This window comes from Mustela lutreola, chromosome 10 (genome assembly GCF_030435805.1).
Source record: "Mustela lutreola isolate mMusLut2 chromosome 10, mMusLut2.pri, whole genome shotgun sequence".
Taxonomy (NCBI): Eukaryota; Metazoa; Chordata; class Mammalia; order Carnivora; family Mustelidae; genus Mustela; species Mustela lutreola.
The window spans coordinates 41,289,165-41,525,647 of NC_081299.1; the positions used below are offsets into that span (position 1 = coordinate 41,289,165).

The 236,483-nt window shown below is 41.1% G+C and overlaps 6 protein-coding genes and 1 pseudogene across 7 annotated transcripts; 2 read left to right on the plus strand and 5 right to left on the minus strand.

Moving 5' to 3' along the window:
- Window positions 1–18,039: 18,039 nt before the first annotated feature.
- LOC131810743 (small nucleolar RNA U3) lies at window positions 18,040–18,117 on the minus strand (annotated as a pseudogene).
- Window positions 18,118–32,808: 14,691 nt separating this feature from the next.
- Window positions 32,809–111,360, minus strand: RAB3B (RAB3B, member RAS oncogene family). 2 transcript variants are annotated; one of them, XM_059137066.1, is made up of 6 exons: window positions 111,138–111,360; window positions 100,457–100,684; window positions 60,088–60,206; window positions 56,506–56,630; window positions 43,177–43,364; window positions 32,809–38,802 (listed from the first exon to the last, which is right to left on the minus strand). In XM_059137066.1, exons 2-5 carry the CDS (start codon window positions 100,682–100,684, stop codon window positions 43,177–43,179), a joined length of 660 nt encoding a protein of 219 aa, XP_058993049.1. In that variant the 5' UTR covers window positions 111,138–111,360; the 3' UTR covers window positions 32,809–38,802. The 2 variants fall into 2 exon arrangements, with proteins under 2 accessions (XP_058993049.1, XP_058993050.1); XM_059137067.1 differs by having other exon boundaries at window positions 32,809–43,364; window positions 111,318–111,359.
- Window positions 111,361–123,659: 12,299 nt separating this feature from the next.
- Window positions 123,660–125,209, plus strand: LOC131809945 (hsc70-interacting protein-like). Its single transcript, XM_059137449.1, has one exon. The coding sequence runs from the start codon at window positions 123,792–123,794 to the stop codon at window positions 124,899–124,901; it is 1,110 nt and encodes a 369-aa protein (XP_058993432.1). The 5' UTR covers window positions 123,660–123,791; the 3' UTR covers window positions 124,902–125,209.
- Window positions 125,210–134,272: 9,063 nt separating this feature from the next.
- TXNDC12 (thioredoxin domain containing 12) lies at window positions 134,273–165,785 on the minus strand. Its single transcript, XM_059135056.1, has 7 exons — window positions 165,552–165,785; window positions 147,298–147,358; window positions 140,715–140,767; window positions 139,848–139,921; window positions 137,710–137,779; window positions 136,891–136,974; window positions 134,273–135,128 (listed from the first exon to the last, which is right to left on the minus strand). Exons 1-7 carry the CDS (start codon window positions 165,646–165,648, stop codon window positions 135,049–135,051), a joined length of 519 nt encoding a protein of 172 aa, XP_058991039.1. The 5' UTR covers window positions 165,649–165,785; the 3' UTR covers window positions 134,273–135,048.
- Window positions 143,576–146,580, minus strand: KTI12 (KTI12 chromatin associated homolog). Its single transcript, XM_059135055.1, has one exon. The coding sequence runs from the start codon at window positions 145,185–145,187 to the stop codon at window positions 144,123–144,125; it is 1,065 nt and encodes a 354-aa protein (XP_058991038.1). The 5' UTR covers window positions 145,188–146,580; the 3' UTR covers window positions 143,576–144,122.
- A 1,101-nt stretch (window positions 165,786–166,886) lies between the features above and the next one.
- Window positions 166,887–189,377, plus strand: BTF3L4 (basic transcription factor 3 like 4). The gene is made up of 6 exons (XM_059135057.1): window positions 166,887–167,032; window positions 170,667–170,733; window positions 174,691–174,804; window positions 187,100–187,301; window positions 188,319–188,378; window positions 188,921–189,377. Exons 2-6 carry the CDS (start codon window positions 170,680–170,682, stop codon window positions 188,965–188,967), a joined length of 477 nt encoding a protein of 158 aa, XP_058991040.1. The 5' UTR covers window positions 166,887–167,032; window positions 170,667–170,679; the 3' UTR covers window positions 188,968–189,377.
- Window positions 189,378–227,138: 37,761 nt separating this feature from the next.
- Window positions 227,139–231,899, minus strand: LOC131810497 (collagen alpha-1(III) chain-like). Its single transcript, XM_059138513.1, is given in 6 exon segments — window positions 227,139–227,328; window positions 230,453–230,582; window positions 230,762–231,022; window positions 231,025–231,169; window positions 231,171–231,593; window positions 231,624–231,899. Coding segments are annotated over 5 exon segments (1,155 nt in total). The 3' UTR covers window positions 227,139–227,328; window positions 230,453–230,532.
- Window positions 231,900–236,483: the final 4,584 nt, after the last annotated feature.

The following is a 236,483-nucleotide window of genomic DNA, read 5'->3' on the forward strand; positions in this document are numbered from 1 at the left end:
AGGCGGAGACAGTGGCGCGCGGGACGACGGGAAGAAAAGCGCTTGCGCCGCGTTTATGACGTACAAGTGGCGTTGGTGAGAGGCAGCCGCTGAATAATGCTCCTAGGCTCTTAAAAAAAAGTATTCCCCTGATGAGAAAACTGGGAAGTGAGTGGAGAAAATGAATTTCTAAGTACCTCCCCAATTATATATTTTTTGTATTCTGCCTCCACACCTGGGGCGTAGCCTTCAGCCATGACTCAGCACGTAAAAAGCGGAACGCCGGAAGTGTTTTTCGCGGCCGGATGGAAGCTGTGAGGGAATGAAGCTGAGCTGTATGCCCGAGATAGTGGTTGTGGTTCTCCGCCTTATCGCCTGGAAAATGTTGGTGCTGTTCCTGCTCAGAGCCTAAGAAAGTGCTTGAAAGACTAGGGTAGATGTGCTCATTCTTCCATGCGAGAACATTAGCTCCTCCACAGCCTAGAGTTCACAGCGTGTCTGTCTGCTGCCCTTAAGTACCTTTTTCTAAAGTTTTCCCTGCCTCTAATGGTCTTTGGTGGGCCATCATTTACAATGTGACTGAGACAGACATACTTGAAAAATATAAGCAACTGACATGTTAAGAAGATACAATACACTAACACCGTGAAGCAAAAGATCCTCAGACATAGAGGGAAAGAAAATATATAGATGAATGGAGGAAGTCAAGCAGAAAGAGGTATTGACGGCTATTAAAGGTGTTTAAATTTTTCTAGGCTTCCGGAGCTCCAGACACACGGAATGCAATCATGATCAAAAAAAAAAAATCCTTGTCTTTATGGGACTTGGATTTTTTTTTTTCCCCTACCCTCAGTGTGGGGCTCCAACTCAGACTCTGAGATCAAGATGGACATGCACTGCATGCTAAGCAAGCCAGGCACCCCTGGGGCTTGCATTCTAATGAAGATACACAGACAATAAAATCGATACATTAAAAAAAAATAATGCTATGATGACAAATAATTCATAAATAATAAACGAATAAGGAGTTGGGAAGGCTAAGTATTGATTCAGACAGTTGATGAAAATCTGAACTAGGGCAGCGCATGAGATAAGTTAATTGAAAAATATTGTCCAAAGAGCCCAGTTTATTTTCATACATCTTTTCAGGAATTTGTCAGTTTTTAAGGTAAAAACTCGGGAATGCCCTCCTTCAAGGAAATGTTTTTTCTTTGTATATCCAGTTCCTAGCGTAGTTTCCAAGTCAGTACAATGTAAAGCACTCAGTAATGTTAGTTGTTGAATAAATACCTGAAGTGACATCTCTATTTTGAGAGTGTTTTGTTTGTTTTTACTTACCAAAGCAATAATACTGGAAGGAAAGAATCTGTGGGTTCAGCTAGTCATTAGAATTTTATAAGGACAAAGAGAGGCTGCATCTAAAGTGTGACCTGTTAGTTTTTCCTTTTAAGAAGAGGCCTCTGAATCTTACAGTTCACCTGACTGTAGAGATATGGTAACACTCTATGTAGCAGGAAATGCATTTATTCATTCAAAAAACAAGTTGAGCTCCCAATATATTCCAGGTACTGGGAATACAAAATACTGGAAATTACAAGAGAATCAATAGGAGAGACATTAAACAAGGCACAAACTTAAATTTATCATTGTGAAAAGGTCTAAGAGGAAAAATACAGAGGGACCTAGTCTAGCCAGAGAGTTTCTTTAAACAATAGACGTTTAAACTTAAATTTGGTGACACCTGGGTGACTCAGTCAGTCAAGCATCTGCCTTTGGCTCAGGTCATGGTCCCAGGGTCCTGGAATGAAGTCCCACATTGGGCTTCTTTCTCAGCTTCTTCCTCTGCTTGCCTCTCCCCCTGCTTGTGCGCTCGCTCTATCTATCTATCTCTCTCTCTCTCACTCTCTGACAAATAAAATCTTTAAAACAAAAAAAAATAAATTTGAAAAGTGTATTGAAATTCGTGTATAATTTATAGGAATAAACTTATTCAAAACCTCTGAGAAAGCAAGTCAGTATGGCTTAACTGTAGTAACTGGGAGTAAAGGAGAAGTGAGTCAGTGGCCAAGATAATACATAACCTTCATGGGAGTAAAAAGAAGTAATTGCCTTGTCTATTTTGTGTACCACTGGATTTCTAGCTTCTAGAATAGTGTCTGGCACATTAAAGACACTCACTGGGGTGCCCGACTGGCTCAGTCAGTAGAGCATGTGAATCTGATCCCCACATTGTATGTAGAAATTACTTTTAAAAACAACTAAGGATACACACTAAATAATGGTTGAACAAATGGAACAGGAAGACAGGATCACAAGTGTTTTCCAAGCAGATCACTCGGGTTGGTATGTGAAAAGGATTTTAGTTGGTGGAGGTGAGGGCGAGACTAAACGTAAGAAGAGAGAAATCAGGAGAGTATTAAATACAGGTAATGAAGGATAGAAGAAAGGCAGGCAGCAACAAAGGGCCCCTGCCTCAAGAGGAAACCACCCCTAAAAAGATTTTACACCATGCTGAAAGGAGCCCTCCACCTTTTCCTAGGTGATTGATAGATGATAAAAGCCTGATTAGATGACAGGCATATGGAGGGTTAATCAGATTAAAACAGCCAGCAACATGCCCATAAAAACCCTAGACTTAGAAACTACAGTAGCAACCCTCTCGGATCCCCTCCTTTTTGGGATGTACTATCTCTCAACAAACTGCTTTGCTGCCTACCACTCCTCCTCTGGTCTGCCTCTTCACTCTTTGAAGGGGTGTGACCAAGAACCGTGAACACTGAAAGAAAAGAAACCCTGTAACATAGGCAATAGAAAATTATAATTTGGATTTGAGGAGTGATAGTGGAGATGGAGAGATTTATACAGAAATGTCACATATTTAGGAGGTGGAATTGACTGGTTGAGTATAGTAATTGATTTAATGTGGAAGATGAAGAGAGAAGTGTCAAATATAACTCCATGGTATCTTATTTTCTGGATGAGTATGAGACAGAGCAGGGAGTGGACTCAGGTCCTCCCCATTTTGACTGCAAAATCCAGTGTTCTTTGGCTTCCTCCATAAAGAGGGAGGGAGGGGCTAAATCTTTATGCCTCTTCAGTAGCATATCTTGCAGGAATGCAGAGGGAAGATGCTTACCAAAATGAGGACGCTTACTACGAAAACTGGTGAAGACTGTACTAAACCAGTCTGTGCCAAGATGGCCCCCAGTGCTGAAATTTCACCAACTTTTTCCCTCATTATAACACTAAAAATCCTCCTGGGGGTGGAGATTTAATATGCCAGTTAGATATGGAACACATGAGGAAGCATAACCTTAAATGTACAGGTGCTAATAAATCCCAGCCTCTACCTGCTTAGACATCACCCTTTTCCCACCTAAATTTCTTTAAAATTACTCTCCCTGACCTCTCCTCCTGGAGTCAAACTGAGGATTCTTCCCTTTGTGTTGTCTACCTTATGTTCAAGCAAAACACCTTGCCTAAAACTCCCTTTGGGCTCCTATCAATTTCTGTTGTTTAGAGAGCCCAAGGTAGATCATGGTGACCTATCTCAGTAAACAAATTCTGAAATGGGGACAGGTTTTAGAGGAGAAAAGCATAAGCTTGATTTTGGAAGGTTAAGTTTGAGTCATTTGTGTGCCATGCAAAAGAAAGCTTAGAGCAGAGATCAGAAGAGAGGCTTTAATTAAGATGCCAATTTGGAATTTATCAGTTTATAGGTGGTAACAAAAGTATATTGAGATCACTTACACTGAGGCTGTAAAACAAAAAGGGAAAAGGGCTGAATGACCAAGCTTTGAGGAACTTTTAGAAAATGAGCTCCCAAAAGACACTGAGAAGGAGCTACCAGAATGGTAAGAGGAAAACCAGAAGAATGTAATATTCCAGGAAAAATACCTCTTTGATGATTAGCCTAATACAATTCTGACCCTACAGCAAATGTCAGACCGTCAGATTAAATGTATAAAATATGAGAACTAGCAAAGGATCACAGAAATACTTTAATCTGGCCTCTTCAGATAGAGAAATACCTACCCAGAGAGGTGAAGATCATAAGCAATCTGTGGCACAGCCAGGACTTCCAAATCGGAAGTATTATTTTCCCATTTAAAATACAGTTAAAGTTGGTCCGAAGGTTGTGGGTTATTGTTAAGCTGTTTAAAATACAGTTAACCTGGAGCGCCTGGGTGGCTCATTTGGTTAAGTGTCTGACTCTTGATTTTGGCTCAGGTCATAATCTCAGGTTGTAGGATAAAGTCCTGTGTTGGGCTCTGCACTGAGCATGAAGCCTGCTTAAGATTCTCTCTCTCCCTCTGCCCTAACCCCTGCTCTCTCTGTCTCAAAAAAATAAAATAAAGCAAAATACAATAAAATAAAATACGTTTAATAAATAATAATAAAATAAAATAAAATACAGTTGAACAATGCAAAGCTTAGGGACACTGACCTCCCATGCAAGCAAAAATTTGCATACAATTGATTGCCCACTGTTATTGACTAGAAGGCTCACCAATAACAAAAACAGTCAGTTAACACATATTTTGTATGTTATATGTGTTATAAACTATACTCTTACAATAAAGCTAGAGAAAATAGTTATTAGGAAAATCATAAGAGAAAATACATTTACAGTATAGATAATACATTTATAGTGTACTGTATTTATTTTAAAAATCTGCATGTAAGTTATTGTACACAGTTCAAACAATATTGTTTAAGGGAAAACTGTAGTTTAGAACTTTGTCAGTTTTCTTTTGAATATTCATAATTATTGTTATGAATATTCCTCAGAAAAAAACAAATAAATTAAGCTATTGCCATTTTATAGGAAATTGAGACATTAGAAAGTTAAAAATCTTGAGATCCACAGGAGCACCCAGGTGGTGGAGCATGTGATACTTGATCTCAGGCTTGTGAGTTCAAGCCCCACATTGGGTACAGAGTTAAAAATAAGCTCTTAAAAAGGAAAGAAAGAAAGAAAAAAAAATTGAAGATCACATATTGTGATTTTTAGCCTCATTTACCCAGGTCCTCTCGGAGTGTTTAAATGCTTTCTTCTATCTTCAGCCACCCTTCCCTTCCTATTTTTACTTAAAGGATTCCATTCCCCGCCACACACACACCATTAGGTTTGGTGACCCTTCTCTCCTATTTTTCTGAAGACAGGTCAGAAATCATAAAAATTAAATACGTATAATTTCTATGTTTGATGCTTCCCTTTGAACGTGATTAGTCAATGCAATGGCTGTCTACATCCCAAAGGGACAAATCAAGCCCTAATCCTAAAAATTCAAAGGTGAATTATTTTATTAACCCCATTACCACCTTTATATTTGAGAGTCATGATAAGTCAGAAATATGAAATGTTGATTTTAGGTTGAAAAGATTGGGAGTGCTCTGAGCCCATTAAAAAGTCTCAAGCCCCCCAAAAACAAACAAACAAACAAAAACAAAAATAAAATTCTAAAGCCCCAAATTATCTTTTTTACTTTATGTCTGAACTTCCCCCATTAGTGAATCTTTGTCCTCTTCAGAATTCTTTTTCACCGCCAATGATAACCCTGAAAGGAATGAAAAACTACCACCATTTTATGAGCAGATTTGTTTTATTCTCCCATTTTTGAAACATGCTGTGGGCATCTTGAGATCACCATGAACCTGGGGTGATTGAATAGGTTGCTGAATGTGGGAAGAAAAGCACAGAAAGAGGAGGTAGGTAACAAGAGATGTATTATTTACTTTATTTACAATGTTATCTTGGGCCCACACTTTACGCAATTATATCTTTAAGCTCTAGTTATTAAGTGTCCTGCCCAATGATTGCTCTCCATATTTGGTAGCTTTGTATCTAGGTCAAGAAGTAGGTATGTTCTTAAACAGTCTTCTCTTGGAAGACCAAATGTGTGTACAACATTCCAAGGAATTTGTGTGATCATAAAAATTGTTTTTTTTCTGGGGCGCCTGGGTGGCTCAGTGGGTTAAAGCCTCTGCCTTCGGTTCAGGTCATGATCTCAGGGTCCTGGGATCGAGCCCCGCATCGGGCTCTCTGCTCAGTGGGAAGCCTACTTCCCCCTCCACTCTCCGCCTGCCTCTCTGCCTACTTGTGATCTCTGTCAAATAAATAAATAAAATCTTTTTTAAAAAATTGTTTTTTTCTGTACTATTAATATAGTGCTAGAGAGAATTTGGTAAACTTCAAAAGAAATTAGGAGCAATTCTAAAAAAACTTTATGTCAAATGAAAAGTTATTCTACCACAAATCCAGCTAAGTGCTTTACTCTCTGATCTAAAGGTACAGATTTTGAGAATCTGCCTGGAAGGTAGACTGTGAAGGCATAAAATCATATTTAAAATAAATAAATCATGGGGCTATTGGGTGGCTCCATCATTAAGCATTGCCTTCAGCTCAGGTCATGATCCCAGGGTCCTGGATCAAGCCCCACATCTGGCTCCCTTCTTAGTGGGGAGCCTGCTTCTCCCTCTCCTACTCCCCCGCCCCTGCTTGTGTTCCCTCTCTCTCTCTGTCAAATAAATAAATAAAATATTTAAAAATAATAATAAAATAAAATAAGTAAGTCAGGTGCACCTGGGTGGTTCAGCTAAGATTTGACCCTTGATTTTAGCTCAGGTCATGAGATTGACCCAAGGGCTCTGCACTGGGCCTGGAGCCTGCTTTAAGATTCTCTCTCTCTCTGCCTCACCTCTCCTAAAAAAATAATAAAAAAATTAAAAATAAAATAAAGGGGCACCTACGTGGCTCAATTGGTTGAATATCTGACTCCTTGTTTCAGCTCAGGTCATGATCTTGGGGTCGTGGGCACAGAGTCTGCTTGAGATTCTCTCTCTCCTGCTCCCTTCGTCCCTCCCCCTGCTTGCGCTCTCACTCTCTCAAATAAATAAATAAATCATGAATAAAAATATAAAATATATAAGTCAGAACATATTATTTCCCTTTTTAAAAATCTACTGATGGCTTCTCTTTGCACTTTGAATAAAATCTAGTTGCTTACCATAGCCAATAAGGCTCACTTATGATTTCTAACCTTCCTCTATGTTTACAATCTCATCTACCTGTATGCCTTTGCTCCATTCACACTGTTTTGTTTTGTTTTTTGGGGTTTTCTTTTTTTTTTTTTTTCTTTCTTTCTTTTTTTTTTTTTTTAGCAACAGAGGGAGAGAGCACATGCTTGCTTGCAGGGGTGGAGGAGGAGGCAGGCAAAGAGAGAGAGAATCCCAAACAGGCTCTGTGTCCAGCCTTGAGCCCAGGCATGGCTTGATCTCACCATTCGGAGAACACAACCCTGATATCACCAATGAGCAAAATTAAGAGTTGGACGCTTAACTGACTGAGCCACCCAGGCGCCCCACACTGGTTTTCTTACTGTCTTTCAACACACTAAGGTAGTTCTTGCCTTAGGGCCGTTACATCTGTTCCTATGCCTGTATTGTTCTTCCTTTAGATTTTGCATCATGGCTTCTCTTCACCAGTCATATGTCATTTCAAATGTCACCTCTTAAAAGAGGCCTTCTCTTAACATTCTATCTAAAATAGCACTCATTAACTAAAAGTATGCTATTTTTGTCTATATATCCCCTCTATTTTATAAGGTCCACTGGAGAGTTGGTACTTTGTCTATCTTTTCCTCCACCATTTCCCTGGCATCAAAACTAGTGCCAGGCATATAGTGAGTATTCAATAAATATTTGTTGAATTAATAAATGATGATACAGGAAAAAGAGGGGACCATTGAAGTTATAAGGTCCCAATGGAGGGAGAAAAGAAGGATTAGCCTTAAATTAGAAACAGACATTTTATCATTGGGCATGGAGGGAAAGAGGCACAGAGAGATACAAAAGCAACAAAGATTTTAAATGTTGTGAGGAGGAATGAAGGGGTAGAAATTTAAAAGCCTCCATCTCCCAGGGCACTTGAATGGCTCAGTCAGTTTAGCATCTGTCTCTTGATTTGGGCTCTGGTCACGATCTCAGCGTCCTGAAATCAAGCCCTGTGTGGGGCCCTGTGCTAAGCAAGGAGTCTTCTTTTTCCCTCTCCCTCCTCCTTGGCCCCTCCCTGCATGCATATGCATTCTCTCTCTCTCTCTCTCTTTCTCTCTCCCTTAAGTAAATAAATAAAAATCTTTAACAAGTCCACCTTCTTTTTGAAATGTAATACAAAGTGAATGCTGGGAATGAAGGGATAGAGAATGATGGGTCCTGCTTCTGTGGGATCAGTAAATAAGATATTTGCTTTTTTAGTTTGTTTAAATTTCATCCATCTTGAAGCCAAGCCCATTTGGTAGTTTTCTTTTCCTGATTAGCAATAGTTTGGGCCAAACATTTTATTTACATTAACCTTACATAACTCCTCATAACAACCTAAGTCTGTTATTCACCAGTTTATAGATGAAGAAACTGAGGTTCAGAGAGGTTAGATAACTTGCACAAAAGCACACAACAGGAAAGTAGTATTATCAAAATTCCAAAAATTTTATTTTTTATGTCTTACATGATGCCTTCTCATTCATTAATTTGATCGTTGATATTCCTTGTTGTGGTTAACACCCAGTTCAGTTTTTAAATGCAATATGCAAAATAACAAATGTCATAACTTACATATCCCAAAAGGATGGTTCATAAGTATCGTTGAGAAAAGCATCTGGCTCTCCATCAGCCTACCTTCCTTCCTTTCTGAGTCATTATATCTAAAAGTCATTTGCATAGGTGGGGCTAAGCAAACTAGGTCCTGTGCCCAGGGTGTGGAAGAGCAGCCTGATGAGAGGTGTTGGAGCATGAGCAATATGAGAAGAGTGAATATGTGGGTGGATGGTGCAGGATATCAGAATCCAAGCAGAGTGAAGAGGGTGAGGGATGATGGCAGCAGTGGCAATGGCAATTGGTTACATATAGGAGTGGTTTATCAAATAAATAAATATGTTGAGGATAATGGGAGTCAGGCTTCTTACTGAAGGGAGATAGGAGTAGGGAGTTATAAATATGGCAAAGCAGAAATTAGAGTGAACTCACTGGGTATTTACCCCAAAGATACAAATGTAGTGACCTGAAGGGGCACCTCCTCCCCAATGTTTATAGCAACAATGCCACAATTGCCAAACTATGGAAAGAGCCCAGATGTCCATTGACAGATGAATGGATAAAGAAGATGTGGTTGGCACGCCTGGGTGGCTCAGTTGGTTAAGCCGCTGCCTTTGGGTCAGGTCATGATTCCAGGGACCTGGGATCGAGTCCCGAATCAGGCTCCTTGCTCGACAGGGAGACTGCGTCTCTCTCCGCCTCTACATGCCTCTCAAACTGCTTGGGCTCTCTCTCTCTCTCTCTCTGACAAATAAATAAATAAATAAAATCTTAAAAAAAAAAAAAAAAGAAAATGTGGTATATAGATACAATGGAATACTACTCAGTCATCAAAAAAATGAAATCTTACCATTTGCAATGATGTGGGTGGAACTAGAGGGTGTCATGCTAAGCGAAATAAGACAATCAGAGAAAGATAGCAATCATATGATCTCATTGGTATGTGGAATTTAAGAAACAAAACAGGGGCGCCTGGGTGGCTCAGTGGGTTGAGCCTCTGCCTTCAGCTCAGGTCATGATCTCGGGGTCCTGGGATCGAGTCCCGCATCGGGCTCTCTGCTCATCGGAAAGCCTGCTTCCCTCTCTCTCTGCCTGCCTCTCTGACTACTTGTGATTTCTCTGTGTGTCAAATAAATAAATAAAATCTTTAAAAATTAAAAAAAAAAATTAAAAAAAAAAAAAAACAGGATCATAGGGAAGAGAGGAAAAAAATACAAGATGAAATCAGAGAGGGAGACAAACCATAAGAGACTCTTAATCATAGGAAACAAACTGAGGGCTGCTAGAGGGGAGAGAGGTGGGGGGAATGGGATAACTGAATGAAGGACATTGAGGAGGGCATGGGATGTAAGGAGCACTGGGTATTATACAAGACTATGAATCACTGACCTCTACCTCTGAAACCAATAATACATTCTATGTTAACTGAATTAAATAAAAATTAAAACAAACAAAAGTGAACTTTAGAGTGAACTTTGTGGTGTTGGATTGGAATTATAGGTATCAGTATGAACTCAAAATTTTCAATACATAGATATAGAAATAAATCCAGATAAATGTATATGCATATGTGAACATGTATATACATACATATATTCTTAAGCATTGCTCAATTGACAGGGCCTGGGAGCAGTAACACCCTAACAACAATAAGCTTACCTAATATCTCTATCTTGGCTTCCAAATTCTGTTCTTCACTAAACGGCCATTTTCCTCTAAAAGGAACTGCTTCTTAGAGAAATAGCTGATTCCAAGGCTAGGGCAGGGAAGGTACAAGATGAATATCTTATATGCCAGAAAGTAAGGAAGTATTCAAAGAATGATGAAACCATGTCAAAAGGACACAGAGGAGAGCCTGAAGAGACCTCCATACAACCAGAACGGGACAATTTGGGGATCAAAATAAATAACAACAGCAACAGGTTATAACCCGTTGTATTAAATTGGAATCCATGCATCTAAACCAATATAAATAAAGAAAGCTTTTTGTTGAAGTGGAATGTCAACATGAATGTAGAAGGGATGATGGAATTAGAAGTTCACCATTTGGCAACCATTGTAGTAATAATTAAGCCAAGAAATTTCTTGACTTAATTAATTAAGCCACTTGGTGAAAATTTGATGAGGAATGGGTATTTATATAGCCTCAAAATACTTCCCTACAAAATACTTATCAATTAAGAAGGGTAAAAGAACAACTTTACTATGGAAAAAAACAGGCAAATACCACTTAATCTGTGAAGAGTTAACATCAGTAATAGGAAAACTGAAATTGTTACCACCTGATGGCATGCAATGAGGAAAAAGCAGGATCACTTCTGTGCTATTCTTGGTAAAAATGCATAATCTGAATCTAATGAAGAGGAAACATCAGACTAACCCAAACTGAGAAACATTCTATAAAATATTCACTTATAATCTTTAAAAGTAGCAAGGTCATGAAAATAAAAGAAAGGTTACGGAAGTGTTTTGATTAAAGACTCACAGAAGGTGATAATTAAATGCATCACTATAAAGGCCATTATTGGGAACAGTTGGCTAAACTTGAGTGGAGTCTGTGGACTAGATGAGAGTAATCATCAATGTTAATGGCCTGATTTTTACAATTTGTGAATGATAAAAAATCATACGGGCAACCTACTCTCAAAGGTTTAGAAATTAAAATATACTTTTTGTACTGTTCTTGTAAACTTCCTGTAAGTTTGAAATCTTTAAAAATAAATAGGAATAAAAAATAAAATAAAATAAATAGGAATAAATAAATATCTTTTAAAATAAATAGGAATCTTTTAAAATAAATAGGAAAAAAATATTAGCAAGGGGAGGGGGTCCAATGTTCCAAACATTGGAACTGACTGACAATGTCTTAAATGGAAAATGTGATTCCTTGAATTGTGGGTAGAAAACCATTACTTTATGGGCTTAATAATAGCAATTATTCTCCATCTAACCACACCTTCCAAGATCCCGACAGAAATCTACCTCTTCCTGGAAGCCTTCTTTAACTCTTCCAGCCCACACTCACCATCCATTCCATACCAGCACTCAGGGTACATATATTTTTGCATCACCTCCTCGGCATTTAATCATCTATAACCTTATGACCTTTCTTGTCCTATTATCATACATAATTTTGGGGTTCTTGTTAAATCCTCTCATGAGTATATCGTCTCCATAATTATGTCACAATCAGCTTAGGAGCAGTCACCATATATGATCTTTTTCTTCCCAGGGGGGCCAGCGTATCTTTGTTTGTTGTTGTTTTTTATTCCAGTATAGTTCATACACAACATCACATTATTGTCAGGTGTACAGCACAATGATTTGATGACTCTGTGGTTATGGTACCCAGCAGGTTTTGTCATCACATTTCCACATTCCAAGGACTGTCAAAGGATAATTGATCTCAATTGACAATTGATACTACTTGCATTCCCACTGTGTATCAGGTACTGTAAATAATAATTCTCACATGTATAAAATGCTTTACAGTTTATGCAGCACCTACAAATCCATTGTCTTGTTCTATATCATGAATGAGTTGGGTGCCGTCACAAGATAAATATGCTCAGAGAACTGTGATTTACCAGAAGTCACACAGCCATTTAATAGCAAGCAAAGCCATTTAATGCCAAGCTTGGTCTTCAGATTCCAAGTCCAGCGCTTTTTCAATATTATCATAGGAAACAGGTAACAAGTCTGGACACAGTGATGGTCATAGATATTGAGATATTGTATTAATTTTCTATTGCTACTGTAACCAGTTATCACAAATATAGTGGCTTACACAACACAAATACCTTAGCTTGTAATTCTGTAAAATAGAAGTCTAACAAAGGTCTCAGTGGGATAAAATTAAGGGGTCCACAGGGTTACATTCCTTTCTACAGACTCTACAAGGGAATCCATTTCCTTGACCTGCTTAGTTTATGGACGCTGATCATGTTCTTTGGCTCATGTCCTCCTTTCTCCATCTTCAAAGCAAGCAACAGTGCATCTCTTCGTGCCTCTGTCTATAATCACATCTTCCTCTTTCTCTTCCATTTGTAAAAACTCTTGTGATTAAAGTTGGGCCTACCCAGATAATCCAAGATAATCACCCTATATTAGGGTCAGTTGATTAGCAACCTTAATACCTTCTGCAACCTTAATTCCCTTTTGCTATGTATTCTAATGTATTAACAGATTCCAGAGATTAACATATGGACAACTTTGGGGGCCACTACTCTATCATCTGTATGCTCTCCAAAGTTTCACTTCCCCAAAATTCCCTGAGCACTTTTTTAAAAAAAGATTTTATTTATTTATTTGACAGAGATCACAAGTAGGCAAGAGGCAGGCAGAGAGAGAGAGGTGGAAGCAGGCTCTCCACCGAGCAAAGAGCCCGATGCAGGGCTCGATCCCAGGACCCTGAGATCATGACCTGAGCCGAAGGCAGAGGCTTTAACCCACTGAGCCACCCAGGCGCCCCTCCCTGAGCACTTCTAACATCTTAAATCATGATATGAATGATTCTTCCATCTATTGAAAATCAATCATCAGATTCTAATAGGATACTTTGTTTACTAATACATTTTTAATTTCTAGAAATTCATTTTAATGAAAAATGAGCCAGAGTCTAATTTACAAAAATTAGTATTCTCTGAGTCCAATGGTTCTTAATTAAACAAATAAGGGAGTTGAGGCCAGTGACAGTAGGTAACTTTGTCAAGGACACACAGGTAGTAAGTGGCAGAGTAGGCATTCAAATATAGGATGCTTTATATAGTTTATGCTGCACCTACAAATCCTATCACAAGGATCAGGGCTTTTCCATTTATACCATTTCTTCATCAGGAGTAGCTCCTCCCAGGGCCTAATGCCCTAATTTAATGCCGTGACTTAAATGCCAATCTGTTCCTTTGGATCATCCACTTTTTATGGACTGCTTTGCAAATGTAAATCCTTGCAGAAGATTAATACAAATCCTTCCAGTAGCAGATTAAATAAGATAATGGTTGTACACATGTGTTGTAAAAAGGAGAGAAAAGCATATGTGATAGATGTATGCCTTAGTATATAAACAGACAGTTAAGAAAGAAAGGAAGGCTTAGAAGAGGCTTGATCCAATCCTGAGTCTGCCTCTTTTATGATCATGGACAAATCCCAAACTCTGGTAAACTCTCTTAACCTTAATTTTCTGATCTACAAAACACATCATTCATAGGGTTTCTGGGAGAATTACATGTCATAATTCTTTTTTTTAAAGATTTTATTTATTTATTTGTCAGAGATCACAAGTAGGCAGAGAGGCAGGCAGAGAGAGAGGAAGGGGCTTGATTCCAAGACCCTGAGATCATGACCTGAGCCAAAGGCAGAGGCTTTAACCCACTGAGCCACCCAGGCGCCCCACATGTCATAACTCTTGCCGAGCACTTATGACAGAGCCTGGTTCAATGTTTCTAAGAACTGTTGACAAGTATTAATAAAGATCCTGATGGCTACTTTACCTAATTCACAAAGATTCTGGAATGGGTGATTTCTTGATTAACCACTAGGTGGAGGTAGAGACACAGGAATGTATATCTTGACTCTGGAATTTTGAATTTAAGGGGTAAAAGTAGGCTTTCTATCTGGGTCTTGCCAGAATAGATTCTATCTGCCTTTAAGACACCCACACCCATTCCTCCATTATAAGAGCCTTTGTTTTTGTCTTTTTTTTGTTTTTGTTTTTCAGAGACAGTCAAATAGGAGCTTTTATTTATTTTTTTTTTTTAAAGATTTTATTTATTTATTTGACAGAGAGAAATCACAAGTAGATGGAGAGGCAGGCAGAGAGAGAGGGAGAGAGGGAAGCAGGCTCCCTGCTGAGCAGAGAGCCCGACGTGGGGCTCGATCCCAGGACCCTGAGATCATGACCCGAGCCGAAGGCAGCAGCTTAACCCACTGAGCCACCCAGGCGCCCCAAATAGGAGCTTTTAACAGCCATTCTTTAATAATGTGAATTTTACTTCCACTTGGAGAAAATATGTTATCTGGTACAGAAGAGATGACTGTACAGCTGTTATGAAAGAAATCTTTAATACAGTTATTTTCTTCTGTTTCCTCAGTCCAGAGACAAGAGGCAAGGTGGATTTGTTGTTTTTTGTTTTGTTTTGCTTTTTAAGATTTTTTGAAAATTTATTTCTTTTATTTATTTTCTTTTTTAATTTTATTTATTTTATTTGACAGAGAGAGAGATCACAAGTAGGCAGAGAGGCAGGCAGAGACAGAGGGGGAAGCAGGCTCCCTGCTGAGCAGAAAGCCCGATGCGGGGCTTGATCCCAGGACCCTGAGATCATGACCTGAGCCGAAGGCAGCAGCTTAATCCACTGAGCCACCCAGGCGCCCCAAAATTTATTTCTTTTAAACCTTTTTTTTTTCTTTAAGATTATTTATTTATTTATTTATTTATTTGTCAGAGAGAGCAGAAGCACAGAGAGCAGCAGGCAGAACAGGCAGAGCAGGCAGAGGGAGAAGCAAGCTCCCTGCTGAGCAAGGAGGCAGACACAACTGTCTGAACCCCCAGGTGTCCCAAAAATTAATTTATTTTAGAGAGCGAGAGTGCATGGGGGGGGGGGGAGAGATAGAGGCAGAGGGAGAGAGAGCATCTCAATGTGCTGAATGTGGAACTCGACATAGTGCTTGATCTCATGACTCTGAGATCCTGACCTGAGCTGAAACAAGAGTCAGACGCTCAACTGACTGAGCCACCTGGGAGCCCCAAGACAGTTTTTGACTGCACTCTTTGGTCTAAAAGGCACTTGCCCTTTCTCCCAAGAAGCCCATTCAATCCTCATGAGAATAGGACTCCTAAAAGTCTAATTTAACATCCCAGGATTCTCAGGATATAGATTTGGCTTCAGTTCTCAGAGGATTGCTTTGTAGGTATATTTGGATAAGTTCATTAAAAGCTGAACTCTCATTACCTTCAAGCACGATCTTACAGGCTATGACCTATTATAATTATAATCTCAAAAATTTATATACATACTATATATAATTAGGATTAGAATCTCAATAAAATCATAAAGTCCACTTAGAAGATGAATGTACTATCAAATACCAACTTCAAAGGGCCACTACTTTTAGGGCTCAAGAAAATATGAACTGTAGAAGCAGAGCCTAGATTTCCCCCAAAATTAATTAGATAAAAGAAACCCCTTTATCTCTATGTGTAACTAAAGGATGAATGAGCATTAGCCCAGTGAAGAACGAAAGAGGAAAGATCATTTGAAGTTGAGTTCCAAAACTTGTAAAGAGTCAAAGAAGAAAAAGCAGTGTCCTTGTGGGTTTGAAAGTAATTACATATGGCTTAACAGTAAAGACTGAGAGGGGAATGGCAATAGTTAAAATTGGAGAGGTAAGGTGGAAATAAATCATTAGGCCCTATGTTTCATGTTGAGTATGGACTTTATCGGAGGACAATGCAGAGCCACCAAAGGACATCAAGTTGGGGCAAGACAAGATCAGATTCATTGCTTTAGAAAGATCATTCTGCCTCCAAGATATAGACTAAAGGAAGGCAAGATTAGCTGGAAAGTGTACTCAATATTTTGTCTGTCTCTCCAGATGGTCATTCCACCACACTCCACTTGTTTTGTGCCACAGAAGCCTGACCTATATGGGCTCCCTACAGGCTCCCTTGCCCTCTGGCTTCCGGCTGGGCCAGCACTGGGAAATAGCCTCAGGAGATCAGAGGTCAGAAGGAAAGAAGGTCTGAGTACTTATCCCCCAGCTCCCTCCCTGCTGAGTTACTTTGTAAGGATACTTCCTTCCACCAAAGTTCTTAGCTCTTTTCAAACAGCACCCTCCATTCAGCTGCCCTCTTCAGATTCTGGTGATCATTCTCTCTCTTTTTTTTTAATGACTTTGGCTAGTAATGATGCCCACTGTTGCTAGCCCAGGGGGAGTTTGTATCCCTTGTTGGTTCCCCAAACCCTCACACATTTTGTAAATAGTTCCTTTTTTAAACACGATGGAATTATCTAGTCTGAGTGTGCTATTTTCTGCCAGGACTCTAACTGACATAGAAAGAAGCAAGAAACAGTCTGACAACAACATTAGTATGTCCCAGGCATTCTCCTCAATAGTATATACATTAACTCATTTAATGCCCACAGCAACTCTATGAAGTAGTCCTCCTTACAAATAAGGAATCTGAGGTATAGAGACATTAAGTAGTTTTCCCAAAGTCACTAGTAAGGAGCTAAACCATAATTCAAATCCATAGTCTATTTCCAGAGTCTGTGTTCGTAACCACTGTATTCCTCTGATGAGGTAAGATGGTTATAAGTTGAAGCAATAGCAGTGGAACGGAGAAAAATGGAAGGGTTTAAGAGATATTATTGCTAATCTCAGCATAATGTGGAATCTTAGTTGGGATCAAAAGAAAATATAAGTGCTTTGGTTTAAGAATGAAAGGAACCCTTGTTTATAATTTGTATCTTACTACCTGGGTGATCTTTTTTTTTTTTTTTTTTTTTTTTTTTTTAAGATTTTATTTATTTATTTGAGGGAGAATGAGTGAGAGAGAACATGTAAGAGGAGAAGGTCAGAGGGAGAAGCAGACTCCCCAAGGAGCCGGGAGCCCGATGCGGGACTCCATCCTGGAAGTCCGGGATCATGACCTGAGCTGAAGGCAGTCGCTCAACCAACTGAGCCACCCAGGTGCCCCCTGGGTGATCTTGAATAAGGCACTTTGTCTTTCCAGGTTTCAGTTTCTTCATCTGTAAAATGGGACCAATAATACTCCATGGGGTGGCTTTAAGAATTAAACAAAGTCTTGGAAGTCCCAGCCAGAACAGTTAGGCAAGAAAAAGAAACAAAAGGCATCTAAATCAAAAAGGGAAAAATAGGGCGCCTGGGTGGCTCAGTGGGTTAAGTGTCTGCTTTCGGCTTTGGTCTGTGATCTCGGGGTCATGAGGCTGAGTTCCACATAGGGCTCCCTGCTGGGCAGAAAGCCTGCTTCTCCTTCTGCCTCCGCCCGAGCCCTGTTTGTGTGCATGCCCTCTCTCTGTCAAATAAATAAATAAAAGTACTTTTCCTTAAAAAAACCCCAAAAAACAAAAAGGAAAAAATAAAACTGTCTTCATTTGCAGAGAGAGAGGGACAATCCACCAAGAAACTGTGAGACTAATAAATTCAGTAAAGCTACAGGAAACAAAATCAATTTGCATTTCTAAACACTAAACACTAATAATGAGCTATCAGAAAGAGAAATCAAGAAAACAATCCCATTTATCATCACAACAAAAAGAATACGATACCAAGGAATAAATTTAACCAAGGAAGTGAAAGACCTGTACACTGAAAAAAAAGTATCATATGTTAATAAAAGGAGCTGAAGAAGACACAAATAAATGGAAAGATATTTCGTGCTCACGGATTAGAAGAATTAATGTTGTTAAAATGTCCCTATGACCCAAAGTAGTTTACAGATGCAAGGCAATTCCTATCAAAATTCCAAAGGCATTTTTCATAGAAATAGTAACAAACTATAGAAATGATCCCTGAAAGTATAGTCTTCATTTTTCATAGAAACAGAACAAGTAATCCTAAAATTTGTTTGGCACCAGAGAAGACCCTAAATAGCCAAAGCAATCTTGAGAAAGAAGAGCAAATCTGAAGACATAACACCTTCTGACTTCAAACTATATTACACAGCCATAGTACTTAAAATAGTATTATATTGACATTTAAAAAAAGATACATAGATCAATAGAACAGAATAAAGAGTTCAGAAATAAACCAACACATACATGGTCAGTTAATTTATAAAAGAGCAAGAATATACAATGGGGAAAGGATAGTCTCTTCAATAAATGGTGCTGGAAAAACTAAATGACCACATGCAAAAAAATGAAACTGGACCTTATATTACACCATTAAAAAAAACCCTGAAAATATATTTTTAAAGATTTTATTTATTTATTTATTTGACACAGAGAGAGAGAGAGATCACAAGTAGGCAGAGCAGCTGCCAGAGAGAGGGGGAAGCAGGCTCCTTGCTGAGCAGACAGCCTGATCCGGGACTCGATCCCAGGACCCTGAGACCATGACCCAAGTTGAAGGCAGAGGCTGAACCCACTGAGCCACCCAGGTGCCCCAAGAACCTGAAAATAAATTAAAGGCTCAAATGTAAGACCTGAAAATATAAAACTCCTAGAAGAAAATATAGGGGTTAATTTTCTTGACATTGGTCTTCGCAATGATGTTTTGGATTTGACACCAAAAGCCAAGTCAACAAAATAAAAAATAAACAAGTGGGTCCACATCAAACTAAAAAGCTTTTGCTCAGCAAAGGAAGCCATCAACCAAATGAAAAGGCAACCCATGGAATGAGAAAATATTTGCAAATCATATATCTGATAATGGGTTAATATCTAAAGCATCAAAAATTATTATAGCAGCAAATAAACAAGCAAATAATTCAATTTAAAAGTTGGTAGAGGAGGGGCACGTGGGTGGCTCAGTCTGTTGGGCATCTGCCTTCAGATCAGGTCATGATCCTAGGGTCCTGGGATCAAGCCCTGCATCAGGCTCCCTGCTCTGCTTCTCCCTCTCCCTCTGCCCATCCCCCCACTTGTGTCCCTGCATGTGCATGCTCTCTCTCTCTCTAATATCGCTAATAAAATCTCTAAAAAAAAAAAAAAAAAGAAAAAGAAAAAAAATGGGTACATGTTTTGAAGGTCTGAATAGACATTTTGCCAAAGAAGACATGCACATAACCAACAGGTATTTGGAAAGATGCTCAAATCACTAATCATCCAGGAAATACAAATCAAAACTACAATGAGATATCCCTTCACACCTATTAGAATGGCTATTATAAGCAAAAAATATGAAATAAGAAGGGTTGGTGAGGATGTGGAGAAAAGAGAACCCTTGTGCACTGTTGGTGGGAATGTAAATTGGTGTAGCCACTGTGGAAAACAACAGAAGAGATGATCCAGCAACTCCCCTTCTGAATATTGATCTGAAGGAAATGAACACTAACTTGAAAAGATATTTGCACCCCACATTCACTGCAACAGTATTTACAATAGCTAAGACATGAAAACATTAAAGTGCCCACTGATGGAGAAAGGAATAAAGAAAATGTGGCGCGCGCGCGCGCGCACACACACACACACACACACACACACACACAATTGGACAGTATTCAATCATAAAAGAGCAGGAAATCCTGCTATTCACAATACAAAAGTTGGGCATTTCTTTCCTTTGGATGTCCACAGTACTTTGGTCATCAATGACATCTTTATAACACGTCTTTAATTCTGTCTGCTGTTAGATTTAGTAGTTTATATGTCTCTCCCCTGTGAAGCTCCATTAGTCAGGGTCAGAGTCCTAGAATCCTGATTGATATCTTTAGCTTTAAACTACCATAATTTGTAGAACACAATAAGTGCTCAGTAATACTTACTGAATGGACAAATAACTCAACACTCATAGGAAATTATTTCCTGAGTTTTATCTCAATTTGCTTTTCCTGCTGTCATGAAGATGAGAAAATATCTCTGCTACTTTATTGATTAATTTTCTTATTTATTCATAAAGCCTGGGACATGCTAGGTGCTTAGTAAATATTTGTTAAATGAAGAAACTAACATCTAGCAGTTACAGGGAACTGGCAGCTTAGCACAGTGGAGATGGTGGAGTCAGATTAGTTGGATTCAAATCCAGGCTCTAAGGCTGTGAGATATTGAGCAAGTTACACAGCTTCAATGTGCCTCAATTTTCCCCAGGTGTCATGAGGATAATAGAACGTATCTCACAGACACATAAGAATTGTGAGGGCTGAAAATACTGGCTGGCTCATAGTAAGGGTTTAACAAACATTATCCACATAGTGCTGAGGGTAGAGAGATGCTTTGGAGCCACACCCTTTCTTTTTTAACTCAGTATATGAAGCCTAGTACCCAGGGCATTACTCTGAGTCTGGCCTTCTCAACACTAGGCAAATGTGGAAGTCCCAAACTTTAGAGAACTTAAAAAAATAACTAGGGAGATAGTTTAAATGTCAGAAATCCAGATTCCTAGGCCCACATTTTGAGGAACACTGCATTGGGCCCTTCGCAGATCAACTTGATCACTGAAATTGGCTTAATATTGCTACCATGTCCTTGGCCCAGGGGCTGAAGCTTTCCTGCTTCTGAAGAATTGATCCCTGTTAGCCCTAAATTTCAGTCTCTCATGATCTGCTGCACAGCCAATGTATAAACTTATCTGTGCTTGCCAGATGTTTCCTCAATGCTCACTCCCCAACAACATGCTAATTTCCACCCCCTTACTTTGGCTAGTTCCTCAGCCTGAAATACTTTTGAGGGAGACAGAGAGAGCATGAGGGAGTGAGGTGGGGAAGGGGCAGAGAGAGAATCTTAAGCAGGCTCCACTCCCATCATGGACCTCACCACCTTAGGATCATGACCTGAGCTGCAATCAAGAAATCAGACACTTAACCGACTGAGCCACCCAGGTGCCCCTGAAATGCTTTCTTTTCAGCCTTTTCTATTCAAATGTTTCCCATTCACCAGGATTTGGCTCAAACTACTCCTGATTCTGGCCGCATTACCTGCACCTTCTCAGAAGCCTCCTTTGGCTAGCTTACCTGTACCTCTCCCTTCTCCCCAGTCTGAGAAAAATAACCTCCTTTATTCCTTGCTTGTCCATTTGTGCTTCCTTCCAAGTGTTGCTTTAAGATTAAATGGAATGATTCCTGTGAAAAATAAGGTCTTTGCAAATTTATTTTCCATCTTATATTAGTAAACCAAGAAGGTTGAGCTCACAAAACTCATAACTTATTCCAAAGCTGTATCATGTTGTTAGCATCTAGTCTCCATGAAACTAAGGATCTTATGTGATATTTAGACGAAAAACTAATACAATAATCTAAGTTTTTTGACTCAGAGTTTCTAAGAAAGAATAGGAAAAGTATGGTGGTAGACAGAATAATCTATTTTAGGGATAGTCTTGATGAAGGTCCTAGTTCTGAAAGTCAGATCTGGCCTTTATCATCAGCATCTTTGTATCCCTCTGCCATACCTAGCAAAGTACTTTGCACCACGTAGGTCAATAGGTATATAATTAAATCATGGCTTGCTAATTCAAGTTCTTGATTTTGTTACGTCACGGGATAAACATGAAGGCCCAGGGAGTATGATTTACTTGTGTGATGAATTGTTTAAATGCGAGATGAAAGAGAAGGCATAAAGGTATGGCTCTATTAGTACTGAATTGTGTCCACCCAAAATTCACGTTAAAGCCAAAAATCACTGTATTTAGACATAGGACATTTAAGGAGGCATTTAAGGTTAAATGGGGTCATAAGGTGGAGTCCTAAGGTGACACCTGGGGTCATAAGGTGGAGGCATTTAAGGTTAAATGGGGTCATAAGGTGGAGTCCTTACTAGTCTTTGTAAGGAAAGAGAGACATCAAGGGGCACACCTAAGAGATAAAAGGCCATGTGGGGACACAATGAGAAGTTGGCCATCTGCAAGCCACAGAGAGAGGCCTTAGGGAAAACTAAATGCTCACACTTGATCTTGAACCTAGAGCCTCCAGAAAATAAGAAAATAAATTTCTGTGTAAGCCACCCAGTTTGCCATAGTTTGTTATAACAGCCCTAGTGGACTAAAGGAGACCTTGTTCTACTTTCTTTCCCTGAATTTTTTTTTTTCCTGCATTTTTTTCCCTGCATTTTTCTTTCATTTTATTTTATTTCTTTTCAGTGTTCCAGAATTCAATGTTTATGCACCACACCCAGTGCTCCATGCAATACGTGCCCTCCATAATACCCACCACCAGGATCACGCAACCCCCAACCCTCCTCCCCTCAGAGTCTTATTTCTGAGTCTACAGTCTTTCATGGTTTGTCTCCCCCTCCAATTTCCCCCAACTCATTTCTCCTCTCCATCTCCCAATGCCCTCCGTGTTATTGCTTATGCTCCACAAGTAAGTGAAACCATATGATAATTGACTCTCTCTGCTTGACTTATTTCATTCAGCATAATCTCTTCCAGTTCCGTCCATGCTGATACAAAAGTTGGGTATTCAGCCTTTTTGATGGAGGCATAATACTCCATTGTATATATGGACCATATCTTCTTTATCCATTCATCCGTTGAAGGGCATCTTGGTTCTTTCCACAGTTTGGCGACTGTGGCCATTGCTGCTATGAACATTCGGGTACAGATGGCCCTTCTTTTCACTACATCTGTATCTTTGGAGTAAATACCCAGTAGTGTAATACAGGGATATAGGGAAGCTCTATTTTCAATTTCTTAGGGAATCTCCACACTGTTTTCCAAAGTGGCTGCACCAACTTGCATTCCCACCAACTTATTCTACTTTCTTTTTTTTTTTAATTTTTTATTTTTTATAAACATATATTTTTATCCCCAGGGGTACAGGTCTGTGGATCACCAGGTTTACACACTTCACAGCACTCACCAAAGTACATACCCTCCCCAATGTCCATAATCCCACCTCCTTCTCCCAAACCCCCTCCCCCCAGCAACCCTCAGTTTGTTTTGTGAGATTAAGAGTCACTTATGGTTTGTCTCCCTCCCAATCCCATCTTGTTTCATTGATTCTTCTCCTACCCACTTAAGCCCCCATGTTGCATCACCACTTCCTCATATCAGGGAGATCATATGATAGTTGTCTTTCTCTGCTTGACTTATTTCACTAAGCATGATACGCTCTAGTTCCATCCATGTTGTCGCAAATGGCAAGATTTCATTTCTTTTGATGGCTGCATAGTACTTTCTAATGAGAGCAGATCTTCCCCAAAGTGTGTTCAACAGAACTTCAGCAGAATATTGATAGACATCCAGAAAAGTGGTTCCGTGGTCAATAAACTTGAGAAACATGGGTTGAAGAAGTTAGAGCTGATTCTCAGGGTCTTTAATTTGCTAACATATATTCTGATTCTCCAAGAGGATAAAATAGTATGTAGCATTTCCCAAAATTGCCTGACCATAGAAACATCCTCTTTTCCGGAGGATAGAGCCAACACAGAGTCTTACAAGACCAGTATTTTGTGGGAAACAGTTTGGAAAATACTTCTCGTTCTGGGATGCCTGGCTGGCTTGGTCAGTAGAGCATGCAACTCCTGTTCTCCGGGTTGTGAGTTTGAGCCCAGCTTTGGGTGTACAGATTACTTAAAAATCAAATCATTTAAAAAAATAAAATACTTATTGTTTTGTTTTTCTTATTCTGATCAGCCTGTTCTTAACTATCCCACTATTCACCATCACTATCTAGACAGATGTTGAAGAACCTTGTACAAATGAAAATTATTCCTGGAATGGGCAATGACCCTCCCTGGAGGTCTGTCAAGCTTGTTTCTTCAATGATCAACCCAGAGTAAGAAGTGGTAATGACCAAAACCAAAAGAAGAATAGTTAAAAGGGAAGGACTAAAATCTAACCTGATTTCCTACAGGGAAGTCAAACCACACTGGCAACCAAGACCTTTGCAAATACATCTTTCTTTTTTTTTATTCCTTTTGTATTTCCCTAAAATTGTTGGTAATAAAATGCTTTTTAAAAAATGACTCTTTGAGTTTGTGGTATAAGGAAGAAGAAAGATGAAGAGAGAGTGTATCTAATTCTGTAGCTGGATTGAGAGAGGGATGAGGTGGAGAGTGTGTGTGGTGGTAACCATCAGGAAGAGGGAAGAGAAAGAGGAAAAAGGAGACAAAGTCTGTGGTGCTTATAGCACGGAGGATAGAATAAAGGAAGCTCTTCCTGGCTTGTACAATGGGATTTTGAGTTTAAAAAAAAAAAAAAAAAACATGTTAGGGGTGCCTGGGTGGCTCAGTTGGTTAAGAGTCTGACTCTTGATTTTGGCTCAGGTCATGATCTCAGGGTGATGAGATTGAGCCCCACATTGGGCTCCCCTCTCAGCGGGGAATCTACATAAGATTCTCTCTCTTCCTCAGTTGCATAAATGCATTGTTGTAGAGATGAGAGAGATCATAGTTCAGAAACAGCCTTTTAGAGGTTCTAATTGTACAGAGACCTGATATTAGCCAGGTGCAAGGAACAGGGAGAGTAAGGGAAATCCAAGCACTGAGAAAAACATGTGTTACATGTCCCATCTTTATCTCTTTTTTTTCTAGACATTGATGTTATTTATTGTCTGAGCTATTCATTTTGGGATCAGATTATAATGTATCTTTTATAGCCTTATTTTGTTTAGAATGACTATGTTAATTTTGTCTTCCTAGTGAAAATGTAATGAGACATGATGTCACATGGTTTTCTCCAGCACAATCGTAAGCAGCATTGGATAGGAAATAAATTATTTACTGCATTAAAAAAAAAAAAAGATTCTCTCTCTTACTCTCCCTCTGCCCAACCACCCTCCACGTGCACTTGAGTGCATGCTCTCTCTCTCTCTCAAATAAATAAATAACTCTTTTTTAAAAAAGTCTGAGAGAAGATTTCTTGACTCTGTATCATGGATAAGGAGGTTCTCCACCAAAGTTAGTTATCCATTAGGTCAGTATTCAACATATATTTATTTAATACTTAATATATCAATATCATTCTAGCAAAGGAACAAGACAAGAATCTACCCTCCCAACTTTTCACTCTAGTGGGAGTTTATTATATTTTATCTTTGTTGGAGGATGTACATACAAAAGGTTATCCACAACATATGGGACCATATTAAAGAATAATCATAAAGCAAATACATCTATGAACAGCCCAGCTTAAGAAATAGAATACTTCCAGTACATAGAGAGTCCCCATCTGGCTTTTTTACATCATGTTTACACACATACAAGTAATTACCATCCTGGATTTTGTGTTAACAATTTCTTTTCTTTACTCTTTTTTTTTTTAAAAAAGAATTTATTTATTTATTTATTTGAGAGAGAGCAAGGGGTGCCTGGGTGGCCCAGTTGGTTAACCGACTGCCTTCAGCTTAGGTCATGATCCCAACATCCTGAGATTGACCCCCACATTGGACTCCCTGCTCTGTGGCGAGCCTGCTTCTCCTCCCTCTCCCTGCCACGCCCCCTGCTTGTGCTCTCTCTCTCTCTCTGTGTCAAATAAATAAATAAATGAATACATCTTTAAAAGAGAGAGAGAAAGAGGAGCACCTGGGTGGCTCATTCGTTAGGTGCCTGCCTTTTGCTCTGGTCATGATTCATGATGCCAGGGTCCTGAGATGGAGCCCTGGGTTGGGCTCCCTGCTTGACAGGAGGCCTTCTTCTCTTTCTCTCTCTCCCACTCCCCCTGCTTGTGTTCCCTCTCTTGCTGTCTCTCTCTGTCAAATCTTAAAAAAAAAAAAAAAAAAAGGAGAGAGAGAGAATGAGAACAAGAGTGAGAGAGCACAAAGCAGGGGGAGTGGCAGAGGGACAGGAAGAAGCAGGTTTCCCACTGAGCAAAGAGCAGTACACAGGACGCATGACCTGAGCCGAACGCTTAACCGACTGAGCCACCCAGGTGCCCCTTCACTTTTCTTTATAGGTTTTCCCATACTGTCTGCATATCCCTAAACATTATTGTACCAGTCAGGGTCCTGGCAGAAAACTGGTAGCATATAAAGAGGCAGGGGATTGTAAGAATGCTAAAGGATAATGGTGTGCCTGGGTGGCCCTATCATTAGGCTTTCACCTTTGGCTCAGGTAAAGAGATTGGGGTGCTGGGATTGAGCTCTGCATCAGGATCTCTGCTTAAGTGGGAGGCCTGCTTGTGTTCCCTCTCTTGCTGTCTCTCTCTCTCTCTGTCAAATAAATGAATAAAATCTTAGGGGGGGAAAAAAGGAATACTATAGGATACTATTTTGAGGCTTGTCACAGTGCTCTTTTCCACCATAGGATTGAAGTGGGGGAGAAGAGAGTAGTTACCAAAAGTAAGAAATGGTGGGCTGTGTAGAGAGAGAAATGGTGGGCTGTGTGTGAGACCTTGAATGGAAGGAATCCAACCAGCTCATAGCAACCCATAGTGAGAGTACTAGAGAATAAATACCTGACCCCAGTCTCCCCTATTTCTCCAATCTTCTGCTGGTGCCTACCATCAACCAAACCTAACCAGAAGCTAGAAGAGTTAAAAGAGCCCTTTGAGTGAGTCCGTGCAACTTAGCCTTCTGGCAGTAGAAATGTGGAGAGCAAATCTAGAGGGGTAAATTGAAGATATTCAGCCTAAGTACATTGCTTATTTTGTCTTTTTACGTTTACATAATTAGAGTCATATATTATGTATTCTTCTGTGACTTGCCTTTTTTGTTTATTCATTAGAGAGTTCAAGTGCGTAGATGTAGTTCATTCATATTCAGTTCTGTGTAAATCCCGTTGCATGACTCTACTACAATACATTCATCCATTCTACAGTTGATCAGCATTGGATTGTTTCTAGCTTTTGGTTAATAGATAATACCAAACCATTTTCCAAAATCATATGTATTGATACTAGCATTAAATGAAGCTTCCTGTCATTCCATTATCTCACCAATACCTGGTATTATCAGACTTCCTAACTTTTGTCAATTTGATAGGTGAGAAATAGTATCTTGTTGGGTTCTAATGTTCACTTCCTTGTTTCTAACAAAGTTAGATGCTTATTGGCCATATGTATGATTATTTTTTTCTTTTGCTCATTTGTCATTTATATGTGTTATAAATACCATCTCCCCTTTAATGCCTTGTTTTTTCATTCATAATATTGTATCTTTTGGGACACAGAAGTTGTTAATTTTAACATAATCTAATTTATACTTTTTTCTCTTCATGGTTTGCACTTTTGGTTCCCCTTTAAAATATCCTTCGCTATGCTGAGGTCATAAAGATTTTTATTTTATCTTCTAAAAGGTCCATTACTTTGCATTATACTATAAACTTTCAGTCTTTCACAGTTGAGTCTTAAATCTACCTGGAACTGATATTTGTGTATGGTGTAAGGTAAGGGTCAGATTTAATTTTTTCCGTATAGATAACCAATTATTGAATAGCCCATTTTTTTGCCCAACTGGCTGCAAATGCTTTCTGTGACAAAAAACTTGTTTCAATATATGTATCAGTTTTTTCCTGGATTCTCTGTATATTTTGCTAACCTGTCATAGTGCCTGAGAGTCTACCCCTAGGGACTTCATTTCCTGAAGGCTTATTTCATGTTAGTTCCTCTGGAGAGATTATTTATTGAGCCAGTGCCTTTCAGATCATCTCAATGGGAGAATAATTTATTAGTGTCTGTCAGGATCTGGAGTGTGGTCACTTTAATATTAGAGTAAGACAGAGCAGGATCTAAGACAACATGGAGATTATGGCTACCTGGCACTCCTTGCAAAGAGGAACTGATGAAAGTAGAGAGGGGTGATCCTGATCCTAGTAGCTAAGGAATATTTATGTAGATCTAATCTGCCACGATAAGCAAGTATGTGGAGCAGAAGTATTTCTAGAATCATATTTTCAATATATGTAAAGAAATCTGCTTATGTAAAGATATATATATATATAATGTCATATATAATGTTATATATATATAATGTTTTTTATATATTTACATATATATGTTGAAAAATAGCTATTCTTATTTTTAGAGCTGTTCTTTTAAAGTCAGTTAATTGAGTCATGCATAGACAACCCATGTATTTAATTTAGACAATTACCAGTTGATTCACAGGTATCCTATACACCATGACAGGCAGGAGGACATCATTAAGGCAGGCATAGAAGCTTCCCTTTCAATAAGCACAACTGTGATCCAGGCAGCTCTTGCAAAAGTTTAGAAAGACAGGTCCCCATAAGTGCCTGATAGTGACTCTGGGTATCACAGCTAACTCATCTTTGAAGAAAAACGGAAAAAAGGGGGTTTTCCAACTTAAGCAGACTGTAGAAGCATTACAAAAGGATTTAAATAAGGCCTTTGGCCCTGAAGGGCTTTAAACTGGTGACCACCTGAACAAACCATTTCCTTCATGGCCCCCTCCAGAACTAGCTTAACTGTGATTCCTGCATGCTCTCAACACCCTTCCAAAATACCATCACCACCATCATCCTTCAGCTAAAAATCTAAGGTATCAGCAACTGCCTTGTCCAGAAATCATCCCATCTGTTCAGAACGAGCATTCAACTCCCTTCTTTCAACAAATGGCCATTGGACACCCTTAATGTGTTGGCATCTGTGGAAATCAGGAGATTGAGACAGAAATAAAACTCTCTTCCCTGACCTCCAGCTCACTCTTTAGTGGTGGCAAAGAGAAAGTGGCTGGACCCTAGAACACATTTATCTCTTAGAGAATGCCCCAGCAGTGTTCCATAGAGTACTGATGCAGGTACCAAAGCCAGAGGTATCTGAAACAGGGCCAGTTGAGACAGATCCTTTCCTCTGCTTTTGTTACACCCCAGAGGGGGTTGCTTTGGGTGTATCCCATGTGGGATACTCGGTCTGATATGGGACCTGGGTCTCCAGCATCAGTCCCTGTGCTTGTCACTAGAGTGAATCCCTGACCAAGCTTCAGAACCTCTTCAGGATGTGAAGGAAGGTGACACTCCATCCCAGGGCTACCCACAACCACAAATTACCTTACTCCTTACTTTATTAACTGACCCTCACAGCCCTTTCCCAGGCACAAGCCTGCCCACAGGAGGACAAATTAGATGCAAATTTTATGCCTCACAGACCCCCAACTACTATTCTCCTTCAGTACTGTTTTGATTTTTTAATCAGTTCCCTGCCTCTATCTCTTTCCATTCTCTTGGTGATCTTATTCATTCAAAAAGGATTTGTATTAGGAGACAGCAAGTGTCATGGTTAAGGGGAGGGACTCTGGGTTTTCAATCCCTGCTCTGTATTTACTAATTATGTGGCCTTAGGAAAGTTAAATACCCTCTCTGTTTCCTCATCATTATGGGGCTAAGAATAATATCTATCTCATAAGGATACTAATGAAACCTATCAAAGAAAGTTGTGAGGATTAAATTAATATGTAGGTAAAGGGCTTAGTATGGTGCCCTGGAACAATATAAATGCCAGCCAGTATTGACTATCACTTATGTCCCAGGTGTACCAATCTAAGCTCTTACATTAACACCTTTAATCCTCATAATAACCCTATGAGGTTGTTACGTTATGCAAATGAGGTTTGTAACAAAGGTTTTCTTTCTTTCTTTTTTTTTTTTTTAAGATTTTATTTATTTATTTATTTGACAGACAGAGATCACAAGTAGGCAGAGAGGCAGGCAGAGAGAGAGAGAGGAGGAAGCAGGCTCCCCGCTGAGCAGAGAGCCTGATATGGGGCTCAATCCCAGGACCCTGGGATCATGACCCTGGCCAAAGGCTTTAACCCACTGAGCCACCCAGGTCCCCCTGTAACAAAGATTTTGAGTAAGATAGAAGTGAAGTAACTTGCCAAAGGCTCTGAGGGTACAGCAGTGAACAAAACAGGCATGGTCCCAGCTATCACGCAAATTTCATTAAACAAATAAAATAATTTCATCATGATCCATGCCATGAAAAGATAATAGGTAAAACAAGATGAGGAAGGGGTATGAAGACATTGGGGTATACTTCTCTGATGAATGACTTCCAGAGATGCCCTTCCCTGTCACGGGTCTGTGTTCACAGCCACAAACACCCAAATGTGTTTACCTCAACACATTTCAACAGCTCTGAATTTTGTGAGTGAAACTACTGGAGTCTCATTTCCTTGTTGAAGTAGGTCTCCAGACTTCCTATGCCCATTTGCCTACTGCTTGCCTTGTTTATTTCCCAGAAAAAGAAAATATTTCACAGAAACATGTGACTATCTACTCCCACAGATCACCTGGAAATCACAGTATAGCACAGTCGGTTCAAACAAAGGGGGATATGGTTCCCAGAGGAGGTACCTAACTCAGCTTGGGAACCAGGAGTAGAGAGAACAGCATATGCAGAAGCTCAACTCTAACATGGAGCCCAGTCCTCTTCTCAAACTAAGGAAAGGTTGCCCCTCATTTTATTAGCAGCCCTCACTTGATGAACTACTACCATTTAAAAATAGTGTTTATTCTCTGTGTGACGGTGAAGGTAATAGGCACCTCCAGAGAGTTGGTTTCTTCTGAAGGCTTTGAGGCAGAACCTTTCTCGTGCCTGTCTCTTAGCTTCTGGTGGTGACCAGCAATCTTTTGCCTTCCTTGGTATGTAGCTGCATCCCTCCAATCTCTACCTGTATCATCACATAGCTTTCCTCCTTATGTCTCCTCTGTGTCTCCGTGTCCATTTTCCATCTCCTTTCTCTTGTAAAACCACCATTGTTGGTTTTAGTACCTACCCCAATTCAAAATAGCCCCATATTAACTGGATTACAACTTCAAAGACTCTATTTCCAAAGAAAGTCACTTTCAGAAGTACCAGGGATAAGAACTTACATACAACTTTTGGAGGACATGATTCAACCCATGGCAGCACCTTTAGCAAACTGGAGATAGGTGGCCCCTCTGGTTGGATGCTGGCCCTCTACTCATGGCTTTGGTGAGCAGATGGCCCTTTAGTGTGAATTATACAAGGGAATCCTTCCTCCTTGTGGAGGTAACTCCACACTAAGATACAACGTTCTGCACTTAGAGCCAAGGCTGTATTTCACTTTTTTTTTTTAAAGATTGTATTTATATATTTGTCAGAGAGAGAGCGTGCACGCAAGAGCACAAGCAGGGGGAACAGCAGGCAGAGGGAGAAGTAGGCCCCCCACTGGGCAAGGAGCCTGGTGCCAAACTCGATCCGAGGATCATGACCTGAGTCGAAAGCAGATGCTTAACCAACTGAGCCACCCACCCCGAGGATATTATTTCAATCCCTAGTCAAACCCTGCTGTCCCCCTTGGCAAGACACACCCTATCAAGTCATATCAGACCCCGCCTGACTGCTCTGAGCTCAGCTGATCGCCTGGGCTCTATGCCTCCATCCCTGCCCACTTTATTTCTTCCATTCCCATACCCTAAGGGAAGAACCCACTTTTGTTCTCTTCTGTCCAGCTTTAAAATGTCCTTAATGCAATGATCTGATTCTCTATCTCCTGTGAATAGCTGATATTTTTGCCTAGCCAGCATCCATTCTTTCCTCTTCGGGAAAAAGTGCCCTAATTTTCTTTTTAAGCAACCACTCCTCTCCCACTTTCAGTTCATCTGGTTTGAGTAGTACTGACCCCAGCCTCCAACTCCAGAGACGGAGCTGGGCAAGACCTAGGCTTAGCCAACCAGAACACCTCACCTCTTGGCATCATTAATCCTAGAATAGGTACATGACCCAGGACTTTTGCCAATACTATTAAAGCAAAGACTCTCTATCCAGAGGGCTATATTGGTAGGGTAAGCCTGGAGTGGACTGAGAATGAAGCCAACCCAGAGAATCCTGATAATATAAGTTGATCACCCAGTTCCAGATGGGCCTGAAGGGAGATACACCACATGATTTTACAGGAACAGGAGCTAACAAATTCCCCTCCCACCATGACCTCTTTCTTTTCGTGTGATTATTTAAGGTGGGGATATGTCACTTATAATCAAAAGAATCTTGAGTGGATCCCGAATCTGACCCTTCTGTCACCCCTGCTCTGCATTTCCCCAGCTCTTCATCTGCTCTGGCCCTTCAGGGTCTCCACGCCTGAGTCCTGACAGATGAGGAGGAGCTAACCAGGCTAAAGAAAGGGAAACGGTTCCCTACCTTACTGCAGCAGGAACGGGTGAAGAACTGGACTGAATATGCTGTCTTCTTAGACTTGCTGTAGTTTGGGGGCATTGGCAGGTGGGGAGTGGGTTGGGCTGCTTTCCAGAGCTGTCAATTCTGTCTGCATTTTCTTTCATTTTCTGGTGGACTCACCACTTTCTCTCCAGCTTGGCAGACTTGCTTCTAGCGTTGTCCAGCAGTAGAGCTTAACTCTTTGTTGGGGTACACACTGCTCCTTGGGATTCTCTGCATTCTCTACAACAGCCGTGTACAGCCAGGAGCCACGGGGTCCCCAGAAGTGCAAACTGACTGGCTGTCCCTGATCTCTTGCAGTGCCAGTCTTTCCCTGAAGCCATCCCAACGGTTATAACCACCCTGATTTTTCCCTATCCTGAGTCCGTCATGAACTTGCCTTGTCCATCATGAACTTGAATACTGCCTTGTACCGTGGCTTGCATTGCATTGGTGCTGGACCCGTTTTTCCAGTTTCTTTCTAAGATCTCAGAAGGCTACCCTCAAAGTTCGTAGCACAAGCCCAGGGAAGAGTCACTCCATAAATGATGTATAGTTCAGATGAACTTTAATGCACATACCATCATTGCCATTACAATAAGGATAGGAGATACATTAATACAAGCCAGTTTTTATCAATAAAACATGTCAACACAGAACAGGGAGACACTGCAGATATTTGCAAATGGGATCTTCCCTTCTGTTACTGTATATACGTGTGTGTGTGTATCTTTGCATTTGTAGAAACTCACAATACCACTTAACATTTTATATATCACTGAGAATAGCTTTCAGTATACAGACACAGGGATAATAATTGTTAAAAAGCCTGAAAACATCTGCTTAGCTAGAATCTTATGGGGAGAGATGTGAGCATTATTATTCCTTTCTCTGCTTAATCCCATAGAGGGAGAACTCCAATTTTTGCTAATTGCTCCTCCTGAGGAACTCTGCTCTCCTATTATGGCACATCTCCTAGGCTGGCATGAGACCAGCCCAGTCCCTGGTTGAATAAATTAGAAAGAGCAACTGGGGAGTTGAAGGTGGTGTGCAAATTGAGTAAGGTGACATTTCTCTGTGTAACTGCCGAGACCATCATCCTCTGGCCCCATGATATGAGGGAAGCCTCTGTTCTAAGTTTAATTGCATTAAGGGTATAGGGGTGGTGAGGAGAGTGTGTGTTTCTCTTCTTCCTTCTTCCCCACAAGCAGAGAGAAAGCCAGATGTACACACAACTGATGCCTAGGTTTTCTCTTTGGCTACCATCAATCCCCTCAAATAGGCCGGGTTCAGGATCAGGACTGTTCACTCCTTGGGGGCAGATCCTACCCTGTTCTGAGACCAACTAAGCCATTTGCTGCCTTTGTTATGCAGTCTCGAGCAGGTTGCTTCACTGATGCAGGCCTCAGTTTTCCTTATCTGAGTACTGGGAATAATAAAACCCACATCACAGGATTGTGTCAAAGACTACTGAAGCTTCACTGAGAAAGTACTTTGGGAACTGTAAAGTACCGAACACACAATTGATGATTTTTCTTATAATATACTAATCATAGTATAAATGGTCTCTACTGTCTGCCCCTCCTGGGCCCCAACCCCAACCACAGCTCACTGCTCTGTTCAGCATGCACTGACTGATTCTCTTTGGCAGATCTTAGCCTTTGCAAGTTTCTCTTTAGTCAACCAAATTTCTGGGGATAAGGCATGGTGACATGAGGTTAGGTTCCTGGGGCCAAAATGGTGGGGGGAGGGAAAGTTGGTAGAGCTGGACAGGACCCTTGGAAATGGCTCCAGGAGGGGTATGCCCAGTTTCATTCTGGGATGAATGCTGCCTACTCCCAGCCCCTCACATTTGCTCCATCTTATATGTCCACAATACTTCACAGTTTCTAAAATGCACTTTTGACTCTCACAACTATTTTGCAAAGTAGGCAAGATGATTAATCTCATTTTATAGATGAAAATATGTTTGTCCAAGGTTACACAGTATATCACAGGACTCAAACCCAGGTTTTTTGGAATCCTGGTTTTCTCAGCACTGGGGGGCATTTTTTAAAAAGTAAACTCTGCCCTCAATGTGGGGCTCAAACTCATGCCCCAAGCTCGAGAGTCACATGCTTTACCAACTGAGCCAACCAGGTACCCGTCAGTGGGGCATCTTTTGACAAAGGCTCCAGGACACTCTGCTTAACTAGAATGACCTTGTGTAGTACAATCATCAACACTACGTTCCGCATCTACCATGGGTATCCGGCACTGCACTAAGGGCTTTACACTCATTCCCAAATTTAATCCTCTCAACAACCTCTTGAGACAGATTATTATACCATTTATATATATGAAGTAATTGAGGCTCCAAGAGTAATGATCTCAATGTCACACAACTATTTAGTAATGAAGATCCAAGGATTAAATCTGGATCTCTTGGACTACAAACTTTATGCTCTTAACCCCTCCACCGTGCTACTGTCTCAGTCCTCATTCTGTAACTTGATGTTTGGAGGGACTGGAAGACAGCTCAGCACAAATCTCTCAGTCTGTAGTTTCCAGGCTTCCAGCTGTATGACAGCAACTGTCCTCAGAAAGATCTTACCCAGGGGCACCTGGGTGGCTCAGTCATTAAGCATCTGCCTTTGGCTCAGATCATGATCCCAGGATCCTGGGATTGAGCCCCATATTGGGCTCCCTGTTCAGTGGGAAGCCTGCTTCTCCCTCTCCCACTTGCCCTGCTTCTGTTCCCTCTCATGCTGTCTCTTTCATTCTGTCGAATAAACAAACAAACAAATAAATAAATAAGAAAAAGAAAGATCTTACCCAGCTCAACCTGGAACATGTTTAGTGCTTAGTAAATTAATTCTCCCCTGAATTGGAATACATATCTGGCTCTTAAACATGGATGCCTGGTATCGCTTCTCAAATCCATATGTCTGTCTGTAATCTGTTCTCAATAAGCATCATCAGAGATTCTTGTTCCTCTCCCCTCCTATTTACCTTTAGGAACCTCTGGCCTAGTACAAGCAAGTGTGGACCATCAGATGCACTTAATTACTAAGATGCTTTCTGGAAGCCTGGGAAATCAAGGCCACAAGCCTTGCTGGGTGATGAGGGCAGGGGTCCACACAGCCTTGACTGTTTTCATCCTACCCAAGAAGAAAGAAGGCTTTCATAATGAAAATATTTCTGCCAAAACCCTGTTTGCCACTTGCAGCTCTGACAGAAAATGGGCCTAAAATCACACCGCATTAGCTCCAAGAGGGCCTGCAGAAATTAACTGGTATAAACTCCTGAAGCCCAGAAATAGGGAGTGGCTTAATCAAGGTTGCCTATCCCAGCCCATTGGTAAAACTTGGGAAGAGATGCATCAGAATCTGAAGGGAGCTGGGTATTTTAATCACACCCCTCAGGGACTTGCTGATTTACTTTGTCAGACATTAGCCTTTCTATGACATGATTTTGCACCAACAAAGAGTACTCTTATTCAAGTCTCCCTGAGACTTCCTATTTGGGTAATTTGCTGTTTGGCCACTTCAAAATGATAGAGGAGAAGCAGGTAAAAAATATGTCACACAACTCAGTGCAGTCCATGGTGTTCTGTCAAGAGGGTGTGTGTCACTGAGTTGGTAGACCTAGGAAGAGATGTAGAGAAAAAGCAGCAGAGGTGTGAGCTGTTTTGTCTAGCTTCTAGGTCCCTGAGAGGCTAGTCTGCATGTGGACTAGTAACCTAACCACAGGAACCTTTTTCTGTGCTATCATCAGTGTTTGTGGACAACTAGTTTTCACCTTGAGAAATCCCTCTTCCTCCTCTATTCAGGCTCATGAAGAGAAAATGGTGAAGAACAGTTTTGTTCCAGATTATACAAAAATCTTCAGCAGAAAGTCCACAGAAATGGAATATTTCTGAAAGACTCAGTGTTTAAAAATTAGACTTACTGTACTCTGGAGCTAAACAGATGTATTAAGGAGAAAACTGAGGAGCAAAGGGGGACAATGTATTTTTGGTTATTAAGTGTTAAGAACCTAACTCCAATGCGCAAAACTAAATGGGGACTTTGTTGAAAACACTGAAGTGTCTAAGAGAATCAAAGGAAGAGGTGATCTGCCAAACCTCAAGAAGCCAGAATCAGGGCTGAGAAAGCCACAGGACACACTTTCCCATCTTATACCTCTGCCTCTGTCTACACGATGGCCTTGTTTTTTCCTATTCTATACATAGGTTTAGGATAGGTCATCACAATTTTAGAGAACGCATCTTCATAATATTTCCCACTCAAAAGGGAAGAAAATAGCTCCAATTTCTTCTTTTCAAATCCTAGGGAAGAATTCTGATTGGCCTTGCTTGATCACATGCCCACTTTACTGACAGTCTTCACTAGAATCACCTGTTTTGGATGAAGGAGTAGTAGTGCTACAAAAGAAGAGATGACTATTTCCAGAAGAAATTCTGGGGAGAAGTCATAGCTAGCTATTACAAGAAATGATTTACCAGGGGTCCTATAGTAAGTTAGGGGCAGATTCAGGGCTAGAAACAGAATTGATAAAATAACCATTATTAATAATAATTGAATAATTAATAATTAATAGTAATTGAAGTCTCTGGATTCTTTTCATGTATTGTATTGAAGTAAACCCCAGCATTTATATTTTTAAAAGATCTGTGCTGTGTAGAGGATGGACTGTGGGAGAACAAATGTGGACTAGGGAAACTGGTTATGAACTCTATGGTAGCTCTCTAGGGGAGAAACAAGTGGCTTGGACCAAGATCATGGCAATGGAAATGGAGAAAAGTAGGCAGATTTGAAATATATTTTAAAAGTAGACTCACAGGACTTGTGCTAGAGGTAGAAGGAAGGAAGGAAGGAAAAAAAGAAAGGAAGAAAGGGAAAGAAAGATAGGAAGGAAGGAAGGAAACAAAAGGAAAGAAAGAGAAGGAATTAAGAATTAAGAGTTCCAAGGTGGACATGGAGATGTCTGCTGGACACTGTGTATACACATCATTACCAAAGACTTGGCATCTAAAGCCACAGAACCAGATGAGGTCTCCAAGGAAGACAATATAGCTATAACAGAGGGACCAACTGTTCTCTTTTTAAAAAGACTTTATTTTTAAGTAATCTCTACATCCAACATGCAGTTCAAACTTATAAACCTGAGATCAAGAGTCTCATGCTCTACCGACTGAACCAGCCAGATGCCCCTCAACTATCCTTTGGGCCATCTTTTCTGCATACACTGAATCCTTCTGCTGGGCCTCCAGCCAGGAATCTCAGGTGGGAATCACAATCGTTATTACAGTTAATTCCACAGAATGAGAAGCCAGATTCATCCCTCAGGGAGTAGCTAAGAAGTAACCAAATGAATGGTGAAATATGCATCAAAACACCATACAGATGTGTCTTCATTCCTCCAAAGCAGACCCTTTGGAGAACTAAACAAATGGTGATATTGCCCTGCTGCAAACTATTGTGACGTTTCTCTTTGGGGATACCAGGTTTTAAGACCCAGGGAAATTTCTCAGACTTGGTTCCAGACGGCTTAGTGTTGCTTCCTTCAGTGGGCTGAAAAAATGGCCACAATATTTTATAGCTCCTTGCATCAAGAGATGGCACCTATTTCCCCACCCCTTGTATGTGACTTGCATTAGTCAGTGGGACATTACCAAACACAACACAAACAGAGGCTCAAGAAGAAGTACTTCTACACAGGAGCTTGCCCTCTCTTGCTGCTAGAAAAATTTCTACCACCAAGTGAGCAAGTCTGGGCAGTCTTCTGGAAGATGAAAACACATGGAGAGTCACCTCAACCACCCTAGTCATTTCAGTTGGGACTCCAGGCATGTGAATGACATCATTCTAGACTAGAAGAAGAATCAGCCAACCAACCCCCAGAATCATGAGAAATAACAAATGTCTGTTGTTTCAAATCACTATGTTTCCTTATGTCCCTCAGAAGACAACAGTTAACTCTGAATCAGGCAGTCTAAACATATTTCACAGGTACAAATACTGTTTCTCTCACCCTTACTCTTTCTGGAGGATTTGTATTTGACTAGTCATCAAAGGTTTGAACTAAAGGATGAAAGCTTGAAGAATATAAAGCAATGGTCAGTGGATAGCAGAGGTACTTGGGAGGCAGTGGAGATTTTCTAGGCCTCCTGAAACAACTCGACAAATGATTCCGTTTTCCCAGTTGTATTCTCATAGAATGATGTACCTTTTCTTCAGAGCACTTTTTAATTATATTTGGGTATTTTACAATGTCTAGACTAAACCACAAGCTACTAGACTTTAAGCTTCATGAAGACAAGGTTTGTATTTAGTCTGCCACTGATTATATCCTGACACATACATTTATTTATTGAATAAATCTGAATGCATAAATTTTAGTTTTGCCTACTTTATATAAGGGATGAAGGCCTTCAAAAACATCACTTAACAGTATTTGTATCTCACAGGCCTGTCTTCTCTTGCATGCAATCCCAGGCATGGGCTGATCCTCCAACTGTGGCAGGTCATCAGGAATAACTTAGTAGAGATGCAGAATCTGAAATCAATGAAATCCCAGGACACTGGTTACTGTAGTTCCTTCTCCTTACCCAAAACTCTCAGCAAACAAACCAAACAAACATTCCTCAAGACACTCTAGGAACCTTGACACCCAAGCAAAGAGCTTTGGAGCAGGAGCAGGTAATGTGAACAGGAAAGTCAAGTCTGGCAGATATTCTTATCATTCTCTGGACATTATCAGGCTGCAGTCACAAAGTAATTGTGAGACCAAGGACTCTCAGAATTAATTAACCAATATCAGCTGGGACACTGGAGCCTGTCACTACCACCACTCCATATACCCTTCATCTGAGAGAAATCCGAATAAAGAAATGGAATGAGCATGAGTCAGAAGTGAATTTAAATGATATTACTGAGTGACTTGAATATGTTGGCTTTTCCAAGGCTATGTTTCCTTGACTGCCAAATTGGGATAATATTTTAGAAATAGCACCTCCATTAGACTATAGGTACCCTGCAGGCAGGGAATCACTTGTTTTCAAATATATTTATCCAGTGTTTAATAGCACCAGGCCCACAGTAGATACATTTCTGTAAACATGATAAATTTCTACATAGAGGAGATCCAAGACGAAGTCCTAACTCCATCACTAATACACTTTCAGAGTGGCCCTAGGAAATTTCCTTTTCCTCTCTGGACCTCAACCTTCCTCTTTGTAAAATGAGAAGCCTGGACAGGATTTTCTCTAAGCTCCCTTCCTGATCTAATATTTGACAAGTCTTGACCATTCTACCCCGTTGATGCTCCTAGAAGTTAATTAATGCTACAGACTGAGGAGACAAGAGTAAGTCATGAATCACTTTGTATTTACTGATACATATGCATTTAAAACAGGTTCTGTAAAAAGCTACAACACCGTATTGCACATCTGGCCTACTTTTGCCTCTTTTGAGGTCAAGAGTTTTTGTTTTTATTTTTAATTCTTTATTTGGATTGTTAAGCAAAAGGAAAACCAGGACAAGTTACTACTAACATACTCTGCAGCTTGAACCTTGGTGGCTAATGGCACTATTACTGTGATTGACAAACATTGCACCGTAATCAGCTAGAAGCTCCTGCCTTCCCCGCGGCAGAAACAAGGTCACAGAGCAGGGCTGGGGAACTGCCATCTAGCAAGCAGCTCTGCTTGTTTGCTGCCCAGCAGAAGAGTTTGCCACAATTACATTTGACTCTCGATTCTATCTGTTGTGAAGAAAATTGCTTACACTGGCTCCTGAGTTGTAAAGAATTTAACAATTTTTAAAAATTTCAGTCTTTGCCTGGATATCCAATATGAAACAAAAGAATAAAAAAAAAAGAATAAAAATAAAATATCCAAGGGTCACTAGGAGCTCAGTCTGAAATCCAAGGACTAGAGCAGATGGGTTTTACTGCCCAGGAAAATTGTAATTATGCCTGACCTGTATAGACTTGACGGTGTAAAAAGCACATCTAGAACCACTGCCTGTAAAGGGATCACATCCTTCCGTGGTCAAAGAAGTCAACCAAGTCATTCCTGCAAAATGTCCCCTTGCTGGAGCAGGCAGCTGCTTAAAGCACTACTTGAGGGCTAGGTAAGAACCTCCTGACAACGGCTGATACAGGGACTTGAACTTGAGAAACGCTGGACAATTTTTGCTCCGTCTCTTAGGACCTGGTTGCCTCAGAAACTACTTTCCAGAAGCATTAGACATCCATTTCCTCGGATTAGTCTGAATAGTTGAGAGATTTGTTAAGAAAGAGACGTAAGTCTTTTCTCGAGTGGACTTAGAATCTGATGTCCTTGGGATTGAATCTTAACACGGCTCTCACACTTGCCAGCTGTACCATCTTGACCATGTTCTTAACCTTTTTGGGTCACAGTTTATTCATGAAAAGTGTAGTACAGAATGTGGTAAGAGCATCAACCTTGGAGCCTACTGCCTGGATTGGAACCCCTGTTCTACTGCTTACTCATTATATGACCTTAGGCAAGCTAGAGAATCTTTTTATACCTTAGTTTCCTCATATTTAAATGAGGTTGATTATAGTGCCTCCTTCACAAAGATGTTGAGATGATAAGTAAGTTAATACATGTAAAGTGCTTGGAACAATGTCTAGTAAGCATGACATCAGTGTTAGCTACAATGACACTGGGGGGATAATCCTCATCTCTTGGTTTTTTTCTGCAGATCAACTGAAATGATGAAGGTGAAAAAGAAAATCAGAGAGTTATGAGCACTAGAAGGGACCTTAAAGATTACCCAAATAGCACCCTCATTTTGTAGGTGGGAAATCAATACTCAGAGATGGAGTGACTGATCCAGAGTCCAGGATTCCTGATTCCAACGTCCAAAGCTCTATCCTGTTCATTGCATCAGAAAGCAACATCTCCGTAGGGCTGACTCTGGAGGGTCCTTTTAGGTAGTCACTGGAACTATGTGAGTCAATGCACTTTCCTAGGATAATGAGAGGCATTTGAAATGGAGAGAAAACTTGGAAGAGACGCTTCCAACACCTTCTTCCCTCACCAACTTCTGAGGTAGCGTGTTAGTGCAGGGGGAAGATAGGGATTTGGGTCAGGCCTGGAAGGAGAGATTTTCAGGAATCACTGCTAGTTCCATTTCATTATTTCAGCTAAAAACCAAACTTCTGCCATGTCTAGACAAATTGGAGTCCATTCGGTTTGTTTCTGGTATCAGAGGGTTTTGTGGTTTTGATTTTGGTTTAGTTTTTCCCTTCAGGTATTTAGTTAAGCAGTTTCCACTCGGAGTGGTTTCATATCCACTCTTCAGGAGAAATGAAGATTTCACTCCCAAGAGAATGAGTGTGGGATTGGGACCTGAGTTCAGCTTTCCCAACTTTGTTAGGGTCATGTCCCCTCAGATTTATCCTGCTTAGAATCACATTTCCCACTCAAACTACTCAGGAGCGACTGAAAGATGGGTTGGGAAGAAAGGGTAAAATGGTAGGAAGACATTATAAATAACAGCAGAACTACTTGACTCAGAGAAGGCAGAGGTCGTGGTTTCTTTCTCAAATCATCTGAGGGTGACAGGAGTTGAAGAAGCACGGACTGTGAAGTCTCTGACAGCAGAGCAGGGATAAATGGGGTGAGGAGAGAAAGAAGAATTTCCAGGGGACAGATTTCAGCTTAAAGCAAAGAAAACTTTCTGATTATGAGAGCTGCCCAAGGGTGGTATAGACAATGAGCTCCCAGCCCTGCCTAGAAGGTGTGTTTTAGAAGAAAGAGATTTGGTGGGGTGCCTGGGGTCGCTCAGTCAGTTAAGCAACTGTCTCTTGATTCTGACTCAGGTCATGATCTCAGGGTTGTGGGATAGAATCTCAAGTTGGGCCCCGGGCTCAGCAGGGAGTCTGCTGGAGGGTCTCTCTCTCCATCTGTTCCTCCTGCTCGCTCTTTCTTTCTTTCTAAATAAATAAATAACATTCTTAAAAAAAAGAAAGAAAGAAAGAAAATAAAAATAAAAAGAAGAAGAAGAAAGAGATTTGGTTGTGAGGCCTGGCATTCACTTTCCAGAGATGTGAAGACTGAAACTGACTAGTCAGACTAGGTAACTCTAAATATTTCAAATTCTGGGAGTCTAAAAAACAAAGACCGATTTCATGGAGTTCCCACAGTTAAGACTAGCTGGAAAGCAGCAAAATCAGAAAGTCATGACCTGTTCCTTCATCTTGCCTGTGTTTCTCTTTTCTTTCTATCTTTCTTGAGCTCACCCTCCTGCTCTTTTATATAGTTGGAACCTTTGACATTTTGCAGGGAATAATCTTTTCTTTTAAGTATATTTCTGACTCAGCCTTTGCTCCTTCAGCATCATTAGAGAGTCTGAGCTCTCTGGAGATTAGCTCTGGCCTGTCACCACAGCAACTGCCCGAGGCCCTGTGGGCATCCGTGGTAACAGGCATAGGGCTTTGAGAGTCAAAGCTTGGCTTGCAGTGAGACGAAGCCCCACAGGGAGCCTGATAGGAAACAAGCATGTTGTGTATGAGGACATTTACTTTAATAGGATTAGCTGTGCAGGTGGGCCCTGCAAAGTATGCTGTGTCAAACTCTGGTAAATGGAAGAAATCTTATTTTAAAGACAGAAAAGAGACTCGCTTTCCAAGTCCCTGAAGTGAATCCCCTTTGTAAGATAGAGTCTTCTTTTGTAAAATGAATCTCTACCCATGCTGTGACCTGGCTCTTAGTCTAGGACTGGTGGTCTCTTAGTGGGACTATCTACAGAGAACTCAAGGGGCACATTTCTGCCTCTGCTGCAGGCAAAGGACAGCAGCAACTCAGCCTGCATGGGGCTGGGGGTGGACCGACTGTAATAGGGGAAGCAGAGTGGGTGTGGGGTCACAAGAAGGGGAGATCAGGAGGGTGGGCCTTGCCTAACATGAGCAGTTTTGCTGCAGCAGCGGTGGGGTGTCTGAGAGACGGGTGTTCTTAGAGGTGCCCAACACGGAGGGGTCTGTGTCCAGCGAATCAGACATCTTGTCACAAATGGCATCTACCAGGCGCTCGAAGGCCTGCCTCACACTGATGTTCTCCTTGGCGCTGGCTTCAAAGAAGTCAAACCCTAAGGAGAGAAGAGAGATAACAGTAAGGATTTTTCCCTTCGTTTTTATGCCCCCTGGCCAGAAAACTCCAGATTAATATAGCTGGTGCAAAGCAGCGAAGCACGGAGGCCTAATTCCATGGCAGAGGATTCTGCTTTAAAGAGATAATACAGGGGTGCCCGAGGTGGCTCAGTCAGGGAAGCATCTGCTTTCAACTCAGGTCATGGTCCTGGGGTCCTGGAATTGAGCTCCACATCAGGCTTCCTGCTCAGTGGGGAGTCTGCTTCTCCCTCTCCTTCTGCCCCTCCCCTGCTCATGCTCTTTGCCTCTCACTCTTTCTCTCAAATATATAAATAAAACCTTTAACAAAATTAAAATAAAATTTATAAATAAATAAATAAAGAGGTGGCACAGGGCAAGGGTTACCTGCACTGGCTGTAGAGTCAGCTAGATCCTGGTTCTACCATTGGCCAGCTGTGTTACCCCCAGCAAGTCACCTAATTCTCTTTATGAATCAACTCCCTGGTTTATAAATGGGGATAATTTTACCTACCTCATTAAACAAGATAATGCAGGTAAAGTGTATAGCGTTGTGCCTGACACAGAGTAGGTGTCATTAGGTGTTTTCTGAAAGAGTGAATATTTCAATATGTGTACACAGCACTTCACATTCTCCCAATGTGTTTCTCACCTCCATTACTTCATCGGATCCTCATGTCTCCTCTGCAGACCCTCTCCATTTCACTAATGCAGACACTGTGGCTTAGAGAAACAAGCCGACTTGCCCAAGATAAACAGAGGAACCAGTGTTTGACAAAGTCCAGGCTTTGACCTTTTTGACCAGGGCTTTTCCTCCTCTTTCCCCTGCCTTCCACTCATCTCAGCCTGGCAAGTTCTAGTCTAGGATCTGGAAGGCACCCCAAGATCCACACTGAACAAGCAAAGTTTCATTTGCCCTTTCCATCCCAAACTCACTGGCGTATCTCCACTCCATGAGGTTCCTCCTTCACAGATCCCCCCTAGAATTCCCCTGTATCTCTTCCTCTCCACACAAACCCTACATAAGGCACCTGGAGGACTGCACTTGACGCGTGAGAGATCTTGTCTGTTTTGTACCTTATGATCTTGAATGACACTTTCAGGGACAATGAACAGAACTTGGCTGTCCTGGGAGAAATAAGGAAGACCCTCTTGATTCAGACAATATGGCTGCTTTCCAGCTGTGGAATTCTGGCCAGGTTGGTGGCAGCTCTTCTCTACATGTTCCTACCCTAGCCTCCTCCCTCCTCTTTTGTCCATCTGCCTTCTTCTTTCTTCTCTTTCCAGGCCCATCTTTTTTTCTTCTCAAAACCTTCTCTCTTCCCTTTTGTGTCACTCCTTCTTTTCCCTTATGTTCCTCATATTTTCTCCTTGGGATTCTTTATATTTGTTAAGCACCTACTAAATGTCAGACACTATGCCAGGAGCTTGGGAAATACTATCTTACTTCATCCTCACAACAGCCTGTGGGCAAATATAATCATCTTCAAATTATAAATGAGAAAATGAAGCCTCCAAGAGATTACATAACTCACACAAGGTCACATAGTTATATTAGCAGAAATTAAGTTTAGATCTGGATATGGCTGCCTCCATGTCCATACATAGCCCTGTCTCCCACTTCTCTTGCTCTGTTTCTTTTTTTTCTTTCTCCCTTTCAATTTCTTTCCTTCCTTCCTTGACCATATGTTCCCCTCCTTACAAGTCCCTTTAGTCCCCTCTTGCCTTTTTTTTTTTTTAAGATTTTATTTATTTATTAGAGAAGACAGACAGCACGTGCAGAAAGAGGGGGAGGGGCAGAGGAAGAGGGAGAAGCAGACTCCCCACTGAGCCGGGAGTCCAAGGTGGGGGGCCCAATCCCAAGACCCTGGGACCATGACCTGGGACCTGAGCCAAAGGCAAATGTTTAACTGATTGAGCCACCCAGGTGCCCTGCCCCCCTTTGCTTTAATTTGACTACCACAGTGTCTGAATCTGGGCAAGTCACTTTATTTCTCTGAATCACTTAGCCGCTCAGTCTCAGGCTCCTTGGCTGTTACGTGGAAATAGCCACAGTACCTTTCTACTGAGAGCAACTGGGAGAATTGAGCAAGACGACGGATTAACTGCTGCCCAGAGTTGCCTGTTGGAACGACAGTTGCTTTTTCTCTACTTTCACCTTGCTCTTCTCATGTCCTCTTCATCCCATTTCTCTCCTTTTATCATCTTTCCCCACAAAGGAGGGGCCTTCTTTCCTCCTCCCTCCTTCTCCCCATTAGTGCACTGTCCACAGAGAGGGCTGAAGCCCCCAGATACAGACAGGGTTCTTCTTCCCCCGCCATCTCAGCTTGAAGGCACTTCCAACTCTTCCCAGCCCTCCTCTGGTTGACAGCCTCTCTGTGGCCCATTTCATAACCTGAGAAAGGCCAGCAGCAGAAGTGTGCCCTAACTGTGGCCACGTGATAAAGGAGGTGGCTACTGGGTCATTATCTGGGCCACAGAAACCCCATCAGCATCAGAGAACCCCCCCCAAGCATGTCTTCCTTAATGAATATCATAAAAATTGACTTCCTGGTAAATGACAATGTTTGGGGAGGTGGAGGAAGTGTGTTGCTTGCCTCGGAAAGGGGAAAACAGGTAAAGAAGGAAATAGGCTCTAACTATCAGTATGGATGAAGATGAGGACACAGGTCAAGGCCAGGGGCACAAATCCCTTCTGAGGAATTGGCACTGAGGAAAGGACATGTCATGTTGCATAGGTGGGCAGTGGGAAGAGGCCCAGGAGTCATATAGTCTGGATTTGAATATAGTCCCTGTCAGCTACTAGCTGTGTGACCTCGGGCAAGTTCTTCAATCTCTCTCACCCTCTATTTCTTCATCTGTGGAATGGGGTGAACCTGTAACAGTTCAAAAATATAATTTTAAAACCTTGTGAGCAGGGTAGGGCAAGGCAGAAGTTATTTGTAATGTGCAGATAGGAAAACCTAGACTCGGAGATGGGCATAAGCCAGGGCTCTATCCCTTATGTCCCCTTGTCTCGCTCAGTTGGCACAGTGACCAAACACACTGTAACATTTACTAACCAGGTACAGCAAACCAGAGGCTGTGCTGGAATACAGGGGAGACAGAGCACAGCAGGGGAGGAGGCTGCAGGAGGAGGCTTCCAGAAGTTGGTGGAGAGGGGAGACTTTAAGGCTAGCATTGAGCAGAACTCTTCACCTAACTAACTTCTCATTCTTCAGGACTCAGCTTAAATACAGCCCCTTCATTTCCCTCTGTGCTTCCCTCTGCTATAGCACATGTTACCCAGCATGGTAGAAGTCCACTTGACAAGGAGCTCCCAGAGCAGGGATCATGTCATTCATCTGAGCCCCAGCACTAGCCAGAGGAATAAGTGCTTGGTGAGTGTTGGTTGAACAGATGAATGAAGGAGTTGGGAATGAGCATGGAGGCCGTGCTTGAGAGGATATGCACAGTGCGGGTCATGAGAGCTCAGCTCAACATGCACAAGGACACTGAGGTGAATCAGGAGTTCTTGCCCTCAAGGAGATCCTAGTCTTGTGTGGGAAACAGACACACTGATGACAGCACAGTGATAAATGCTGGAATGGTGAAAAGTGAGGGGATTAGCAGGGCACGAGAGGAGGTACCTAACTGTCCTGGGAGCCAGGGAAGGCTTCTTGGAGAAGGTGATTCCTAAGCAGATATCAGCTAAAGACAGGTGATTGTGAGTGTATGTGTGAGCACATACATGTGTAGCCTACTAGGCAGGGGAAACAGCATGAGCACAGATAATGGGGCAAAGAACAGCAGTTTGCTATCATTAGAGCAGAAAGCCCAAAGTGATGAGTGATGAAGCAGTAAGTCTCGTGGAGACTCATGGAGAGCTCATATGTCATGCCAAGGAGATGTCGTCACTGTCATCTCAAAAGTACCCAAGGTATCAGAGCTCTGATTCAAATAAGCAGCTCATGGCCCGAGCCAGCTCATGGGTCTTTTTTCCTAGCAGAACCACCCCAAATGCACACCCACCCAATTACTGTCAGACTTCTGGAAGGCCCTTCATTGGCAGGCCCAGATGGTAACCTTTTCCTCGGGTTCATTAATAAGGATTCTCAGGAGCTGAGAGCCTAGTGAGGTCAGGAAGATGACAACCAATTAATCAGACTAGCCCTCCATCCTTTCCTCCCTCTAATTGGCTTCAGAACAATATTTCTGCTGTCTTTAATAGGGCCCAATCTTAGATGAATCTGAAATAATCCTTACCACCCCCAAGATCATGTCTACCTGTCCCGTCCAAAGACAGCTGCCAGAGACCCACAGAGTTTGTACACACTGCCTACTTCTGAATTTGACCTCTGAATTCTACTCAAAACCCATGACCAACTGAACTCATCGCTCCTCATCCTGATGCTGCCCCAGAACATCTCTCTTCCACTTTGATGTTCAAATTCCTTTTCTGTCTCGCTCTGATACCTCCCATCTCTGTCATGTATCAATCTTCAACTCATGTCCTTCTAGTCACTGATGATTTGGCAAGGGACTCACTGTCTTCCTTTCTGTCCAGAGTTGTTCTCATGTTCAGAAACTTTGAGTTTCATGTGGACCATTCATCCAACACCCTGGATTTATCATCTCATTTACAGAAGCCTTCTCTTCCATTATGCTCAACTATGCTTCTGTCTGTATAATTTGAGCTATTTTGACTTGGATTTATATAGCTGGGACTGACAGCGGTCTAATTAATGCAACACCCAGCCTCACTGGCTTAGCACCCAAGAACCTGCATGTCTTGACCTCTACCTACTTCCCCAACCTCATCTTCCTGGCTCACACAATGCTCTAGAGACAATGACACTTCTTCTTTTAAGATTATCTGTTTGTTTGGGTTGCCTGGGTGGCTCAGTTGGTTAAGCAACTGCCTTCAGCTCAGGTCATGATCCTGGAGTCCTGGGATCGAGTGGGATCGAGTCCCATATCAGGCTCCCTGCTTAGCCCTTGCCCTCTGCCTGCCTCCCTGCCTACTTGTAATCTCTTTCTCTCTGTCAAATAAATAAATAAAATCTTAAAAAAAAGATTATCTGTTTTAGTGAGAGAGAGAGAGCAGGGGGAGGGCAAGAGGGAGAGAGAGAATCCTGAAGCAGACTCACCACTGAGCAGAGAGCCCAACACGGGGCTCGATCCCTGGACCCTGAGATCTTGACCTGAGCCAAAACCGAGTCAGTCACTTAACCAATTGAGCCACCCAGGCACCTCTTGACACTTTCTTTTTCCTTTTTTTTTTTTTTTTTAAATTTTTTAAATTTCTTTTCAGTGTACCAGAATTCATTGTTTATGCACCATACCCAGTGCTCCATGCAATATGTGCCCTCCATAGTACCTACCACCAGGCTCACCCACCTTCCCACCCCCCGCCGACACTGTCTTATTTGGTGTCATTGCTCATGTTATTACTCTCCAGCTCCTATTCCCGATCACCTTCATTCTTCACCTGTGGAATCACTGATTGCAAAGAGCCTTCCTTTTCTCTTCCTACCCCACCCACCTCCACCATTCAGAACATACGATGTACCTTTCCACTGTACTCTCATGGCACCTTACACAGTCGTTTCAGTCAGATTCCAACAGGAAAATGGGAATTATTCTTAACATGTAAACCAGAGGGAATTGGTTATACAGGTGATAGAAGAACAAAGAGGCAGACAGAATAGTGAGGAAACCAGAGCTCATCAACTGCAAACAAACTAATAAATCCATTACTACGGTCAAAAGAAGCTGGAACCATGGCCAGAGAAGAGCAACCGCCTCTACTTGAGGAAGGAGGAGTGGGAATATACAGGTGCCCCTTTGGCCTTGCCAGTGTCTCTCCTTGGCTTAATCCAGACAGAAGCCACTGTCACAGGAGCCTGGGAAACCAGCCCGCAAATGTCAAACCCGGGGCAAGGGACGGGCATGTTTGCAGGAGAGAGAAAAGAGTGAAGAATGACAGCACACAGGCTAAGGACTGGCAAAGCCATCTACCCAAAGGATGTTGAAATTCTCTCTCTATTATTTTGTTCCCCTAGTCAATGAATATCTTATTTTAAAATATTTTATTTATTTATTTATTTGTAAGATTTTATTTATTTGACAGAGAGAGAGGGAACACAAGCAGGGGGAATAGGAGAGGGTAAAGGAGCTTCCTGTGGAGTAGGGAACCCGACATGGGGCTCTATCCCAGGACCCTGGAATCATGACCTGAGTCAAAGGCAGACACTTAACTATTGAGCCACCCAGGCGTCCCTATTTATTTATTTTGAATATTTCATTTATTTATCTAGAGCATGGGGGAGGGGGAGAGGAAGAGAATCTCAAGCAGACTCACCACCAAGCACAGAGCCCAATATAGGGCTGGATCTCATGACCCTGAGATCATGACCTGAGCCAAAACCAAGAGTCAGACACTTAACTGACTGTACCACCTAGGTATCCTACCAATGAGCATCTTACGGGCAGGTAACCCTGTGTTCCCTGGGTCCATCATGTGTTAGGTGATTGTGGAAGATCATTCCCTTGCCTTCCTCTAGAGGATCTGGCTCCCCTTCCCACTGGCAAATGGCTTGCAGAGCCTACTTGGGGGAGGAATATATCCCTGTTCCACTGACATTAGATTTGGTCATCTGACTTGCTTTGGCCAATGGATGTGGGCATTCCAAGTCCCAATAGAAGATTTAAGAGCCTTTGTCTAGTTTAGCCACCTCAGATTGGATCCCAGAGTAAGAAGACATATGGAACAGAGTCAGAGCTGACTTGTAGCTAGCATCTGTGAGAAACAAACCTTTATTATCTAAGTTCCTAACTTGAGTTATGTGTTATCACTAAAGAAATCTCACTAACACTGTGACCAAGAGTAGAAATTTGATGAGAAACCATGGCAAGCTTTTTGGAAAAACACCACTGGATGATGATATAATGGGGACATTAAGATTTTTAGTCCAAGGCCTGAGTTTGAGTACTGGACCTAATACCTAATCATTTAGAAAAAGTTACATAATCTTTCAATGAAAAAATAAAGACACAGAAGTGTGGCACAGCTCATTATGTGCAAGAAAACACGAGTGTGGACTCAGCTTCTTCATCAGTATAATGGAGCGGATGATAATGGCATCTTCCAGGCTAGAAGTAAGAGTGAGGATCATAGAAAATTGTTGTGAAAACACCTTGTAAACTATAGTCACTGTTAGTTATTATCAATGTCAGTTGGGTCTTTGATTCTCTGTAACCAGGGTCAGTGATGCAGGTTTCAATTGTTCATTCCAATCCAGAAAAAAACCCAAAAACACCAAATGAAAAAACACCACCACATCTAACAGGCACCTAAAATAAGCAAGCAGTGTATAAGGGTCTGTGGAGTCTGAGTGATAAGTAGGAATTATGGGAACTGAAATCATGGACTCAAAGAGGAATAGAGCCAAATGTACCTTCCCATTCAATGAATCCAAATCCCATTTTTCAGATGGCCAAACTAAGACCCAGGGACAGGAAACATGATGCTCAAGGTCACATAGTAAACTAGTGGCAGAAAAAGGATAAAACCCTCAGCCTCCTAAGTCCTAACCCTCAGCCTCCTAATTCCACTATACTTTGTGGGAGTGACTGTATGTGTGTGTTCCAAAACCACATTGTAAATGAGTCTCTCCTTCCCTTATAGGCAGAAGTGCATTTCTCTTTTACTATCCTTTGAGTTTTGGCTAGACCCATTTGCATTCAGATCCTTTCTGAGGATCGCAGGAGGGCAGAGGCCCTAAAATGCCATGTTTCTTAAAACAGGAGTCCCTGGGGTACCTGGGTGGCTCAGTCATTAGGCATCTACCTTTGGCTCAGGTCATGATCCCAGGATCCTGGGATGGAGCCCCACATCGGCTCCCTACCAAACAGGAAGCCTGCGTCTCCCTCTCCCAATACCCCTGCTTGTGTTCCCTCTCTAGCTGTGCCTCTCTCTGTCAAATAAAATAAAATCTTAAAAAAAAAAAAAAAAAAAGAAAGAAAAGAAAAAAAAGAACAGGAGTTCCTGAAACTCCTGCACTTTCCCAAAGACCCACTTGCCTCAGTGACTCCATGGTCTCACCCATATACCAGGAACTTTGAAGATATTGATGACTGCTGCTACTCACAGCTTTAATAAAAGCTAGCTGCTGGCCGTATCACTAGTCTTGGCCTAGTGAGCTGAGAAAAACTAAAGGAAAGGGAGTCCTGAAGAGGAATCCCATAAAGCAGAAGAGAAGCACTACTATGGTGGCCAGCACACCACTGAAACTTACTTAATTGTTGGAACAGCAGAGGGATAGGATGGATGTGGGGATGAGGAAGGCTGAGCGCCCTCCCTCACTGTTCCCGGATCTGATCACATCCTTGCAAGTCTTAACGTGGTCCACAAGATCCTTCAAGACCTGGCCCCTGCCTGCCTCTCTACTCTCCTCTCATACTACTCTCCCCTTGATTGTCTAGTCCCTGTGGCATGGGCTTCTTTCAGTATCATGAGTGCTTCAAGCTCTACCCCACATTAGGACTATTCTTGATCTGGAATATGGCCCTCTGCCTCCCCCCACACACCCACCCACACACACACTCACACCCACTCTGCCTAGCTAACTTCTTCTCATCTTTCAGCTCTCAGCTTCAGTGTTACTTTCTCAGAAGATCTTGAGTCTCTAAAATTAGGTTTCTCTTTTCTCACTTTCTTCACAGCACTTGTAACTTATGTTACTTTTATCTGCCCACCATTCCTTCCTTTAGGGAATCACTATTTTAAAGAGTTGTGGTGGCACTACAGGTTATCATACCCGCCTCCCCCGCCACTGGGACAGGCATTGACTCACGGGTGGCCAATCACAGTCTTCCCTGACATTGCTATATGGCGGCTGGGACACAGAAGGCATTTTTTTGCAGGAGTTGGGAAGATAATCTGGAGCTGCCATCATCCATCTTACTCCTCATAGAGTTTGGAGAAGGAAGGAGGCTGAAGGGATTAGCAAAGTTGAGAAATGGAACGTGCAATTGAATCCTAGATCTAGTGGACTTTCCAGCTATAAGAGCTAATAAATTCTATTTTAAAAACAGTATTTTAAATCTATTTTAATCTATTTTATTTTTTTAAATTTTATATATATATTTTTTAAATTTATTTTTTATTTATTTTCAGCATAACAGTATTCATTATTTTTGCACCACACCCAGTGCTCCATGCAATCTGTGCCCTCTATAATATCCACCACCTCCCACCCCCTACCCCTTCAAAACCCTCAGATTGTTTTTCAGAGTCCATAGTCTCTCATGGTTCACCTCCCCTCCAATTTCCCCCAACTCCCTTCTCCTCTCTATCTCCCCATGTCCTCCATGCTATATTTTAATCTATTTTAAATCTCTTTTAAAAACAGATTTGGGATTCTATCACTTGCCGTAACAAGAGTCCTACCTCATGCAGAACTTAATACAATTTCTAACAGTTTTATTGAGATAATTCACACACCATTCAGTTTGTCTCTTTAAAACATGTTAAATTATATATTTATATAATTATTTGTTTATTGTCCCTTATCCATTAGTTCCATGATAATAAATACAATAGCTGTTCTGTTCACTATTATAACCCAAGTACCAAGACAGAGCCCAGCTTAGACTAAGTGCTCAGTGAATAAGTGAAAAAAATGGATGAATGAATGAATATCTAACCTATTCTGGGTACTTAGGATAATGAACCAAATGAGACATAACCTTGTTGCTCTTGAGGTCTAGCAAGAGAGACAGGTGTCCAAATAGTCAAATACTAGTAAGCAACAGAGGAAAGCTCAGGAAATTGTGTAGGACAGACATGGTTTACTATGACCTGCCCAAATCTGACCTATTGATTAAGGCCTTCTTTAAGTGCCTCCCTAAACTCAAGAATTACTCTGACTTCATCTATGTTCCTACATAAATTTGATAGATCTAAACTGACTCCACTACTTCTTAACTGCATAAACTTGAGAAAATTATTTAAGCCCTCTGAACTTCATTTTTCAGAGTATTGGACATACCCTAGAGTACCTACTTGGAAAGGTTATAGGGAGAACTAAATGAAATAATTAATACACAGCATCTCATAGAATGCCTGGATCAATGTCACCTACTATCATAGTTACTATACAGTGAGGTTAAGTAGTTAGGAGCACAGGCTATGGAGGCAGACTTCTGCTTGGGTTCAAATTCTGACTCTACCTGTTAGTAGCTGTGTGACTGTAAGCAAGTTACTCAATTTCTCTGTGCCTCAGTTTTCTCATCTGTTTAAAAAAAAAAACAATTTACAGATAAGAGAAATATGTATGTCAGAGGGCTCTAGTGGAATTAAATTAAATGAATATTACTTTAAAACACTTAGAATAGTGTCTGGCACAAGGTAAGCACCTAATAAATATTTAACCAACTCACTTGTTAAAAATCTTAGTCATGAGGGCCTGGCATGCCAATCATTATTTTTTTCCAAATATAAAACTAACTCACCTTTTAGAACTTAGTCTTGTTTAGTTCTAAGGATTGACATGCTGATGACATATCCTTGTTTCTAATACATCAAAGTATATACATAAAATCAGCTTGCACCCTTCCAATGGCACAAGTCTCTTTGGGAAAGGCTACTCTTGACTAACACTGTCAATGATTTACAGTTCCCTGAACACACAGTGCTGGTCCTTTCCTTTACCAGTTTATTCCCCTGAAATCTCCTTGCTTCTTCTCTTCCTTACTTGGCTGTTCCATATGTCTTCAAGATTCAGCTTGGCATCATGTTCTCTGGTCCCCCTGAGTTAGGCGTCTCCTCTGTGCTCCCCCAAAACCCCCAGCACATCCCTCTATCACAACACTGATCACATGGGGTATCACTGTTTCTGTCCTTCAGACAGGGGAGTTGTGTGTCCTATTCCACTACACAGGACCTGGCATACAGTAGGCACTCAGGAAGTCTTAATTGGATTGAAATAAAATGAAGTAGCCAAATACTTAACATAATGAAGTTTAATCAAAACATATTTTTGCAGCGTCTACTCAGTGCCAGGTCATCGAAATAGGCACTGTTGGCACAAAAATAAACTAGACTCATTTCCTGTCTTCATGGAACTTTAGGGGAGATGGACAAGTAAACAAGTGCACCCAAGTGTGATAAGGACTGGGTCTGCTGTGTGGGAGGCGGGGGCATGAAGGAAAGAGCTCTGGGGGCCAGGAGAGGCTTCACAGAAATGTGAAGCTTGAGCTGTTTTGAAAAGTGAGTGGAGGTTTACCGGCTAGATGAGGGTACAGGGTGGGAAGTAGAAAAGAGAATTCTAAACAGATGGGGTGTAGCCACTCCAGGAAAAAGTGCTGGAGTCTCCCTGGGGACAGCAGGTTGAAGGCACAAGTAATAGTCTAAGATCACCAAAATGTTTGGTTCACTGTTTGAACCAGGGGGACAGGCACAGGCACTTTCTGGATGCTGTGAACTTCTGTGATGGGGTAAGAACAGCAAGATCCCAGATAACCCAACCTCCCTCTTTATTAAACACCTACAGTTTGCTGATTTCTATTTCAGGCCACCCTGGGGAGCAGGGGAGGGAAGAAAGAAGTATAAGACACTCTCCCATGCATGTACTCATAATACGTGTGATACAAATACCGCACACAACTCACATTTGTATATTATACAGTTTGCCCACCTACAAGCCTAAGTATCTATACATCAGAGACCATCAGAGAAAACAATTTTAAACTCCCTACTCCTCAACATTTACAAGACCTAAGTTATAAGACATATTTAGGGAGACTGGCTAAAAGTTAAGCAATAGAGCCTTTCTTTCAGGGGAAGTTTTCTCCAAGGTGACCCTACACTGAACCCCAACATAGAAAAAAAAGAAAACAAAATGAAACAAAACAGGGAAGCCTGGGTGGCTCCATCGGCTAAACATTTGCCTTGGGCTTAGGTCATGATCCCACAGACCTGAGATCGAGTTCCGTATCGGGCTCCTTCCTAAGTGGGGAGCCAGCTTCTCCCCCTGCTGGCTGTTCTCTCTGCTTGTGCGGTCTCTTTCTCTCTCTGGCAAGGCAAGGCAGGGCGCTGCTCTTTGAAGCAAGTATTGGTAGGAATTCTGCTGTCAGGCCACCAAGACACATCTGAGACACCTGGGTCTCAGGGAAGCACAGAGATAAAGGTGCTTGAACCTTGGAAAATGCCAGCGCATCATGAGCTGTGCGCTTAAACCACACGGTTTCATCCTTTCATACAATTATTTTTGTTGTGAATTATGTTTTGGTAAAGAAACCTCAGTTTACATTGAGAGGAATTCTAAGACGTAATGTTGTGATTATTATAAGGACGTTTGATATTAAGGACATGGTCATATCCAGCATAAAGCCTGCTCTACAGCTGCCAATGAAAAGAAGTGCTTCTCAGGAAAATGGGTTTGTTTTTATTTTAAAGACCATCTCAAGACTGTGTACTTGATTATGTTTCTTGCCTTGATGGCTGGTAGGAAGCTCAAAGCGAACATTTTGGCCCAACTCTCACGCATGTCAGGGAACTTAAAACATACATATTTATCTCACCCCTGGCTTCCTCTTTTTTTCTCCGACCTTTGTTTTCCCTTTACTCCAATTTTCTTATTTCTTTATTGATGTATTATGATGATTTTTATAAGACACCTCAGAGCCTTTGTGGAAAGAACTGGTGAATAAAAGAGTTCATAAATTTAAATTTTGGGGTGCCTGGGTGGCTCAGTGGGTTAAGCCTCTGCTTTTGGCTTAGGTCATGATCCCAGGGTCCTGGGATGGAGCCCCGCATTGGGCTCTCTGCTCAGCCGGGAGCCTGCTTCCTCCTCTCTCCCTGCCTACTGCTCTGCTACTTGTGATTTCTCTGTCAAATAAATAAATAAAATGTTTTTTTAAAAATTTAACTTTTACTTAGTAATTCAATGTAATAAAATATACACATCATAAATAACAAATTACCTAAAACTCACTAGCACAAAGCTTACATGCACATTGCACAAACATAAAACAATATACACAGAGCACACATGCACATAATTCACAATCACAACACACCCTTCATGTTACATTCCCATGTAAACATGCACACATACACACATGTTGTGCCCATACCAAGCTGCTCGGCAAGGAGCCGGCCCTTCTCAGTGGGAACAACCCTCTCTTCCTCCATGTCACACTTGTTCCCAACCAGGATAACCTGTGCATTGTCCCAGGAGTAGGTCTTGATCTGAGTAGCCCTAAAAAGAGACAGAGAGAGGACAGTGTTAATGACATTCTGTTATGCTAGCAAAGACCCTGCAAAACTCAAAGACGTGGTTTCCCTTCTGGGGCTAGCTACACCCAAGTTGTATCAATGAACTCAGCTGAGGACAGATGGACACCTGCCCCAGCTCTGCCTGCAAACCTCAACCCAGATCCTAGAAGCCTTCCTCTAATACATCTGTCCATCCCTCTCCTCAATGGAAACACCTATCTTTTTAATTTTTAAAAAAGATGTTATTTATTTATTTATCAGAGATAGAAAGAGAGAGAGCATAAGCAGGGGGAGCGGCAGAGGGAGAAGCAGGCTTCCCACTGAGCAAGGAGCCTAATGTGGGACTTGATCTCAAGACCCTGGGATCATAACCTGAGTCGAAGGCAAAAGCTTAACCGACTGAGCCCCCCAGCCATCCCTGAAACATCTGACTGACCACGATAAGTCCTTTCTGAAAAGGACTCTCCGATGGCCCCCTGACTAGCTGTGTGATGAAGTCTAGAACCCTCAGGTGTTGACCATTCACATCCTTTCTCTCTAGCTTCATCCCACTTCCTCCTACTTCTCACTATCCCGAAATGCTCTTCCATGGCTTGTGCCTTTACCTATACTGGGAGTCCCTTCCCCACACTAACTCATCCCCCAGGGCCCAGGGCTAGTCTCATAATTCCTTGGGGGAAGCCTTCCCAGGCTTTCTCAGGCCCAGCTAGCCTCTCCCTGATCCCCTGTGACTTACAAACATTCACTGAGGCCTCAGATGGTGATTCTTTGTGGAAACCAAAACGTCAGCAGTGATTTCCTTCACATAGAATGGTTATGAAACTTTTTAAAAATGCTTTTCTGGGGGCTCCTGGGTGTCTCAGTCATTAAGCATCTGCCTTCAGCTCAGGTCATGATCCCAGGGTCCGAGGATCAAGCCCCAAGTTGGGCTCCCTGCTTAGCGGGAAGCCTGCTTCTCCCTCTCCCACTCCCCCTGCTTGTGTTCCCTCTCTCACTGTGTGTCTCTCTCTGTCAAATAAATAAAATGTTTAAAACAACAACAACAAAAAACTTTTCTGTAGGGGCGCCTGGGTCGCTCAGTTGGTTAGGCAACTGACTCTAGATTTTGGCTCAGGTCATGATCTTGGGTCATGGGATTGAGCCTAGAGTCAGACTCCAGCTCAGTGCAGAGTCTGCTTGTCTCTCTCCCACTGCTCCTCCCCCTCCCTGTTTGCTTGCTCTCTCTCTCTCTTAAATAAATAAAATCTTTACAAAACATTTTTCTGTATTTTTCAAAATTTTGAAAATGAGCATATGCTACTTATATAATGAGAAACAAAATTTTAATATAATGAATAAAATAGGAACCTTGTATTGTGGATACATCTATTTGTGGGGATAGGACTCTCTCTAATTACCCTGTCAAATAGAAATGATTACTTCTCCTTTTGGTCCCCTGTACCTTTACCATGGCACCTGTTACATTTGGCTGGATTTATAAGTCCCTCCTTGAAGGTGAGGATAGTCTCATTCATCTCTGGAGTGCCAGTCCTCAGCACAGAGCAGAGAAGGTGTCAGCAAGTGTCTGATGAACGGATAAGCCAGCTAATGGTTAATCCCAAAGCAGATCTTAAATGTGGCCCTGTCACTCTAACTCAAGCCTAACTGCAACATGGACCTATTAATGACTCTGCTCCTAAAGCTGATCCCTCACTAATCTTCTCTTTCTTTAAGGGTGAGAAGCCATTCCTTCAAGGTACAGAATTCACTCAGCCACATTTGTTGTGGGCTGACAAAGCACCAGATTCTGTGCTGAGCACTGGAGCTTAGACGGCTAGTCTCGAGCCACGTTGCTAGGAGCAAAACTGAAAGGCCAGAGCTTGGGAGAAAGAGACACTCAATCTTCGGCCTCAAGGCAGATAACTGGAGCCAAGTCTCCATGTCTCCCCAAACTACTCTTCCTGTCCTCTTCCTCCCTCCTCCCACCCCCATTCACTCCCAGCTCCCAGATTAGCAACTCAGGTTATTCTTGGAGAAATCGTCACCAGGTGTTAAAATCACTGTGTTCCTGAGACAGAAGGAACAGGGACTGACGGTGAACGGGAAGAAGGTCAAGGCCAACAGGGAATGAGCAGCGTGGAGACACTTAAAGAAAGAGCTCATCCATGATAGGAGATGGGGGGAAAGACGGAGAAGGAGGGAGAGAGGAGGAGGGGAGACAGATCACGACTGAAGAGAGGAGAGGGAATAAAAAGGGGGGAAAGGAAAAGGGAAGAGAAAAAAGGAGTAAAGAGGAAAGAGAGGAAGGAAAGGAGAAAAAGAAGATAGGGGGTACTTGTTAGAAAGGAAGAGAGAGAAAGGAGGAAGGGGAAGGTGACCACTAGGCTGAGAAGGAGAACACAGATCACTGTGAATGACAGACATGTGGACTGCACCCCGGACAATCGGCAAAGCCACTCTCAGCTCAAGCCTGCAACACACCAACAGTACTTCACAGATCATGGCAACTGTTCTGTCAGAGAAGGGAAGTCCTCAAAGGGTAGCTATTATGCTAAGGGGAGCAGGAGGTAAGCATAGCCCTGGCCAGCACTGCTGCTGTATGCCTGGCCTGTTCAGCCTCTCTGATTCTGAAGAAGACCCATGGCACAGATGTTCCACCTCCTCCCATCCTCATCCTTTGCACTGGGCAAGGCTCCTGGCCCTCCCTCTTACCTATCCTTTCCTTCAGCTCCCTTCTCCCTGTGAGTTATGCTCCAGGAAGGAATTTGTACATTACTCAGAGGTTGTACCTCTGGAGCTAATTTCCATGGTATACTGAATCTTTATAAACTTGGACTGGATGTACTCTTGACCCCCAGCCTAGGGATAAATTTTATGGGGAAGTCATATGTGGATTCATTCACTACTGTGACCAGAATGATTTTCGCAAAACATTAATCTGAACCTGCTAATTCCCTGTTCAAATGTCATCAGCTAGGAGATAAACTCCTAACTCCTTACCCCAGCACTCAAAATTCTTCAGGACCTCTGGTCTTCCACTTCCACCCCTCACTTACCTCTGGTCTTTGCACATCTGCATTCTTTTCCTGAAATGTTCTTATCTATTCACCCCCTGGCTAAGTCTTACAAAGTCTTACATCTTACAAAATGTAGCATCTGAGTCAACAACTCTAGGATGTCTTCCCTGCTAACCAAGCTGGGTCAGAGCCCTCTACTGGGTTCCCACAACCCTGGTGCGTGTCTCCATTACTGCACATCATGATATTCTCACTGCTTGCTTGGTGCTCTGTCCTCTCGTCTCATCTACATGCTCCTTGAAAGCAGGAGCCATGTCTGATTCTTCTAGATTTCCCTAGCATATAACACAAGGCCTAGCACACATTAGATTTTTCTAGACAGTTTGATGAATAATGAATGAGTGAGGTGAATGAATGAATGAGATGAATGAATGAATCTCATACCAATCTTGGACAGCATTGAAGGATTCCTCATTGGTAATGTCATACATCAGAATGAAGCCCATGGCCCCACGGTAATAGGCTGTGGTGATGGTCCGGTATCGCTCTTGTCCAGCGGTGTCCTGCGTAGGAAAAAGAGTTAGCCTCCTAGAAAGTCTACTTTTGTTCCTAAAAAGTCCTCAGAATAATTAAAAAAAACCCAAGGTATATTTAAGGAGCACCTATTGTGTGTCTTGTATTGTACTTGGTGGGTAGAATAAAATGTTTTTTAAAAACCTCATAAAAATTGGGGCATCTGGGTGGCACAGTAAGTTAAGCATCTGCCTTCAGCTCAGGTGATGATCTCAGAGTCCTGGGATTGAGCCCCACATTGGGCTCTCTGCTCAGCTTTTCCTTCTCCTCCTGTTCCTCCCTCCCCCCCCGCCCCGCCATGCTCTCACTCTCTCAAATAAATAAAAATCTTCAAAAAATAAATAAAACCTCATAAAATTTAATAAGAAAATAATTGAGGGGCACCTGGTTGGCTCAGTCAGTAGGGCAGACAACTCTTGATCTCAGGGGGTCATGAGCTAGAGCCCCATGTTGAGGGCAGAGTTTACAGGAAGGAAGAAAGGAAGGAAAGAAGGAAGGGAAGGAGGGAAAATAATTGAAATTTCAACAGAAAAAAGGGCAAGAGGAATAAACAATTCAAAGGAGAAGAGACCAGTGAATAATTATTATATTAAAAGATTTGAACTATTTTTTCCTAAGATTTCATTCATTCATTTGACAGAGAGAGGGAGCAGCAAGCAGTAGGAGAGGGAGAAACAGGCTGGTGGAGCAGAAAGCCCGATGCGGGGCTCTATCCCAGGACCCTGGGATCATGTCCTGAGCCGAAGACAGACACTTAACAAATGAACCACCAGGTACCCCAGATTTGAACTATTTTAAATTATAATCCCCATTATAGATGAGGATATAGTGAGATGTACAACCTCACACCTTGCTCATGGAAACTTGGTTGAGTCTTTCTGAAAATCAATTTGGAAGTATCAAGATCATTAAAAATATTTGCACCTTTAAAAAAAAAAGATTTTATTCATTTATGACAGAAAGAGAGAGTGAGAGAGGGAATACAAGCAGGGGGAGCTGGAGAGGGAGAAGCATGCTCCCCGCTGAGCAAGGAGCCTGACGTGGAACTCGATCCTAGGATGCCGGGATCATGACCTGAGATGACGGCAGATGCCTAATGACTGAGCCATCAAGGCTCCCCAATATTTGCACTCTTGACCCAGAAATTTTCCTCCTCAAAATTTTTGCTACAAAATTAGAAAATCAGACCTATGTACAAAAATATTTGTTGGGACATGCAGCAGTGCTTGTATATGTGATATAGTATCACTTTTCTAACTATAGATGTAGAAAAGAAAAGTGGAAAAAAGCATATCAAAAGATTAATAGTTATTATCTCTGTATAAGAGTCAAGAATTACAGGGATTTTAATTTTTTTCATGCACTTTTATTTTATCTACAATAAGCACATGTTGCTCTTATTTAAGGAGAAATAAATATTTTGCTTAAAAAATAACCAACACAATTCTTTATCTCAAGCAGATCACAGCCCAGTTGGCAAGACAGAGGTGTAAGCAAGCAAGCAAAAACAAGACCAACAATGTGGCGTCACTGGAGCACATTGGGATGCTTCACAAACGTCCACACAGCCCTTATGTGAGGGACCAGCCAACCATCTCTGTTTCATTACAATTTCAGAATGCATGATCCTTGAGCATGTATAAAACATTTCCTCATATATTAGCTTATTTAAATTTTATAAAATCCCTGTGATGTAGGTATTATTAGCATTTATATTTTATAGCTGAGAATACAAAAATGCAGCCAGGGCATGTGACTTTCCCAAGGTCACAAAGTTGGTGACACAAACTATGCCTTAAATCCAGGACTTCTGATTCCAGATCCAAAGCACATACCACTAAACCTTAATCAAAGAAGGATGTATGCACAAATATTTCCTGAACACAATCTACAATGATAATAAAAACAAATAAAGGAACAATAATAACTACACCATGTCATTATTTGTACATATGTTGCACCTGTTATCCACATACTCAGAAACACTCTGTAGGTTACTCCATTTTACTCCAGATGAGGAAATTGAGGCTTAGACAGATCACCACTATCAGAAGTGCAATTCAAAATAAGTCTATGTGGCTTCCCTATGACCCTGCAATTGCACTACTGAGTATTTACCCCCAAAGATACAGATGTAGTGGAAAGAAGGGCCACCTGTACCCAGTGTTCATAGTAGCAATGGCCACAGTCGCCAAACTGTGGGAAGAACCAAGATGCCCTTCAGTGGACAAATGGATAAGGAAGATGTGGTCCATATACACTATGAAGTATTATGCCTCCATCAGAAAGGATGAATACCCAACTTTTGTAGCAACATGGAGGGGACTGCAAGAGATTATGCTGAGTGAAATAAGTCAAGCAGAGAAAGTCAATTATCATATGGTTTCACTTATTTGTGGAGCATAACAAATAACATGGAGGACATAGGGAGATGGAGAGGCAAAGGGAGTTGAGGGAAATTGGAGGAAGAGACGAACCATGAGAGACTGTGGACTCTGAGAAACAAACTGAGGGTTTTGGAGGGGAGAGGGGTGGGGGATGGGTGAGCCTGGTGGTGGATATTATAGAGGGCATGTATTGCATGGAGCACTGGGTGTGGTGTATAAACAATGAATTCTGGAATACTAAAAATAAATAAATAAATAAATGTAAAACAACAACAACAACAAAAAAAAAAACCACAAAATAAGTCTATATGACTCCTACACTCATTACAATTATATTATGAATTTATACTATGAATATGTAATTCATAGCCATGAACCATATTTTGTGTCATCTAAAAATGGAACAATCACTATGCCTGCCCTCAAAGAGCCTCAGTAAAAGAGCAGAGGTAGCTAAGACATACACTGATAGACTGATAATAAGAAGTATGTGGCAATATGTCTTGAGTTCCAGATAATCAGTATAAAGAAAACATGTCACACAAATCAGGTAAGGTAGAAACATGGTGATTTTGAGTAATTATAGAAGATGTCAAAGTAGAGATAGTGTATCTGTTAGGATATACTGAGTTACTCAGTAACAAAGCAATGCCTAAATCTCAGAAGCTTAAACAAGGTTTTATTTTTTACTATTACTACATATCCATTAAGAGCTGGGTGCTCTGCTTTTTGTCTTCCTATTCCAAGATAAAGACCAACAGAGCAGCTACCAGAGGGAAAAAGTGTGAGTCATGTGCTGGCTCTTAAAACTTCTTCCACTTCTCCCATTTCACTAGCCAAAGCAAGTCATACACCCACATCCAAGAAAATGCAATCTTTTAATATGCCCAGGAGGAGAATCATAAATGTGGCAGACAGCGTAGCTCCCACTAATGGAATCTGTACCAAGTCCAGAAACACTGGTCTGAAGATGTGCTTATCTGACAATAGTAGGAGGACAACATGGATTTCTTTCTAAAGAAGAATTTTCCAAGCAGAGAAGTGAAGGAAAAGTTTTTGCCATTGAGTTACTCCAAAAGAAATAAAGGAATGATAGGAAATGGGAAATGGGTAGGTGCTAAAACTAGAAAGAGCTTTAAAGGCTGTGCTATGGGGCTTGGATTTTATCCTTTTTTTTAGGCTCCATGCCCAGCATAGAGGCCAACATGGGGCTCCAACTCATGACCCCAATATCAAGACCTGAGCTGAGATCAAGAGTCAGACACTCAACCAACTGAACCACTCAGGAACCTCTGGACTTTATCTTTTAAAATGAAAGATTTTGAGGCAGGGAATTAACATAACTAGATCTTAACTTTATTTAGAAAGATCACTCTGGCTGTGATGCAGAGAATGGACTGGAAGAAGAGATGGAAAGCAGGAATGCTAGTTAGAAGATCTTTGCAGTGGTTCCAATGGGTCCCAGTAAGCATTTGAAATAGAGGGGTAGCAGTGAGAATGAAGTAGAAACAGATCCAAGAGATGTTTAAGAGGTGAGCTATAGGACATGGTGATGGATTAGAGGTGAAGAGATGAGAAATTAAAGATAACAGTTATGTTTCTGGCAGGGCTTATTCTCTCCCTGTTCTCAGCAATTCAGCTCTGGCCCAGACTTGCACAACCTTACTCAGAAAAACTGAATCTGTACTTACTACTCCCACCATTCTTGGGGAGCATATAAATCTCGATCTCCTTTTGTTGAGCATGGTCCTTGGGTATCTTTTTATAAAAAAATATTTCATTTACTTATTTGACACACACACAGAGAGAGAGAGAGAGAGAGAGATCACAAGTAGGCAGAGAGGCAGGCAGAGAGAGAGGAAGAAGCAGGCTCCCTGCTGAGCAGGGAGCCCCATGTGGGGCTCAATCTCAGGACCCCGAGATCATGACCTGAGCCAAAGGCAGAGGCTTAACCCACTGAGCCACCCAGGCACCCCTGGTCCTTGGGTATCTTACTCTTCCTCTCAAGTGGCTTATCAGAGTATTCATTCTAACCACATACAGTACTTCTCCCTAAGAGTTCTGGCGAATATAATTTTCTCCATTTCATAACTGAGTATGCAGATGAATTAATTAATGAATGAGTAAAAAGATGGATGAGTGAGTGAACACGTAACCCTGGAAATTTTAGGCACTACTGAGAGAAATCATCAGCTTGCCATATCTATGCATAAGTTGTGTGTGTACCTCTGGAACCTGCCAACAGTATTTGATCCACTCCACCTCCACATACCCTTGCTTCAGCTTCCTGAACTCCTTGGAGTCAACACCATAGATGAGACTCCTTCCACCCATCGGCAGGGCAGGCCTCAAATCTTGTCCTATAGGGTCTAGAGTTTATTCAACCATCCCAAGCAGTGATATAGAGGCCCAGGCAGGATTTCTGAGCCGCTGCATGGCTAGCAGGTCTCAACTCTTCTCTCCATCTGTGTTGTAGCATTTCCTGTGAGAGGTGAGAGTCCCCCACCTCTTGACTAGAGCCTGGCCCTGTGTGCCAACTCTTTGACAGGAACCAGTTCCATCTCCATGCTCCTAGTGCCTAGCATAGGGCTGTACATACAGTAGGGATTCAATCACCACTCGCTAAACACAAAGGCCACATAGTTTTGAGACTGAGTGTGGTCTCTGAAGTTAGACTCCTGGGTGTGAATCCCTATTCGACCACTTACTATGCAGCTATGGTAGGCAGCCTCTAAAATGCCCCCCAAATCACTGTCCCCTGGTATTTATGCTCTAATGTAATCCTCTCCTTAGGCAATTTTCCTTTCTGAGTGGTATTCTCTCCATCTATAAAGTGGGAATAAAAGTGGTATCTACTTATTATGAAGATTAAGAAAGTTATTATATTTAAAATGCTGGGAATGTTTCCTAGTAGATAGTAAGTGCCATAAAAGAATCAGAATTGTTATTTCTGCACTTCCAGAGTTAGCCCCAGGAACAGGGCCAGCTTCCCAGGGTCTGCCCAGCTGGAGTAGATGAGCTTCATGAAATGTGTCACTTCCCACTCATTCAAACCTGCCCAGGGCTGCCTCCAGCCAGAGTCTTCCCTCGGGGAGTAGCAAATGGTCTGATAGAAAGGGATTGGATGAGCATAAAAGTTGAGAAGGGTTTGGTCTGACTCTCAACTCTGCATTCATCAGTTGTGTGATTTTGGAAAGCTTGTTGCTTTTTATTTTTTTTTTTTTAATCTCTCTGAGACTCAGCTTCCTCACACCTAGACTAGAAATAATGATGCCTCCCTTGTAGGCTGTTTGCAATTACAGAAGATTTTTTAAAATGTCTAGCTCATAACTCCTACTCAAATATGAGAGTACATATCATTTTCATTATTACTTAACTCTTCTAAGCCCTAGTTTTCTCATTTGTAAAGTGGTGATAATAATACCACCCTTGAAGTGCTTGTGTGAGGACTACAGATAATGTATTTGTAGTGCCTGGCAGAAGGCCAGGCACACAGTAGGTGTTTAGTAAAGCCCATAGTAGCTCCTGCTACTACTGTTGATATTGTTGTTATGGTTATCTCACTTGAAGAAACACAAGGTTGGAACAACAACAATCCAGCTCTCACTATCCTGTGCTCAATGGAAAGTAGCCCAGAGAATTGCTCCTGAACCTCCCTCTCTCTTTTATTTTTAAAAATCACTTTGACAAACATTGATTCCCCTCCTACTGATGAGAGTCAGAAATAGAACCAAAGAGGAGACAGGAAGGAGGAGAAAGAGGCATGACTCACTGACTACTTGAGGAAAAAGACCATGTCATCAAAAGCAATCAATTCACTATGAAACAGGCATTCATTGAGCTCTTTCTGTGGGCCAAGCATTACACCAGAGAGTGGACACCAGGGTGAGCAAGCCACTGCCCAGCCTCCAGCAGCCGCACATGGCAGACAGACACACAGGCAAGGGGGAAAGAAGTTAACATCAACTGAACACCTACCATGTGCCAGACATTTTGATAAATGCTTTATATACAGGCTCTCATTATTTACAGTAATAAAATAAAACTGCTAGTTGAACATTGTTATATCCCAGGCACCATGCTAAGCACCTTTCCTATTTTATTTAATCACCAAACAGCCTTGACAAACTCTTATCTCTATTTACAGATGAGAAAAAGTTAAATGACTTGCCTAAGATCCTGCAACCAGTTCATAGCAGACAGAGTCAAACCTGGGGTCTGTCTGATTCCAAAGCCCATTCTCTTCCCAGGATGCCCATCATTTCCCATCGTTTCTCTTATCTGTTGCAGCAGCCTAAAGCAGGATAAGTTTGAGTCTCCATTTTATATATAAATTAGCTGAGGGTCACTGAGGTTAAGTAAACTGCTACTTAGATAGAGTCAGGATTCAAATTCTGTCTTTTGACCACAGCCTGTGCATTTTCAATACAACCTACAGCCCAACCAGAATATTCTTGATCCCTTTATGCCCCCTAAGATAGGATCCAACACACTCTGCAGCATACCATCCCCCCAGATAGGAGGTCCTCTAAGGCTTCCTGGGGCAAATGATCTCCCCTCCACCAGAGGGTAAGGCTGTTCCCACAGAGCTTAAATACAATCCCATGTGTCTGCCACTCAGGTGCTCAATCAATATTAGTTATCTTCTTTATCTTCCACTGACTCACCAACCCAACACAGACCCTTCATTTCTCTCTAGAGTTTCCTCATGGTCGCCTACACGTGCCACACTCATTTCTGCTCCATATTTCTGTTCATGCTACTCTCCGCCACATCTTCCCTTTCTCAGCTCCTCCACTTGTCTTGACTACCAGATTGTTGAATTCTAAAGCTAAAAGAAAACCTTAAGAGTTTTCAATTTACCCTCTTGCTCAAAATAGGAATTCATTCTACAGCATACTTGTATTGAGTGTTTCTAATGCTGGATGCCCACCACCTTAAAAGGCAGCCATTCCATTGATGGACAGTTCTGTTTATTAGAAATTTCTTCCTTCTGTTGAGCTGAACTCTGTATGTGGTAATTTTTATCCATTGATTTAATTCTGTTCTCTGGAGACACAAAGAATAAATCTAATTTTTCACTCCTGTGGCAGCCTTCCAAATATTTAAATCCTATGTTTGCTTAGCTCTTAGAGGTTATAAAGTTTGTTCTTATTATCTCAGTTAATTCCCAAAGAAATCCTATGAGAGGAAGAACCAAATCCCCTTTCCACAACGGAGGCAACTGAAGCTTGTGGAGGCAAAAGACAGTAAATGATGGAAAGGGGCTTAAGTAAAACCAGGTCTTTTGGCTCCAAGGGACTACGGCTCTTTACACAAGGCTACAGTTCAGTTTTAAACCACCTGTCACAGGGACTTGGACAATTAGCTGAAGGACCAGAACAGTGATGGGAACTTGAAACTGTATCATGGAAAGACAACCACAGGAAGGAAGATGTACTAGCACTGCTATCATCCAATATCTAAAGTGCCTAACAGGTTTCCCTCCTCTGCCTTTCTTTTCTTTCAAATCTTCACTGGCTGAGGCAGTGTTGGCCAGGTCCTGACGATCAAAGGATACTACAACACATACTGGCTTCAAATCTGCTGCAGAAGGTAAACACTGCATTGGATGGAATTCTGAGGCCTGAGGGCCCGTTCCCATAGAGCCTTCCTGTGCCTTTTCTTGAGGCAATACTCTTCCTTTGAAGCGCAGCTCAGCTCAGCAGAGAAGCTCCCCTGACCATCCTGGCAAAGTCAAATGCTCCAATTACATGCTGTGCTGGCACCGTGTACTTCTCCTTTGTGGCACTCATCCCCACTGTAATTTTGTATTTATTTGTGTAATTATTGGATTAAAGTCTGTTTCTTCTGCCAAACTGCAAGTGCCACAAGAACAGGATGTCTGGTTCTGCTTACTATTGTGTCTCGGTGCCTGACACAGCACTAGCACATAAGGTGGGGGAGGTTTCCAATAAATACTTGTGGGAAGGATGAATTTATTGGGTGTCTGCAACATTTTCAATATAGCACACTGAATGTCAGATGGGTCTTTTCTAAAATCCAAATCTCATTATTTCCCTCTTGACCTAAATCCCTTCTCTGGCCTCCCACAGCCCACACCACAGGGTCCAAAATTCCCAGTAGAACACACAGACCCTTCAAGGAACTAGCTCAGGCTTCCCCTCCAGTTCCTTCCCTCTCTTAGCTCCATTCGACCCATGAGTTCCAGTTTTGCCTAACTACGTGTGGGCTTTTGCAGATTTGCAGATGTTTGCCTGGAATCCCCTTCTCTTTTATAATTTACAAACTCATTCAAAGGTCACATCCTCTCTCAAGCTCTCCCTGACCCTCTCCCCCCTGACAAAATAACTTCCCTCTCCACTCTTTGATGCTTTGGTATTACATCCCTAAACACGTCACATTTAATATAGTTACTGGTTTATTTATCTGTCTCCTTTTTCAGATTAGGAACATCTTAAGACCCAATTTTATATTTAGCTAAATACCAGACCCTTGACTATAGCACCTGACATACAGTAGGCTCTTAATAAGAATGCTGAATGAAACTCAAGGGGTGAGCATGAGCTGGATAGGGAAAACTCACTTAGTAACTTCAATACTGGTTAGAAAAGGTCTGTGAGATCGTACAAACCACCTCCTCTTACTGGTCCCTTTCCATGTTATAGACAAAGGGAGAGGCCCAGAGCAGTGACAGAACTTGGAATGTCACACAACTAATAAGAGGTTATTTCTGGAGCCTCCATCCCTGGATACCACCCTGCTGCATACCTTCTTCCCCGGCCAGACTCTTCCCTCCTCCCTCTTCAATTCACTATCTCTGAGCCATGCTGGGAATTAGAAATAATGAACACCACGAAGGCAGGTAAGGAGAGCTTCTGGACTGGTTCTCCCCACACCCCACCCTCTTACCCATAGCTGCCATGCCCCAAGTTCTCTGTATTTTGCAGCAGCAGGGAGCTAAGGCATTATGTCCCATGGGAATGGTAGGAAATCAGAGGTAGAGGGCTTTTCGGGGAGGTTCGGTGGTGCCTGGGAGAAGCAGAGGACTGAGGAATGGAAAAAATGATCTCTTAGAGCTAACTTGGTATTATAACCATCTGTCCTCAGCAGTATAAACCACACTGCAGAGCACCTACAGTTTATAAACATTTTGTTGCATCATCTCACTGGATACTAACAATAACCCTGGATGCAGACTTTTTTTTTTTTTTAAGATTTTATTTATTTATTTGACAGAGAGAAATCACAAGTAGATGGAGAGGTAGGCAGAGAGAGAGAGAGAGGGAAGCAGGCTCCCTGCCGAGCAGAGAGCCCGATGTGGGACTCGATCCCAGGACCCTGAGATCATGACCTGAGCCGAAGGCAGCAGCTTAACCCACTGAGCCACCCAGGTGCCCTGGATGCAGACTTTTTAGAGCCAAAAGAAATCAATCTTAGCTCATCCTGTCTGATTCCTTTATTTTGCAGGTAGGGAAACTGAGACCTAGAGGTCTTCCCAAGGTCATACAGCTACTTGGCTGGTCTGGGATTCAAATCTATTTGGACTCCACAGGATGTTCTTTCCAGCATACCATATATTATTATCACTACTGGTTTACAGGTGAGAAAATTAAAGTCTAAGGGCATATAGGTGGTAAGTGATGGAGCCTTGATGGTGAAGAGCAGGAAGGAGGTCACTGGAATCCAGGACTGGGGATTATACAGCACTTCCCTGCCTGCTGTAATCCTATCTAACCTTTGAGGTCCAGGTCAAAGGGCATCTACTCCAGAAAGTTCTTTAGGATCCAGCATCGAAATTTGTCATCATTCCTTCTGAGCTTCCACAGAATGTACATGGGACTTTATTTTAGTGACAGCAGAGTGCAGAATATTAGAGCAGAAGCTTCCCTTCCAAGAATAATCAATTCCACAACTATTTATTGAGCCCACACTGTGCCAGTGAAAAAGTTCCATGTAATCCCTGCTCTGGGAATTCTCAGTCTAATGGGAAAGGTATCTCAGATGTAACAAATCCCATGATAGATACATATAGGGTCAACTCCCTCATTTTACAGAAGCCAAGGCCCAGAGAAACAAGTGCCCTGGATTCTTATTTTTGGCATTGGTCTCTTACACAAAACCCTCAAAAACTGAAAACTCAAAATCTCTCAAGGATATAACTATTGCTTTCCATTAAGATATAGGCATGACATTTTACTTCAGGCAGGTAAACTAAAGGTCACAGGACTTCCTTTCATTGTCCCTCAATATATCTAACATGTCTTGGGTATTCAATAAATATTTTCTGAATGAATACATCACAGCACTTGTATCAAGGATTTGCTTCCACTCCCATCTGTATCTCCTCATTTAGACTGTGGTTTAGGGGCTATGTCTTTCATTTCTGTACCTTCAGCAATATCTAAAGCAGGGCCTGGCACCTGGCAGGTATTCAAAAATACTAAATGAACAAAGAAATGAATGAAGGAGAGAAGGGCAGATAATGTGATCTCTCTGTTGCCCTAATAAACAAAGATGACATCTCCAGACACACATTCCTAGTCTTGAAACCCCTCCTTTCCACTGCATCTATGAAACCTTGCTTCACCAGTATGTTAACTTTATCTCCCCCTACTCCTTCTCTGTATTCTACATTGGCTCTTTACCCTCCCCCGGGCCCCTCACTTCCAAGTTTCAGATGGAAATTTCCAATTATCTGCTGAACCTCTCCATTTAGTCTGAATGCCTTTGAAATGTACATAGTTGACTATTAATTATGACCTATTTCATTTGTGTCTTCTCTAACTAATAAGCCCTTATCAGTACCCAGCACAGGCCTGGGCACGTAGCAGGTATTTTAAAGATGAATGAACACTGAATGAACCATCATCCATAAAACCAGAGTGCTTTGGCATGGACAAATTTAGCATCAGACTTGCCAACCCATTTCCTCCTCACCCTTTTTGCCTCCAAATTGACATCAACACCATTAAGAGCATTCTGAGAAGTCTCTGTGGGGAATTCACTTAATTTTTCACTTCCTGTATCTTATAGGTGACTCATCCAACTCCCCTTCAAGACAGGAAGAGGTGGGGGAAGAAGTGAGGTAGGAAGAGGGCTAGCAGGGAAAAAAAGAAGCTTGGAACAAGATTATACTTAATACATTCCCAGGTCACAGCAAGTAAAAGGATATGAGAGTCAGACCTGTACTGAGAAATTGTCAGAGATAAAAATAGGAATCTTGTCAAACAATTTGTGGAAAACAAATGGTTAATAAATATAGAGATGATTGCTCAATAAGTAATCAGAAAAATGCAATTTGAAATGACGAGATAACATTTTTTTAACCTATTGAATTAGCTAAAATTAAATAACATAATATTCCATGCTGGCAAAGATAGAGTGAAATAGGAATTTCACTATTGAAAATCTATTTAAAGGAAATAATCTGAAACCCAGGAAAAGTTTTATACACAGAATGATCACTGATCACTGTAACATGAGTCATAACAGCTCCAAACTGAAAAGTAGTTAAACATTCAAATAACAGAGAACAGTCAAGTTTAGCTTAGAGGCCATAGACTGTGGCTTATTCTTTTACCATGATTTAGAGTACCCAACACATGTAAGTGCAACAGATACAGTTGAATGCATGAATTAATGAGCGAATTTGGTACACCCTCCCTATAATGTACAATGAAGTCATTAAGAACATATTCATAAAGATTATCTAATGTTAGCTATACTTATGCTATAATGTTACTTTTTTTAAGATTGATTTTATTTACTTATTTATTTATTCATTTGTTTATTTGACAGAGAGAGAGAGTATGAGAGAAGGAACACAAGAAGGGGGAGTGGGAGAGGGAAGAAGCAGGCCTACCACCAAGCAGAGAGCCCAATGCAATGCGGGGCTGCATCCCAAGATCACAGGATCATGACTGGAGCTGAAGGCAGACACTTAATGATTGAGCCACCGAGGCGCCCCTATAATGTTATATATATATTTTTAAAGCAGAATATAAAATTGAATGTACAGTATGACTGCAATTATGTTAAAAACTCATGGAAAAGAAACTGGAAAGAAACCAACCAAAACATCAAAAATGTTTTCTTCTTTATGCTTGTTTGTAATCTTAAAGTATTTTTTTTTAATGAGCATATACAATTAAGAAAAATTAAGCCCATAGTAAGTATTGGCAGTTGATATTCATTCTAACAGTCCCAGGAGAACAAAATATGGGGAAAACATGGAGGATAAACTATAAGTTGATAATTGTTGCAGCTGTATTATGGAGGTGACATTATATTTAGTATCCCTACTTGAGTGTGTGTTTGAAATTTTCCATAAGAAACAGTTAAAAAGGAAAAAAAATAATAATAAAGCCTGAAACAGCATGGTGTCTGGGGAAAATACAGGCAGTTCCATTTTCACTGAAGTATAAAATACTCAGAAGGATTCTAAGATGTCCATCTTTTTCCCAAATTTTAGCATCTGTGAAATAAGAATATAAATTATAATTGATAGCATTTTAGATTCTCTGAAAAATAGTACTTAAAATACTGATGGGGGGGGGGTGAAGTTGAACGTAAGGCTGGAGCTAGCTAGATCATCAAGGTCTTGAATGCCAGGCCAGGGGCTTGGACCTTGTCCTGGAGAGAACAGGGAACTCCTGAGGGGTTTTTGTGGTGTCCAACATAGGGCCTATCACCTGCAAGACTTCAGAAAGTGCTAAACGGTGAGGCCCATGGGGATGAGGACACTGTTGCGTATGCCAAGGGCCAGGGAAATTGCCCTTTTGAGAGAAGTGTTTGAGGCCTTGCTCTGACCCCTCATCACCTCCTGAGAACCAATTCTCTTTGAATTGGGTAGAACCATGGGGTTGTCATAAAGTTGTCTTCCTCCCTCCAATCCCCTATAGTACTTCCACTTTCCTGAAAGGAAGGATAATTTCTCCAGAACCTGAGCCAGCACCACAGCTAAAAACCTGATGTGAATACCCACATGCCTGGGTTCCACAGCACCTTCTGACATGACATTCAAATCCCAAAAACTCAGCTTGGAGCCTGGCCAGAGACCTACTCATGAACTCATTTCCAAACAGAGACACAAAGAGTTAAAATAGAGATGGCAGCTGAGAGATGAGGATAAACTCCCCAGGACTTCTAGGACTTCACTAGAAACACAGTCTGGGACCTCCCCCCTGCCCCGGGCTGTGCTTTCTCTTTGGTTTCATGGCTGATTTCTTTGGGGAGTTGGCCCAAGTCACCATAGCAGACAAGGCCCCTGAGGATCATTTGCATACAGGTGCCAGAGTGTTCTAAAAATAGGATAAATACAAAGCAAATGCCTTGGAATGTATTTACAAGGGATGGGAGACAATCATCAGAAGAGGGAGAGGGAATCTGTCAGAGGCAACCTGATGATAGTAAGGGAGCCACATGGTGCAGGCTGGGAGTCAGGAGGCCTGGGCATGATTTAATTCTACCACTAACTTGCTTTGTGGAGTTATAAATATGCCCCACACTGGGCCTTGGGTTTTCTATCTTTTCAAAAAAATTTTTATTTAAATCAATTTAGTTAATATATACTATACTATTAGTTTTAGGGATAGAATTTAGTGGTTCATCAGTTGCATACAACACCCAGTGCTCCTTCCCTCAAGCACCCTCCTGAATGCCCATCACCTAGTTACCCCATCCCCCACCCACCTCCTCTCCAGTTTGTTTCCTACAGTCAAGAATCTCTTACAGCTTGCCTCCCTCTCTCTTTTTATCTTCTTTTATTTTTCCTTCCCTTCCCCTGTGTTCATATGTTTTGTTTCTTAAATTCCACATATGAGTGAAATCATATGGTCTTTGTCTTTCTCTGACTTATTTCACTTAACATAATACACTCTAGTTCCACCCACACTGTCACAAATGGTAAGATTTCATTCTTTTTGATGGTGGAATAATATTCCATTGTGTGTGGAATCTTTATCTGTTCATCTGACAATAAGGGTTTTCCATCTTTAAAATAGGGATATCAGACTAGGTAATTTTGAGGGCCTCTTCTAGTTCTAAGGAGTCATGATAAATAGTAATAATAATAATTATTAAGATAAATCGAGTATTACTAACTGTCAGGCACTGTGACAAGTGTTTTTCATGCATTATACTTCACAATCTTCACAACCAGCTCTATGAGAGGCACAGAGAGGTTAACTACTTGTCCAAGTTAGTAAATGCTGAAGCTAGTTTAACCCCGATGCCTTCCAGAATGCTAGGATGCTAAATTTATCCCTGGTTTTCTAACTTAATAGTTTGACTGCCTTAAGCTCATGCCACTCCTCCCATTCTTTCTACCCAGCTTCTAACCACCCTGAGCTACTCTCCAGGTCCCAAATATTGTGCTCTTCAAAGTCTCTGTTTTTTTCATGCTGTTCCCTCTGCCTAGAACAACCTGATCCCCTACCCTGCTGACCCAGTCCCTACTTACCATTCAGAATTCAGTTTCCACTTCTCTGATTCACATTTTCCCCCCAATAACCCACAGGCAGAAGTAGTGACTGGCTGCCATTTGCTGAGACTTAGAGTGTGCTAGGCAGTGTGCTAATTCGTTATTACCTCTTTCTGAGAGAGGTTCCATTATCATCCCCCTTCAACAGATGAAATAATGGAGACTCCATCCATGTTGTTGCAAATGGCAAGATTTCATTTCTTTTGATGGCTGCATAGTATTCCATTGTGTATATATACCACATCTTCTTGATCCATTCATCTGTTGATGGACATCTAGGTTCTTTCCATAGTTTGGCTATTGTGGACATTGCTGCTATAAACATTCGGGTGCATGTGCCCCTTTGGATCACTACATTTGTATCTTTAGGGTAAATACCCAATAGTGCAATTGCTGGGTCATAGGGCAGTTCTATTTTCAACATTTTGAGGAACCTCCATGCTGTTTTCCAGAGTGGCTGCACCAGCTTGCATTCCCACCAACAGTGTAGGAGGGTTCCCCTTTCTCCGCATCCTCGCCAGCATCTGTCATTTCCTGACTTGTTGATTTTAGCCATTCTGACTGGTGTGAGGTGATATCTCATTGTGGTTTTGATTTGTATTTCCCTGATGCCGAGTGATATGGAGCACTTTTTCATGTGTCTGTTCGCCATCTGGATGTCTTCTTTGCAGAAATGTCTGTTCATGTCCTCTGCCCATTTCTTGATTGGATTATTTGTTCTTTGGGTGTTGAGTTTGCTAAGTTCTTTATAGATTCTGGACACTAGTCCTTTATCTGATATGTCGTTTGCAAATATCTTCTCCCATTCTGTCAGTTGTCTTTTGATTTTGTTAACTGTTTCCTTTGCTGTGCAAAAGCTTTTGATCTTGATGAAATCCCAGTAGTTCATTTTTTCTCTTGCTTCCCTTGCCTTTTGCGTTGTTCCTAGGAAGATGTTGCTGCGGCAGAGGTCGAAGAGGTTGCTGCCTGTGTTCTCCTCAAGGATTTTGATGGATTCCTTTCGTACATTGAGGTCCTTCATCCATTTTGAGTCTATTTTTGTGTGTGGTGTAAGGAAATGGTCCAATTTCATTTTTCTGCATGTGGCTGTCCAATTTTCCCAGCACCATTTATTGAAAAGGCTGTCTTTTTTCCATTGGACATTCTTTCCTGCTTTGTCGAAGATTAGTTGACCATAGATTTGAGGGTCTATTTCTGGGCTCTCTATTCTGTTCCATTGATCTATGTGTCTGTTTTTGTGCCAGTACCATGCTGTCTTGATGATGACAGCTTTGTAATAGAGCTTGAAGTCCGGAATTGTGATGCCACCAACGTTGGCTTTCTTTTTCAATATCCCTTTGGCTATTCGAGGTCTTTTCTGGTTCCATATAAATTTTAGCATTATTTGTTCCATTTCTTTGAAAAAGATGGATGGTACTTTGATAGGAATTGCATTAAATGTGTAGATTGCTTTAGGTAGCATAGACATTTTCACAATATTTATTCTTCCAATCCAGGAGCATGGAACATTTTTCCATTTCTTTGTGTCTTCCTCAATTTCTTTCATGAGTACTTTATAGTTTTCTGAGTATAGATTCTGTGTCTCTTTGGTTAGGTTTATTCCTAGGTATCTTATGGTTTTGGATGCAATTGTAAATGGGATTGACTCCTTAATATCTCTTTCTTCTGTCTTGCTGTTGGTGTAGAGAAATGCAACTGATTTCTGTGCATTGATTTTATATCCTGACACTTTACTGAATTCCTGTATAAGTTCTAGCAGTTTTGGAGTGGAGTCTTTTGGGTTTTCCACATATAGTATCATATCATCTGCGAAGAGTGATAATTTGACTTCTTCTTTGCCGATTTGGATGCCTTTAATTTCCTTTTGTTGTCTGATTGCTGAGGCTAGAACCTCTAGTACGATGTTGAATAGCAGTGGTGATAATGGACATCCCTGCCGTGTTCCTGACCTTAGCGGAAAAGCTTTCAGTTTTTCTCCATTGAGAATGATATTTGCGGTGCGTATCATGCTTAGCGAAATAAGTCAAGCAGAGAAAGACAACTATCATATGATCTCCCTGATATGAGGAAGTGGTGATGCAACATGGAGGCTTAAGTGGGTAGAAGAAGAATAAATGAAACAAGATGGGATTGGGAGGGAGACAAACCATAAGTGACTCTTAATCTCACAAAACAAACTGAGGGTTGCCGGGGGGAGGGGGTTTGGGAGAAGGGGTTGGGATTATGGACATTGGGGAGGGCATGTGATTTGGTGAGTGCTGTGAAGTGTGTAAACCTGGTGATTCACAGACCTGTACCCCTGGGGATAAAAATATATGTTTATAAAAAATAAAAAAAAAAAATTAAAAAAAATAAAAAATAAATAAATAAAAATAAAAAAATAAATAAATAAATAAAAATTAAAAAAAAAATAAAAAATAATGGAGACTCAGAGGTTAAAAACTTGCCTAAGGTCATGCAGCTGATAAAGTTCTGAAACAGGAAGTCTGACCCCACAGCCTTCCTAACCTCCATTCTACTCTCCCTTAATGAATACTGTCTGAATTGCCAAGTTGTCTTATCCACGAGGCCACAAGCTCTTCCCGTTTTGTTTTTCATTTGGCCTGGTTTTTACTTTTTAGGATTGACTGAACTGCTGGGAGGTTATTTGGAGTAGCACACCTGAGGGGAAAAAATCAGGCTAGAGTCAGAACCAACCTAGAAAAGAAAGATGAAGTTCTTCACTCTGTCTCACCTTTCTTTACCACTATAAATCCCTTTGGAGGGGCGCCTGGGTGCCTCAGTCCTTGGGCACCTGCCTTTGGCTTGGGTCACGATCCCAGGGTCCTGGGATCAAGCCCTACATGGAGCTCCCTGCTCAGTGGGAAACCTGCTTCTCCCTCTCCTACTCCCCCTGCTTGTGTTCCCTCTCTGGCTGTGTCACTCTCTGTCAAATAAATAAATAAAATCTTTTTTAAAAAAAATAAATAAATCCCTTTGGAAACAAGACCAAAAAAAAAAATAAATACTTTTTAAAATTCCATGTATTGGTATTCAATTCTATTCCCATTTCACAGGTGGGATCACCTCCTCCAAGAAGCCTCTTAAAATCCTCATTCTCATCATCCCCCTAATTTAAGTGTACCTTCAGCACTTATTTGTCACTTAAACATCATAAGCATTTAGTGAGTGGGTACTGTGAGGGGCAGCAGTAAAAGGATGGATTTGGGGGTCAAACACACCTGAGATCAAATTCCAACTCTGTCACTTCCTGACGTGTAACCTTAGACCAGTTATCTGACTTTCTGAAATTCCATGTATTGGTATTCAATTCTATTCCCATCTCACAGGTGGGATCACCTCCTCCAAGAAGCCTCTTAAAATCCTCATTCTCATCATCCCCCTAATTTAAGTGTACCTTCAGCACTTATTTGTCACTTAAACATCATAAGCATTTAGTGAGTGGGTACTGTGAGGGGCAGCAGTAAAAGGATGGATTTGGGGGTCAAACACACCTGAGATCAAATTCCAACTCTGTCACTTCCTGACGTGTAACCTTAGACCAGTTATCTGACTTTCTGAGTTGATCTGTTAGCTGCAAAATGGGGCTGATAGTAATATCCTTTTCCCTGCATTCATGGGAGGATAAAATAAGTGTTGTGACAATGCTTGCACAGCTGTAAAGCTCTGTATAAACATTAGTCATGTTCATTCAATTTACAGTTTGCCCTCAATTATCTGCTGTTCCTCCCCTGGTGCCACATTCAGAGCAGGCAGATTCCCGGAGAGCTGAAGGTGTGGGAAAGTGGGAAGAGGGAGGAGCCCAAGAAAACAGGGCTGGTAACTACCTGAGCAAACTTCCGCTGAAAGGAAATTAAAAGGCTAATTATGCCTCCACTGGTGGTAAATTTCCAGGCCAGCCTTCAGGCTCAATCAGTTGACACAGCAACACAGTGGTGGGGGAGCACAGCATCCTGAGAGAACATTTTTCTCCCCTCACAAAATGACACCTCCTAGGAGCCTGGACACCATGTCCAACCTTAGCATCACCTCTGATTTCCTCTATTCACTCTTTCTCTTCTTTCTTAACTCCCTTATCTCTTCCTCCCTAAGTCCTAGTGAGGAAACTGAAGGGTTCAGCCTGGAGTCCTCTTTATTTTTTTATTTTTTATTTTTTAAGATTTTATTTATTTATTTGACAGAGAGACAGAGAACAAGAGTGGGAGTGGGAGAGGGAGAAGCAGGCTCCCCACCGAGCAGGGAGCTCAATGTGGGACTCGATCCCAGGATCCTGGGATCATGACCTAAGCTGAAGGCAGAGGCCTAACAACTGAGCCACCCAGGCACCCCTGGAGTACTCCTTTAAAACAGTGCCTGTGGAGGAGCCAGGGATATCCTGGGATGGCTCCAAAACAGCACTAAATTGTTGCTTCAGATAGATCTCATTTTTTTATATGTAGAAACACTATGATCCAGTGAGAAGAGCCCAGGTTTAAAGGTGGGTCATGAACGCCTGGGTTCCTGTCTCACTGAAGCCATTTGCCAGCTGTGTGACCTCTGGAAAAGTACACACACTCCACCTCTCCGGGCCGCAGTGTCCTCATGTGTCCAATGAGGATTACAAGACCTCCTCTCAGGATCAAATGAGATCACTGATGTATCCAATGATCTAACTGGACTGGTGTCCACATGTCTCCTAGAGGAAAGCCCATGAAAAAGCAGTTTGGCTATTCTACAGAGGGGCCAACCGAAGAGGAGCTTCTGATCTCCCAGCCACAGAGGGGCAGAACTGACCAGAGGAGGTTGCTGGAGGAAGCAAAACTTAATACAGGGCCAAAAGAAGGGTCAGACATGCCAGGTACAGGAAGAATGGCGGGCCTTGACTTGGAGAAGTATAAAGCCACGCACAGCCTGAGCACTGACTTCCATTTTGCCAAGCTCTCTTGAATGCTTACTCTTTGCGAGGCCCTGCTGGGCAACAGAAGTGTAGACATGAATCAGACCTGACCCTACCCTCATGGAACTTGTGGTCTGGGAGGAAAATCAAGTACCAAACCATTGCAGTACAGCTGGTAAGTGTAGGAAGTAAAGGCTGGGTCCTTAACCCAGGCTAGAGGTGAGGTGGGTCAGGGAAGGTTTTTGAGAGGAGGTTCTATTTGAACTGAGCCTTTAAGGTGAAATGGAAGTTTGCTGGTGGTAAAGGGGGGTTAAGGGATGAGAAGGGGAGAAAGGGGAGGGTAATCCCTAGGGAAAGGGAAAGCAAGACACATAAGGTACATCCCAATGCTCACAGTTGAGCCTAATGCCTAGTGCTTGTGATGCCGAAAGCAGGCATTACAATTAAATGCAGTCTGATAGGGCGCCTGGGTGGCTCAGTGGGTTAAGCCGCTGCCTTTGGCTCAGGTCATGATCTCAGGGTCCTGGGATCGAGTCCCGTGTCCGGCTCTCTGCTCAGCAGGGAGCCTGCTTCCTCCTCTCTCTCTCTCTGCCTGCCTCTCTGCCTACTTGTGATCTCTCTCTGTCAAATAAATAAATAAGATCTTTAAAAAAAAAAATGCAGTCTGATACCTTAGATGGGATCCTGGAAGGGGTATTAGGTAAAAACTAAGGAAATATGAATAAACTCTGGACTTTGGTTAATAACAAAGTATCAATATTGGTTGTAATTAGAAAAAAGGTACCAGGGGCGCCTGGGTGGCTCAGTGGGTTAAGCCTCTGCCTTCAGCTCAGGTCATGATCTCAGGGTTCTGGGATTGAGCCCCTGCTTCCTCCTCTCTCTCTGCCTGTCAAATAAATAAATAAAATCTTAAAAAAAAAAAAAAAGAAAAAAGGTACCATATTAATGTAAGATAGTAATAGTAGGGGAAACTAGGCGTGGGGTAAATGAGAACTCTGTGTTATATTTGTAATTTTTCTGTCAGTCTAAAACTATTCTTTTTTTATAGATAGGATTTTATTTATTTATTTGAGAGAGAAAGAGAGAGAGGGAGGGAGCATAAGCAGGGAGAGGGGCAGAGGGAGAAGCAAGACTTCCCACTAAGCAGGGAGTCAGCCAAGAAGCTCTATCCCAGGCCCCTGAGATTATGACCTGAACCAAAGACAGATGCTTAACCAACTGAGCTACCCAAGCGCCCCTAAAACTATTCTGAAAGATAGAGTTTGTTTGTTTGTTTGTTTGGTTGGTTGGTTTTTTAAACTGCATCCTGTGTTTGGACTGAGCATTTGGAGAACATATGGGTGGAGTATGGACTGACTGCCTGAAGGGTGAGTAACTGAAGATGGATCTGGGAAGGCAAAAAGGGGCCCGGAGTGCCAGGAAAAGGAATTTATTGGGTATCAGTAGATAGCCCTTTCTGGGTTTTAAGCAGTGGAGTGACCGGAATCGGATAGCATATGGAGCGAGCAAGACTAGGGCAGAGGGAGCCACTCAGGTTGCTGCTACGGTCTAAGGGGGGAAGTAAAAGGAACCGAGGTAGGAAAGTGGCAGAAGGGAGGCTCGCAGTTAACCCTAGATAAATGTTTATGGAGCAGAACCAAGGAGGGAAATTTGGGAGAACTGATAGTTCGCATGAACACCTAGATGACTAGGACAAGAACTGAGGAAAAAAAGGAGGACCCTCAGTGTTGAGGCAGAGGCTCAAAAAGAGAAGGAGTATAGATATTACCTTGGCCTTCACCTCCCCTCCTTTTGCCCTCTTGTCCACCTCCACCCCGAGGCCTGAGCTCAGAGCCCATGCGTCATTAGCACAGAGCTGACAGACTTCACAGAGGAAGGGCAGAAGCACGGGAGTACAGACAGGATAAGAGTTTCCAGTTGTCCCCTGGCAACCCAGGGTGTGGGGCAACGGTGCGGGGGAAAGGGGAGGCCGTAGAAGGAAGGAATTATAAAGCCTCAATAGCATGGCCTCCCCTCCTCCTACCCCTGCCCTCAGCAACCCATCAGGCAGGACCCATGCAAGCTGGGAGAAGCTTTAAACGCTTCGAAGGCAACTGGGCACCTTTAGAAGCAGAGCCCTGCTACTCTATCGCTCACTGAAACTGGGAGTAAGAGTTCCACCACGACTTATATCTAATTTCTCTGCTGATGGACTCCACCCTGCAAACCCCACACCTCACAGTCTTTGAAACGGCAGTAACCAAGATCAGTCACAATAATGTGGCGCACCAGGGGCGCCTGGGTGGCTCAGTGGGTTAGAGCCTCTGCCTTCGGCTCGGGTCATGATCCCGGGGTCCTGGCATCAAGCCCCGCATCGGGCTCTCTGCTCGGCGGGGAGCCTGCTTCCTCTTCTCTCTCTGCTTGCCTCTCTGCCTACCAGTGATCTCTGTCTGTCAAATAAATAAATAAAATCTTAAAAAAAAATAATAATAATGTGGCGCACCAGAACACTCATGAACTTACCCCAGCTCTACACTCACCACATGGCTTTGGGCAAGTTTATTGAGCACCAAATATGTTACAGGCACCATGTTAGGTCCTTTCCTTATATTGTCTCATTTAATCTTTACTGCACTACTGAAAAATAGCCACTAATACTATTTTACAGCTGAGGAAACAGGTTCAGAGACATCATTATTTTTTACATTGCTGGTGCTGTGTTTTCATTCTGCTTCTACCACAGCCAAACTAAGCCAGCCCCACCCTTCCTTTCGCTCCACCAGGTCGTGCAGCAGCTCCTTACACACTACTATGCTAAGTTCCAAGTCACGTACTTACATACCTATATATCCTTGTGGCACAACTTTGGATGCCCATTAGAATCACCTGTGGAGTTGCAGGAGGGTGGAGAGAGGGAGCAGAAGGAGGGCAGCTGGAAAGCTAAGAGGAGATAGTTTACAACACATAACCCATGCTTTCTGGGTGTTTGTTTCGAGGCTCCAAATTTCAGCAATGATATTGTCTCCCTACCACCCGTGAACTCCTTGCGGTATCACAGGGCAGTGGGAAGACGGAGGGAGCTGGCTGTGAAAATGATACGGGCCATCTGGAGGCACCTGGGTGACGCAGTCAGTTAAGCATCTGACCCTTGGTTTCAGCACAGGTCATGATCTCATGGGATCTCAGGGGTCGTGAGATCAAACCCAGATGGAGCCCTGAGTCGGGCTCCATGCTTAGCAGAGAGTCTGCTTAGAGATTCTCTCCCTCTGTCCCTCCTCCCACTCGCTCATGCACATGCTCTCTCTCTCAAATAAATAAAACTTAAAAAAAAAAAAAAAAAGAATAGAGGCTCTGGCAGCAGATGACCCTAATTTTGAATCCCAGCTGTGCCATTTACCAATCTTAGTAAGATTTGGTCAAGTTCCTTAACTTTTGAGTCTTAGTTTTCTCATTTGTTCTGTGCATTATGGTTGTAATAATTTTTTGAAAAATGCATGGAGAGCATTTGTACAATATATAGTTGCTCTTAGCAACATTGTCACCGTCTATTGAATATTTTCTAAGCACCCAAGCCCTTACCCATGTGAAGATATAACAAGGAAGGGAGGGGAACAGGGCATAAGACATAAAGGGGTTTTGAAGACAGACCTCAATTCAAATGTGGACTCTGCCACTTGCTACCTATGTGAACTGAAGTAAGCAACCTAACTTCCTCTGCACTTCAGTTTACTCATCTGTAAAATAGGGACAATAACAGTACCTAGCTCACAGGGTTTTGTAAGGATGAAATGGGTTCATAAAAGAACTGAGAACAGGGGTGCCTCACTGGCTCAGTTGATGGAGCATGTGACTCTTGATCTCCAGGTCATGAATTTGACCCCCACACCGGGGACAGAGATTACTTAAAACATAAACATATATATATATTTTTTAAAAGGCACTGAGTACAGATGGCCATCAGCCAGTGCCACTGGCAGCTCACACCAGCCACGTGAGAGCTATTAATAGCCCCACGTCACAGGTGAGGATATTTTACATAAGTGATAGTTGGGGCTTTACTGCTACAATAATTACTGATGTGTGAAATCCAGGGGGAGGCATTCCATGTAAGACTGGCACCTCCACCAGCCTCTTTTTTATTTAAGATTTATATATTTACTTGGGGTAGGGGAAGCATGTGAATGGGGGGAGGAGCGGAGGGAGGGAGAGCAAGAATCCCAAGCAGACTCCCCACTGAGTATGGAGCCAGATGCGGGACTCCATCCTACAACCCTGAGATTATGACCCAGCTGAAATCAAGACTCGGATGCCTAGGGAGCCTGGGTGGCTCAGTCAACTAAGTGTCTGCCTTTGGCTCAAGCCCCGATCCTGGGGTCCTGGGATGGAGCTCCACACTGGGATCCTTGCTCAGTTCAGAGCCTGCTTCTCCCTCTCCCTCTGTTGCTCCTCTGCTTGTGCTCACTCTCTCTCTCAAATTAATTAATTAATTAATTAAAATCTTCAAAAGAAGAGTCAGATGCTTAATGAACTGAACCACCTAAGGGCCCCTGCACCAGCCTTCTGACCTCTAAAAGCAGAGATCAATAAAAAGCAAGGCCCTGTTCTCCCTTGCTCCATAACCACTGTCTGTCTTGGTGTCACCTGCCTGCATTTTAACTTTTTATGTTGTACCTGTTATTCCTCTATTCATGTCAGTCATGACAAGCAGCCCAAGGTTTCTCAAGCCGTCCTTGATTTCTCTGTACTCTGAATCCCATACAGTTCTGCACTTTATCTTTTCTAGCCCTAACCCCTCCCCACTGACACTTCTCCCTGGGCCTTCTGAAACCCACAGTCAGTCATCAGAGAAATCTCTTCTCCCTCTTCTCTGAATGGTGACCTGGCTTCTCCTGAGGATACACTTCCTCTAAAGCCTCCAAACTGAAGGTTGCTTCCTCCCTCCCCATCTTTAAATCTCTAGGCCAGAAGGTGGAATAGATATAATTGCTTTTCACCCTGCTTCCAGATCATTTTCTTTTCCTCCTTCAAAAATCAAAACACCTCCAGCTTTGAATCTCACATCATGACACTACACCACCATTATCTCTCTACTGTCCAGTCAACAACTCCTGGTTCATTTGTTATTCTGGAGATTTTAATGTTTGGAGAGATGAGCCTTCCAAAATCTTGGACTCTTTACTCCTTGAACTTCTTTCCTTCAGTGATGTTCATGTCTAACCTCTCCCAGCTCAGCCACTCATCCTAATCATTGTACCCTGTACCTTGTCATTGTCAATAGTCATTTCCAGCCTCCCATCTTCAGATCTCTGTGACCTTTCTAGCTCATTGCTTCAATGGTCATCAACCCCTATGATCTTTTCACTGTCTTCTACCCCACTTACATCATCACCTCCCTCTCTGCCTGGCTTGAATCCTTTGGCCAATTATACAATGACTTCCTGTACACACTCCTGACTCCCTTGGCATTCTATTGCTTTGTCCATACTCGGCAAAGCAACACTTTCATTAAATCCAACTCTCTGCCTATTCTGTGACTTGTATCCACAGAGCAAAACACGGTTGGAAAGAAACACACAACCATGCTTCAAATTCATGAATTCATGAATTTAAATTTATGATCACTAATTTCAACTGGAGCCTTCATGTTAATGAGCAATCAATTTACATTTCCCCAGTCTGCTCACTCTTCTGCCTTCCTAGATGATACTCTCCTCTCTCCTCAGATCTCCGTACTTCCTGTCCCCCATCGTCACTCTCAGCTGATGACCTTGCTTCCCACTTTATCAGAAAATTATATCAGGAGAACTCCCACCAGCACATGTCGCCCTGGCCACATCTGTGCCCATAATCTCTATTCTCTCCCGTGTTGATGTGGCTGCACAGTCTGTGCTCCTAAGCAAGGGCTCACCCTCTGCTTGTGATGCCATGCTCATCAATTCAAGGATATTATCCCAGCAATGCTCCCCTCTCTCCTGTAGCATCAGTTTTGTGTTTTTGTTTCTTTAGTGATTGCTTAGTTGGCTGATCTCTGTTGGATTGCTCCACCAGCACACAAGCATACCGTACTTCGACCATCTTAGAAAAAACAAAAACCTTTCCTGACTCACACCGCCCCCCTTCACCTACAGCTACCACCCATTTGATTCCTTTTCCTAAGAGCAAAAGCCTTGAAGGTGCCATGCATACTTGGTCTGTCTGTTTTCTCTTCTCCTACTCTGATTAGGCTTTTGTCCCCACTACTCCAGCAGACAGCTCGTATCAAGGTGACCACTGAACTCCGTGTTGCTAAATCCCGAAGTCAATTCCCAGGGCTCCCATTCATGACTAGCAGTAGCATTTGAAACAGTTTGTCTCTCCTTCCTCCAAAAAGCTCTATCTCTACTTTGGCTGCCAACACACCAAACTTTCCCTTTTCAGTTGCTCTTTTTCAGCCCCCTTTGCTCCTTCTTTTACTCATGTTCCAAACATTTTAGTGTTGGAATGCCCCTGAGCTCAGTCCTCAGAACTTTTCTTCTTTCTAAGTTCTTGCTATCCGTTGATTTTATTTGGCTTCATGGTTTTAAAACACCACCTCTATGCTAATGACTTGCTAATTTAGATCTCCAGCCAGGGCCTCTGCTCTGAACTGCAGATTCATGCATCCAACAGCCTATTCTGTTATCTCCACTAAGTTTTCCAACAGGCATCTCAAACTTAACTAAAACTCAGCTCCAACTGTCTCCTTGAATCCTGCCCTCCCTGAAGTCTTCCTTTCTACATCAGAGGGATCCTCAACCTTCTAGTCACTCAGCCCAAACCTCAGCATCACCCCTCCTCTTCCTTCTGTGCCCACATTCAATTCATCAATAAATCCTGTCAGCAATATTTTCAATATATACACAGAATCTGACTACTTTCACTACCACCACAATTACCACTCTACTTCCAGCCACATCATTCCTGTCCTGGATTATCACAAATCCTAACTGATCCTCCCTGCTTCTGCCCTTTGTCTGTTATGATTTATCCTTGAAACAGTCATAATCCTTCCTCAGAGCAATCCTATTAAATATTGAGGCATGAGTCACTAGAATATTCTGGAGTTAGTAGTGATGCTTGCACAATTTGGGGAACACTAAAAATCACTAACTGTAGACTTTAAGAGGGTGAATTTTATGATCTATGGATTATAGCTCAACTTCTACAATATGTTATTAAATATAACATGAATCAGTAAAAGGAACATTATTTGAAAACTAGAACAGTAAAAGGTTGAAAACTAGTGAAATCCAGATAAAGTCTATAGTTTAGTTAATAATATTGTACTAATTTTAATTTCTTAGTTTTGCCAAATGCACCATAGTTATGTAAGATGTTGATATTAGGGAAACTTGGTGACGGAAATATGAAAACTTGCTGTACTCCCCTTGCAAACTTCCTATAAATCTAAAATTACCCAAAAGTAAAATTTGTTTTTAAAATGTTAGTTAGATCATGTAATTCCTCTGCTCAAAGCCCTCCCAACTCATTCTGAGTAAAACCTAAAGACTACCCTAATTTTCTAAGGAACCTCAGTTTTCCATAGTGGCCGCACCTACATTCCCATCAACAGTGCACAAAGTTAGAAAAGTGTACAAGTGGAACAATGGTTCAATTTCTCCACATCCTCACCAACACTTGTTTTTTTTTTTTTTATAATAGCCGCCCCAACATATGTGAGTTAATACCTTATGGTTTTGATTTGCATTTCCTTGATGACTAGTAACGCTGAGTCTTTCTCATTTACCTGTTGGCCATTCGCATGTTCTCTCTGGAGAAATGTCTTTGTAAGTCCTTTGATAGAACTGCCCTATAATCCAGCAATCCCATTTCTAGGTATGTACCCGAAGGAACTGAAATCAGAATCTGAAAGAGGTATCTGCAATCCCATGTTCACTGCAGCATTATTCACAAAAACTAAGATATGGAGACAGCCCAAATGTCCATTGCTAGATGAATGGATAAATAAAATGTAGTATACACATACAATGGAATATTCAGCCTTTGAAAAGAGGAAATTCTGCCATTTGCAACATATGAATGAACAGGAAGACATTATTCCAAGTAAAATAAGCCAATCACAGCAAAGCAAATATTGCATGGTTCTATTTATATGACATACCTAAAGTAGTAAAACTCAAAGAAACAGATAGTAGAATACTGGTTGGTTTCTAGGAGCTGGGAGGAGGGGGAAATAGGGAGATGTTTTTGCTGTGCCTATAGTGCCTAAATTAATAATACTGTACTGTGCACTCATAATTTTATAAAAAAGGGTTAAATCTCATGTTAAAACTACCACACACACACACACACACAAGATGTGGGGACACAAGGAAACTTTTAGATGTGATGAATATGTCTGTTATCTTGATTGTGGTGATGGTTTCACAAGTTTGCCTAAGTCCAAATTTATCAATGGCATCCATTAAATATGTACCTTTTTTGGTGTATCAACTATACATTAATGAAGCTGTTTTTCAAACCCCCAAAGTCCAGTTATGGAATAACCAAGTCACGAGAATAAAGGACGCAGCATAGGGAATAAGGTCGGTGATGCTATGACAGCGTTCTAGAGTGACAGATGGGAGTTACACTTGTGGGGAAACAAGCTTAATGTATAGAGAAGTTGAATCACTATGTTGTATACCTGAAACTAACGTAACATCCTGTGTCAGCTATACTAAAATTAAAAAAATTTTTTTAAACACCCAAGTTTTTACAAAGACCTCTAAAGTCCTCTAAAATGTTCCCTCACACCAACTCTCTGGCCTCATCTCTGACTGCCTTCTCCCTGCTCAAGCCATACTCCCTTACTATTTCCGGAATGTAGGGATACCCCTGCCTCAGGGCCTCAGGGGCCTTCTGAATTTGCCATTCCTTCTGTTTCTTGGGGAGGGAATGGCTACGCCACATGGTGTAGGAAGCAGAGGCAGGAGCTGTGACTAGTAGGTTTCGGAGAAGTTCAATCACCTCACAGGAAAAACACTGCCCAAAGTACAGTACAACTCGTGCCCTCCCTTACTGTCAACCTCCTTGCTCGGGATGTCTCCATGACACCACTCCCTCTTTCCCTGTCCTGTAATGTACCCCCCCACCCCATCTTCCTCCCAGAAGCCTTTTTTACCCACTCTTCCCGATACTGAACTCTTTCCTTTACATCTCCATTGCATTCACTCTGCACCACACATTTTAGTTTTTTACAGTTTTCTAAATTGTTTTAACTCCTCAACTAAACAGCTCTCGCCGTGAGGGCACAGCTCTGCCAAAAGGGTTAGCCACCAACCATCACGGACTCAATCAGGACTCAGAGGAAGAATTCAGGTGGATGTTCATCGATTCTTAAAAGAGATGCAGTCGAGATCACATCCAGACTTCTCGTGCCACAAATCAATGCCTGTGGGTACCAGAGTTAATAAAAACAAAAACTACCAACTAATGATCGTTTACTATGTGCCAGGGACTATATTAAGCATTATCTTATTTCCTTCTCTCAACACTATGTAGGTGTTACTAAAATTCTCCTTATTTCAGAGAGAAGAAAGCAAAGCACAGGGAGGTAACAAGACTTGAACAAGGTAATAATGGCAGACATGGGTTTGGAGCAGGGGTCTGGCTCACCCCACACCTCTGCTCCTAAGGACATGCCGCACAGCTTCCTGAACATGTAAATCATTCCAGGCAATGTCAGAACACTGCCACTGAGTCAAAAACAGCAGTCAGTCTGGACCGGAGAACTAGATGAACAAGACAGAGAGCCCTGCCTTAGAGGATGTTATTATCTGCTAGACCTGACTCTCATTACAATAAGGCCACCTCCTCCACGAAACCCTCCCTAATGCTCTCAAGCTGAGGGACCACTCCCTCTCTGAACTCCCTTAAAATGTTCTGTACCTCTCGAGGCATCATTCATGTCCACAGCATTGCTGATATTTGTATACATGTTATATCTGTCTTCTTACTCCACTGTGTGCCCCTTAGAGATATGGATGTTATCTCACCTGTCCCTACCACAGCCAGGCATACGAAGGGTCCTTAAAAGCAATCATGCTTTTGCAAATGTCTTTTCTTTTCCTTGTAAAGATCTTCCCCAGCATTAACCTGAAAAACTCTGACTCATTTGCCAAGACCCAGCTCAAGTGTCCCCTCCTTTGCAAAGCCAAAAATAACCTCCCTAGGCAGAGGTAACAGCTCCTTTCCCTTTCCCACAGCACTTTCTTTATCCCTTTATTATATCGTTCATATTGTATCGTAGCTGTTTATTTGTCCTCTTATGACAGTGCCTGGAACATAATAGGTATAGGTTTATTGAATGAATGAGTACACAAATGGCTTGTAGGTATCTACATTTCTCCCACACCGACTTAGGTAGAGGTAAGGGGATAGTGGCCCGGAAGAATGGAGGCCTGTCACATAGCCAATAACGCCTTTTGGTTAATTCATTTGCAAATCGCAAAGGCAGACTACGCCTGTGATTCTGATTTGACTTCCTATAGTCTTTGTTGTGATTTTAAAAATCAGATTAAACCTCTCCAGCAGCTGGTTCCTACAGGCTTTGGGGAGATGAAAGTGTCAACATGTCGCTGCAGCCACACCAGGAAACTTGCTGCCTAGAAAAATCAATTCTAATTATTGTAAGAGCTAAGTATGAGATGCTGTACCCAGGAACTGTCTCCATATTCCTAGAGCCACAGGGACCCGTCAGAGCCCCAGCATCCCTGTTAAACCTCCAGCTTCCTCTGTGCTGCCCACCTGTCCTTTGTGGGTCCCCATCTATGTTCAGGTGGCCAGATTTTACCTTCCTCAAGTGGCAGGAAGAGCACTGAAATGTGTTAAGAAACCTCACTGTGAGCCCTTAGTAAAGTCTGCATCTCTCTCAGGACCTCAGCCTCCTCATGTCTAAAATGGGAAATTGAGATGTAATGAGCTCTGACCTCATAGGCTTGTTGGCACCTTACAAGGGGACAAGAACTCTCCATGGGCAGTGTGAGCCTAAGACGCAAACAGTACCTGTTGCAGGCAGTTAACAGAGGGGACTATCACCGGAGGCTAGGGAACCCAAGTTACAGCCTTAAAGGATGGGGAGCATTGATAGTAGATCCTTTTCTGTGTTATTGTTATTATTTTTTTGTTTCTATCACTTCTAGTTAGTTATTATTTGTTTGTTTTTTAAAAGATTTTATCTATTTATTTTTCAGAGAGAGAAAGAGAGCACAAGTCGGGGGAGCAGCAGGCAGAGGGAGAAGAGCAGGCTCCCCGCTGAGCAAGGAGCCTGATGTGGGACTCGATCCCAGGACTATGGGATCATGACCTGAGCCAAAGGCAGATGCTTAACTGACTGAAACATCCAGGTGTCCTTTTTGTTTGTTTTGTTTGTTTGTTTCTTTTTTCGTTTTTATCTAAAATTCCAGTTGGTTAATGGGGTTCCTGGGTGGCTCAGTGAGCTGGGCATCCAACTCTTAATTTCAGCTCAGGTCATGATCTCAGGGTGGTGAGACTGAGCCACATGTTTGGCTCTGCACTGGGTGTGGAACCTGCTTATGATTTTCTCTCTCCCTCTGCCCCTCCCTGCCCCTTGTGCATGCACAAGCTCTCTTACTCTCAAAAATAAAGAAGGAGATAGATAGATAGATAGATGATAGATAGATAGATAGATAATGAATTCCAGCTAACGCACTGTGTAATATTAGTTTCATGTGTACAATAGACCTTTTCCATGTTATCAACAGATGCTGTGGTAGTCAGAACAATAGCACCCCAAAAGATACTCACATCTTAATCCCAGAACCTATGAATATGTTACCTTGCATGGCAAAAGGGACTCACAAATAGCATTAAATTAAGGTTTGGAGATGGGAGATTATCCTGATTATTCAGGTAAGTCCAAGATAATCATAAGGTCCTTATAAGAGAAAAGCAGGAAGGTCAAAGAGCAAGCCAGAGAATCAAAAGATGTTGCATCTCTGGCTTTGAAGGTGGAGGAAGGGGCCACAAGGAAAGGAACGCAAGTGGCCTCTACAAGCTGAAAAAGGCAAGTTAACAAGTAGCTTCTAGAAACGGGAAAAGGCAAGTTAATGGATTCCCCCCTGGAGCCACCAGAAGGAACACTCACCCACCAACACTTCAATTTTTAACCAAGTGACACCAATTTTGAACATCTGACCTCAAGGACTGTAAGATAATAAATCTGTGTTGTTTTAAGCCACCAGGTTTGTAGTAATTTGTTAGAGCAGCAATAGGAAACTAATACAGACATCCATGAGACAGCTGCCCAATCTCATATAATAACCCATTATTATAGATACTTAAATTCTTGAAAATAATCTCTCTCTTGATGTCCTAGTTTATTTCCCTTAACAGGAACAAGAGAACTGTGCTACTCATTTTATTTCACTTTTAGAGCTCAGAGGTAAATCCAGTCTCACTAGTTCTGGAGAGCAGAGAGTGTGTCACTCTATTAATTTCTCTATCCCCAATGTAAGCCATAGTAAATATTTGTTAAAAAACTGCTTAAGAGCCACAATCCTGGGGTGCCTCGGTGTCTCAGTCCTTAAGCCTCTGCCTTCAGCTCAAATCATGATCCCAGTGTCTTGGGATCAATCCCTTATCAGGCTCCCTGCTCAGTGGGGAGGCTGCTTCTCCCTCTCCAACTTCCCCTGCTTGTGTTCCCTCTCTCGCTCTGTCATAAACAAATAAAATCTTTAAAAAAAATAAAAATAAAAAGGAGCCATAATCCTTCTTCTTAATGTAGGTTTCCAGTATGGTTATATTTCCCCACATTCCTAAGCTCCATTACATTAATTGCACTTTTTTTTTTTTTTTTTTTTTTTTTTTTTTAAGAGCAAGAGCAAGAGAGCAGGGCAGAGAGGGGTAAGGGGAAAGGAAGAGAAGAGAGAAAAAAAAAATTTTTTTAAAGATTTTATTTATTTATTTATTTGACAGACAGAGATCACAAGGAGGCAGAAAGGCAGGCAGGGCAGTGGGGGGCAGGGGGAGCAGGCTCCCCGCTGAGCAGAGAGCCCGATGCAGGGCTCGATCCCAGGACCCCGAGATCATGACCTGAGCCGAAGGCAGAGGCTTTAACCCACTGAGCCACCCAGGCACCCCAAGAAGAGAGAAAATCTTAAGCAGGCTCCACACCCAGCATGGAGCCCTATGCACAGCTCGACCTCATGACCCTGAGGTCATGACCTAAGCCAAAATCAAGAGTTTGACCCTCAACTGACTGAGCCACCCAGGTACTCCCATATTTATTGCATTCTTTTTTTTTTTTAAGATTTTATTTATTTATTTGACAGAGAGAGATCACAAGTAGATGGAGAGGCAGGCAGAGAGAGAGAGAGAGGGAAGCAAGCTCCCTGCTGAGCAGAGAGCCCGATGCGGGACTCGATCCCAGGACCCTGAGATCATGACCCGAGCCGAAGGCAGCGGCTCAACCCACTGAGCCACCCAGGTGCCCCTATTTATTGCATTCTTATATTACTGGTTCTAAGATATAAGTCTTTGACATTCCCCAATCTAATTCACTACTTCTCTTATTTATAAGTGACTCAAAAGCCATCTTGATAATCTAAATTTCAACAAGGTGGCTAAAGGAATAAGGGAGTTGGCTACTAAGTGAACCTAGCTGACTTCCCAACAGCCCTATCTCATCTGGTCTTATTATTCTCAGCTCCTGGTGATATATAAAGTCACTTGTTATTACTGTAGAATTCAGGATTCCCAGGAAATCTCTTAGGACTCCTCCTATTTTTCCCAACTTTCATTATTCTGCCCAGCTTCCCTTTGGAGTGAATGCTTACCTCTATCTATCTCTTCAATTATAAAAAGAGCTATTGGAGGAGGGACCCTCCCTCCCTCCATGAGGAAGACTGAACAGGGAGACAGAAGCATCTAATAAAGACCTGGGTGGGATGCTTTAGGCCTGAAGCATTTTAAGGCTGGGCCACATGGACTTTAACCTTAGGTGCACCCTGCATAAGCTAATTGCAGCTGGCGCATGTTGGCCTATGATTGGTTTCTACATCTACCTGACTCCAGAGAGAAGTATTAGCAAGCTCCACTTCCCTGTGGAGCTTCTTCATCCCACCTTTTATCAGCAATAAGGCTGTCATGTTACTCCCCATCTATCTCTCACTTGGTTCCAAACTTAAGGAGGGAAGAAAAGGAGTATCATTTCTTGATCTCCCTGGAACCTTAACAAAAACTACTGTTTGTTGAGTGTTTACTCCAAGCCAGTCATTATGTTAGTGCTTTACACACTGTATCCTTCCAATATCATTGCCAACACAACAAGCACAATAATGGTGGTACACACAAGTGCTGTAGTAACTGAGGGCTTCAGAGGAATGAGCTGCAGAGAAAGAAAAGATGATGGAAAACTGTGATACCAGCATAGGCCCAGGAGTAAGGACAGTGGCCTATAAAACCTTCACAAAACAGAGTTCTTAAACAATCAAAGAAGAATATTGGGGAGGCCAGCCGGTCCTTTCCCAATTTATATACAAATAATCCCAGACGCATGAAGCACTCCTATCTTTGAAGTCTTCTGGACATGCAGGGCACCAAAAAGCCTCACTGGTGGGAACAGGCAGGAGAGATACTATCCTTCCACAACAGAGACCCCTGCCATCATGTCTCCTGACAGAGATAGGCCTGAGGTGAACTGGTGTGGTAAAGGTCATCCACAAAGCTAGCCTTTTAAATTGTTAATAGAATTGACCCTGAACTCCAGCTGAAAGCCTAGGGATGAGATTAAAGTCATATTTCAGTGATTTCAGAGCTCTGGGTCCCAGGGCCTAAGTTTGAAACCAGTCTATTCTTCTCCTTACCACAGATAAAATTAGTTTTTTTAAAGATTTTATTCACTGGGACACTTGGGTGGCTCAGTCCATCAAGTGTCTGCCTTCAGCTCAGGTCATGATCTCAGGGTCCTGGGACCAAGTTCTCCAATGGGCTCCTTGCTCAGTGAGGAACCTGCTTCTCCCTCTGCCTGTTCTGCCTGTTTTGCCTGCAGCTCTCCCTGCTTCTGCGCTCTCTCTCTCTCTCTCTGACAAATAAATAAATAAAATCTTTAAAAAAAAAAAAAGATTTCATTTATTTGAGAGAGAGAGAGAGCACACATGCAGGGGAGGGGCAGAGAGGAAGGAAAGGGAAAGAATCCCAAGCACACTCGTGCTGAATATGGAGCCTGATTTGGGGCTCGATCTCATGACCCCAAAATCATAACCTGAGCCAAAAACTAAGAGTCCAAGGCTTACATGACTGAGCCACTCCGGCATTCCCCCAAATTAGGTATTTTTTATTCATGTACTTTGTGTCTCTCTTCCCTCCTAGAGATAAACGCCATGTGAGCAGGAAGGCTGTTTCCCCACAGCTAGTACAAGGCCTGGCACAAAGTCTACTGAATGAATTAAAGAATGAAATTTACAATTTGGATCCACATAAGGAACTTCACATCTCCAATGTCAAACACTCATTCTTTTTTTTTTTTTTTAAGATTTTATTTATTTGTTTATTTATTTGACAGAGAGAGACACAGCAAGAAAGGGAACACAAGCAGGGGGAGCAGGAGAGGGAGAAGCAGGCTTCCCGTAGAGCAGGGAGCCCAATGTGGGGCTCGATCCCAGGACCCTGGCATGATCTGAGCTGAAGGCAGATGCTTAAGGACTGAGCCACCCAGGCACCCCTCAAATACCCATTCTTTACAGAGATAACTACCTCCCTGGGTCAGAGGGAAGCTGGGAAAGATACAAAGAATGATTGAAATCACATATAAAAAGAATTTTCATGGGGAAAAACATCCATGATCCCCTGATCTCCTCAAGGTTTCAGAGTTCTCTTTAGGCTCTCCTTTGCATTTCCTCATTTCATCTTCCTAACAACTCATAAGGCAAGAGGAGCAAGGATTATTTTCTCCCTCTGGTAGTTAGGGAAACAGGCCCATGGAGGAGAAAGTTCCCTCCAGATCACATGACGAGAGGGCAGAGAGCCAGGACTAAAACCCAGGACTCCAGAGTCCTGGATCAGTTCAGTCCTACAGACCCTGATTCTTCTGTTGACCAGCACCAGACCCAAGAGTTCCAGCAGTGGGCCCCAAATGGAACTAGTGGAAGGCCCTCTCCCACTCATCTCTTCCCACAGGCCTCCAGTGGTTGCTTGGCAACCAGAACCCAGCAGTAAATGGCCTCCAGTCAGATCTGTTGCTGTGGAGTTACCAAGTCTCTCTCCCTTCACACCTGTGCATGCTCTCACTCTCTAGTAATGAGACTTCTCCCCCACCCCCACCTCCCCAGTAAGATTCTCTTCTTGATGCACAGTAATTAACCTCTCATGAAACAGAGGGGGCTCTCAGGGACCTATGCAGCCAAGGACCCCAGGGAACAAAGCACTACCAATGCCTTCATCATCCAATATCCTCCAGAGATGAGAGAACTCCTTTCGTGAATGGTCCTGCTCAGCAGTGCTCAGAAACTCCTCTTGTTCTCTCTCTACCTTCCACCCTGACAAAGGCTTTCTGAAATCCTGAGAGATCAAATTGGCTGGAGAAATTTAATTGAACACTTCAGACAGCGCCTGTCCTGTTCCAGCACTCCTGGAACCACAGGAAAACCTGCGAAGGGACCCAGTTAGCCTCTGCATATGAACTAGGGGCAGAGGAAAAAAAAGAACCTAACATTTATTGTGTTCCTAATACATGTCAGGCCCAATATTATGTTATCACATGTAGCCCCCCCATTAACAAACCTGTGAGCCTTTTACAGTTGAGGATATTATCTATTCACAGAAATAAGGTAACTTACCAAAGCTCACATGGCTTTAAAAAAAAAAATCACAGAACCTTTGTTTACAGAAGTCTATATGTGTAAGTTGATATATATAAATAGCTATGTGTTCCTCCTCCTTCCTAAACAATTAATGGATCTTCCAATTCTGTAAATTCCAATCCTAAATCTCTCTCATTTCCATCCCTTAGGTCATTTTGTCAGTCTTACTATTATGTTCCAAGTGTTGTATTCTCCCAAAATTCATACACTAAAGCCCTAACCCCCAATATGGCCATCTTTGGAGATGGGGATTCTAAGTTAGTGATTAAGGTTACCTGGGGCCGTAAGAGTCTGGTCCTGATCTGATAGGATTAGTGTCCTTATAAGACAAGACACCAGAGAGCCTGGGCATTCTCCATACATAAGTCCCAAGAAGGGCCATGTAAACACAGCCACCTGCAACCCTAGGGGAGAGCTCTCACCACACATCAACCTAGCTGGTACACTGACCTTGGACTTGCAGTCTCTAGAACTGTGAGAAAACAAATTTCCATTGTTTAAGCTACTGAATCTGTGGCATTTTGTTACCATAGCCGGACCAGACTAATACACTTAATTCAGGCCCTTTATAACTTACTGGAACCACTGGCTTCTTTGCCTTGCTTCCACCTATCCTCAAAACTGAAGCAAGGGATTTTTCTAAAATGCAAAGCCGTCCTTGTTAAAACCTTTCTGTTTTAAAAACTGTTTCTGTTTTAAAAACTTTCTGTTTTAAAAACTGTCTGGCAATGGTCTCCAAATTTAAGCCCCTGTAAGTAAGGCCATGTGAGCACATTCCCACAATATTTATGTATTTACTTAGATCATATGTACATACTTATCTACTTCTGTACACAAAAGATGTTAAAATACATAAAAATGATATAACTACTATCTCAATGTTCACATTTTCATGTATTTATGAACAGTACAGACCTTTTTTTTTCTACTGGAAAGCACACATACATACATGCACAAAATCTCTTCGGTAATTTTTTTTTTTTTTTTAGCAAAAGCAATGTGATTGACTATGTCAGATCTAATTAGATCATCATTGATTTTACCTCTAAACATGCTTGACAATGAACTTGTGCCGGGAGTCAGAGAAACATCAGTTCAGCCATTTTCCGTGTTCTCTTGGGCTTACTATACTGAGTATCGTCTTCAGGCAGAGGTTTCTTTGCAGGACAGTTTTAAAACCACATATCCATTGTGAAGGTTTATTTAGTTAAATCAGGTGGTATAATGAGTAAATCCACTGCAAAAACTCACAACAGCTGGGCATAAATGAAGGCGTGAGGGAGCCACCACTGCCAATCCCTTAGAAGGACAGAATGTCTTCCCTTACTTGAAGACTTTATGAATTCAGGATATGTGACCATGTGATATGGAGATCACATGAAGACATCTTTGTCAATCCACATAGGAAATATTAGTAAATATGCATTTTATGTTCATAGACAAAAATAAATTCTAATTATTTCTTCAGCTCTCTCAACAATCATCAGATAGGTAAACTATGGCCCATTACAAGAAACTTCTATTTGCTGTGAAAGGTCTCCCTGACCTTCAAGATGCTGCCTTCCAGCAAATTTCTCTCTCAGCACCCCTCCCTCCTCTTCACAGCCTTGCTCTATTTCCCCTGTATTGCTCACCATGCCCCCATATTCTGTGCTCTCATCTCTCCATGTATTGGCTGTGAAAAGGATGTTAGACCACACAGGAGGAAACGTTCGGCACACATACTTAATAAATGCTTATTGAATCTCACCATACGATTGGCAAACCAAATGGCAATTAAACCAAAGTGGTTCTTCAATTTTAGCCTGCCTCAAAACCACCTGGAAGTCTTGTTATAACACCACATTGTGGGGCCAAAGATCAGAGTTTCTTACTTAGTGGGTCTCAGGAGGGGTGTGAGAATTTGTATTTCTAACAAATTCCCAGGTAATGCTCCTAGAACCACTGAACCAAGTCTGTTCAGCTTCTCACATCTCTAATAACTCATCAGTCCTCAATACTTTTAATAGAGACTAACTGAACAAAATAAACTTTTATCTCTATATAAATTAATAATTAACTTTATTATAAATGGAAATATGGGCTCTGGAAGACTCAACAGCACAGTGTAGAGAAAAGAGCACATAACTTGGAATCATCAGAAGGTCTGAGTTGAGGGGTGCCTGGGTGGCTCAGTGGGTTAAGCCTCTGCCTTTGGCTCAGGTCATGATCTCAGGGTCCTGGGATCGAGCCCCGCATCAGGCTCTCTGCTCAGCAAGGAGCCTGCTTCTGCCTCTCTGCCTACTTGATCTCTGTCTGTCAAATAAATAAATAAATCTTAAAAGAAAAAAAAAGGTCTGAGTTGGAATACCACTTTGCAAATGTGTGGTCAATCTAACGCAAGTTAATTACTGAGTCTGGATTTTTTTCTTCTGTAAAACAGGAGTGAATTAAAATAATATCTGCCCCATGGGGTTAATTGTAAGATAATAACATACGGAGATAATTTATAAAAAGAAAGTGTTGTAAGATATATGCACAATGTATTAATGTACATTTAACAAGTTGAACGGAGAGATAATAAATAACACATGCTTTGAATACTTTAAATCACTAATCTTCAGAATTTCCAATCCTGGTACTAATTCATTATTGAAAAGTATATGATCCACACTTTACTATATCATCTCAAATATATACATACATATTCATTTATTTATTTAATTTGTACTACTGTGCTAATAAATTTGTAGTAAATACCAATAATAGTAGTTGTGGTGGCCAGCTTCCAAGATGGTCCCCAATGATCCTCACCTCCCAGGATTCATACCCTGTTTACTTTCCTCCTACAGTGATTCAATGACCAGCAGACTACTCTAAGTCTAAGTAATAAGAGACATTGCCACTTTATCTCTGGTTTCTTGGCTCTCTTCCCCTGGGGGATGCCATGAAGATGCTTAAGCAACTACATGAAGAGAACCACATGGGAAAGAACTAAAGCCTCCTGCTAACAGCCAATACCTGATACACATGAGTAAGTAGCTTTGGAATGTGACCCTCCAGCCCCACTCAAGCCTTCAGATGACTGCAACCCGAGCCAGTATCTGGCTGCAACCTCCTAAGAGGCCACAAGACAGACACCAAGCCACTCCCAAATGTTTGATCCACAGAAACTGTGTAATAATGAATTATTGTTGTTTTAAGCCATCAAGTTTTTAAGTGATTTGTTATACAGTGACAGATTATGGACAAAAGAACTAACATTTACTGTGAATTTACTTTATTCCAGGAACTATGCTAAGAAACATGAGCCTTATGATGTAGATGTTATTAGGATCCTCAAAAAGGAAAATGTAGCCTAAAAAGGTTAAGTAACTTAGTCACAATTCCATGATTAATAAGTGGCAGAACTGGAAGCTGAATCCAAATTTCTAACTCCAAAGCCCAGATTCTTGGTCACCCATTTGTATGAGCAGGATAAAGCCTCTTAGACAGTTAAGCAGCAGAAGCAACTGAGTCCCCAAGAAAATCTTCTATAAAATCAGCAAGGGGCAGTCCAGAAGCCAGGCCTTCAACAGCACTAGTGCTTGATGCCTTAAGACCCAGAAGTTCCACATTGGCCCCCACCTCCCAGCCCTTATACTAGCAGACTAGTCACCCCCTGATAATCCCATGCAAGATGCCCAGGACTCACCCAGATCTGCAGCTTCACTCGCTTTTCATGGCGGTAGACTGTCTTCACCTTGAAGTCAATGCCCACTGTGCTGACGAAGGCTGGGGTAAAGGTGTCATCGGCATAGCGGAAGAGGAAAGAGGTTTTACCAACGCTGCTGTTGCCGATGATAAGCAGTTTGAACATGTAGTCAAAATTCTGGTCAGAAGCATCTTTGACTCCAGCTTTAGTATCAGTCACTGAAGCCATCTGTAGGAGAGACCTGCGGTCACTCAGGAACACACCTCCAGTGTCACCAATCATTAATGGTCACTCCACCATTCACACACATACACTCCACCCAAGCATCACTGAAGAAACACACACACCACAGAATCACCCAAGTACTGCACCTGCTCCAAATGTTGTCTCAGGATTGGGGTGGAACACAGTTCCTCCCATTCATTCCTTCTGCAAATATTTACTGAGCACATTGCTCTGGGTCAAGTCCTGTGCTGAGTATAGGGACTACAAATATGAATCAGACAAGGGATATAACCATTGAGTGGCCACAGATTAGAGTGAAAAAGCATGTAAACACAGGTAACAAGGCAATAGATAAGTCATAAGATAGAGGGAAGCCTTGGCCCAGAAAGCCCACAAGAAACATCTAACATCCAACCCACTTAGAAGGCATGATGGTCAGGACGCCTGGGTGGCTCAGTGGGTTGGTTCTCTGCCTTCAGCTCAGGTCATGATCTCAGGGCCCTGGGATTGAGCCCTGCATCGGGCTCTCTGCTCAGCAGGGAGCCTGCTTCCCCCCCACCCAACTCTCTCTGCCTGCCTCTCTGCCTACTTGTAATCTCTCTCTCTCTCTCTCTCTCAATCTGTTAAATAAATAAATAAATAAAAAGAAGGCATCATGGTCAAGGAGAGTTTCCCACAGGAGGCAGCTCCTGAGCTAAATTTTGAAAAGAAAAAATGAAAACAGTAAACACATGAATATCCCAGGAGAGGCTCAGCATAGGGTTATCATTCCCTTCCTTCAAAAACGTTCATGGCTCCCCATGGCTCTAAAGATCTAAAGATCTTTAACCTGTTTAGGTTAAACAGGTTAACCTGACAAAGAACCAACTAACCAAAGAATAAACTCTCTAAAATTTATCTTCACCTCAGCCTTCTCCCTACCAACCTGTGCCACTCTTACACCTTTTATGCCACTTTTTTTTTTAAAGATTTTATTTATTTACTTGACAGAGATCATAAGTAGGCAGAGAGACAGGCAGAGAGAGATAGGAGGAAGCTGGCTCCCGGCTGAGCAGAGAGCCTGATGCGGGGCTCGATCCCAGGACCCTGAGATCGTGACCTGAGCCGAAGGCAGAGGCTTAACCCACTGAGCCACCCAGGCACCCCCTTTTATGCCACTTTTAAAATGACATACTTGAAATATGTCATGTTATTTCTTGCTTTGTTCCTTTAGACACATATTCTTTCTGTTTACAATACCCTTCTAAGAAACTCATCTTCCTCCTTATAGATCTAAATGAAGTCTCACCTTCCCTGTGCAAGGCAAAGTCTTGCACTCCTGCCTCCATGCCCCCAGAGTACACTATCAGTCCTGGTATCATTTCAAAACTGTTTACCACTCCAGCTACTCCTTCAGACCAAGTATCTTGGACTTAATGTGCTTCATTTCTGCATCTTTCTCCTCTAGCACAAGTCCTAGTATATATATAATAAGCACTCAGTAAATGTGTTCTGGATTAATAAAAATTACATCAGGGTGCCTGGGTGGCTCAGTGGGTTAAGCCACTGACTTCGGCTCAGGTCATGATCCCAGAGTCCTGGGATCGAGCCCCACATCGGGCTCTCTGCTCAGCAGGGAGCCTGCTTCCTCCTCTCTCTCTCTGCCTGCCTCACTGCCTACTTGTGTTCTCTCTCTGTCAAATAAATAAATAAATTCTTTAAAAAAAATAATAAAAATTACATCATCCCTCTGGGACTCAATCTCATCATCTGGAAAATGGAAAGGACAATTTCTGTCCTGCTTTTCTTACAGGGCTGTTAAGGACTTAAATGAGATAACAATAAGTAAGACTTTAATAAACTGGTAAATCCCACACAGCTGCGAATATAAGTCATTTTTGTTCCAAATCCTTTAAAGCCTCAATCCTTTGTTTATTTATTTTCTTATTTGCTCACTCATCCATTCAGCAAGTATTTATTTATGTGCCAGGCCTTCCCTGAGATCCCAGCTCTCTCAAACCTGCCACCTTTCCTAGATCACTTTGGATCTGAACCCCATAATCCAGCACTCGGCCCCACAGTCCTATTGGAGCAGCAGGTGCCCTACTTGTCCACCTGCAATCTCTCCTTATGCTCAGCACTGGGTTCTTGGACAGGCTGTGTAAGCGATCAGAGGAGGGTGGGAGGACAGTCCTCACATGAGATAATGTCCAGGGTGTCACTCTCTTTAGAAATTTGTTTTTTGAAGGAAAGAGTCAACAAAACCAAAAGACAACAGACAGAATGGAAGCAGATATTTGCAAACGACCTATCAGGTGAAGAGCTAGTACCCAAAATCTATAAACAACTTATTAAACTCAATACCGAAGGAATAAATAATCTAATCAAGAAATGGGCAGAAGTTATGAACAGACATTTTTCCAAAGAAGACATCCAGATGACTAACAGACAATGAAAAAATGCTCAACATCACTCATCACAAAGAGGTACCACCTCACACCAGTCAGAATGGCTAAAATTAACAAGTCAGGAAATGACAGATGCTGGCAAGGATGTGGAGAAAGGGGAGCCCTCCTACACTGTTAGTGGGAATGCAAGCTGGTGCAGACAGTCTGGAAAACAGTATGGAGTTTCTTCAAAAAGTTGAAAATAGAAGTACCCTACAATTGCACTACTGGGTATTTACCCCAAAGATACAAATGTAGTGATCCTAAAGGGCACGTGCACCCCAATGTTTATAGCAGCAATGTCTACAATAGTCAAATTATGGAAAGCGCCCAGATGTCCATCAACAGATGAATGGATAAAGATGTGGTATACAGATACAATGGAAAACTACTCAGCCATCCAAAAAAAAAAAAAGAAATCTTGCCATTTGCAATGATGTGGATGGAACCCATGGGTGTTATGCCAAGCAAAATAAGCCAATCAGAGAAAGATAACTGTCATATGATCTTATTGATAGGTGAAATTTAAGAAACAAAACAGAGGATCATAGGGGAAGAGAGGAAAAAAATAAGACAAATTCAGAGAGGGAGATAAACCTCTTATGAGACTCTTAATCATAGGAAACAAACTGAGGGCTGCTGGAGCAGACAGAGGTGGGATATGGGGTAACTGAATGAAGATATCAAGGAGGGCACCAGATGTAAGGAGCACTGGGTATTATATGCAACTGAGGAATCACTGACATCTACCTCTGAAACTGAGTGTACATTATATGCTAATTAATTGAATTTAAACTAAAAAACTTTTTAATAAAAAAAAAAAGAGAAATTCCTGTTTTTGTTCCTCAAAAGAAAAGAAAGAGATTTTGACTGGACGAATTAGCTTTATAAGCCTCTGAGGTGACAAGGACAAGAAACTGACAAATGTAGAAAACTGAAAGCTCTCTTGAAGAAAGGTCACTCAGATATGTAGGATTATTAACAGGCCTTAATGATGTAAGAAAGATGTCAGGGTTCAAAGCCAATGGCCAAGAAAGAATACTTGAGACATCTTTGGTGCAAAAAGGTGACTTTATTAAAGCACACCAACAGGACCAGTGGGCAGAAAGAGTTGCTGCATGGGGTTATGAGGGGTGGCTAATGATAAACTATGGGGTTGGGGAGGTTAGGAAAAGGGAGGTTTCAAAAGAACTTTTATATGCAAAAGAGGACCTACAAGATAATGGGTGCCTTGCCATTGTCAAGTTAAGGTTGTTTTCCTCTCTCTGAGGTCTTAACATTAGGTTGTTGGGAGATGCCTGGAGGAGCTTTGCACAAGTCCCTGCCAGGGGTGGCAGGCTGCAGGGTGTCAGCTTGTGCTTCGTCTTCAGCCACTCTTCTGCTGCCTCATCAAGATAAGACTGGGGAGAGGTGGGTTAAGTAGGCCTTCTGCCTTTAGCAGGGTGTCGACACTGACTTGGAGACTGTTGAGTCCCTAGAGGAATATCACTCTGCCCATTTCAAAGACTTGTCAATGATCTGTAGGTACTAAGGAAATGTAATGATTTTTCTTCTGCCTTTGTTTCCCACATCATTTAATATGCCACCAGTAGCCTTGGGTGGCCTCTGTTCTTCCTTCTCTTTTCTCCCAGCTCTCAAGCCTTTATCTGAGACCCTCTGTCCCATTCCTGTATCAATCTGCCTCGTGACAATGCTCACCGGTGGGTGTGGAAAATGCCCAGGACGCTTGGACACATGGAGCATGTATATGGAAGAAGAGAGTGAGACCAGAGGGGAGGTGCCATCTCTTGCTTAAACTGTCTTACAGCCCTAACTTTCCAGCTTTTCATGGTACAAGATGCAGAGCCTGTTTCAAGAATTGGCAAGTCAAAGGAATTATGCTTTTTTTTCTACTTAAAACAAGGGAAACAACCACAATAGCCTCACACCATCCTCTACTACTCTGCTTACAGTCGTTTCTGTTTACAAGACAGAATTTCTGCTTTGAAAGTGTATATTCATCATAAAAAATTAGAAAAGAATACAAGACACCCCATCCACTCAGAAACTGTCATTGTTAACATTTAAATGTATTCCCTCCCTTATTTTCTTATGCAACAAAATACCATGTTTTTATATTTTATTATTTGTTGATTTAAAAAGTAATACATACATTGAAAATAATTCAAACTTTTACTGTTTGCAAGCATTATCTTATCACCATTTGTAGCTGGCATTATTTTCCTAATTTTTACGATAAAAAATAAGTTATATATAACCTAAAGATTTATAGTGAAAAGTTAGTCCTGCTTTCACCTCTGATTCCCAGTCTCTCTGTTCCTCTCCCCAGAGGCAAATATGATACCAGTGTATGTATTCTTCAGGGTTAGTCTCTGCATCTACAAACACAGAGGTCTGTTTATATTTTTTATCTATATATAAATGATAGCATACCATATATCCTTGTCTATTAACTTCTATGTGTATTTTAATAGCTGAGATCTTACTTTCCATTCATTTTTTAAATTTTTTTAAAGATTTTATTTACTTATTTGACAGAGATCACAAGTAGGCACAAAGGCAGGCAGAGAGAGATGGGGGAGAAGCAGGCCCGCTGCTGAGCGGAGAGCCTGATGCGGGACTCGATCCCAGGACCCTAGATCATAACCTGAGCTGAAGGTAGAGGCTTAACCCACTGAGGCATCCAGGCACCTTTCCATTCATTTTTTATCCTGCTTCTTTTCACTTAACATTATACCATAACTATTTTTTCTGAGACTTTTAAAACTCTTCATAAACGTCATTTCAATTGACTACATATTCCATCCTTTGGAAGTGTCATAGGACCATTTCTTTAATATCATATCTTTATTTTTCTATTCTTAATTATTGTATCTTTACATAAATATTTGCTCAGTTTCCTATTTTTCCTTAAGAAAGATCCCTAGAAATGGAACTGCTGGTTAAATATCAGCAGTTATAAATAAATAAACTTTGAGTAACTTTATGAAAACACAGATTTGATCCTTACCTCATTTCACGACCTCTATCTCATTTTATCCTCTAAACATGGGAGGTAATATTAGGAAGACAGATATTATTATTTCCATTTAATTAAAAAACTGAGAACCAGAAATTAAGAATTTGCTCAAGCCTCACAGCCAACATTTGAGACTAGACTTAGTACCGTGCCTTGTTAGAGCAAAGTTCAAAATCCCTGCTCTATTCCTCAGCTGAATTTTTGGGCAAGTCATATCACCTCTCTAAGTCACAGCATTTTTACTTTACAATAGAGAAAACACTACCTCCTTCACAGAGTTGTGGTATAAACAGAATGAGTAGTTGCCATATGTAATTAATCTAGCACGGTTTCTTGGCCCATGAGAGGTACTCAATAAATATTATTTCATTGGCCCCTTTAATTCACTTCTGCAGTCAAATCCTGTTGAACTGCTCTCTTCCTAATCTGGACTACATCATTGGAGTTTGTTTTACAATTAGGCTCCTCTTCTGGATTCCTCTGAGTTTTATCCATCCTTACACCCTGTCAACACTGGACCTATAGCAAATCTTTAGGGTACGTTACACCTCTCAATAAACATTTACTGAGCATTGCCATGTGCCAGACTCTTTATGTAAATATCATATTATTAGTCTTCATTTTCTCTGGCAGCTGTTTACGCTCTTAGATTTTTGGAAGAACAGAACTGGGAGTGGCAGCTTTACCATAACAAAAAGGCTGGCTCCTGGTCCCAGTTTTCCCAAAATTCAACGTATGAACTTGGGCAAGTCATTTAAACTCTGACCCTCAGTGTTCTCATCTATGATATGATAATATTACCTACCTCCGAAAGCTGCGGTGGATTTTAAGTAAGAGAATCCATATAAATGTGTCTCTTAAACTGTGTTGAGAAAAACACATGTGGCCTCGTTGGAGAATTGGTGGGGAAAGTGCCTGCCTTTATGAGCTACGTCTGCCACAGGGAGTGAGGCAAGAGTAAAAACTAGTTTCAGTTCCTAATCTGATCCACTTCCCTTCATTTCACAGGTTAAAAAAAAGAGGCTTCCTAAAGAGAAGTGATTTGTCCAAGGTCATACAGCAAGTCAGTTGGAGTATCATAACTAGACCTTCTATTATTTAATGACTCCCAGACTGGATTAGGCTTAGGAAAATTTCAAACTTCAACATGTTTAGGGTGAGTAAAGAAGCATCTTCAGCACCCTGCGCAGCTCTTTTCTACCACCTGCATACTGTACTGTCAAGATCTGTTGATGTGCACACAGCGTAGCTTTCCCAGTAGGTGGTGTGAGAGTAGGGAGAGGTGGAGGGCAGAGAGGTTCTGCTGAAAGACATATTCAGATGGAGGCCTCCCAGGGAATCTTTTCAGCAAGGTGGCAGGGGCTACACGGACATCTGGAAGAGAGGCAAAAAGCATCCCAGCAGGCAGCCGCCTGAGGCAGATATGAGCAGACAGGTCACGGCACAGTGGTGAGTGCAGAACACATTTGTAAGATAATCATCAGTCAGATCTTCCCTGTCTTTTGTGCCAGTCACATAAATGATACAGCTGGGTAGCTCACTGTGTCCGTGACAAGCAATAAAGATGAGGGCCCAGGGACCATCTGAGAAGTCATCTCTGGTCCCAAGCTGCGGGAAAGAAGGAAACGACCCCTCTGAGGACTGGTATGAAAAACAAGGCTTTCAGTCTGATAGGCAGCAGAAAGAAGCACTAAGAAGCTAACTCCAGCTAGGAAAGAGGGGAGAGAGTAGGAGAGAGCCCGAAAATATGGTAAGAGATCAACTCATTACATGCAGTAAACAAGTTAATGATTGAGCCTCTCTCTTTCTCTCTTTCTTTTTTAAGATCTTGTTTATTTATTTCAGAGAAAGAGAGAGGGAACACAGAGAGGGAGGGACAGCGGGAGAAGCAGACTCCCCGCTGAGCAGGGAGCTCAACACTAGACTTGATCCAGGACTCTAAGATCATCACTTGGGCTGAAGGTAGACAGACACTTAACCAACTGAACCAACCAGGCACCCTGAACTTCTCTTTGTTTTTCTGGGTTTGTTTGTTTTTTTAAAGATTTTATTTATTCATTTGACAGAGAAAGGGAGAGAATAAGCAGGGGGAGCAGCAGAGGGAGAGGGAGAAGCAGGCTCCCCACTGAGCAGAAAGCCTGACATAGGGCTTGATCCCAAGACCCTGGGATCATGACCCGAACTGAAGGCAGATGCTTAACCAACTGAGCCACTCAGTCACCCCTGAACTCTCTTTTGATAGAGCACAAATTGAGTCCAAGAGACCTGGATTGAGCCCTGGCTCTTTCAGCAGTTGTAAACCTTAGGCAGATCAATTTTCTCATCTATAAAATGAGTTAATCAAAGACTTCCTGGTAAATTGTTGCAAGAATTAAAACCAATATATGGGAGAGTGTTTTATAAACCTCTTTTTTTTTTTTGTCTGTCTGCTTCATGTTTTCTTCTACCTAGTCATCCTAGGTAGTAGAACTAGCTTAGGGTTCCAAATCAAACAAACTAGATTCAGTTTCCAGATCTGTCATTTATTAGTTGTGAGACTTTGGCAAGAAATTTTACATGACTAAGACACAGTTTCCTCATTTGTAACACAGGCATTGTTGGGAAAATTACAGTCAATGTTGGTAAAGCATCTAGATAATATATGACATATAGCAGGTGCTCAATAAACGTACTCCATCTTCTCATTGGGAACATTTACTTTGTGAGGATAGGCAAGGAGTTGGGCAAATATGGACCTCACCCTATTATATGCAAACTCCGTCCTAAAGCCACACTACTAACTTGTTTAATTCAACCTTTTTTTTTCCCCAAAGATTTTATTTCTTTCTTTGACAGAGACACAGTGAGAGAGGCAACACCACCAGGGAGAGTGGAAGAGGGAGAAGCAGGCTACCCGCTGAGCTGGGTGCCCAATGTGGGCTGGATTCCAGGACCCTGGGATCATGACCCCAGCTGAAGGCAGATAGCAACTGACCCACCCAGGTGCCCCTAATTCAACTTTTCTTTAGAGATTCCCCAACCCAGTACAGTCAGCCTAGCCCAGCCCACCTCTTCACTATTTCCCCAAGTCTCTTCAAGCCACAGAAACTGTATCATAATAGCTACCATTTATTGCACACCTACTAAATGCCAGGCACTCTATTAAGTGCTCTCGATGCATTTTATCTTGCACAGAATGTAGGCATACCTGCATAATATTAGTGGCCTCTCTCTTTTGTACACTGCTTTACAGTTTATGAAGCTCTTTTCACCCATGTTACCATATTTGCTTCTTACAACAATTGAGGGGGGAGAGTGATGAATGAATTGGAGGCAGGAGCACCAGCACAGGTCAGTTGTACACTGAATCAACATTCACTGAGCATCTACTGTGCACTGCACCCCATTCTGTACTCTGGGGAGGTGGAAAGGAACTGTACGGAGTTCTGAGCTTAGGGCGGAAGCCTTTTAAAACATCCTCTATGGGTTATTGCTATCTCTCTTCACATCATATTCCTTAAGAAACTGGAGATTTATTTATTGGACTGCAGATAATTTTCGAGTTTTGCCTTTTCCCATAGTGTTTCCTCTGATAGGCACACAACTCTTCCACTGCTGGCTAATTCCTTCATGGCCAGAAAGACTTCCGTTACCCATCGTCTTCTGGCAAAATGTCTTCTCTGACTAACACAATGTGGGATTTCCCACTATTACAGCCAGGGCTTTTCATGGTATTCCATGGTCTTCCCTTTATATGCACAGAACAGGTGGACAGCCACCGGTAAACACACACTCCTTTTACTGTCCCCAACCCCTTTCCATCTGAATTTCAGGAAGTTGGGGTGGAGGGCCCTGTCTTTCTCCCACTCACCTCCACACCTGTATTAGCTTCCAGAGGCTGCCACCCTGCCCTCCCTAAAGTCCTTCCTACATCTGGATTCAGGAACAGAGGCAGCCAGTGGATGAATTTTTCTATCCAAAATTCTCTTGTCTGTGATCCCAGGTAACAGAGTTCAGCGCCTGCGCCCCCTCCTAGGCCTTCTGAATAGCTAAGACAGATTTAGCACCTAGGTGTCTATGGACTCCGCACGGGTCCGATTATCTTTCCACCCTCACACAACCCATACCTGCCTTCCTCCCCAACCTAACCCAACACACCCACTATCCTAATCTCTCCAAGCTCCCAGACAGTTTCTCCACACCCAGCCGTCAGTGCCCCTCCACTCCCACCCCTAGCCAGAACTCAGGCGCCCACTGCCCATATCCAAGGCCACTGCCTTCTCCCTCCACCAGCTCCCCGCCCCCTTCCTCTGCAGTCTGGGTAGACCTAGCCTTGCCTCCCACCTTCCCATTCTTGCAGGCTTCCCTCCTCCGAGCCCCACCCCCCCCCAGCCCCCACTCACGGTTATCCCCCGTGCCCGCGACAAGCTGGCCTCAGGCTCCGCATCCCTTTCGCTCCCAGCTCTCAATTCACATGCCCTCGCCCTCTTCCCCTCTCCCCGACCAACACCCATCTCTGCCCAGCGCCTCATCACCTCACTCCTCTCAGCTCACCACGACCCCTGCGGACCGGGTCTACTGCCCTCCACGCCGCCCCCTTACTCTCGCTGTCCTCAGTGCCCTCGCTCAGCGCCCGCTTCACGCCTCTCGGCGGCCTGGCACCCCCTTCCCGCACTGCCCCGCTCGATCCCGCCTTACATCTCCCCGCCCCCAACGCCTCATGTTTCCCCCCAGCAAGCCCCTACTGCGCTCCAGTGGCCACCCCTTTCCCACCTGCCGCAGCCTCCTGCCCTCGGAGTACCCCTCGCCGTCCTCGCAGTCTGGTAGGACCACCCCCCCGGCGCCCCTTCCCAGGCTACGCGCCTTTCTCCCGGCCATGGTGCCCCCTCCTCAGCGGCCTCCCCCAGTCCCTTATGCTCGGTGTCCCCTCCGCTGCCCGCACTCCTCAGCGCCCGCTCGCTGTCGCCAGTGCCCCGAGCTGGGGTGGGTCCCAGATTCTCTCCGGGCGGGGTGCCCGAGCCGCGCCCCTTACCTGGGACTCCGGGTGCGGGACGAGCGGCTGGCTGCTGGTAAAGCAGCGGGACGGCGGACCTGGCGGCACGCGGCAGAAGGCTCTGCCGGGTTTTCGGGTGTTCGGGCAGGGCGGCGCGGGGCGGTGCGAGTCCGCGCGAGTCTGTGCAGCTCGGGTCTAGCACCCACCGCGGCTACTTACGGCTAAGGCTCCGGCTCCCGCTCCGCTCCGCTACCGTCGCATCCAGGCCCCACCCACTCCCCGCCTAGGGGCGGGGTCCGTGTTCGCTCCGCCCCGGGCTCCAGGGGCCGGCAGGTGCAGGAAATTCGTTGTATCTTGGACTCGCCCCCTCCACCCCGAGTTCGCCGATTTCTGGGTGACTACCGTGATTTGTCTTAATTGTCACATCTCATTCAATAGACTGAACTTACTATGTATGGTGATCAGAGAGCTTTGATAATAATGTAGATGATGATGATGGGTATGCAGCTTTGCCATCTCCAAAGCACTCTCCTGTCCTATTGCTTCATACCCACAAAAGCCCAGGGAGAAAGACAGAACCTGGGCCGCTGACTACAAGAGGAAACTAAGTCAGAAGCCTGGGCATTGTCCTCTAGTCTATGCACTCCTTCATTTCCCACATCCTATCAGTCTGGTAATAAAAGTTCCTTAATATATCCTATCCCTGCCTTCCTCTCCATCTCCACAGCTCTCACCCTGGTTCAGACCTCATCACTTCTTGCCTGGACTAATGTAACCACCTCCTAATAGATCTCCCCACCTACACTCTTCAATTCATCCTGCACACCAGCAGCCTGAGTGATTGTTCTAGATGTCACCATGTTACCATCAACCTTATTAAAACAAAACAATGGCTCCCCCATTGCTAGCAGTAGCTTGGAGTGAGAAACTGTTATTGCCTTCATTAGGAAGCCCCAATTCTGTCAGAGGAGGCAAGTACAGGAGGCATTTGATCTCCCATCCTAACTTGGACTTCACTTTAAATCTTCCCAAGAGCATAAGGGTAGTTGCCAGTTTTAATTTAGAATCATCATTCTTCCCCACACTCTTCTCCCATTTCAAATCTTAGAGGTCTGAGTCAAATACCAAAACCATTTTCCCCAAAGTTCCATTATGACCCTATCGCAATTTGTCTCTCCAACCTGGGAAACTGCCCAATTGATAGTCCCTCTGGTTGTCTAACTTCTCTCTCAGACTCATCCTTATACATTTCTGAGCTTCTCCATCCTCCTCCCCTTCACTCACCTTCCCACTGCCCACCTCCCCGGCAGACCTTTCCACTGTGCCCTCTAGAATCCTGTTCCTTTACCAATAAACTCTCCTACATCCTCTGCTTCTTCAGAGAGTTTTCAGGTTATTTCTTTGCCTTTGTTGAAACTTGACCCTCTTCCAGGACTCCTCTTGTAGCTCTTCTGCAAGAAGGTTTCTCACTTTCCCACTCCCTAAAACTAGGGGGTGGAGTCAGCATTGCCACTCCTACCCTTCTGTAAGAATTCCTTCTCCTTTGCTCTTCAGCCATACCTCCTTCTACTCATCACAAATGTCACACTGGCCCCCAATTATTCCGTATGCATTGAAAATGTCAATCCTTTGCTTGCGGTTATTCTCATTATCCCCTGCCCTGCTATCCTGACTTCAGTAGCCACGTGGTTTCCTGATCCCTCAGTCCTTGGTCTTCTCATGTCACTTTGGCCACTGGCTCCCATGGTCACACCCTAAACTTCTTACTAACCCCAAACTAGTGCCTCTGTGATCTTAAAATCAAATATCTTATACTACCTGTTCCCTCACTCCTTGTCTCCTACCAGGCCCTAGTTTACTCACTTCAAAATTGGTGTAATGATAATGACTATTCATTCTTCACAGGAATAATGAGATAACATATAAAACAACTTTTAAAGTTGTGAAACAATATGAGAACAGATGGTGTTGTGTTTATGTAGCCTCAGGTCTTCTGATTACTTTCTCTTTCTCCTTCTCCAGGAAGGCCATGTAGTAAAATGGAAAGAGCATAGAATTGGGGCCAGCTAGATCTTGTTTTCAATCCTTGTTCCACCAGTTGCTTGCTGTGTGATCTTATGCAAACTGCATAATTTTTTGAACACACAGACACACACCTCATCCTCACTTGTAGCAATAGAAATAATGAGAGCTACCTCCTAGAGTCATTGTGAAGACCAAATAAGAAAATGAGATAGCTGCTGGAAAGCACTTGATACAGTGCCAGGTACATAATAAACTGTGGTTATTATAAACAAATGTTATTTTTAGCCACAAGTGCCTTCCACGAAGGATAGACCCTAATATACAGAAGGCCCTTTTGTCCTACTCAGGGCCTTGAAGGGTGTGGCTATGTAAGGATGGGAAGAGAAGGAGGAATACTATATTGCTCTGGGCAGAAAAGGGAGAATTTAGAATTTACTTGGCAAAATAGGAGGAAGAGGACATAAAGAGAACTTGAAGGGGGGAAGGAAAAAGATGAATAGAAAAATCAGTGTAAGGGTAGGGGCTACATGGGTAAAAGGTCAGAAGAAACCCTCCCATAGCAAACAGACAAAAGAGTGTTTAAGCTCTAGGATGCATAAAATGAATATGTTGTCACATGTATGATGTGACCACTGTCTTTGACTCTTGAGACTTTAGTATAGGTCATTAAGCTCAGGAATGATTTCTGAAAGGAGTACTGAAGATGAGTGAGTAGGGAACTAGTGCAAAGGGCTTTGTTTTTCTGTGTTGAAAACGAAAGCTAGAGACAGAGACTATGAAAGGACAGCCCTCATAGAATTTACAAAAAATTTCCAGGAAGGCTTAGAACTTATAAGGGCTGTAAATATGAAAATTGAATTTAAGCCCATTGAATTTAGATCTTAACGGGGCAGAGAGGCCACTTCGGACACTTGAGCTGTATCAGTAATGTCCCTCAACAGCTATCTCCTGATTAACTAGCAAGTTACACAGGAAGAAAGACTTATTCTATCCCAAAAGTCTATCTTTTGCCTTGGATCAGATTGATTAATAACTGTAATCATTAAAGGATGCCCGGGTGGTTCAGTCAGTTAAGTATCTTACTTTGGTTCAGGTCATGGTCTTAGGGTCCTGCGTCTGCTTGTCCCTCTGCCCCTCCCTCACTCATGCCTTCTCTCAAATAAGCAAATAAAATCTTTAAAAAATATATAACTATAATCATTAAGACCTTAAAATATGATGGGTTCATTCATTATTTTATTTCATTTAGTCTTCAATACAATCACGCAATGTATGACTTGTCATCCCCTTATATATTATAAATAAAGGAACAGATTTCAGAAAACTCGAGTGACTTGCCAAGGGTATATATCTGATAAATGGCAGAACCAGATACCAAGTCTGTCTGATTCCAAAGCTAAGACTCTTTCTATTAGACTTCAGAATTATGGTTGCTCAGTGAACACCACTGGAGTTAAGAGTCCTACAAACAAAATTTCCTTAAGCCTTTTCTAATTGTAAGAGTAATCAGCCTTCTCCAGCTCCCGGTTTTTATATGGAATATAAAATTGATGCTTTTTATTTTTTTTATGCTTTTTATTGAATGAGAATCAGTCATTTAGAAAAGTTCGTATCATAAAGGCGGATATCAAATCTTTACAAGGTTCAAATCCACACCCCTGTATGAGTCCCTCATGACCAGCCTAGGAACTTACGTATGTTGACGGGTTAAGTGTTTTCATCTCACCCCTTCAGAGGTTGCCTCATGCAATTAGGATAGAGTGCTTAAGCAGGTGTCAGAAGGTCACCAGAATCTGTAAAGCAGCTCTAGAAACACAGGGTTCAATGAGAGGAGTGGTGGAAGACAGGACGGAGAAGAGGCAGGGGCTAGATGATCTTCAGGACTCATAAATCATACTAAAGATTTAGGAATTTACCTTGCAAGCAAAAGGCTTTAAGCAATGGAGCAACGTGGTTACATCTGCATGTAAAAAAGAATGTTCTGATTGTGGTGGGTGTGACAAACTGGATGGGAAAGGTAGGAAGCAGGGAGACGGCGCTCAGTAAACACGGAGCACAGTCAGAGGTTGCTGTGATAGTCCAGGTGAGAGATGAAAAGGATCAGAACTCAAGTCCTAGCAATAGGGAAAGTGAAAAGTAGAGAGATTTGATACATATTTAGGAAGGATTAAATGTGAGATATGAGGGATAGGGAACTGGCATAAACAACCAGGTAGACAGGGAAGCTGTTTACTGACAACAGAAGCACAGAAGATGTTTTGGTTACCTACTGCTGCATAACAAACCACTCCCCAAAATGCATGGTTTAAAACAGCAATAATGTATTGTTTCTCACAACTCTGTGGATGGCTGAACGGATTAGTCTGCTGGTTTTAGGTGAGATCAGCTGGAAGTTCACCTGCACCGGGAGGTCCAAAACGGCCTCCCTCATGGGTCTGACAGTTGGTTCTGGCTGAGGTCTGGCTTCTCCAATTCTAATCCACCAGCAGGCTAGCTCAGCTTCCCTGGTGGTCTCAGGGCACCATTCTAAGAGGGTAAATGCAGAAGATGCAATCTCTTCAGGCCTAGCCTCAGAATCGGGTACCAGTGTGGCTCAGTCGTTAAGCATCTGTCTTCAACTCAGGTCATGATCCCATGTCCGGGGATTGGGCCCCACATGGAGCCCCGCAGAGGGCTCCTTGCTCAGCAGGAAGCCTGGTCTCCCTCTTCAATTCCTCTGCTTGTGTTCCCTTTCTTGCTGTCTCTCTCTGCCAAATAAATAAATAAAATCTTAAAAAAAAAAAAAAAAAAAAAAGGCCTAGCCTCAGAAATTGCATAACATCATGTGTACTTTATTCTATTGGCCAAATCAAGTCGCCAGCACAGCCCAGATTCCAAGGAGAGAAATAAACTTCACCTCTAATTGGGAAGAATAGCAAAGTCACATCACAAAGGGGCATGGAGAGGATACAGGGAAGAGAGAAATCTATTGCCTTTCAACAATCTACCACAGGAGTGGGAACAGATTTAGATAATGAGTATCTCAGATGTCACTTCATGCACTAATCATTCCTTCCTTCTCTGTGCTTCAGTTTCTTGATTTGTAAAATAAATGAATGTGCATGGCCATTCTCCCCAATAGCAAAAGTTTATAAGTAAAATTGGTTAAAATGCACATTGAGGACACCATCCCATCATCAGGGCATACCACGGTCAGGAGGAGTGCAATCTGAGACAAACAGGAAAACATTCAAGACGTGAATAGTCAGAACCCAGGTACCACCCACCACCCCCTCCCACTTCCTTCACCCACCTTGGCAGTCCTTCACAGAAGCTGATCCATTCTACCTCCTGAGAACTCTCCACTCCATTCCTTCCACGGCCACAGCCTCCTCACTCTCCAACTGCTACTCCAATTTCCCTTGTAATACAAGCTCTACATTGTAGAGGAAGAGAGCTCTCCTGAAACCCAGTTTAAAGTCCCCTACCACAAGGAGACCTGGATGCATGTGACCCTTGATCCTGGAGTTGTGAGTTCAAGCCCTTTGTCAGATGTAAAGGTTACTTAAATAAATAAGACAAAATATTTAAATCAACAAATAGACAGAACCCTGCTTATTGGGAGGTTATGAATCCTAGGAGGGGAGACAAATAAACAAGTAAACAAAATTCATAAGATAATTTCAGTTGGGGCGCCTGGGTGGCTCAGTGGGTTAAAGCCTCTGCCTTCGGCTCAGGTCATGATCTCAGTGTCCTGGGATCGTGCCCCAAGTCAGGCTCTCTGCTCAGCAGGGAGCCTGCTTCCCCCTCTCTCTGCCTGCCTCTGCCTGCTTGTGATCTTTCTCTGTGTGTCAAATAAATAAATAAAATCTTTTTTTAAAAAAAAGATAATTTCAGTTAGTGATGAGCGCATTTGAGGAAATATTCCAATAGGATGGAATAAGAGTAACTAGGAGAGGGGATTATTTTAGAATTATTAAACAGGGAAAGTCTCTCTGAGAAAGTGACATTTGAGTTGAGAACAGATGGAGGAGAAAGAGTCAGCTCGATTCAGAGATGAGGAACTTAAGGGTCGAAGAGGACAGGTGTCTCTAGACTATGGCTAACTGACCAAACTGGAAACCTCCCCCTCTTGTAGGATGTTTATACAGCAGTGGCACGGGCATAGCCATGGTCTGTGGTCAGGGTCTTCATGTCCACAAGCCCACGCTGGGCACACGTCCCCCTTGGTCTCATCAGTTATCACTCACTACTGATCTGTTCTCTTTTTAGACCATCTCTGTTAAATAAGGGAATTGAATTAAAATAAACCCCAAGGCTTTCTAAGGGAAAGTAGGGTGGGGTCATCAAAAGCACATAAGCTTTGGAGTCAGAGAGGTATAGGTTCAAATCCCACTTTCACCATTTGTAGTTATGTGATTAAATTTCTCTTGATCACACAGGTTGCTCATCTGTACAAAGAGGATGAGAATTATTTTACTGGCTCTTTGGGAGAGCTAAATTAAAAGTGATAATGTATGGAAAATAGGTTAGTGTACAATAACATGTTCAAAAATACCAGCTACTTTAAGGGATCTCATAGCTCTTGTAACTAAATCCATTATGCTTGCTGATGGTTTCCCCCCTTCAAATACATGTTCAGGAACCTGAAGAACAGTTAGCACTTACTTGGAATCTTTAAAATAAGTCTGCTTACTTTTCTAGTTTTGGAAGAATGTCTCTTCTCTATTTGTCTTTTCTCCTGGGGCTTGCTAAGGCAGGCGAAGTCAGACCTGTAACCCCCTGCAAAGGTTCAGTCTCATGCTCCCTCTTGTGCTCTAAATCGGAACTTCATTCTCTCAGGATTGACCAAAAGCTATGGTGCTGAAATCAACCTGACTATAGCGGTGAAAAAAAAAGGGGGGGGAACTTTTTTTTTTTTTTTTTTAAGTAAAAAAAATTACATTGGGCATACCCAACATGGGACTCAAACTCATGTCCAGGATATCAGAGTCACATGCTCTACTGACTGAGCCAGCCAGGCACCCCCAAAGAGAACTAACATCTGATAAGCATCTGTGTTATTTCTGGAACGTCTGAAGTCATGCACTATCTCATGTCTCTCATCAGCCATTCAACAGAAAAGAAAACTGAAGCTCAGAAAGGTTGAATGACTTTTCCAAGTATCCATGGATAAGAGACAAAGCAGACCTAAATAAAGGAAAGAACTGGAAAAATCAGTGATGTTTGTTGCACTATAGAATAAAATTTAACTTCTTTAGCCAACTTGATCAGATCATTTTTTCTATCTTTATCTATCACTACTAATGGTTTTGGTCTCTGCTCTCTGGACACACAGAATGACCTTAAACCTCAGTGTTTTTGCACATGCCTTTTCTACCTTGTGTGTCTTCAATACCCCTCCTTTACCTAGAAAACTCCTTATTCATCCTGCCATCCATTCCACCCTTCTTACTTAGAGATAATTTAATCATCCCCTCCTTTGTATTATTTCTAGACCTTACTCTGGCTGTTGGTACTAAGAGGTGAAGTAGAACGTTCCGCCCTAGGAAATTAACACTCCCCCCTACTTTCATTTAACAACTATTTATGGTATACAGGTATGGTTGCAGTCTGAGCACTAGAAAAATAATAACGAACAAAACAGAGTCTATTCTCACAGAGCTTACATTTTAATGAGTAAATCAGATATTAAATAATCACATCAATAATTAACATCGTGATAATTGTTTTGAAGGAAAAGCAGTGGGGATATAAAAGGTCATTGTGGTGGCATGATCAGGAAACGTTTTGCAAAGTAACATTTAAGTGCAACTTCTGATGAATGACGTGGGTGAAAATATGGAGAAGGATACTCCAGTGAGGAAGGAGCATGTGTAAAGGTCCTGAGGAAATTTGAGAAATGGAAAGAACACGCTTGTGGCTGGAATGCTCACGATAGAATGAGAGAATTACATGCATCAAAGATGGAGACAGACATGTGGGTCAAATTACACCACCCACTTAAACAATATTATTGATTTTGGATTCCATCCTTAAAATAATGGAAGAGAGACAATAAAGAGTTTCAAGCAGGGAAATGATATAACCAGAATTTTAACATAAAGAAAGTAGTCTCTGTGGAGAACAGCTGGAGAGAGGGGAAGGATGTATGCAAGGACACCACCTAAAATAGCTAAAATAAATTCCTTTATTTAGCTGTTTCACTAATATTTATTTTTTTAAGATTTTATTTATTCATCAGAGATGGGGTGGGGGTAAGGGGTGAAGCAGGCTCCCCACTGAACAAGGAGCCCAATGCAGGGGCTCTATCCCAGGACCCTGGGATCATGACCTGAACCGCCCAGGTGCCCTGTTTCTTTAATATTTATTAAATTTCTAGTATGTGCCAGACTCTCCCCTAGACTTTGAGGATACAGCAGCAAATAAGATAGATAAAAGCCCTGATGGATCTTACGCTACAAAAATCTGGGCAACAAATGCTGCTGTTGGTGGTGACAGAGATGAAGAATGTATTGGCTTGGCCTGCGATAACCAAGTACCACAGACCCAGTGACTTAAATAACAAAAATTAACTTCCTCTGGATAAGGTCAAAGTGTAATAGAAGATGTTGATCAGTTGGGTGGGAAGGACAAATAGGTGGTTGTGGTCAAAGAACAGAATTTCCAAGTTCAAGATTTCAAAGGTAGAACGTCTTTGAATGATAATAAGAGAGACCGTTGGAGGGGGAGACTGAGACAGAGTGGAGGTCATGGGTGATGAGAAATTCAAATAAATGAGTGGCGAAGCTGTTAGGTGATGTTTTTCATCACTTTTCATGGCAAGTAATGGGAAGCTGAGATTCAGCTGTATTAAATATAGGGGAATGTTACCTCATATATCTCAAAGTCCAAAACCAAAGTGCAATTCAAAGTTGACTTAATCCACTGGCTCCAGCCATGTTTCTCTGGCAGTTTTCTCAGTGTGTGCCCTCCCTCCATGTGTCAGCTTCACACTCAGTCTGCTAACAAGCACAAATCTCTTTCTTGGGAGACCTCTCAGAATTTCTAAAGTATTCCTTTGAATTATGAATCATTCCAAGAGAAACCTGGCCATCCAAACTTAGCGAGCCATGGACTCTTTTTTGAGGGGACTTAGTGTTCCATGATATACTATAACCTTTTATTTATTTATTTTTAAAGATTTTATTTATTTATTTGGCAGAGAAAGAGAGACAGCAGCAGAGAGAGAGGGAGAAGCAGATTCCCCACTGAGCAGGGAGCCCAATGCAGGGCTCGATCCCAGGACCCCCGAATTATGACCCAAACCTAAGGCAGATGCCCAACTGACTGAGCCACCCAGGTGCCCCAGGCTATAACATTTTAAACAATGGTTCCTGATAACCAAATAAGTCATAGTTAGTGGCTAACCACAGAAAATTACTCTGGCTTATTTATGGAAGGAAAGGATATTATATACATTAAATAAACCATAAAATATCCAGGGATGCTAGAGAACCAGGTTTGGGGATACGTGTTGCAGACATGCCGGGGAAAGCACCACTACTGTCGCTGTTAAACACTAAGCTTGTATAACCAACACAACTAGCTTCTGACCCTACACACCACCATGGGCACTACAATCAGCATTCTCTCAAGAACTCAGTCAAATTTCTTCTACAGAAAGCTTCAGAGGCGCCTGGGTGGCTCAGTGGGTTAAGCCGCTGCCTTCGGCTCAGGTCATGATCTCAGGGTCCTGGGATCGAGTCCCGCATCGGGCTCTCTGCTCGGCAGGGAGCCTGCTTCCCTCTCTCTCTCTCTCTCTGCCTGCCTCTCTGCCTAATTGTGATCTCTCTCTGTCAAATAAATAAATAAAATCTTTAAAAAAAAAAAAAAAGAAAGAAAAAAAAGAAAGCTGCAGAAGGTGGGTCTGATTGGCTGAGCCTAGGTCATGTGCTAAAAGTCTAGCTACCTAGGCTACGAAAGCAATTATCTGGTATTTCCAACTTCTAAAATGGAAAAGGGGCTTTGCCCGTCTTCAAAATTTTAAAGTTGAAGGATTTCTTAAACCTAAGAACGGGATTTTAATGCAATGGCCAAAAAGAATCAAAATATCCATACAATCCACTAATTTATTTGCCCTACATGAACTCTGTCCTTCCCCTGCTCCATATTTACACTTCAGAAAAATCCCAATTAATATAATGCAGCTCAAAGGGCAATTACCTGCTCACTAAAAGTGGTGTAACCCCAAGTCTCTTCATTTACTACATCCAGTTACAAATCTAGAACCTTGAAGTGATGAATTTGGAGTCACACTTGTATATGTGATTTTTTTTTAAAGACTTTATTTATTTATTTGACAGACAGAGATCACAAGTAGGCAGAGAGGCAGCAGGGAGAGAGGAGAAAGCAGGCTCCCCGCGGAGCAGAGAACCCAATGCAGGGCTCCATCCCAGAACCCTGGGATCATTACCTGAGCCGAAGGCAGAGGCTTTAACCCACTGAGACACCCAGGTGCCCCTGTATATGTGATATCTTAATTAAAAAGTCTACCACTATAACCAGTATGGTTCTGTTGTGGTTAATAGGAGCAATTCTAACTATTTTAGTCAGAAAATCCTTTAATACAGAGAATTAGGTACCCAAAAAATCAGCAGGAGGTCTATAGGAAAAGATACTGGGCTGGACCTCAAGGATTGACTCCCACAACATCATAGTCTGTCCTGAAAACGGACATAAAAATTTTACATCAATAGGGAAGGTGGAGAATCAGGAATCTAGCCTCCTAGGTTCTGGTTCCAGGGTCATACCACCTTGGCTGTAATCTGGGGATAAGGAGGCCACTGTCCTCCTGGAATACACAACCATTGCTACAAGCTGGGATCAGGAAGCTGCTGCCGGAACTCTTAGCCCCAGAGCCATGTCTTACCTGCAAGGTCCTGCCAACAAAATGGAGGATTTATGCTCTGCCAGTTCTTCCCCCAACAGTTTCCAGTTCAGGTCCCTCACACAAGCATTGCTGGAAAGTGAGTTCACTGCTCAAAGGCAATATTGAGCAAGGTAGCATGATGGTAAACAAAGCAGTCTGTAAATCCACCAAGGGTGATGCTATAGTAGAAAGAAGCTTAGTGGGAGAGAAATCCAGATCAAGACTCTCTTCCAGGGACCCCTGGGTGGCTCAGTCAGTTAAGCGTCTGCCTTCGGCTCAGGTCATGATCCCAGGGTTCTGGAATCAAGTCCCACATTGGGCTCCCTGCCCAGCAGGGAGTCTGCTTCTCACTCTGCCTGTCTCTCCCCCTGCTTGTGCTCTCTCCCTCTGTCTCTTTCTCTGACAAATAAATAAGCAAAATCTTAGAAAAAAAAATAATAAAGTCAAATCACTCTTTTCGTCCATGATAGGTGGCAACCAGTGTAATTGAATGGATTTTGATTCAGTGCCTGGCTGGAGGCTCTGGATTGTGGCACCAAGTCCGGAGGCTCAGCGTTGGTTGCTTCTGCTGGCAAAGTGGACACTCAGCAGCACCAGTCCTGGAGAAGATGCATTACAGGGAGCCATAGCCCTGATGCTGTCCTGCTCCTCAGGACCTTGAGTGGCCCAGGAGGGAGGTCACATTTTCCTGACCACAGAAGGGAATGGAAGTGGTACTGAGGAGCTGATAGAGCCAGAGGGGTCTTGCTGACAAGATAAAGGAAGAGAGTGAGTGGACTGGCCACTGGAGGCTGTTGGAAAGTAGACATCTCAACAGATGCTTTCATGGAAGGATGTGCCAGGACAAGGTAGGATACCCTACATCTCAGAAGATGTGAGCACAGGCAATGTGTCCTATCTGATGTCATGACACTGCATAATTCTCTGAGATTTAGATGTCACTCAAGGGAGAAGAGAATAAAAATGTGGGTGGCTGGTGGCTCAGTCGCCTCAGGGTCCGACTCTTGATTTCAGCTCAGGTCATGATCTCACAGTTGTGGAATAGAGTCCTCTACGGTGCTCTACGCTCAGCAAGGAATCTGCTCAAGATTCTCTCTCTCCCTCCACACTTCCCCACTAAAATAAATAAATAAATCTTTTTAAAAATTTATTTGTGTTTTAAGATTTTATTTATTTGTTTGTCAGAGAGAGAGAGCACGCACAAGCAGAGGCAGTGGCAGGCAGAGAGAGAAGCAGGCTCCCTGCTGAGAAAGGAGCCCCATGCAGGACTTCATTCCAGGACTCTGGGATCAATGACGTGATCCAAAGGCAGCCGCTTAACTGCCTGAGCCACCCAGGTATCCCAATAAATAAATCTTTAAAAAAAAAAAAGAAAGAAAAGAAAAATTTAAAAAGCAGGCAGTTTAAATCTCAAATACTTGAAAAATCTCAGATCTGACTCTAAAAAAATTCTCTGTTTTCATGAAGAGTGGGGTTTGAGAAAAAAAATTTTGGAATCTACAATTATGTTCCCTTTTTTTGTAACTGTATTAGTTATCCTGAAAATGTAGACCCACTATACAGCATAGGTATTGATCCATTCCTTGAGTTGCTTGACTAGAAATTGCATCGGATGATATAGTGGTTAAAAACATGGATTTGGGAGCGCCGGGGAGGTTCTAGTCTGTTCTGCCTCGCGGCAGCCGCCCCCTTCTACACGATCACGCTGAGCTAGTACCCGCGCCTGGAATCGGGTCGCAACCCCAGCCGCGCCTGCCGCCTGCCACTGCCTCTGGACCATGGACCCCCGCAAAGTGAGCGAGCTTCGGGCTTTCGTGAAAATGTGTAAGCAGGATCCGAGCGTTCTGCACATCGAGGAAATGCGTTTCCTGCGGGAGTGGGTGGAGAGCATGGGGGGTAAAATACCACCTGCCACTCATAAAACTAAATCAGAAGACAGTATCAAGGAAGAAAAACCAGATAGTAAGAAGGCGGAGGAAAACATAAAGACAGATGAACCATCAAGTGAGGAGAGTGATCTAGAAATTGACAATGAAGGTGTGATTGAACCAGATACCGATGCCCCTCAAGAAATGGGAGATGAAAATGCAGAGATAACCGAGGAAATGATGGATCAGGCAAATGATAAAAAAGTGGCTGCCATTGATGCCCTAAATGATGGTGAACTACAGAAAGCCATTGACTTGTTCACAGATGCCATCAAACTAAATCCTCGCTTGGCCATTCTGTATGCCAAGAGAGCCAGTGTCTTCATCAAATTACAGAAGCCAAATGCTGCCATTCGAGACTGTGACAGAGCTATTGAAATAAATCCTGATTCAGCTCAGCCTTATAAGTGGCGCGGGAAAGCACATAGACTTCTGGGCCATTGGGAAGAAGCAGCACATGATCTTGCCCTTGCTTGCAAACTGGATTATGATGAAGATGCTAGTGCGATGCTGAAAGAAGTTCAACCGAGGGCCCAGAAAATTGCTGAACATCGGAGAAAATACGAGCGAAAACGTGAAGAGCGAGAGATCAAAGAAAGAATAGAAAGGGTTAAGAAGGCTCGGGAAGAACACGAGAGAGCCCAGAGGGAGGAAGAAGCCAGACGACAATCAGGAGCTCAGTATGGCTCTTTCCCAGGTGGCTTTCCTGGGGGAATGCCGGGTAATTTTCCTGGAGGAATGCCTGGAATGGCAGGGGGGATGCCTGGAATGGCAGGAATGCCTGGGCTCAATGAAATTCTTAGTGATCCGGAAGTTCTTGCAGCCATGCAGGATCCAGAAGTTATGGTGGCCTTCCAGGATGTGGCCCAGAACCCAGCGAATATGTCAAAATATCAGAGCAACCCAAAGGTTATGAATCTCATCAGTAAATTGTCAGCCAAATTTGGAGGTCAAGCATAATGCCCTTCTGACAAATAAAGCCCTTGCTGAAGGAAAAGCAACTTCGATCACCTAATGGATGTCGCAATAATACAAACCAGTGTACCTCCGACCTTCTCATGAAGAAAGCTGGGGTGCTGTGAAGAGAATCCCTACCCCTCTGCTCCCCATGCAACTGAAACATTCTACAATGGTTTGCCATTAGGGTATTCATTCAGATAATATTTTCCTACTAGGAACTACAAACTTTAAACACTTTTTAAACCTTAAAAATATTTAAAAACATATTAAAAGGGTGTGTTAGTCCCTACATTCTTCTTTACTAATCATTTCAGTTTTTTTCCTTTGGATTAATTGGGCAAGGAAGATATTTGAGTGTGGAAGATTCATTGCTCAGTTATAATGAGTGAAATAAAGGTTTATTAGTAGGAGGCAAATAATACATTAAAATAGATGAAGTTTGAGTTGGAGATACGGTTTCTGAGGCATTTTGACTTGTCTTTTTAAATGCTTTATTTTTTAAACACAATTTATTTTGATAGAACCATTGGGACCACCAGTATTGCAGTCGGACCTGGGTAGGGACCAGAAGTGCTTGGCAGGGCAGCAACAACCTTACTTCTTTTATATAGTGTGCACCCTTGTGCAGATGCATTTAAATCTTACACTGTGGTGAAGGGATGATTTTTATAATGCTGCAGTAGACTTGGATTACTTAGCTGTGTTCTTGTCTGATATAGAAAATAAATGTTTTGCATTATTTCCACAAAAAAAAAAAAAAAAACAAACATGGATTTGGGGCACCTGGGGAGCTCAGTGGGTTAAGTCTCTGCCTTTGGCTCAGGTCATGATCTCAGGGTCCTGGGATCTAGCCCTGCATTGGATTCTCTGCTCTGCAGGGAGCCTGCTTCCCTCTCTCTCTCTGCCCGCTGCTCTGCTTACTTGTGGTCTCTCTCTCTGTTTCAAATAAATAAATAAAATCTTTAAAAAACAAAAAACAGGGGTGCCTTGGTGGCTCAGTGGGTTAAAGCCTCTGCCTTCGGCTCAGGTCATGATCCCAGGGTCCTGGGATCAAGCCCCGCATTGGCTCTCTGCTCAGCGGGGAGCCTGCTTCCCTTCTTCTCTGTCTGCCTGCCTCTCTGTCTACTAGTGATCTCTGTCTGTCAAACAAATAAATAAAAATCTTTTTTAAAAAATAAAATAAGAATATTAAAAAAAAAACAAAACAAAACCAAAACCAAAAACATGGATTCACCAAACTGCCTACATTCAAATCCCAGTTCTGATACCTACTATCTTGGATAAGTTACTTACCCACTGTGTGCCTCAGTTTCCCTAACAATAAAGCAGAGATGATAATGATGGTAATAGAACCAAATCCATCAGGTTGTTATTAGGATCAAATGAGTAAATATCACAAGAAGGTTAAGAACAGTTTCTGGCACATAGTGCTATATAAATATTTGCATTACCAGATGAAGAATGTTTGGAATCAGTAGTCTTGAAAGAAATTTAGGTTGAACAATCCTTGAAAGAATTTTGGAAAACTATGTACTTTAAAGCTGACACCTTTAACTTGATATTTAAAATTTCATTATTTAAATAACTGTAAAGGACATAATTTCTGGCCCACTTTATCCACTTAAAACTAATACATACACAAGCTCTTCTTAACAGCTGTAAATTTGATATCATAATTCCTCCTTAAACTTGTTTTTTCCTCACTCTACTCACAGAATTTTAACTTAATGAAATGTTTTATATACTTTAAAATATTTTATTGATCACCATGCCATACTTCTCTATAGTAAAACTATGCCCTTAATTGGAATTAAAATGCTAAAATTTCTGGAATGCCTGGGTGGCTCAGTTGGTTAAGCAGCTGCCTTCGGCTCAGGTCATGATCCCGGTGTCCTGGGATCGAGTCCCACATCGGGCTCCTTGCTCAGCGGGGAGCCTGCTTCTCCCTCTGCCTCTGCCTGCCATTCTGTCTGCCTGTGTTCGCTCTCTGCCCCCCCCCCACCAATAAATAAATAAAATCTTTTTTAAAAAATGCTAAAATTTCCTCTGACTGTAAGAAGCTATATTAAATAACTTTCATGTCTTGTTTTACAATCCTTTACCCTCTTTCTCTCCCCTTTAGCTATTGCTGCAGCGACCTGTTATATTAGAAGGTTGAGGATGAGGACACGTAGCTATAACTGCATTTCCTTATCTCTTTTTTTTCAATTTTTTATTTAAATTCTAGTTGGTTAACATACGGTGCAATACTGCTTTCAGGAGTAGAAGTCAGTGGTTCATCACTTACATACAACACCCAGTGCTCATCACAAACGCCCTCCTTAAACCCCATCTACCCATCTACCCCATCCCCTACCTACCTCCCTCCATCAACCCTCAGTTTGTTCTCTATCATTACGAGTCTCTATGATTTAAAAAAAAAAAAAAAAGAGTCTCTGTGATTTGTTTCCTTCTTTTCTTTCCCCCTCCTATATGTTCATGTTTTGCTACTTAAATTCCACATGAGTGAAATCATATGGCATTTGCCTTTCTCTGACTGACTTAGTTCCCTTAGCATAATACCCTCTAGCTCCATCCACATCATTGAAAAAGGCAAGATTTCATCCTTTTTGATGACTGAGAAATATTTCATTGTATATCTACCACATCTTCTTTATCTATTCATTAGTCGATGGACATTTGGGCTATTTCCATAATTTGGCTATTGTTGATAATGCTGCTATCAGGTGCATATACCCCTTTGAATCTGTATTTTTGTATCTTGGGGTGTTGGGTGAATACCTAGTAGTGCAATTACTGGATTGTAGGGTAGCAAAAAAAAAAAAAAAGTGCAGCATTTGCGGGGCTCCTGGGTGGCTCAGTGGGTTAAGGCCTCTGCCTTCAGCTCAGGTCATGATCCCAGGGTCCTGGGATCAAACCCCGCATCTGGCTCTCTGCTCAGTGGGGACCTGCTTTCTCTCTTTGCCTGCCTCTCTGCCTACTTGTGATCTCTGTCAAATAAATAAATAAAATCTTAAAAAAAAAAAAAAAAAGTGCGGCCTTTGCTTATGTCTTGCTTTCTGCCTCAAGGCTATTACCTCTGTATGTATATTCCCTCAGGAAATTAACTCCTCTGAGGCAATCCTTGACCAATAAAGATAACCAGCTCAATAATAAACCCTATTTTAGTTATCCCTCCTATGCTTCACTCTCCCCAGCTTCCCACTCCTGTTCTCTAAAATCTCTTACTGAAATACATGACTTGTATAGAAGGTCTTATCTCAGGCCTGGCTTTCAGGGGAACCTCAGCTAAAAACATAGAAGTTAACAATTTTTTTTAAAGATTCTATTTATTTATTTATTAGAGAGAGAGGGGATGAGAAGGGGCATGGTCAGAGGGAGAAGCAGAATCCTTGCCAAGGAGGGAACCTGATGCGGGACTCCATCCTGGAACTCCAGGATCATGACCTGAGCCAAAGGCAGTCGCTTAACCAACTGGGCCACCCAGGCACCCAACAATTTTTTTTAATTTAAAAAAATTTTAAACATTTTTCCAGATTCAGTTATCACTATAAGAATCAATCAAAACAATAAGCATTGAAGTGCCTGGGTGGCTCAGTGGGTTAAAGCCTCTGCTTTCAGCTCAGGTCATGATCCCTGAGCCCCACATCGGGCTCTCTGCTCCTCAGAGAGCCTGCTTCCTCCTCTCTCTCTGCCTGCCTCCCTGACTACTTGTGATCTCTCTGTCAAATAAATAAATAAAATCTTAAAAAAAAAACCAATAAGCATTAATTATTAAATATAAAAGTAAAACTTTATTGGAAGTCCATCTATCAGTGACAAAACTTTTTAAAAATATGGTTCGTGTATCTGAGGGAAGAATGTTACTTATGGCTAGTGGGATTCAGCATTAACTTTTATATCAAAAGCAATTCTCAAAATGTTAAAAAACCTCATTCTCAGTTTCTGAGCACCTGCAAATTTTTTATTAACTCATTAATGAGGACCAGCAAAATGACACAACCCATTCAAAGGAGGATATAAGAAATGTCCATCTTTATTGTCAGTAACAAAAAGGAATCCTGAAAGAAGGCTGCTAAATCAAATACAAAACTGGTTAGTGATCTAAAGGCAATAGAGCCATCACATTTAAGGTTATCTTCTCCCTGGGAAAAAAATCATTTTCATCTTATTAGTTTTCTTATAAGTTAACATCTAACTCCATTGAGTTGTAAAATGTCTGTACCATTTTTAATAGTAAATGGTAAACCAAATTAAGTTATAGTCTCTTGGAAAATCAGAAAACCCTTTATGCAAGCTTGTTACAAAAATGCTCTACAAGAACATTAAAAGTTTCAAACAATTTTTCTTACACTAGTTATTATTTTTAGAAATATATGCTGAGTGAAATAAGTCAAGCAGAGAGAGTCAATTATCATATGGTTTCACTTATTTGTGGAGCATAACAAAAAGCATGGAGGACATGGGGAGTTAGAGAGAAGGGGGTTGGGGTCAATTGGAAGGGGAGGTGAATCATGAGAGACTATGGACTCTGAAAAACAATCTGAGGGGTTTGAAGTGGCGGTGGGGTGGGAAGTCGGGGTACCAGGTGATGGGTATTATAGAGGACACGGATTGCATGGAGCACTGGGTGTGGTGAAAAAATAATGATACTGTTATGCTGAAAATAAAAAAAAATAAAAAGAAATATAAATGCTGAGAAATATTCACATAAATAAATACATGGGAATGGAAGGAGTTTTGATACTGCGATGGCATTAAATTCTTTCAACTTTTTTTTTTAAGATTTTATTTATTTATTTGACAGAGAGAGAGAGATCACATGCAGGCAGAGAGGCAGACAGACAGAGAGAGGAAGAAACAGGCTCCCCGCTGAGCAGAAAGCCCGATGTGGAGCTCTATCCCAGGACCCTGGGATCATGACCTGAGCCGAAAGCAGAGGCTTAACCCACTGAGCCACCCACGTGCCCAAATTCTTTCAACTCTTAACTGAGTGATATGCCCCAAAATCACAGTGCTCTAACATCAAAAATGTCAAATGATATATCAGTTGATAATTCAATTAGGTCATCTTTCAATCACGTTGTAAGCAAAGAAGTAGAAAACATCTACTTTGTGAAAGAATTTGTTGCTCATTCATTAGTCATTTTCCTTCTCAGTTTCTGGGAAGTATGCCACAAAGACTTATAAAATACTTGTTAACTACATCTCAGATTTTTTCCTTGCCTTTGAGGTATACTGTATAACCCAATTCCTCAGAAATGGCTAAGAAAATCTTTGCCAATCTGATATACTTTGAGGGGAGGCAGGTGGGGGATGGGTAAAATAAGTGATGGAGATTAAGGTGGGCGCATGTGATTTTTAATTTTAGCAATTCCAGTAGGTAGGAAATGCTATCTCCTAGCTCTAATCTGCATTTCTCTGATGTCTGATAATATCATACATTTTCATATGCTTATTGGCTACTCATATATATTCTTTTGTGAAGTAGCTCTTTAAGTCTTTGCCCAGGGGCAACATCGTAATTCCATTTTTCAGTTCAATGGTGTTGTATGGAAATGCTGAATCACTATATTGTACACCTGAAACTAACATGATGCTGTATGTTAACTGGAATTTAAATAAAAACTTTAAAAAATATACTTTAACAAAATCTATTTATCTTATGTGATTTAAGTATGTTTTAATCAAACACTTGGTTTTCATTCAATTTATGGGAAAAGTTTTATGTATTACCTAATTGGCCAAGTCGGTCTTCACTGTTAAATCAATCAGCTGCATCAGACTTTCTTCAGAGACTTCAGTTTGGAGATTTGGAATAGGTGTTTTAAAATTGAATATATTGGCATATAAATTACATACAATAAAATGTGTGTTTACAGTACAATGAGTTTTGTCAAATGTATATGCCTATGTAACCAGCACTTCCGTCACCACAGAAAGTTCCCTCCTGTGCCATTACAAGTTAATTCCCTCCTGTGACCGCTGCCCCATCCCTGCCACCCCCTTCTGCCTGCCTCCCAGGTAACCACTATTTGATTTCTTAGACTATAGGTAAGTTTCGCCTGTCCCGAAACTTCATATACATGTATTCTTCTTTTTTATGGTCTATTTTTTCACACAGCATGTTTTCAAGAATGCATCCATGTTGTTCCATGTATCAGTAGTTTTTGTTCTTTTTTATTCTGAGAGGTATCCTTATTTATCCATTTATTTGTTGATAGACTTTTAGGTTGTTTCCAGATTTTGGATATTATGAATAAAGTTGTTATGAACATTCTTGTACAAGTTTTTGTGGGTTTTAAGATTCTTAAAATTTATTTGATAGAGCACAAGCAGGAGGATCCGCAGGTAGAAGGAAAGGGAGAAGCAGTCTCCCCGCTAAGCAGGAAGCCTGATGTGGGACTTGATCCCAGGACCCTGGATTCATGACCTGAGCCGAAGGTAGCTGCTTAACCAATTGAGCACCCAAGCACTCCTACAACTTTGTTTGTGGACCTCTGTTTCATATAATCCATATAGTCATGATATCGGAATTGGTGGGTTACATAGTAAGTGCATTTTTAACTTTATAAACTCCCAAACTGTTTACCACAGTGGTTGTACCCTTTTACATTCCCACCAGCAGTATACAAGAGTTGCTCCAAATCCTCTCCAACACTTGGTATCATCAGTCTTTGTAATTTTAGCAATTCCAGTAGGTAGGAAATGCTATCTTCTAGCTCTAATCTGCATTTCTCTGATGTCTGATAATATCATACATTTTCATATGCTTATTGCTACTCATATATATTCTTTTGTGAAGTAGCTCTTTAAGTCTTTGCCCAGGGGCAACATTGTAATTCCATTTTTCAGTTCAAATAAACACGGTAACATGAATCTCTATTGACAACTATCCTAGCTCCAAATTCCAAGATTAATTCTGAATTCTAAAAGATGAAGACTTGCCCTGAGTTTGCCAACCAGATGACTTCAAACTTTCTTCTATCCTTCCTTAGAATTCTCCCTTGGGAGAGATGCCTTTCTAAATAATAATTGGGGAATGGAAGAAGAAAATTTTCAACCTCTCCACTATACAACTTGTCTGAATTCAGAACAGCTCCAAATGGGGCAAACTGTTCATTTCTAATGTCAAATTTTGCTCCTAATACAACTATGCTTAAGACAGAACTAGGGACAGGACAAAAAGCTTTAATCATGGAAGCTTAGAATATTTCAGTTTTCCTTTGTTTGGTACCCTCAGAGGTTTTTACACGATAGAGCAATGCACCCCATCAAGATTCAAAGAGAGAGGTATGCTCCCCCCCCAGTAAAGTGGGGAAAAGTGAATAATGAAAATGGAGGAGGAAATGATAACACTTCCTGGGAAAACTTTTTAAAATCGTGGTTAATATATATCCCTAAAAAGTTACCATTTAAACCACTTTTAAGTGTACACGTCTATGGCATTAAATACATTCACATCATTATGCAACCATCACCACTGTCCATCTCCAAAATTTTACCATCTTTCTCAACTGAAATTCTGTAAACACTAGTTCCCCATTTCCTCAGCCCCTGGCAACCACATTCTACTTCAACTATGAATTTGACTGATACCCTATATGAGTGTAGCCATACAATATTTATCCTTTTTGTTACTGGCTTGTTTTACTTAGCATAACTATGTCTTCAAGGTTCATTGATGTTATAGCATGCCTCAGAATTTCCTTCTTTTCTAAGACCGAATAACATTCTGTTGTATGCATACATCACATTTTGTTTATCCATTCATCCACGAAGGTATGCTTGAATTGCTTCCATCTTTTGGCTATCATGAAAAAGGCTATGAAAAAGGCCATTCAAATCTCTGCATTCAGTTCTTTTGGGTATATACCCAGAAGTGGACCTGGTGCATCCTACAGTAATTCTATATTTAATTTTTTGAGGAATCCTGGGAAATCAGTTTTAAGAAAAATGAGCTGAATATCAATTCACTTAAGTTTCTGTGTTCATGTATCTCTCTGTACCCCAGATTGAAAACTCCTGTTCTGAGTCACACCTTGGGACATAAGGGAGGTAATGCAATGTGTGGTCGGAAAAAAGCAGGAGTTTGAAGTATGATAAGCATGGTTAGAATTCAGTATTTACTTAGTCTAGAAATTGTGGGCAAATCAATTCCCTCTCCATGGTTTCCTTTTCCATTAATGAGGCTAACAATACCTATCCCACAGAACTATAAAGAGAATAGATGAAAGGAACCTACCAGAGAGGTTGAACTACATTCTGGGACCTTGGTACACAGGGCAGAGGTCCTCTGCCCTAGAGAAGCATGGCCACCTGGTAACAGCCACAGATGTGCAGAGAACTATAATGTAATGTAGTGTGAGGCCAGGACTGATGTGCTTATGGGAGTAGGTACAGGGGATACTTTCTCCTCATGAGAAAGGTCAGGAAAGACTCTAAGGAAGAGGGAGCAGTGGAAGCAAGCCAAGCAAAGACACAAAAGCATAAAAAAAGCATGTTGTGAGGGGAACTTGAACAAATTTGGTGTCACAACACGAAATGTAAAGACATGAAAGGAACAAATGCAGCTGAAGAAGCAGGCAGCTTTTTTTTTTTTTTTTTTTACTTGACAGACAAAGATCACAAGTAGGCAGAGAAGCAGGCAGAGAGAAGAGGAAACAGGTTCCCTGCTGAGCAGAGAGCCCGATGATGATGATGATGATGATGATGTTGCGGGGCTCAATCCCAGGACCCTGGGATCATGACTTGAGCCGAAGGCAGAGGCTTTAACCCACTGAGCCACCCAGGTGCCCAAGCAGGCAGCTTTTTAAAGACCATGGTAAAGATCTCGACTTTCTTCTGTGCCTCGGTTTCATTTTATACTTCATATTATTCTATAAAATGAAGATTGTTATATAACTTCCTCATAGGGCTGTTAGAACAAAATGCAAACAAAATAAGATAACACACACACACACTTACCGGAAGCCCAAATATCTCATGTTAATACTACTGCCTTGAGGCAACAAGAAAGACTTTAAACAGGGGAGTGACCCTGTCACATATGCATTTTGAGAAGATGGGGGTGGGAAGCAAGGAGGATGGATTGTAGGAGGAGAGAGTACTGGGCATAAGAAGGCAAGTTAAGAGGCTGTCATAATAGATAGTCCAGGAAATAGAAAAAGCCTGCCCTGCAGGAAAACAGTAACAGTAACAGTGAAGGAATTCAGCTATTTAAAGAGCAGAAGAGCTCTGATGCCCATTTAAATGTAGGAGGAGCAGGAGTGGGAGGAATCCTAGATCAGGCCCTCATGGTTAGTTTTCTTCCTGAAGTGATCTCCATCCCTCCCTCCATTCTCCAATAACAAAAAGGCCATCACAACTCATTTCCTTTCAAAGTTTTATTAAAGTTGAATGGAACAATTAGTATTTTTTAAATTTTTTTGTTAACCTCAGTACAAAAATACAGTTGACGACTTGACAAAAATGGCTCCACCTAGGGCTTGAAGGTTTCTGTTTCTGCAACAGTACCAGGGGAAAGCATGCTTCCAGCTGGGGCTAAGTCCAAACACACAGCCATTCCTGCATACACATGCGTGCAAACAGGGAAGCCCAAGCAGGAGAAGAGGATGGAAGTTACCAGGATTCAGGAAGAAGCCCAAGATTATTCCCAGGAGAAAAGGAGAAGAAATAGGCTGGTCTCCTCAGTGGGGGTAGAATTACTGTTTTACCTTTAGGTTTTTTTTTTAAATGATGAACTATTTCTGTAATTTTAATACCGTAGAAAAGATGCTACTGGTCTCCTTTCACCACCAAGGTGAATAAAGCGGGAGGAAACGGAAAAAAATTCAAATACTGAACTGTGAGGAGTACAACTCCAAATGGCTCAAGTTCTGTGTCAAAAGCTGTCATTCTTTACGTTCAGTGACGGACACCTAGGAGGAGGCGGGAGAAGGAAGTCTGCCACACTCTGCTGGATCCACAAGCGTGGAGACCAGCTCCTGCCAGCAGAAGTCTTCCACAGTGAGAGCGCTCCTCCCCATGTAGGCAGGAGCAAGGTTTCCTGGTTGGTTTAATTGTTCTGAGCGATTCCTCAATATTCCCTCCCCTGCTGCTTTCCTTCCAGAGCACTAACTCTGATGAAAGAAAGGATATATTCGTGTTATAACTCATCTTCAAGATGTTTCTCTCTGAAGGCATCTCCCGTCAGCCTCTCCTGAGCTTCCTTCATCCCCTGAACAACTGTGAAATAAAGATTGGGGGGAGAGAGTATGAAGCAGGTTTTTAATATCTGACATTTGGCAACTAACAGATTTTTATTATAGGACGAATACTACAGGAGCACAGGATCTAATTCTGGATTTGAGTCCTGGAAAGTCAATTATCTCTTTGAATTTGTTTCTCCATCTGTAAAATGAGGGAACGCTACTTACTTCACACAGGATTGTTATAAAAAACTAAATGAATGGATAATAAAAGAGCTTTATAAATTATGTAATACTACAAAAATACTACCAGTTACTATGGCTTATCCTCCAGGATTAGGGCTGAATCCCTGTCACAGACTACAGATGTTCACTTGTCATCGTTAAAGGAAGAGAAAACACCCTCCGCCCATCCCATGACATTCTTTGGATGGATGCTGCATTTATTTCACTTCCTGAGGAAGTTACAGGTGAGTATGTGCGGGTACTCAGAGGAGGTATGATCTTCAATGAAGGAGGCAGTCATTTCTAGCACCAACTACACTGAGAAGGAGCCAAGTTCTCAGGCAAAAAAAAAAGAGCCAAACTATCTCAGGACATTTTTCTTATCAACACAGCTTCAAGGAGGTCAGCTGCTTTGGTATAGGCTCTCCACACAGCGACAGGCCAGGAGCTGGGTTGAGCCAGAGTCTGTAAATCACAGAAAGCCAGCCTATGACCTCATAAGAGACAAGTAGTGTAGTTCGTTATTTCCCTTTTGCTGTGCTGAAGCCTTTAGTAAAGGCAGGCTTGGTGTTCCAGTTCCACATCAGCTGAGTCATGGGGGATTCAGCAAGGGTCTTATGTCCATATTTGGACTCACATATTAAAAGTTGATGATGGAGTGGCAAGTTGGATGAAATTCTAAAGAGAAGGTGAATCTCCAGGGTCAAGAGCTTGGGACCTAAAATCTAGCTAGCCAGCCTCTAGTGATCTGCATTTGGGTAAGGAAGATGACATTCTCTTTACCCATAGGAAGGAGATCTGGCGAGTTTATCTCCTCGCCAGATCTCCTTCCTCTCCCTATTCTGAGAAACAGGAGTTCCAAGGACTCAGAACGTAAAGTGAGCAACAACCTGACACCATGGCAATGTGGGACACATGGCGACTTAGCAAAAAACCCCCTTATAGAAGACAGGAGAAACTCTGGAAGGAAAACAAGTAAAGTACTTAACATGAATTCCAACCTCCTGCCTCCAGAATGATTGTGCTCAAGGATTAGAGAACAAGAAGGCCTGACATGATTTCAACCTTCCTTCACCTGTTTGTGCTGATGCTATTCTTTCTGCCTGGAATATGCTTTTTGCATTCTTCTGCTGGCTAGGTCTCATTCTTCAGGATTCAGTCCAGTCACTGTGTCCTCCGGCAAGCCTGCGTACTCTCCATCTTGGGCTACACCCCCACCCTTGCTTCCATAGCTTGAAATGTCCTCACATATGTCCATAGAGACAAATTCTTATCCTTCTATGTCCAGTTAAAGCTTACCTATTTATGAAACCTTTTAGACTGATCACCTAATGGCATTCTCCCTCCTCTGAATTCTGTTCTGTTAGCTCCAAACTGCATTGTAAGCAGCTAGGGAACGGGCTCAGTCTCATCTTTCTCCTATATTCTACACAGGTTCTAGCCAAAAGCTAGTCATGCTGGAGATGCTCAGCTAACACATAGCATTGAGTCTCCTCCCATAGACCTTGCATGTGCTCCATTTTACTTAAATTCAGCAGCAATTCTCTGTCCTCTCTCTCTCAACATAACCATACCTTGCTCGGCACTGATGTAGAAATACTTGTAGCTGGGGTTTCCATTCTCATTGATGATTTCAGGATGGACCTTGCCACTGGGATCTATTATAGACAAAATGGGACAAGGACTGCAATAATTACAACAAAGAGGTATTTCAAATGCTATATAGTACATCAGGCCCTCTAGAAAATGAGACCTGCCCATCTTTGCAGCTCACTCTCTCACCACTCTACCCCTTGTGTTTTCTGCTGTAATCACAGTGAATTCCTTGCAGCTCCCTGAACTCATGTCCCCCATGCCTTGGCTTATGCTGTTCTCTCTTCCTGGCATGCTCCCTTTCTTCTTGATGATGGTGGGATTCTACATTTCTATTTGTCTCCCCTATAGAATCCAGCAGAATGCTGAGCAAAGATTAGATGGCCACTAAATTTTAACATCTTTTGTAAATTGTTTGTGGAAAGACATCTGTTTGGTTATAGTATTCCGCTGTCTCAGTTGTACTCTGAGATCAGAGTGCAACTGTAGTACAGAGTAGGAACTGTGGCTTATCTCTGTCCCTGTAGTGCCTACCGGTGCTTGACATATGGCTAATACGCAAATGAATAATGGATGACCAGTACTCTGTCACTGTTCACAAAAACAGTTAGCTAATGGAAAAAGTTTCCTTTCAGACTTGAAGTTCTGGCATTGGGAACTCCCCCGTTCTCTTGAAACTAGCTTTTGTTTGTTTTGTTTTTAACCATCCTCGTATAGTTTTGCTAAATAGAGAGGATGCCTTGATTCCTTTATCTCTCCCTCCACATCACAGATCCCCAGATTAAGATCTTTCACCTTACCCAGGAAAAGGATTCGTGGAATATAACCCCCATCAGGGCTGAAATCTTCATCCTTGGGCTCCTCTTCATCCTATTAAGTATGAACCTTAAGTCAGATCATGTCCTTTTCCTCTTCAAAACCTTTCAGAGGTGGGGTGCCTGGGTGGTGCCGTCTTGGTTTCAGCTCAGGTTGTGATCTCAGGGTTATAAGACTGAGCCCCAAGTCAGGCGCCATGCTCAGTGCAGAATCTGCTTAAGACTCTATCTTCCTTTGCCCCTTCACCCCGCTGTCTCTCTCTGGCTCTGACTCTCTCTCAAATAAGTAAATAAATCTTAAAGATTTATTTATTTATTTATTTGAGAGAGAGACAATGAGAGAGCATGAGCGAGGAGGTCAGAGAGAGAAGCAGACTCCCCGTGGAGCTTGGAGCCCGATGTGGGACTCGATCCCGGGACTCCAGGATCATGACCTGAGCTGAAGGAAGTCGTCCAACCAACTGAGCCACCCAGGCGTCCCGTAAATAAATCTTAAAACAAAAACAAAAACAAAAACCTTTCAGGGGCTCCCCCTCTCACTCAGGGTAAAACCCCAAGTCCCAAGTGGCCTAAGAGGCCTATACATAATCTGCCACCTGTCCTAACCTTTGTTCAGTCTTTTTCCATGATGCTGACCTGCTTGCTGCTGCTGTCCTTAAACAAGCCAGGCATGCACCTCACTCAGGCCTTTGCACTTGTTCTTACCCTCTGCCAGGACTTACTTCCTTCATTATCCACATGGCTTACTCTCTTTTTTGATCCAAATCTTTGCTCAAATGTCACCTTTTTTCCTAACCATCTATTTAAAATTGCAAATTATTCCCTCCATCCTTCATTTTTAGCCATAGCATTTAACATCACCTGACATATTTTGTTTAACTGATTTGTCTGCCTCCCTATAATTCATTTTCCCGTATGTAATTTCAGTAAGGGTGGGGAATTTTATCTGTTTTTCCATCACTGATTCCCAATACCCACATCAGTGACTTGCACACAGTATTTCTTGAATCAATGAATTAATGAGACTGATATTTTGGCTATAATTATGGAGTTATAGTCCTCCCAGGAGATATAACCACATGGTATAGCTTTCTTTTGAAGAAAAGTCTGAATTTGGAGAATGTTCCGTTAAGCCTTTTGTTTCCTTTGAGTGATGGTTCTAACTTGGAAAGTGATAAAAAGTTCATATGCATAAGAAATCAAAAGTATTGCTGATTGTTGTTATTTTTGGTATGGATCCCATTTCAGGAGTCAAATGGGATTTCTTCAAACAAATATAATTTTGCCTTGAATGAGGTGTGTCAGCATTCAGACTATCCACTAGTCATACAGCAATCCTTTACAATCCTTTAGCTGCCTCAACATTCTCCATTAGTGTCCTCAAAAGATTTCCAGTCCTATGTTTAAGTAATGCTATCTTCACAGAAACTTAGGGCTAGACGTTTCATCATAGAGCATCCAAGCATCCCTCACTTGCAGAGTACAGCCTAAAACTCAGCAGTTAGGTCACAGCACCTATTCTTATCACTTATTAGGCTCTCTGAACTTGGCTAAGTCACCTAATTCCTTCAGTCCCCAAGATGCTCTGATGCTCTCAGAGATAGAGTCCCAGCGGCTGAAAAAAATCCCTTCTAAAATTTGGTATCTGACTTGATAGTAACAGACCTATAATCTATGCCAAGTACATAAAGGCTATCTAATGAAGAAACCAGAAGATTGTGCATACAAGCCCAGCACAGAGAAGGGGCTCAACTGCACCACATAGGGATCTGTGTCTTGCATGTACCTCTAGTACAGCCATGCAATGATGTAAAACATGTCATAACCCTAGACGAAGATTGAGGGGACCTTAAAATGTAGTCATCTTATCCCATTTCTCCTCTTCTTCCTCTGACAAGTGGAGGCTGGACAGCTTTCTACAGCTGACACACAAGCCTTAGTATTAGAGATCAAGAGGAAAACACTGTATACAGGAAGACAGCTCTGCTGAATATTATTTTATACCATTAATGATGATCATTTTAAAACAACAAAGACTTACTAGGGGCGCCTGGATGGCTCAGTGGTTTAAAACAACAAAGACTTAAAATCATAGCCAAAAGGAGAAACTCTCAAAGTCTTACCTCAAGATTCACCATAACAAAATTATGGGAAAGTTCTGAAATTTCTGTAGATTCAGCAAATTTGGGCTTCAAAGCTAAGAGGGGAAAAAATATCTTAGAATACACGAAAACATCAAATCCAAACCCTAATTTGCTAAGTTGATTCAGATAAATGAAACTTTTTTTTTTTTTTTAAACTCCTAAAAACCAGAAATCAGGACACCTAAATTCTGGTCATGCTTCTGTCACTTACCCACACAGGTATGTCCCACCAGAGTGACTGACTTCATTTCTCTCAAGCTTTTATCCCACTTATAAAATATGGATAATAGCACACAAATGAAAACAATTATTTCTATTTGCTTTTTATAGCCACATTTCAGTAACTCCTATTGAAGTAATAGACAATAAAGTAACATCACAACATATAGATATAGATATATAATTACACTATTTGCACTAATTTCATACTCCTTTTCCAGTTAGGATTCTGTAGAGGGTAGCATACCAAACAAAAGAAAAAAGCTGACTGGGAAGCAGCAAGTTGGCCCAGCAGAAAAACACATGTCACAAATAACTCTGGTTTCCACCTTTTTCAGGAAGCTTCCCTAAACACGTCTCATGTCTCTGTACATTTCAGTCTCCTACATTTACTGTCCATATGACTACTGTAGCACTTAATCCTATACTCTCCCTAACCATATCTCATTGTTTTCCCTCCAATCCCTTGCATAGATAACTGCAAACTTCTTGGGGACAAGAAATCTATGTCACATATTTCTTTGGTATTCCTTACAGCTATCAGCAATGCAGGGGCAAAGTCTGTGCTATTATTTTTTAAGTGTTAATATTTAAGAGCCCATTAGAGGTTGAATTATTTGCACTTACCTTTGCAAGCTCCACACCAGGATTTGTGGATAATCACCATCAGAGGCAACCCACTTAAAAAGAAAACAAAGAAATTACAATCTAGTAATTCCACTTATTTAAGTCTATCCTAATAAAATGACCACCTGATAAAGACAAAGGTTAATGTACAACATAGTAGGACTTAGATTAAGAAAACTTTTAGGCAACCTAAATATTATAGATTACTGTAGTACAATTATTAGTAAGTTTTGACATTCCTGTAAATTCTGCAAATTTGGGTTTTAAAGCTAGGGAGAAAAGACAAAAAGAGAAGGAAACATCAAATTACAGTACTTCTAAATGTTATGTTATATAACCATTGAAAAAGTTAATAAAACTTTTCATTGCTATGTCAAATTAAAAACTAGAACAGGGGTGCTTGGCTGGCTCAGACAATAAAAACATGTGACTTCTGATTTTGGAGTCCTGAGTTCAAGACCCACGTAGGGCATACAGCTTACTTTAAAAGAAATTTAAAGGGGCGCCTGGGTGGCTCAGTGGGTTAAAGCCTCTGCCTTCAGCTCAGGTCATGATCCCAGGGTCCTGGGATCAAGCCCTGCATTAGGCTCTTTGTTCAGTGGGAAGCCTGCTTCCTCCTCTCTTTCTCTCTGCCTGCCTCTCTGCCTACTTGTGATCTCTGTCAAATAAATAAATAAAATCTTAAAAATAATAAAATAAAATAAATTTAAAGAACAAATATAGGGGTGTCTAGGTGGCTCAGTCAGTTAAGCATCCACCTTCAGCTCAGGTCATGATCTCAGGTCCTGGGATGGACTCCTTCCTCATGTTCAGCAGGGAGTCTGTTTCTCCCTCTTCCTCTGACCCTTCCCTATTTGTGTTCTCACTCTTTCAAATAAATATGTAAAATCTTAAAAAAAAAAAATCCTCACAACAATCTTGAGGTATATTATTGTTCTTATAAAAGAAGGGAGAAAACACAGACTAAGAGTTCTAAGAAATTAAATATCTGACCACATAAAATCTAGGTTCTGCCACTTACTAGCTAAATTTATTAATTCTGGCTCCAAAATCAGTGTTCTTTCTGACCATTAAAGTTTACTTCAATTTAAGATGGCAATCCGCAAACAATAATCAACTAACTTTGAATCAGAGAACAGAGGTTGTTAAAGGCCTTAGAGGTTGCCTAATCCAAACCTCCATTTCACCCAGGAATTCTAATATATCATATTCCATCTAATATATCACATGTAATTATAATACATTCAAAATATCTAGTATTAACAAATAATGGCTAAGATTGCCTGATGAGCAAGAAACGCATCACCAACAATGCAGCCCATCCTTTTAATGACTCCATGCATTTACAGAGCATTTAAGAATGCCTTGCTCCCTCCTCTCCCAAGAAAATTTCTATTTATCTTTCTAGAGCAGATTTTAGCCAACCAGTCTGTAGACCTGATCCAGCCCACTGCCTGCTTCTGTAGAGCTGTAACATACAAAAAACTTTTCTTTCATTCCTAAAAGGAAATGAAAGAAACGTACCAAAACATAATAGCAGTTATCCCTAGAAGATGGGATTATGGTTTTACTATATTTTTTTCTGCATTTTCCAATTTTTTTAATAATTAAATGTAATTTTTATAATCAGGAAGAAAAAAATTTTTCTTTTTTTTTTTTTTTTTTTTTTTTTTTAAAAAAGATTTTATTTATTTATCAGAGAGAGAGAGGGGGAGAGAGTGAGCACAGGCAGACAGAATGGCAGGCAGAGGCAGAGGGAGAAGCAGGCTCCCTGCTGAGCAAGGAGCCCGATGTGGGACTCGATCCCAGGACGCTGGGATCATGACCTGAGCCGAAGGCAGCTGCTTAACCAACTGAGCCACCCAGGCGTCCCAAATTTTTCTTTTTTTAAGATGATGAACAACATAATCCACCTTGGCCAGTGGTGGATTATTGAACCAGTCTTGGCCAGATGAAGCTCTTAAGCTCTCAAGGCTAAAACCCCAAGTTGTATGAGAGTCCTATGTAAGCAGCCACTGGCTTTCTCCCTCATCCAATCCCTGTATCACCACACCATCATACAGTGTATATGATCACTGCATTTACTACATTGAACTCTCTTACCGGTCTCCCTGCAACAGACTTGGGAGTTTCATTTTTAAATGTTTGAAAAACAGATCTAAGAAATAGTACCTTGTGATGTTAAAATTCAATATAATTCACCCTTCAGTGCAGTTTTATTAAAACGCACTCATACTCAGTTGTATACTTACTGTATATGACTATTTTTGTGATACAAGGCACTATAATTAATAAGCTGCAACAGAGACCTTATCTCCTACAAAGCCTAAAATATTTGATATTTGACCCTTTTTGACCCATGTTCTAGAGTGACAGTTCAAATATCAACCCCTCTATGAAGCCTTCGCAAAACTACCTTCTCTCAACAGCTAACTAGTCCTTTCCTCCTCTGGGGTTCCAAAGCATTCTGTCATCATCTTGCAATTGCCAACCCTTTTCATCCCATAAAGGGATTTTTCACTAAACTATTAATTTCTCAAGGGCAAAGCCTATCTAATTCATCTCTGAAAATCACAAATGCTGACAAGGCAGATATCCACCATTTGTTTAAAGAAATCAATAAAAGAATGAAAAACAGCTTAAAATGAAATTTGCCTTAAAAACCAGAATGAAGCTCAACAGTTATAGAAGTTGTCGTAATTACTCTAAGTTAGACCAAAATATCTAGTCTCTCACTAAGCACTATCAAAGTACTATTTTGGTCAAAGGCATAACAGTGATACTCACATATCTAAATATTACATTAGGTAAATTACATGAAGAATATTAAGATACATTAAGTGAAAAAGATTCCAACAGACTTACTTCTTCTAAAAGATTTTATTAGATAAAATAATCCAATAGTTAAGTCTTTCACTTCCACTAAAACCAAAGCTTCCCAAGAACAAAAACCAGTGGATTTATCTGTGACCCCTGACCCCAGAATAGACTAACAAAAAGTAGGCACAGTACTCAAAAACTTATTTGTGGTATGAACAAAGTGAGTGCAGATGAACAGGGCCATCTTCAGTTCTTGTTCAAACTGTTTTAAAACAATTCATCCAACCAGTCTGCTCTCTCACAATTCAGATGGGGAAATCATCAGTGTGTGATACCCCAAGTAGAACCCAATCTAAACAAGCCGTGTCCACCTGAACTCTGTCCCTTGGAGAAACTTGCCAAGAATCTCCAAGCCAGTTCTCCATTTTTTTTCTAGTCTCAACTTATGCTGTAAACTCAAGGCCTGGCACAGAGGAAAGTAAATCAGTCACAACAGCTCTAGTGCCACACACCAACATGTTCTGCAGACTGTAAGATTACTCCATCAAGCAAAACAGAGAGCAGGGGAGGTTAAAGCAGGAGGCTTGGTTAGTGCAGACTCTGGTTCAGATACTGCAGAAACATGTTGGCCAGCTGAGGCAGGTTCTCATTGTTGGGATGCATTTTGGTGTAGGAAATAAACTGGCGACGGAGGCGACTCAGTTCTGCCATGGTCAAAGCCCGGGTAAACTGCAGGTGCTCAGTGGTTCCAGGAAGCTTAAGCAAGTCTCCAGGAACCGCGCTCTTCTGGGCTTCCATCAATCCCGCCAACACCTGGCTCGTAATCTGATCCAACTGGTGCAGAAAGCTGCCAGAGGCAAGGGGCTGGGACTGTGTAGACTGATGGGGTGGGGGAGCCTGGTTCTCAAACAAGGCAGCCCGTATCTCTGCTAGGGGCAACGGCTCCTCTAAGCCCACCAACGTGAAGAGGGGCCGGTCCCAGCGGTTACGAGAGTCAGGAGCCTCAAAGCGCAGTGATAGGGCCTCCATAAGTTCAGGAGGATATACGGCACTTGAATCACCCTTTGCATCTTTATCGAAGTCTGGAGTCCCACGAGCTGGAAGATCTGGCGCCTTGGTATTCTCCTGCTCCAGTTCCTTAGGTACATTGACCTGGGTTCTTCCACTAACTACAAAGTCCACTGTCTGGGGTTCCCTGAGGGCACTGCTGCCAGCCGCCAGAGGTCTCCCTCTCTCCTCAGTGCGCGGCCTCCAACTCACACTGTCGTTCTGGCCTTGGTTGTCTGTCGCATCCGCCGCCTGAGGTCCCCCGCTCACACCGCCGGGCCGCACGCAATATACCAAGCAGAGCGGGGTGCGCGCCGCCCGCGCGAGGCAGTAAAGCTCGTAGCGGAATCCCTTGATGTAGTTAAGCGAGTCGAGGATGACCACATCGTGGCGACTCAGGCGCCGCTCCACCGCAGCTCGCAGAGCGCCGCGCAACGCCTTCTCACGGGCCGAATCGCCGTACACGGTCGCGTCCTCCGTGCCCAGCACCGCCGCGTCATCCACCACGTACACCGCGCGGCCCTCGGCCGCCAGAGCCCCACGGAGCTCCTCCACGCGCCGGCTTTTGCCACTGTACGGCAGCCCGCAAAACACCACCAGCGGCATCCTTACAGGGCGCGGCCATATGCAACGGCGTAGCGTCAACTTCCGGGGCGTAAACGTCACGGACGCAAGCCGGAAAGGCAAACTGCACTTCCTGTCCCTCTCGAGGCTTAAAGGATCTATTGTTGCTATGGGAACCGCAACTAACTCTAGGACTTGCTATCTCAGAAAGGTGATGTTAACTAGAATGACAGCAGTTATTTATGTCAGATAGGCATCAAAAGAATGTGATTCTCCCTGTGGCCAAAAACAATGCCCAACCATTTTTAATAGGGCCTTAATGAGCACTATCAGCACTACATTCAGCTTGCAAAAGGAAAAGGACCATTCACAAATGTTAGTTCCACTTCATACCTTATACCCAGTGACTCTCAGTAACTGTTTACTCAATAACCTTTTCAATCATTTAACTTCTCCATGATTGGGAATTCTTTAATGAACATCAGGCAGTTCCCCCTATAGGAGGTTAAGGGTCTGAATGGGAAAAATCAAGCACCTATAAGCAGAGTAAGATAATACTATAATGGATAGAGTAGATTGGGATGTAAAAGTAGAGAAGAGGAAAACAAACTGCCCCTCAAAATTACTTAAGACTTTATCGAGGAATAGTCGTTGGATTTAGTACATGAAAAACTAACAATTTTTTCTCCTGGGTAAGGCTGCCCAATAAAATACAGGATGCATAGTTAAATTTGAACTTCAGAAAAGCAACAAAAAAAATGTTTTTAATATGTTTCAGATATTGAATAGGACATATTTAAAATTACTTCTTGCTTACCTGAAATTCAGATTTAACTGGGCATCCTTATTTTTATTTGTTAAATCTGGCAACCCTATTCTACAGAATGTGAGACTCAGAGCCATGAAGGTGTAGGATCTGTTCTAACAAGATACAGTTGACCCTCGAAAAATTATGGTTTTGGATTGCACAGATATACTTGTAATGCAGACTTTTTTTTTTTAACAGCACAGTACTACAAATGTATTTTCTCTTCTTTATAATATTCTTAACATTTTCTTTTCTCTACCTTACTTTGTTGTAAGAATACAGTATGCAATACATATAACATACAAACTATGTGTTAATTGACTGTTTATGTTATCAGTAAGGCTTCCAGTCAACAGATTACTGGTAGTTAAGTTTTTGGGGCCTCGAAAGTTATATGCAGATTTTGACTAAGCGGGTGGTCAGCACCCCTAACCCCCTCAGCATTGTCCAAAAGTCAACTGTAATTTTGTAGGTGCAGAAGTGTGTGGGTCTCTGTGTCTCTCCAGTATACTCTAGTAGAGAACATTCAAATATTGGCTCTGTCACTTACCAGCTGTGTAATCTATTGACAAGTTATTTAATCATTGTGTGTCTGAATTTCCTCTCCCATAAACAGTTCTTATTTCAAAGGCTGAACCTCATAGATTATAAGGATTAAATACTTTATTTAATAAATATAATTAATTAATTAATGCACGTAAAGCACTTAAATCAGTGCTTTAGCTTTCCCTCCCTTGCTCTGTCTTTTCTCCCTCCTTTATCAGTTATTTGCATCAGTGGATAGACTAAAAATAATTGAAAGTTAAGACTATTCAACTTGAGACTATTAGGCAATATAGTTTACTGGCTGAGTGCAGGCTCTGAATCCAGAGTGCCTGGGTTTGAATCTTGGCTCCACCATTTACTAGCTGTGTAATCTTAAGCAAGTTACCTAACTGCTCTGTGCCTTAGTTTTCTCATCTCTAAAATGAAGGTAACAGCAGTACCCACTACAGAAGAGCTGTTGTGAGAATTAAATGAGTTAATTCACATAATTCAGTGTCTGGTGCATAATAAGCACTTAGTAGTAGTAGTAGTAGTAGTAGTAGTAGTAGTAGTAGTGTTATCATCAGGCAACTACTCAGTTCTGGCTGTTTTGGCATAATCTTCACCTGTAATTAATGTTAAGTTGATGGCTGGAAAATGTTTTGCTAGCATCTATAACCTACTGAATGTATTTTTTTTTAAAGTAATCTCTAGGCCCAACCTGGGTAAGAAGCCTTACCGATAACATAAACACGCTCTATCCAACTGAGCCAGCCAGGCACCCCTTCCCCGAAAAATAACCTAAACCATATCTTGTACCTGGCAGCTGCTTCCTTCTTCCCATCTTCTAGTGTCCTCCAATGAATGTGATCTCCAAAACCTGGAAGGAAAGAGCCTTATAAACATACACTGGTGAACAAAGGACAAAGACCCAAAAAAGAAACGTGGCCTATTCATAAAATATGCATAAAAAATCTTTCCTTTGTCAAGAGCTTCATGTTCAAGTCCCAGCTCCACCACTTTCTAGGTATATGGGACCATGAACAGTCCCATACCTCAAGCCTCAATTTTCTTTCATACCTATAAAATAGAGATGACACCACGTAATTCATAGTTTTAAGGAGATTAAATAATGGCTGTGAAATGCTTTGTAAACTAACACCGAGTATGTAAATAATACTGTAAGAATGAATGAGAATTTTCCATAAAGAAAACATAAAGTAGGTCATACAAATCACTACTAGTTGGATACAATACAGCAACATAGGTTTAGGGTCAGAAATACAGGGGGGGGGGCGCCTGGGTGACTCAGTGGGTTAAGCCTCTGCCTTCGCTCAGGTCATGATCTCAGGATCCTGGGATTGAGCCCCGCATTGGGCTGTCTGCTCGCCGGGAAGCCTGCTTCCCCCTCTCTCTTTGCCTGCCTCTCTGCCTACTTGTGATCTTTCTCTCTGTCAAATAAATAAATAAAATCTTAAAAAAAAAGAAAAAGAAAAGAAAAGAAATACATGGGTATGTGACTCCACTTCCTATTAAATGTGTGAATGTAGCAAATTCTCCAAGTCCCAATTTCCTCATCTTTAAAGTCAAGATAATAATAGCTACCTCTTAGTGTTGGTGTGAAGATTAAATGAGATAATGTATTTAAAGCTACTCTTATTATTCCCCTCACTTCTGCCAGAGTGATCTTTTAAAATCACATCTCTGCTGAGTAAAAACGTTTCAGAGGCTCTCCAATTACCTAAAAGGAAAGGTTAAACTCTGGTAGCATGACTTACAAAGGCTTTCAGAATCTGCCCATCTGCCAAGGCTCACTTTCTATGCTTTGTCTAAAATCCTATATACAGGGCGCCTGGGTGGCTCAGTGGTTAGGCCGCTGCCTTCGGCTCAGGTCATGATCTCAGGGTCCTGGGATCGAGTCCCGCATCGGGCTCTCTGCTTGGTGGGGAGCCTGCTTCCTCCTCTCTCTCTCTCTGCCTGCCTCTCTGCCTACTTGTGATTTCTCTCTGTCGAATAAATAAATAAAATCTTTAAAATCCTATATACAAAACTACTTTCATTTCCTTAAACTGGCTGCCTCCTTGATCTTCCACCCTCACTTCCAATTCATTCTTCAAGTACAAATCTAGAGGGCATCTTTACTTCTGGTAAATCTTCCCTGACTCCCAGGGTGTCTGGGTGGCTCAGTTAAGCATCCGACTTCAGCTCAGATCATGATCGCACTGTCCTGGGATTGAGCCCAGCATTAGGCTCTCTGCCCAGTGGGGAGTCTACTTTTCCCTCTGCCCCTCCCCCTCCTCCTGTGATCATGCCCAAGCTCGTTCTCTCTCAAATAAATAAAATATTTTTTAAAAATTTTACTCTAACTCCCAAACACCACCTTTTTGCCTCATCACAGCACTTCCCAGGCTGAACTGTGTTTATATAACACATAACATTTATATATGTTTATATAACACATAAACTGTGTTTATGTGCCTGTCTCCCTCACTCTAAAGGGAATTCCCTAAGGGCCGAAGCCATATCTATCTTATTCCTTCCAGCTTCCCCAGCATTGAGCACTACACATGGCCATAGTAAGTGCTCCATAAAAATATTTATTGAGGGGCACCTGGGTGGCTCAGTGGGTTAAACCTCAGCCTTCAGCTCAAGTCATGATCTCAGGTTCTGGGATCGAGCCCCACATCAGGCTCTCTGCTCAGCAGAAAGCCTGCTTCCCCCTCCCTCCCTCTCTCTGCCTGCCTCTCTGCCTACTTGTGATCTCTGTCAAATAAATAAATAAAATCTTTTTTTTTTTTAAAGATTTTATTTTATTTATTTGACAGAGATCACAAGTAGGCACAGAGGCAGGCAGAGAGAGAGAGAGAGAGAAGCAGGCTTCCCGCGGAGCAGAGAGCCCGATGTAGGGCTCGATCCCAGGACCCTGAGATCATGACCTGAGCCGAAGGCAGCGGCTTAACCCACTGAGCCACCCAGGCGCCCCTAAATAAATAAAATCTTAAAAAATATATTTATTGAGTAAATGAATCTTATTTAGGCCATATCAGGTAAATGACTTAATTTTATATCTGGAAAATGTAAGTGATCATAATAATGTTGTCATTTATTGGTCACCTTATGTGTACTTGTGTTAAATACACATTATCTCATTTAAATTTGGCTTGAATAACACTTTCTATATTTGCCTATACTTCTGTTTTCTCATCAGTAAAATAGGTATAATAATATCTACATCTCATAAGATTGTTACTGAATATTACACAAGAAATACTATATATATCAGTACACTGCTTAGCATTTTATAAATGATCAATAAAGAGCAGCTTTGTTTGTTATTCTTGACAGCTTGAGACTTCAAAGGCTCAGAGAAGTTATATAACATGTACCAGGTCACAGAGCTGGTAAATGGCCATGCTGGGATTTAAACTTCAATTTTATGACATCTCAGTTTTTATACTATCTTTCGGGCTTTTCTTTCCCTGAAATAAATTCAAATTTCCATCACTGTTACCACAGAGGAATAAACAGATCATCCAGATTAGCAAAGGGATGCAGTGTCCAAACTAATCATCATCACTTTTCATTCCCAACAGCAAGAGTTGCTAGCCAAGAGAAAATGTGTCATTTGCCTAGGGCCCAAAGTCTAAACCTGATGAGTCAATGATTAAGTGAGAGTGAAACTGGGAGAATTGGAAGGTGCCTAATGTGACTAATCCCCACCATTCTACCTGTCAACACTTAAACTGAGGCAACTGAATCCTACTTTGGTGGAATGCCCAACTAGATAGTCTGGAGGGATAGTCACCTACAAAACAATAAAATCCTGACAAAATGGAATTCCAGAATGTGCTCACTAAGCTTACAGGGATAAACACAAAATAAGCTAAAACCAGATGAGGAATAGTGAGCCACAAGCAAAAGGGAAGACTGATCTGAAGATAAAGCATTACAATAGAGCAAAATGGAGGAGATAAATCCTCCACTAAAGTGATAACACCCCCAGGTTTCCAGATAAATAAATGCCAAGTCTTTCTAGGGGAAAGTACTTCCCTGTTTTGGCCTCCAGAATAGCCACAGATAAACAATTACGAGTTCACAATCCTAGATCCCCACGCATGTAAGAAAACAAGCCACCACAATTAAGAATCAGCAAAAGCAACAAATAGATTTAGACTTTTAAGGACTCACATATTAGAATTATCAGCCATAGGATATAAAATAACTACGTGTGAACATTTGAAGAAATAACACAAGGGATCACAAAAATGGGAATGCAACACGGAATGAACAGGCAAATCTGTAAGTCACCAAACAGAACTTTCGGAAATTAAAAATATAGGAGTGCCTGGTGGTTCATTTGGTGGAGCATCTGACCCTTGGTCTCAGGGTTATGAGTTCAAGCCCCACATTGGGCTTGGAGCCTACTTTAAAAAAAAAAAATCGGGGGGGGGGGGGTTCCTCGGTAGCTCAGTTGGTCAAGTGTCTGGCTCTTGATTTCAGCTCAGATTATGATCTTAGGTCATAAGACTGAGCTACACACTGGGCATACAGCCTGCCTGGGATTCCTTCTCCCTTTCCCTTTGCCCCTGCCTGCCTCCCTTTCTCTCTTTGTCTCAAAAAAGGGAGGTGGGGGGGCACCTGTGTGGCTCAGTGGGTTAAAGCCTCTGTCTTCGGCTCAGGTCATGATCTCAGGATCCTGGGATCGAGCCCCACACCGGGCTCTCTGCTCGGCAGGAAGTCTGCTCTCTCTCTCTCTCTCTCTATCTCTGCCTGCCTCTCTGCCTACTTGTCTGTCAAATAAATAAATAAATAAATAAATCTTTAAAAGAAAGAAAAGAAAAATCTTGAAATATAAAATCAATGGACATTCAGTAATAAAAAGAAATGAGCTATTCAGCCACAAAAAGGCACAGAGGAAACTTAAATACATATTGCTAAGTGAACAATGTCAACGTGAAAAGGCTATATATGATTCCAACTACATGACATTCTGAAAAAAGCAAAAATATGAAGACTGTAAAAAGATCAGTGGTTGCCAGGGGTTCACAAGTGAGGGAGGGATGAGTAGGTGGAACACAGAATTTTTATAGCAGTGAGACTATTCTGTATGTTCTGTAATGGCAGATATATGTTATTATGGACTAAATTGTGTCTACCCCACCAAATTGGTCTGTTGAAGTCCTAAACCACATACCTTAGAACAGGATTATATTTGGAGACAGGGTTTTTCAAGAGGTAATTAAACTGAAATGAGGTCATTAGTGTGGGTGTTAATCCATTTTAACTGCTGTCCTACAAAGAGATTAGGGCATAGACACATATAAAGGGAAGACCAAGTGAAGACACAGAAAGACAGCCATCTACAAGTAGAAACCAATCCTTCCAACCACTTGATCTTGAACTTCTAGTCTCCAGATTTTGAGAAAATAAATTTCTGTTGTTTAACGAAGTCTGTAGAATCTGTTATGGCACCCCTAGCAAATTCATACATATCTCATTATACACTTGTCAAAACCCATAGAATGTACAGCACAAAGGTGAACCCTAATGTAAACCATGGACTTTAGTTAATAATAATGTATCAATACTGGATCATCAATTTTAACAAACGTACCATACAAATGTAAGATGTTAATAATAGAGAAAACTGGGGGTAGTGAAAGTGAGGTAACTCTATTCTCACCTCAATTTTTTTTATAGACATTACACTGTTCAAAAAATAAATTCTGTAATTTAAAAAAAATTTCAATGGAGGGGTGCCTGGCTGACTCAGGTGGAAGAGTGAGTGATTCTTGATCTCGGGGTTGAGTTTGAGCCCCATGTGGGGTATAGAGATTTAAAATATTAAACTTTTTTTTAAATAAATGAACTTTAAAAAAATTCTTTTAAAAACTAAATTCAATGGATAGGTTGAAAGAGCAAATTAGAGACAAGTGGAGAGATAAATCAAAGTTATCCAGACTACAGCACAGAGAGATAAGAAGAGAGAAAATGTGAAGAGGCCAAGAGGTACTGAGTAGACAAAGAAAGCTAGTATAAAAAGGCTAGAGTTTCAGGAGCACCTCAGTGGTTCAGTCAGTTGAGCATCAGACTCCTGAATTTGGCTCAGGTCATGATCTCAGGGTCGTGCTAGAAGGTGGGTAGATGTAGTTATGACAATTTTTGAAAGTCCTCTTCCAACTGCTTCTGTTTTCTGTTACGTAGGAAGCATGGTCACCTGGTGAGAGCAAAGATTGTAGAGGAAGTACTGGGAAATAACTTCCCAAGACAAAGGGAAATATGAAATAATCCCCTTGGAGAGAATAAACAGAGAAACTAAAAGAATGAATAAAGGGCATATTTCAGGAAGAAAATGATTCCAGAAGAAAACCTAGGTACAAGGAGTAGTGAGCAAATACACTGACAAACATGTAGATAAATCTAAATATTATCTGTACAAAGAATGCTAATGGTCAATTTGTAGAGTTAAAAGACAAAAGTAAAGCCCTGAATACCTGCTTGTAAGTAAAGAGGGGAAAACTTAAGTTGAAATGTTTTAAGACCCTCTTACCATTGGAGGGTTAAGATATTAATGTTAGATTTTGTAAGTATGCAAGTAAAATTTCAAAAATAACCACCTAAGGGGCCTGGGTGGCTCAGCTGTTAAGCAGCTATCTTCAGCTCAGGTCCTGGGATTGAGCCCCGAGTTAGGCTCCCTGCTCCACAGGAAGCCTGCTTCTCCCTCTCCCACTCCACCTGCTTCTGTTTCCTCTCTCACTATGTCACTCTCTCTGTCAAATAAATAAAATCTTAAAAAAAAAAAAGTAACTACCAAAAGAACAGAACTAGAGAACCAACTTTCAAACTAATAATGGAGATAAAACAAAAAAGAACAATAAAATACTCAACCCCTAAAGAAAAGGGAAGAAAAAAGGCACAAAGCTTGTAAAAAATGCAGTGCAAACTGGATGAAAGAAATAAGACCAGCTCTGTCAGGGTGCCTGGGTGGCTCAATTGGTTAAGTGTCCAACTCTTGATTTTGGTTCAGGTCATGATCTCAGGGTTGTGAGATGGAGCCCTGTGTCAGAAGGCATACTCAGAACAAAGTCTGCTTGTCCCTCTCCCCCTGCTCCTCCCCCAAGCCCTCGTGCTCTCTTAAATAAATAAATAAAATCTTTTTTTAAAGAGACCAGCTCTGTTAATAATCACATAAAAATAAGTAGGCTAAACTTATTTATTTAACTTATTAAGTTAAAGTTAAAAGAAATTGTCAGAATTTAGTTAAAAAACAAAACAAAACAAAAAACTACCCTTGAGGGTGCCTGGGTGGCTCAGTGGGTTAACCTGCTGCCTTCGGCTCAGGTCATGATCTCAGGGTCTTGGGATCGAGTCCCGCATCGGGCTCTCTGCTCTGCTTCCCTCTGTCTCTCTCTCTCTGCCTGCCTCTCCATCTACTTGTGATCTCTGTCAAATAAATAAATAAATAAATAATCTTAAAAAAAAAAAAAAAAGATTTAAAACAGGAACTTGAAAAAGTTCAAAGTAAGTTGATTGAAACTATGTATTGGGCAAATGTCACCCAAGAGAAAGTCAGAGAAGCTAGATTAGTATCAGGTAAAATTAAATTTCTCCATACATCTGAGCTACTAAGAAGCTAGCTGACAGAGCTAAAAGTCATAGGAGGTTTTACTAAAAGACACCCTGTTCAAGCACCATTCAATAGAACTTTCTACAGTGATGAAAATGTTCTATACCTACACTATTCAAGATAGCCACTAGCCACAAGTAGCTACTGAATACCTGACACAGGCTGACTACTGGCTGACAGTGTCAGTTGGCTGACACAACTTTAAAGATGAATTTATAATTTTAATTAATTTAAAACTTAGGAGTGATATGTGGCTAGTGCTACTTTATTAGGAAGCACAAACCTAGAGATTAATGCAATCCTCTCATATTAGGAAGGCCTAGGAAAAAGAAAAAGCTGGGGCGCCTGGGTGGCTCAGTGGATTAAGCCGCTGCCTTCAGCTCAGGTCATGATCTCAGGGTCCTGGGATCAAGTCCCGCATCGGGCTCTCTGCTCTGCAGGGAGCCTGCTTCCTTCTCTCCCTCTCTCTGCCTGCCTGTCTGCCTGCTTGTGATCTCTGTCTGTCAAATAAATAAAATCTTTAAAAAAAAAAAAAAGAAAAGAAAAAAAAGAAAAGGCTACCCAAAAACTACATAGTAAGCCACAACCAAAATTTAGATCTCCTGATTACTAATTAACATGTTTTCCCAGTGATCCAACATGTGCGTAGCTGCCCTACTGCATTATCCCTAAGAGTAAGCCTAGAGGTATAGTTTGAAACAATTCACCTGGAAAGGGCCTGCAGTTCCACCGGGGAAAAGACATCTGAAAGTCAGTGCAACAAGCCCCTCCCACAGAAGATTAGCAAGAACATCTGGCTAAAAACCAACTTTAACAACCACACAGAACTGCAAAACTCCAGCATGAAAGGAAAATAGTATTTTATATATATGTATGTATCGGGTTTTTTCCCCCCACGATTATTTAGTCTTTTAATTTTAATTTTTTGGTTCTCTTTCCTTTTTCAACCAATAGCTTATTTTATTAACTCTTTTTAAAAATCTTTATTAATTTTCATTTTTGCACTTAAAGTCTATCCTTTCATTGTATTTCATTTTATTTTTGTATCTATATAAGTTTTTCTTCCTTTACAATTTTGGGATGTAGTTTCTTCCAAAAAAGAGACCAAAAATACACTCAGCATATAGTGTATTGCTCTGTTCTGTTCATCTGTCTATTTCTATTCCTTTTTTCTTTGTGTGTGTGTCTTTTAATTTTCATTTTTACAGTTACATTCTATTCTTCCACTATATTTAATTTTATGTTTATACATATATAAGTTTTTCTTTTACAATTTGGGGATCTAGTTCTCTAACAAAAACACCAAAATACACACAGGATCCAGTATATTGCTCTGTTCTGTTCATCTGTTTGATTATAGTCTCTTTTTATTTTTTTATTTTTTTTTGATTTTGTGTCTTTTCTGATTTGTTTGGTGTATACTTCTCTAGGGTTGTTGTTGCCATTTTAATATTTTGTTTTCTTGTTCATCTATTCTACTCTGGACAGGATGACAAGATGGAAAAACTTACCTCAAAAAAGAGAACAAGAGGTAGTACTAACTGCTAGGGACCTAATCAGTATGGACATTAGTAAGATGTCAGAACTAGAGTTCAGAATGATGATTATAAAGTTGGGCTCAGGGCGACTGGGTGGCTCAGTGGGCTGAAGTCTCTGCCTTCAGCTCAGGTCATGGTCCCAGGGTCCTGGGATTGAGCCCCACATCGGGCTCTCTGCTCAGCAGGGAGCCTGCTTCCTCCTCTCTCTCTCTGCCTGCCTCTCTGCCTACTTGTGATCTCTGTTTTCTGTCAAATAAATAAATAGTCTTTTAAAAAAAAAAAAAGATACCAGTTGGGCTTGAAAAAACCATAAAAGACACTAAAGAATATCTTTCTTGAGAAATAAAAGAACTAAAATCACAAAAAGTCAAAATCAAGAAGGCTTTTAATGAGATACAATTAAAAAATGGAAGTTCTAACTACTAGGATATATGAGGCAGAAGAGAGAATTAGTGATATAGTAGACCAAATGATGGAGAGTAAAGAAGCTGAGAGAGAGATAAACAATTACTGGATCCTGAGGGGAGAATTTGTGAGATAAGTGATTTTATAAAGCTAAAAAAATTAGAATAATTGGGATCCTAGAATAGGAAAGTGAGAGGGGGGTATACTGAGGGTAATTATAGCAGAGAACTTCTCTAATCTGTGGCAAGAAACAGGCATGCAAGTCCAGGAGGCACAGAGAACCCCCCTCAAAAATTAGAAAAAAAAAATAGGTCGACACCCTAACATATAATTGCAAATCTCAGAGACAACGGGAAAATCCTGAAAGCAGCTCGGGACAAGAGGTCTGTAACCTAGAAACATTCGACCAGCAGTAGGCCAAACCACAGAGACCGGGCACACCAGGAAGGACCGGCAGGATATATTCAGGATGCTGAATGAGAAAAATATGAGCCAAGAATACTTTATCCAGTAATGATGTCATTCAAAATAGAAGGAGAGATAAAAAGCTTCCAGGACAAACAGAAACTAAAAGAATTTGTGATCACTAAACCAGCCCTGCAAGAAATATTAAAAGGGATCCCTTAAGTGAAGAGAGAGTCCAAAAGTAACACAGACCAGAAAAGAACAGAGACAATCTACAGTAACAGGTATACTTTGTATTACTTTACAGGTAATATAATGGCATTAAATTCCTATCTTTCAATAGTTACTCTGAATGTAAATGGGCTAAATGCCCCAATCAAAAGACACAGGGTATCAGATTGGATAAAAATGAAGGACCCATTGATATGCTGTATGCAAGAGACTCATTTTTAGACCCAAAGGCACCTCCAGATTTAAAGTGAGGGGGTGGAAACCATTTATCATGGTAATGGACCTCAAAAGAAAGCTGGGGTAGCAATACTCATGTCAGACAAACTAGATTTTAAACGAAAAACTGTAGTAAGAGATGTAGAGGGACACTATATCATACTTAAAAGGTCTATCCAACAATAAGATCTAACAATTTTGAATAGTTATGCCCCCAACGTGGGAGCAGCCAATTATAAAAACCAATTAATAACCAAAGTAAAGAAACACATTGATAATAATACATTAATAGTAGGGGACTTCAACACCCCAATCACAGCAAAGGACAATCATCTAACCAGAAGATCAACCAGGAAACAAGGGCTTTGAATGACACACTGGACCAGATGGACTTCACAGATATATTCAGAACATTCCATCCTAAAACAACAGAATACTCATTCTTCTCAAGTGCACATAGAACATTCTCCAGAATAGATCACATACTGGGTCACAAACCAAGTCTCAACTGATAACAAAAGACTGAGATTATTCTCTGCATATTTTCAGATCACAATGCTCTGAAACTTGAACTCAATCACAGGAGGAAATTTGGAAGGAACTCAAACACTTGGCAGTTAAAGAGGAAAGATGGGTGAATGAGGAAATTAAAGAAGAATTTTTAAAATTTGAATGAACATTTGAATGAAAATGAAAACACATTTGCTGTATCCTCTGGGATACAGCAAAGGCAGTGCTAAGAGGGAAGTACATTGCAATACAAGACTGTCTCAAAAAAATTAGAAAAATCCCAAATACACAAGCTAACTTTACACCTAAAGGACCTGGAGAAAGAACAGCAAATAAAACCTAAACCCAGCAGAAGAGAAATAATAAAGATTAAAGCAGAAATCAATGAAATAGAAACCAAAAGAATAGCAGAACAGATTAAAAAAAAAAAAAAACACTAAGAGCTGGTTCTTTGAAAGAATTAATAAGGTCAATAAATCCCCAGCAATCAAAAAGAAAAAAGACTCAAATAAATAAAATCATGAATGAAAGAGGAGCGATCACAACCAACACCAAAGAAATACAATCAATTATAAGAACATATTATGAACAACTATATGCCAACAAATTAGGCAATCTGGTACTTTGGTATTTACACTTACCAAAACTGAACCAGGAACAAATAGCAAGTCTGAACAGACCCATAACCAGCAAGGAAATTGAAGCAGTAATAAAAAATCTGCCAACAAACAAGAGTCCAGGACCAGATGGCTTTCCAGGGGATCTCTACCAAACACTTAAAGAAGAATCAATACCTATTCTTCTGAAGCTGTTTCAAAAAATAGAAATGGAAGGAAAACTTCCAAACTCTTTCTATGAGGCCAGAATTACCCTGATCCTAAAACCAGAGACCCCACCAAAAAGGAGAATTACGGATCCCTGATGAACATGATGCAAAAATTATCACCAAGATATCAGCCAGTAGGATCCAACAGTACATTTTTTTAATGTTTTATTTATTTATTTGACACAGAGAGAGAGTGTGTGCACACAGGAAAAGGAGCAGCAGAGGAAGAAGCAGGCTCCCCACTGAGCAGAGCACCTAAAACGGGGGCTTAGTCCTGGTCTGAGCCAAAAGCAGATGCTTAACCAACTAAGCCACCCAGGCACCCCAGGACCCAACAATATGTTAAAAGGATTATTCACCATAACCAAGTGGGATTTACTCCTGGGCTGCAAGGGTGGTTCAACATGTGATGTTGAAAATCAAGCAATGTGATACACTACATAAATAAAATAGAGGACAAGAACCATATGATCCTCTCAAAAGATGCAGAAAATACATATGACAAAGTATAGCAGGCTTTCTTGATTAAAACTCTTCACAGAATAAGGATAGAGGAATAAAATATCATAAAAGCCATATGAAAAGCCCACAGTGAATATCATTCTTTTTTTTTTTAAAGATTTTTTTTTTTTTTTATTTACTTGAGAGAGAGACAGTGAGAGAGAGCATGAACGAGGAGAAGGTCAGAGAGAGAAGCAGACTCCCCATGGAGCTGGGAGTCCGATGCGGGACTCGATCCCGGGACTCCAGGATCATGACCTGAGCCGAAGGCAGTCGTCCAACCAACTGAGCCACCCAGGCGTCCCAGTGAATATCATTCTTAATGGGGAAAAACTGAAAGCTTTTTCCCTAAGGTCAGGAACACAACAGGGATGTCCACTCTCACCACTGTTCTTCAACATAGTACTAGAAGTCCTAGCCTCAGCAATCAGAAAGAACAACAAAAGAAATAAACAAAAGAACAACAAAAAGAAATAAAAGGCATCTGAACTGGCAAAGAAGCCAACTCTCACTCTTTTTTTTTTTTTAAGATTTTATTTATTTATTTGACAGACAGAGATCACAAGTAGGCAGAGAGGCAGGCAGAGAGAGAGGAGGAAGCAGGCTCCCTGATGAGCAGAAAGCCCCATGGCGGGGCTTGATCCCAAGACCCTGAGATCATGACCTGAGCCGAAGGCAGAGGCTTTAACCCACTGAGCCACCCAGGGCACCCACTGAGGCACCCAGTGAGAGTACACTCTCACTCTTTGTAGATGACATGATACTCTGTGGAAAACCCCAAAAAGACTCCACCCCAAAATTGCTAGAAATCATACAGGAATTTGGCAAAGCAGCAGGATATAAAATCAGCTACATTTCAGGGCACCTGGGTGGCTCAGTGGGTTAAAGGCTCTGCCTTTGGCTCAGGTCATGATCCCAGGGTCCTGGGATCGAGCCCCGAATCAGGCTCTCTGCTCAGCGGGGAGCCTGCTTCCCTTCCCCTCTTGCTGCCTGCCTCTCTGCCTACTTGTGATCTGTCAAATAAATAAATAAAATCTTTTAAAAAAAATCAGCTGCATTTCTATATATTAGCAATGAGACAGAAAAAAGAGAAATTAAGAAGTCAATCTGTACCAACTGCACCAAAACCCACAAGATACCTAGGAATAAACCTAACCAAAGAGGCAAAGAATCTGTACTCAGAAAACTAGACAATACTCATGAAAGATAGGAAGACACAAAGAAATATTAAAATGTTCCATGCTCACAGATTGGAAGAACAAATATTGTTAAAATGTCTAAGCTACCTACAGCAATCTACACATTCAATGCAATCCCTATCAAAATACTATCAACTTTTTCCATAGCTGTAACAAATAATCCTAAACTTTGTAGAAACCAGAAAAGACCCCAAATAGCCAAAGGAAGGTTGAAAAAGAAAACCAAAGCTGGTGACATCACAATTCTGGACTTCAAGCTCTACTACAGAGCTGTAAGTATCAAAACAGTATGGTACTGGCACAAAAACAGACACCTAGACCCATGAAACAGAATAGAGAACCCAGAAATGGTCAACTCTGGTCAACTAATCTTTGACAGAGTAGGAAAGAAAATTCAATGGAAAAAGAAGTCTCTTCAACAAATGGTGTTGGAACACTGGACAGCCACATGCAGAAGAATGAAACTGCACCATTTTTTTATACCACACACAAAAAATAGATTCAAAATGGATGAAAGACCTAAACGTGATACAGGAATCCATCAAAATCCTTGAGTATAACACAGGCGGCAACCTCTTCAACCTTGGCCACGGCTACTTCTTGCTAGACATATCTACAAAGGCAACGGGAAACAAAGGCAAAAATGAACTACTGGGACTTCATCAAGATAAAAAGCTTTTTACACAGCAAAGGAAACAGTTGACAAAATCAAAAGACAGCTGACAGAATGGGAGCAGTTATTTGCAAATGACATATCAGATAAAGAGCTAGTATCCAGAATCTATAAAGAATTTATCAAACTAAAAACCCAAAGAATAAATAATCTAATCAAGAAATGGGAAGAAGGCATGAACAGATATTCTGCAAAGAAGACATCCAAATGGCCAACATGAAAAAATACTCCATATATCACTAGGCATCAGGGAAATACAAATCAAAACCACAAAACCACCTCACACCAGTCAGAATGGCTAAAATTAACAACTCAGGAAACTAGATGTTGGGTGAGGATGCAGAGAACTCGGGCTCTCTGCTCATCGGGGAGCCTGCTTCCCCACTCTCGCCCTGCCTGCCTCTCTGCCTACTTGTGATCTCTCTCTCTCTGTGTCAAATAAATAAATAAATAATCTTAAAAAAAAGAAAAGAACGAAAACACCAGCTTCAGATCTAGAAAGCCAGGTGTTTTTGTTTTCCTTTCAAAATAACTTGAAGGGGTAGACTGTTAACCTTGTTACTAAAATCATCTACTTTGGTTGCCTGGGTGGCTCAGTCAGTGAAGCGTCTGCTTTCAGCCCAGGTCATAATCCCAGGATCCAGGGACTGAATCCCACAGGAGGCTCCTTGCTCATTAGGGAGCCTGTTTCTGCCTGCCGCTCCCCCAGCTTGTGCTCTCTCCATCTCTCTCTCTCCCTGTCAAATAAATAAGTAAAATCTTAAAAAAAAAAAAAAAAAAAGAAAAAGAAAAAGAAAAATCACCTACTTCCCTGACACCACCCATGCATACACACATGCCAACGTGGAGCACTGGAAGACAGTCCAATTTCCTCAAGTGTCACATGCACAGCCACTTACCTTACGCCGCTATCTGCAAAGCTAAAGGCTCCCACATCCAGTTGCCCTTCCCCTAAAACATTAATTTTCGAGGGAGGGAGGGAGTGGAAAGGGACCACTTCTAAACACAGCATTCACATCAGAGTTCCCAAGTCCTTCGTCTTAAAATTGTTTTCATGAATGTAATCAGAAGAGTATTACCCACCCCTTCCTGGGCTGACGAAACAAAAGGTCAAGTGCCAGAGCTGGCAGCCAAGCTTCTAAAACAAGCAACACTGTACCTGGGAGGTAGAATAACACAGTGGCCAAGAAAGGAGAGTCTCTCTGCAGTGGAGCAGACCTGGGCTGGAAGCCTAGTTCCATCCTCTGACTATTTTCACAAATGCAAAATATGACTAACAAATTATCCCATAGGGTTATTGTGACTGTGCACAGTGTGGAAGGTGAATACTTCTGATGTGCCAAATTTTATTCCAGAGACTTGACAAAGTCATCCATCTCTGTTTCAGGCTGGAGAGCACATGAACGGCCCCCATTAACAGCCTTCTCATTTCTCCTGTGAAGTCTTCAAAGGAGTTTCTGCAGTCAGAGGCAGGAACGGTGTCCTGGTTAAAAGGACAACCTCTGGGATTTCTATCCCAGAGAGTCCATTTACTGGCTGTGTGATCCCCCCACTCCTTACCCCATTTTAGGTTCTTCATCTGTGAAATGAGGATGATGAAAAAAAGTATTACCCATCTTAGAGGGTATCATGAGGATTAAACCAGTCAAAACACGAAAAATGCACAATACAGTGCCTGGAATATAGTGAATGTACAGAAAATGTTAGTCATTACAATTCCCCCACTGGTGACATATTCCAAATTTTTATGACAAAGAGAACAACAAAATTATAGTTGACCCTTAACAGCATGGGTTTGAACTGCATGAATCTACTTATACAAGGATTTTTTTTTTTTTTACAGTACGGTACTATATTTTCTCTAGGCTACTTTATTATATAAAAACATATAACATAAAAATATGTGTTATTGATTATGTTATTGGTAACGCTTCTGGTCAACAGAAAGCTATCAGTAAAGTTTTGGAGGAGTTATATGCTGACTGAATATGGAGTGTGGGGGGATCAGCACGCCTAACCCCTGTGTTGCTCAAGAGTCAACGGTATTTGAGAACATTATGTTAGAGCTGAAAGGACTCTTTGGAATTATATATAGTTTAATACTCTCATTCAGTAAAGAGTCCCCAGGGAAGACCAGAGCTGGCTACCTGGTCTGACCAGCATTAAAAAGCAGGCCTCCTGATTCCCATCCAGTGCTCACAGTACACCACCATACTTCCTGTTCTTAATGAAAAAGTAGAGTCTTTTAGTCTCTCCTCTCTGCAAACCAACAGGCCATCTTCTGGAAACATTTGGGAATAAATCTCAACTATCAAGATTTTCAGGAACCCTGCTTCAGCTAACACATTTTGGGGAGGTGGGGGAGGTGGGCTATAATATATTTCCAAAGAAATACCCAAGAAACACAAAAAAACAAAAGTTTGAAAAATTATTAATTCCTTTCAGAACAAATAAATACTCTCCCTTGGGAGGGCGTAATAATACTAACTAAATACTTTCTAAGTTTGTAACATAATATGAAGTGCCTATCATCTTTTTCATTTAATCCTCACAACACAGCCCTCCTGCCTCAAGTCCCCGCCCCTCCACCGCCTACAGTTATGGGGTATTCCCCTGCTCCCAGTACATACACAGTCTACGCAATTGCTTGCTTACTTGTCTGACAATCTTCAGACTGTAAGCTGAAAAAAGACAGGGATCTCAATGATCAGGTACCATTCATTTCTTCTTCTGACAACTCTTCCTAAGCATGAATGAGACACAAATGGTCCCAGCTTACTGTGGCAGACTATACTTCAATAATATCTCTCACTCACGTGCTTTTTCTTACAAAGTTACCTCAATATTCCTTCCATGGGTGTCGTTCCTCTTGAACATGCCCTTACAGTAGAAGCGATGCTATGTGACTTTGTAAGGCCAGATGACAAAAATGCAACGCATTTCCTCTTTGTTCTCTTGGGGTGGGCCCTCTCAGAATACAGCTGTCATACCGGGAGGAAGCCCACACCTAATCCCTGAAGAAAGACCACAGGGAGAAGTAACCTGCTCAGCTGAGGCCCCAGACACAGAACCAAGGGACATACCTTTCCCACCATGCCTTGTTTGAATTTCTGGCCCACAGAATCATGAGCATAATAAAATGATATCCTCACACCACTAAATTTGGGTGTAGTTTATTATACAGCAATGGCAATTGGAACCACCACACATGACTTAATGTCTAACAAGGAATAAAGATACTAAATAGGTGACTCCAAGATACTGCCTACACCCAACAGTAATAAATTAGTTGCTAAGTATCCGAGGTAGTTACTATTATGCCCATTTTGCAGATGAAGAACCGAGCTTTGAAAGGTTAAGCAATTTGTCCTAAGCCTTTCACATGGTCAATAGCAGAATGAAATAAAACTCAAATCTACACTCACATTCCTAACACCACATTCTGTCTCCCTTGGTACTTACAATTTTGTGCTAAATATACAGTAATGTTTTAAAATGGGATTGTCAGTATTGAAAACATTCTGGCCCAGTAGATTTCACCAAGCGGTTTCATCACTGAGATGGAAACCTACATATCACCTTCTCAGAGAAGCCTTCTTTGGCTTCTAGCTCATGTAATGCTGGCTCCCTTAACCTCCCCAGCCATCCTACTCCATCACGGTTTCATTTTCTTCATGGCACTTATCCCTAGCGGAAATTACCTTGCTTCTTAATTTGTTCTTGTTCATGTGTCCACTCTCTGTATCTCTCACTTGAATATAAACTTTGTGAGAACAGGAACCTTATCCATCCTGTCCACTGCTATATCCCCAGTGCCTAGGGCAGTGCCTGGAATACAGCAGGGGTTCAAAAATTAATTATTTGCTGGAGTGACCATATTCAGGTACACTGAATGTCCACCTACCAATAAATATGCAAATAGGGAGGATACAGAAGAATTTAAAACAGCAGAGCTGCATCAGAATCATTCCATCCAGTAAGGTCCATACAAAAAAAGGAGGGAGAAGGGAATCCATGCTACCACTCTTCCACTTAGCAAAAGCATAAACCCAGAGCTTCAAGAAGAAGGGAAGGGGATGGAGCAGGGGGTCACACCTCCCATCCCCTATTCATAACCACCGTTCCCTCCCTTCACAAAAAAATACAGTTTCTTGGGGCGCCTGGGTGGCTCAGTGCGCTAAAGCCTCTGCCTTCGGCTCAGGTCATGATACCAGGGTCCTGGGATCCAGCCATGTATCAGGCCCTCTGCTCAGCGGGGACCTGCTTCCTCCTCTCTCTCTCTCTCTCTCTGCTTGCCCCTCTGCCTACTTGTGATCTGTCAAATAAATAAATAAATAAAATCTTTAAAAAAAAATACAGTTTCTTCAAATACATTGACTGAAGCACACCAAGGACAATTGTTAGTTACCCTCTAACATCAGAACTTCTACCCTTCATCTGGCCTTTCTTTATATACCAGTCACACCTTCCTGGTATGGAAGGCCCAGTCTCCCCAAGACCTGTACATAAGAGACAAGAACCCAACTCTTCAGGGAAGAGGTAAGTGTGGGGATCTCAGAGCCAAGGAAAGATCTCTGTATATGCAGGTGTCCAGAGGCCCTATTTCTTCCGGAATAAGTGACTGAATGTTCCTGAGGGCTTACCAAGTGCTAGGGACGTATGCTGGACTCTTAAACATGCTTTCCCTAATTGAAGGGTCATTCCTTACTTCCAACCCAAGAATTTAGGGAGGCTTCCAGCACAACTCCCTCATCTCAACATTCCCCAGACCCGCTATTCCCTACCCTCAAGAAATCCTCAAATCTAGGAGCGGTTAGGGAGGATAGTAAGAATCCTGGCGTGGCCGAAGAGATAGAACGGGAGGAAAATCGTGTTAGCACAGGAGGGTTATACTGGGCTGGGCCCAGTATGAGAAAAGATTAAGATAAGAAGTTGGTCTGACCCTTTCCAAGCCCAATATGTCCATCAGAAGAGGTGACGAGAAGCAGGAAACTGAAGCCCAGCAAACAGGTGGCCCCGAGATGAGACCGCAGCTCCATGGAAGTAGATGCGCGGGGCCCCTGGGCTGAGCAGACGGGAGACGACCAGAGTGCTTAGCAGAAGGTCCGCGCCGTTCCCCAAGTGCGGCTCAGCCCAACCCCTCGCGTTCCCAGATTCTCCCCCCTCCCCGCGCCTCCGTAACCCTGGAGGAAGTGATGTTAGACGGATGTGGGTGGTGCCTCCGGGGCCCGGTTTGAGATGGAGTAAGTTTAAAGGTGCAGATCACGTAGAAGGGTGTGGGAGTTGCTCTCCAGCGCAAGCTGCTTCCCCTGAATTCTGGGTGTTCGGTCGGAAGACCGGGAGGGAAAAGGTGGAGGAGATAGCGGGGGTGGGGTATGGGAAGAGGGCTCGGGAGAACCAGTGCTGTTTGCGTCGGCCTGCAAGCGAGCCCCTCCCCCCCAAGAACCGCTGCACTTAATATTCACAGAGCTAATTATTGATCGGTGAAGTCAGCAGTTCCCAACAGTGGGCGCGTTGCCATTGGCCTCCCCTTTCTTGCTCTGCAAAAAAAAAAAAAAAAAAAAAAAAAAAAGACTAGACAACCGGATTTCATTCTTAAGTTCCTGCCCGGGCCACGAGACCTGGCAAACCTGTTCTGCAGTGCCTGGTCTTGAGCCTTAACAAGAATGCCCTTTTCCTGCTGGAGAAGCAGCGCTGGACTTATTTTTCCTTGCAGCCGCAGTTCTTCCACTCAGGGATGATGCAACCAACTGATGCAAGCTCCGAGAAAACCAAACTTCGGATCTCTTATTGCAAAACTGATCTAGCTCTTCGGGGAACCAGGACAAAAGTCACTGCAGGCATTTAAAGCGTAAAGCTTTTCTGGTTAAATCTGCTTGTCTAGTTGTTTTTAAACTTTCTGGGTTAATTATTTCTTTCTCAGTTTTGTTTTGTTTTGTTTTTTAAACAACAAACAGGTCAAAATTTCCCGTCTCCTCGCTCAGTGACTGGCTGAGTCTCCATACTAATGAGTCCGCACTAGTTGAGTCCGACAGTGCGGAGTTAATGCTTAGTGAAAGATACGTGACAAAAGTACACATCCAAACAAAAATACACACCTCTTTTTTATTAGAATCCCTACAAATTTGTAGGCACAGACACAATGGAATTCTCAGGAGACTGCAAGCTCCAGAATGCAGTGCGGCCACCTGCACCTGCCGCATTTCTATTGGGAGGCGCAGAGCAGCCTGGGTTTTGTAGTTCATAAATACGGTCCCCGGGATAGGCTGCTCCTGTGAGAGAGAGAGAGAGAGAGGCGGAGCTGCTTGTATCACGTGGGCCCCGCTCCCGCCGCCGCTGTTGCCGTCGTCTTTCTCTGTCTCGACTGAGGCAGCCATCTTGCTCTTGCCGCGTGCTGTTGTTGGAGGACCCTCCCTGCTTCAGGTGAGACCCCCGGCGGTCCCGCCACTCCACGGCCATAGGCCGCTGCGCACGGTCTCCCCCCGCCCTCTTCTTCCGACACCCGCCAACCACTCGGGCTGCCACTTCCGCCGTGGCGCGCCGAGTGGGGGCGGAGGCGGCTGGTTTGGCTTGTCGGTTACCGGCGGCGCAGCTGGGGGTCGGCACCTGAGGGAAGGTCCCCAGCACCACCGCTCCCTGTGGGGGCCCGCGCTGTTGCCGCCCAGATTCAGTCCCAGGAGGCGGGTGGTCCCCCGCCTCTCTCCCGTTACTCTTTTTTATTCACAACAACAGTGCTGTGACAACAGCTATCTGTTGTCGTCTCCTTTGATCCTCCCACTCTACAGATAGGGAAACTGAGGTTAGCAGCCCCCGGCCCCGAAGCGCTTGGGACTGAATTCCGTTGCAGCTCTCTTCACCTCGTAATGGCAGTATTTGTTTACAGTTCTGTTCCCTCCCTGAGAAATTGCCTTGACCATCTCGATAGCCCCATCACACTGCTTGAAGCATAGTAGGCTGTCAGGAAATTGATTGACCGACGGGCACCCTGTTACACAGCTAGTGAATGGCGGTTTCAACTTCCGTTCCCACGTTCTTTTCACTTACACCATAGCTGTCCCCTCGGGAGTGGTAACAATAGTTACCAGTTTTTGAGTATCTACAGTGAGGCATACCCTGTGCTCAATAACTTAACCTTTAATCCTTAAAACAACCGTATGAGATGTGTGGTGTTAAAACCTTTTCTAACGCAGAAGGAACACAAGTTCAGAAAGTAAAATGCCTTTCCAAAGTCCTAAGTAGTAGAACCTTGAGCCTTTTGATTCCAAAATTTGTGCCTCTCTTAGAGATACCCCACATAATAAAAAGTTAGGACTAAAGGTTGAAGTTATTTTATCCGTGTGTAAACATGATATGTAAACATGGTGAAAGTGCCTACCATAATGCTTAGAACTTAGGCACTCAATAAATACTGATTATAATCTCATTATTTACACCTTTCTTGAGTCCTTGAGTAAAGGATTAAATGACCCTAGGTTCCCCAAGGAAGAATTCAGTAACTTATGTTCTTAGGAAGTTACTTCTGCATTTTGGGTCTAGGAAGTGACTTCTCCCTTTTGGACCCTCATTTCCAAATCTGTTAAATTAGGAGAGAGATGGATCTATTTTATTTGTTTACAATTTATTTCTACCCTACTGTTGCTTGCAGGTATTTGAGATGGCCTCACATACAAAACAGAAATAATGGGTATAATGAAGTAAAGGTTGATTGAGGAATAGGGAATTAAATGAAGTGATCTTTGAGGTCTAGTTTAGATTCTGAGCTTGGCATCTCATCTCTCATAGACTGAGTCCAATCCTCTTTACTACTTCAACTCCACACACCCCAACATGCTAGTGGACAAAGGACAACCTTTCACCCTCCTCCCTCCCCCATGAGTTTACAACTTCCCTAAAATGGTTTTTCTCTGAGATAAGTTTTGGGAACAAGTTTTCTGTTGTACTGATTACATAGAATGGAATCTGTTCTTTCATCTACACATTGATATAGAGTTAATTTTGGTTTTGCTTTTGTTTCAAACAAGTCAAGGCTCTTATCTTGACTTCAGTCTCCTGTCTTCCATCTCTTCTCTTGGGGATTGGTACTTCAAAATGCAGAAGAGTCTCAGATTTACCGTGCCTAGTTCTAATATTTTCACTTAGCCCCTTTTTTGTAAAAAAAATTTTGGGTTCTTTGTTAGTTCACTGTACTTTTGGGGCCACGTTCCTTTGGGGAAAGTGAATATTTGTCCTTTTCTGTGGATATTGAATATAGACATTGGAATTTGCATCAGCAATTTTTAAGTCTGTGGGTCTGTGGCTGAGTTGAGATTGTCACACACCTAAGCCTTCTGGCTTTGTATTCCTCCTGTAAAGGAGTTTGTAGCTGCTGAGCATTGTGATACAGCGATGGGCAAAGATTGAGGAATCATAAATTCTGAATGTTGTTTGGGAGCTGGACTTTATTTAGCTTGAAGCATGTGTATATACAGGTTACTGCTAAAGTCCAGTGTCAGAATACAGAATAGTGCTTATATAATCTTCGATTCTCTTTCATCTCTGAAAGACATTATCTTTGTCATGTGAATGATAATTATAAAGCATTTAGAGAATTGGCCATAAAAGTTTTTATTCCCTCTCTCAAATCTTAGTAATAATCTGTTGGTCCACAGAACAAGTAAAACAAGATTTTTAACCTTGGCTTTTTTTTTTTTTAATTGTTATTATTAAAGATTTTTATTTATTTATTTGAGAGAGGGAGGGAGAGAGAGCATGAGCAAGGGAGAATCACACTCCCCACTGAAGAGGGATCCTGAAGCAGGGCTCAATCCAGGGACTTGGGGATCATGACCTGATCCAAAAGCAGACAATTAACAAGCTGAGTCACCCAGATGCCCCTTAACCTTGGCTTGTATTTGTTTATATAGTGTGGAATGTTACAACCCATTATAAATTTAAGAACTGTTTTCTTTAGTAGGAATATCACTGATCAGATTAGGATTTATGACTTTACAATTTTCTTAGAATTTTCAAAATCAAAATTAGCCTTAAAAAGCTTATATTTAAGAATTTCCTCCTCCCAAACACACAAAGATTTAGAATTAATGTAGCAGAGATTTTTTTTTAATCAAATTGTGCAGTGAAGCATTTTACCGTGTATGCAGGAATATCTTGACAAGTGTGACATACTATATCAGTGCAAAATATTGAATGAACTCTGTGGAAGGGGCTGCTAAAGTGCTGAATGTCTGAAAAATCTGGCTCTCTTTTCCTGTTATTAACATACCATCTGACCTTGAATAAAAGATATGACTACCTCATATCTTGACAGCTAGACAGCCTATTGTTGAATTTCTTCTTTATCCAGGTTTCTTTGGGGGGGGGTCTATTTATGGTTACAAGGTTATATATGGTTCATTTATGATTTGGGAGGAAAAAGTCTGCTTAAAGGTTGTGCTAATAACATTTGGTAACTGCTCTGCTGTAAAAATCTCTGGGGGAAAAACTGGCTTGTCTAGAGATTTTATAATTGGGTAGGTTTTACTGAATGCCAACGAAATGAATTTTGATGTGGGGTTTGTTTGGTTTTTTTTTAAGATTTTATTCATTATTTCAGAGAGAGAGCATGCACATGAGCAGGGGGGAAGGGTAGAGGGAGAGGAGGAAGCAGGCTTCCCACTGAGCAGGTCACCTGACCTGCAGGCCTCCATCCCAGGACCCTGGGATCATGACCTGAGCTGAAGTCAGATTCTTAACTGCTTAACCAACTGAGCCACCCAGGAGCCCCATGAATTTTGTTTTTAAGGAGGGATCTTCAAATAGGTAACTTTGAGTCCCATTCTGTTTTCTGTTCGTATGTTTGTCTCCCTTGTGGTCTTATTTTAATTTTGGTTCTCTTAATATCTGGTTTATAAAGCTAGAACGAGTTATTAATACTTATTAAGAATATAGAGACAGTATTAATATGATCATGATGGTGACGCATATTGCAAGCCTAGTGAGCCAGAAGGTACTGTTGCATAAACAGTTATTTTATTTTGGTAAAACAGTGACTTTAACAAATCTATTTTTCCCCCCCTAGATTTACCAACAGCATGAATCAAGAAAAGTTAGCCAAACTTCAGGCTCAGGTCCGGATAGGGGGCAAGGTGAGTGTGGCATAAGAAAAATTGAGAGGAAAATGTATTATTGCCAGATAGTAGTATTATTTTGGATTTGTGGTCATTGAAAATTTTAAATCTTTTATCAAGATCAAACCACATTCCAATTTGAAAATAACTTGTCTAGATTTAAAAGAGATAACTAGAAAACTTCTGTCTGGTGGTGCAATGGAAATAGCCACCTTTGTTTGAATCCTCTTAACATCTGGTAGTTATGTGACATGAACAAGTTATCTGACCTTGTTAGGCTTCCATCTTTCCATCTGCAGAACAGAAATAGATGCATCTGAGGATTAAAGTAATACTTATGAAATGCCTAACATGGTGTCTGGCACAGCATGCATACTTAATAAATGATAGCGATTGTTATGTTAGACTCCTTTGCAGGGCATCCCAGATGTTGAGGTTACCTCATCTTGACTGGATATACCTACTTGTACAGTTAGGTTTATTAGGTTTAACTAGAAATGCTCAAGCTGATTGTATGTTTTGTTCATTGCTAGGTTTTCCTCCCAAATTCCTGCCTGTTCTTCTGTGTTGGTCAATATGAGCACAGACATTCTTATTCCATGTACTTTGAAGCCTGAGGAAGAGTTCATCCTGAGAATCTTTGATTCCCTTCAGTTCTAGCCCCCAGCTTAAGGAGAGTACTCTGCCCTTATCTCTGCCCAAAACAATCTTCGAAAAAGGAAAAGTGAGAATAGTACTCAGTTCAGACCTGGGAAGAGGGTAGGTAGGTCACTTATGTAGCAGCTTTACTTTTCATTTACTATGATGGTAACCATATCTCCTAGGGAAGGAGATAGTAGGGGAAGGGAAGAAATGACTTATTTTCTCCTTCCATAGTGATACAGCTATAGGACTCTGGAGTCATATTAACACATTCATGTAACCAAAGTGGTCACATTGTAGCATCAAGTATAAGGTAATGAACCAATGCAAAAACTAGGGATATTCAGGAACCATAGAATGTACCTGGAAGAGCTTGGTTCAGCACTTTACATATTTTAAACCAGGTGGTAAATAAAACTAGTTTACTATGTACCTACTATGTTCCAGACACATAGTAGAGAAACTACTCAAGATTTTCTTCTCTTGACACAGCTTAGCTTGGAAGGGAGACATGCTCACAATTACACTACAGAATAATAAATGTTAAAATGAGGTACAAGGTGCTCTTGCCTAGGAGGGACAAGGAAGTCATCACTGAGCTGAGATTTGGAGAACAAGAATTTATCACTGTTTAGATAGGTGAGGGTAAGTGGGTAGAGGGAAAAGGGGATCGTCATTCTCATGCTTGCTAAGGCACTTAAGATGCTGTGATAGCTTGGCGCTTAATGGAATGGCTTGCTTTAGTTTGGTATGGTTAGAGTTTAGACTGTATAATGGATAAAGAATGGTAGAAGATGAAACAACCAGGGAATTGGGGGTTGTATCAGAGTCTTATATGCCATACTATGGCGTATGGGATTTTTTTTTTAAGATTTTATTTATTTATTTGACAGACAGAGATTACGAGTAGGCAGAGAGGCAGGCAGAAAGACAGGGAAGCAGGCTCCCTGCTGAGCAGAGAGCCCAATGTGGGGCTCGATCCCAGGACCCTGGGATCATGACCTGAGCCAAAGGCAGAGGCTTTAACCCACTGAGCCACTCAGGCACACCTGGGATTTTTGTTTGTTTGTTTGTTTGTTTTTTAAGATTTATTTATTTGAGAGTGAGAGCATGAGAGGGGGGAGGATCAGAGGGAAAAGTAGGCTCCCCACTGAGCAGGGAGCCTGATGCAGGACTCAGTCCCAGGACTCCAGGATCATGACCTGAGCTGAAGGCAGTTGCCCAACCAACTGAGCCACCCTGGCATCCATGGAGTATAGGATTTTATAGGCAGGGAGCAACTATTGAAAGATTTTAAGAACAATCATTTTAGAACGATAGGTGCTGGCAACATGGAGAAAGGAATGAAATGAAAGTTTGGCATAGAGGAGAACAGTTGAGAGACTGCTGCTTTGGTATATGGAACACAAATTTGGGAGTTGGAATGACATAATTCATATGAAGAGAAATAAAGATTAGGTAGATGGTGGTACCCCCAGCTATAAAACTTAGGAAATATAGGAGGAATAGTTTCATGGACTCAAGCTTTTAGACATGTCAAATTTGAGGTACCTGAGAATCATTTCATTTGAGGCATACACCAAGCAGTTGAGTTGCCCCTGAGTTAGGAACATTTCTCAAATAAATGACCATCTGTGAAAATAGTCACCTCTAGTCTATCCTTCAACAACTGGATTTTGTCACAACCTTTGCTGCTACTCACAGAACATTCTTCCACTCCCTCCAGCATTGCTGAGGCTGAAGCCCCTGCCTACTCTCTATATAGCTGATTCCCTGAGTACTTCAGGAGGTACCCAGAGATGGAAAACTCTCTTCCTTTCCTCCTTCCAGGACTCAGAAAGATTTAGCCCTCAATGCTTAGGCTTCTTTTGGTAACATTTTATTTTTGCTTTAGGTTATATTTTCTTTTAAATTGGTCCCGGAATTTATTTTAAATAGTTTTTCTTTTCTTTCTTTCTTTCGTTTTTTTTTTTTAAGATTTTATTTATTTATTTGACAGAGATCACAAGCAGGCAGAGAGGCGGGCAGGGCGGGGTGAAGGTAGGTATGCACCCTGCTGAGCGGAGAGCCCCATGTGGGGCTTGATCCCAGGACCCTGAGATCATGACCTGAGCCAAAGGCAGAGGCTTAACCCACTGAGCCACCCAGATGCCCCTTAAATAGTTTTTCAGGGGAAATATATATCTAAAGTTTCAAAGTATCCATTTAGAAATGAGCTCTTTCTATCTCAGTGAATAGTATAATTGTCAAACTATTTGCTCAGGCCGATATTCTGAGCATCATTCTAGATTCCTTTTTTCCTCATATCCCACGTCCAATCCATCAGTATGTTGGTTCTTCTGAGAGTCTAAGCTCTCACCATCTCCACTGCCAAAACTCCTTTATCTCTCATCAAGACTACTGCAGTAGCTTCCTGATTGATCTCATTATAGTTCATTATCCACAGCAACTTTAGTCATCTGTAAAAATCATAAATGAGATCAAATCATTCCCATGCTTAAAACCTTTGTATTATAATTAGAATAAAATCCAACTCCTACCCATGGCATTCTAGGCTACGTGATTTGGCCCTTTCCTATCTTTCTGATTGCATTTTCCTCCTCCTTCCCCTTTGTACACTCTGCCAAAACCATGACTGACCTGTTTTCTCTCTGTAGAAACAATAGGTTCGCTCGTTTCATTCTGCTTGGATCTCAGCTCATAATGTCACCTCTTCAGAGGGTCCTCCCTGAACAATAAAGTACTGCTCTGCGCCCACCCAATAAATACTCTTAGTACTGTGCTGGGGTTTTTTGCCTTAATACCCGTATCCCATTTGAAAAGATCTAATTCATTCATGTATTTATTGACTTTTCCATCCCACTGTAATGTATTTTCCTTGAAGTAAGAACTTGATTGTTTTCATTCCTAGAATCTAGGAATACTCAGTTGTAGGCATTTGATTCTTAATTATGTCAGAATCTTCAAAGTTTCAGAATATCTTTAGATTTAACTTTATTGTCAGGGGGTGGTAGGTACTATAAAAAAGCATTCCTTGTAATATTTGGAAGTTGTCATAAAACACAGTTGTATTGTTTTATTATTGAAAACTTTTAAAACATGATATGTGGAAATGATAAATGGATATTAGAAAAAATAAGAACTGACTAGAACTGACTGTCAAAAATCTGGGTTAGGCTAACACAACTCTGAGCAGTCTTCTTGGTCATTAGTATTAAGTCAGCAATTTCTTATGTGGGTTTTAATTAGAGTATTGGGAATAGGAAGACATGTGACTGACTATACTTGCCAAGATGCAAAGCATCCTAACACTTCTGTTTGGTTATTTTTCAGGGTACAGCTCGCAGAAAGAAGAAGGTGGTACATAGAACAGCTACAGCTGATGACAAAAAACTCCAGAGTTCTCTAAAAAAACTGGCTGTGAATAATATAGCTGGTATTGAAGAGGTATGGTCATTTTGTAAATGGTTAAATTATGTGAACAAATAGCACATTGATAGATAATTATCTACACTTTTCAGATGAGAAATATCAGCTTAGAAGAATTAGGTATTGTCAGCCAGGTGTCCGAAGGACTAGGTATTGAATTTGCTTATTGTATAAAAATGGATGATCAAAAAAAAAGATTTTAGTTGACAGATAAGGAATTCCTACTTTTCTGTCTCAAAGAATTTGGCATATGTGACAAAATTATGGAACTGCTTTTAAATTTTCATGTAAAATAAGTTATTTTTTCCTAATAATATAGAAATAAACTCCAAGATTTCTTCAAATAAGGTGGATTTTTTTTCCCTTTCTGCTCAACAGTATCTTTTTATTACCTCAATCAAGAAGCTCTAGCAATAGCTTTACATGGATTGGATTTCTTATTAGACCTTTTCTGGAAATTATTGGTTAAATTTTTTAAATCATCTCATTATATTTTGGTGATACTACTTTTCTTAAATATGAAGCCAAAGGATGTTATTTCAAAAGATGCGCAAGAAAAATGATAACATCAGCTCTTTATGACCTGTTACCATCTAAATTCACTTCTACCTGATAATTCCATTTCTGATAGTAAATTTTTTAAATTTTCACTGCCATAAATTAAGTTGAATGTTTAAGTTAAATTATATTTAATATCATTACTATGTGTGGTACCACCTCACAATTTTTAACAGACCATTCGTGCCCATGTGCTATAAAACAGATCAGAGATAATGTGGAGGCAAGGATCACTAATAAATAGCAGACTATCAGAGAAGACACAGTGAAATGGCCACATGTTCCTCCTACTGTGCATATATGAATAAATATTAACACATCATTTAAGTCTATTTTGTACTTTCAAAATTAGTATACTGATAAAGTGGTAGAAAATGTAAGACACATGTATCTTTCTTCCTTTTTGCTTAATGTACCTGTGCATTTCTACTCTGATAAAGATTAGAACTTCATTTGCAAGTCTTGAAATTAAGCATTTTATATGCATTTTTTTCTTCTGAGCTATTGTAAGTTTTTATATATTTTTATTGACCTCAAAATAATTCTCAGAGAGATCATTCTCTTTATCTGGGATATATATGAGGAAAAAACTGTCTAAACCTCTCTTTAAAAAAATCCAAATAAATCTTGGTTAAAAAAAAAGAGTAAGTTGCAATAATAGACAATAACTCTGATAACTTAAACAACTTTTTTTTTTTAAGATTTTATTTGTTTATTTGACAGAGATCACAAGTAGACAGAGCAGCAGGCAGAGAGAGGGGGGGGAAGCAGGCTCCCTGCTGAGCAGAGAGCCCAATGTGGGGCTTGATCCCAGGACCCTGAGATCATGACCTGAGCTGAAGGCAGAAGCTTTAACCCACTGAGCCACCCAGGCGCCCCTTAAACGTAAACAACTTATAAATGTTCTGGCCATCTTACAACCTTGCATACATTTCTACTCTCTGAGTCCCCCTACCCCCTCCCTGTCCTGCCACCTCAGCACTATTGACATTTTGAACCAGCTGGTTTTTATTGTGGGAACTGTCATGTGTATTGTAGGATGTTTAAGCAGCTTCCCTGGCCTCTACACACTAGGTACCAGTAGCCCCACTATACACACACACACACACACACACACCCGCCGAGTTATGACAACCAAAAATGTCCTCAGATTTTTTCACATGCCCCCTAGGGGACAAAGTCACCCTTGGTTGAAAAATACCTCTTTAGAGAGAGGAAAAGTTTCTATTTATACCTCTTTGAAGTATAGATTTAACTATGTAATATCTCCAAGGGCATGTTTTTCTAAATGTTTGTTTTTGTTCAGAAAACAAACTGGGACACTTTATGGTTATGATTAATAAAACTCTTTGTGGTCAGATAGCATTAACTTTATAAATGTTTTTTATAATAAGAAAACCAATCAGTTAACAATCTTTGATCTTTTCAGAATACAACCAAATTTGTTACAGTGCATTGCTGAAGTGATGGTATTTTTGTAGTTGAAATTGTTCTAATAAAGTATTGATAGTCAGTACTTGGTAGACATCTACTGTGTGCCAAGCAATTTGCCAAGGACTTGCTAGATAGTAGTTCATAAGTTATTATTCATAGTCTCTGTCCTTTGGAGCTTACAGTCTAATAGGGAAATTAATTAGATAACGAGACAAACATATTATCCCATTTCAGATTCACTATATCTCTTTGAGTCAGTTGTTACTGGCTACGGAGAAGAAAGCGGAGACAGAATTAGGTACCTGCCCAAGATCACTTAGCTAGTAAGTGTTAGAGTCTAAGTGTTAAAACCAAGTTCATTCTTTTTGTCCGTTTTATCCTGCTTTTGGTCTTTTCAGTTGCACTTTCTTACATCCTCTCTTGGCCTTTTCCTCTCCTCCTGCTCCCCTCTTTATCCCTCAAACCCCCACCACCACCAGAGAAAGAAAGTATCTGCCTTATACCCTGTATTATTGAACACCTACCATGCAGAATTAGTTACACCATTACATATAAAAGAAATCCCTATCAGTATTTCCAAAGACATGGATGTTTCTCTTTTTTCAGGTCTTTTTTTTTTTTTTTAAGAATTTTTTTTTTTTTTCGATCACAGGACACTGGGATCATGACCTGAGGCAAAGGCAGAGGCCTTAACCCACTGAGCCACCCAGGCGCCCCTTTTTCCAGGTCTTAATGCAGGCATTATTTCTCCCAGAAGCCTTCCTGGTAACACACTTAACACATTTGCGTAAAGAAGGGTCAGATGCTTTTCCTGTGTGCCTTTATAATGTCCTGTATTTATTTTATTATAGCATTTATTAAACTGTGGTGTGAATTCCTTTTGTAGCTACTACTGATGGCATTTCTAGCTTTTTGAGGAGTCATAGCACAGAAAATTAATGCTACTGGGGCGCCTGGGTGGCCCAGTTGGTTAAACGTTAAACTTCAGGCCCTGGATCATGAAGAGTCCTGGGATCATGCTCAGCGAGGAGTCTGTTTGCCGCTCCCCCTGCTCCTTCTGTCTCAGTCACTGTCTCTCTCCCTCTCTCTCCCCTTCCCTCCCAAATAAATCTTTAAAAAAAGAAAAGAAAATTAGTGCTACATAATAAGCACATACACACACTCATTGCACCCCAACCCTGTATGTGTGTATGATGTCTTCCAGCCCTCACAGACTGGTTAAAGAGAAAATATGCATAAAGATCATCAACAATGTAAGGTAACAGCTATAAAATTTCTGAATATTTGAAGCTAAGATGGGAGGAGTTTTACTTTTTTCCTTTTTCCCTCTTTCTAAAATTGGTTTTTGAGAGCTAACATACTTGTACTTTATATAACACTTGGCAGATTTTGTGTAGGAATATCTAGTATACTATATATAACCTAGCTTGCCTCAAACATTATGTTTGTGTTACTAAGTTTAACGTAGAGTTTTTTTCAAAAAATTTTTAAAGAAAACGATGACACACATTTGGTTTAAAAACAGCTCTTGGAATGAGAAAAGAAACTACTGCATTAAATGTAAACATGAAGGGGCGCCTGGGTGGCTCAGTGGGTTAAGCCGCTGCCTTTGGCTCAGGTCATGATCTCAGGGTCCTGGGATCGAGTCCCGCATCGGGCTCTCTGCTCAGCAGGGAGCCTGCTTCCCTCTCTCTCTCTCTGCCTGCCTCCGACTGCTTGTGATTTCTCTCTGTCAAATAAATAAATAAAATCTTTAAAAAAAAAATGTAAACATGAAAAGGGGAACTTGGGTGGCTCAGTGGGTTAAGCTTCTGCCTTCGGCTCAGGTCATGATCTCAGGGTTCTGGGATTGAGCCCTGCATCGGGCTCTCTGCTCAGCAGGGAGCCTGTTTCCTCCTCTCTCTCTGCCTGCCTCTCTACCTACTTGTGATCTCTATCTGTCAAATAAATAAATAAAATTTTTTAAAAAAATATAAACATGAAAAGTTGTACAGAAGTTTTCAGAAACACTAAGATATGAAAAAAATATATCAGCATAGAAGAAACACATTAATTACAATTTTGTCATCTTTTATTTGGAATGTCTGAAACTTGTTTCAGAGTGCCGAATTCTGGGGCACCTGGCTGGCTTAGTCAGTAGAGCAGGGAACTCTTGATCTTGGGGACATGAGTTTGAGCCCCACGTTGGATATAGAGTTTACTTTAAAAAAAAAAAAAGTCCTGACCTTTGAGGAAAGTACTCTTTCTGTTTTTCAGCACTTTTAGAAAAGCAGATAAAAACTTCCAAAAAGAGAAGACACCATTGCCATTCTTGTAAAACAAAAAATAATATTACTGTGTTTTCTGTACTTAGACCTTCAAAACATCAAACAAGTAGAAAGTATTCAGTTTGGTGGGTGGGGAACAGGGAAATCAGTGATGGATTCCAAAAATTCATGGAATATACTTCTGCCAAGTAAAGTTCTAATCTTACTTTCTAAGTTGTTGGTATTGGTGATTTTTTTTCCCTCTCCCAAAGTTTAATTTATGTACTCTTTAGAAACTTTAAAAAACTGAAGGACTATTTGGATTAAGACAAGCTTCTCTGGTCTTTGATGTATTCATTAGTTTGTTGATTTCGTATAATAAATTATAAGTCATAGATAGATTTCTTTTACATGTTACCAAAGACAGAGAAATGCAAAGCTGTCAAAAAGTAAGGGTACTGGAGTGTCAGAGACTGTTTCATACAAAAGCCTAGGTTTTACGAAGGAATTCCTAGGCAGACCCCAGAAGATTTATAATCCAAAATTCCAAAATCCAAACTTATAATCTAAATTTCTAAAAATGTTTTATATGCTATAACATTTGAAGGTATGTGGATGTGCTTCCTTTTTGGTAATCTAGTTGAATATAGCGACCATGCTGTTACCTGTCTTTACCTGATAACATAAATCTATCAACAGTGGGATCTGTTCTATTTCTCAGAAGTTATTGATTTTATCAAATTTATTTGGTAAGCATTGTCATCAAAAATTGGAATCTCTGATCTAGATGGCCTAGTTGCTTCAGAGAGTTTTATATTCAGAGGGCATCTTCTGTTGTAACTAGGATATGATTCTGCCTCTGGAACTTTTCCTTTATTTCCAGGTCTGATTAATTAATCAACCCCTTCTTTCTACTTCCATTGCCCTTAGCTTAAGTTGCTCTGCTCTAATACATTTATTAATGACAGCCTCATATTGTGGGGTATAATGGTTACTTATTAACCAATTAGTCTTTTTTTTTTTTTTTCCAGATTATAAGAACTTGATAGCAGGGACCGTGTTTATTCATTATAGTCTGTAGCATGCTGACTCTCATGATGAGTTTATTTGGGGCCTATTAAGTTTAAGGGATACTGATTATTTGAGATGGAATTGTTCTCAAGAAGTTAGACATTGGGGTGCCTAGCTGGCTCATTCAGTGACACATACAACTCAATGTTAGGATTGTGAGTTCAAGCCCCATGTTGGGCATAGAGATTACTTATTAAAAAGAAAAAAAGTTAGCCATAGGACACTGGAGCTCAGGAAAACACTTAGGGCTGAGAATGTAAATTTTATAATTGTCCTCATAAGTTTTACTGTTTATATTTTCCTTTTCCTGGTTCTTACTTTTCCTGAACCACTTATACCAGAAGGAGAACCTTGGTTGACCCTTAACCACAATTCTTTCTTCCTCCAACCCCAGGTGGCAATGTGTAGACAGCTCTGAGTACAGGAGAGTAAAAGGGAAATACTATGTCCCATTTACCTTATCCTATCATAGCAGCCTCACTTTTTCTTTTAAGATCCTGATTTTGGGGGGTTTTTTTTACTATTTTTTTATTGTAGTAAATATATGCAGCATAAAATTTGTCATTTTAACCATTTTTGAGTACAGTTCAATAGTACTATATTTAAAGTGTTGTGCAACCACAACTATTATCTATTTCCAAAATTTTTTTTTTAATTTTTTTAAAGATTTTATTTATTTACTTGACAGAGAACACAAGCAGGGAGAGCAGCAGGCAGAGGGAGAGGGACAAGCAGGCTCCCCACTGAACAGAAAGTCCAACACTTAGGCTTAATCCCAGGACACTGGGATCATGACTTAAGCTGAAGGCGGACACTTAACTGACTGAGACACCCCGGTGCCCCTATTTCCAAAATTTTTTATCATCCCAAACCAAAACTCTATATCCGTTAAGCAATAACTTTTCATTCCCCCTTCCCCAACTCGATAGCCTGTAACCTATTCTTTGTCTCTGTGGATATGCCTGTTGTAAATATTTTGTGTAATACAATATTTGTTTTGTGTCTAGCATACTTCATTTAGCATAATGTTTTCAAGGTTCATCCATGTTTTAGCATGTATCAGAATTTCACTCCTTTTATAGCTGAATAATATTCCATTGTATGGATAATACCACATTTATCCATTCATCTGTTGATGAACATTTTCTGTTTTTTAAAATAGCATCCCCCTTCCAATATAAAAATATTTTGTTGTCGGGGTGCCTGGGTGGCTCAGTTGGTTGAGCCTCTGACTCTTGTTTTCAGCTCAGGTCATGATTGCAGAGTGATGGAATCAAGCCCAATGTCGGGCTCCATGCTCAGTGCGGAGTCTGCTTGAGATTCTTGCCCTCTCCTCTCTGGTCCTTCCCCTGCTCACACATTTGCGGTCTCTCTCTCAAATAAATAAACAAATAAATAAAATCTTTAAAAATATATATTGTCGGGACACCTGGGTGGCTCAGTTGGTTGGACGACTGCCTTCGGCTCAAGTCATGATCCTGGAATCCCGGGATCGAGTCCCGCGTCGGACTCCCAGCTCCATGGGGAGTCTGCTTCTCTCTCTGACCTTCTCCTCGTTCATGCTCTCTCTCACTGTCTCTCTCTCAAGTAAATAAATAAAATCTTAAAAAAAAAAAAAAATATATATATATATAGTCATTATAGGAAGTTATGGTATACAGAAGATAAAAAGATACGAACATTTGATCATAATCCCCACTACCCAGAAACATCTACTATTAGCTTTTTATTTCTTTCCTATCTTTAGATGCATGTACTTTTAACGTGTTTGAGACTGTAGCTAGATGCACAATTCAGAATTTTTTCCCCCCAAATAGCATTATATTATGAAAATTGTTTCATATCATTAAAAAACTCTTCTTGGGGCACCTGGGTGGTACAGTCAGTTAAACATCCAACTCTTGGTTTCAGCTCAGGCCATGATATCAGTGTCATGAGATCAAGCCCCATGATGGGCTTCAGACTCAGCATGAAGTCTATTTTGGATTCTCTCTCCCTCTTCCTCTGCCCCTCCTGCTCATGGTCTCTCGCTCTCTGTCTCTAAAATAACTACATAAATCTTAAAAACAAAACAAAACAGGGGCACCTGGGTGGCTCAGTGGGTTAAAGCCTCTGCTTTCGGCTCAGGTCATGATCCCAGAGTCCTGGGATCCAGCTTCACATCGGGTTCTCAGCTCAGCAGGGAGTCTGCTTCCTCCTCTCTCTCTGCCTACTTGTGATCTCTGTCAAATAAATAAATAAAATCTTTTAAAAAACAAACAAACAAACAACAACTTCTTCTTAATCAACAGTGTAGATGTCTGCATATGTTCCAATGGATATATCATAATTTAACATTTCTTAATTTATAATACATTATACATAATACTATAATACATTATTATAATACATTATAATTTATAATACATTATGATGCTTTGATAATAAAAGAATCATGTGTTTGGTTTCAATATACATAATATATATCTTTATCTCTAATTTCCTTCAGAGAGATTCTTGGAAATACAGTTAGTGGCTGAACGAGCATGAACATTTTAGAATTTTTCATGTTGCCAAATTGCTTTTCAAATAGTTGTGCCATTTTATACTATCTATAGCATAGCTGTGAAGAATCCATCTCATCAGACTCTTGCCTCCAAAGCATAAGAGAAAATGATCCCAGCATATTGTACAGTTTAATTACAGCTGTTAGCTTTATTTCATATCAACAATAATAGATTATGTTCATACTAGCCTTTAGAAATAAGCAGGTGCTAAGCTTAAAATGACTGATTGTGAAAGATACTTATGGAAGTATGCACCAAGGCCATAATATTCAAACTTTTACCTCCCTTAGCCTCACAAAACCGCAGACGCTATGTCCTTTTTTCTTAAAATGTCTATTATTTCACCCCATTAAGATAACAGGAGTAAGGCAATAAAAGGTGAATTTCCTGATAAACATTTAAATGCCATTACAGGGGCAGTTAGCTGGTTCAGTTGGTAGAGCATACAATTCTTGATCCTCGGGGTTGTGAGTTCAAGCCCCATGTTGGGTGTGGAGATTATTTAAAAATGCAGTCTTTTAAAAATAAGTAGATAAATAAATGCCACTACATAAAGGAAGGAGTAGCAGTAAAACTTGATTTTTAAGACAACTGTCAATTCTCAGAACTGCAGCTAGCCAGCCTAGTGGGGACTTAGATACCCAAAAAATCACATGGAAGAATTTAAACTTCCTCTGTGAACTGAGAGGGCAGTTATCAGCAAGAGCTGTAGAGTCAGTGGTAAATTTGTGAGCCTCCTAGAGCCATAAAAATGTATTGTTGTGTAGGATTAAAGCACACATCAGATTTACCATATAGAAGGTTGCTGTGATAATATATGTGACCTCCTCAGAGGTCAGCCTTTGCTGGTTTTGATAACAGCATAATGGGGCCACCCAGCAGTTGCCAAGAATGACTTAAATGCTCCTGAATGCTGTAGGGCATTCAGGCTGATTCTGAAAAGTCTGAACAATAAGAAAAGTCAAGGCTAAGATATAGCTCAGGAGGTTCTGAGCATCTTCATTAAGAGAACTACTGGAGCTATTTCTAAATTTGAGATGACCCTTTAGCATTTGGAGTGTTGAAGTCTGACAGCATCCAAGATTTTAAAATAAATTGAATTTGAGGTGTCCCATTCATTTGGCACATTTGAGTGACTGTTATGTACTGGACATTTGGGGGCATACTATGTCTAGTAAGGCATGGTCTCTGATCAGAAAGCGTTCATCTTCTAATAAAGTCAAAGACTTGCAAACACAATTACAGTACAAGATAATTCCATATATTTGCAATACCCATGAGGTGCAGGAAGTGCACAAAGAATCCTAAATTTTTACAGAGAAAGAAGCATCTGGGGGCACCTGGGTGGCTCAGTGGATTAGGCCGCTGCCTTCGGCTCAGGTCATGATCTCGGGGTCCTGGGATCGAGTCCCGCGCCGGGCTCTCTGCTCAGCAGGGAGCCTGCTTCCTCCTCTCTCTCTCTCTGCCTGCCTCTCTGACTACTTGTGATTTCTCTCTGTCAAATAAATAAATAAAATCTTTAAAAAAAAAAAAAAAAAAAAAAAAAAAAAGAAGCATCTGATCCAAGTCTTGGATAAATGGGAATTTGCAACGTGGAAAAGAAAAGGGTTCTTCTAAACAGTGAAAACAACATATGTAATTGTACTAGGCATGTGAGATAATATTTTCGATAATTACAAAACGTGTCAGCATTTCTCAAGCAAAAAATAAGAGCAAGGGCATCTGGTGGTGTGCACTAGGGTCTCAAAAATGCTACTTCCTCCATTGCTCAAGTAGCATCCTTTACCTTCAGCTACCTGTTAAAGTGGAAAAAACATTTTGATATAAAAGGGTTATTTGATTGGGAAAAGACCTGAGCTGGTACAGTGGCTAGGTTAATAGTCTTTTTCCTTGTGTGCTCCTTATTTTTATACGTATGTAGATTGTACCACTTATGTGGAACACACAGCAGTAAAATCACTAGAAAAAGTGAAGTCTTCATATGAAATGTGTACAGTTTGCTTTGTGAATTTAACAAGTTCCTTATCCCTTCCTTTGGTGGGGGAAGTGTCTAACTGATCTTGCTCAACCCAACAATTCATCCTTTGATAGTCTAATAGCTTGCATCTAGGAGCCTTATATAACCATGTTATTTGCTCAGTAGAGAGGAAGGAATGGTAGAAAGAAAATATTCTAGCCTTTAACTTCTAAAATTTAATTCTCATTTCTAAAATTAACTAAACTCTCCACCCCTTTTTGGACCTTTTTATTCACAGAGCTACAACTTTTGTGCAACCCTATTTAAAATAACCATATTTAAATTTATTTCTGTTTCACAGCCTTAGATGGAATTCATCCTTCTTTTCACACTAAACTCAATTTAAACTACAAAGACCTTTATCAGGTTGTAAAATAGGACCTAACATTTAGCCTTTGGTAAAGAAGCTTAAACACAGGAAAATTCATTTGGCTGGGGCTAGGGCTTCTTGCTTGTTTTGTAGCCAATAAGATATATATTATGTATATATGTGTTGCGTTTTTTTGCATTCTCCATTTAGCCTGTGTTTTGAGATAAATAATTCTCTGGCAAGCTTTCACAAGGTCACAGAATTGAATTTTTGTAGGGAAATAAACATTTTTAAGAATGAGGAAGGAAACTAAACAGAAATTCGGGGACCCACACTCAAGTTCTAGGTTTGCATGTAACTATTTGTCCTTGGATATGTTGCTTAAACAAGAGCTTTTGTCTTTAGTATTTATTTCTCTAAAAGGGATTTGAACTAGAAAACCTCTTTGGCCTGACTTTTGGACCAATATTGATTTCAAATCTCTTTTGATTTTAACATTTATAAATAATAAATATCTCAGATTCTAATATTTCAGACTCTTTTCATCCTAGATGTATTATAGAGATTTGGTCTTAATTTAGAATATAGAGTCCTACCATATCTTTATTCTTTTCCCATTCTAGGATAGATGCAGAACATTCCATTCCATATCCACTATGCCACCTCCTTCTCAAGTCCTTCCTCTTCCAAATTTTCAGCCACTTTACTGTTAAACTTTCCTACCTAAACTATAATTATCTTCAGAACTATATAATTTCTCTTTCTCTAAAGTCAGTATAAATTGTTTTTAACTCACAATGGTATTTGTTCAGAACAGCTGGATTGAATGCTTACTGGGTGTAATATGTATAATAGAACCTTAATTAAAATATGGATAGAGGGAACGGTATAGAATTCAGATAGTGATTTTTGTCAGAGAAACTTGGGAAATTACTTGTAGATCTTAGTTGCAATTTTTTCCCAAAGGATTTGCCTTCTTTCTCTGTGTTCCAGGTATGCCTGAAATTTAGAAGCCCTTTATTCCCCTTCCTTTCTGGTGCTATCAGTGGTGATGATCTCCCACTTCCACTGACCATGGAGAACACCGCATCTCTGCTTGATTTTGACAAGGGCAGTTTTTGGATGGATCATGAAATGCTTCTAAAGTAGCCAAGAGTTAACTCTCCTAACTTTTTTCTAAAATAAGCATGTTACCATCAAGGTAACTTACACAGTGGAATCAACTACTAGTGGAATCACATTATTCAAACATTTAACTTATGCAAATTCAGCTTTACTAAAACATAATAAGAAAGTGCATGAGTGAGAGAGAAAAATAATCTTTTAAATAGCACATGTTTAACCTTCCTTTTCAGGCAGTGGATAAAATTGAATCTGAAACAGTCAATTCATGTGGTGAAAGCTACCAAAAGAATGTGAGGATGATTTTAAAGGTTTCCCAGTGATTGATGAAGCATGTTCAGGTGGCCAGGCAAGTGGGTTGGAGAGCCTCTTTGACATTTACAAGGCTTATTGAAGGTTGTTGAGAAGCTATACATAAGAGTTAGAGGAACTGACAAAATCTTTTATAAAGAATGATATGAGGAGAACAAACTGAAATTTTTGTAAATTTACTAAGTGTTCAGAGGAATGAAACATCTGGTTAAATTTCTGAGTGTTCTTTATGGATTTTCAGTGGTTATTTTTTACCGTACACTATTACCCTTTCCAATGTGTCACCTAAGAGAAAGATGCTGTCCCACCCACCAAATGTACTAATTTAGTTCAGTGGTGTAAATCGGGTAAGATAGTGGGTAATTTTATTAAGAAGCCAGTTCTTAGCTGATAATTCCATTATTTTTAAAATGTGGCATTGAACTTCTTTCTTATAGTAGTAAAAGTCTTTGAATTTAAAATCTAGATTCTGTAATAAAATGTTTCTTGACCATCCTAGTTATTTGTGCCGTCTACACCATTTTACTTTGTTGCTGCTAGGGTCTTTTTCCACCCATTATCTACTGCTTAGACAATTACTACCTTGGGATTGTTTTTAAAAACAAAAACACCATAATTGGCTAAGTTGTTATTTAAACAGATAATGTTTTAGTTGTACCAGATATGTGAAGTATATTTTTCTTCTATGATCATACAGGTGAACATGATTAAAGATGATGGGACAGTTATTCATTTCAACAATCCCAAAGTCCAAGCTTCCCTTTCTGCTAACACCTTTGCAATTACTGGTCATGCAGAAGCCAAACCAATCACAGAAATGCTTCCTGGAATATTAAGTCAGCTTGGTGCTGACAGCTTAACAAGTCTTAGGAAGTTAGCTGAACAGTTCCCACGGCAAGGTAGGTATTTCTGTTCAGTATCCTTCCTTCGCTATAATCTAAAGAACCTAATGAGTTAAAAGGTCCATTTTATACTGGAAGGATTTATTTGTATGTAAATTTTACATACAGAATGTTACTCATGTGCTTCATAAATCTTTGAATTTGTTTCTTTAATAATGGTGCAGTGTAGCTGATAGAATATATGGATACATTTTGGTAATAGAGTTGAGGTAATTACCTAAAAGGTCTATACACCACATTTTACAGACAGCATTTGATATTCACTTTTTTTTTTTTTTTAAGATTTTATTTATTATTTGACAGAGACACAGCAAGATAGGGAACACAAGCAGGGGGAGTGGAAGAGGGAGAAGCAGGCTTCCTGCTGAGCAGAGAGCCCAATGCAGCCTGGATCCCAGGACTCTGGGATCACGACCTTAGCCAAAGGCAGATGCCCAGGGTCTGACCCACCCAGGCGCCCCTGATACTCACTTCTGACTAATTACAAGAAGAAGATACTGTTAGGAGAGAACTGTATTTTTGTTTAATATTGTTGATTGAACTACAAGCACGGCAACTATAAGTTCTGAATTTCCACAATAGCCCTGGTTTCAAATGTCTTGTCACCCCTCAAAATCCAAGAGCCTTTTCTGTCAGTGCCCATACTATATGGCTGGATACTTCCTTATATCAGAAGAGATGGAAAGTCTTGAATATTGATTTTTTTAATTTAAGCATATGAAATTTATAAAATAAATTAACTGTAGTATCTTTTTATTCCAGAATTATTTCACTTTCCAAATAAATTTTACCCTCACTGCCCACTGAAACTGCCAGCTATATTTAGTATATACCTAATGAAGTTAAAGTGTTACTGATTTTAGTGTTAAGTAAAAAATATGGTATTAGGTCAGACAAAATTTTAGCTTTTTCTGAACAAATATTATAATATTTAGACAGGAGAAAAGAATAAACAATATAAGTGTTCTATTAAAGGCCTTTGTTCTTAAGAACTAATTCTAAAATGTTTTGTAGTGTTGGATAGCAAAGCACCAAAACCAGAAGACATTGATGAAGAGGATGATGATGTTCCAGGTAAGAGACATTTCTTTAGCACTAAGATTTTTAGCAGCCTGCTTATCTCATTTAATTCATTTTATAATGACTTTCAGTTTTTGTTGATGGTGAACTCATGAATTTAAATTGATTCACAATAGTATGGATACAATCTAATGAAAAAGAATAAAAGTCTTCCCATTTAGAACTTAGAATCAGAAATTGTCACAAAAGCTCTGCTGCCTGCATTTGTTAAATTAGAATCACAGTGATTTTAAATTTGCATAGTTACTGTTACATGATTTCCATGGGAATTATGATTGACATACGAAAATGCTGTTCATCTGAGTTTGCTCAGACAAAAAAGGACTAACATTTCCTTAGGATTAGTGTTTTAAAAGCAGATAAATGAAGCATTATTAGTGAAATACCACCAGTTCATTTCTTCTTCTTGTCCTCTATGTTTTCAGGCTAATTTTAATAGCCACAATTTGGTTTTTATTAGGTTTAGAAGTTAGGAATTTCATTTACCTCTTTTTCTTCTTTTGTATCTTTAACTCATTTACTTTTTTTTTCTCCAGATCTCGTAGAAAATTTTGATGAGGCATCAAAGAATGAAGCTAACTAAAATTTTTTCTGGAGTTTGGAAACTGGCATGGACTAAATTTAACAAATCAGCTATGTGGTTCCAAAGTTTTACAGACATGGAGAACATCAACTGTTACTAGTTCAGTAATATAAATATTTTGTATATTGATAATGCTGTTTGTTCAGCATTTTTCGGTCATTTGATTTTGCATTTTGCACTTCCTCCCAGGATCTATTCTTTTGGTCAAAATACGAAGTATTGGTGCAGTTTGAGGGTGTTTTGGTGTTTGATTCTCAGTTTTCTGTTTTGTTTTTTTGTTGGGGTATTTTTGGTGTGTATGTGTATGTATGCGTGTGGGTATGTGTGTATACAGTGGAGAGCAAATTGGAAAACAGTTCTATTTATCCTCCTTCTTCCCCCAGTAGAAAATAAAACAAATCTTTACATTTGTTACTTTTTATTTTTTTCTAATAATGCACAGAATTAGAAAAGTGAGTACCCTGGATTTCAGATCTGAGATTTTACCCTTGGAAGTTTGGTTTTAATTTGCTTTGTTAACATATTTTTTATACATTTTTCTGGGTTTAAAATGTCTTCAGATATTTTGTCACCAGCTCCATGTTGGTATAGTGGATAGCATATCTTTGGTACATTGCCTTAGATTCACTTACCTAGTCAGACCCAGAACATTTTCTTCTGGCTTTCTTCCTAAATCCTTTTTCGCTCTCCTTTTGGTCTCCCAGTGGCCTGGTCAGCCTTTGATAATGCTCTTCCTCATCTTCTACCTAGCCTGAGAAGGATGTTCTCCATATAGAGTTAAGTGAGTGCCTAATCCCTCTTTTGGTAAGACATTTTTCTCTCATCCTGAGGAACAACAGCTCCATCTTCAACTTTTTATTTCCTCCCTGATTTTATAGTTTGGTAGATTTCAAACTGGAATAGCTAGCATGTGCTTGCTAAATAATTTTATGCCAGCCTTATCCTCTATACTAGCTGTTCTTAATAGCTGGTGCAAAAATGCCTGTTACATTCAGCAAGGTTAAAATTAGGAATGTCCTTTTGAATCCGAAAAAGATGGGTCATAGACTCATTCCCCAGCAAAATGGTCATTCTATGAAATGGTACTGGCCCCAGGAGGATTTCGTCAACCACTCTCCTAACTCTTGGTCTTGAACCTACCTCTGGATTGGATCTCACTGTTGTAGCTGCTCACAGCATCCCCCTGCATGCTTAGAGTAATGCTTTTGGGGAACACTGGTAAAATACAGTATTTATTTTTTTCACCTCCTTTCAGAGGACTTGGAGGTAAGTTATTAATTCAAGTTTCCCTCTTGCTGTCTGATGATAAAAGCTTGCATTTTGCTATATCAGCATTTGTTATAGCCAGTATTTAAGGATAAGATTTAGAAAATCTATGATTTCCTGGCCCACCAGCAAACTAACTATGGCTTAACCTTGCAGCATATCTACTTTTGTTTCAAGCTAGATATCTTTATTTGATATCTAAAGTGCAAGACCAACAACATATCAAGAGATCGATAGACAAGAAGGCAAAGCTCTTGTATTTTTTTCATCCAGACACTTCAGTTTATTTTATAAATTTGTTCATTTTTCCTGTTCTGTTTTATATAATATATGGACCTAACTACAAAATAAAGTAACAGTAATAAAATAACAAAAGAGGATAATATTTCCTCTTGTGCTTCTCTTATTATTGTCTACAGAATTTCCTTCTTTTGTATTTCCTCTCTACTCCCTAACCCCAGAGGAATTTCAGCCCAGTCATTATTTGAAATAATGTTTCATCCATTGTTAGGTTAATAGCTCTAAATGGTCTAAGTAGTCCCGAATTCTTTTCTTCTAACTGTCCCCAATGTGCGCATTGTGGGACAGAGAGAGTTACGGAGACTTCCAAGTGATTAAGAACATGTAAGAGATAGTATAGCAACTGAAAAAAAGCACTTATCTGGAAAGGGTCCTGGTCCAGGCTTGGCGTTAACTCTGTGACCTGGCCAGGTCACCTAACTGCTCTGAGGTTCATCATCAGACAAGTGAGATGTTTCTAAATCTTAACATTTTTTTCTTCTCCTGTAATTCAGTGAATCTCATTTCTGAAAATGCTCAAGGAACTGATTTTATATATTTTCAGAAATGTGTGTTTTTATCAAGACCCATAAAGCTTTTTTGTATGTGTATACATACACATACAAAATGTATGTTTTTCCTTTTTGATCATATTTTAACTACTCACCCAGACTACTCTTATGGCTGGTCTCCATTGGGTGCAATGAGCCGGGCCAGTATTCTTTTTTGTTTTGTATTTTCATACCTTCCCCTTTCCTGGAGAAGGCATATTGAGATCTTGATTCAATCCAAAGAAATGTTCCTGCCTTCAGAGTGAGCAGGCATGGATAATTATGGATGAAACTTTTGTAAATAGTGTTCTTGGCATAAATATTAATTATACAGTTTTTTAATATATGACATAGTAACTAAATGTATTCTTTCCAAGAGGATCATGTATTTTTTGCCAAGATAACTATAGAATAAGCATTTGCTGGGAAAATTCACCTTAAAATTTGGGAATAATTCAAGAAATGTCTGTACAAAATTGATTCATGGTCTTAGTTTTTGTGATTAGTCCTTTCCATTCATGTGAAGTTCCTCATTTATCTGTCTTAGGGAAGCCCAAAGTAAATAGTTGGGACCCTATACTTGTTTTATCCTACTTTTCCTATTAAGTAATGGTTTAAGAAAGGGGACGCCTGGGTGGCTCAGTGGGTTAAGTGTCTGCCTTTGGCTCAGGTGGTGATCCCAGGGTCCTAGGATCGAATCCCATGTCGGGTTCCTTGCTCAGTGGGGAGCCTGCTTCTCCCTTTGCCTGCCACTCCCCCTGCTTGTGCACTCTCTCTCTCTGACAAATAAATAAAATCTTTAAAAAAAAAAAAAGATATATAAAGCACTTTGATTTGTTGTTAATTAGTATTTATGGGGTTCCACTAATTTAGTATGCATACCAGGTTCCTGTGAAGACCCATATTGGGCTGTTTGATTTGTTTCTTTGTTGTAAGTCAGTGTTTATCCCAATTATGCTATGTATCCATAAATGACATCATGATTAGACATGGTATGGTATAGTAGGAAATACACAGGTTTTTAGATAGACATCAGTTCCATTACGTACCATGCTGTAACCTTTGCAACCAGGCTGCTGCAGTACACAACTTCAGAGGCTGTCATTCATATTTCTTGTGTTCCAGGGAACACCGTATTTGTAACAGTGTGAATAGTGCCCCTGTAATAATGCAATGATGGCCTTGCTCTCTGAACCTGTTAATAACTCTTCTGTAAAATAAGCCTGAAAAATGGTCAGATAGGGTTCCTTAGAACCCCTTAAATGGTTAACATGAAGACGAAAAATGATTCAAGTGTGTCATCTCCCAAGTCATGGCAAAAAAGAGTTCATGGTTCTAGGCACAGCAAGGCTCCATTCTACACTGCTACCCTCCAGTTCAACCTTTAAATTGCTCTGCCATATATGTTTGCCTGGATTATCATATCCTCCCCATTGGTCTTTTCCCTGCTCATTCTCTCTCAAATCTTTTAAAATAAATAACTTAAAAAACAAAAACAAGGGGTGCCTGGGTGGCTCAGTAGGCTAAAGCCTCTGCCTTCAGCTCAGGTCATAATCCCAGGGTCCTGGAATCAAGCCCCTGCATCGGAATCTGCTCAGCAGGAAGCCTGCCTCCCCCTCTCTCTTCTGCCTGCCTCTCTGCCTACTTGTGATCTCTGTCTGTCAAATAAATAAATAAAATCTTCAAAAAAAAAAAGTCAAATAAAAAAGAACTAATAAATTTGGCAAAGTTGCAGGACACAAAACCAACATACAAAAATAAGTTATATTTCTGATTTATTCATAACAATGAATAATCCAGAAAGGAAATTAAGAAAACAACTCCATTTATAATAGCATCAAATAGAATAAAATACTTAGAAACAAACTTAACCAAGGAGGCAAAAGATTTCTACACTCAGGGGCACCTGGGTGGCTCGGTTGAGCATCCAACTCTTGATTTCAGCTCAGGTCATAATCTTGGTATCTGGGAATTGAGACCCACTGAGCAGCCTGTCTGAGATTTCTCTCCCTCTCCCTCTTCCCCTGCTCCCTCTGTCTCTCCAAAAATAAATAAATCTTGGGGAAAAAAAAAAAAAAAGACTTCCACACTGAAAGCTATAAAACATGCTGAAAGAAATTAAGACATAATACAATAACATCCCATATTCCTGGGTTGGAAGACTTAATATTTAAAGATGTAAATACAAAAAAAAAAAAATCCCTGCATATTCAATGCAATCCCTGTCAAAACTCCAGCAAAATCTTTTGCAAAAATAGAAAAACCCATCCTGAAATCTATATAGAATCATAAGAGGTCCTAAATACTTGAAACAGTTGAAGTTGGAGGACTCACTTTCTAATTTCAAAACTTACTACAAGGCTCCAATGTACTGGCATGAAGAAAGGCACATGGACCAATAGAAGAGGATAGAGAGCCCAGATATAAACCTTCACATGTGTGCTCAAATTATTTTGACAAGAGTACAGAGACCATTCAATGCAGAAAGGATGGTCTTTTCAGCAAATGGTACTGGAAAAACTGCATACCAACATGCAAAAGAATGAAAGACCCTTACCTTATACAACAGACAAAAATTAACTCAAAATGGATCAAAGACCTAAAGTAAGACTTAAAACGTGAAATTCTGAAAAGGAGACAGGAGAAAGCTTTATGACATTGAATCTAGCAATAATTGTTTGGATATGACATCAAAAGCACAGATAACAAAAAAAAACTAGACTACATAAAAATTTTAATTTTTGTGCTTTAAAGGACATCAAGAGTGAAAAAGCAACCCACAGAATAGAAGAAAGTGGGTGCCTGGGTGGTTCAGTCTGTTAGGCATCTGCCTTTGGCTTAGGTCATGCTTTCAGGGTCTTGGGATGGAGCCCTGCATAGGGCTACCTGCACAGTGGGGAGTCTGCTTCCTCTCTCCCTCTGTCCATCCCCCTGGCTTGTGCTCTCTTGAGCTCACTCAAATGAAGTAAAATCTTAAAAAAAAATAATAGGAGAAAATGTTTGCAAGTCATACATCTGCTAAGGAATTAATGTCTAGCTCAGGTCATGATCCCAGGGTCCTGGGATAGAGCCCCACATTGGGCTCTCTGCTCAGTGGAAAGCCTGTTTCTCCCTCTCCCACTCCCCTGCTTGTGTTCCCTCCGTCTCTCTCTGTCAAATAAATAAATAAAATCTTTTTTTGAAAAAGGAATTAATGGGGCGCCTGGGTGGCTCAGTGGGTTAAGCTGCTGCCTTCGGCTTACGTCATGATCTTAGGGTCCTGGGATCAAGTCCCGCATCAGGCTCTCTGCTCAGTGGGGAGCTTGCTTCCTCTTTTCTCTCTCTCTGCCTGCCTCTCTGCCTACTTGTGATCTCTCTCTGTCAAATAAATAAATAAAATCTTTAAAAAAAAAAAAAAGAAAAAGGAATTAATGTCCACAATATATAAATAACTACAACTCAATAACAAAAAACCACCTAATTCAAAAATGAGCAAAAGACTTGAATAGATGTTTTTCCAAAGGAGATACACAAATAGCCAGTAAGCACATAAGAAAATGTTCAACGCCACTAGTCATCAGGGAAATGCAAGTTAAAACTACAATCAGCTACCACTTCACACCTATTGGAATGGTTGTTTGGGGGAGGAAAAGTACTGGGGTGCCTGGGTGCTCAGTTGGTTAAGTGTCTGACTTCTGCTCATGATCTCAGTGAGGTCCTGGGATCCAGGCCTATGTCAGGCTCCCTGTTCAGCAGAGAGTCTGCTTGTCCTTCTCCCTCAGCCCCTCCCCCTGCTCATGCTGAATGTCTCAAACAAATAAATCATTTTTTAAAAAGTGTTGGTAATGAATCTTGGAACACTGAAAAAAAAAAAGTATTGGCAAGGATGTGGGGAAATTAGAACATTTGTGCATTTTTGCAGCCATTGAGGAAAACAGATTAGTGATTGCTCAAAAAATTAAACAGAGATACCATATGATCCAATAATTCTACCTCTAGGTATATACCCAAAAGCAGAGATGTTTGTACACCCATGTTCATTACAGCATTATTCGCAATATCCAAAAAGTAGAAACAACCCAAATGTCTGACAACAGATGAAGGAATCAACAAAAAGCATATACATATAATGGAATATCATTGAGCCTTAAAACGGAATGGAATTCTGATACATGCTAAAATAAGGAGGAACCTTGATAATCTCCTTAGTGAAGTAAGCCAGACACGAAAATACAAATATTATATGATCCTACTTATATGAGGTAACTTAGAATAGTCAAATGTATGGAGACCGAACAGTGGTTACTTAGTCCGGGATAATGAAAAAGTTCTGGAGATGGATAGTGGTAGTGGTTGCACAATATAAATGTACTCAATACTACTAAACCGTATACTCACAAATGGTTAAAGTGGTAAATTTTACATACAGTTTACCACAATAAGAAAAAAAGTGTCAGGCACCTTGGTTGCTCATTTGGTTAAGCACCTGATGCTTGATTTTGACTCAGGTCATGATAGGGTTGTGGGACTGGTCCCCTTGTCTGGTTCTGTGCTGGGCACGGAGCCTGCTTAGGATTCTCCCCCCTCCCCCGCCCTTTCTCCCCAACTCAAAAAAATGTCAGCACACCTCTCACTACCCTATGTTTAAGAGATTGGCCAACAATAGGTGATTGTATCCCACCACAAATACTATGAAAACAGTTTACCTCAGCATCAAGTTGTCTCCAAGGTGACAATGTTGAGAACACTTGGATAGATGCTGTGAAGGACTGAGATGGATAGGAGCAAATCTTACCTCCATGGTACTTACAATACAGTTAGAAAACAGTAAACATTGAAAATAAAAGATCATACCATGGGGCTCCTGGGTGGCTCAGTTGGTTAAGTGACGGCCTTCAGCTCAGGTCATGATCCTGGAGTCCCAGAATAGAGTGCGGCATTGGGCTCCTGGCTCCACCTGGAGTCTGCTTCTCCCTCTGACCTTCTACCTCTCATGTTCTCTCTTACTTGTTCTCTCTTTCTCAAATAAATAAAATTTTAAAAAGAAATCATACCATGAATCAGATAAGCGCCATAGACTTTAAGTGTCACAGAAGATGTTCATCTTTGTTTTCTAAACAAGGTTGCACAGTGTGTTAAACCCAGCTCATACTCCCCTCTGAAATTGTTTTATATCCACACATCCTGCTCAAGACCAGACAGCCATGTTTTCAGAGTGACTCCACCCCAGGCATAGGTGGTCAGACCAAGGGTAGAACACTGATCCAACATCCAATCCATAGGTTAAGCAGGGCCAACCCATTTATTTCTAAACACTTTGTACTAAAATTAGACTTAGATAACAATGGACCCTTGAACTAAAAGGTCAAGAAGGATGGAGCTAGAGTGCTAATGGTGGGTAATATGCAAGCTGGGGAAGCTGGTAAGAATGAAGCAGAAATCATAGGTTACACAACCCTAGACAGAATACAGCCTCAGAAAAAAGTCCTGTCTTCATGAAGACTGGCTGTCCTTTTTCTGCTCCTGGGATGCTAACTTGCCAGTGAGATTTTTGTGTTTTTAAAATACCTCTCTCGGGGGCGCCTGGGTGGCTCAGTGGGTTAAAGCCTCTGCTTTCGGCTCAGGTCATGATCCCAGGGTCCTGGAATCGAGCCCCGCATCAGGCTCTCTGCTCAGCAGGGAGCCTGCTTTCCTTCCTTTCTCTGCCTGCCTCTTTGCCTACCTGTGATCTCTGTCTGTCAAATAAATTAAAAACAAAAACAAAAACAAAAACCTCTCTCCACCACCATTACTGTTTGTTTCAGCTAGCTTGAGTGAGCATTTCCTGTACCTAAATGATCCTAGAGAGAAGACATTTGCATTTCCTCCAAAAGAATCTCTGGATCATAGATGAAAAGAACTGCTTTGAAGAGATGACTGTCACTGGAGGGTGTCAGATGGGAATCTAATGTTAAATGAAGGAGCTGGAATAGATTAAGGTATTTTCAGACCACTATGGACTAGTGAAATTAGCATGAAGGTAGAACAGTATAATGGTAAAGAGGGTTTGAGGGGCCACCAGTGGTTGTCCATTCAGATTCTAGCTCCATCACTCTGTATATGACTTGAATGATTTACTTAATTGCCTAGACCTCCATTTTTCCACGTGGAGAGTGAGAGGTGACCATACCTTGCAGAATTATTGGGGAAAATAAATGTATATGAAGTGTGTGCACATTGTAGGGAATCAAAATGAGTTTTTATTATTAAAGCATGACTAATATGGCCTATTCAAATCAAATCATGGTGGTCTTGGCCAGTTTGTAATATACTTTTTTATTTTCATTTATTTTTTTTAAAGATTTTATTTATTTATTTGACAGAGAGAGATCACAAGCAGGCAGAGACGTGGGCAGAGAGAGAGAGGAAGAGAAGCAGGCTCCCTGCTGAGCAGAGAGCCTGATGTGGGGCTCCATCCCAGGACCCTGGGATCATGACCTGAGCAGAGGCTTTAACCCACTGAGCCACCCAGGCACCCCTGTAATATATTTTTAGTTAATAGAATTTCTCTCAAGTTTTTCCCCATTCAAGCCCTCTTTATCACTACCTGAATCTTAGCAAATGCCAGGAAAGAGAGAGGAATGGATGAATCAAATAGCATGCAACGGTGAGAGTACAATTAGACTCTGAGTTACTTGGGAACAGGGAATAGGTTTTATTACATCTTTGTGCCTTCAGTGTCCAGGACAGAGCCTGGAATACATAAGTACATATAAGGTAAACTGGTATCAATTTAATTTATAAATACATGGATGACCAAGTATTTGAGTCAACTAGCAGCCAGAGGTCTCACACAGTGTTGTTCTCTACCCCCAAATGGCTAAAGTATCGTGGGATTTATTGAGTCATATAGCATAAGCAGCAGCACTACTCATACCTCAGTCTTGACCTTTCAGAGTCCTTTCTTACTTTGGGACCCCATCAAAGGCACTAACCCATACCCATTGATAAGTGGGTCATGGCAGTATTTCCAAGTGCAGAATATGATGCTTCTGAAACCCAGAGAATCCTAATGTGTTTCCTTCTTTTTAAAGATTTTTTTAAAAGATTTTATTTATTTTATTTGACAGACAGAGATCACTAGTAGGCAGAGGCAGGCACAGAGAGAGGAAGGGAAGCAGGCTCCCTGCTGAGCAGAGGGTCTTGATCCCAGGACCCTGGGATCATGACCTGAGCCAAAGGCAGAGGCTTTAACCCACTGAGCCACCCAGGCGCCCCAATGTGTTTCCTTCTTGGTGGCAGGAGGTACTTTGTGCAATGGTTTGTTCTTTTCTTTGGAGGGAACATCCCCAAAAGTTCCAGATCATTGAACCCCTAAAAACTACACCAATGTGGCAGGCCTCTAAACCTTTGTATGGTTTCTCCCCCATATTCTGGAGTGCAAGGGCCTCACCAAGGCATCCAGATTAATCACTACATACTTCTTATGGTGTCTGATTAACATGATAGTATTGACATACTGTATCAATATGATGTTCTGCAAGATGTTCAAAAAGTTCAGATCCCTTTAGATTATATTATGGACAAAGAACATGTGAATTAACATGATGCTGGGGCAAGATCATGAATGCTTACTGTTGCCCATCCAATGTGATCATCTTTTCAAATGGGTGTGGAAAAGAACACATTTGCCAAATCAGTGGCTATACACCATGTACCTAAGGCTCCACTAATCTCTTCTAGAAAAGTATCACATCTAGGATAGCAGGTGTAGTTGGAGATACTACTTGATTAAGTTTCTGCTAGTCTACTTGTCATCTGCCATGACCTACCAGTTCTTGTAGAGGCAGAGTGATGGATTAAATGTGAATATGACAGGAACCACCATTCTTGCATTCTTTAATGTTTAAACTCTGCCAGTCCCCTAAAATGTGACAGGTTTTTTATTTATTTTGGCCATTGTCAAGGAGCAATTTCAGAGGCTTCCATTTGGCATTTCTTACTAATACTTAATAGCTCTCATTCTACAGGTCAAGAAACTAATGCGAGGGTTCTTCCATTTCTATGTATGCCCATTCCTATTGTACATTCAGGAATAGGCAAAATAACTGGGTAGGTCCATGTACCTAGTGGAACCAATGTGAGACGTATCTGGCCAAAGACTCCATTTATTAGTGATTCTAACACTTTCCTTAGCTAGAGCATTCCTTGTTGCTTCCGTAAATGGAGTGTCTTCCAGGCTCTTCCATAAAGCGTGGTGGATTCTTCTGTCCTAGGTAACAGATTTGTTATAGCAGGCCCACTTTTTGTGGAGACTTTTGATTCATTTAACCATAGTTTTCTTGGCAGTTCTGTCATATCTATTTTTTAAAAAAGATTTTATTTACTTATTTATTTATTTGACAGAGAGACAGAGAGAGAGAAAGCGCACAAGTAGGCAGAGTGGCAGGCAAAGGAAAAGGGAGAAGCTGACTCCCTATGGAGCAGGCAGCCCAACATGGGGCTCAATTCCAGCACCCTGGGATCATGACCCGAGCCAAAGGCAGATGCTTAACCAACTGAGCCACCCAGGCTCCCCCTACGTATTATTATTATTTTTTTTAAAGATTTTATTTATTTATTTGAGAGAGAGGGAGAGAAAGAGAACACAAGCAGAGTAGGGGGCAGAGGGAGATGGAGAAGCAGGGAGCCTGACTCAGGGCTCAGTTCCAGGACCCTGGGGATCATGACCTGAGCCAAAAGCAGACACTTAACCAACTGAGACACCCAGCCACTCCTGTCTACCTGATTTAATACAGATTTATCATTTTTTCAAGCTTCAAGGAACCATCCCAGCAGTGTAGGACCATCTCTTGGGGCTGGCAGAATATTAAATCCTATGCCATAGCAGAGTGCCCTGATATTGATGAATTGTCCCTTATCCAGCCTTAAATTCCACCCCCATTTATCCAACCCTCTGGCATACTCTCTTGGTACTTGTCATTATATGTAAGTCAGGTCCTATAGCTACTTTTGGATATAATCTTGCCTAGTTAGGCTATTTGATTCTAGATATGGACCCATGGCCAGGAAGAGAAATTGGAAAATATCCTGAAGGGGACTTCAAAGTGGGGAGGGATGAGCCTTTATCTTCCTTCCTGAGAGAATGGGTCACTCCTATAGGCCCAGGGTGTTACCAGCTAGACCCCAAGACATAACTTTTACAGCTCACCTGCTTGTATCCACAGACCTTTGCCCCACATTTCCCTTAAGCATTCCCACATTTCTCTTCTTTCCAGTTGACTTCTTAACTCAGACAAAAGACCCTATTGGTGTAACATCCCGTGATGGAAACCAAAACTATTCTTCAAGCAGAGGAAGAGCTCTGGTAGCCCATATCACCCAGACCAGTTTGAGCTAACCACCCCCTCCCACCAACTTGCACCTGTGCAGATAAGCCATGGCGTGACCTCTGGAATCACTAACAATTACCTTTATTTCATTACAATATTAAAATCTCCACCCAAGGAAGAGTACAAGCTTCACTTACATAATATACAATACATGTACAGGCATGTTTTCTTAAGGCACAAGTGTGATCTTATGCTTGCCTCTACACACACAATAAGCCTTCCTCAATTAAATATTCATCCTGACTCTAAATAAAAGAAACCCATTCACCCTTGCTCAGGGAGACACATCTTTGGAAATTACCCCCTGTATCTCCTTATTTGTTGCAAATAAAGTTTCATTTGTGTGACAACTCAGCTGGTGTAGTTTCTATCTGTAACTCACTAAGAAGTGAACTCACATTAGCTCTGTTACAAGAGGATTCAGAGGAATCTTGGGATTCATATTTATCGAGTGCTTCTACTTAGATATCTTTACCTCAAATCAAGGATACTACTTCTTCCCTATCAGGACCCCATTTTTTTTTAGGACCCAAATTTTATGAAGAGACTCTCATACACTGAGAATTCAAACTTCTCTATAATTCTCCAATTCTCACAGTTCTGCTTCGTAATTAATTGTCTCTGCATTGGTTGTAAGAGTTGAGGGTCTCTTTATTTTTTATCTTTTTTTTTTTTAAGATTTATTTATTGGGGTGCCTGGGTGGCTCAGTTGGTTAAGTCTCTGTTTTCAGCTCAGGTCATGATCTCAGGGGCCTGGGATCAAGCCCCATGTTGGGCTCCCTGCTCAGCTGGAAGCCTGCTTCTACCTGCCACTCTGCCTGCTTGTGCTCGCTCTCTCTCCCTTTCTCTGTATCAAAAAAAAAAAAAAAAAAAGTAAAATCTTTTATTTTTTTAAGATTTTATTTATTTATTTGACAGACACAGATCACAAGTAGGCAGAGAGGCAGGCAGAAAGAGAGAGGAGGAAGCAGGTTCCCCGTGGAGCAGAGAGCCCGATGCAGGGCTCGATCCCAGAACCCTGTGATCATGACCCGAGCTGAAGGCAGAGGCTTTGACCACTGAGCCACCCAGCTTCCCCCAGTAAAATCTTTAAAAAAAAAAAAGATTTATTTATTGATTTGAGAGAGAATGGGAGAGGGAAAGAGAATTTTAAACAGACTCCTCAATGAATGCAGAGCCCTACGCAGGGCTTGAAATCATGACCCTGAGATCATGACCCTGACATTAACACCTGAGCCAAAACCAAGAGTTAGACACTTAACTTGGACTGCACTACTCAGGTGCCCCAAGAGATGAGAGTCTCTTTAAATCCTAACAGTGAGGTCCTTTGCTTTGAATTGTTGATTAACATATCTCAGCCTGTCATTTTCTTTCATGAGTTAATCAGTGGCTCTTAGCAACAGTCACCCACTTCCACAATCCTTATAGTTGTTATTTCCCATCTATCTTTCAAATGCTTGAGACATTGCAGCTATTACATTGAGCATCCCTTTCCTTCTACCTGTATCCTACCCCAAATCACTACAGGTGAAAGACTGCAATTACCTCTACAGTATGTCAGGGAATCTCATATCCCACGTACACTATAGTCATAGGTTAGATTCCCTAGAAGCAGAGCCCGAGATAGGGATTCTGGTTCAAGTGATTTATTGAGGGATTTGCTCAAATGAGGAGACAGAAGCAACATAGGAAAGGGGAGGAAAAACTAAGGAAAAGTAAAGATTTGAAGAGTAATCCCACAGGGAAACTCTAAAACAAGAACTGTACCCCAAGATTAATCTCCTCAGACATGGGACTATGTTAGACAGCCATTGACAATTATCCCCACTTCCCTTGCCCCCAAGACAATTCACCCCACTTCGCTTGCCCCAAACTTGTCTGGTTGAGGACAAGTTTCCAAGAAGGGGGAAAACTGAATTGTTAACAGCTAACATTGGCAGCTACCAGAGAATGGATGCACCAACTGGCAAAAAGGACTTGAATTTGGCACCAACACATCCTTCATAAAAAAACAAAGGTATTCTTAGACTTTGGAGATCTACATATATATATATATATATATATATATAGTCATGTTATCTTCAAGTCATGTTATCTTCAAGTAATATGTGTTTACAATCCCTTATCCACAAATCCAAAATCCTAACCAGATTCAAAATGGATTTAGGGGTGGCTCAATGGATGGCTCAGTTGGTTAAGCATCTGCCTTCAGCTCAGGTCATGGCCCCAAGGTCCTGGGTTCTGCAAACATAAACAAAATCTTTGGGGGAAAAAAGATGGGTTGAAAAAAAGCATGTATATATATATAACTTAAAAAAAAATTTTTATTGAGGTGCCTGGGTGGCTCAGTGGGTTAAAGCCTCTGCCTTCGGCTCAGGTCATGGTCCTGGGGTCCTGGGCTCGAGCCCTGCATCAGGCTCTCTGCTCAGTGGGGAGCCTGTTTCCTCCTCTCTCTCTCTACCTGCCTCTCTGCCTACTTGAGATCTCTGTCAAATAAATAAATAAAATCTTTTAAAAAATAAAAAAGATTTTATTTATTTATTTGACAGTGAGAGAGAGAGGACACATAAGCAGGCTCTTCGCTGAGAAGCAAGCCCTATGTGGGGCAAGATCCCAAGACCTTGGGATCATGACCTGAGCCGAAGGCAGATACTTAACCAACTGAATCACCCAGATGCCCCCCAAAAAAGTATATTTTTAATAAATGTGGTACAAGCTGCAGAAACATAAAAATTGATTATAGGGTACTGCCTCAGATTCACCTGGACTCTTACTTATAAGACCTATGTCTTATGTTAACTTTTTTAAATCCAAAAAATTTCCTAATTCTGAAATAAATCTGGCTCTGAGAATTTTGGATAGAAAATTATGGACCTATAGCTATCACTTGTCCACATATAAACCATACATAGGTCGAAAGTAATCCTTAACAACCCTGAAACAGGGATTTGCTTTCCCCACTTTTCACATGAGGACTTAGAAGCACAGAAAGGTTAACCAACTTGAGTAATTAACTTACTCAAAGTCTCAAGCTAATGAATGGAAAACTCAGATCTGTGAGACTTCAAAGGCTGTTTCTTCCCATTACACCATGGGATCATTTCTTGTTTATGTAATGATATTAGCTCTTAGTAATGTGATGTTTTGCAAAGAGCACTGTGACTTCTAGGACCTCTATTACCTGACCATATTTGAAAATCCCTAATGATCTTTTCTACCTCCTGGAATTCCACATGATTCTGTAAGGGTTAAGCCCACTGCCACTGGTGGATTACTCCCGTTGTTATTTAACATTTATGGAGGGTCAGTGTTTTAGCTTTGCACAAAAATGACAGCTTTCTATTTTACTCATTAGCATTATTCCTCTTACAGAATAATTTTCACGGGATTTAGAGAGGACTGCTTAGGGGCGCCTGGGTGGCTCAGTCGTTTAAGTGTCTGCCTTACGCTCAGGTCATGATCCCAGGGTCCTGGGATTGAGCCCTGCCTCAAGCTCCATGCTCATCGGGATGCCTGCTTCTCCCTTTCCCACTCCCCCTGCTTGTGTTCCCTTTCTCACTGTCTCTTTCTCTGTCAAATAAGTAAAATCTTAAAAAAATAAAAATAAAAAAAGAGAGGACTACTTATCTGTACAATATGGCCAAGTAAAATGAAAAAGGGTCCAGGAATTAGACATAAATTCAAATCATTTTTTTTGCTACTTCATTCATTCAATAACTTACAAAGGAACTATGTCAATGTGAGGCACAGGAGAAAAATTGGTCCTTAAGATGCCAGACTTCTATTTTACTCTCAGGTTTCTATTATGACTGAAAACCGTGTGTTGGATTTTAATATATGTCTTCCTAATTTTTATAAAATGTATACCAAGTAATAAAAGGAATCAAAGTTCTATTCTGCAGATAACAAAAAATGTTTGTGAAAGTGTGACATATGTTTTACAAAATAGTTACAAGAACATGCATACCTTATGTATTCTTTGTTGAATCATTGGCCACTAAGGTCAGATTATCTTGACTATGACTGAATCCAGAGAGCCAGAATCTAGGCCATTGATAAACTTCTGAATGTGCATTTTGTCTAATTAGACCTTTTAGTGGTATTGGGATATCTTACTAACTCCAGCCTGTTAGAACAGATGGGACAGCAAATAGGACACAGCGCTGGTTCTGTAAGTGACTTCCTCAGTAAAACTCTCTGCTCTCTGCCAGAGGCTCTGATGGCCTGCACCAGAGGCTACCCAGCCCTGACCTTCACGAAGGGCACAAGAGGATTCTTACCTTGACCCTTGTGTTATTTTGCTTCTTATCTGCCTTTTCTTCCTTCCCTTGGGGCTTGAGGGCTGGGGTAGTGGTAATAAAGCAGAACAATGAAACTCATTTGGCACTGCTTTTGAGAGTCATTTCCTTAACCTTATTGCCTGAGCCTAATAAAATAGAACTAAAACCTAAGGATGTGAACTTTTCCACAGCTTTGATTGTGCCCTATCCCCCAGAACATGACCAGTCATGACCTCGAGTTTACTAAACTATATAGCTACTTTTTATGATGACCTCATTCAATGAATTTGAATTTAATTTTGATTTATTTTAGCTTTCAAGTTTGCACATACAGATCTCCACGCACTTTAAAAGTCCTGTTTTGGAGGTAAAATCACAAGTGGCACTGAGTTGGGGGTTTACAAGTCACACTGTCATGGCCACCACAGGAAGAGAATTAGAAAACTATTTTGCAGTGTATACATACACGGGCAGGCATCGGCTTTAATTTTGTTTTTTTTTTAATCATTATCTAAGGTGAGATCAGATAGGTTTATACCTATCATCCTATTTAATTCCAACAACAACCCTGAGATAGGTACTATTATCCTTGTTTTATCACTGAGGAAATATGGATCAGAGAGGTTGAGTAACTTGTCCAACATCACACAGCTTGCAGGTGTCCTAACTGGAATATAAACACAAATAGGTTTGTCTAACCCTAAAGCCAACGTGACAGGTCTTGTGTTTGGGCCTGAGTTAATGAATAAGATAAACAGTACAATCCTCAGGGAGTTTACAGTACTGACAACCCTCTCAGTAATCACGTTCCTTTAATCATAGTGCTCATCACTATGCTAGATGCCTCATAGGCATTATGTCACCTAGTCCTCAACAGCTTCTCTGCTCAATGCCTATCACTAGCCCTCTTTTACATATGAAGAAACTGGAATTTAGAAAAATTATAGTTATAAAGTACAGCTAATCACTACTGAGCTCTCTCTATAAAGGATAGGTCATACTTCTTGAGTTCTCACAACAACTGTATGCAGTAGGTGCTCTTATCATTTCCATTTTACAGATGAGGAAGCTGAAGCACAATTGGTTTAGCAGCCTTCTCAGGGAAACAGAGCTAAGTAAGTGGGAGAGTCAAACCAACCAGGGTATCTGGTTTCAGAGCTTGCTTGCTTAACTCCTGTGCCACACTATCCAATGCCAAGAGTGCTGGATTCATATTCCCAGTCTGTCTGACCCCAGAGTAGTCTCTGTCCAGGCCATCTATGGCTCTTCTGCTCAGTTGTTTCACATTTACTTCTTCAGCTTTGTGCTTTTTTTTTCTTAAAACTTTTTTTTTTTTAATATTTTATTTATTTATTTGACAGAGAGAGATCACAAGTAGGCAGAGAGGCAGACAGAGAGAGAGAGGAGGAAGCAGGCTCCCTGCAGAGCAGAGAGCCCGATGCGGGACTCGATCCCAGGACCCCGAGATCATGACCTGAGCCGAAGGCAGCGGCTTAACCCACTGAGCCACCCAGGCGCCCCTGTGCTTTTTTTTTCTTTAGGATCATCTACTTCCTCAACAAACACTGAATACCTACGGTATATGTTATATACTAGGGAAACAGGATTCCCAACCAATGAAACATTATGCAGCCATAGAAAAAAAGAAAGATCTCAATATACTGATAGAGATAAGCTCTGAGCTATATTGTTAAGTGATAAAGCAAGATGCAGAAGAGTGTATATTGTATCCTTTTTTTGTGTGTAAGAAAGAAGGGAACTATGGAACAAATGGTCTAAACTCTTCACAGATGTTGGTGTGATGAATGACAAAGAAAGGTTAAAGGGTGAATATTACAAGGTACTAAAGAAACTTGACAAAGGAAATGCAGCATATGATTCCTCAATAAGATCCTGGATCTGGGGAGGGAAAAAAACTATAAAGGGTTAAGTCCTAAACTGTAAGTAAGGGGTCTGAGATGTTACCTTACTTGAGCAATTTGTTTGTGTGTACATGCACACACACACACACACACACACACGCGCGCGCGCGCGCGCACGCACACAGATGGGAGCATGAAATCACCAGATTTGGATCAGAGAGAGACTGTTTTTACTGACACAGCAATCTTAGCAGCTGCTTTCTATGTCCTATTTTCCCATAGGGTGATAGAGGCCTGGTGTCACCTGCTTGTAGAGTGGTGTTTGTACTATGTAAGAGAAACTCCAAAATTGTGAACCTCAAAGCTAATCTAGAATGGCCTTCATAGCTGCCCATCCTTCCTTCCAGAGATGGACAGGGCTATCTTGGCTCTGGAATGTAAACACTTCCTATCTGGGGAAAGGTGGAAAAGATCTTGACTTCATCTTTGTGGAATGTTAACAAGTGGCTGAGAAGTGGGGAATGTAAGACTTTATCTCTTCAGAAGTCTCTCTCTTTAGGGTCGCTATTCAAACCAGGTTTAACAGATTTTTTTTTTTTCTCAGAAAGCCCAATCTATGCAGAAAAGTGAAAATATTTGTGGAGAGTTGTTTTTTGGCCTAAGGGACATCAGTGGGACAGTGAGTGAAAATTATGTAAGGACTATGTGTTAGACAAAAATATTTAACAAATGTTAAATTTCCTGAAATTGAGAATTGTATTGTATTTGAAAATGTCCTTTTTCTTGGTAGATAAATCCTTAAGGTATTTATGAGTAAAAGGTCATGAGACTGCAACTTGATCTCACATGTTCCAGCAAATAATAAAACCAGCCTAAAATAAAAAAATACAAGAAATAACAAGTGTTGGTGAGAATGTGGAGAAAGAACACAATCCTTACAACAACGCTTTAAGGAAAGTATCATTATCCTCTGCATAAAGGAAGACACTAGCTCGAAGATACAGAAGGGCTTGCTTAGTCACATAGTAAGTTATCGAGCCTGTTTTTCAAACCCACGTATGTCTAATGCCAACGTCATTATACTTGTTCTTCCACACGATTTCCTCAGGGGCAGAAGCTTCTTGTGATTTCTTTTTCTTTTTCCAGGGCCTACCCTGTGTCTGGTGAGTAGTAGACATTCCATAAATATTTCTTTGCTGAAAAATTGCTAGTGTATACCATGCTAGATCATATTTCCATGTTTTCCTTGAGTATTTTCCCAATTGACATGCCCCATCTTCTTCTTTGCCTATTTAAACTCTACCTATCTTTGAAATGCCCTGAAAGCTTCCTTTGTGGAGCCTCCCTGACTGTGGTAGCCTATGCTGATCTCTTTCCCTCAGTTTGAATAATGCCGACACACACAGTTTAGCACTGGATTACATTCTGCTCTATATTGGGGTTGTCCTGGCTTATTCATGGCTAGCTTCGCAGGACAAGGACAGGGTCTTGTTTTTGGAATGCGTCAGAGTACATAACATAGGCCTAATTGCATGGCTCATTGATTGGAAGACTTCTTTCATCTACAGCCAAAGAACACAGGGAGGTTACATTCAATTTTATACACTTCTAAGAATAGCAGTCAAAATACTACTCTCTGGGGCACCTGGGTGGCTCAGTCAGTTAAGCATCTGCCTTTGGCTCGGGTCATGATCTCACCGTCCTGGGATAGAGCCCTGCATGGAGGTCCCTGCTCAGCGGAGATCCTGCTTACTACCACCATCACCACCAACAATATCCTACTTTCTGATTAAGAGTCCTACCTCATTGAGGAGTGCCTGGCTGGCTCAGGAGGTAGAGCATGTAACTCCTGATCTTGGGGATGTGAGTTCAAGCCCCACATTAGGTGTAGAGATTATTTGAAAATAAAATCTTAAGTAAAAAATTAAAAGAGTCCTCCCTCAGTAAGCAGCAAACAGTTATTGTTGCTGAGGCAAAATAAATTCACTATTAATACAGGATAATGGTTGAAAACAGAGATGAAAACTAACTACATCAGATTCCACCAATATAACTCCAAGTTCTACATTCAGTCTCAGAATTATTTGGGCCTCAGTTTCTTGTTCGTAAAATAGGAATAGTAATAATAGAACTCACTTGGCAGATTTTTTTGTAAACATTAAATGCAATGATAATAACAATACTACACGTAAAGCATTTACTGCTAGACACATAGTAAGCACTTTTTAAAAAAAATTTATTTATCTATTTGTCAGAGAGAGAGAGTGAGCACAGGCAGACAGAGTGGCAGAGGGAGAAGCAGGCTCCCTTCAGAGCAAGGAGCCCGATGCGGGACTCGATCCCAGGACGCTGGGATCATGACCTGAGCCGAAGGCAGCCGCTTAACCAACTGAGCCACCCAGGCGTCCCCATAGTAAGCACTTGATAAATGTTATTCATTAGCATTATTGGTGATTCTAACAGTAATCTAGTAATCTAATAAAATAGTAATCTAGTAAATTCTAATAGTAATCTAGTAAACTAGATTCCAATTTCAAATTTTCATAATTTAATATTGCACCTCAAGGAACCATTACACCACGTCAAGATTCCTATTGAAATTCAAGATGGTCCTATCTGAATCCCATATTTTATACTTGTATTTCAAGCTAAGCCTTTAAACTTCAGTATTGTATTATCAGAACTTAAAGTTTTGATCTCAAAATCCAAGATTCTAACGATATAACTCCATGTTCTAACCTTGTAACTCCAGTTTCTACTTCAGAAACTGTGGATTCTTTCTCTGAAGCTGAAATTCTATTGGACCTCTAGATTTTACTCTCATAACCTGACATTGTACTATTAGAACTCTAGGCTCCAAATTCAGAGCCTGAGATTTTGGTACTGAACTCCAATATCTACTACTGAAACTTCAGGTTCTATTCTCTGAACCTGAGAATTCTATCAACAGAATTCAGCTACTACTTGGAAACCAAAATTCTGCTACTGAAAGCACAGGCTCTACTCTTTGAACTTGAATCCTATAATTTTTTTCCTTTTCTTTTCTACTCTTTTTTTTAGAGATGAAGAGAGATGGGAGGTGTAGAGGAGCAGAAGGACAGAGAGAGAACCTTGGGCAGGCTTCATGCCTAGTGTGAAGCTGTGAAGCCCAACCTAGGGCTCGGTCTCAAAACCAGAACCGAAATCAAGAGTCAGATGCTAAAGAGACTGAGCTACCCAGGCACCCTATATAATTAGATTCCGAAATCACAACTAGAAATTTTACTTTAGGAATTTCAATAATGGCAACTCAAGATCTATATTTAGAACACCAAGTTCTAATCTGTGACTTTTGTATTTTATTTTTGACCTCCAACTTCTATCAAAGTCTGAGATTCTAACACTAAATTACAGGTGTCAAACTTGGAATGGCAGGTTTTACTATTTTACTCCAGATTTAATATAACCTCGATTTGACTCTCCATTTTCTAGATTCTATCAGAGAATGATGAGAAAGATTTCTTGAGAATTTCCCAGGGATTACTACTTGATTATACAGTCTAAATGGTGGTCTCATATTCCTAAGATAAAAAATTCCTTGATGAATGGAGTCCTCTGGCAATGGCTACAATAATAGGAAAACAGTTTGGCCCATGACAAAATCATTACATTAATGAAACTTCCTAAAGTTTGCCCTTTCTTTCCCCCACCTACTGTCTCAACTTTGAGGCTCTTCCTCAGGTCTCCAGTTCCCTTTTGCACTCTGTATACATCCATCCAACCCACTCAGGTCAAGTAAGTGGTTCTCAAGGATTTATTTGCGGGGCGCCTGGGTGGCTCAGTGGGTTAAAGCCTCTGCCTTCAGCTCAGCTCATGATACCAGGGTCCTGGGATGGAGCCCCACATCAGGCTCTCTGCTCAGCGGGGAGCCTGTTTTCTCCTCTCTCTCTCTGCCTGCCTCTCTGCCTACTTGTGATCTCTGTCAAATAAATAAATAAAATCTTAAAAAAAAAAGAATATATTTGAAACTTTTTACACTGAAGAGCAGATGAATTAAAATATTTCATACATTCCCCTTCCCCTCTCCTCCATTTACTTATTTATTATTTATTTATTTATTTATTTTAGAGAAAGAAAGCATACACACGAGTAGAGGGAGGAGCAGAGGGAGAGGGACAAGCAGACACAGTGCTGAGCACCGAGCCTGAGATCGTGACCTGAGTTGAAACCAAGAGTTGAAGGCTTAACCGACTGAACCACCCAGGTACTTCTCTCCTCCATTTAAATATTTAAAATTTAAAGCCTCAGCCAAAGAGTTGAAGCTCCAAATGTGACATTTCAAGAAGTAAGAGTGGTAATTTGGAAAGAAAATCACAGGGCCTCTAAAGGACACTTGAAATCACCTTACCTGGTTGATTGGTATTATGTTCCAAAAACATTCTGGGATTCCCTTGCCATTTGTAAAATGGGGATAAAAATTTACGTAGATAATATATATAGAAGAGCTTTGTGAATATTACAATTACAGTTGGTTGGTTATTGTTAATACCCCTCTCCCTCACTCTCTTCCAATGAGCACTCCACTAGCAGCTTTGACCATGACTGCTGTGCCATGTGTTGGACGTGGCTTGAACTACACGGCTACTTTTCTCCTCAGCAATACCCAACAATCACTTTAGATTTTCTCTGGCACACTTGAACGCCCATTAGGAAAAAAAAACCCTTGACTGGTTTCACTGAATTTATAATAAACGATTTGAGATTAGTGAATTCAACAATTACCTACTGAACATTTACCAAGTGGAAAGGGCCAAGGAGATAAAGATGGAGAAGTCCTAATTCACAGAGTTAAAGGGATGAAGGATATGTCAGTATGTTAGGGAAACACTTCACAGATCAGGTGATCTCCTACTTTGTGAAAGGAGTATAATTTTGAGAGGGGAATAAGAGCACTCCAGGCAAAGAGAACAATATGAAAAAAAGGCAGAGAACTGTAAAAGTGCCTTTGAGAGGGGCACCTAGCTGGTTCAGTTGGAAGAGCATATAATTCTTTTTTTTTTTTTAAAGATTGTATTTATTTATTTGGCAGACAGAAATCACAAGTAGGCAGAGAGGCAGGCAGAGAGAGATGAGGAGGAAGCAGGCTCCCCACTGAGCAGAGAGCCCGATGCGGGGCTCAATCCCAGGATGCCAAGATCATGACCTGAGGTGAAGGCAGAGGCTTAACCCACTGAGCCACCCAGGCGCCCCCGAGCATGTAATTCTTGAACTTGAGGGTTCACCCTACACGTTGGGTGTAGAGATTACTTAATAACTTAAATAGGTAAACTGTATTTAAAGAATTTTTTAAAAGAATTTATTTATTCATTTGAGAGGAGGGGAGAGAGCATGAGCAGAGGGGAAAGGCAGAGTCCCTACTGAGCAGGGAGCCCAGCACAGGGCTCATCTCGGGACCCTGAGATCATGACTTGAACCAAAGGCAAACACTTAACTGACAGCCACCCAGGCATGCCTAAACTTAAATTAAAAAATAATAAATAGGGGTGCCTGAGTGGCTCAGTGGATTAAGCCTCTGCCTTCAGCTCAGGTCGTGGTCTCAGGTCCTCGGATAGAGCCCTGCATCAGGCTCTCTACTCGGCAGAGAGCCTGCTTCCCCTTCTCTCTCTCTGCCTGCCTCTCTGCCTACTTGTGATCTCTGTCAAATAAATAGATAAAATATTTTTAAAAAATAATCAAGCAAGCAAACAAACAAATAAATAAAAGTGCTTTTGAGGGGTGTCTGGATGGCTCAGTCAGTTGAACGTCTGACTCTTGATCTTAGCTCAGGTCTGATCTCAGGGTCATGAGTTTAAGCCCCACAAAATGCCTTTGAGAATGGTAAATTTCTTTGTTAACTGAGCATCAGATTCATGGAAGGAGAAAGTGAAAACAGTGACTAATAGCCAATATCCATAGCCTCCTGTGTACAAAGTCCTTTTAGAAAGGAAGACTCAAGGAAGTCTTTATAATACAATGGCAGAGGGGTGCCTGGGCGGTTCAGTCTTTAAGCATCTGCCTTCGGCTTAGGTCATGATCCCAGCTCAGGTCATGATCCCAGGATCCTGGGATTAAGCCCCGCCCGCATCGAGTCCCACAGCAAACCCCACATCGGGCTTCCCACTCAGTGGGAAGCCTGGTTCTCCCTCTCCCACTCCTCCTGCTTGTGTTCCCTCTCTTGCTGTGTCTCTATCAAATAAATAAATAATTAAACAAAATCTTTAAAAAAATAATAATAATACAATGGTTGACACCAGGGACTGTTATAGCAGCCAGACCCAGGTTTAGGTCTGTGTTATATTGGATAACTGATATGTTTAATAATTATTTAACCTCTCTAAGTTTCGGTTTTTTCTTCTGAAAATAAAAGTGCCCAACTCACTAGATTTTTTTAAAAAGATTTTATTTATTTATTTGACAGAGAGATAGAGAGCACAAGTAGGTAGAGCAGCAGGCAGAGGGAGAGGGAGAAGCAGACATCCAGACAAGCAGGGAGCCCGGTGCCCCTCACCGCATGAGATTCTTGTCAGGAGTAAATAAATCTGTCAAATTCTTATACACTAGCCAGCACTTAATATCTACAATAATTAGTAGCTAACATAAGCTACTATTATTTAATCTATAAGGCAGAAAGTACTACTCCAGTACTATAGAGAAGGAAAAAAGGTTAAGTGGCTAAGGTGGGATGCCAAATCTTATGATTGATTGATTTTTAACTATATCAGAGGCTCCAGATTACAAAAGTAAGTTGGGATCAGACTGTTAAGAACTCTAAATGAGAGTTTAGAGGTTGGGTTTTATACCATATAGGTTCTGAGGAGCCACAGAAGATTTTTTCCGTAGGAGAGAGTTTTGAATCAGATTTCTATTTCAGAGAGAATTCAGTACCTTCTGAGTAGATTCACTGGACTTACCTTCAACAGTTGTAATTCTAATGAAAATAAAAATGTACTGAGCACTAATTATGTATTACGCATGTCTAAGGAGGAAAAACTGCACTCCATTTTGTTTTGTTTTATTTTTTATCTTTTTTTTTTTTAAGATTTCTATTTATTTATTTGACAGACATAGATCACAAGTAGGCAGAGAGGCAGGCAGAGAGAGAGAGAGGAGGAAGCAGACTCCCCGCTTGAGCAGAGAGCCCGATGCGGGGCTTGATGCCAGGACCCTGAGATCTTGACCTGAGCAGAAGGCAGAAGCTTTAATCCACTGAGCCACCCAGACACCTCTATTTTTTATCTTTTTTAAATATTTTATTTATTTGACAGACATGTCAAATGGTGAGAGAGGGAACACAAGTAGGGGGAGTGGGAGAGGAAAAAGGCTTCCCGTTGAGCAGGGAGCCCAATGTGGAGCTTGATCCCAGGACCAGGGGATCGTGACCTAAGACGAAGGCAGATGACTAACAATTAAGCCACCCAGGCACTCTGCATTTTTGTTTTTAGAAAATAAACTGTTCCAACTAATGAATCATTGAATGCTACATCAAAAACTAATGATATACTATAGGTTGACTAATTGAATTTTTTTTTAAGATTTTATTTATTTTTTTGACAGAGAGATTACAAGTAGGCAGAGAGCCAGGCAGAGAGAGAGAGGAGGAAGCAGGCTCCCCGATGAGCAGAGAGCCTGATGCGGGGCTTGATCCCAGGACCCTGGGATCATGACCTGAGCTGAAGGCAGAGGATTTAACCCACTGAGCCACCCAGGAGCCCCTAAAAAAATTATTTTTAACTAAACTCTACCCGAACATGGGGCTCAAACTCATGACCCCAAGATCAAGAATTGCATACTCTACCAGCTGAGCCAGCAGGCACCCCAAGATGATCATTGTTAAACAGGGGGAAGCATGATATGGAAGATGAACCTCTCTGACTCTCAACTTCCTCATCTGTGAAACAGAAAACCTGTGAAATACCTACCTCCCCAGGTTGTTGTGAGGCTTAAACAAGAAAATGTATTTGACAGTATCTGGCACATACTTCAAATTCATTCACTCATAGTTGTCCTCCACTGCTGTTTACCTGAGACCTTATCCAACCTGTCATCTTGGATGCCAACCTGGATTTCTAAAAGAGTTTCAAATCTTATTTCCACAATTCCATTGTCTCTTAGCAGCCAGTAATATTGAACATAAATTGAATTACATCCCTCCCTGATTGAAAACCTTACAAGGCTTCTCATTTTTCTTGAGGAAAAAAAAAAAATCCCAAATCTTTACCAGGGGCTCCCAGCCCTTTTTGACCTTTTTGCTCACTGTCTTGGGCCTCATCTCTTGACATTCAGTCCTTGCTCAGGTCACTCTAACACTGGTTGACTCTCAGTTCCCCAGTACTTTTTCATATCAGGCCATTCCACATGCTGTCTCCTGGCTAACTGGAACTGGGCCTTCAGATCCCACTTTCTCAAAAACAGCGCCCAGAACCCTCCTGAATAATTGTTTCTCAATGATCTCCCTGCTCTCATTATGATCTCCCCTGATGATCTCATAATATTCAAGAGCTTTAGAGTATGATCTTAGGAAGCTGAAGTCAAAGTTGGGTTCAGATCCTTGCTCTGACACTCTGGCTGTGTGATCCAGGACACATTCCTAAACTTTCTGAACCTCAGGTTCTTAGTGAATGGAGAAGTTAGCATCAACCTCAAAACACTGCTATGAAGATTTGTGAGAATGCAAATGAAGCACTTAGTACAATGAGCAATAAATGCTCATAAATTGTAGCTATTTATTATTATTGATAACTGTCACTAATAATAATTCTGTGAATGCTTCTAGGCCTGTGCTATAATACTTGGAAGACAGTTACAATTTTTGTCAGTACACCGAGGTTTCAGTCCTGAAACTGACTCCATGAACTTGGGCACCCTTGATCTTTAAGCCTCATTTCTTTATCTATAAAATAGGTTTAGTAACTCTGACCCTACTCACTATAAAGGGCTATCATGGGGCTGAAACAGGATAGTACATGTACAAAGGTCTTGTAAATTGTAAAGGGCTATATGCAAAAGTAAAATCTATTATTATTAATAATCTTTGGCTTACCTTGCAAACATACACTGAGTAACACTGAAGTGATATTCTAAGTGATTGAGGCCAAGAGGAGAGCTTTGGTCCGGAGGCCAAGTTTGAACCTGATCCTTTCACTTGGGGCCAGGCTTGTTAAATCCCTGATTTGAGGGAAGCCTGAATATCTCCCCAATTACTTCAGTGCCTCAGGGTGTAAGGAGAGAAAAGTACAAAAGGAAGTCATAGCTTATTTGCCTGACCTATTGCTGTCTGCCCAGATGGGGAGAGGGACTTAGTAAGTCTCTTCCTGTGTCCTGATTCTTCTGACTCCTCCTGCCAGGCACACAACATTGTTAGGACACTGGAGAGAAGGGCTTACTAGCTAAACTAGTGACAACTCTTTCACATGTCTTTATTGCCCATCGCCACTGAGGTGTGTCACAGAAAACACATTTTCCTAGATACTCAGGTTAAAATGTAAAAGAACATGACTCAAATATTGATTATCCATCCGTTCACTTATTTGTGACTAAGGACAGGTCCTGGGTTTCATACTCTCATCATACAAAATGGTAGGAGATGCTAGATTCTAGGATCATTGATGTTCCTGGCTGGGAGAATGGTAGATGTTTAATCAAATAACAAGTAAATAAATAAATTTAATAAATAATTAACTGATATGTAATTATTGGCTCTCTGAGTATAGTTCTGACATGAAGGTTAATATTTTGTTTCTGAGTAAGAAGAAGTAAAACAATGAAGACATCTATTAGAAATTCACTCATTTGTCAATACTATGAATGACTTGTTTGTTAAATCAGATCACAGTTTTCTTTTCTTTTTTTTTTTTTTTAAGAATTATTTATTTGAGAGAGAGAGAGAGAGCAGGGAGGGAGAGGGCTGAGGGAGAGGGAGAGAATCTCAAATAGATTCCTCACTGAGGGCAGAGCCCAAGTTAGGGCTCAATCCCATGACACCATGACCCAGAGATCATGACCTGAGCCAAAATTAAGTCAGATCTCAATCAACTGAGTCACCCAGGTGGCCCCAAATAATAGTTTTCAAGTGCTAGAAGAACATTTCTTCAATTTCTGTTGTGCTTTTTAAGATGTAAGAGCTACAGATACAACATAATTTTAAGTTTAATCTACATTATTAACATTTAACATTTGCTCTACCACTTTCTTAAGTCTAGACAATTAACAAAACAAACCCTGACATGTGCCATTTGCCAATTCCCCATTGAGTGGTATAGCACACTATAATTTAAGATATTCAAAACATTGAGAGTTAAAGTGTTTTATTTCTTAGTAAAAAATTATCAAGAGCAATTGGAACAGTGCTTGCTTTCTTACTATATAACTTACAATATGACTGACCAACTTTTCCATGCTTGGAACATGCTCCTACTTCTTTCTAAGTTTGAATCAGCTTTCAAAATTTTATTATTTTTTTTAAGATGTTATTTATTCATTTGACAGACAGAGATCACAAGTAGGCAGAGAGGCAGGCAGAGAGAAAGGAAGGGAAGCGGGCTCCCTGCTGAGCAGAGAGCCCAATGTTGGGCTCAATCCCAGGACCCTGAGATCATGACCTGAGCCGTAACCCACTGAGCCACCCAGGTGCCCCTCAAAATTTTATTCTTTGCAATTTCAGCATTATGAAGAAGTATCTCCAATAATTTTAATGTGAGAAACATCTTCATTCTTTTGGTTACAACCATTTTCCTCACTTATATCAATAAATTTGCCTTCACTAATTTCTCTGGCTATATATCTGAGTCTTTCAGATGGAAGGGGTGTCAACATTCCCACACTCAGTGATTTCTTCTATAATTCCATTTACATTCAATTAAAGTTTCACTTGCAGCCTTATCCCTTTTTAATTCTTTTCTTTTTATTCTCTTTGTCAAAAGTTTATCTATCTATCTATCTACCTATTTATCTATCTATCATCTAAGTAATCTCTACACCCAGTGTAGGGCTCGAACTCAAGAGACTGAGATCAAGACTTGCATGCTTCTCTGACTTAACCAGCCAGGTACCCCTCACTTTTTGTTTCTTTGCTTCATTTGAACTTTTTCTCCCCCTCACTTCCCTTGTTCGAATGTTCATTCCTTTAAAATGTCTTGTGTTTTTTATCATTGGTAGAAAAGGAAGTAACACAGTATATAATTTATCATCTGTGTCAAAATTGAAAAAAAGATGACCAATCATTGACAGACTTTGAAAGAAGTGATTGAGGGATGCCTGGTTGGCTCAGTTGGTACAGTATATGACTCTTGATCTCTGTGTTGTGAGTTCCAGCTCCACATTGGGTGCAGAGCTTACCAAAAAAAGAAAAAAAAAAAGATGTGATTGGTCACTGAACATGATGTGAATCTATTATTTACATAGTGATTCATGGGCAGAAGAGAAAGCAGCAATATTTGTACCTTGTGCAATTACTTAACAGTTAACATACTATGATAAATGAAACTTGGGGGCATCTGGATGGCTCAGTCAGTGGAGGCTGTAATCTTGATCTTGGTGTTCTGAGTTTGAGCCCCAGGCTGGGTATACAGATCACTGAAACAAAAAATCTAAAAAAAAAAAAAACCCACAAAAACTTGAGTTGTGTTTTGGGGGATGTTACTTAATTAAACTGTGGTAACTAAAATTTACACATTTCAGAACTGAGCAAAGCAAGGGCTGCTTATATTTAACTCTGTTCTTAATATATTCAATTATAGTTTTATATAATTTAGCTTTTTAAAAATGGCTGTATTTAACAACTGGCCCACAAAATTTCTTAAAATTTAATAACTGGCTATCATGATCCAAGCTGACCCCAGCCCATCCCTGTTTTCAACTTATTATTCCTCAATTCTATGAATCCAATTCTTTCTTCCCACAGCCAAAACACAGACACACACACATATAAATACCTTCAAAATAAAGAAAAAGCTTCTTTTCAATTCTGTATTCTTATAGTAACTGCATCACAGTTAGAGTTTCGTGTTTCTAGAATTCAGGTGGATTCACATTCACATGAGAATGCACACATAAATTCTATTATTTCCTCATATGCATCCCTCATGTGAGTGGGGTATAGCATGCCGAAGTAAGTGAGTCATCAGGTTGTAATGGATGCTGACTCCTCGGGCTGGTCTACTGTGTGTCCCTAAATATTTTTTATTTGGGTTTCTGATTATGAGAGAATATATGTACATTGAAAATAATAGGGAAGGGTAAAAAGAAGCTGTTAACTCTTTTCTAAAGCTTTAAAGATAGACATGAGGTTAAAAAGATGAGAAAAGGCCAGGGAAGATAACTACTTTTGTGTGCCTACTACGTACCTGGGCACTTTGCTGTTAACAGATATAATTGTGGACCATACAAATGAGAAAAGTAAGACTCAGAAAGCGTACGTGACTTCCTTCAGTCAAACAGCCTGAAATTGGTGGAGCTTTGGACTGAACTTTTATCACTTAACTCCAACTATAAGCTCTTTCCACTATACTGTATCATCTCTGAATATGGTGGGTAGCATGGAATAGACTACAGAGTAGCCTAATGGAGTTGGCTACGGAGTAGCCCAGCTGGCCTTGGGCTAATGGAGACCTGACTGAAGTGGACACCCTGAGGAAAGGCTCAGAGTTTCAAATGCCCGTAACAACTTTCCTCTTCAGTCCAGTCCACATTTACATCATTAGAACCCAGGTGGCCAGAGTCTTTTTACTGTTCCATACATGCCACGCTGCCTCATTTATAATTCCTATGAAAAATACATCATAAACATTCCCCAATGTCAAGTGTATCCTAATACTTTCCTTCTGGAACCAGAGGATGGCAGTATGAGTTACCATGAATGGTGTTAATGATATTGTTTATGCTTATGGAAATACACTCTTGTGTTACTATTTGGTCAAATTTGATGTATATGAAGGCATTTCACTTACATTATAAGTGTTCACAGTGGTTTTCCCCTCCCTGGTGGTTAGTGCACAATACCATGCTGAGGGCGGGAGGAGGTGTGGCTGTGCTGAAGCAACAAGGATACATGTCGTCAGATGGACCTGGGTTGGAATCTTAGCTCTGCCACTTACAGTCACCATAGACAAGTAACTTCACCTCTCTGAACCACAGTTCCTAATCTGTCAACATGTTGAAACAGCACTCATCATTTTTTCCCTCAAGTCTGCTCCTCCTCCCCTCCTGTCTTCCTCCCTGATAGCACTGATTACCATGTTTTGCCCAAGCCAGAACCCAAGTGGGCCTTTGACTTCTCCCTCTTTTCCACATGCCAATCTAAGCATAGTTTGATGATTTTGCTTCCTGAGATCACTATTCTCCCTACACTACTTTAACTCCGGTCACCATCAATTTTGCCTGGGTTATTGCGGTAGACACTTATAAGTGGCTTTCTGGTCTCCAAATGTGTGTCCTCTAGTTTCTATGTAACAGTTGAAGTGATCTTTTCTAAGATCAAACCTGCTAATGCCCCTGACTGGCTTAAATGCTCTAATGGCTTCCTATCACCCATGAGATAACATCCAAAGTCCTTGATAGGAATTTTAAGGCCTTTACTGATTTGGCCCCTGCCGTGGCTGTCACTGCTCCTAATCTTGCCCTCACTGTCTCAATCAAAACTGCCCTATTGCTTCTCCAGACACATCATGTTTTCTCTTGCCTCGAGGTTTTTGCACATTCTATTTCTGCTGCCTGGAACATGTTCTTTTCCTATCTATTCTCTTCCTACTCCTCCACCCAATTTACCTAGCTAAGTCATAGCCATTCTTCAGGTCTCTGCTCAGGTATCATCTCTTCTAAAAAGTCTTGCCCAACCGCTGAGTTTGGGACAGATATTCCTGATATGTGTTCCTAAAGCACACTGCGTTTACCCTCTAAAATCATAATTGCTTATTTTCTCATCTGCCTCTACCCATAAAGTCTAAACTCCTTAAGAGCAGAGATAATACCTTGCTTACCCCAGAATATAGTGGCTGGTAAATAGTAGTGTTCAGTGATTGTTGACCAAGTGATTGAATTAATGAACTGTTCTTTGCTTTCATTGCCCTGACCCCGGCTTTGTACTCTAGGTTTCAGCATCTGCTTCTAAGCTCCTTTCTAGTTTAGGTGACCTCTTCTTTTCTTGCACCCTAAGTACCTATCAAGGCAACTCTATGTTCTCTCATATTGTCAACATCTTCTATAGATCCAATTAGTATAGTCCACTTAAAAAAAATGTATATTCATTTATTTTACGGTGGGGGAAAGGGGACAGGGGGAAGGAGAGTGAGAATCCCAAGCAGACTCATACTGACCTTAATCCCATGACCCCAAGATCATGACCTGAATTGAAACCAAGAGTTGGGCGCCCACTAACTGAGCCACCCAGGTACCCCAGAATAGTCCATTCTCTACCCCCAAGAAATATAGGATATCTGTGCTTGTCAATCCTGACTACCACTCCTACTTGCCCAGATATATTCAGATAATAATAAGGATTACCATTTAATGAGCATCTACTCAATTCCTTGTACAAATAACACACATTAGTTTCATTTTATTGATGAAAAAACAGGTTCCTCTGTTCATATCTAGTAGTTACTCGGGATTTGAATCCATGGCTATCTTGTTCCAAAGCTTTTCCCACTACATAGCCTTGAAAGTGTTCTATCTCTGATTGTATCAGGTTTGACAGAGAATATTTGTATTGGTAGGGGAGAAACACAGTGATAGCAGTGAGGCACAACCCTTGGTAAGGGGAGTCTGGTAATATCTAACAAAACTACATATGCATTGATCTCATTTATCTTTTGACTCAGATATTCTACTTCTAAGAATTTACCCTAAAGTTACATCTACATTAGAAAACACACACACATAAAATTATTCATTTCAACATTGTTTGTAATGCAAAATATAATAAACAACCTAAATACCTTTACATGGGAGAATGGTAAAATAAATTATAAAGGTGGTTCTCAAACATTTGGTCACAGGCTCTCTTTACTCTCTTACAAATTGAGGACCCCAGAGTTCTTTTGTTTATGTGGATTATATCTATTGATATTTATTATCTTTCAAATTAAAGCTAAGAAAATGTTTTAAGGGGCACCTGGGTGGCTCAGTGGATTAAGCCTTTGCCTTCAGCTCAGGTCATGATCTCAGGGTCCTGGGATTGAGCCCCATGCAGGGAGCCTGCTTCCCCTTTTCTCTCTCTGCCTACTTGTGATCTCTGTCAAATAAATAAAATCCTAAAAAAAATGTTTTAAACAATTATTCATTTATTTAAAATAACAATAGTGAACTCATCATATGTTAATAAAAAATAACTATATAATCCAAAACAAAAACATAGTAAGAAGAGTGGACTTATTTGCACTTTAGCAAATCTCTTTAAAGTTAGTCCACTAGAAGACAACTGGGTTATCATATTTGCTTCACATTCAGTCTGTTGGGATATGTTGTTTTAGTTGAGGTATATGAAGAAAATCTTTCCTGTAGTTAGAAAAGTGAGGAGTATTTTAATATTAATTTCAGATACTTGTGGATATTTTCTTTGATACTCATCAAAACTTGTAAGTGGCGATTTCTTTTTTTTTTAATTTTAATTTTTTATTTTTTTATAAACATGTATTTTTATCCCCAGGGGTACAGGTCTGTGAATCGCCAGGTTTACACACTTCACAGCACTCACCAAAGCACATACCCTCCCCAATGTCCATAACCCCGCCCCCACTTCTCCCAACCCCCCTCCCCCCAGCAACCCTCAGTTTTTGTAAGATTAAGAGTCACTCATGGTTTGTCTCCCTCCCAATCCCATCTTGTTTCATTGATTCTTCTCCTACGTAAGTGGCAATTTCTTAAAGGTTAACAGCAACATGGAATCTGTAACCATTATCAATGAGCTTTTTGTACTCTGTTAAAAAATATAGACTTTGGTCTATATCACACTTTAAGGGGATATTTTACCCATGTATGTTTTTGTAACATCATGCATTGGCCATTTGAAAAAATACCAGCTTACTGAGTTATACAGACCTTCCAAATGTTGACATTTCACTATACAAAAATTTTTAAAAACCATTCCACAACAGTTGTTAATAGCACCACTCATGTCTTCAGATAAGTTTGAGAAGCTGTTGAGTTCATGGTGCTGAATACAAGTTTTCCAAAATTCTAATTTTTACTTGAATCTTGAGTTCTGTCATTGGCAATAAATAGTATTAATTCTTCTCCTTGAAGTGACAGGCATATTTCATTTTTATTTTCTAGAAAATGTCTGCTAAATTTCCACATCTGAATAACGATAGTTGTTCTTTAAAGTAAAGATGATGTTCAAGAAAAGTGATGGGTGTGTGTGTGTGTTTTCTAGCTTTACTCACTGAGAGAGCTTAGAAGCAATAGCATTGTGGGGAACCGCAGTGGCTCAGCAGACTGAGCTTGTGTCATGATCCCAGGATCCTGGGATTGAGCCTCACCTCGGGGCTCTCCGCTCAGCCACTCTCCCTGCTTATGCTTTCTATCTCTCTGTCAAATAAATAAATAAAATGAAAAAGAAGCAATCGCACTGTAGTGACAATGAGACACCTACTATCTAGATATTGATTTTTATTTTTATAAAATCTTTATTTTAAAAATTATTTATTTATTTTGTCAGAGGGAGACAGAGAGAGCACGCACGCACAAGCAGAGGGAGAAGTAGGCTCCTTTCTCAGGACTCAATCCCTGGACCCTGGGATCATGACCTGAGTAGAAGGCAGATGCTTACTGACTGAATCACTCAGGCATCCCTAGATATTGATTTTTTTTTTTAAGATTTTATTTATTTATTTGACAGAGAAACACAGCGAGAAAGGGAACATAAGCAGGGGAGTGGGAGAGGGAAAAGCAGGATTCCCACTGAGCAGGGAGCTGGATATGGAGTTGGATCCCAGGACCCTGGGATCATGACCTAAGCAGAAAGCAGATGCTTAACGACAAAGCCACCCAGGTGCCCCACAGATCTTGATTTTTAAACATCATTCTTCATTAAATGGAACGGATTATGAGAGGAAATGGGTGATTCTAGGGCTGGGAAAGCACAAAGTAATTTTGGGATGTAGTGTTAGAAAGTAAGGGAAATGCTTAAAAAAGGATGATAAGATGATAAAGAACATAGAAGCCAGCCAAGTCTGAAAGTATTTTTACAGTGATTATACAATTCATAGAATAAAATAAAAATTGATGAGCGCATTCTGATATAAATCAATAAATTGATAAATGAATAAATGGGGGAGATGCAAAAAGCTCTCCTGTACAGTAAGACAAATAAAAATGTATAAGGAATGATAATGATGGAATTATAAAATTACCATTTGGCAACAACTACAGTGTTTCAAGCAAGCATTATTAATAAATGTTAAAACCTGTTTGTGGTCGCAGATGGTCTCCCTACAAGATACTTACTAATTACAAAAAGCAAACTAGTTACTTAATACTGGATAAACCTGGCAGATACCACTTTAACCCAGTGAACAAAGTTCTTATCACCAGTAAAGAGACATACAGGTATCACATGCCTCCTGCTGCATTAGGAAAGACATAACATCAGCTCTGCAGTATTTCTGCCAAAAGTGCCTAACTTGAATCTAATCAGGAAAAAATATCAGACGAACTCAAATTGAGGGGTATTTAAAAAATAAATGGCCTGTATTCTTTAAAAGTGTCAAGTTGATAAAAGACAAATACTGAGAAACTACTCCAGATTAAAGAAAATTAAACAGATTTAACTACTAACTATAATGTGTGATCCTGCCTTGGGTCCTGGACCAGAAAAAAACAATCATTTTCTTTTCATAAAGGAATTTTAGTGGAACAATTGTTAGAATTTGAGTAAGGTCATAGATTAGATCATAGTATTGTATCAATGTTAAGTTTCTGATTTTGCTAATTGTACTGTGATACTTGTATTCTGTTTTGAGGAAATGCACTAAAAATATTTAGGAATAAATGGCTCAGAAAACAGTGACTATAATTTGTTTATACATCTAAAAGTGTATCTATAACTTTATAGATAGAAAAGGAAGAATGACACCAAGTGCAGGAAAATAAGTGAGAAAAATAAAGCAAATGTAGTTAGATATGGCTGAGAGATATATGGGATTTTTTTTTTAAAGATTTTATTTATTTGAGAGGGAGACAGTGACAGAGATAGGGAGAGAGTGCACAAGCGGAGAGGAGAGGGAGAAGCAGTTTCCCGCTGAGCAGGGAGCCCAGTGTGAGGCTAGATCCCAGGACCCTGGGATCATGACCTGAGCTGAAGGCAGATGCTCAACCACCTGAGCCATCCAGGTGCCCCTACGATTTTTTTGTAGTATTTTTACAAATTTCCTTTATATCTGAAATTATTTTTTTAACTACCTTTTAAGACTTAAAAAAACCACCAAAATCTATAAAGAGCTTATCAAACTCAACACCCAAAGAACAAATGATCCAATCAAGAAATGGGCAGAGGACATGAACAGACATTTCTGCAAAGAAGACATCCAGACGGCCAACAGACACATGAAAAAGTGCTCCACATCACTTGGCATCAGGGAAATACAAACCAAAACCACAATGAGATACCACCTCACACCAGTCAGAATGGCTAAAATTAACAAGTCAGGAAATGACAGATGCTGGTGAGGATGTGGAGAAAGGGGAACCCTCCTACACTGTTGGTGGGAATGCAAGCTGGTGCAACCACTCTGGAAAACAGCATGGAGGTTCTTCAAAATGTTGAAAATAGAACTACCCTATGACCCAGCCATTGCACTACTGGGTATTTACCCTAAAGTTACAAACGTAGTGATCCGAAGGGGGACATGCACCCAAATGTTTATAGCAGCAATGTCCACAATAGCCAAACTATGGAAAGAACCTAGATGTCCATCAACAGATGAATGGATAAAGAAGATGTGGTATATACACACACACACACACACACATATATACAATGGAATACTATGCAGCCATCAAAAGAAATGAAATCTTGCCATTTGCGACAATGTGGATGGAACTAGAAGGTATTATGCTTAGCGAAGTAAGTCAATCGGAGAAAGACAACTGTCATATGATCTCCCTGATATGAGGAAGTGCAGATGCAATGTGGGGGGTTTGGGGGGTAGGAAAAGAATAAATGAAACAAGATGGGATCGGGAGGGAGACAAACCATAAGAGACTCTTAATCACAGGGTGCCTGGGTGGCTCAGTGGGTTAAAGCCTCTGCCTTCAGCTCACGTCAGGATCCCAGGGTCCTAGGATCGAGCCCGCATCAGGCTCCCTGCTGAGCCTCCTCTCTCTCTGCCTGCTTTTCTGCCTACTTGTGATCTCTGTCAAATAAATACATAAATAAATCTTAAAAAAAAAAAAGAAGAAGTATATATTAAAAAACAAAAAAAGAGAGACTCTTAATCTCACAAAACAAACTGAAGGTTGTTGGGGGGAAGGTGGGTAGGGAGATGGTGGTGGGGTTATGGACATTGGGGAGGGTATGTGCTATGGTGAGTGCTGTGAAGTGTGTAAACCTGGCAATTCACAGACCTGTACCTCTGGGGCTAATAATACATTATATGTTTATAAAAAAAATTAAAAAATTATTTTAAAAAACTACTTTAAAAAAACATTTTTTTAAAAGTAATCTCTATACGCAACATGGGGCTTGAACTCATGATCTCAAGAACAAGAGTTGCATCCTCAACCAACTGAGCCAGCCAGATGCCCTGAAATTATTTTTTTAAGTTAAAAAAACTCATAATATTTTGAACTATTTTCTTCTAAATAAATATATAAAAACAATTGGGATAATACAAGTCTTTTTTACTTAACACTGTTATTCTTTTTCTTTTTTTTTCAAGATTTTATTTATTTATTTGAGCAAGAGTGAGAGGGAGAGAGAGAGAAAGAGAAAGAGAGACTGAGGGGGAAAGGCAGGGGCGGGGAGGAGCTCCCCTCCCTAAGTAGGGAGCCTGATAGGGGGCTCAATCCCAGGATCATGAGCTGAGCCGAAGGTAGATGCTAAAGTGACTGAGCCACCCAGGTACCCCTTAACAGTTTTTCCTAATCTGATATTGAATCATGAGCAGTTTTCAATGTCATTAATAATTCTTCAAAAATACAATTATTAATGAATAGTAATTCTTCATGTGTGTACTATAATCCATTTAACTCATTTAGTTTTCCTTGTTTTGTTATAAACCTACAGTAAAATACACAATAAACATCTTTTCGCATATATCTTTGTCACATATTTAATTACCTACTTACATTTGATTCCCAAAATGGGAATTGCTTTCTTCTTTTTTAAATGATTCAAGTGACCTAACAAGCTCCCAAATGTCCCCAGTATCCTTTTTTTTTAAAAATATGTTATTTATTTATTTGACAGAGAGAGAGAGAGAGAGAGAGAGAACACAAGTAGGCAGAGAGGCAGGCAGAGCCTGCTGAGCACAGAGCCTGACGCGGGGCTCGATCCCAGGACCCCGGGATCATGACCCGAGCCGAAGGCAGAGGCCCAACCCACTGAGCCACCCAGCCCCCCCCCCCCCCCCCCCCCCCGCCCCAGTATCCTTTTAAAGTTTGTGCTGCTTTCCTGACTTGGTCTGATCTCAGGCTTACTAGGTAACGTGGTTGGTGATTGCAGAGGGGTGTGGAGGACCGCAGCTGGCAGCAGCAGGCTGGGGGTAGTTCTGGGCTGCAGGGCAATCACCTGTTGAAGGAGGGTCTTACTCTTTGGTGGGCCCTGAAAGTTAAAGAGAAAGACCTAAACAGTCACTGAACGGGCGGAATGCACTAGCTGGATGCACATCAGTCTAAACCAGCCTAGTTCAGTTTAACATTCTCTGAGCTGTATTCTGTGCTGAGACTGGCTGTGGGGACACGGAGATGAATCCAACACTGAACCTGGCTCACAGGGCTCAAAATCTGATAGGAGAGACATACAAGTAAATAGAAATTGACAATGTAGTTATAAGTGCTTATAAACTGGGAAGCACAAGGATTACTGGGAACATGAGAGGTTTTGTGCCTTCTCACACACTTTATACAGTATATATACTTATACACAAATATTCACTCATTCCTCTTTTTTATTCATTGCACATTTATTGAGCATAAATCCTAGACCAAAGTGGATGGCAGTGGAGTTGGAGAGAAATTTTAGTAATATCAAGAAGTAGAACTTATTAGAGTCAGTAAACAATTGTCCATGACAGAAACACAACTGTAAGGATGACTACTATGCCATTTACAAAGCCAGGAAATGGATATTTTTCTGGCTTCATTTTCCCCCAGTTTTATTGAGGTATAATTGACAAGTAAAATGCCTGATTTTCTTTTTAAGTTTATTTATTTATTTATTTTAGTGATCTCTCCATCCAACATGAGGCTCGAACTCAGGACATTGAGATCAAGAGTTGTATGTTTCTCTAACTGAGCTGGCCAGGTCCCCCACGGCTTTAATTTTTAAGAACAAAAAATTTTATTTTTTTTAAAAGATTTTATTTATTTATTTGACAGAGAGGTTGAGAGAGAGCACAAGTAGGCAGAGAGACAGGCAGAGGGAGAGGGAGAAGCAGGCTCTCTACTGAACAGGGAGCCCAATGCAGGATTCGAACCCGGGACCCTGGAATCATGACTTGAGCTGAAGACAGCTGCTTAACTGACTGAGCCACCCAGGTGCCCAAGAACAAATTTTATTTATTTATTTTTTAAATTTTTATTTATTTATTTTTAAAGATTTTATTTATTTATTTGAAAGAGAGACAGTGAGAGAGAGCATGAGCGAGGAGAAGGTCAGAGGGAGAAGCAGACTCCCCATGGAGCTGGGAGCCCGATGCGGGACTCGATCCCGGGACTCCGGGATCATGACCTGAGCCGAAGGCAGTCGTCCAACCAACTGAGCCACCTAGGCGCCCAAGAACAAATTTTAAAGGGCAAAGAAAATTTTGATCAGAGTGCAACAGCTTAAACTCACGTAAAGAAACTATTCTTATAATACTGGCTTCCTACAGAATGTGTATGGCATAAAAATGAAAATGGAAAGATCTGCCAGATTAGGAATAAATCGGTATTTCAGAGTCACTGTATTGTTGTGGAAATCAATGCAAAATTGAGAGTGGGGTAACTAAATCAACTGATGGCAGGTAAAAGATTAAAATGAGAAAGATCTATACGAGAGGAGGGGGAAACATAGTGTCAGGAGCAGAGAGCAAACTGGGTAGAAGAGTTGAATGATGGAATAAAATTATAGATAAAATGATTTACAGGAGACTACTATGATCAGGAAGTGGTAGTGATGATAAAGACTGTCTCCTTCAGCAACATATTTGAATACAAGGAGAGAAAGTGTGAAGCAAGAGGAAACTGGTCTTGGGAACAAATGAATCATCTTCATGTAGTAGCTACACCCTGGGTAGCATGATTATTCATAAACAAATGCAGATTTCCTGTGGTGGTAGTGAACCAGGCTTCGAAAGCACTGCTAATGTTAGGCTGCCAAACTAATCTAAATGAAAGTGCCCATTTCTCTAGACTGAAAATTTTTAGCAACAGTAACTTACTCTTACAGCATTTTCTGAATATTGCAAAAAGGACTGTTAGGGCATCAGATGGGAGACTGAAGAAATCTCAAGGTCTACTTCCAGCTTTCCCCTAGGTTGGATGTATTTCACATATAAAATGGTGGTAGTAGAGTACTTAATTCATAGAGTTGTTATGAAGATGAATTATAGTTTCTCTCTGAGCCCCAGTTTCTCTTGTTATAAAAACGGGATAGTGATTTTTTTCTTTTTCTTTTTCTTTTTTTTTTGGTAACGTGACTCAGAAGTAGGTGGTGAAGGCACACTCTGGATTGTACAGAACAGGAACAGCTCATTGATTGCAAGAGAGCTGTAAGGTTATATTTTCTCTAAGGTGGCTGCTCAATTATTATTTGAAAGTTCCCAGATACCTTATATAATTTTCTCATTAAGATTTATTATTATTAGGACATAACCTGAAGTCAGGTAAGATTGCCTTATAATTTTTATATACAGAAAAATATACTATCTTTATGCTAAAATCTGCTCTGCAATAGAATATTATAGCATCCAGTGCATTAAGCTCTGTTTTTTTAATCAGCAGAGGGATGTTATATAAATCCATTAGTGAAATTTAGGAAAATTTTACCCAGACCAGGGACGATGAAGAACAATGCACCATTCCCCCCCCCTTTTTTGATGTGCTCATCTTTTGATAAAGATATATTTACACACAGAAATTGAGAGAGAGAGAACAAAAACAGATGGAAACAAACTTGAATCTAAGAAAGACGGAGAGGGTGTTTTGGAACCAACAATAATTGGAACTAACATTGACTATCTTTTCTGGGCCAGTTCTTTCACATAAATCATCTCCAATTTTCACTACAATGAGCAGGCAGGCATTAGAAAACTCAGGTTCAGAAATGTTATATAACTTACCCAGGGTCATATAGCTAAACATGACAGAGCTGGAATTGACAGTATCAGGAACAGTCTGCCACCAAAGTCCCTGCTCATTCTACTATAGCACTCTGCGACAAAATAATGTACTGTTACTTGGGAAATTTGGGTCCAGAGGATTTGGAGAATTTCTTTCTCTATTTCCCTTCTGACGGTCTTTTTGTTTCCATTGCTTTTGGTTCTGATGTTTGCACTCTAGAGCCTATACGGGATCGAAAATGGGGTATCTGTAAACAGAATGATTCCACAGCCTCCGCTAGGTAACATTTCCTTCCTTCAGATCCTTACCTGGGATTTGACCGGGGTTGGGGTGAAAGAGTAGAGGTATGAGGTGGGGGTGGGGAAGGGGGTAAGTTAGAAAAGATAGGTGTTTTTTTTTCTTACCTTTAAGTTGTTTATGGATTTCAGGACAACCCGTTGGCTATTCTCTTGCTCGGCATATTACTATTTTTTTTTTTTTCCTTCTAATTTTGGGGCGGTTTGGGATGAAGGATTTGGTATCTGTAGGAAATTTCTAGATCCAAAAAAAGTTAAGGTCAAAGACAATTCATCTGTTTTGGGGGAGGATTTTGTGTGTGTGTGTATGGAAAAAAGGTTGTTTCTGGGTCACCCTTTTTACACCCAGACACACCAAGGGGCTTAGAACGGATCCCTCTCGAATCACGAGAGATGAAAACGAGCAGATTCCCTCACCTCCTGGTCTCAGGTGAACGTCCGAGTGACAGAAACGTTCACGTACCTCCTGGAGAGAAGGAAAAGGTGCAAAGGCGCTCACGGCCTGAGGGCTGGGGGTGGGGCTGGCACCCGCCACCGTCTGTGGGAGATCGAGGGGCTTCCGCCTCCCGGGAGGCATTGTCGGAGGCTGGCCGGGGGCCGAGGGCAGCGCAGCGAGCGCCGGGCCCCCGCCATCCCCTGGCCGCGCTCCCCCGCGTTCCTTGCCGCTCGTGCCCGGGCGGCCGCCGCAGTCCCGGCGCCGTAGCCGGGCGTGGGGTCCAGGGGGCGCTGTGGCCCAGCGGCGCCGGCGGCAGGAGCGGCCACGGCGACGCTGGAGGCTTCGCCGAGGATCCCCGCCTGCAGCACCTCCGTCGTCCCGCCGCAGCCTTGCGCCCCCGGCCCGTTTCAGCGGCGCTCCTCCGGGAACCGCGTGGCTGCGGCGGCCCGTGAGCCCGATGAGGCTCGGCGGGCTCTGGGCCTCAGTAGCAGCGGCGACCACAACCCCTTCAGGAGCGGGAGGCTTCGCGGCGGCGCCTGGGGCCGCGCCGGTGCCCTCCGGAGGAGGCTGTCGGCTTAGGGACGACCCCCCCGGCCATGCTGTGGCGGCGGCGGCCGCTGCTCGAGGTGAGTGTGGCGCGACGCGGTCCCGGGCTCGCTGGCTTTCCGCCGCGGGGAAGGGCCCTGGCAGCAGCCCTCCGGCCGGGCGGACGGGGCGTCCTGCTACTGCGGTCGCCTCCCCCACCCCGCGGCTCTGGGCCCTCAACCCTTCGTCTCCGCGTCCCCCGGGAGGCGGGAGGCGCGTGGGGGGCGACTAGGCCCCGCGCCGCCGGGAAGCCCTCGCCCTGGCCTCGGTTCCGTTGCGGCCCGGTGTGTTGGCGGAGGCACTGGCACCGTTCAGGTTGGCCCCGGGCCCGGGCCGAGCGCAGCCTCTTAACCCCGGGCCCAGCACGTACATCCTGGAGGGAGGCTGAGGACGGCTGTTTGCAAACAGCCTTGGCTTCTCCGCGCCCCTTACCGAGTCACGCAGAGCCCCGGGGGGGAGGGGCGGGAGGGCTAGTAAGAATTGGAGTGCGGAAAGTGCGGGGCCCTGAGAGCCCCCCGTACTCCCGAGTGTCATTCACCGATCTGACTGGGTTGAAAACAACCGTTTGCGTTTTATTTGAGCTGAAATTTCATCACCTGCTGGCGGCTCATCCCTGTCGCTTTCTATTACATTACATTTTGCCTCTAAGAGTGGTCTGCCTTGGAGAAAGCCCCATCCTAGCTTTGTCCCCATCCTAGTTTCGTGCGGAAATACTCACAATTATAAAAATGTGGTTTTTGTTTTTTTTTTTAAATAGTGGTCTTTCCCCTTCTCCCTAATAAGAGAGTGTAAATATTTTAATGCCTCAGTTCTTGGTACAAAAAGGTTCCACCTAAATAGATCCACGGAACAGATGACAAGAGGATTTTAAAAAGTCGTGCTAACTGTACTAATAAAAGATACCTGGTGGAAATGGGACATAGTCTAGATTTTAGAGGTTAAGTGATTTGTTCTGGTATTAGTGTGAAAAAAAGGTAATGATTACAGTTTGATACCTACAGTTTGATACAGTCAGGTATTTGGGTGTTTATGGTTTATGATAAATGTGGTTACAGGTTACTCTTGCTTCCCCTATAATGAATGTGAAGATTGTAGGATTAATAAGTACTTCTAAAACTTTTATAATCGTGAATAAAATAAATATGCTTACTGTAGAAAACTTGAAAAGTACAGAAAGGTACTGTTCAACTCAATAAATATTTAATAGTGAGGGAAAGTCACCCATAATTTTATAATTAGTACATTTTGATGGTCATTTAAAGTTTTAAATGGGCTTGGACTATTGGTGATTTAAAAATTATTTGTGATTATTACTTTAATAATTATTCAAATTATTATTATTTTATTATTCTATCAGGTTCAGAGTTAACTGTTCCCTTTTACTGTTTAACATCCAGTCATTTGTGTAAGACATATAAAAATGTTTTACTAAATTACATTGTGGTATAGTTGAATTCATCAACTTAAACAGAATAACATAGTTAACTACCTAAAAGACCTCTGACTTAACCTCCTTTGCAGCATGGGAAGCTCCTGAGGTGCAGTATACATTTTTGAGAACTTATTATGTTAGATGTAGTAGCCTTGGATTGTTTTTGTAAGATTTTGCTTAAATATTTATAATTGTAAGAAACTGGCTTGATTAAAAAAATTGGGGGTGAGTAGATTAAATTTCAAAAGTAGTTTAGTTCTTCTCAGTGTGTCTCTGAAGACTGTCATCATTAGAATCAGCTGAGATTGCTTATTAACATATGCAGATTCCTGGTACCTTTAATCAGAATTTTTAGGAATAATAGTGGCCCAAGGATTATTTTTAATCAAGCTCCCTGGTTCTTCATCCTACTAAAGTTTGAGAATAAGTTAAAAGTTAACAAACCTTGGGCACCTGGGTGGCTCAGTGGGTTAAGCCGCTGTCTTTGGCTCCGGTCATGATCTCAGGGTCCTGGGATCGAGTCCCGCATCGGGCTCTCTGCTCAGCAGGGAGCCTGCTTCCTCCTCTCTCTCTGCCTGCCTCTCTACTTGTGATCTCTCTCTGTAAATAAATAAATAAAATCTTTAAAAAAAAAAAAAAAGTTAACAAACCTTATTAAGTCTAATGACAGTATCTGTTTTCTAACAAAGCTATCAATCTTAAGTGGCAATACATTTTTCATAGCAACAGATAATGGTGTTACAATCATAGAAGGAAAAAGGATATTTCAAGAGATAGCTGATTCAATTAAAATATATTGAGAGCCTTTTCTGGCAGCTGTGGTGTTATAGAAGGATACCTGGCCACTTACCTTGCACTTAATCTCTTCTTGGACTTTGAATTCATTGTCTGTAAAATATAGATAGATATATACTTACCTTGCAAGACTTTTAGGGTTAATTCAGTTTCGTAATTTGTAGAGGATTTTTATAAAGTTTTAGCTATTAATATTAAGTGTCAGATCCTGTCTTTGGTGCTCTAGGTAACACAAAAATGTGGTCTTTGCTAGCAACTAGCCAGTTGTGGAAGCAGAACATGTTTAACTCTTATAAGGCAGCCATCAGACAAAAGTTGTAATTGAGTAGATCATGCTTGATCTCTCTTTAAGGCTTCTAATGTTTAATCCAATAGCTTGACCTTTAAGAATAATAATAATTTTTATATGTGGTCATTCCCTTCTCTTCCAATTCCTGAATCAGTGTTTTATTCTGTAAGGAGAAAGTTGTATATGTTGCCTGGTAAGCAATAGTTGTATATTAACTTCCTTAGAAAGACAGAATGAATAAAGATGATCCCATTTCTTCTTCGTTGCTAAGCTACCAGTGTTTATACCATTCAGTAAACTTTTTTTTTTAAAGATTTTATTTATTTGACAGTGAGATCACAAGCAGGCAGAGAGGCAGACAGAGAGAGAGGGAGAAGCAGGCTCCCCGCTGAGCAGAGAGCCCGATGTGGGCCTCGATCCCAGAACCCTGAGATCATGACTTGAGCCGAAGGCAGTGGCTTAACCCACTGAGCCACCCAGGCGCCCCTACCATTCAGTAAACTTTTATTTGGCACTGGTATGTGCTGGCCATACACGAGTTGCGACGCACAAATCTTGTTTAGAAAAGATAATTGCCTGGGGGCACCTGGGTGGCTCAGTTGCTGGGTGTCAGGTGGGGATCCTGGGATTGAGTCTCATCGGGCTCCCTGCTCAGCAGGGAGCCTACTTCTCCCACTCCTACTCCCCTGCTTGTGTTCCCCCCCTCTGTCGAATAAATAAGTAAAATCTTAAAAAAAAAAAAGTTAATTGCCTGGATTTTAACTTATTTCTTATGTACCTAGAGGGATGGTGTGTGTGTGTGTGTGTGTGTGTGTGTGGTGTTTTATGGTTGTTAATTGCATGATGTGGTACAGAGAATGGAGTCAGATGTGGGCAGGAATCCTTATTACAATTCTTAGAACAATGGAACATTTAGATCCTGAGTTGCTTCTTATGTAGTAATAATTGAAGTAATAGTTGCCATCACAGAGAAGTCGAACTGGTTCCATGAGATACAAATAATAAAAAGCAATTAGCTCAGGATCTGTCTCTTAGAAGGTGCCCAATAAATGTTCACACCCATTCCTCCTTTAGGGAAAAGCAAAAATAAATAAATAAATAAAAAATTAGGGTTTGGAATTTCTATGAGACTTAAAACATAGTAGCTTTGATTTTTTTTTTTTAGATTTTATTTATTTATTTATTTGATAGAGAGAGAGATCATAAGTAGGCAGAGAGGCAGGCAGAGATGGGGGCAGGAAGCAGGGAGCCTGCTTCCTCCTCTGCCTGCCTCTCTGCCTACTTGTGGTCTTTGTCGAATAATAAATAAAATCTTAAAAAAAAATTCTTAAAAAAAATTTTTTTTTTTAAAGATTTTTATTTATTTATTTGACAGAGAGAAATCACAAGTAGAGAGGAAGGCAGAGAGAGAGAGAAGCAGACTCCCTGCTGAGCAGAGAGCCCGATGTGGGACTCGATCCCAGGACCCTGAGATCATGACCTGAGCCGAAGGCAGCAGTTTAATCCACTGAGCCACCCAGGCGCCCCTTAAAAATTTTTCATAGAAAACAGTTTTGATCATAATTGTTATACATACTTCCCATTTCATTTTTACCGAATAAATGAGCTGTTCTCTATGCATAGGGTACACTTATTACATTATTAGAGTTTTATTTGTTTTCCATTACGTATTTTCAGACTTTTACATCATTTTTACTTGTGTGTACCTCACTTGCATTAATATAGAGCAACATTTTTAGTGTATAATAATCAGCAAAAGATAAATGGTTGCAGTTTGGAATAGAAATAGTTCATATACTTAGTTTTTAAAAACAATATCCATTTATTAAGCTTAAATTATTTAAAAACTGAAGGGTTTTCAAAACGGAGACTTTTCCTTACAAACTATAGTAGATTAGATCTAGATTTTTATAACCTGTCAGATATGGGATTCAGTTTTATGACCTAGAGGACCATGGACGATTTTCCTATCCCCTTTAAGCCTCAATTATTCTTCTATAAAATGAAGCCGTTAGTACCTATTTTATAGGATTGTTGTGATGATTAAATGATATAATGTGTAAATCAGAGCTACAGTTCAGTCCCATGAGTCCTGGTAAATCATTGATACCCTGAAAGTGGAAAATATACTACTTGTTTACTTCTGTTTGAGGGAACTTGAAAGATCATTATTAATACAGTTTACAACTAGGAAATAAAATCAACATTGCTTTTGAACTATTAGAGATTGCTAAATTAAGGAGAAACAAAGCTATCAGTAGAGGTAGTATTTTAATGGTGTAATTAGTGGAATGCTTTATGCTTTATAAATGTTATTTAATAAAACAATTAAAAATGCTATTTATAAAATATTTCCTGTTTTATAGATTAAGTGGTACTTAAATTCTTTTAATGTTTCCTATTTTACAAATTAAGTGATATTTTAAACTTTTTTCTTTTAATTATTATAAATAGCCCATTTATAGAACTGAACTGTTAGAGAAATGAGAACAGTATATAATGTTTTATACTTATGAAATATTTCTTGACAGCCTTTAATAAAATAAGGTAAAAATAAGGAAATCTCTGTGGACACATTGAAATCAAGAAAAAGTTACTGGAT

Excerpts from the sequence above, each read along its gene's own strand:
- LOC131809945 (XM_059137449.1), top strand. The coding sequence starts at position 123,792 with ATGGACCCCCGCAAAGTGAGCGAGCTTCGGGCTTTCGTGAAAATGTGT.
- KTI12 (XM_059135055.1), bottom strand. The coding sequence starts at position 145,187 with ATGCCGCTGGTGGTGTTTTGCGGGCTGCCGTACAGTGGCAAAAGCCGG.
- BTF3L4 (XM_059135057.1), top strand. The coding sequence starts at position 170,680 with ATGAATCAAGAAAAGTTAGCCAAACTTCAGGCTCAGGTCCGGATAGGG. Across the intron at positions 174,805-187,099 it reads ATATAGCTGGTATTGAAGAG|GTGAACATGATTAAAGATGA; the intron begins GTATGGTCATTT and ends ATGATCATACAG. Across the intron at positions 187,302-188,318 it reads TGAACAGTTCCCACGGCAAG|TGTTGGATAGCAAAGCACCA; the intron begins GTAGGTATTTCT and ends AATGTTTTGTAG.
- RAB3B (XM_059137066.1), bottom strand. The coding sequence starts at position 100,684 with ATGGCTTCAGTGACTGATACTAAAGCTGGAGTCAAAGATGCTTCTGAC. Across the intron at positions 60,207-100,456 it reads GAGTGAAGCTGCAGATCTGG|GACACCGCTGGACAAGAGCG; the intron begins GTGAGTCCTGGG and ends TTTCCTACGCAG. Across the intron at positions 43,365-56,505 it reads GCTCCTTGCCGAGCAGCTTG|GGTTTGACTTCTTTGAAGCC; the intron begins GTATGGGCACAA and ends TTCTCTCCTTAG.
- TXNDC12 (XM_059135056.1), bottom strand. The coding sequence starts at position 165,648 with ATGGAGCTGCGGTCTCATCTCGGGGCCACCTGTTTGCTGGGCTTCAGT. Across the intron at positions 139,922-140,714 it reads CTGGTGTGGAGCTTGCAAAG|CTTTGAAGCCCAAATTTGCT; the intron begins GTAAGTGCAAAT and ends TTCCCCTCTTAG. Across the intron at positions 137,780-139,847 it reads TTGTTATGGTGAATCTTGAG|GATGAAGAGGAGCCCAAGGA; the intron begins GTAAGACTTTGA and ends CATACTTAATAG.